The sequence below is a fragment of the Urocampus carinirostris genome, chromosome 5, assembly GCF_059441175.1.
Source record: "Urocampus carinirostris isolate Australia breed hairy pipefish chromosome 5, RoL_Ucar_1.0, whole genome shotgun sequence".
Taxonomy (NCBI): Eukaryota; Metazoa; Chordata; class Actinopteri; order Syngnathiformes; family Syngnathidae; genus Urocampus; species Urocampus carinirostris.
In genome coordinates, this window is record NC_142353.1 from 31,403,587 (window position 1) to 31,691,944 (window position 288,358).

The 288,358-nt window shown below is 39.8% G+C and overlaps 6 protein-coding genes, 1 long non-coding RNA gene and 1 pseudogene across 12 annotated transcripts; 2 read left to right on the plus strand and 6 right to left on the minus strand.

The window, feature by feature from the left end:
• Nucleotides 1–561: 561 nt before the first annotated feature.
• kansl3 (KAT8 regulatory NSL complex subunit 3) lies at nucleotides 562–33,024 on the minus strand. Of its 4 annotated transcripts, XM_088336451.1 has the most exons (23): nucleotides 32,831–33,024; nucleotides 32,414–32,453; nucleotides 30,035–30,309; nucleotides 27,859–28,029; nucleotides 27,678–27,768; nucleotides 25,964–26,149; nucleotides 25,755–25,883; nucleotides 23,701–23,817; nucleotides 23,522–23,620; nucleotides 19,232–19,303; nucleotides 17,630–17,704; nucleotides 17,387–17,544; nucleotides 14,926–14,989; nucleotides 14,640–14,822; nucleotides 12,546–12,699; nucleotides 10,780–10,857; nucleotides 8,687–8,860; nucleotides 7,395–7,482; nucleotides 6,060–6,187; nucleotides 5,787–5,893; nucleotides 3,400–3,601; nucleotides 2,056–2,153; nucleotides 562–716 (listed from the first exon to the last, which is right to left on the minus strand). In XM_088336451.1, exons 2-23 carry the CDS (start codon nucleotides 32,414–32,416, stop codon nucleotides 714–716), a joined length of 2,655 nt encoding a protein of 884 aa, XP_088192577.1. In that variant the 5' UTR covers nucleotides 32,417–32,453; nucleotides 32,831–33,024; the 3' UTR covers nucleotides 562–713. The 4 variants fall into 4 exon arrangements, with proteins under 4 accessions (XP_088192577.1, XP_088192579.1, XP_088192578.1 ...); XM_088336453.1 differs by lacking the exon at nucleotides 10,780–10,857 and having other exon boundaries at nucleotides 32,831–33,023; XM_088336452.1 differs by lacking the exons at nucleotides 562–716; nucleotides 2,056–2,153 and having other exon boundaries at nucleotides 2,357–3,601; nucleotides 32,831–33,023.
• Nucleotides 33,025–38,464: 5,440 nt separating this feature from the next.
• Nucleotides 38,465–65,952, minus strand: camsap1b (calmodulin regulated spectrin-associated protein 1b). Of its 3 annotated transcripts, none has more exons than XM_088336457.1 (19): nucleotides 65,578–65,952; nucleotides 62,202–62,365; nucleotides 54,648–54,910; nucleotides 52,315–52,476; nucleotides 49,501–49,581; nucleotides 49,256–49,288; nucleotides 47,733–47,874; nucleotides 47,518–47,657; nucleotides 47,351–47,447; nucleotides 47,120–47,243; nucleotides 46,760–46,842; nucleotides 46,604–46,688; nucleotides 44,212–46,435; nucleotides 43,433–43,569; nucleotides 43,159–43,373; nucleotides 41,369–41,471; nucleotides 41,179–41,291; nucleotides 40,982–41,100; nucleotides 38,465–39,751 (listed from the first exon to the last, which is right to left on the minus strand). In XM_088336457.1, the coding sequence occupies exons 2-19, from the start codon at nucleotides 62,362–62,364 to the stop codon at nucleotides 39,455–39,457; spliced, it is 4,581 nt and encodes a 1,526-aa protein (XP_088192583.1). In that variant the 5' UTR covers nucleotide 62,365; nucleotides 65,578–65,952; the 3' UTR covers nucleotides 38,465–39,454. The 3 variants fall into 3 exon arrangements, with proteins under 3 accessions (XP_088192583.1, XP_088192582.1, XP_088192584.1); XM_088336456.1 differs by having other exon boundaries at nucleotides 46,760–46,845; XM_088336458.1 differs by lacking the exon at nucleotides 49,256–49,288 and having other exon boundaries at nucleotides 46,760–46,845.
• On the plus strand, nucleotides 55,602–113,338 carry LOC148366043 (uncharacterized). Its single transcript, XR_015850530.1, has 3 exons — nucleotides 55,602–55,822; nucleotides 110,920–111,020; nucleotides 112,903–113,338. It is a non-coding gene; the product is annotated as an uncharacterized LOC148366043 (long non-coding RNA).
• On the minus strand, nucleotides 69,153–72,930 carry msmbl (microseminoprotein, beta-like). Its single transcript, XM_088336460.1, has 4 exons — nucleotides 72,809–72,930; nucleotides 72,634–72,718; nucleotides 69,393–69,498; nucleotides 69,153–69,321 (listed from the first exon to the last, which is right to left on the minus strand). The coding sequence occupies exons 1-4, from the start codon at nucleotides 72,809–72,811 to the stop codon at nucleotides 69,192–69,194; spliced, it is 324 nt and encodes a 107-aa protein (XP_088192586.1). The 5' UTR covers nucleotides 72,812–72,930; the 3' UTR covers nucleotides 69,153–69,191.
• Nucleotides 79,076–198,010, minus strand: LOC148366045 (potassium channel subfamily T member 1-like). The gene is made up of 35 exons (XM_088336461.1): nucleotides 197,867–198,010; nucleotides 190,242–190,290; nucleotides 188,203–188,373; nucleotides 148,310–148,348; nucleotides 136,708–136,787; nucleotides 133,869–133,974; nucleotides 133,678–133,737; nucleotides 132,531–132,579; nucleotides 131,358–131,417; nucleotides 131,202–131,276; nucleotides 129,229–129,312; nucleotides 127,717–127,811; nucleotides 126,756–126,936; nucleotides 126,517–126,681; nucleotides 126,315–126,451; nucleotides 123,903–123,966; nucleotides 122,498–122,606; nucleotides 121,101–121,209; nucleotides 119,531–119,680; nucleotides 115,861–116,096; nucleotides 112,936–113,149; nucleotides 106,127–106,232; nucleotides 105,889–106,061; nucleotides 103,226–103,297; nucleotides 102,073–102,207; nucleotides 100,964–101,075; nucleotides 100,786–100,887; nucleotides 98,339–98,422; nucleotides 98,128–98,256; nucleotides 96,507–96,527; nucleotides 91,727–92,027; nucleotides 88,308–88,370; nucleotides 88,099–88,149; nucleotides 82,227–82,311; nucleotides 79,076–80,161 (listed from the first exon to the last, which is right to left on the minus strand). The coding sequence occupies exons 1-35, from the start codon at nucleotides 197,931–197,933 to the stop codon at nucleotides 80,041–80,043; spliced, it is 3,855 nt and encodes a 1,284-aa protein (XP_088192587.1). The 5' UTR covers nucleotides 197,934–198,010; the 3' UTR covers nucleotides 79,076–80,040.
• A 2,037-nt stretch (nucleotides 198,011–200,047) lies between these two features.
• Nucleotides 200,048–225,760, minus strand: LOC148366046 (uncharacterized). The gene is made up of 8 exons (XM_088336459.1): nucleotides 225,646–225,760; nucleotides 224,102–224,247; nucleotides 220,307–220,490; nucleotides 212,600–212,743; nucleotides 211,311–211,444; nucleotides 204,625–204,836; nucleotides 203,390–203,496; nucleotides 200,048–200,687 (listed from the first exon to the last, which is right to left on the minus strand). Exons 1-8 carry the CDS (start codon nucleotides 225,666–225,668, stop codon nucleotides 200,630–200,632), a joined length of 1,008 nt encoding a protein of 335 aa, XP_088192585.1. The 5' UTR covers nucleotides 225,669–225,760; the 3' UTR covers nucleotides 200,048–200,629.
• Nucleotides 225,761–252,095: 26,335 nt separating this feature from the next.
• On the minus strand, nucleotides 252,096–252,215 carry LOC148366047 (U2 spliceosomal RNA; annotated as a pseudogene).
• A 17,583-nt stretch (nucleotides 252,216–269,798) lies between these two features.
• On the plus strand, nucleotides 269,799–272,691 carry LOC148366048 (ribonuclease inhibitor-like). The gene is made up of 2 exons (XM_088334991.1): nucleotides 269,799–270,013; nucleotides 272,133–272,691. The coding sequence occupies exons 1-2, from the start codon at nucleotides 269,799–269,801 to the stop codon at nucleotides 272,689–272,691; spliced, it is 774 nt and encodes a 257-aa protein (XP_088191117.1).
• Nucleotides 272,692–288,358: the final 15,667 nt, after the last annotated feature.

Genomic DNA, 288,358 nt, shown 5'->3' on the forward strand with positions numbered 1-288,358 from the left:
TTGGGTTGTTTTGTATAAAAACGGCAGAAAACTGTTCAAATTGATGCAAGTATTGGATTGGTACAAAGTGTTTTGGGAGCACACTGTTTAGCATTAAACAATTTACATTCTAGATCCACTTAGGGGAAAAAAATGGGACCAACAAAATACCTGGGTCGATTTGACCCCTCTGGGTAATTTTACACAAAACTCTAATAAATGACCTTGACTGTTTAGTAAACAACAAATTACAGTACTTTGGTCTGTGTGTGTTTTCCTCCTTCAGATTCCTCCTACGTTAAAAAAAATGGAGGTTTGTTTCTGCAAAATAAAAGATCAAATCAACCCAATTGGGTTGGTCCATTTTTGATCCAAATTTGGGTTATTTTTCTACCCAACCGTTTTCAGAGCGTGAGTCATTTTGTTTGGAACAACTCAAACATTTTGGATTCTTCTGAGCAGGACCCAGATAATTGGGTCAAATTGACCCAATTATTGGGTTTGTTCTTTTTTCAAATTGTGCAAAACATGAAATGCATTAAAGGAAATATGCATAAGGAAAAGCTCAAGAATCAAGCAACATTAGTTTCTGTAAACATGAGTGTTTAATTTTGATCTGGGTTAAGATTTCAATCAAAGAAAATTTTCATTTGTTCAGTGATGTTCCTGGCAGCTTGTAGATGAAAGGTTCTTGCATTCCTTTCCATTCTGGCCTTGGTGTCACCAAAATTTGATTACTGCAAGAAAATCACAAGGACATGAATCAATACAGTTGCATACTGAAGATATTTTTATTTGTTCCATATTTTCAAGTGTATCAAAAAGTATAATAGAGCTTAATTCAGGGATCACCCACATTTTTTTAGGATAAGGAGCTACTTTCTGTTAATAATGAGCGTAAAGAGCTCACAAAACAAAAAAAACTATGTTCTTACTATGTAATTGACTATTTTTTTAAATAGAATTTTGTGGAAAAAATGAAATATTCTCTAATAATGACTCCTTTTTAAAATAGTAATATCACATAATTACTTTTTATTTAGGGACTTTGGTGATTAAGGGCTATACGAATAAACATGACTTGACTTTTCCCCAATGTCCATTTATTTCAAAGTGCCGTTTACAGAACAGTGACTCCTGCTGTCAATCAAATGCAGAAGGCGGGGCTAACTTTCTAATTGGTTAATAAAAAGGTGTTTTTTCCCCATTAAAACCACGGGAACTAAAAGATTATGATGAAAAGTTTGATGTTCATAACATTCAATTGATGAATTATTTAATAGATTTTAAAGAATAGTAAGTCTGTGTTTACTAATGTTATTTCAAAACGTCCTTTTCCACCATGGGCTTATGAATTTTAAACGAGGTGTCAATCAAAACATGGGAGGTGAAGCTAGATAATTTATTGGTTGTTTAATAAAAAGCATGTCTTCCTCCAGGCAGCACGGCGGCGCAGTGGGTAGCACGTGTGCGGTACAATTCTAAGGTCATGAGATAAAACCTTCCTGTGTGGAGTTTGCATGTTCTCCCCGTGCTTGCATGGGTTTCCTCCCACATTCCAAAAACATGCATATCAGGTTAATTGGCCGGTCCAAATTGTCTCTAGGTGTGAATAAGCGAGTAAGTTGTCTGTCTCTATGTACCCTGGCAACCAGTTCAAGGTGTCCCCTGCCCACTGCCCGATGAAAGCTGGGATGGGGTCCAGCACCCCTGTGACCCTACTGAGGATAAGCGGTGCAGATACTGAAAAAATAAAATGTCTTCCTCCTTAAAATCATTAAAGAATATTAAAAAATTTAAATTTAAAAAAAATTATTTATTTGATAAAATAAAAAACTTCTAAAGAATAGTCAATATTTATATTTCATTATGACATCCTATTTTATAACAAAAACATATTTAATTGATCATTTGTTTAATATAGCAAAAATAGTATTCAACGATTCAAGGGAATTTGGCACAATTGGGCTTCATATAGTACATTTTCTCATTACCATTGACAAATGGCAACTTTTTCATCTACACTTAAATATTCCAACTCTTTTTGACAGCCCTAAAATCAATAATTCTACTTACCCGAGAATCTTTGCTGTGATGAGGCGTGGCCTCACTCGCTCTGTTCTCAGGTTGCGCTCCTCGAAGCATCACTGTAATGGAGGTGGGGGCTTTCTGCCCTAGCGACAACAGAAAACGAAACACGCTCATCACTAAATTCAATACAAATGCCAACAAAATGTCATGAACGGGCGGTCTTACTGTTCCATGCAAGCAAAACTGGGAGCTTGACAAAAAAAAAATTGACAGTAAAGCAAATGTTTCAGGTTTAGTTCAGGGGGATGACAAATGCAAATGAAGACAATAACAGCCAGTACAAGCATTTTACAGCCAGTATGATTCTAGTTTTTATTGCAACGGAAGTTGTGTTGTGTCAAAACATGTCAAAGTTTATTGCATTTATGGATATTACATGCGGGATGATTGAATGGGAGCGTTTACAAAAGTAGATGATGAGACAAAATGAAAATTAAAGCTTCAACACTTGAGACAACAAAATAACAGAACATTTGACTACAATTACCGTATTTTCCGGTCTAAAAGGCGCACGCAGAAACCTTAAACTGGCCAGAAAATTTCAACATACAGACAATATTGGAAAAGTTTGACCATATTTGTGCAATTATTGAACTGTTGATACATTCTATCGCTGACCACAATTGCTTAACAGTGGTGGCAACGGGGGTTAAATAGAATAAATATAGCTTATTTTATTACCAGTATATTGATCTTTATAATCTATACAATTAAGTAATTATTTCTGTTTTGGTACATGATTTTTTTTAATATTTTGGGTACAAACTTCTTTAAGTATGTTTTTTTAAAGCAGTATAATGGGGTCTTTTATAAGAGATGTACGCTTATATGAGAGGATTATTTTGTTTTAGGAAATATTGGTGAATATATTGTATCTTTACTTCAATAAAATTAAGAAGTGGAATTTGTTTTTTGCTTTGGGTCGCAGCTTGTCATTAGGGTGGGATGTTGGGTCCTCGAGGCAGAGCAGTTGAGAACCACTGGTCTAGTTGATAGGATCCCCATTGCATAAAAGGTTGTACAATTTGGATCAGTGATATATTCATCAATGCACAAATATGGTTTATTTTTATTTCTTGCGCAACACTAGCCCTTACTCAAGCTTTAATTCAGTGCACCATATATAGTCCAATGCGTCTTATAGTGCAGAAAATACGGTAATTGCAAAATATTTACATATTAAACAAATTCTCCATAATGAAAATGTGATTTTTTTTTCTTTAAAAAATGTCAGCACAAAAACTGCTGAACTGTTCCCAGATACTGCTTTGAGTCATTCCAGCGTGGAGATTCAGCGCGGCCGTCGGGTTTTGGCAGTTTTCGACATACCCGCAGTCTGGTTGGTGATGTGGGCCAAGCCCGGCAAACTGCTGGCGAGCTTGGCTAGGCTGCCGTTGGTGAGCAGGTGGTGGATGGCGTTGGTTTTGCCCACGCCGCCTGCAGTGGCCACCGGCACTGCGCGGAGAAGAGTGGTGCCATTGGTGCTGGAGGTGGCGCTAAGGACCTGACCTTGTGGCTTGCTGCAGAATGCCTGCAGGAAAATCAGACGATAAAGATGCATTTAACTATTTTCAACAAAATTCTAATGTTTAAAATACAGTAATTCCTCGGTAATTGTCACGAATAGGGAACAGAATCCCTACGCTAGCATCGGGTATCTTCAGGTTGAGCCAGGTCCCTGCGATGATTAAATACAAACGTCCTAAATGTAGCAATTTCATGGGTAATGGATCTGGTATTAGTGGGATACAGGCTTGGCAGGGGTGGGTTTAGAAAGTTTATAAGCAGCTTAGCCAAAGCAGTAGGCTGGGCCTGAAGCCCCGCTATTGCCTTCTCTCCTGACGCAGCCTCAGTCGCTTCCCGGACCAGATAAAAATCCACGGGGCACCCGCTGGTGAGCACCATTTATTTGACTTAACCACGTGTCCGATTTAATTAACGAATTTCTTTTCAATGGAACAAGCTGCTAAAATAACAACTCAGCTGTAGATGTTTGTTGAGGGGACGGACTCATCGAAATGTGTGGCACTCTACCCTGGTTGTATGACTGACAGCATACACCAGCCTATCAAATGGCACGCCCACCCAACACATAAAGCCCATAAATTGTTTTCTGTCACACACAATGCTCGATACGTTTATATGACAATGAAAATTCAATTTGATTCAGAATCCGCGAAGCAAAGAATCAGAGATAACCAAATGCAAAGTAACGACAGGTTACTGTTTTTTAGACAAGTAACCCTAACAACCAATTTTTTTCATTTGAATTATGGTTCTTATTTTACAAGACAAATTTCAGCTCTATTTTACAAGTCATTTTGGCCAGGGCTGATGGCCCTTCCCGGTTCCTCCCGACGGACAGCGTTTGGGGCATGCAGGTGGTGTTCCCTTGGCATTCTGCTTCCTCCAAATGGAAGACTTGTAAGTTTGCCATGCAGGTAGCATTCCCACCACCTTCCCTTGGCTTGTTGAGTCCTTGTCCTGTTGCGTTTTTTTTGTGTCAGGCGCTTCCTTACATTGCGTGTGATAGTGCATTTGCCATGCAGGCCTAAGCCTACTGCGTCCTCCTCCTGTTACGCTTTTAGCGTGAGATGCGACCTTACACTGTGCTCGTTTACACGTTTGCCATGCAGCCAGCGTTGTCGCCAGTCGGTGTACTTCGTTCTCCTGTTGAGCTTTTTGTGTTGGGCGCCTCCTTGTGCTGGGAGAGCTTGCACGTTAGCCGTGCAGGCGGCGTTCCTGTCCTCTTTCATCGGCTCGCTGTGTCCTCGTTCTGTTTCACTTTTGCCTTGGACACCTCCTTGCACTGTGTGTACTTGAGTAATTGGCATGCTTCTATGCTTTTTTGCATTGAACGCCTCTCTGTGCTCTGGCCGTGCAGACTGCGTTTAAGACCCCGTCTCTCGGCTTGCTGCGCCCTAGTCCTGTTGCACTAGACGTCTTCCCGTGTGTACTGCCACATCTGATCTGCAGGCGGTGTTGGTGCCCCCTTCCCTAGGCTTCTTGCGTCACCGACCTGCTGCGTCTTTTGTGGTGCACCCCTCCCTTTACTGTTTACCCCCCCCCCCTTTGTTGGTGGCTCTCTGTGTGGTCTTGGGCATTTTGGCTGCGTGCGTTGTATGTAGTTGTCGATTAGCCTTGCGTTGCTGGCTACTGCTTTTTGCAGTCAGTTTGGCCCTCCCGCTTTGCGGCGTTAGGGGTTGTCTGGCCTGCGCAAGAAAACCCTGGGGTTGTGGTTGGCTCTTGCGCTCCGGGTCAGCCCTCTTTTCAGTGTGCTGCCACCCCCCTCCACCCCATGTGAGGGGGGGGCGTTTTTCCCCCCGCCAGGTGGGACTGGGGTTCCCCTTTGCGCGCCTGGCCTTTCCTCAAAGTCTTGCTCTGCCGGGAGCCGTTTCCGGCGCCCACGGCTCTAGTGCGTGCATTGTGATGCCCTGAAGGACATCTGTGCTGCTGCCTATTGGCACTTTTTCCAGGTTCTACAACGCTGATTTGGCCACTCCCACAGTTTGGCTTCTCGTTGATGATTGTATCTGGGCTTCCTCGGGACTACTCGTGACCAGACTGGCTATCGTGGCTATTGTTCAGGTTTTACTTAAACATATTATTTCAGTCAACAGTGGGTTTTTTTAAATCAATGACATATGTTCTTCACAAATACATGGAACAAAAATGTATTGTCCTTTTATGATTGTAACATACTGTTAATGCCACACCTGAGTAATTCCAGTGCTGGCTTCTGAAGAGGGCAAGCTAGGTGCTTTGGTGACGATCTCCTGGAGACTGAAACTTAGACCTTGGAGCAAACTGCTGGCGGAAGGTGCTAAAAATACAAAACACATTGATCGTTGCTCATCTTTAGAAACAATCCTCATGCATGTCCAACGGAATAAATTACAGACAATTATTAACCAGTGCTATAACTTCAAAATGGAAAAAGACGTTCAGCAGAAATCTGTGAGAACGATGCAAAGAATAGCATACAATACCTTGGGCTGAACCCGGAGATTGTGCCTGGATTGGTACGGACGACCCTGACGCCATGCAAGGCTGCACTTTCTTGATTGAGCTGGAGCCTGGGGACAGGGCACCAGACACCTCTGAGAGACTAGCAGACCTGCAGTGACACACATAACCACCAGTCTACTCAAGAGACACCTCAAGAAGTGCTCTGTGCTCAAAAGCCTTAGCTTGCTTAAATTGAGTGTGTGTAATAATTCACTACAAGAGGTGGCTGTAGCTTACTTAGAATGGTGCTGAACCGTGTGTACACAAAGAACACCAACGACAGTAGAACAAAGTGAACAATAAATGAAATTTGCAAGAACTTTTCAGCACCTGAGGTATCCTGTGACGTGATAACATGATTTCGTTCAAAATGATGATCCCAAGGATGTGCACGAAATGTCATTCCTCTTTGACCAGATGATGACAATGGGACTTTGTCATCTCTTTTTTTAGAACGGAAAAAGCTCTATTGAAACATTAACTGTCCCTACTAAAACTCTCACCACACTTTTTAACTTTGCCTACACACTGTCAATCGCTAGATACAGGAAGCAACACTAGGAAGTTGGGCTTCCTCGATGTGTGGACAAAGATCTGATCAAAGCCAGTGATGCCATCAAATGGTTGATTGATCATACTAAAATCATTCCAAGAGGATTGATACTTATCGATGAGCTACGCCAAACACTTTGCAATTGTTTTGTTTTTTTAAATTAAACAAAAAAAACAACAACATATTTTTAGGTTTTGGCACCAAGAGACAACACTTCTGAAAACCTATTCATACAATATGGCATTGAATGAGTTAAAAGTCCAGTAAAAGATTGCAAGAGAAAACCACAATTAGAGTGGCAAGAGAAGGAAATAGTTAAGAAAATGTGGAAGATGACAAGCACAGTTTCCTTCAATCACAGGACTAGGTGACCATCACATGCAGGGCTTAGATCTGGAAAAGGCTGTTAAACGTACTAACAGGACAAGCTACCTTGGCAAAATGGTCATTCAGGCTTCCATAGTAGTAAGATTGCGGCCAAACACATGTCAGCTTCTTCAAATAGCGTCTCACATTATTCATTATCACATTATCAGCCTTAAAAAAAATATTTTCATGAAATAGATGGCTTTTGCCGAATTACTTACATCAATTGTGTTTTATCTATTGTTTTTACACCAGTAGGGGTCGCTATATAACACATACGGGGGCTTTAATTTAATTGAGTTGACTGTTGCTGTTGTTTGACTAGTGGCGAATGGGACATGGATTTGGTTAGCATTTACTGGTTATTACAGCCACGTATAGCTGGGCAGCTTCTTACCGCTGGCCCATGAGTAGTCCAGAGAGCTCCACCGCTCCGGCCACAGTTTGCCCCATTGTCACTGTCAGAGGCTTTCCAGAAACACCAGCTGCACAAAGAAAACATCCAAAGTCAGAATTGTTTTTGTTTGACTACACGAAGTGCTCACAGTCTGATTAACAAGAACTAAGGGGCCCCAAAAAGTGTCACTAAATATTTATGCCTACTTATCAGGAAACTTTGTTTATCTTATTATTCTCCTTTAAATCTTTATTACATGTTTACCCCAGAGTACCATGTCCATTATCGTTGCAAACAGTGTTCAGTACGTTGTTATCAATGACAATAAAGACAATTCATCTTTCTTTCAATATATATGCCAGCCAGTTATTGCGACAAGTCAATCCAATACATAATGAATTTTAAAAAATATAAGAACAATATGTACATTTATATCATATCAACATTTTTAAAGGGACAGTGTGTACTATATTACCAAAAAAGGAAAATTTAATGTAATATATAGTCTGCACCTTTAAGACTTCTTGCGATTAAGTGCCATACAAATAAACATTTTAAATTGTATATTTCAATGTTATGATTGATTCAATTTTTTTTATCGTATCCATTAATTACTACTTCTTCCAAAAAGTAACCAAGTTAGTAACTGAATTACTCTATAGTAAAAGTAACCAGTTACCAGGGAAATTGACTATTTCCGTTACTTAATAAGTTGAATTTTAAAGTATTTGAAATTTTCTGAGCAGATAAACACTGTGTTTACTTAGAAATAAGAATTCTGACTAATTTTGAAAAATGATTATGCTCGTTGACTGCATCGCATAAAGTACAGTGCAATTAGACTAAAGATTTAAACCGTGACTTTTTCTAATTTAATGAATAATGAAATATTATATGCCCAAACCGCACAGCAGGGTTTACCTCATAAAACCGCCTGAACCTGGCATTAGAGAAATATCTATCAATAGAGATGGTGTTGGTTGCTCCAGGTTGCTCGAATAACTAAACAAAATGGGGATGGGGGAAGTGCTGAACCCATTACTCAAATTATTTAGCAAACGTAATTTGTGATAGATTTCTAGGGTGTGTAGATGTGAGTAAGACTTGCTATTGAGTAACTTGTGTGACTTAAACATCATAAGACAGGAAGGAGAAGACAGAAATTCTCCTGGAAAAAATATTGCTCAGGAATCAGTGTCAAATAGTAAACAAAAGGTGAACACTAGTTGGATGTAAATGGATAGTAAAAGTAAAAACATAAGTATGTAGGTAAAATTTGGTTTAAATCTTACCTTCTTGTAAAGCTGGGTTGATGGCAGCTCCAGCCATCTCATTTTGGGAAAGAAGCGTGACTTTGATCTTGGCCCGCTTAGCTGCTTTGCTTGGGGTAGGGCTCGGTGTTAGTCGCCTCTTGCCGCGAGCTCTCAGTTCGTCTCTATCTAATGCTTCCATTTGGTCACTTGTCACTACAAAATAAGACATGGTGGATTTAACAAGGGTTAGCATTGTGCTATATGTATCATTTAAAAAGTGGTCAACAAAATGTTTATGGAGGGTGGAAAAACGAAAATAAACTGCAAATCACAATAAGGATTTTTTTCTTAAATAGGCTGTTGGTAAATACATTGGGCTAATTCAGCTTAAAAGCACAATAGGCCCATATAGTCTAACATGATATTCTATTAGTTAAAGTGACAGTGTGTAATAATTAAATACTTGAGGTTATTGAAGCTTAGAAAACAGTTGAAACGTGTGCATTCGAGAGAGCACACTTCGGAAGCCACAAGGCTACAGAGACCCCCTAGCTTCTTCGCACTTTAGTTATTGCTGGTTCACTGATTTTAAACCGAATAGTCTTTATTGTCATTGATATGAACATATCGTGCATTGAGCTTTGAGCAGAGAGCAAATGCTATCACAGGGGAATGTTTGAGAGGGCATAGTGTATTGGGTGTGTGCAACTGTGATAGGCTAGTGTATGCTGTCAGTGAGCAAACAAGTCAATCCACCCCTGCCGAGCCAGTATCTCACCAACGCAGGATTTATTACCCATGAAACGGATGACCTGGAGCTACAACTTGTGGGAAACCGCTACATTAGCAACGGTTGTTTTTTAATCATCGCTGAGACCTAGCTTTACCTGAGGTTACCCGATGCTAGCTAGCAGCTAAGCCAGCTTATCTCTAAATTGTTTTCTTGCACTGAAAAATAATTCCTACAATTTTGTTGTACTTTTTTGTATAATGACAATACAATGACAATAAAGACTGCAATTCTGTGTTCTTTGTTTTAATTCATAAAACTATAGTTGTTATTTTGTTACAGTTGTATACTCTAAGTCTGTAAGGACATCGTTTCGAGGTAAGTTTGACATTTGGGAACTTTTATGAAGGTGCAAAGCTATTTTGCGGAGTTTCATTTTGCAGGGGGTTCTGGTCACCATTAACGGCAATAACCAAGGGATTACAGTGCTATGCAAAAATTAGACGCCCATTTCCATATTTTTTTGCATAGACGAGGATAAATTTTGTCCAGCGACAGCACACGAAAGCTGAAAGGAATCCCCACAAGCAACAACAATAGACAAAGCAAGGTGGATACACCAATAGCGCCTGAAAAGAGTGGATGGATGGAGTTGGTCAGGGCTGGTGTAAGCGTTTAACTTTAGCAGATAACGGAAGAAGCTACTAATAAGGCCAGTAAGAGATTGGACTAGTCAAGAATTCGGACCCTGGAATAATAAAACTCAGTGACGTTGACTTGCATGACCAGCTGTGGAAGGCGAGTGACTCCCAAAGACCAAGTTTTATTTAACAACAACGATAATCAGTTGCCTGCAGCCACCTGGCTAAGAAGGGTGGCAAAAGAAGGAAATATTGGAAAAATATTGGAAAAAAAGATGCCTAAATCTCACGCAGGGCCCAGCTGTGGAATGTAAGTGGCTGTTAGAAGGGCTAAAAGCACCACCCGGACAAGCTACCTTTTCAAAACTGTCATTCGGGTTTCCGTAGTAGTGAGAATGTAGCCTCTTAAAATGGTCTAATAGAATTACAAATTTCGAATCCCACGAGAATTTAGAAAAAAATGGTTTGAGATAATACATGTGTTTTTGCCTATTACTTAATTCAAAATGGTACACTACCAGTTTGCTATATAATATACCCTGGGGCTTTAAGGTTATTTACAAACTAATAGATGTACAAACTACTTTTCAGAAGAGCAAGGATATTCGAAAGGCTCGTGAATTCCTGAAATTCCATCTGAGAGTTGATTTTCCTTGACATATTCTTTTTATTGTGGAAACATTGGAGCCTTTTGGGGGCAGTGAAAGCCAAGGTAAAGGGGGGGAAAAAGCAAAGAGAATGGAGGAGGGATAGCCACTTACCAAAAATACACGGAGGAGAACCAGGAGGAAGGTTTTTCCTCACAAGCATGTTTTGTTTCATAAAAGCAGCAAACTGAGCTGTGAATCGATCGGGAAAAGGAAAGGAAGGATGCCAGAGAGGAAGATTGTAGAAAAAAGGAGACAAAAGTATTTCAGTCACGCTCCATCTTGCCCCATGAAGATGCTGTGACGTGAATATTTATCTACAGATAACCTCATTGTTTTTTACTTTAAACACAACCTACTTCCTCAGCTAAGCATTTTTGCTCCAAACGTTTTATCCTAAATTTCAAGATTAATGTATTTTCCGGACTATAAGGCGGACCTAAAAACCCTGAATTGGCCAGAAATTTGAAACAAGGCCTTATAACCCAGAATATACAGGAAAATATGGTGGGAAAAAAATGGAAATGCATACGGTATTTATTTGTGTGTGCTACCACATAAGGTTTTGAGGTAGACTAACGTATTTGGGCAATGATTGATCAAAAACATTAAAAACATTGCTTCAAAAAAAATAAATCTCAAAACATTTTATCAGTACGGCGTATTAGTTTTTGTACGTGAAAACATTTTTTTTTTTTTTAAAAATCATTTTTTTGTTTTACATAGTCTGTCTTGCTACAAGTAAAAAGGTGTTGCAATTGCTTACTGTAAACCATCAAAGGGGAACCAGCATCCTACCATAACGGCAATCACAAAAGCAGCAGTACTGATATGTAATACTATAATTTACCAAATCACCAATGTGAGTATTACATTTAAATAAATTGAAAACTAATTTCGGTGATTTGTTCTGTTTACTCGCCGATACCATATCTTAAATTAGTACAATATCGACATCGGAACAACACGAGTTATTTATATACTAACTGGATGACGAGCATATTTTTTTGCATTAAACTCCTGTCTCGTTTACCGTTCTTCGTGGGTGTGGCTTGTTTGCTATGTCACTGCCTTTTCATAACTTAGTGTATTTATGATTCAATATTTTACAAGAGCACACATCGATCGTAGATATAGCTCCTTGATGTTGCAAAAATAAAATAAAAACAATGCACCAGAGGTGGCTGTAGCTTACTTAGAATGGTGCTAAATTTAAAATTTACATTTTCTTCCCCCATACCCCCTTAGACTGGCCACCCACCAGGATCTCACAAAATTCTATGGGAGACACTGTTGTGTGAAATGGGAATCAATCTTGGGTCACGCCACAGTCTTACACGCATCATACAGATGACATACGAAAAAGCATTATGTTTTATTGCAATATCTCACTATGTTTACTCACGCTGCCAGAGACAAATGAATAGAGAAAACAAAGTCTTCCTGAACGCTATGAGTAAACGCAAAGTCTGATTCATTATCTGATAACCAAAGGTAGTTTGAGGAGATAAAATCTAAAGCCTTTCCCGTATGTCATCATTATCACTGATGGTGTAGTGGTTAGGAGTTGGCACACTCACAGCTGCCACCCAGGTTTGATTGCAATTTCGGTCAGCATCATTTTTTTTAATGATCAATCATTGCAGTAATATAAATAAGGATATACACAAATAAATACGGTAGCTTTTATTGTAGTTTTAATTCCATGCGCCTTGTGGTTCAGTGCGCCTTAACTATGAAAAATATATAACAAATGACTATTTTGGGGGGGATGCCTTGTAATCCAGAGCACCTTAGAATTAGGAAAATTCAAAATATTAGACACGCTTCATGCGAAAGCAAAACTTCTGCAAGTTTTTCACTACAGCCTCTCTTCCAACCTTGAGCCTGTTTGTGTGACAGAACGGTGCCGGAACGTTGCATGTGGGTCTTGAGAAGCTGAGTTGCTGTGATGAGACTCGACTTCTGCGCCGGGGACAGACCCATCTTGGGTTTGGGGCTTGAAGTTGGACTGCTGCAGACACTGGAAAAATCCTGGAAGGGGGAATGAGTGGGAGAGTGTTTACTGCAAGTCATTCAACATGCAACTTTCAGTGTCTATAGTTTTAAAAAGATAGAACTATTGTCACACAGTTTCAGATAATTTGGCAGGTACTTGCAGATGATTAGACTTTTCTACCCATATAAGAAAAACAGCAAGAAATAAACTCTTAACCCATTGGCAGGAATTGATACTGCTCATTTTCACTATTTTTATCTGTATTTTAATATGTCTTATCTTTTTTCTCCAATAAAATGAGAAGAATCGTCCTTTAAAAAAACTGAAATAATTTTATTGAAAAATGCAATAGGTTTTCGTGTCTGAGGTATAACTTCCATATTTTACGATAACAACCAGATATAATATCTTAAAATTAAAAAAATAAAATGTGCAATTCGCCTGAAATCCCCATCCAAGACGTACTCAAAGTAAATTGAATGCTGTTCTTGAACCATTTGGAAAAAATTGACAGTATTGGTCTCTTTTGAAAGGTGAGAAGACTCTGAGGTTTAGTATCCAAACAAAATAATCACTGCAAGTGCTACTAACATTGAGTCATCAGAAATTGTTTTTTATTCTCGTCTGATTTTTTTTCCAATTAAATTTCTGCAGATGAGTGTAGCATGGGCATCTTAGCTGAAAAGCAAGTGAGACAAAAAAATCTAAAAATTGTATTTTATACATTATTCTAAGGGTAGGTTCAGGCGTTTCCAAAACTACTAAAAGATTTGCAAATTTGTATTTACTTTGGCCATTTTTTTAAACATTGTAAACGAATTGTTAACGTTTGACTCCTCTTTCAAGAAGTCCACTCAATGATTGCACATACTTGCAGATAATAATGGTGATCAAAATTGAACCACGGATTCCTTTGCGCACATTCTTTTTAGCTCTGATTTAAATACCACCCCCCGAAAATGGCATAAGATTATGTTTGTATTTTTATTGGCAAACAGATGTGTGAATCATCATTCAATTCGGTTACAACTGGCTGAAGCTTTTCAGACCTATGAGAGGCGATATCTGTTATCAAACAGGCCCATATAGGCTAATGCTGGCTGTGGACCATGAAAAAAACACTGCTTTGGGCTAAAAAAGGTTTGAATCGAAAGCGGAGAACGCAGCTAACATATTGGGAATTATTTTACAAGTCCCTTTTTTTGAAGGGGAGTTTTAGAGCGAAACAGACAAATTTTAAGAAGCAACCTCAAACAAAGCAGACATGCTTATAGGCGGATTTCTATTCATCCGTCGTCATTTTCCTGTGTTTTGGAGTAAAATTTTACATGGTTGAGTTTTATGCATTGTCCTTGATGAAACATAGCCATTTTGCCAACATTCAAAGAATTTGAAGACTGCCAGGGGACGTAAAGGGTGAGTTACGCCGGCTTTATAGTTTTCGGGTTTATTATTTCAGACTGATTATAATGTTTCTGTGATCATTATATTTGAAATGGAGAGTTGAAGCTTTCCAAAGGAATGTTGCATGGAATATTTTAGTGACTGGGGTCATTGTACACATATTTGTTTATCAAAAGTCCAGTAACGTTAAGGGGTTCATTAAGGAAAGTTTGATTTGCATTTCTAAAATAACTTTTTATGTTATTATCTTGTTGTGATAATGCAATTTTTATGTTATGTTAGTTAGTCGCTAAAACATGCCGGTTAGAATTTTTAAATTTCCTAGAAAATCCCGATTATATTACTGGGGAGCTATTTTCAGCAGCAGTTCATGGGGTACAGAGGTCTTCTAGGATGCCCAGGGACTTCGATAAACATGACATGAATGTTCTAAAGATTTGGGATTAAACAAGAACTAAGACTGAGTCTGGAAATATCTTCAAAAACTTTCATTATGGACCAAGAGTTCTTTTTTTCCCTTTTCATTGCCTTCCAAAAAAACAGGTAAACCTCGAGTCTTAAACTGTCTGACCTCTGAACCTGATGGAGAGATGGGGATTCTGAGTGCCGGGGAGGAAGCCCTTCCTCTCTCCATGTCAAAGTGAAAGTCTCGTCTGGGCCTTCTTTTCTTTTCCGTGTCAACGTCCCTCGTTTCCCCTGAGCCGTGGCTCTCTGCTCGTGTCAGGACACCAGACAGAAAGTCTGCAATCTCATCCTGTGGGCAAGTCAAACAACAACAAAAGCACATTACCAATCTGGTTTTACATGTCTATCTATAGAGCACAAACTTAACTTGAAAGAGTATTTCAAGCACTAACCTGGACGCAGCGGTCAACCATCGTCTGAGTCAGTCCTTCTGATTTCATTTTTGCTGAATTGATTCTGTAAAATAATAAAATTAATTAAAAAGATTAACTGACAGCATTAAGCAGGGGTCACCAACCTTTTTGAGGACGATAGCTTATTTTTGTTACTACCATTAACAATTACATTTAACTATTATAACTTACTAATTAGGGCTGCAATGATTAGCCAACGTTGATGACAAAAAAATCAACAGAAGGAATAGTCGACAGTAAATGTCATTGTCAACTCTTGTTGCCAGACACGTTTTCCTACAGGAGGTAGCTCTACATGAATATAATCTTTGCTGAGAATCACCCTTGCGCGCGAGAAAATTAACATACAGAAATGGCGGCATCAAAATCTTAGGAGAGATCCCTTGCTAACTACCCCCTACCTTTCATTTGTTACAGAAACTACAAAACACCCCAACCCCCCAACTACACGCATTGTGTCTCAAGATCTGCGAGACATAACCCTTCTATACTGACCAATCTTTATCCATATCTATGAACTGCAAAATTGATCATTTAAAGCTATAAACAAAATATGCTCGAGTATTGTTTCCTTCATGACAAATGCTAGACACAATATGAGGCTACAGATGCTCCCAGACTTACGACCATTCAATTCACGTATAACGGTAGATACGAACATTTTTTTCGGGATGTCGAAAAATATCCGGACATTGCTGTAAGTTAGATTTTGTATTGTGCACCTTTTCCGAGTACAGGACATTACTCTAGTGGTTCTTTCTGCTGCTACCGGCATGTGGCGCTGTGAAAGCTCATCCAGCATCCACCCTGAAGAAGAATCTGAATTCCTCTTCCTAGTTTGTGTGTAAACATACTATACTGCATCTCTAGCGCGCTAAGAACTTTGACATTTTTATTGTTTAATATCTCGTGCATCCATTCAATATGGTTGGTGTAAAGTGTAAAGAAGAGGCGAGACGTTTCTTTTAAAATGAAAGTGGAATACGAAAGCTTGATGCGGTTGAGGAAATGGGTGGCTCGCTTTTTTTTGGCCACTTTGTACCATGGAGGAGGAAGTCGCCTAACTGTTGAAGCTCATCTTCCAAAAGTGAGTTAAACTTAACTTTATTTGTCTTTATAGAGCATATTATGTTATGAAATGTTTACTTTTTTAGTCCAAAACAATACAGGTTACTTATGCAAGCCTTAAACATAGTTACATAAACCTTAAACATACAAAATATAATAGAGCAACTTACGAAAAAATTCAACTTACCAACAATCGTCTGGAATGTATCTCGTTCGTAAATAGGGGAGCGTCTGTATATCGAATTACTTGGGGTAGGAAACTTACCAGCGGGTCGAATCTGGGACCACATAATTCGATTCCAAATTAAATTAATATAAATTGAAAGCAATTTTCTCTACGACTTTACCTATGCATATCGGAACTTTGAAAGTTTGGGAGCCTTTAAGCTTAGATAGATCCAATAAAAATAATACCTGCAATGATCACAAAGCAGATCTTCCATATCCTGACAGTATTTCAGGGAAGGACGAACATTTAAAAAGCATGTCGGACAGTTGAACGAAACAGAGTCTGACTCACCCCGGTAAGATTCAAGTAACATTCGAGCCAATACGGTTTTGAGGACAACATTGTACATTTTCTACACATATGTTTCGCTTTAAAATAAAGCTTCAGCGATATGCCACACTTTGTTTAATAAATGTATTTAACATTAAATGCATGTAGTAGAAATTCCTTAGTTAAACTGTTAAAAAATGACAACTGTCAGTTGATAAAACAGTTGAGAAACCTTACGTTTTCTTGTTACCGATTTTGCAGTTGACCAAAAAATGCAAATATTTGTTTTATTTACTGTTACAATGCTGCGACTGAGCCTGTTTTTGGTTGACAGGGATACAAATGTTAACTTGATTTTAATTTATTTTTTATTTGCAAGCCCACCAAAAATGGACAGAAGTTTATTTATGGATTTTTGTGTCTACTGACCGAGCACTGTGCCTAATTTGTTTTAGATTTTTATCTGATTTTTGTACCAATCCATAGTATGTTCAATAAAATATTAGTTTTCACTTTACCCATTTTTCTTGTGTTTATCATTTTCCACTTTTTTAAATTAACTTCACGCTAAATTTAAAAAGGAATAAAATTATAACTATTTGATTATTCGACCAATCGCTTTAATAGTCGGTGACTGGTGAACTTAAAAATTCATTAATTGGAGCCATAAATGCTATTTGGTTATTATATAACCAGGTTGTAAATCATTATAAGTTAAGTCTACCACTAAAATATCTCATTCGTTCGAAATTAAAATTACTAGAAAATTGCAATGACCCATGATTGGTGAGCTATTTTCAGAACTCGTCAGCGGACACCACATTGGAGACCCTTGGCATAAATACAGTTGGAGAACATGAGACCATGACTCACTTAACATTATCATCAGCGCCTCCCACCACCACCATGCTGTTATCTGTCCTAAGCTTCTCTCGGAATTCTTCCATGCCTTCCACTGTAGACTGCAGTGCGTTTTGACCCACTACGAACAACACGGGGGTCTTCATGTCCAGCAGAGGGTCGTCCACATCCTGCAATTTGTACACATGTTATATCCACCCGTCAGTACAAGCATTAGACAAAAACGGAATACTTAAAAATATATATATTTCTCACCCCGCGAGGACCGTTGATTGTAAGCAGAGGGAAACCCAGACAAACCACGGCAGTCAGGTACTCCATGAGGGAAACCTGTCAACAAATCAGTATTTATTCATCAGACACATCCTCCGTCAACCCACAAAAGAAAAGCAGTATAACTTAAAGTTACAGTGTGTATTAATTCACTACTAGATGTCGTTGTAGCCGAAGGGTGTGAATCTGCGAGAGACAACAAAAGAGCGAGCGAGCTGGATACACCTGAAGAGGCTAAAAAGAGTGAATTTGGAGAGCTAGTCAGAGCTTGTGTAAGCGGCTAACTTAAGCGGATAGCAGGGGTTGTTACTAAAAAGGTGAGTACACTATTACACAGACATGGGACCAAGTCACACATGTGCAAGTCTCAAGTAAGTCTCAAGTCTTCACCTTCAAGTCCCAAGTAAGTCCCAAGTATTTTTTTCTTGGGCAAGTCAAGTCACAAGTCAAGTCCCGAGTCTTAGATTGCCAAGTCCAAGTCAAGTCACAAGTCATAAAAACAGCGACTCGAGTCGACTCGAGTCCAAGTCACTAAGTCTCAAGTCCCCATGTCTGCTATTACAAGATCAAACCACAAATGTTCAATCGTCAAGGCTTTAAATCACGAAACTGTGATGTTTGCTTGCATGTAAGGCTGTCATGGTCAAAAATTTCTGGAGACAATAATTGTCACACAAATAATCATGATTAACGAATATATTCTCAATTTATTTTCCCTCTGCATTATATGCTACTATGATAATATAGTTTAATATTACATATACTGAAAACCTTAATAAAGAAAACCAATTTAATGGTAGAGAAAATCAAGTCAAGAAATAATCAATAATAAATTCATTATTAACTCAACATTCTAACCATTTCTATTTAACTAAACAAACATCCTTTTATTAAAATAACTGCAACAGTGCAGGATTTGAGGAGGTTAGGTTAAAACCTTTTGAGGAACAATTCTCAGGTGAGGTAACAGGTCGTGAGGTCTTTCACTCAACATTTCAGTCATAAAGTGCGAAATTGAACAAAGTGCAAAAATGAGGTGCACAGATGAGAATGAGATGACTAATTTCAACACACACACTTAAAATAAATACAGCAGCAGAGGAGATGTGAAAATGTTTTTTTCTTGGCTTCAAGTACTTGGGCAAAGAAAACAGACGGGTACACAGTAAAAGGAGGTATGATCGCGAATTTGAATATTTACGAATATGAAAAATATTTGCTATTAGGAAATCTGTCATTAGCGCGACAGCCCTACTTGCATGGCCAGCTGTGAAAGGCAAGTGACACTGAAAGCGAGCTGTATTTACACTGAACAGGTAACCATACCAATGGCAGCTAGCTAGCTATAACCTGCAGCCAAATTAGTAAAATGAGTGGCTAGAGGAGGAAACTGAGGGAAAAATATAGGAATATTCACTCAATCTTCTGTAGTCAGCTTCTTCAAATGGCATCTCAAGTTGTGTCATATAATTACAAATTTCTTAACCTATGAGTGTTAAAATCATGTTTATGAGAAAAAATATGTGTTTTTGCAAATTAAAGTATCATACACACTGGGCCATTAAGACATTTGTTAACTCTTACGTGACAAGCTATAAGAGCTCCAGCGTTCCAACCGACCAAGATGATGGGCTTGTGGGGGAAGTGCCTGCGGACCTGTGGGGGACACAGTCAGTCATCTAAAGGGAAACTGCAGAGTAACTTTTTTTCATGCTGGCATCACAAAAAATTGTAACAAACTCTGGTAAAAACATCCTCCTGTTGGAAATTCGAAAGGTAACTATTTGAGTTATTGATCAATACAAAGCAGGCTTTTAAAAATGTCTATTTTTAAAGATTCCACAAAAAGACATTCCTTTACGTGCTTATTATCGTTTCCCGGCTAAACAAATGTTATAATGTAGGAAGTGTATAAAAAATGAGTGATTTGAAAATATATAATTGGCTTTTATCAGGCTTTTCTCGAAAGCAAACATTTGTATTGCTTAAACTCAATTAATCTTTTGACAGATCTCTATATCATAATAAGGCTACCACATTTAGAAATTGAATATAGGATATTGTTGTACTTTTTCTACACATTGTCCAGACTATAGTATTTACCACATATTTGCATTGCTGTACAACTTGTATTCAGATGAAAATATTAAAACTTTTAAATTCATACATTTCATTGCTTGAGTTTTAAAAAGCTCAAATTCTAATGCCACACATATTTGCATATTAATGTCGGAATTTTACATTAATCAGGCATGACAGGTACTCGGGGGCTCGCATGCTCAAAAATCTATGGGTCCCGATAGAGATCTATGGGTCCCCAAAATTTTGTGTTATCGAGGTTGAAATTGTAAATCGGTAACAAATATATAGATTATATATATATATATGTATTTTCCGCACTATAAGGCGCACCGGGTTATAGGGCGCACCCCGAAAAAATAGTTTTTGGTCCTATTTTTAACATACATAAGGCGCACCGGATTATAAGGCGCTACAATGGGAACATCGACAAAACAGTCAGATAGTTCAGTCAAACTTATTACCCCCTTAACATTCCGAAAGCTTGCAAAGACGCAAATACGTGTCAAAAACACGTGCGGATGCGGTGTCTGTACGATGTCACTCAAATGCATCGTTCCTTCATTCTGAAGGTTAAAGTCTTGGGATTCAAGAAATGCCAACCATTTCCTTAGTATCTATTTTCTTTTTCGCTCGCAACTTCACTGTGCATATGACAATTAACACTTGGAATTGAGTTTAATTTAAAAATAGACACTCCATTCCATCCATTATCTGCACCGCTTATCACAGAAACATCGAGTTCCGTCTGAAACAAGATACAGGGATAATATATAGCCGGAGTAGCTCACCGAAGTCGTTGTGTTCATAATAATGTGCAGCCAATGTCCTCTTATATCCGTTAGTGTAGTAAATCCAGGAGAATAAAATATTTACAAATACAGTATAGTAAAAAATGCTTTCTGTATGCCGTCAACCACGTGCTATACACATTCATCTTTTTCGGCCAATTGCAGGCTTTGTTTTGCCCTTTAAGCCAATGCCAGCCTGTAAATGATAAAAAGGATCCGCCCCTTGACCTTTGAATAACTTTAGCCAATAGTGATCGAATCAACTGATGATTGACACATTTTTTTTGGCCAATTGCAGGCTTTGTTTTGCCGTTTAAGCCAATGCCAGCCTGTAAATGATAAAAAGGATCCGCCCCTTGACCTCCGAATAACATTAGCCAATAGTGATCAATTCAAATGATGATTGATACATTGGTTAGCCAATGAAACGCCGGTAAATAAATCCCAGCATACACCGCGGACTACTTGGCGTTCGGGAGAAAATCTAGTCGGCGGCTGCAAGTTAGTTGGAAGACTTTGCGACTTAATGTTGATCCATAAATAAGGCGCATGGTCAGCTTTTGAAAAAAATAAAGGCTTTTAGGTGCGCCTTATAGTGCGGAAAATACGGTAATATAAATCTATATATTCATTCAGTTTTAATCATCAAATTATTAATTCATTTTCTGCATCAAATTATTGTTGGTAATATACCGATTAAAGGCATAACCACAAACTTGTCTTTTTTTCATTTTCTCCTTTTATACTTCCTTTTTTTTCTTAACTTCTTTATACAACATAATTCGTAATATCAATCATCAAAGCAAATGAGCCGTTTGAGAGCCGGCTCTCTTTAATGAGTTGAGCCAAAAAAGCAGGTTCTCTAAAAAAAAAAAAGACTTCCTTTCACTACACAACTCGAACGCGTTTAACTTGATTGATTTGCCGTTTTGTGATCGTCTGTGTATACCGGATGGTACCCTTAATTGACAAATTTTTGTTTTTCCGTACAGATTTTCTTGTACGTCGTACACGTCTTAAAATACATAATAAACATACTTTGTACGGCAAAACGTACAGGTTGACATGTATGAATTTCTCCGCCGTTTTTTTGTGCGGGAATTATTGCCGTTATTATCACTTTCTGCATTATGTTTCGACTTATTACTGACACTGAAGAAATTACCAATTTTGTGTTGATTTTCACCTAATACTGTTTTTACGGAGGCATACTTAACCTTCACTCGAAGACAAGAACCACAACAATGACGTTATCTCGAAGCAACGAGATCTCGTTGGCTGAGATCGGCGTGCAGACAAAAACTCGAACCGCGAGACCAAAACAACAATGGCGGATCTGCCTCACGAAAAGTTTGGAGTGCAGTAAATCTTTGTTAAAAAAAAGTAATCGGCTAATAATGACAATTTTGGGGAAAAAAAGTTGATTTGGGACTAAGCGTCCACAGCAAAAATGATGCGTCTAGGACGCAGGGACGCGGGCAAACGAGAACACTGCGTATGTCACAAAAGTGAGTACACCCCTCACATTTCTGCAGAGATTTAATGATCATGTTTCATAGAACATCACTGGAGAAATGTTGCTTTAACACAACAAAAAGAAGTATGTAAACAAAGGCCATGTCTTAATGGAAATATTTTCTCTGGTTTGATGAGACAAATAAATTTTTGGTTCAGTCGTGCCTCATGTGAACCATGGTGTTGGGAATGTCATGGTCTGGGGCTGGATGAGTGCAACTGGAGTTGGGGGGTTGCATTTCATTAAGGGAAACACAGGGTCAAGCATGTACTTTTATTAACTGGAGCAGAAAATGATCCCCTCCCTTCAGAAACTTGGTCACAGAGCAAAGTTACAGCCTGACAATGACCTAAAATACACTTCTCAGATGACCAAGGCTATTTGTAAAGGGCTATGGATAATGGGGATGGACTGGCCAAGCATGTCTCCAGATCTTAATTCAATAAAAAATCTTTGGGGCATCCTCAAGTGGAAGGTGGAGAAGCACAAGATCTTGTATGTCCCCCAGCTCAGTCAGGATGACATGGAGGAGTGAAAGAGCATTTCAGTGGCAATTTGTGAGACTCTGGTGAAATCCATGGCCAGGAGGATTAAAGTGGTCCTGCAAGATCATGGTGGGTGGCCACAAAAAATATTTAACTTCAGGAACTTTTGCTTGAGAGTGTACGAACTTTTGTTACCAGGGGTTTAGACTAATGGCTATATTATGAGTTCTTTGAGGGGAAAATTAATGTACACTTCGACATATACATTTCATTGTGTCAAAGTGATGTTTCTTCAGTGTTGTTCAACTAAACATTATAATGAAATCTCTGCAGAAATGTGATGGGTGTACTTACTTTTGTGACATAATGGTAAACTCTTCTAAAATCTTCGGTATTTGGAATACAAATGTGATCAAATTTAAAACAATTTCCGAACAAATATACATAGTATACCTGACTGTGTGAACTTCCGTGTTTTCACAATTATAAACAGCTCCAGAATAGAAATTGCACGAGCCAAAAAATGCATAATTAAGAAGGGAAAAAACGTATCAACCTATCATGGAGTATAAGTCACATTTTTGGGGAGGGATTTATTTGATTACCGTAAATTCAAAACGAAAAACATGCATGTCACCTTTAAAGGCAATTTTTAAAAAAAAGTCTCACCACATTAAATAGCCCATATTATATATATATATATATATATATATATATATATATATATATATGAATTGCGTTCACAATTTCATACAAAAGTCTTACCAGAGTATAAAACACAGCCCCGGCCAAACTATAAAAAAAAAATATATGGCTGTCATGCCTGTTATATGTACGCCATGATATTTTCTGAGCAATATAGTTAAAATGTCACTTTTGACTTGATAATGCAAATGTTTAAAAACCATGTACTAATTGTTGAAAAAATAAAACAAAAAAACAGCATTTATATTGAAAGCAATCGGCGGTAAAAAGAAAACAAATCAAATAAAACGTCTTTTACCTCAATGATCTTTGCTCTAACGGTTCCCAGCATGTGCTCCAGACATTGGGTAATACCAATATTGGCACCACTTGTGACGTGAGTGTGTATGGGGATGACCTGACCCACAGAAATGGTAGTTATAAGCACTGATTGACAAAGTATGAGTAACAAGTACAGCATAAAAAAAGACATGGCACCTTGCCAAAACAGGAGAGCTGCGACTGCCAGAATCTCATCCGTCGTGACGTTGACACGGCCGGATTGGTCGGGCTTGATGGTGTTATGAGGATGAGTGGTGATCCTGGGAGCTTGGTCTGAAACGAAGATTTTTTTTTTTTTTACATTATGGGTCTCAAACTCAGTTGAGTTGGGGCCCGCTTGAGCTAGGGCCTGGGTGAGGTAGGGGTTTTCCACAAAAAGTATGATAAAAACATTCCACTGTTCTTATAGGGTCAGTGTGTAACATATGATGTTGAATTGTGTCGGCAACCGAATATGATCAAAAAAAAAAAAAAATCACATGGAAGAATGCAAACTACGTCGACTCAAACTGACCAAAATGCAGCATTTTTCTTACCCAGCCTTGCACAAAGAAAAAGAAAGGAAAAAAGAAAAAATAGTTTAAAAAGGAAAAATAATAAAGAAAAAGTAAGCAAAAAAAAGAAAAACAAGCAAAAAAGAAAAGAAAAAATGAAAATAGAAAAAAATAAAAAGGAGAAAAAAAACACATTGCGCACAGGAACGGGTTGAGAGGAAAAACAGGTCCAAGCAGAAAAAATAATCCTAATTAGTACTCAATACTCCAACTCAATACAACATTTTATTAATATCTGTACATTCAAGGAAACTGTGCGGGTCAGATGTATCGACATTTCGTTCTGTATACACGTGTACTAGAATGACAATAAAGTAGATCTGAATCTGAATTTGGACTGATTTTAATCATATTAATGGCTATAAAGCAGAGTGTTCGTAATACTAATTATTTTCATCTTTGTTTTACAGATTCTGATGTATAATTTTGCCATTTTCAGAACTTGTTTTTTCAGGCAACATTGGTTAAACGTTGAATTGTAAATAGTTAAACATTCTTATATTTAATCATATTTTTAAAAACAATTAAGAGTTAATATTTCTAATTCTTATTTTGTTGTGTAGTTTGCTTTTCAGGGAGTCGGTGTTGCCTGACTTTTTAAAGTTGCTTAGTATAAAAAGTATTAATTAATTAAAAAATAACTGTAGAGTGAAAAAATGGCTTGTGTCATACAGTAGTAGCATAATACAATTTTCAAATATTCCTTTCATATATATAAAGTTACATTATTATTGGTAAATAGAGCAACAAAAAAACTGAAGAGACGCTTGGGAGCCAAAATGGCCGGTTGAGCCTAGCTGAAAGAGCCGGTTCTCTAAAAACAAGTTGTGTACACCATATAACCAATTTTGTATGTGCAAAAAAATAATTATAACTCTACAAACTCGTTTGCTGTTTGTAAATAAGCGCCATGATGTGTTTGTATGGTTTATGATCGCTTAGCAAGGGAACAGTAAACATAAATATGAGGAGCAATTGGTTGAGGTTGACAGGTACGGAATAACCTCCTGTAAACCACCAAAGAGGAACGGCATCATTTAATAGCAGCAATCCAAAAGCAGCGGTACTGATATTTAATTATTATTATTATATTATTATTATTAAGGCTGTAATTTACCAAATCACTGATATGATTATTCCATTTAGTTAAATTTAGAACTGATATTGTGATTAGGTCTGTTTCATGGCCGATGCAACATCGGAACGACACATTTCTTTTTTGCGTGTAATTAGAAAACAAGCAGATATTTTTTGGGATGAAACCGTCTCATTTACCATCCTTTGTGGGTGTTACTTGTCACTGCCATTCATAACTAGTGTATTGATGATTAAAGAGTTTACAAGGGCACACATTTATTCTAGATCTAGCGCTTTGATGCGTTTGAATTTAAAATATACACATAATTTTCTTCTTAGACTGTCCACCCAGTGGGGTCTCACAAATTTCTACAGGAAATTATTAGTAATTATTAGAGGTAGGGTTAAAATAGGCTTAGTCAACACTTAAACATGATGCCAGTTAGAAATCATTTTTTTTAGGAAATGATCCATTAATGGTGAACTATTTAAAGAACTGCTCAGCAGGCTACTCAGGTGTTTTTAAGGGGGCTAACTGGCCCCTGCGGACACCACTTGGTGACCCATAAAACAGCATACCGGCTTGTTCTGAGAAAGAACTCCAACAGCAGGATCCCACGGGCGTTTGAGTAGCAATGAGAGAGCCTCTGCACTTGGGGAACCCGTCTTTGCCGCCGGGAGCAACATTCTGTCGATCAGCGAGGGCAACTTTCCAAGAAGAAAAAAAAAGGCTCATTATCCCAATCTCCATAACAGAGAATCGTACAATCTTTAGAGCATAAAGCAACCTTGCTTTTGAGTGTCTGCAAAACGTCCAAGTAGGCAGCCAGCATGGCGAGACTCAGCGATTCAATGAGTGTGGTATGCAACCATTGCGTCAGCTTGGTCTCCCAGTTCACGCTGGCGAAGGCGTGCCGCACCTTTCGGGCGCATTTGTCCACTGCGATCCTACGTAATATTGGCTCGTTGGATGCCTTGAGGGAGAATTGATCGTTAACATCAAAACAGAGCTCAATATGAATGAGTGTTACCTCAGGACATATGTATTTTTCTAATTGAACTCCTTTGGTTAGATTTCAACTAGCAATGCAAAGGAATTAAAAAATTGGGCTGAAGCACAGAATGCAAAACCCTAGGCTATAATATCAAAACAACAATAACCAGATACATTAACAAGTTATGGAATAAAATAGCATGCCCTATAGCAGTGTCTGAAACTCGTGACAAAAAGTTACCGGACACCCGAGCAGACAACTCTGAAAAGTTGCCTGCCCCATTTTTCACAACTTGGAACACAATAAGATGATTAATCGCAAAAAAAACCATTGTTGCAAAGTATTAAGGATTGATAATCAGAATATATAGCAGAACAACACTTTAAAATTAAGTTTATTGCAAATCTACTTATAACATTCATTGCATGTATATGACATCGCTGTTTTCCATCTGCCATCAGTATATACCTGTATCTACTCATCTTCATTCATGCAATGTTTGCGTTGCGTTGTCTGCTACAAGCCACGTGAACTCCTCTTTCCACGATGCTTTTAATGTACGTTTACGTTTTGTAGCGTCATACATTTTTTTAGCTTCTTTTGAATATTTCTTCTGGGGCTGAGGTTTTGGTTTTATTCCTTACCACTTATTCATTTTTCTTGTGTTCTCTGTTGCGTCTACTTTGGAAAATGGTATGCAAATGCACGACGTCATAACACTCGGGAGAGTCCGGAAGCACTAAGTTATTCGATGCAGGCTACTGATTGGCTGCCGAGTATGCAAATTGCCAAACGAACCGAAATTTCCAAATCGAACGAAGATTTCGAAATCGGAATAAAGCAAACGGATGGGAAAAAAAAAACGAAATTTTTTTTTTTTTAAAAAGATGTCGGCCACCCGGGCGGAGACGTTTTGTAAGTTGTGCGCCCGACTTAAAAGATGCACGCCCCTATCAAAAATAGTATTTGACCTCATTTGAGTTCTACTTTAGAATATAAAAGAACATTTGATCCAAGTGCAATCAATGATTCGCCAATCTGGTACATTTCTAAGGATGTAGATAGCACAATATTCAAAATACCTCATTTCAACTGACCACCATTTTTACAAAAATATATCGACAGTGCTTTGGAAAGGACAATTTCAGAAGTGTTTACAGTTTACTTTAAAATAATAAAAATCTGAGGTTGGTATTTTTCTAAAAAAGTTGCTATTGATATTTGGGTAAATCACCCACAAAAGTTTAACTTCTGAAGGATCTTTCTTTTTTTGCCTTTTTCTTTACGAACATTTCATTTTCATCAAATAAGGAATAGTCAGTGTTTACTACCTTAGTAGTATTTGCTTATAAAACACACAAACTTCTCAGGGGAACAAACATAAATATTCCCTGCTAACTTCTATGTCAACATTCACATTTGAGCCTTTTATCATTCTAAAATCCTAAAGTCAGGCATACCTACTGTATGCTATAACATTAACAAAACCAACAAACGCTCAACTTACATTTTCATTGGCCAAGCGGGCCAATCGTTCAGTCTGAAGTGCTTTTAGGACTTTATTGAACAGTTTGGTCTGAGAGGCAGACCACATTGTCCTGGGGAGAGAAAAACAAAAAAGAACGGAGATCACAAACGAACATTAATGACGCTTTTACAAGCTGATTTCCTCAATGTGTTCGACTTACTTGTTTATGTGTTCCTCCCAGTCATCAGGAGGAGGGGGACTCTCTGCGACGGTGCGAGCAAACAGGACATGCCGCTCACATTCCTTCATGACACTCTGCGCTTTGTGGTTGTCATAAAGAGGAACTGGTGCTGGACTCACCGTCTCCACGTCTATTACAGACTCAGCCTCCCTAAAATACGAGTCAGAATCAAATACAGTTGAACTTAAGTAATAGTTAGTGTTCATTTTTTTGTGCTAAAAACTGTCAAACGTTTTATATAGTTATTTATTGTATTGCTTGGTTAATAACGTATGCGAAATGCACTTTTTCAAAGATTTATAGAAATAAGACTTGGGGAAATTCCATGTTAAAGGGTGGATTATATGACATACAGACGCTCCCCCTACTTACGACCATTCGACTTGCGTAAAACGGTAGATACGAACATTTTTTTCGGGATGTCGAAAAATATCCCGACATTGCTGTAAGTTAGATTTTGTATTGTGTGCACCTTTTTCAGAGTAGAGGACAGCACTGTAGTGCTTCTTTCCACAGCTACCAGCGGGTAGCACTGTGACAGTTCACCCAGCATCCACCAGGAAGTAAAAAAAAAAAAAAAAACTGCTTCCTCTTCCTAGTTCGTGTGTAAACATTCTATACGGTCTATGTCTAAACTATCTCCAGCGCGCTAAGAACTTTGACGTTTTTATTGTTTAATATCCCGTGCATCCATTCAATATGGTTGGTGTAAAGTGAAAAGAAGAAGTGAGCCGTTTCTTTTGAAATGAAAGTGGAATAAGAAAGCTTGATGCGGTTGAGAAAATGGTCGGAACACTTATTTTCGGTCAATTTTTACCACAGAGGAGGACCTCTTTAAGCGCATCTTCCAAATGTAAGTTAAACTCAACTTAATTTATCTTTATAGAGCATATTATTTTATGAAATGTTTACAAAACAATGCAGGTTACTTATACAAGCCTTAAACATACTTATCTAAACCTTAAACAAACTAGCACTAAAGCAACTTACAAACAAGTTCAACTGACGAAATGCAGGGTGTGCAGCAGAAACGAGTGTAAGTGTGAGATCTTTGAGGTTCTCGATCGAACAAGGCCCAAAGAAAATGGCCCGGCGCCTGCTTTTCTCAGCAATTGTTCTGTTTGAACCCAAGTTTGAGCATCAATTCTATGACACAAATGAGCAATTGAGGTTCCAGTATAACATATTATAATACTTGGCATTGGCAGAAATCTTTACTCAGTTTAAGTAATATTATTTTTATTTTAAGGCATTGATTTTGTTTTTTTAGTAAAATAGACAAGATAGAATCAGATTGTTTTTATTTTTCAACTTTTTTTTTTCTTACTATGGCAGAAAATCATTCCTAAGCCAAGCTAAATTATATACCATCTGCCAGATAAGATGAATCTGATTATTTATATTAAAAAAAAAGTTCATTTTACAAGACAAAATATCTCAAAATAAAAAAATAAAATAAATAAAACCATCAGTGTGAGAAAATAGTTTTGCACTAAAGGTCACTATATTTACAGCCTTCACCAACATATTTTACATTGAGTGTGTTTGGCTTCAAACATGTTTAATGGCCTGGAAAATGATGTCAGTGAACAAGAGAGTGCAGTTTTGTATCTTATTTCATGAAAGTAAGAAAAAAAAAAATAAGCAAAACAATCTGGTATCTGATAGACAAGATAATGTTGCTTATTCTAAGTATACTTTTATTGTAATAGAAAGAAAAGTCTATATCAGGGGTCTTCAGCATGGTGCCCCCTAACAACACCTGAGTAGTCCGTGGACTGGTTCTGGAAAAAGCTCAACAGTGATTTTCTGGCATGAGAAAACATTGACATAATCACTGTCTTTGACTGTACTTTTTTACCTCTGCTTCTAAAACATTACAACCTGGAAATAACATAGTAATGACATTGTAACAACATTTTATATAAGTTGCTATTTTAGAAATTTATTTGAAAATGGTATCCCTTCGTGTCTAATCAGTAACAATAAAGTGGCGACATTTGTTCTAGATATCTCAAAACTAGGAAAAAGAAACACATAAAACAAGCAAATATTTCTGCCAACGGGGTATTTAATGACAAAAATTGGCTGGCACCGACCGACTCTTCCTATTTGGAAGAAACATCTGGCATTGAATGAGTTAAGCGCAACTCACGCTGGAACTTCTGGCTGGCGCCGTGGCGTAACGAACAGCGTCCTTGTGGGCCGTGCACTGCTTGCGTCCGGGTGAGCATTCCACGGTTTGGCGTAGCTATGATCCAGGCACACCAAATCCACCTCCCGATCGTGAGCAGACAGCTGGAAAAGCAAGGAGGTCCCCACCTTCCGAGATGGAACCTGGTAGTCCTTGTCCCCGCCGCGATGCATCCGACTCCTGGGCCCAAACTGGCGCTGGGGAGGCCTCCACAACTTCTTGGGCTTGACACACAGCTGAAGGAAAGAAAAAGCACAAAACACAATAAAAAGGGACCCTCGATTTCTAAGGTTGCACAAAGGCATCATTTAAATGTTATTTATGCGTGATTAACTTTCAAGAAAGTTGTAATACGAGCAGACACAAGGTTAAAAATTGTGTTAAAACGTATTTTAATTTTAAGCAATCCAAAAAACCCAACCATTTTATACATAACAAACAAACAGTTAAATCAAATAGTTGGATTGGTCTACTTTTGAAGTAATTTGGGTTTTTGACACATCCAAGTTTTTAAGGAAAAAAAAGTAACATATATTATTTCTGGTATTTGTTGAATATAACAAAAAAACTGCTTTGCAACAGCTAGGAGTAATTGAGTTAAAAAAAGGTGTACATCACTAACAAAAGTTGATCATGGGAAATTGAAGCCTTTAAGCCTTGAATGTGATAACAATGTTTAAGGAAATTATTAAACCTTATTTTTTCTTATTTCAATGTCAGGACTAAAAAACTCAAAATATGAATTGTTGTAGGGTAATAATGATGATAAATTTGATAATTATCTATACATCAGAGGTGTAGGTATTATGGGTATTAGTATTATTAGCATTATATGTGACAAACCAAATTTGAAACTGTTCGATCTTTAGGCCAGTGTCAGTCACATACGAAACAAGAGGTCGTAGGATCCATCAACATGTTCACATAGATAATATAATTTTTTCTATATGGCCAGGGTGAAATATCAGTACAGTAGTCCCCCAAGATACATAATCTTCCATGGTTTCACTTTCTGGAATAATTTCTCAGCCCATCCTTACGGCATTTTTACCATCATAAGACATCAACATTAAATAATTCCATGTGCCCAAAAACGAATGAAATACAAACTTGCAATTTTCGTCCGTATGATGAGTTGCGTTTCTAAGACGTGTCTGTTAGCTATTCATCACGCCATATAAATTGGTGGTCTTCTATTGGTTTGCATCACGGGATCATGAAAATGCTGATGTTAAACAACTCCCACAATGCCTTTCTCTTATTTCGATTGGAAATGTTATGTACTTCATTAAAACTTTGCAAGTATATGATACAATACTGTCTTTTCTATTCTGTACATATTTGCTATGGATCCCAAAACCTGCCCCGATGTTAAAGGGGACAAATAATAACCATAGAAACGAAGGGAAAAAAGCGCACGTATCATTACACTTTCTAAATGGCTGTTACCAATCAACGATCGGGACTGTTATTAAAAATAAGGAGGCAATTCAAGAAAGGAAATCTAAGGGCATGACAATCCTCGCAAGTTTTAAATTTGTTCAATTTTTAATCAGCTGACGCCGTCTCCTCTATTCCTGTGCACCCACCAGCTACTCCACTGTATCAGAACAAGTCCACACCAAAGGTAAATCAAATCCTAATTTGTATTTAAATATATATTTTTAAGTTATTTAATCATACATCCACTTATAAGTACTACTTAATCATTTGCTTTATTCGAACTTAATGTTTTACCTGGGGTCCCGGTGGTTAGAAATAGATTACCGGTAACTAATTCTCAGGGGATGTTAGATCAGGGGGCGGTGTAATAATAGTCTGTAGTCTGTAGATGGAATAGGAGCTTGCTCTGTCCGGTCCACGCATCGGCCCGGTATTGCAGTACCTCCGGGAACGGTGCATTCGCAATGATCGCAGCAAGGCTTTAGGGCAAGGACCTTAGCTTGGCCTTTTGGCTAAGAGTAAGTGTCCCGGCTCCTAGGCTTTGTAGCGTATTATGAACTGACCGATAACGGATAATGGATAATGAATAACGAAAATAGAACAATAACCCTTAAAAACCCCTGTGCAGCCCTTTGAGACTTCTTGTGATTAAGGGTTATGCAAATAAACATGACTAAAGTACTGTAATGTATGTTACCTTGTGCATCCTTGACCACACGCAGGAGCATTACAGTACTCAATCCCCGCAATACGGCATTTTCACTTTGCAATTCCCACTAAAGAACGGAATAACGTATCCCAGTGTTCTCCATATTATCTACAAGTAAACTAATTCAAATGACCATGAAGAAAATGGAAAGAAAAGATTTGTAATAAATGTATGTTTGCCGTACTTACCATCGCTTATCTTTGAACGTGCCTCCGTTGTTTGAACATACTGCATACATAAATACAGTAATATTAATAAGCAATATTACTTTGCACAAAAATGTAATACACAATATCCCAATTGGAAATCGTAAGCATGTTGCGATTGTTATTAATCCATCTTCAGTGTTGCGGATGCTTTGCCTTCATGTCTGAGCACCACCCATTAGTCCATTTATTAGCGGGGATTTGTGATTTTTTTTTTCTACATATGTAATTCATGTGTATGTATAAAAAAACTACAAAGATCAGACGGTTTATGGGTGGCTAAAGAGTCACTAACACTCTTGGAGAAGATAGCGACTGTTGTGAGATGGGAGGGCTAGCGTAGCATGCTAACGTTAGCATTGCAAGCTAAACGTATGGAAAGCAGTTTACGTCGCTCACCTTCGCTTCTACCGATCCATTTACCGTCGCAAAGGTTTAAAGTCCTCTTACGTGCATGTTTAATACAAATTTGGACATTTTATTTAGGTTTAACTGGTGAACGTTACATAAACGAACAAAGACAGTACGCGTTGGATTGCTCTCTTTAACGGTGCGATAGATGTTGCCATGTAGCATTTGGAGGTCTAGTGAGGGATTCGTGCTAAAACCACGTAAGTCACTCGGCTGATTTTTGAGTAAAACTGGCAACCCAGGTTGAGGCGGGCTGGGGTTATTGCATAACAAGGAACGGATTTCACGCAAATGGAATGGAAAATAACGTTTTAAATTGATTTTAAGATTTACAAACGTAAATAATTTTGTGTCACATTCCAAACAAAGTTTTAAAAAATGAAAGATATCCAATAATTTGGTATAATTTTCAGTTTGAACTGGAAGGATATACATTAAATTGAATTTAAGTGGAAATCACGTAAATTGAATGATTTAAATCATTTAAACTTAAAACACGTATTTAAAATGCCGTTTTTAAGGGACTGGGGTTTGATTTTAATTAAAAAGCAAATTAAAGTGAATGTGACCTTTACAGTAAATGGTAAATAGTAAATGGTCTGCATTTATATAGCGCTTTTCAAGTCAATGAAGACCTCCCAAAGCGCTTTACAATGTGCTTCACACTTACTCATTCACACACACACACTCACACACCAATAGGGAGTCATCAATGCAAGGCACCTACCTTAATGGGGGCATTAGGGACACAGTGTCTTGCCCAAGGACACTTCGACATATAACACGGAGGAGCGGGGAACCTGTGACGTAGTTTGAGGAAAATGGAACCATAGGCTTTTAGGAAAAAAACACATACAGGAATGGAAGATTTTAACAATTCTGAGTTGTACGCATTTATAAATACATTTTTATACTTTTTTTTTTTTAAAGGGAATTGTGCTTAATTTAATGCTAAAAGGAATAGAAAGCTGTATTGACTTTAAAGGCAGATGTAAATGGAGTTTGAAAAAAAAAAGTGGTTTACACACCTCTGCAATATTGCATGGACATTGGGAACAGTACCTCTGGACTGGCACACTGGGGTGGTGGTCCCCCTATGCAAGAAGGGGGACCAGAGAGTGTGTTCAAACTACTGGGAAATCAAGTCATGTTTATTTGTATAGCCCTTAATCACAAGGAATCTCAAAGGGCTGCACAGACCACAGACTATTGCAAGCTACAGACTATTATTAACACCATTGCCCGTTTTTAAAACCTACATGATTTAAAACTCAAAAACCTCAGCATGAGAAAAATGAAGAAACCTTGAGAACGGATCGACCGCATATGACGTACTCCCCCCCTTTGGGAATGACTAGGCTGTAATGAAAGTTGCATTAACAAGCAATAAAACTAACAATAAAATATAAAACAATTTAAGTATAATCACGCTTCTCAATTCCCCTGGTAAGGTCTATCCGCCCGGATGTCCGGAAAAGCAGTGTGGACCAGCTCTACACGCTGTGCAGGGTCCTCAGGGATGCATGGGAGTTAGCCCAGCCGGTCTACATGTGTTTTGTGGACTTGAAGCATTCAACAGTGTTCCTCGAGGAACCCTGTGGGGGCTGCTGTGGGAGTATGGGGTATCAGACAGTCTTATCAGGGCTGTGAGGTCCCTGACTGACCAGTGCCAGAGTTTGGTCCGCATTGCCGACAGTAAGTCGGATTCATTTACAGTGGGAGTTGGACTGATTCTGTTTATTACTTTTATGGCGAGAATTTCTAGTTGCAGCCTTTGCAGGGAGGGGATCCGGTTTCCTGCTTTATTTTCCTACTCGGGCGAATTTCCCTACCGGAGGCTGATTCGACAGTAACAAAACAGTAATAACATTTTCATTATTTGCGTGTATTTTATTTAATATTCAATTACACATATTTAATAATCATGCTCAGTAGCAAGGAAGGGCAGAACACCGGCAGCATCTTTGCAAAGAAAGACATTTTGAGAGCCATTAAAATGGCACTTTTGTGTGACTTTGTGACGCTGGTCCATATCTGTAATGAGTAAAATACCTATTTTAATGAACGAAAAAAAATGGATAAAAACAGTGGCTCACACAACCAGTTCACATTTACAGTAGCTTAGCATTGACTTTCCTTGGCTCACACACACCTTAAATGCTTTGTTATTAGCATTGAACCCATCAACACTAACAATCAGTTATTATTAAATATGTGTTATTGAATACATATTGTATAAAATACACGCTAATAATAGAAATGTTATACTGTATTACTGTTATAGTCGAATCAGCCTCCGGGAGGAAAATTCGCCCGAGTATGAAAAAAATGGCAGAACACCGGTTTCGGGGCCTCAGCATTGCATCTCTGCTTTTTGCAGATGATGTGGAGCTGTTGATATCCCCAAACCATGATCTTCAGCTCTCACTGGAGCAGTTTGCAGCAAAGTGTTGATCAAGTTCAGCACCTCCAAATCGGAGACCATTGCTCTCAGCCGGAGAAGGGTGGCATGCTCTTTCCAGGCCGGGAATGAGATTCTGCCCGGGATCTTGTTCACGAGCGAGGGTAGGATGGAACAGGAGGTCGGTGAAGGTCATGCGGCCCGTACTAGTCCGTCATGGTGAAGGACCTAAGCTGAAAGGCAAAGGTCTTGGTTTACCGGTCGATCTATGTTCCTACCCTCACCTGTGGTCATGAACTGTGGGTCATGACTGAAAGAACAAGATCCTAGATAAAAGTGTATGGAAGGAGTCTCCTCGGCAGGGTGATTGGGCTCTCCCTTAGAGATGAGGTGAGAAGCTTGGTCAACTCGGAAGGACTCTGTGTAGAGCCACTGCTCCTCCGCATTGAGAGAGGCCAGTTGAGGGGGCTCGGTCATCTGAAAAGGATGCCTCCTGGACGCCTCCCTCAGGATGTCCCACCGGCAGGAGGCTCAGGGTTGACCCAGGACACGCTAGACTATGTAAAAAAAGTAAAAAATAATACTGCATAATAAATATTTTAATCCAATCTTCCACATACATAGTATTATTTAAACTGTCAATTTAAAAATACATATTTAAAATACAACTAAAACTTTTTTCCAGTGAAGTTTCATTTGGATGAAAAAAATAACAGTAAGTTATAATTGCATTTACAGTAAAGCAATTTATATTATTTTACTGTTGCAACCGTTGGCCAATATTAAAGCCACATTGTGTGATATTTGACCACTAGATGGCACTGTATGGTCTAATGCGATCAAACCAGTGCCACAGAGCTCAGTGTAGCAGCAGGTTACCAGATCAACATGGCCACAACCTTAGCTAATAATAATAATAATAATTTCCTTTGTATTGTCATTCTTTGTAACAATGTACACAGAACGAAATGTCGATACACCTGACCCGTTGTAGCGAGCCGATGCAGCCGCAGCCAACAGAGGGCGCCGCCATTATACCAATTAGGTATGACTCGGCCGAGGCGCGAACCAGCGACCTCCCAGTCTCAAAGCGGGCACACTCCCATCTAGGCTACTGAGCTAAGGATTCCACTGAGTAAAAAAAACTCAAAATTTATCGATCAATAATTATTTTATTTTTTTTTCATAAAATGTAACATTGGTATGATAGCTCAGGTATTTTTTGCCTCAAATCAATGTTGTTTTTTACAGAATTAGTTTTTTTGTACCACTAAGAGGCACCAAATATTACGCACTGTGCTTTTAAGGTAGTCAGACACAACAATGCCGTTGGTGCCGTTGCACTAAGATTTACAGAGTTCAAACTTTTGTGGGGCCAAATTCAAGCACTTTTTAGTGACTCTCAAATCCAATTTTCCGATGTTTTGAGTACCATTAAAAGAGTAAATCCAGGGCTTATCAAAAGAACGTTTTTGTTGTCACTAAACAAAGTCGTTATCATGCTGCAGGCACATGTTTTGTGCTTATTTGAGATGTTACCATCTATGCTCTACGATATTTTCAAAAACTGTCACGAATTCCGGAAAGGGCTCAGTGTTGGGTAAAAATGGAAGTTCAATGTGGAGGACGTAAAAGAAAGTAGTGTATGCATAGAAAGCAGGAAAATACTATAAGCAGAATTATGAGTCATTTTAATATTGATGGCGCCAAAGTGCATTCTAACTTTTATTGAGAATGCTGATCTTTTGCTTTTTGTTTTACATAATTCGATTCTTTGGCATTTTTTCAGGTTATCTGTCTGAATTGGTTAAAATAGAATTGTATTTTATCGTTTATGTATGACAAGAAAATATTATTTTTAAGTAACATCTTGGTTTCAGGAATTCTGTGTTTGACTTTAAATATGTTTAGTGTTTTAAAACCTACTTTTGGGAGTACAGTATTTTAAATCAAGTTTATTTGTGACACCCTTAACCACAGAGTCTCAAAAGGCTGCACAGACCACAGATGATTGCAAACTATTATTACACCATCCCCTGATCTAAAACCTACATGAGGGCAAGGAAAAACTCACAAACCTCAACATGAAGAAAAAGAAGAAACCTTGAGAAGGGACTGCACACAAGGTAATCCCCCTTTCCAGGATGACCAGGCTGCAATAGATGTTGCAATAACAAATAATAAACAGATATTGTCAACATAAAATATAGGTTATTCATATGCTATAGAAGTGTGTTTTAAGCTTAGATTTAAACATTTCCACTGAGGTTGCAGATCGAATCTCAGGGGAAAGAGCATTCCACAGCACCGGGGCCCAGATGGAGAACGCTCTCGAACCTGCGGATCTCATCTTGGCTCTTGGGATCACTAGTAGACCAGCATTTTCAGAGCGAAGGCTCCGGACCGGAACATAGGGGGGAAATTAAAAGAAAGATATGAGGGAGCAAGTCCATGCAGGATTTTGTATACTACCAATGCAGGTAAGCTAAAATCAGGGTAATGTGATCAAACTTTCCTTTCTTGTTTAAAAGTCTCACCGCAGCATTTAACAATTATGTTATGTCGCTCTGTAAATATTTCAACTTACCGTATATTATATGTGTTTATCAGGGAAACTGTCTTTCAATTCAAATGTAATCAAAATAAATCCATAAAAAATTGACAAACAACGCAAAACGACACTTCACATGAAAACACTATACAAACAAATGCCGGCTGCAGTTAATCATGAGAAAAAGAAATGCAATGGCAAAGCAAAGCCACCAGAGAGCAGTGTCCCCATCATTTTAAGCTGACTTGTTTTAGGCTGCAGAGAATAATGGCAATTATTTAAAGTATTTACAAGCACTTCAGCGGAAATTCAAGCACTTTTCAAACCGTGACAAGACATTAAAATTCAAGCATTTCAAGGACGCAAATGCAAGACTTAACAATCCCTTTCCTTACAGAAGAGATGCGGGTTGATCATCTTAGGTGGTTCTTGTGGCAACAGTTGAGTGGCAGTTAAGCAGTAATCATGGTTACAGAATGTGAACAGTGGAGGAAAGTAAGATTTATGCCACAAAAAGTAAGATAAAAAGCCAAACCACTAAAGCAGAGGCAGGGAAACCTTCAGGGTCAAGTATGAAGCCCATTTCCAATTCTTTATAGAATTTGAGCGCTGTAGTTTCCGCACCCCTGCTCTAAAGCGTGAGATAAAAACTAAAAACAAGCCATGAGAATAAAATAAAAAACGTGACTTTATTTCAACTTCAACATGCTAGCGTATCAAAATAAATAGATGGCATGAGCTCAAAAAGCATACAAATCAAAAAGCAGGATGAAAAGAAAACCAGTGTAACACAAATGGTGACCCCCCATACAATCGGTTTTCGACAAACCCTCGCAGTAGTGCCAGGCCCATTGGCCTCTCTAGTGTTTCATACAAAAAAAATAAAGTGCTGGTGTTGGTTTGTCGTCAGGTGAAGGAGCACTTAAAAGAGAAAAGACCACGTGGCAGTGTGGGTCAAACCTCAGAGGAATGTTCTTTAATAGCGCCGCTCAGTGGTTTAACATTGGAAATTGTAAGATTTTGTGTGTGTCTGTGTGCATCGTGGCCCGGTGGAGAAGACACAACTACGCTCTACACATCAGTTGTGACAACACACACAAAACTAGCTCATTGATAGCACGCCACTTTCAGGGAAAAAATACAATCAAAACAAACCCCTCCCAAAAACATGTATGCACCAAAGATGAATTATCTCCCTTTTTTGGCATCCCACATTAAAAAAAAAGAGATTGTTGGATAAAGTGGTTTAAATGACCGCAGTTTAATGCCTTTTGTCTGCTATACACACGCACACAACCAGCGGGCATCTTAAAAGGCAGTCCGTCCGGTAAGGAGTACCATGGCGTGTTCAAGGCCAAATAATCCCGCATGTTTTGTTACCAAACTAAGAAGCCAAACCTTCCTCGAAACCAGAGGCGATTGTGTTCAATTGACATACACACAGCAGAGCGGCATTAACCACGCATGCCAAGCTCCTGAATGCATCAAATGAGGCAAAAAAAGCCGATCCAAGGCAGCGTTTCTCTTGTTCTGCAAGCAAGATGTTCCTTCGGGCTCTCCTTGGTAAACCCGTGCACGCCAGTGAGCATCCAAAGTGGGGAAACCAACAAAAAATGATGGCGCTAGATGATTTTGGTGAAGACTCGGAAGAGCCAGCAGGCTATTTCACACTTTTTTTAGACTGCGTGCTCTTTTTGGCCTGCCACAGGTGGTTGTGGATGGTCAGAGCGTCCACGCTGACCGAGACTGTCTTGGCGGGGATGACGGTAAACTGCTTGCGGTCTGAGCTGTATTTGTACAGCTTGTCTATCATCTTCTTGCTGATGCTTTTGGGCCCCGTTCCCGTCAGCTTGTGAATCTCCTCCGTGTCCGGGAAGTAGGAATAGAGAGCTCGGAACTGGCAGCCCCCGTCGCGGAACAGGATCATCATGTGATTGGACTCGCACTTTTCCAGCTCCTGCAGAGGGAGAGCGCCACACAAAAACAGATTGACATTTTTAAATTTTTGTGTATGCATGGGCAGGGTTGTGATGACAGGGACCAAGCATTTTATGATTGTATCAAATTCCAAATTAATGTACCGTTTTTTTCCTGCACTATAAGGCACCCCACCAAAATAGTTTTATGTCATCCATTTTTTTATAAACAAGCCGCACTGGACTATATTGGCATTGAATTAACACAACAGTAAGGGCGGCAGTAATTGGCTGGTAGAGCGCTCTTCTTGGGATCAAGAGGTCGAGTGTTCGATTCCCAGCTCCTCCGACACTGAATCCCCAATGCCCCCGAAAAGTGTGAAGCACATTGTAAAGCGCTTTGGGAGGTCTTCATTGACTTTAAAAGTGCTATATAAATGCAGACCACCAAAGAACTACACAATTTATTCATGTACAAAATCGCAAATAATTTGATTGCAATGGGAAATGAAACGGATCGCGGTTATGAGTGCCGAACACTTGCCACTAGAAGACCAATAATACAGATGACACACTAAAAGGCATGAGATTTTATCTCATGTTCACACTATTTACCCTCACTGTGCCAGAGATGCATGTGAATGATAAGAGAAAACAGAAAGTCGTCCCGAAAGACATAAATATACACACAAAACTTTATCAATCTCATGTACTAACGCACTCAAATGAATATTTTTGTTATTAGGTGCGAAGAATGGGGCGAATGCTAGAGAGTTAACATCATGCTCGTCCTCGCATCCAAACGCCAACCCAAACCCCAAGAAAGATGAGATGCCAGGTAAAACCCATCAGGAGAAGAGTTTTTTTGAGCGCGTCTTAGGAATGCAATACTTGCATGGGCACCTTGAATGAGCTGACTGAGGCTGCAACGGTGACTTTAAGCCAGGATATGGCGGAATAGAATAACAAAATTCAGAATTCCTTGTAGCTCCTTTAATAAAATATTTTGATGTTAAGCCTTGATTTATTAAACCAAGTACACGCAGAATCCAAAATAAAATACAACTGAAATTGCTTAAATTCCTAACAGGAACTAGGCGGGTATAACACAGTTTTACAGTTTTTTCATTTGTTCAAATGCGGTCTTTGCTCATCATTTTGTGTCCCTGTATTCATTTAAATTATGTGTCTTGTAGCGTTTCACATGTGCCGTAAATTAAGTCACTTTTTAAATGAACAGTAATGAATAAATTCAATTAAGGTTATATCACCTCAAGGATCTGATTCTTCTGTGGCTCGTTGACTTTTCCAGCCAGACAGCAATGTGAGATGGCGTTGTGGATGATTGGTTTGTTGGACTTTGCACTCGGCTCCTTAAAAAGTTTTGGCCCTGAGAAAAGACATTCGAAAAGAATTAGAAAATTTTTAAGCAGACTAAAGAGTAAGAGAATCAATGGCAGTCACTTACCTGTATACTCAGCCAGGGATGCTATGGAAGACGCAGTTGAGCCGTTGTCCCAGTCTCTTTCTGCAGCACGACTATGGTTTCGACTTCCAGGGAACGACTCCACGGAATCACAGCTAAAAATGTGTTGTGTTTCAGTGCTTGTTCTAGTTTTTGGTCTGAAAGTAATAGTATGCAAGGAGCAGTATTTTACCGGTGAGAGCCTGCACCCCCTGAGTTGACGCTGTCTGCCTCATTGGTGGCAGCAGAGGCCAGCGAAAGGCTGGATCCAGACTGGGCTGTGCTCAGGTTGTCAGCTGTTGAAAATGAAAGTGAAAATGTGAACTTCAGGGGTGACTTTTCTGGCACAAATGATAAATTTGATATACACAAAATATGTGGAGGTTGGAGCTATTAATTCACACAAGTAACAACTAAAGACTGAGCTTGCTAGATACATCCAGAATTGCTGAAAATGCCGAGTTTGAGTTGGTCAGAGCTGGTGTAAGTGGCTAACTTAAACGGGTATCGAGAGAAGTTACTAAAAAGGCCAATAAATCACTGCAACAGCAAAACAGAATTTGTCAGGCGTCAGAACTTTACATCACGCAATGTCGCTTGCATGACCAGTTTTGGAAACAAAGTGACACTCAAGGATAAAGCAGGAGCAGCTCACATTAATACTCATAGCTAGCGGCGAGCAATAGCCTGCAGCCAAGTGGCTAACATGAGTGGATAGAGAAGGAAACAATGGGGAACAAAGTGAAAGATGTCTGAATCATGAGTCATTGTCGACCATCACATTCAGGGCACAATTGTGGGGGGGGTACGTTGATGTTGAGTGCTAAAAGCACCATGGGGACAAGCAGCTTTGCAAAATCATCATCCGGGCTTCCGTAGTGGTAAGATGGTAGCCATACATGGCAGCTTCTCCAAAGGGTGTCTCAAGTTATATAATATAGTTGAAATAATTTAACCCTATGGCGTCTTGCAAAAATATACATATTTATGGGATTGTGCAGATCTATTTGCCAATTATTTAAATCAATAATTTAATTTAAATGAAATATTTTGCACAACTGGGGGCCAATATATTACACCCTGGAGCTTTAAAAACATTTGAAAATGTGTATTCATTTAGTCTAGGCATCAGCTACATAGCCCATGTGACGAACTAAATAGTTTGCAAAAACATCAGAGGGCACATTGGACACTCCGGAAAACTGTTGTCAACAGTGTGCAGTCAAAAACCGCTGTGGTATGGTCAGGTCAAAGATCATCAGGACTGGCCAAGGTTAGTCAAGAGAGAAAGACTGATAAAGAACTGGGTTAAAAACATCAAGCGACGGACTGGTGAACTTTTCCACAACCCCAAAGCAGGCCAGGAACCATCAGCAGTTGAGAAAGCTGACCAGAGTAGCGTCCACAGTGGTGCCCAGAAAACCCAGTAGGTTAAAGGATCTGTGATTGTTCGAGTGAATAAAAGTACATCAAGGGTTGAATCAGTCTTAGAATAGAATAGACTTTTATTGTCATTCTTTGTAACAATGCACACAGAACGAAATGTCGATACACCTGACCCATACAGTTAAACTGTAGCAAGCCGATGCAGCCGCAGCCAATAGGGCGCAGCCATTTTAGTCATTAGGTGACCAAACCCCCCAATTCCAACCCTTAATGCTGAGCACCAAGCAGGGAGGCAATGAGTACCAATGTTGTAAGTCTTAGGTATGACTCGGCCGAGGCTTGAACCAGCGACCTCCCAGTCTCAGAGCGGGCACCCTACCATACTCTTTTTTTTCTAGTTCGAGTGAAAATAATGTGATGGTTTACATAAAAATAACCGGTTGAATAGGTATGGACAGCATCCTTCATAGGGTGTAGAAAGGTTTGGGTCTATATCTATATAAAATGTAATGCACAAGACAGACCACTAGAGGTCAGTGTCTACACGTGGCAGTTGGTGATAACCTGAAAGGAGAAGAGTAATCTTAAATGACATACGTGTAGAAGAGCACTTGGACACGGTGTCACTGGACGACTCCTCTCTGAGGATCGTTTTGGCTCTGTGTTTCTGCTTTGGTTTGGGAGTCTTGGGCTTGACCAGCGTCTGCTCCTCAAAGATTTCCTGCTGCTTCCTCCTCAGGTACTCCTGCTTGATCAGCTCTCGCCGCATCTTTTCGTCCTCTTTACGCAGGCGATCCTCCTCAGCCTTCCGCCTGACGTTAATTAATAGTGTCAGTGTCTGGTTTTGTGGGTCGACACGGAGGAATTTTACCTAGCCTCGTCACGCTTCAGCTCGGATTCGGCTTCCAATTGCTGCTTGCGGAGACGGGCCTCCTCAGCTTTCTTCTGCTGCTTCAGCAAGAATGCTGCCCTCTTCTTAGCAAGCTCATCCTCTGCTTTCTGTTCATCCTGAAACATTGAAACAGAACGGGACATGATAAAATCTTCACAGTGCTGAATAAAAATATGAATATTGTTGTCAAACACTGGCTCAGTTAAATCTGTGTTTTTGGGTTAACCCAATACATTATAATCGTAATGACAAAAATCACTTGCTGTGACGTGGTTTCCCTTTCATAAAATCAAAGATTCATGGATTTTCATCAGGCATTATGTTCTGCGTTCTGATTAGCTAAACAATCCTCAAGAGAGTAGACATTGGTACAATATATTTACAGGTAGAGTACTTGCATTTGTTAAATACATGCTTGGGCCTGTAATAAGGATTTGTTCTTTGTTTTTTGTGTATAAAGTATTTAATTGTATAGAAGAATGAAAATAAAAAAAGATTTCTGCATCAGATTTTGCCAATCACAGGTTCTTTTTGGAATGTGTTCCCTGCAATAAACGAGGGTTTATTGTACTATTGAAAGTAATCAACTTTAAATAAGCCGCTCATTACTCTGAGAAGGAGCATATTTTGCAAGCAGTGTCTAAGCCGCCTTGACTTTTTTTACGCAGTGGAAATTCATTCAAACTGTTATCAGTTCGTCCCTGGTTACCTCGTATTAAAAATCATTTTTAAAAAGCTCAATATGTGTAGGCAAAAACCTTGAAGAAGAAGCCCATGACAGACTTCTGCTCTCCATCCTCTTCCTCAGCAGTCCTGTCAGCAGAAGTTTCCTCATCGGGGTCCCTCAGCTCTGACATATCGACCTCGATCAAGGGAGCTTTGCTGCGCTGCGCTTCCTCCCACAGCATGTTCTCTTTTCCCGAGCGGTCGGATGTGTTGAACTGGGAGTCTTTCACGGTGCTGGACAGGCAGTCATCATACGACACGTCTGGCGTGGGTAGAGCATTTAGGTCCACTCTGGTAGGTAATCGCATGTTAGCGTCATCATGAAGCCTAAAAGAGGCGCTCCGTGCCTGGCTAGAGGTCGTTTTGGTGACTGTCTCTCCGACCGGAGGGTTTCTGAAGCTGTGTGGGTCGGGGTGCTCGTTCCTGGGGGACCTGCCCCCGGTCGATTGCCTAGGATGAGTGTCTGGCCCACACTGAGAAGGGGTCAAGGTCCTCGTGGCATGTCTGCTTAGTTCTTTGCTGGCCTTTAGCTCAGCTTGCTTGGATCTGGAGCTTCGGCTTGAACTAAGTTTGGGTGGTTTCTTCAATGGGGCGGTTTCTGTATAGTCACCAGCTTTAGTGTTACTGTTTTTGTCTGTTGGGTGGGACTGAGGAGGGGACAGTACATTCTGTTTCATCATTATATCCTGCTGGAGGGACAGCTGCATCATCTGCTGCTGGATGCTGCCGATGGCTTCTTGCAGCTTTTCGATGGATCGGTTGCACTCATTGAGGTCCAACTCTTCTTCAAGAAAGAAGCTTCCATTGTTTGCTTTCTTGTCTGGTTCTAAGGCACCTGAGGGGGCGGGTTCCACCAGTTCTTTATCCCCTCTCTGGGTATTAACACACATATCGTCTTTAGCAGATGTTTCATTTTCTCCATTGAGCTCATCTTTGGTTGGATCAGCTTTAGTTGGGTTGGGCAAGGTGGCACCCTTGCCCCCACCTTTCTTAACTATATGCAGGAAAGCAGCCTTACCAAGCTTCTGCCTCTGCCGAGCTGACAATACTTCCATCTTCTTCTTCTGATGCTCAATAGCCCGGCGCTTCTCCTCTAGCTGCATGCGAAGTTGTACGATTTCAGATGCGAGGACGTTGGTGCCGTCGCCAGAATGTAGGGGTGACGAAGGACTCTGGTCTCTTCTGAATTTCCAGGCGGATGACAGAGGCCCGCTGCATTCTGACCCATCTGGGGTGGTCCTTTGCGAGCTGGAGGCACTGGAGCGTAGGTCGTGGTTACTCCCGAAGCGCTGCTGCTGGGCTTTCCGCTCAGCAAATGAGGTCATGCGCACACTCCCGCTAGCCATGCTGCTAGCTTGGGAGTAAGTGCTAAGGCAAGGACTGGAGCGACCGCTGCAGCCATTGATGTCTTTGTCCTCATGCTCTTTGACATTCATGTCCTCCTGTAGTTTGGCCGATTCCTCTTCGTCGTCCATGTGAAACCCTTTTTTTGGCCAGGCTAGATCTTTTGCCGTTATAGCCTCATCTAAGTCCTCATCGTCTTCATCAAGATCTTCAAGGTCTGCGTCAAGGCTTGGGCGGGGCTTCGTCTCCTCAGATCCTGAGTGCAGGTAGAAGCCCCCGCCTGCCTTTTCGGGCATGGGCTCTACGCTGCTGGTAGCAAGAGGTCTGAAATCAGGTTGGGCCTGAAGAGGCTCATTGGGAAAGTCAGTCTCATCATCTGTGGGAGTAAAAGTTTTGTTCATGTTGAGAGATGATTTTTTATGAATAGGAGGAGTTGATACATCGACCCTGCGTGCAGAGCTCCTCCCTGAAGACCGCGACCCCTCACCACTCTCCTCCTCTTTGTTCAAGCAAACAGACTTTTCTTTAGCTGGTTTCAATACAGCAGGCATCAGCGGTGCCAGGTAAAACCCATCAGGAACAGGCTTGGATTTTGAATCAGGTTCCACTGTAGCAGCCTCCTGAGGTTGTTTGGAAATTGAGGCAACATCTGTCCTTGCCACAGCTGCCAAACATTCTTCTTCGAGATCAAGGTTGACGTTTCCCAAGAGGCCGTGACCGTTGACTCTACGCATTTGGGCCAGCGCGGGTTGGTGAGCTGAAGACTGGTGTTTTGGGGTAACATTGATGACATTCGATGCCAGGCTGTCTTTACTTATTGAGCGGGCTAGGCTGACACTGTCGCCAGATGCAACATCTGCATCGCTTTCAGTAGCTGGATGGCACATGAACGGGCTAAGAGTGGACACTGGCCTGAGGGAGAAAAGAAATTGCAGCTTTTAGTCTTATGACAATTTGATATACCACTTTGAAAACAAGAACGTCACCTTTGCAAAAAGTACACTTTAACCAATTGATACTTCCCCACTGAGTATTAGACCTTGTGGCCCACCCAGTTTCAGTGTTCTTGATATTTTTTACCTTTGTCTCTTGTCAGGCCAGGCAACAACAGAACCTCGGGCCTGTCTGTCCATTTGGGTTAAGGAGTTGGAGCGGTTCCTGAGACCTTTAAGAAAGACAACATTGATTTCAAAAGGGTTTCTGGAGCTCAAGAATGCGGTATGTTGATGCTTTTACCTGCTACATCATCTCCTTGAGGCATCTGTTGCCTCTGGCGCAAAGGCAAGAGTGGATGGGACGGACTAAAGGTTGGGCCGCCTCTACTGAAATCAAAATATATTCAGAAATATTTGACAGTGACTATTAAAGGCTGTGATTATGTATGATAGTGACAGTCAGGCAGTGAAAGTCAATTTAAAAAAAACATTAAAATAAAATATTTAAAAAAAAAAAAAAACAGGATCAAGAACTGATGTGAGCAGGTGGATTTAATAAAATTTACCAGCTGTGGGAACCCTAATTCATCATTAGAAGACAATGTTGAAGATTACCGTATTTACAAGAAGACCATAAGGCGCACAGTGTATGATGACATACCTGCTACAAATATCAGAGCTGCTCTGATTTTCCGAAATGCCAGGGCTGGCAAGGAAGCTCCGCTTGGTGGCATTGGAGATGGGCACTGATGGACGAGAACTCTTTGGCTGAGCAATGGTTTGAGCTACAGGAATGAACCGTGACATGTTGGAGAATGTTCATTAGTTAAGTTCAAAGGTAATGTGGTTTTTTTTTTATCATTATTATCTGACAAAAATTGGGGCCAACTACCATCTTTTGACTCTTGCAGATCACGGGGCAAGACAAATTCTGGCTTGACAGTCTCAAACCACCAGAAGAGTTCGGCAATGAAAACCATCACATTATGCTGCATAGAAAAGAAGGATTATGTATGCTACTTTGAGAGTTTGACTTATGCAATAAAATAATCAATTTACCTTAAGCACAGGAGGTGAGTAGAGGATGTCTTCTGTGGTCAGGTAGAAACTTTTATTCAGATACTCATTGGAAAACTCTCTGAGTAACTGAATGTTGTACAGGCTGTCAGCCATGGAGGGTACTTCCTTCAGGCAAATATCTGTTCAGACAGGAAAAGAGCTCATTGGAAAATAATTTTGCTACCTAACAAGCATTTGTTAATGTCACAGCATACCCTCCAACTTCATGAGGTTTGGACAATAGTAGTGGACAACCGTAAGCAAGGCGGCTCCATCACAGACGTCTCTCATCAAATCTTCCAGGAGCGGGAAAAAAGGAAGATGGCGGCCAGATGCATGTTCCCGGCGATACCGAACCTGAACATAACACGTCACATCCAAAATCTAATCAGACACAAGCACAACTGCCTCTCATGCAAATTGGTCAAGTTGCAAACATAACACAATTTGCTCTGAAATGTGCAGCCGGCTGAGTCAAAGCATATTTGACTCAAGAATGGTTTTTGTTGACTTAAGCTTTCTATTCAAACGTTCAACCAGGGTTCTCCCTTTTACCGCACAAGGCTTTACTTTTATCGAAAAAGACTGTAATTCCAGGATGCACTTACACAAAAAGGCCCTGTGACACTAGTTTAGGGAGTACCCTGAAGAGAATAGTTTGCTAATGGTGGGATGGAGGTGTTAAAGCAGTGAAAAACAAAGAGCCATAAACCTTTCTTGGAAGGTGGCCAGTAATGAATCCTTATCAAAGTTACAAGAAAAGCCAGCATAATTGGGAGAGGTAAGTGATCACAGGCGCACATATATAAAATGAGTGCAATTTCAAGAATTCTTCGTTAATCCTTGGCTTCTCTGAACTGCGATTAATCCAGCATGCAGTGACGTTGTACTTGGAAAACAGATTATATATACATACATACATACATACATACATACATACATACATACATACATACATACATACATACACACATACACACACACACACACACACACACACACACACACACACACACACACACACACACACACACACACACACACACACACACACACACACACACACACACACACACACACATGTTTGTCCTGGAGTGCCACATCCATTCTCATTGTGAACATGTACACATGTTCAATCAATGACAATAAAGACAACGCTATTATATTCCATCTTCATCTTTGCTTGCTAATTGTGTTCTCTTCTTATAACCCATCGTTAAGGGATAAGGTTTGAATTAATAAAATATCTGATTGCAACATATTTAATTCGATTAGGAATATAGCTCGTTTGCCATCTGGATCAAACCAGTCATGTAATTCTTAACAAGCAGTTTATCAATCGCGCTCACAGCGAGCAGAGACGTCCAATTTAATTACCATCAGAAGAACGAGTGTATGAGCAGAAAAGCCTAAGGTGATTACAAAGCAGGTCAGTATGGAGGGGTGCAATGCAAAGTAAAATAAATGTGCCAGCAGTTAAATTTATTTTACACAAAGGAAGCAAAATACAATGGAACATAAAAGAAAAATTAACAGGGTTTTCTTGGACATATCGCATATAGTTTAATTCAAATAAAATGTGTTCCAAAAAGAGACTTGGAAAAAAAAAGTTTCCATTGGTTCTGTGCCATCTTGAACTAAAAGCAGCGATTGTGAAGTGCGCGCACACATCAACACAACACGATGGGTGCATGAAGGAGAGGGAAGGTGTGGAGGAGGGGGGCGACTTCCGACTTACAGGGACAAGCTTCCAATACCATTTGGAGGGAGACTGTCCAGTTGGCAAGGATAAGAGGGAAAGGTAGTATAGTTGGGGAACAGGAGCAGAAATATTAATAGGTCAAAGAGGTATTAGACAAAGGACAGGTGCAGTGTCCCATTTCAACACAGAAGCACAGAAAAGGATCAGAACAGCAGAAAAGCAAAGTTGAGGAGCTACATTAAGAGGGAGAAAAAAACTCGTCTCTAAGAGACTTTGCTTACCTTTTGGTGACTGGGGGATTCCAGAAGGTGGTGCTTGACTTTATGCTCCTTTTCACTAATTTCTCTCATTTTGCTGTTTACCTGCAGACAATGTAAGAGCATTTTTGTGAGTTTTTAAAAATTCATTTTGGAGATTAGTATACTAAGACCACCAGGGGATTGCCTTTGCACCTTAAGACGTTTTCACTTTATAGTGGGGAATAATATAATCCCTCTTTACAGCATTTTCCCCAAGATTCAACAACAACTTATTTTGCATGCTCAAAAACGGACCAAATTACAACTTTGCTGTGGACATGCATATGACAAGTTACATCTCAGAGATGCTTGTCTGCTTTTGGTCGGCGTCATATAAAATTCTGGTCTGCAAGTGGTTGGCATAATGGCATAATAAATATGCAGATAGGCTATTGTCAGAACTACCTACCACAATGTCTTTCTCTTTTTTCAGACACGTTAATGCTAAAAACTGAAAATAAAACACTATGAAACTGTTAAAAATAGGCTTTAGATTCTTATATTGACCCTTTGCACGTGCCTTTCACCAGCAGAATTAGATCCATGATGGATGGCAGAAGCACCCTAGTGGTCAGTACTTGAATTAAGCTTTGAGTTAATATAAATATCAATAACGACAACACAAGACTACAATTACCACTTTCTAAGATGGTGATTCATTGCTTGTAAACCTGATTTTGAAATGTACCCTTTTTGATGAAGACAGCGATGTTTATCTGCAAATACCAAAAAACCAAAGGGACTCGGGTTGTGCTAAAGTGCAACACTGGCAGCCTTGACATTTTCCAGGATTTGCAGTAAACATTTTTGACAAGGTACGTTTGATGTATTTCCGAGTAAGCCTGTCAAAACTAATCGATGAAATTGATTACAATCAATGATTAAAAACGTTGACAACTAATTAGATTGAATTCGTTGTATCAAGTGATTTATGATCCACCATATTCTATATCTCTGATTTTTTTAACAGGAGTATACTGCTGGAAATGTGAATTTCCCTAAGGGGATGAACAAAATATCTATCTATCTATCTACCTATATATCTATCTATCTACCAAGTACATTCAATTACAAATTACAAATACAAATAAGAGTGCACACCCATTCCGTTGTGACGCTTAGATTTGTACTACCTCTTTGGTCCAGCAAAAGGCGCCAAGACAGTTTTTATAAAAACGTTGTTACATTTTTAAAATCCTACGTATTGAATATTGCATCATTTACAAGCAAAATTTGCATGGAAGTTGCAACTTTGTAGTGTTTGACTGTTTCATTCTGAAACAGAGTTAAACATGACAAGGGAACAGACAGTGCTGCAGAAATACAGAGAATCACCAGAAAATAATTAAACAAAGTAAAAAGAAAAATAATAACAATGACATGTTTAACTCTAACTAAGGTGCAAATTCTTGAGCATATATCACTTTGGGAATGTTTATCTTATTCCAAAACTTAATTTGTTGTTTTGTGCACTATTTTCCTATGGGTTCAAAACTTCAATATTTGAATAAAGAGGAGGAAATTATAAAAGTCTTTAAAAATCCGATTAACCTAACACAAAAAAGAAAAAAAAAACAGATTCATCGATTATGAAATTGATCGTCAGTTGCAGTCATATTTCCGAGCAATTTTATGTTAAGTAGGGTCGAATTAACGTCAAAGTCAATCAAAATAAGAAGTTAGCTTTTGCTAACTAACTACATTATTGTCTTAGCGTTGCCATTTTTCACCATGTAAATGAGCTGCTTTTATTGTGAATATCTAAGGATTCAAACCAGTAACCTTTGGATATTGCATGTATTGAAAACTTTTATGTGCTCTACCAGAACTGCCAAATCATCAACAGACAAAATGAGAGGAAAATGTTAGGAAGAGGAAACGTCATTTTGCAAAAGTAAACATTTTCAACACGCTCAAAAGTGATTTCTATACAAAGTGGAAGTTCTCTTTCTTTCACTGTTCTATTACCCAAATTATTTTATCCAAAGTTCTTTAAGTAAAATTTGCGCGATTGGGACATGTCACACAGGGGTGCATTTGTCAGCAAAACAAAGCACAGTAACACGTACAAGCTATGAAGAAAAGGCAAGTGTCGAGACTTTTATAAGCTTTTACAGTTCAGTGGGACCTCGCTACTTCGCGCTTTGACGTTCGCGGCTTCAGAGCTTCGCGGGCCTAAATAATAATAATAATAATAAAAATAAAAATAAAAACATAAAAAAATATCTAAAGCACTTTTGAAGGGGCGTCGCTACTTCGTGGTTCCACGTTCGCGGGTTCAGAGCTTTGCAGGTCTAAAAAATAATAATAATTTTTAAAAAAAAGAAAAAGAAAAAATTAAAGCATTTTTGAAGGGGCGTCGCTACTTCGCAGATTTTCACTTTTCGCGGGTGGTTTTGCTCCCCATTAGCCGCGATAACCGAGGTCCCACTGTATATCAGAACTGTTGTATGGGGATACTCCATTTACAATATAGTGGTACAGATTATGTGGACTGAAGTCAGGCAGACTGGACGATTTGTTTAGATGTGTCAGGAGGAAGACAGTATTGCTCGGTAGCTAGCATTGCTAATGCTATCCTCAGATTCTCTAAATAGTGCTTTTTGTGCTTTCCGGCAAGGTAAGGCACCTCATCTGACAACTGCACAATATCGGTTTGACCAGTCATTGCCAATGGTATTGAATACCTTTTTTAATGTTGTTGTTATAGTCTACCGTTTACTGCCCTCGTCCACTGTTTAAACGGCCTACTACCGTCCGTCATGGTGTCGTCACGAGTGAGCAAAGGGTCAATACCTTATTGATCCAGAAAACCATGGCATCCTCCAGGTCAAAGGGAAGCTCCTTGGAAGGGTTGAAAATAGAAAATCGCTCCACAGAGGCCACTACTTTCTCGATGCTGATCATCTCCACTGTGTAGGCCATCATTAGGGCATCAATCATGGGTATGTGGGCACTCTGCGAAAAGACAAGATTTGTGAATGAAAATGTTTTTGTAAAAACCGCAGAGTCAGCAGTGTAATGGCTTTCTGCAAGAAAATCTTAGCGTCTTTCATGTTTCTAAGTACATGCTTTGTCAAGTCAGCAAAGAGGGAGGGGACTTTCAAGCAGACGGCGGACAAGCGCTGTCCTGCACAGGATTTTCCATCCCCTCACTGAGCTTTGTGTCTGACTGTGTGGAGTATTACATCATGCCACAAGCAGGATAAGCAGACCCACACTGGTCACCATGGTGACAAACAGGAAGGAAGAGAGCAACTGAGCTTTGGTCAACGCTCATTTTGCCGAGTTCCACAGGGCTGGGCATCACAGCTATACTTAGTCCTAAAAAAGACTTTAATCAAATTTGTTTTGAAAACCTACTGTATTTTCCGCACTACATGGTTAACCGAATTATAAAGGCACACTGCCCAGAAAATTGTCATTTTTCATATATTTTCCGTACATAAGGCGCACTGGACTAAAAGGCCCATGAAACTGAGGACAAAGTAAGAGTTTTCACGTGTAAGGATACATGTTAATACAATGCATTAAAACAGCATGTAGTGGGAATCAAACCAGAGTACGAGTGGCAAGAACAGCACCACTTTACCACTAGACCACCAGTGATAAAGATGACATACGACATTTGCATTTGAGCTGTTTCCATTATCACACTATTTTTACTAACGGTGTCACAACAATTATTTGCATGTGCATCTACAACCTCTCAGTTTAATGTGTGTGTGTACGTAAAAGAGCTTGTATAGTATTTTGTTTGGAGACGGTTTAAACAGAGGTCAAACATGAGACCACCCATAGCCTCTGCAATTATGCCGTTTTATAATACTGGGTATATTATGTATTTTTTGTTCTGTAAACGGTCTTCTGGGGACAGACATTGAGAATTAGCTTTGTCTAAAATGTTACAGTATGTGACATGAGTTCATGGAGCATACTTGTCCCTTTTCAAATAAACAAAACTTTTTTTCCTCTAGCCTGTCAGAATGCAGGATGCAAATCAGTGATTCTTGCACCGTGAGTAATAATGGTGTGATAATGAAATATGGTCTAATGCCTGATTATATGTCAATTGAATCCCCGGTGAGCTGGTGATGAAGTGTCAGCCCTCTCACCGCCACTACTTCACTCCTGTTGCGTTCAATGTTTTGCATTTCAGGTCAGCGATGTTTAGCGATTTGATCAATCATTGCACAAGCATGGCTCAAATGCGGTATTTTACCGTAAAACCTTGTATTGGCGAGGAAAGCGAGCTCTGTTGTGGGCACAGAGCTCGACAGCCTGACAACAGTAGCTGAGAGACGGGCACTGAAAAAGCTGCGGTCAATCATGGACAATTCACCACACCCACTACACAGCATTATATCCAGACAGAAGAGCAGCTTCAGCGACAGACTGCTGTCACTGTCTTGTACCACGGACAGACTGAAGAGATCTTTTCTTCCTCATGCCATGAGGCTCTTTAACTCCACCCGGCAGACTAAAGGCCCACATAAACCTCACCCCCTACATTGCATATTATCATACTTTTATTGCAGTGTGTATTTTATGTAGCACTATTTAAATACTCTATACAACACGCTCCAGTGGGTATTAGTACGTCACATTGGGTATTTGTATATTGTATTCCTTTTGTTTTATTATTGTATTGTTCTCAGCGAAGGGATGCTGCTGGAAATGTGTATTTCCCTTCGGGGATAAATAAAGTATCTATCTATCCATCTATCTAATGTATGCATTTCTGGCTTTATCCGCCATATTCTAAAGTAAGTATGGGTTATAAGGCGCAATTTGAAATTCCAGGGCAAATTCGGACAAAAAATACGGTAATAAAAAAACAAATTATAGATGCAGTAAAATGGCCCTCCTGCTGTACTGGATTTTTTAAAAATAGATATCATAATGACCACTTTTGACCTAAATCTACAGGTTCTCTTTTATTCATACATTAAGGCATTATTGAAAGCTCAACACTCCTGAGTGTCAGTCCTCATTTACGATTGCAAATTGACTTGGCAGTTAGACAAATCCCTTTTGCTTTGTCTGGAAAAAGATTTACTAATTTTCCCAGCAGACACACATTTGCACACGTGCAGAACTCAGGACCATTTGCTTCCTGGCTTACTTACCATTTTAATGGGCATACTGGCCAGGTCCTCCTCTGTCACTGCCGTGTCGTCGCTTTCGACAACATAGATGCCCTTCCTCTCCAGAGACTGGATGACGGAGCGGTGTGACTGCAGGGAAGCTGCCTGCTCGGTTTTCAGAATGAGGGCACACACGCGACAGTACAGCTCACAGGACAGAAGAAGACGAATGACCGGGGGTTTGATGTGTTCTTGGTCGTACTGGTCGGTGTAGAAAGGGTCCCTTAAGTCCTCTGGTATGTGGTCTAAAATCACAAGACAAATGTTTGTTGAGATATGTTACACAATATTAATTTCCTACAATTTATTTGTGATCTAACTACTAAACAGTACAGTTTGAAGGAAAAAAAAATTATGTAGGACTCCTCTACCAACCAGCTATTTCCCTTATTAAAGTGATCCAAGCCACTCAAGACAAAAAAGCACTCTATCAAAGAGATTTAATTTCTCTGGGTGTGAAGCCACACAAAATGCAGACATCACAACCTTATAAGGAGCTGGAATCAGCACTGAACTACAATGAGCCAGACCCAAATGTAAAACAAAGCTCAAAATAGGTTTGGGCAACTAAAAACAAAATTAAGTTTTACATTGGAATAGTGAAAAGACAAAAAATCTTAGTTCACTAAATCTGTTAGTGACTCTAACATTAGTGGAGTGTGAGCAACATGTTCTGTTCTGACGAAAGAAGCAACAGTCACATTCACAAAAATAAAAAGGTCGAGCAGATTCTTTGGTTAAGGGGAGGATGATACCAAATCTGCAACAACGAATCGATCAAATAGATTAAAATCGACAATTAAAAGAGTGGGCAACAAATTAGTTCATCAATTCATCGGGTCGTGTGATTTATGCATCACTCAGCATGTCGCAAAGCCAATGACGACACACGCAGCGCAAGTGGACGAGCATAACAGAGTGAGGTGGGGTGCGTAATAAGGCGCTATTTTCAAAGGCTATGGTAACATTACCACATGAAACATGACAGATATGGAGAAACCAGTAAGGGAGCACTCCACACTTCACAAAAAAAAAAAGAGTGCAACACTTGCAAGCTTTGCAAAAGTGATATAGCAGGGGAGCATCATTATGGTGAGGCAGAAATCAAAACCAAAACATGAAGTCACCAATGAGGATAAAGGGAGCTCAGTAGAAGGGTAAGTCACGACATTATTTGTTTTTATTTGTTATTTGCGTAACTTTAGCCCCTGGCAGCTAGCTGATGTTAGCGTTTGCTTTATAGCTGATTAACGCCTGTGTGCGTGTGTGCGAGATATTTTTATTTCAGTAAAATCATCTTAACCAGTGTTTAATTGTGCTTCATAAAAAAACTCCACTTTCACACAATGATGTTCAGATTAAGCATCAAGTTTTAATTTTCTGGTCCGAGTGATTAAGTGAGTGAATGTAACGTTAGTATCTGGTTGCTCGCTTGATGTGCTAGCGTTTGTGTGTGAGAGAGATAATTTTTATCTCAGTTACAGGAAAGAATGAAGTTTATTCGGGCACAGCACAAAAACAGCACCAACCACTAATTAACAAAACACACGTAAGAAAAATCCCCCAAACAATACAATATTATCACAGAAATGTGTGAAGAGGGTGTAGGCTTAAGCAGAGTTTAATTGTGGTTTATCAAAAAGCTCAACTTCCATACAATGGTGTTAATAAGTACATGATTAAGCATTACGTTGTACTTTCTGGCAAGGTCTGAGTGAGTATAGTGTCCTTGTAAATTATGCCAAAATAATACTCATACTATACATTCTTATCTCAATAGAAAACAGCAAACAATGGCAAGCTCCGTGATGAGAAAAATACATCATCCACGCCAGAGCAAGCAGCTGTCATCACTGAGAGCATTCTCAACATGATCCTCATTGACATGCTCATTTTTGACTTGAACAAAGAGGAAATAAATATTGTGGGAATTAGGAAAACTAACAACTGAGCATTGTTTTGAATTAAACAGTTAATGGATGCATGATACTCTTGTTAATGCGGTCAAGGAATCAATATAAACCTCTGCCTGGAAAGCCAAGGACTCCCTCCTCACAAGTGAAATTTAGATGAGACTTAACGCAACTCTTATTTCAGCATGCCGATGCACTTAGGGCTAACAGCTAGATCACTAACATATACAAACCCCCAATTATTTTATCTTTGCAACTCTGGTGTACAGTGTTACCAAGGACCTTTATATATATATATATATATATATATATATATCTCCAGTATGTGCATCGCTTATCTTCAGTAGGGCCGCGGGGGTGCTGGAGCCTATCCCAGCTGTCACACAGGAGGTTCGATCTCATGACCTCAGAACTGTGCCGCAAACGCGCTAACCACTGTGCCGCCGTGCTGCATATATATATATATATATATGAAATTATTAATATATATATATACACATATACACACATGTATTAGGGCTGCACGATTTGGGGAAAAAAATTAGGATGTTTAAGGTCAGTACTGCAATTTTTTTGATGCGATTTAATGCAAAGTCCATTTTATGTGTTATTGTTTTTTGTGTGTGTGAGTACTTAACACCTGAATGCATTACTTACCAGTACATACACTCCTTCATGAGTGGTGTCAAAAATAAGGAAAAGGGAAAAAAAAAATACTAACGCCATCATGTCATAAACATGTTTTTTGAGGAATATCTGGATTATGAGAATATTACAACATTTTATTAGTTTAATAGCTTGAAAAATATATTTGATCACACATATGCATCCTAGGGTTCATACAATAGACAGGGTCATCAGACTGTTGAGAAGCAAACACGCGCCTGTATGATGTCACCAGTCACTGGTCCATTTGGGATCTCCAAATGGCCAAATTTGAAAAGACTTCAGAATGTTACCTTTGAAAATAGGCCAAAACCACCCAGATTCTCCAAACAGTTAACAAATAGCATTTATTTTAAATTTGGGTACGTCTTGGATTGGGATTTCAGGCTAAATTTAACGGATTGTTAATTGGGTTATTTAAGTAAACAGCGCCCTGTCTGTTTATAAATCCTTCAAAAAAACGCATTGACTTGCGATTACACTATAGCACTACGTCACACCGCAATGGCGATTAGATTTCGGTTAATCGTAAAGCCTTAATATATTACACACACACACAAAAAGGAAAAGGCAATGTACATATGTTTTTTCGGGTGTACTGTCCAACCGAAAACATGTATCCACAAAACCTGATACAAAAGCGAAAATAGAGTTCAATTTGTATTTGTTGGTAACTGGTTACAGAAACGTGAGTGTCATAATCATTGCTGCTTGTTATTAACTCATTCAGTGCCAGACGGTGCTAGCCAATTTTTGCCATTTTAACTCATTTTTTAAGGCCTGCAGGAATTTAGCTCTGTAGCTATATAGGCATAGGACACATTGAAGGAAAGCTTGAATGCTCATCTTTCATTAGAAAAATGTATGCTTTTAGCTTTTACCATTGCGTAGTAAACAATGGTTGAACATAGCTAAGTTTCTTGTTTTTCAGCCCCCGATGTTTCCGGTAAAGGTATCAAATGGCTTGAGTCGTCATTGTGATCGTGGATGTTCACTTAACATCATCACTCTCAGTCTTGACAATGACTAAGATGATTTATTATACTTAAATAGTTCTTAGAGGCTTGGTACTTACCAAAGCCAAAGCCTTTAGAATAGTTGAAACAAAACAACAAAACACAAAAAACTTATTTTTACGTTTGGCATTCAGGGAAAATGCTTTTGAAATCGTATTTCTACATTATGGCACTGAATGAGTTAAAGAAGCTGCCACTATCAAGTAATCATGACTCTAGAGAATTTTTATTTTGTCCAATAACAACTAATACATGATTGCACATGCATTGACAAAAGGAGTCTAGACAGTTACGTTTGACTTAATCTCACAGACGAGGACATTGTGTGGCAGCTGCATCCTCCACTTTCAGATCCCATTAGGGCGGTGCTGGTAAAATGTAGCGCTAACTGGACTGGTGCGGAGCACGTGATGATTTACGAGTTATCCAACCATGTTAACAAGCAGGGTACAAGTGACAAGGCTTGAACTGTGACAGGTGCGCCCTATGCCCGACACCGTGTATGGCTGTCTGCCGATCCGGCTTAGGAGCAGCTGTGGCAGGCTTGGGGGCCATGCAAGACAGTATACAAACACCCAAATACTGTTTCGACACACTGTGGTTGGACGTCACACAACTGGCACTCATTTGTGAAAGCAGATGGTTGTTTTGCTGAGTTTAATGTTGCTATGTTATGTCAATAAAACAAAGGGTACAAAAAATATATAATTACCTAACCATTAAAAAACGCCACATGAGGCACCGGGTCAAAGTAAATGAGACTTATGTTCTCATAGGAGATCAGCCTCTCACCGGACAAATAACATTTTAAAGGCTATAGAGAAGCTTTTGTTCTGGATATCCATTTATGACACAAGCATACATTAGAGGAAAACAAGCTAATTTGATAAATTGATAAACAGATGGATGGTCCTCACTCTTTCTAAGATGCACACTAGGTACCCAAGGACACGTGCTGCTAAAGTCTGGAAATAGGATCCCCAGTTGGGCATGCACTGGTCCCCGTTGGGCATGCTTGTGATAGGTACGTAAAGGCACGGTACGATTGTCAGCAGAGTGGTGGCTGCGAGGAACGTAACCACAAAGTTTTTGCTACCATGTTGTTGCGTTCGCTCTCCATTGGGCTTCTAAACCGACAAACCAAGAGCCAGCCTATAATACATTTCATTCTGTGGTGAATCAATGTGATGACGTATAGTTTTGAGGCAACTGTAGTAATGTGAGTGTGGGGCGAAAGGAAACAATGGAGGTGGTGAAAGTCTGGCTTCAGCAAGGTACGGAAGAAATTGCCTGTGTAAGACTGCACCCTTAAAGGTGGGATACATTGTTTGAGGGGCCTTTAAAAAAGTTAAAAAATTATTTATCGAGTATGTGTTACCAATGCCCAACAGACTTCAAAGAGTCCTTAGGTTTTTTTCCCCCACCATGCCAACTGCTTACTTTTAGCAAAGCGGCTTGGGGCTCAGAAATTTGTTGGGGGGAGTGCTGGAGAGTGATGTCAGGTTCATCCCCAAGTTTTTTTTTGTTAGTGTAGCTTGAAAATTGTGAAAATGGAGAAAAAAGAGAGGCGTTTTTCAAGAACAGTCTAAACACCAGGGAAGATAACAAAGAAGAGGTTATTTCGAGAGCATTAAAGAAATGCAATTAATTTCACTCCGAATATGAACAAGCTGACAGAGACTACAATCATGACACAAGAAGGGAGACAGCGGCAGCAAGTAAAAAAGTTCAAATTCCGTACAGCTCCTTTACATTAAACAATAATCTCTAGATGGACATGTCAGGTGTGTTAGTTTCTCAAATTGCAATAAATTACAAAATAGCCTCTTTCTATTAATTGCAAGACTTTACACACACAAACAAAAAGAGTTAGGATAATTCTGTGGCCAGAGAGAATGTGAGACAGGATTTTTGTGGTTTTATGAAATCCAAGCTTAGAAAACATACACTATGGGTGTATAGATAGAAAACATACACTATGGGTGTATAGATTTGTCCTTCTTAAATAATAAATACAATTTTAAAAAAACTCACCTATCCCACCAACCGTTTTTAATAGAACACAACAAGAAATCTGTTATTGTTCCTATTTCAGGATTTTCTCCCCATTATGTTACTATATGAAGGAACAAGTAAATATGTTCACCCTAGATTTGTTGTCACATGCTGAGCCAACCAGGAAATTCCCAAGATAATGAAATTTTCCTCAGACAAGGCTGCAAACAGTTTTTGCAGGTGAGTTCACAGGAAGGATTCCCTGATTGAAACAATGACTATCGTGAGGAAATAGACCGGGGACGTTGCCTCACTGCTGGTGATTAAAAAAAAAAAATCTGGCAAACAGTACAGACTTTTAGTTGGTTAATGGGCGTGTTACACCAGTAATGGCTCGGGAAAAATATGTTAGCTCTTTCTAACAATAGTCTTGCTTTTCCATTGTATTTGGAAGGTAGGTGATAAGCTAATTGACAAGTGACAAAGAATGCAGCTGTATGACACAAAAATCGCATTCAACTGAATTGAATTCTTATGTTCGCAGGACAAACATGACGATGGAGCAACCAATTTGCAAACCGGTAAATAACCCCCACAACTCACAATTTAATGAACACATACAAAAGTCCAACTGTTACGTAATCCTTAACCCGATTCAGACCGAATTCCACTCGCCACACTGCAAGTATGACAACGGTACAGTCAGCCAGGCGCCGGATGTTTAAGAAGGAATTAGTGTTGGCTGGAGTACACAAATACTTCCTTGAACTCTTTTTGTGAATGTTTCACCTATAAAGCTCAACATACTCTTCTGACTGTGAAATGACTGTAGGAGAGAGTTCCAACCGAAGTTAAAAATATATGACAATGAACTTAACAGCTGTCATGTTCAACTTCCGGGTTTAATAAGAAAAAGGCATGACAATATTTGTTTTTGCACTACAATAGACCCTCGTATTACAGCAACCCAGCCATACACCTTTTTAATTTTATAGTGTAGAATAAGAAGTGTTTTCAGCCCCTCTTTACAGCATTTCACCTACCATGCGACGTTAAAAATGTGTCTTTTGGACACATTACTGAGGACTTTGTGGTGTTAGTGCTTATGTAGATTTACGTCTCTTAAGATGCCTGTTAGACAGTGTCAGGTAAAATGCTGATCTGCAATTGGCTTAACGACCTACCACAATACTTTCTCTCGCCTCATTCAGTTTAGCATTTTCTGTACTTCATAAAGACTTTGCAAGTCTGCAATACTATAATGTGTTTTTTGTACTGTATTCTTTTAACTACGGGTTGTAAGGCTTGCAATGATGATGAAGGGCGAAGTAAGTAAAAACATACCCTAACCATGAAAAAGAAGGTTGTAATCATCAAGAAACAAGATGAAAGTATGACAATCCTCGCAAATGAAAGCTTAAAAAACAACTTTCATTTGAATTTGCCGTCACTCCCCCCCACACACTACCCCACTAAACCAGCTCAAGTCACATTGCACAGAAGGTAAATACAATTTCATTAAATATTTACATTTTTGGGTTGCCTAAACACCGTTTTATAATCATGTGTAGGTAGAACTTACTATATGAAAAAATGTTCTCAAATTTTTTTTTGGGGTGCCAGGTTTTGGAAAGCATTTGCTACGCATGACCATACATTTTTAAACCCTGCTATTTGTCAATTTCGCTTTGGGATTCCCACCTCAGAATGATTAATGTCATATCTTAGGGTCTACAAAATGATAACTGTAAAAAAAAAGAAAAAGGTTTCTACTTCACAGATTTTCCTATCGCAGGTTCTTTTGGGACATAACCCCCACAATAATCGAGGGTTCACTGCATTTGAGTGCAGCTACAAGCCAATGACGATGGACCAGAGTAAGGCATATAAAACGACAATAACTGCAAATTAGAGTGTTATGAAGGCGTGCAAAATTGATTACTCACCAATGCCGTAAGCTTTAGCAAATATCCATCTCAAGTTGGCAGCTATTTTGGCTCTGGCTGAGTCATACATCTCCAAGGGAATTACATCCATGGAGCCTTCAGAAGACCCGGTCAAGTCCACTTTTCTCCTCGTACTGTCCCCCGCACACAAGTCAGCATCCATTCTATGGGAGGGAAACAAAAGTGTAACTATAATAATATAAATACATTCCTATGCATGTAAAAGTGTTCCAACTTTCCCATGATAAAGCAATTTATTAGTATTGCAACAAATTATAGCCTGATGGTTATTTTTTGACACCGTTTTATATCACAAGCTCTTTCTAATAAGGATCTTTTTTTCATGTAGTGAGTGACGAGAAGCAATTTCTGAGAACGGTAGCCTCAAGAAGTTTTGCTGGTTCTACCACTATCATTAAACCGATCGTTAATTGCATATAACATGTTGGTGTGATGATTTACATTAGCCAGAAGGAGCGCCGACATTACATAACTGAATTGGTTCTGTTCAATATAGGTAGGAAGGATTTATATCGGGATATTGGACCGATCCTGAATACAGAATCAAGACATCTTGACGCTATACTTTTTGAGAAAAGTACAATAAGACCCAAAAATATGTATGTGTTATTAGGCTTGGGCGATATGCCAACAAAAGTTATCACAATAAAACCTTTCCCAACAGTTAATGTGGATTATTATCACATATTTTTTTCTTTCACATTTGAATTGTATTTTTTACAAAAACAGATGCTGCTTTAACCAATCTTTGAGAACAAAGATGAATGGTGACAAACAACTATAAAGCATTTCAAAAATATGGGAAATATTTAACAATAATAAAAGTTAACAAAATTAAGTAATCAACACGCAGAACATTCCACATAATCTGAGGTAGACTTGAAATATCCACAAAATAAATACCAAAAAAATATGCTAACTACTTTTAATTTATACCCACCAACATGTTTAAGACTTTTGTGCATGAAGTCTTAAGGTATCGAACAACGTTAACAAAATAGACAAAAGAAAACGTTCCGTTTCAAAAATGTTATAAATAACAAACAAAACAGCATACTGCTTTAATGTTTACAGAGCCAAAAAAATCTGTATGTCCACATTGTCAGGCTTTAATGCTGCTCTGCTACAGGTCATGGTGTTGCCACCTGTGGTTGCAGTTATAAGCAGGTAGCGCCTTGTTCGCTAGTCGTTTATTGCTCACTAGCCTGATGCTTGCTGAACATCTGCTGGCACTTGTTTGGGACTGATTTTTTCTTCTTCTGCGCATTATAGCTGGTGGTACTGTTTTATACGGTGGAACTAGTTTGTCGTGTTGTCTTGGTTGGCACATGTTTTTGGCATCATATGCAGACCAGGTCGCTGCTCTATTATTTTTTTTTAATCAGACTCTTAAGAAACCAAAATATCTCCAAACAACTGAAAGATGAGCATACTTGGAGTTAGTCTGCTTGGTGTCATTAATATCTTGATCGTTCGTTTTGACCATATCAAACTCCTTTCAGTTTCACTTTGTGAGCCGTTTTCCTGCGAAAAATCGACTGGTCTTTGTCACTTTCTTTGTCTTCTTAATGTTGGTCTGGAACTTGCGTTTTTATTGCATCAGCACCCTTATTTGCTATGGTATTCTGGTGGTGTAGTCACAGTTTAAATTATAGAATTTAATCAAAAGTGTTCATCATTTATTTTGGCAAAAATTATATGACAACAATTATCGATAGCATTTTATCGCCCAGGCCTAGATGTTGTACATTTCTTTACATAGTATTTCATTCCATACCACAATGAACGACAGAGAGACAAATTTATTATTTTTATCTTTTTAATATTCGCAATGTTCTTTTATGTATAGATGTATATAGTTTCTAGTTTATCTTTTTTACACTGGCAACTGTGTGGACAGCAAAGTAAGAATTTCATTGTGCAGGGAAACTTGGTTCATTCCTGTGCATATGAGACTAAACACTTTGAATTGGAAATCTAGGTACTCATCGAGACTGATACCACTTGCCAATACCATTAGTACCAAAAATGATTGATGATTTTGAATAAATGCACTTTAATCCGACGACAAGCTTTCCTTTATAATTAATTTATTCAATGCCAATTAACCAATATATAAAAATTAGTTCCTGATTGATAATTGACCATCAGAAGGCAGATGATCAATTACCATTGCAAGTACAGATACTTTAAAAAGGCGGATATTGGTACCTGTTCATCCTTACTATGTAATAAACATGACGGTTAAGATGTTATTATAAAAATGAACTTGTATGTCCAAAAAATGAGTAACACTGAAGGTAAGTCTTTAATAGTTTACAAATCTACTTGTCAATATTGTTTTTAATTAGGGACATGCAAGGCAATTTAAAAATAAACAATTGTTATTATCTCATATACCGTCAACTAGCTGAAGTTGAGAGCACCTTTTCTGTCACTGATTAGCATACTTATTAACATCAGCCAATTGCCCCCAATATTAATGATTTCAATTCATGTTATTAAGGAATAATAAACCTGACAAACACAACGTGGCACCTGTTTACTCACAGTAAGACTGTGTAGAATACAAAAACTCCCTAGTTACCGACACAATCAATTCTTTCAGCATCCTTTTTTGCCCATTTGCAGCAAATCTAGTGTTGCGTATTGTATGTAGATGTAAATATATTTTTTAAGTACAAAAATGTTATGCGGCATACACAATTTGAAATGACAAACATATACAAAATACGAGGGACAACATGTTAACTGACAGCTATGGATGAGCAAAAAATGGCTCACCAGTTTTACATGCCAAGCTGGAATAACAACACATCATGTGGTTATTATATTATAACAAAGCTGACATTATTAGAAGTGGGATTAAAATAGGCTCAGTCAACCACTTCAAACATTGACATTGTATAAGGGCAGCAAAATACTGACATATAAGCTTATTTTATGAAGGAATTTTGGATTATTTGATTGATTTGATTTCTCATGCCAGTTAGAAATCACATTTACTGGAAATTACCCTTGACCCATCACTGGTGAGCCATTCTCTGAGTCGGTCCATGGACTACTCAGCTGTTTTAGGGACTACCTGGTGCCCGCGGGCACCACCTTGGTGACCCATGTCCTATAGTTTTCCTTACTCAAAAATCATTGAAACCAACACAATTTTGCACATTTATCTATAATTTTATTACTGAAACCGAACTAATCCTGCTTTGCTTGGCCTTTAGTAATTTGATCATTTATTATTATACCAACGACAGGGTAATTAGCTAGCACCGTAATTGGCTAAACAGACACGAATTGCTAAGCTAGCTAAATACAACCTAGGCTCAAAATCAAGTAGAGATTATTTTACCTGAATGTGCGTAATTCCAAGTTCCCTTTCGGTCCAAACAGAGTCGATTATCAAGCGAGAAGTCGCCTCGCTCTCCAGTGGGCCGCTGCGTCGAATGGTCCCCGCCGCCTGCAGCACATCATAGCCGCCAAGCTAACGATGCTAACAGGGTAGGCGAGTCCGGACGGTCTCCCAGCAACAACACCCCATTCGCGGCCTTATTGACAACGACTCCCGGGGAACATGATACGGTTGAAAATAAACACAAAGCAAGGTTGAAGAGAAATATTAGTGGATATATATTTGTCGGCGGTGCATGCTCGATAATATAAGTTAAAAGCACAGCGGAGGGAGCAACACGGCAGCAGGGCGGGCGTTCGCGCTTTGCTCCCGAAAAAAAAACCACGCTATCCCAGTGGTCACTGCGCATGCGTGTTTCCTGGACTTACTCAACGATACTACGAGCTCATACTTTTTATTTTATTTTGAATTTAACAACTACAGACTAATAAATTTGGATACTAAAGCTCAACAGTTAAAAAAAAAGAAAATGAAAAAAACGACAGAGGTTTACATATACAGTTAACCCTCGCTGTAACGCGGTTTTCTTTTCACTGTCTAACTTAGGGGTATCAAACTAATTTTAACTGGGGGGCCACACGATTGAACAAAAATTCTGTCGGGGGCCGGACTAGTAGATTAAAGAGAAAGACAAATAATAATAATAATAATAATAATTTCCTTTGTATTGTCATTCTTTGTAACAATGTACACAGAACGAAATGTCGATACACCTGACCCGTTGTAGCGAGTCGATGCAGCCGCAGCCAACAGAGGGCGCCGCCATTATACCAATTAGGTATGTCTCGGCCGAGGCGCGAACCAGCGACCTCCCAGTCTCAAAGCGGGCACACTACCATCTAGGCTACTGAGCTGGTAAGATGTAAAGAAATAAGAGAAAGAGGGAGGGAAAAGGAGAGAGGGCGGGACAAAAAAAGAAAAAGAGAGAGAGGGAGAGAGTGTGAGAAACAAAAGATAAAAAGTCATGAGAGAGGGGGGAAAAGAAAGGGAGCGGAAGAAAGAAATTCAAAGAGAAATAAAAAAACAGAAGGAGAGAAAAGAAAGCGCGAAGGGTATGAAGAGAGAGAGAGTAAAGAGAGAAAAGGAAAAAAGGAAGTTAGAGCAAAAGAGGTTAAAAGACACAGAGAGAGAAAAAGAGACAAAGAGCAACAAAGGGTGAGAGGAGGTGGAAAAGAAAGAAAGAGAGAGAGACAGAGTGGGAGAAAAGAGGTGGAAAAGAAAGCGAGAGAGAAATAAATACAAGTACAGTGTCTTTGTGAGAGATACCTGGCTTTGGCAACATCAGGTTGACATATTTCAACCAGCAACTTGTTTTTCTCTTGGGCTTCTCAGAGTGTTGTCTCGCGGGCCGGATTCAATCCCTTAGAGGGCCTGATCTGGCCCGCGGGCCGCCTGTTTGACACCTGTGGTCTTACTATTCCAAAGATTTGCATGTGCACTGTATTCTGCATTCTGATTGGCTAAAGACTACAGGAAAATATAAACACTGCTAAATGTCGTAAAAAACACACAATTGACAGTAAGTGGGGAAATAAGTACCGGTAATAAAGAGACCCAAATACTTGTTTCTTAAATTTATTTGATTAAAAAAAAGAACTAGCTTTCTCAAATGATCTTTGTTTTTATTTTACCGGCTTACTGTGACTGAATAGGTGCAGTGTTGTCTTTGTAAGGTTTAATACCACTTAAGAAGGGGAATTGCGATCATAATAAAGGGAGCAAAAAAAATAAAAAACACTTTTACAATACTTTTACTTGTAGAATCGATTACATTTTTTGTTTTGATACTTGAAACAAATAGATATGTACAGTGTCGTACAATTTTGTCCTTTCTCAAAGGGCGCCACGGAAGCCGAAAATCGACAAATTTCTATTCAGAACTATTTTATTCCCAACTTCATGGAAGCAATAAAGACGACTATATAATTTGTGTCAAACTTCACAAAGGTGGTTGAATTGAAAGATTTGATGTAAAGCTTTTAGGTAAGCATTTTTGCTACACAAAAATATGTTTTTTTCATGTTAAAAATAACGACAACAAAAAAATAACGTTTAAAAAAATATTTTGATACACATGCATAAACAAATTTTCATTTTCAGGTGTAAACTAAACAAACCTGAATATTTTTTTTAGAAGATTCATTTTAATTTTATTCACAGATATCACCGCTTATCCTCAGTCAGGTCATGGGGGTGCGAGAGCCCATCCCAGCTATCTTCAGGCAGTGGGCAGGGGACACCCTGAACTGGTTGCCAGCCAGTCGCGGGGCACACAGGGACAGACAATTTGCTCCCTCATTCACACCTAGGGACTATTTGGACCGGCCAATTAACCTAACATGCATATTTTTGGAAAGCGGGAGGAAACCTGAGTGCCCAGAGAAAACCCACGCTAGCACAGGGAGAACATGCAAACTCCACACAGGAGGTTCAATCTCATGTGGGTAACCAACCAAGCCTCCTCCCAGGCTATATCCCTGGTTTGGAATGATCTTAATAGAGAAAAAAACCCAAATTTGAATGTTCTGAATCGGCACCTGTTTTTATAACACTTTTTTTTAATACATTTATTGTATGAGGAATGTGCATATTTATATTGAAACGTGTACATTCATTTTGCTTTATTCATGCGTTTCATTCGTTTTATTCATGTTTGTAAATTAGTTGAGATTTGTTAAATCCCACAAAGAAGTGATGTTCAGAACTTCATGCCTAGGAGGTGGCAATCTGGCTCAATTTTAAAATAATGCAAGAAAAGGTAATCAAAAATAAGATGTAGTAAATTAGTATAGGCCGAGTAGTACTTTTAAAGTTCAAAGACCACGGCAAGAGTTTCTTTGCAGAGTTCGTTTAGTTGATTTATAGATGTGGTTGGGTGTCGTTCAATGCCACAAATAAATGAGGTTCAGAACTCCGTGGTCACTAGATGGCAGTGTGGCTGATTTTGAAATAGCATAAGCAAGTAGAATTTAGTAAAATAGGTAAATTGTTCCTTTCAATGAGGGGAAAATTCAAATACTTGGACAAGCGTTTTTTTGTTTTGTTTTTTTGTTTTTTGCAGTGTTTTGAACAGAAGTAGTTTTGTGTTTTTGTTGAATCAGCAAAAACTCAAGAAGCTTTAGAGTGATTAATTAATTCTTACAATTGAATTTAATACATGGAGTTTATCACATTTTTTTATGTGCATGTTTTTTTCAAATTTAACACAAAAAGCATGCTTTACAGGGCATTATTCTCTTTGTGCTCTGTTAATATTCTCCTGAAACAAAAACTGGACAATCAATAAAGGGGTCATTCCTCTTGTGAACTCCGTAAGTCCAAAATCAAGAGCCTTCAGCTGGTACAAAATGCCTACAGCCCGAACATAGCTTCGATAGGCGCCGGCACCCCCGCAACCCTACTGAGGATAAGTGGTGCAGATAATCGATGGATGGATGGATTTAAATCAATAGGTTTTTTTTTTCAAATTATTTCTTTTACAACCAACAGGATGTTAAAAAAACACACACTGTCTCTTTAAGCACCATTGTTGTTTTATTGATATCATTGACTCATCACTTTCCAACAGCACCAAAAACTGGACACTCGATAGACGGGTCATCCCTCTTGTGCACTCTATATTTACACGCTGCTTTGTCAAACACTGACACACAGTCTTCAGGGAAGTTTCTTGGAATGCTAAACCTGCAAATAAACAATATGAGAGGCTTCTCATTTTTGCAAATGTGTCAAAAAGTGCGACTCTTCCGACTTACGAAGAGCAACAACCGCTGCAGGTGCAGTCCATGCATTCGCTGTCCCGCCAGGACTCTCCTACCTCGTGCCAAGAATTGTCAGTAGGGTCCTGACAACGGCTTGCACCTTAAAAATAGAACCGTGCGTGAAAAAAAAATTACAGTAGACCCCCGGGTAATTGCATCCCTAGGATATTTTTCACTTAAAAATGTGAAAAACAATGTATTTTCAGCATTCCGTTATGGTATCTCCCCAGTGTTTGTTTAGCTTTGGGTTCCAAGACTTGCAGTGATGCTAAAGGGGGAAGCAAAAGCATGATAACCGTGGAGACGAATCTTGCAGTCATCAATAAATATAAGGAAAGCTCACAAATCTTTACCTTTGTTAAGGAATATCACCCCAAAATATTCAAACGTTGCGGTAGAAGTTGTGTGCATCATACATCTGAAATGCCTATCTGCTACTGGTTGCAACAAACAAGATACTGGTCTTCCATGGTTTGGGCCATGAACCTGCCGAATTGCTATTGGCTTGAATTGCTCCCACAATGCCTTTTTCTCTCCCTCTAGTTCAAAATCTCATGTAACAAATTATTTTTCTTAGCTATTTTTGCCAGAAGCCCCATGCATTTTTACCCTCGCCGAAGAATATGCTAGTAAAACATACAAAATTCAAACATTTTGGAGTTTGTACGTATGACTGTCCAAGTTGCATGCCTGATACGCCTCTAAGATGGCTGTCTGCTATTGGTTGATGTCATACATGAAGCTGGTCTGCTATTTTTATGCGTCACGGCATCGATTGGTTCAATTCCCTCCCACAAGCTCCATTTCTTTCTCTTTGTTCAGTTCAGAATCTCCTTTAACAAAATAAAATTTGTTCAGCTATGGGTCCCAAGACTTGCAGTGATGCTAAAGGGAGAAGCAAAAACATGATAACCATGGAAGATATATGGATGGAAGTCGCACTCCGGGCCAAAGTATGAAATAAAAACCTGCCACTTATAGTCCGAAAAATACGGTATGTGCATATTTTAAATGCGTTCAAAACTTTTTTGTAATCTTTCTGTAGGTTTGGGTTGGCGTTTGGACTTTATCTGGAAAAGGCCTTCTCTTACTTTCACCATTTTCAGGCAACATTAACAAAAAACCTGCATGAGCATGAAATAACTTTCTGACCCACCCCCTTTTCTGCTTCCTAATGTGTTATGAGTCCCAGAACAGCAGTGCTAAATGAAAGATAAAAGCAAATAGGCGCAGTGGAATTATAAAGGCTATTTGAACCCAGTTGGGCATTGTTAACACATGTTTAATGGAGAAAATATTCCCATTTCAACTTTTTAAGAGCACCTCCGACGACATACCCCACCAATAACAGTAAGTGACTGTTAAGACTACTGTAGTGATTTTAATAGTACTTTTCTACGTGTTTTTTTAGCATTGGTATCTAAACCAAGTGTAATTTGTTTAGCTTTTGGCCCCAAGACTTGCAGTGATGCCAAGAGGTGAATGATAACAATGGAGATTAAGATAATCAATGGATACGAAGAAGGCACACACATTGTTACCCTTGCTTAGGAATATGACCAAAACCAATCGAAAAATGGGATAATTATTAAAAAATAATGAGCAATATAGTCTTTTAACAGCATGACAATCCTTTAAAATCAACTTCTTTTAAAAAAAAAATTCTGCATCCACTCGCTACCCTTCTCAAGCAGCTTGTCACGTCACACTAAATGTAAATAAAATTTCACTTTTTTTTTTAAAATATACTGTTAAGTTTTAATTTTATTTAGTATTAAAGAATAGCAGTGCAAATGCTAAAAATAAATAAAACTAGGGTCACACTCCTTAACAGATGATGACAATAATGCCCTGCTTGATCACCTCCAGTTCAGTCAATCGGCAACATCCCAAATGTGTTAGTGAGGGACCACATCTTATAGTATTGTGATTTTGTTGGTTTTATTTCCTTTTTTCTGCCCATAATACTGGGCCCCAAGAAGGTTAGTGAGAAGGGGAATGAAAAGTGAAAAACAGTATCAACAATCGAGTCAAAGACGGAAACGATTGCGAAATACGAAAATGGATTACGAGTGTCTGCCATTGAAGTGATGCTAAAAGGTACAGTAAATGGTTTGAAAATATTAGATTTTCAGCTTTGTACCAGTATATTAATCTATTTTAACGACATAATTAAATAATCGTTGATGTTTAGGTACACAATTATTGTTTTGATTTTAGTATGTGGCTATTTATATTTTAGTGGGCCACTTATATGCGATGTAGGCTTATATGCGAGTGTATACGGTATTTAGAAGTCTTTTTGTTTTTTCTGTTCAATTTGTTTTTGTTTTTTTAGATGTCAATATATTACAGACGCTCCCCTACTTACGACCATTCGACTTACGAAAAACAGTACATACGATCATTTTTTTCGGGATCTCGAAAAATATCCCGATATTGCTGTGAGTTAGATTTTGTTTTGTGTGCACCTTTTTCCGAGTACAGGACATTACTGTAGTGCTTCTTTCCACCGGTACCGGCGTGCGGCGCTGTGAGAGGTCACCCAGCATCCACCTTGAAGAAGAAATCCGGCTTCTACCTCCTAGTTCATGCGTAAACATCCTATACTGTATCTCCAGCGCGCTTTGACATTTTATTGTTCAATATCTCGTGCATCCATTCAACATGGTTGGTGTAAAGTGTAAAGAAAAGGCGAGCCGTTTCTTTTTGAATCGAAAGTGGAATTAGAAAGCTTGATGCGGTTGAGAAAATGGTAGGAGGAATTGGCCTGAATGTTGAAGCTCACCTTCCAAAAAGTAAGTTAAACTCAACTTCATTTATCTTTATAGAACATATTGTTTTATAAAATGTTCTTTTTTAGTACAAAACAAAACTGGTTACTTACACGAGCCTCAAACATACTTATAAAAACCTTACCCATACAAAATATAGCACTGAAGTAACAAATTCAACTTTCGAACGATTGTCCGGAAGTAAGGCGGCGTCTGTATACTATAACTGCTTCAAACTAAACAATCATTTCATTTGAGAAGTGGATTTTCTTTTCTTGATTTGGGTCGCACTTTAGCGTGGAATGGTTCGTCCTCAAGACAGACCGGTCGAGAACCACTGCCGTGCCTTTCTTTCCCCCACGATTCGGGAGTTTCACTTCACAATCGCCACCTCAGAATGGATTCATGTAGTATCTTTGAAGTTTTACTAAAACTATTAAAAAGCAAAGAGTGACAATTACCTAGTTCCATTTGTATTGTCCTGCAAAATCCATCCGTCAGTGCCACCACGGCGGAGAGCAACAAAGCCACACAAAGGGAAGTATTCTAAAATGCATAAAATCAATCATTTCTTTTGTTATAATCGTCGCTTGGAGTTAGTTTGATCACCTAAAAAATTAACAAAATGATGCTTACCATTGTAGCAAGAGGATTTGTGAATCACAAGTGAAGGTGAGCTGAAGGGTTATATTAGCCTGAATGAGGGGTCACTACCACTCTGTGTCAATAAAACGTTCAATGTTTGGACTTTCAAGGTTCTTTCAGCACAGATTATTTTGCAATGCACCTGTCAACAAAGCTTACTTGGTTCAACATTAACATTTTAGTTACGCAATGTTGTAGCTCACAACCGAAAGGTCATCAGTTGACTATCCATTTTTACTTAAATTAATACTCTAAGTAGCTGTCTATATTTTTACTTTGATAAGCTTAAAGTGACAGAGTGTAATAATTCACCACTAGAGGTTGTAGTTTAGAATGCAGCTAACACGTGTGCATTTGAAAAAAGACTGAATAGGGAAGCCTGAATGATATCACTTGGCAAAATTCGCCTATAGTCCTGTGGCTAATATGAATGGATAGAGAAGGAAACAGTGGAAGACATATTTTAAAATTGAAGACTTATTTCGGATAAAAAGAAAATACAATTTAAATGATACGGTATGTGTTAGATTTTTAAAAAAAATTGTTTTATAATCAAATGTAACCATTTCATACTATATACAGTATATATATATATATATATATATATATATATATATATAATATTCGTGTGTGTGTGTGTGTGTATATGTATAAAAAACAATTTATTACAAGTCAATAGTTAAATAAAAGCATCCACAATTGATATATACCACCATTGTTTTTTAATTTTTTATTGGAAGTCTTTTGAGGCAAAAAAATAACCCACATTTGAATATTTGATTTATTATATGTTTAATATGTTTGTGCATTTGACTCCAACTATTTTTTTTTACATTTTTATGAATTATTTTTCTCAAAGTAGAAAAACAATTAGTTTTGGGGGAAAAATAAGTCTCAAAATCGACAATGAAATATTTAAAAAAAGTAATACAATTATTTAATCTTGAATATATTTTCTATACGGGCAGCACGGCGGCGCAGTGGTTAGCGCACGTGCGGCACAGTTCATGTCTTGGGAACCTCCTGCGTGGGTTCAAATCCAGCTCAGACTTCCTGTGCGGAGTGTGTATGTTCTCCCCGTGTTTGCGTGGGTTTCCTCCGGGCACTCCGGTTTCCTCCCACATTCCAAAAACATGCATTTCAGGTGAATTGGCTGGTCCAAATTGTCCCTAGGTGTGAATGAGCGAGTGAGTTGTCTGTCCCCGTGTGCCCTGCGATTGGCTGGCAACCAGTTCAGGGTGTCCCCTGCCCACTGCCCGATGGTTGCTGGGATGGGCTCCAGCACCCCCGCGACTCTACTGAGGATAAGCGGTGTAGCTAATGAGATGAGATATTTTCTATACATTTTTATTTAAATATTTTTTTCACATTGAAAAAGATTACATTTCAGTATTTCATGTGTGTGTGAATATGATTTTTATTTTAGATTTCAGGATTTTGTTTTGTAGGAGAAAAATAATTTGATATATTCCCCCCCAAAAGTCTTAAAATTAACAGTGAAATAGAAATATATTTACAATAAAATAAGGGAATATTAATATAATTGTACACATATTTTTTACAAATTATATTATTATGCTTTAGGTAACAAAAAACTAATTTTCATATTTCTTGTGTGTTAGAACCAGAATAGACAGCGCGTAATGTTTCACACCAAGCTTTATAGCGGAAGCGGAGGAGTCAGGCACGTGAAAAAAAACTCCAGCGATCCGGTGATCGCTGGGTAGGAGAAGCGGGAACCCCGCAAGATCGGAGCGTGGTCGGTGGGCAGAAAGAAGTCAGGCAGCCGGGACGGGCGATGGGAGCATGGTGAGAGGGCGAAAACAAGTCGGGCAGCCGGGACGGGAGATCGGTGTGTGGTCAGAGAGCGAAAACAAGTCGGGCAGCCGGGACTGGGAGATCGGAGCGTGGTCGGAGGAAGGAATCAAGTCAGGAAGCCGGAGACGATCGGGAAGCCAGGGGCAGAAGAGTAGGATACTGGATAGGTTGCGACAGACCGAAGCCACAGTCAAAAAGTGCCTGCCTTGCATGTGCGGAGGTTTGCTGACTGACTGACAAGAAGTGAATGAGAGGACTGAGTTTGAACAGGAGGGGAACCAATCAGGAAACGAGCAGCAGCTGGAGCCAAACGTCCGGGCACCGGTGAGGGCAATGGGCAAATTATGACATTGTGTGTGTAGATATATTAAATGTAAATTTTAATATTTTGTACCAATTTTTACGTAATAATTATTACTAGTTAAATATGAAAGAAAAAGTTTTTGTTATTGTATTAATATAATTTACTGTTAAAAAAAAAATAATGATTTAAAATGAGAGAAACATCTTTATGGGGATACTGTGTAACATTTGACCACTAGATGTTTCTATATTGTGTGCTGCAACCAAAAATGAGTGCTACAAAGCGCAAGGAAGAATACAAACTACAGAGACTCAAAGTGACCTAAAATAAAAAAAAAATTGCGTAGATTTTACAATATCTTGACTTATGAATATTTTAAAAAATGCACATTTACATAAATCATGGATTTCTGTATTTTTTTTCTATCTAGGTGGCCTTTTTCCAGTCAGAGTAAAAACATAGCCAAAAATAAAATCTGGAGGCGGCTGCATGCAGCTTTTATTTGTTCACAACCTTCAAAGTCAACCTTCCCGTCTTAAGAAAAATGTTACAAAATGCATCGTGGTCACACACACGCAACATGATTCGGCGGACACGTAAACAACATGCATGATCCCCATCACGTAAGAAAACCCATGTATCAAATGGCGACTCTGATATACACTATGTTCTTGGCAAGCTTGTATATTGAAAAAAAAAAAAAAACAGAAATAAAACATGCTAGTTAGTTGAAAGTGTGGCGGTACCAACTGTGATGATTGGCTCAGAGGCATGGGGTTTGAGAGTAAATGAGCGTAATAGGTTAAATGTCTTAAGGTACAACAGTGTATGTTGTCGGGTCTGTCTGCTGATGAAGAGTTGCTTGGGACAGCAACTCATCCCTTGTTGTGCAGTGAGCTTAATGTTCTGTGTCAGATAGAAAGAGCGAAGGGGAATGTGTGTTTGGTAAATTTGAGTGTCTTCTTGGCATTGATCAGTACGGCACTTTTGGCATTGGGCCCATGTTGTACTTCCGCATGGTGGCCTACAAGGCGCCTTGCCATACTGTCAAATGCCTTCTAGAAATTCACAAAGATGTGATCGAGATCTGGTGTTGATAAAACTTCTCACATAGGGTACACAGATTAAAAATCTGTTCGGTGGTGCTCCTTCTCTCCCTGAAACCTGCCTAATTTTCGACTGAGAAGTTCTACACCAAGGTTTCAGTTTTTACACTGGGACTTTTATTGTAACTTTACTTGCATTGCTGATAAGACTGATGGTTCTATATAGTTGGATCACAGTTGGAGGATTACTTTCTTTGGTAACACAATTACTAACGATTTTTGTCCAAGCGGATTGCCTCTGTCCTGTTTGCCAGATCTTCCCGCAAATCTTTATCAAGATGTCTATAGTTTGTTCACCACCATTTCGTATAAGTCTTGGAGACTTTCTATTCTTCAGCGAGTTAATTGCTGCCTTTTCATCACTTTCCCCTGGGCTCTTAAGGACCTTAGGGTCTCCTTGTGTGGGGTGGTTGTAGAATTTGGAGCAGTATTTTGTCCATCCATTCATGATCTCTTTTTCTTACTCCCTGCTTCATCCTGAATGCCTGTTTTGTTTGTTTTTACAATTTGAATTTGTCTTTCCTTGCTTCTCTCGAACTTTTTCTAATTTTCATGTTTCTGTGATGTGTCCCTACAGCTCAGTGAAGGTGTTGCCTGCTCTCCTTCAAAGCCACTATTTATTATATGTCATTATTACCGATTGAGGGCACCTGCGACTGTTTAATTGGCGCCAACAGCCTGGACAGCTTATTAGCTGATGCTCTCTTTTTAAACCCCTGGCTTCCAAGAGGAAGCAGTCAGATCGATATGCGAACTGTTGCCACCAGCTCAGTAAGCCTTTTCGTCTGACACTGTTCCTGCCCTGCTTTTCTCTTTTTCTCTGCCTGATCTTCGTTGCCAACCTGTTTCCGGACCTGACTTCACCCCGTTCTGCCTGCCTGTTACCTGACCTGTTTTGCCCCGTTGCCTGCCTGCCTCCCATTGCCGACCTCGTTTCCGAACTCGACACCGCCTTTGCTTTCCAGTCTCCTCCAACGACTTGTAATTCCCGCCTGTCTTCGATCCTCCTCGCTAAACACGGAAGTGCCACTTCCGCATCGCCCGCTCCTGTTGTCCGTCAGCCATCGGATCATGGAAGCAAGCCCTGCTGTCCCTCTTTATTAATAAAAACTGAGAAAACAAACGCTACTGGGTCCTGTCCCTGTTCCTGGTACGTGACAGTTATAACCATGTTGTAATTGTTAGAGGTAAGGTTAAAATAGCCTCGGTCAACCACCAACACATCATGCCAGTCCGATAATTACAATAACCCATCACAGGTGAGACATTTTTAGAACCAGTCCAAGAGCTACTCAAGGGTTTTCATGGGGCCTCCTGGTGCTCACAGGCTCCGCGTTGGTGACCCCTGCTTTAGCAGATTTGCTGTTCACATCTTGCCAGTAAATAAAAGGGAATGTTCCTAAATGATGGACAAATGGAAAGATTAAAGGGTCATGCCGTAAATGATCCATTAGTGCAAAAGTAGTTCATTTTATGCAAATTCCTTGCACGATAAATGCTAGAGTGGAGGTTGGGGCTTGTGGTAATCATCAATAGAAACATAACACACAAAAAGAAAAATAAACGTCATTGGCAGAATAGTTTTTTTATATATAATTATAAATTATAAATATATATTTCAAATTAAAGTTATATACATTTATTTATTAATTTATTATTTGTTATAATGATATTTTGTTTATAAAAATACTTCTGCAACATCAGGGAATCTAGCTAATTTTAATGCAGTGGTTAGCACATTCGCCTAATACAAGAAAGGTCCTCGGTTTGAGACCGGATGGAAACATATATTGGCCAGGAGAAGGATGGGCGCCACCGGGTTGTACTTGCCCAAGACACACAGGAAATGGAACCAACCCAACCAGAAAATTAATTATTTAATTATTTACAAGTAAAACGTATTTGTAAAATAAGGAAATTTAATTTACTGGTCAAGTTTCCTAGCATAAGGGAAACATAAATTCAAATTCAAAGTATCAGTATTACCGGTACATCAAAAAAAACATAATATAGTAATAGGAAGAAGTCCTTACTTTTGACTATTAATATTTTTCATTCATTTCTGGGGAAAACATTAAAAATATAGCAATAATAATTCATTTTAAAGTGTTTTATTTTGTCAGGAAATGAAACTGTAATTAAATAATAAATAATACATGCTAAAAAAATAATTTAAAAATACTATTTTTCTTGTGTAAGATTACGTTATATTAATCATTATGTATTTTATATGTATTTTAGACCAATCGCTAGTTAAAATAATAAGAATAAGCATAATAATCTGCCAATGGGATATTTTCACACAGAAAGCAGTCAGACTAAGGACAAACAATAATAAATGTCGTTTCTCAATAAAGTTACTAAAAAATAAACAGGGTTCGGATAAAAAGACTCGAAATGAAACCGGGTATCCCAAAAAGTATTTACAAATAAATAATGGCACAAACAGCAGATCGTTTAAATTCACTTAAAACATTAAAATCGATTAATACTGTTTCCTTTTCATCGTCACAGCAAAAAAAGTCACGAAAAAACTGAAGTCTTTCCTCTCAGTTGTGTGCATTCTGATCGCCAGCAGGAGGCGCTGAGGGAGTTCCGTAAACATTTCCAGTGCTTGCTCGTTGCCTAGGCAACTTGACGCTCAGTCACTCGTCTGATAAAGTCAATGACATTTAATGGCGCCCCCTAAAGGGAAGGAGGTCTGTGCTCCGATAGAAAATGAAAGCAAAACATTCGTTTAAAAAAGAAAAGGAAAAAGTAACGAATGATTGTGATTTAGGACAATATTTGCAAGGCACAAGGACACAAAGTGTGCGTGTGCACTCATCACATCCATTTAGAGATCATGTATCAAGTTTGTTTTTTTGTGTATGTGAGAATTAGTTCATGGTATCGGTATCACTGGCCAATCAATGTAATAAGAAAAGGGGTGTCTAACTTATTTAGTTCAGGGGGCTGCATGGGAGAAAATAGGACGAGTAGATCAAAGAGGAAAGAGAGAGAAAGGGAGATAGAGAAAGAGAGTGTGGGAAAATGAAAGAGAGAGAGAAAAAGAGACACAAAAATGAAATAAAGAAAAACAATAAGAAAAATCACGAAAGATGGAGAGAAAGAAAAAGAGAAAGGGAGTGAGAGAAATAAATAAAAAGAGAAAAATAAAGTGAAAGAGAGAGAGGGTAATAAAAATATAGAGAAATAAGAAAGGAGGCAAGAAAAAGAAAGAAGAGGGAAAGAACAAGAGAAAGAAAGATAATGAAAGGGAGAAATAAAAGAACACAAGAGAAAGGAGAAAGAGTAAGAATAGAATAGGGATAAAAAGAGAATGAGAAAGAGAGAGAAAAAGGGGGAAAGACAGAAAAACATAGATAGAATTCAAAAAGAAAAAAAGCGATAGGGAAGAGAAGGATAAAGAGAGACAAGAAAAGAAAGGGAAGAGGTGAGAGAAATAAAGACGGAGACAGAAATACATAAAGAGAAACAGAGATAGAAAGAAAGAGAGAGGAGAGAAATAGAAAGAAAATGAAAGAGAAAGGGGAGAGAAAGTGTCGGGAAGGGAGAAAGAAAGATAACAAGAAAGAGAACAGGAGGAAGCAGTGGAAGAAGGAAGAGATAATGTGAGGGAGAAAGAAAAGGCGAAAGAAAAACAGAAAGGAGAGAGAATGAAAGAGACAAAGAGAAAGAGAGACAGAGAAAGAGAGACAGAAAGAAAAGGGATTTAAATAGTTACAATTGCTTTGTGAATGGCACCTGGCTTTGGCGACATCCACTGGACATATTTAAAACTGTAGCTCTTTTTCTCTTGTGCTTCTCTCAGCATCGTCTCACGGGCCACACCAAATGATGTGTCGGGCCACATTTCGCCCATGGGCCATGAGTTTGACACTAATGTATTACAACATCCTAAGTTTCATTTTTTTTTTGCAACCAAGAGCCCAGAATATTTTTTTTCTTGTGAACTGTGTAAGTAAAGGAGGATTTTATGGGCCTTTGGGGTCTCATAGGTGAGTCTCGTCTCTGGTTTCGGAGACAAAGTGCATCGGGTTCCGAGGGGCCCGAATCTGGCCCACTTGGGACTCTTCGGGCATGTGGGCCAGCGGGTCGGAACGGATAATATACCTGGAAGACAAAAATCAGGTCAATTTTTTGATCAATTGAGCAAGTATTTTGTTTTGTATTTTGAATCACTGTATTCTGATCCGAAACATAATTTCAATTCAAATTGCCAATGTAAAAAACATGAATCATTGATTGAATTAATTTATAGTTAATTCGTCAGTGGATCAATCAACAGATGAATAAATTGTAAAATAAAACAGGTGAAAAAATGTGTCAGAATTTTAAAAAACCCAACAAATTTTAGGGTGGAACCATAACAATCAATGAATTATTAATCAACTTAAATAGCTGGAGATTAATTTGTAACATGATTAGTTAATAATTAAAAAAGGAGTCAAAAGAAATCATTTGTGATGGTTACTTGGTATTTATCAATTAATTTGGTAATTAATTATCTGCATTAATCGATGAATTGAAAATAAATAAATACAATAGGTTTCCTTCTTAATCTGTCTTTCACTCTAAAATAAGATCTTAGCTCAAAGAATCCACTACTGTAAAAACATTAATTGATAATCAAATGATCAATAGATTAATTAATCGTTTCAAAAAAATGGGTCAAGATTTATCAGAATTTCACCAAATAAAGCAAATCGCCAGACCAGAATCATAACAATCCAAGTTAATCGTTCTGAAAAAAAAGACAAAGTTGGAGATTAATTTGATACACAATTAATTGTTGATTAATCAGTTGTCACATTTCTACTGATCTGGAAAGTCCAAATTAATAATTATTGATGGCTATACAAAAATTGCCCATTAATTTGTTAAATAATTTGTAGTTTTGTTGATTTATTGATGAGTTAAAAATAAATACAAATATTTCCGTTTATATCTACCTATGTAAATAAACAAACTATTAATTCAAAAATCAAAATTTTGCTAATGTTCATCGATAATTTGCAATTAATTGTTGATTAATTGGTTGTTGCATTATAAATGTTCTGAAAAGAGTCCACATGAATCATTTGGTATTGTTTTAAAGGCAGTTAATTTTTGGATTAATCATTTGTCGATTAATTAGGTGATTAATCGATGAAATCATAATTAAAACACAAATTATTTTCTTTTAATCTCTGTATTATGGTCCAAAACACAATATTAGTTAAAAAAAATGTCAAAAATTTAATTTAATATATAGAGTATTTAAATTGATGGATTATTTTGAGATTATTTGAAGATCAATCTGATGTCGCATTACTACTGGAATTGTATTGTAAAAAAACAAACTTTATTAAATTAACTAATATGGTGCTAATGTTTAATAATACTTAGCAATTAATTGCTGATTAATTGGTTGTTGCATTATTAATTTTGCGAAAATAGTCCAAATGAATCACTCTGATCGAAAACACGAGATTAGATGAAATAAATTCAGATTGCCATTGGATAAAAACGATTAACGATTAAAGTATTTTAAATGTTACTAAAAGTTAGAGATACATTTATTCTGTAATTAATTGGTGATCAATCTGTTCTTACCTTACTACTGTTATGAGAATAGTTCAAATTAAAATTTTGTGAAGGGAATGATTATCTTAATAGTCAATAATTAGTGGTTGCACTTATGTTTTTGAGAGGCGAAATGTTTGAAAAGCAGGGATTATAATAAAGCAGGTTTTATGCACCTTTTGAATGGCCAAATTCAAGCACTTTTTAAGCACTTTCAAAGCCAATTTTACCAGTACATCTCCTGCATTTTGGTCTCTTCATATGTACTCTAAGGCGGCAATGACGCTTCGCATAACAACGTCATACAAACTAATGCCAGATGCCGTTAGTCACGATGGAAGAAGAAATGCAATGGCAAAGCGCAGCTACTAACACAGGCGTTTCGGGGTAACTTTTAAGCGGAATTTATTATTCTTCATTGCCTCAAATCGGACTGCCCGGGAAACATGGCAACAATTTCAAGCATTTACAAGCACTTCTCACAAAATTCAAAATCTTTTCAAAACTTGAAAACACAATATTAAAATTCAACCATTTTCTAGGATTTAAATCACCCTTACGAACCCTGATGAAGGCATTTATCATTTTATTTCTTATTAATGGAAAAGCTTACACGATATCGTTAAGCTCCAGCATGGTGTCCGGAGGCGGGTTGATGAGCACATAGGACAGTGTATTCTGGTGGTCGTTCATTTCGTCTGCAGGAATAAAATAAATTGTTTTAGGGTGGTTCATTGGTCCCGGGAGGGCGGGGCGCACTTGGCCACGCCCTCTCCCTGCACGACTCGCTTGCGACCAATCACATGACGACAGGAAGCACAAACATCACTCCACGGCAGGGGTCTCTTACTCGGGGGCCGCCCAGAGCATAGGGTCTGGGTGAGGTTGGGACGACAAGAAAACAGTTTACGCTCTTTTCAAATACCTTTCTTAAAAAATGCTACATCAAATCAAGGAAAACATCAAGATTTCATATAACAATAAAAATAATAATATTAATATAAATTTACATGGGCTCCACTTACATTAAAGCGCTGCCTCTCAATTATTGCTCGATATTGATGGTCACCTCCGTCCATGCCAAATCTACGTCTTTTGGCTCATTTTTGCTAGAAACACTCAAGCGTTTTATCATTGTGGGTTATAATGTCTTTAAGGGCCGGTTTAATTGATTTGGTTTCTTGCTGTCCGCTGCCAACATGTCTCACATATCAAGCACACCCCGTCTCTCTTAGCCCATCTCTGCAGCCGTGTTATTTTTTTCTAATGGGGTTTCTTGACAGTCTGCTACATTTCATACTCAATGCTGATACTCTGTGCTTAATGCTCTGCATTAAGGCTAAATGTAAACAAAACACTCAGCTGAAAACGCCACTGCCCCTTAGTGTAGTGGAGGTACAATTGCGGTATATTCCTGAAAAGTTAAAGAAAGAAAAAAAAAAAAAGAGTTCCCTGAAGTCAAACATCTGTATCCCCTTTGATGGAGGCTTGTGCCCCCCCCAGGTTGGCCTGCTCCACTTTTTATAATCTAACCACTAGATGCCGCTGTATTGTGTTGTGACAACAAAAACGAGTGTTACAAAGCACTAAGAAGAATAAAAACTAGTGACAAAAACGCAGTTTCCCCCCCAAAAAAATTCAGGGCAGCCCTTCAAGAGATTTTTGGCTTTTCAAATACCCGTAGCAGCAGGATGCCCAGCAATAATGTCAGCTCCCTCTCGTTGAGCCTCGAAAAGCAGAAAAATACTTTTTAATCATTAGATCAACCATTTAAATCATTTGCACTTAAATGAGTGTGTGTGTGTGCTACTTTTATGACTTTCTAATTTGTATGAGTTTCCATAAGTTAAATTGAAGGGACAGTGTGTAATATTTGGCCACCAGATGTATCTGTCTGGTGCAAAGAAACGCAAGGAAGATTACAAACTATGGAGACCCAAAGTGACCAAACAACAGTTTTTTTCTTTTCATATCTTATTTCTTTTGCCCACCCTTAAGCAAAAAAAGGAAAAGAATAGGAAAAAATGAAAAGAAAACAGGAAAAATAACAAAAAAGAAAAAGAGAAAAAAGTTGAAAACAAAATGCAAAGGAAAAAAGGAAAGTCAAAGTGAAAAACGAAATAAAAAAATAAAATAAGAAAGGGAAAAAAAAGAAATCAGAATAAAGCTGAGAAAAATGAGAAAAAAAAGCCAAAGGGGAAAAAAGACCGTTTTTGGGGGTACCCTTAGCAGCAAGATGCCTGAAAAATATGTGTCAAATGAACACACATTTTCTTAACATAGCATTTATAAAATATGCACGTTTATGTCATAGTCCATGAAATTTGCTCATTTTTTTGTCAAATCAATTTTTTTCACCACTAGGAGGCTCTTATTAATACACACTGTCCCCTTTTAACTTTAATATTAAGGCGGGGCCCTCAAACTAGCATCCAGCAAGCTGCAGTTAGCCCACGGGCCGCGAGTTGCTCAGTGGCGATTACTTGAATTACTTGTTTAGGAAAACCTACTGTTATTAAATAAAATTCATTATTTTGGAGTAATTTAATTATGTTGTCATTTTCTATCAGTGTGTTTTTTTGGAAAGTTGTTGACATGAGTCTCCATAACAATGCACCAGTTTGTGGTTGTTTAACAAGTGTAAAAGGGGGGGGAGGTCTTTTGGGTCGACTGATAATTTTTTGGAGGGCAAAGGGGGGTCTTTATGAGCATGCCCAGCTTCAATCATGCACATCAGCATCCTTATCCTGGTCGTCATGACATTCCACATCTCCGGTTGCTGAGGCAAGGTTGCCATGCCGACGCACACACACGCACACACAAACACACACACACACTTGTTGATTACATGCTCCAGCATCCATCAAGACCCAACCAAAACACAAGCGAGGGGAGCAGAACGTATGAAAGATGTAAGGGTGGAACGCGCCATCTCGTACTACGAAAGAAAAACAAAAAATAACCAACATTGTCATCAAAAGATCATCAAAAGAATACATAGTACTCGTTTGTGCAAAAAACTGCAAAGTAGCCTGCTCCCCATTTACAACGTGCACTCTACCAGCCCCCACTCGAGGATAATAGATCGCGGCTGAGTGGGTGCTGATCATTTTCGGTAAAGATACAATAAAAAAGAACTGCACCGCATGACCAGAACCCCGTGTAACATATAATAATAACTATAACCAAGCGATCTTCTGGCGCCCACTCACAGCAATAGTCTACTGACGATAACTGATCACAACAAAACAGCGCAGCTTCAATGGCCCTAACTGGAAAAAAAACACAAAAAAACCCCAAGCTTTTGTGGTTCCTGGCCTCATAGTCGATTGAGGATAATGGATCTTGGCTGCATGAGTTCTGTTAAATTTAGGCGGAAAGAATGTAGAGAAGGGCGGTCACACACAACACAATTCTGCTCTCCCAGCCCCTGCTCCCAGCAATAGTTTACTCGAGATAATGGATCGCGGCCAAAACAGTGTAGCTTATCGTCAGCGATCCACAACTGCAAGCTTCAATGGGCCGAACGGAAAGAAAAAGTGTTCTGCTGGCCCCTGCTCTCAGTTATATTGAACTGGGGATAGCGGATTGTGGCTGTACGGGTGCTGGTTCATTTTAGGGAGACAGAATAAAAAAACAAATAGAGCCGCCATGGCACAAATTTGCTCTCTCATCACTGGTTGACAGGGGATAATGCATCATGTGCAAAACAGTGCTTTTCTATTTAGGCCCTCCACAATGGCGCGCTTCAGCGACCTGAAGCCAAAAAAAAAGTACCTTGGCGTCCTCTGACTTCAAGAATATTTAATTGGGGATAGTGGATTGCGGCCACAACCCTGCATATCATTTTAGGCAGGTTAGAACCGCACAAAATTGTCTCTGCTGGTGCTCACTTGATGAACTATGGGACCAGGGGATAATGGATTACGGGCGTACGAGTGCATCTCCCTTTTGGTGGCCAGAACGGTAAAAAAAAGTGACAGGTCCCACAAAAAAAGGCCCTCTTCCGACCACCACTTGCAGAAATATGCAATAAGGGATAATGGATTGCATTTTTTTTCAACTTGCGATGCACTGAGGCTGCGAAGTAAGAAGCTACTGTAAGTAGCGAGGGATTACAGTTTAGCATATTTTGATGCAGAAAGTCATAATTACAGAGCAGGCAAAAACAATGTCAATGTGGCGGCCATGTTGGAAGGGGCAAAGGCTTTTTCTTAATTGTAACGATTGGACACTTAATAGACTATTGCATTTCTAAGAGGGTGAAAAACACTAATATCCTCACCAAAAATGATTCTTGAAGATTTATTTTCAAAATGAAAGCAACAATGCATGTAACAATGATTATAATAATGATTATAAAACCATTCTTTAAAAAACTCTCAAACATTTGAGGGGCGATTTTAATCGTTTTTGTGACGGTTCCACCCACATTCGATCATGCGCTCTGCTCCAATCGCTAAGCCAAACGGACAACCCTGCGGGACTCCAGCTTCGATTTTTTTTTTATCATTTTGCGACGCCACCTCACTCAGCACGATGCAGAAAAGGTAAGAGAAAGAAACAGAGAGTGACAGGAGAGCGAGAGAGTGGCTGCCGAGATAACTATGAAAAGCAGACAGGAACATCGTTCGGGATTGGCAATCAAGCGTGTGACTGAAATGCTTTCACACACACTACTAAAAACACCTTGTTCAGTATCTCATTTATTTTATTATTACATTTCCGTATGATGCGTCTGGTAGTGTGTGAGAGGGTGGAAAAAATGCCCAGTCGTATGAGAGCACATTTGTTCAGTTAGTATGAGGCCATTTTTATCGTCTTCCATTGAAAAATGTTTGTAGTGTATTGAATAATATGAAGTAACAATTTTTGTGTATGAGAGCATGTTTGTAGTGTTCCATTGTAAAATTCAGTATTGTGTATGTGAGAGGATCTTACAAGCGTATCAGCAAAAACCTCATTCATTGTGAGAGATTGTCCGAGAGAAAACGTGTGTCATAGTAATTCAGTAGTAACAATCTTGGATTGAAAGCATATTATTGGTGAGTGTTTAAATTTCCATGAGAGCAATTCTTTTTCCAGTTGGTTAGAGAGCATTGTTATAGTCTTCCATTAAAAAATGTTTGTAGTGTATTGAAAAATATGAAACAACAATGTTTGTGTATGAGAGCATGTTTATGGTGTTCCATTGTAAAATTCAGTATTGTGTATGGGAGAGGATCTTATAAGCGTATCAGCAAAAACCTCATTCATTGTGAGAGATTGTACGAGAGAAAACGGGTGTCACAGTAATTCAGTGGTTGCAGTCTAGTATTGAAAGCATATTATTAGTGAGTGTTTGAATTCCCATGAGAGCAATTTTTTTTCCAGTTGTCTATGAGAGCATTTTTATAGTCTTCCATTGAAAAATGTTTGTAGTGTATTGAAAAATATGAAATAACAATGTTTGTGTATGAGAGCATGTTTATGGTGTTCCATTGTAAAATTCAATATTGTGTATGTGAGAGGATCTTATAAGCGCATCAGCAAAAACTTCATTCATTGTGACAGATTGTACGAGAGAAAACGTGTGTCACAGTAATTCAGTAGTAACAATCTTGGATTGAAAGCATATTATTGGTGAGAGTTTAAATTTCCATGAGAGCAATTCTTTTTCCAGTTGGCTATGAGAGCATTTTTGGAGTGTTTCAGTGAGAAATTTGTATCATTCTCTGGATTTTAAAAGTGTGTCAGTTTTTTTGTGAAAGGAAGTGTGTTTCAGTAGTTGCACTGTTGGATTAAAAACATTTTGTTAGTTTGGGAGCGTGATTCAATTGTGTAAGTGATTTTCATGAGAGAATTCTTGTAGTGTTTCATTGAAAATGTGTGTCTTGTATTGTAAGAAAATGTTATAAGTGTGTTTGTTCATTTCTCATTGTATGTGAGACCATGTTTTAACATGTGTAAATCAAGCTTAGTGTTTGATGACTATATTGTTCTAGATTGAACAAGGCCTTAGGAAAAGGACCTGGCAGGCTGCCTTTCTTTGCGATTTATTTGCTTTGACCCATATTTGTGTGACGAAACGAGGACGTTTGCCGAATAAGATTGTGTTGAGATAGATCAAGTAAATAAAACAACAGAAAATACTACAAACTTGTTTAAGTTGATATATTTCACATAAGAGTCAATCATTAACTACAGTATATGATCATGTACATTTGTCAATAGAATTCCAGAAGAGCAGCAAATAAGAAAGAGAGTGTAAGTTTGTGATGCTGCTTCTCCCACATGCATGAATCAAGCTTAGTATCTGTTGTTTTTGTTGTTCTGGGCTGAACAAAACCCAAGAAAATCAGCCTTGTATGAGTGATTCAGTAGTGCATGTGAACGCCTCTCAGTCAAAAATCCCAATTGAAGACTTCTCACAACTCACATCTCAGTCATCAGACACACGCCCACTCTCACACATGCAACACGAGAGAGCAGACGGGCCGGCTAACCTGACGGCCGGCTCCCGTCCGTATACGGCTGCTCTGATATGTCCTGCAACTCTGAGCAACGGCATTGGCGGTTAGCATTAGCACATTGTGCTAACGTCACTCTCACACATTTAGCGAAAAAGTAGGATGCTGGTGAAAGGAAGGAGCTCCTTTCGCCCACTCGCCCATGAACTCACCACTCACACGCTGGACAGGAAACGCATGTTTACCTTGCAAATATCCTAGATTTACTCGATTCATCACATCGCTCGCAGTCAGATTAGAAACATCCTCTACAAGCCAAAAGGAAGAGAGAAAGAGAGAAGGAGGAGGAAATAAAACAGAAATCAGGCAGGCGGCCAATGCATTTGGGCTTCGCAATTGTCCAAAACGTGAGAGAGGATGCAGAAAAAAAATTGAGAAGAAGCCATGCTTCAGTATGCAACTTCCGAATGATTCATCTTTCGCCGATGCTCACTCAGAAGGTCTGGAGAGTTTGGGCTTCTCCCTGGAAGCAGCGTGATCGACACAGTACACAAAATTCAGCCGGAAGAAAATAATGGGAGTCGTCCTCTTATTTTTTTGTGTTCATCTTTGTTTTGTTTTGGAAGCATGACATGACAAGGAATGAAAATGTGAGCAGATGCAAAAGCAAAGCAAGCTGTGATGCATTCAAAGGTAGCAGGGTTTTCGAGAACTTGAGGGTGGTATATATATTTTTTTTCCCACAAATTTACTCCCGGATTCCATTATAATTTCTCTTTACATATCTAATGTGAATTACCCCATTACTACATACTTAATTTTTATGAATAAAACAAACAGACTCTCAAATTTAGGCTCAATCCCAATACTTACTCTTCCCCCTCCCTAATCCACTTCTTAACTGACAGCAAGGGAACGAATCCTCTAGGATAGGGTGGTCCAACTGATTAGAGCTCAAGGGCCATTTCTTAGAAACAAAATCTGATGGAGGGTCGGAGGAGAGAGAGAAAGGTCGAGAGAGAGCGCGAGAGAGAAAGAGCAAAAGTGGCGAGAGAAAGTTAAAGAAAGAGAGATAATGAAAGTGAGAGAGAAGGAAAGAAAATAGAGAGACAGAGAGAGAATCAAAGAGTGTGAGAGAATGAGAGAATATGGAGAGAAAAAGAAGGGGAGAAGAGAAGGAGAGACAATGAGGGAAAGACAGAAAGAGAAAGACAAGAGAGAGAGGGATAAAGAAAGAGATAGAGAGAGAGAGAAAAGTCCCAGGATACCATCAGAAACATACATAAATTCAGGACATTCTATAAACCGTAATAATTTTGAGTTTTATAGATTATATTCGGCATGATATTTATATTTACTTGAGGGAGCCGTGGAAAACCCTGACTGACATTGAATGACCTTGATGAGACAGTCCCTTCTGCAGACAATGGTTGCTGATGATCTTAATGGAAGGATGCAAGGCCTGGATGTGAGTGCAATGTGACAGTTTGGTATGAAGACATAACGTTGTACTGGACTGTCTCAGAAAATTAGAATATTGTGATAAACTTCTTTATTTTCTGTAATGCAATTAAAAAAACAAAAATGTCATACATTCTGGATTCATTACACATCAACTGAACTATTTCAAGCCTTTTATTATTTTAATATTGCTGAACTTGGTTTACAGCTTAAGAAATCTCAAAAATCCTATCTCAAAATATTAGAATATCATGAAAAAGTATACAAGTAGGCTATTCAACTAATCACCTGAATCATCTAATTAACTCGAAACACCTTGCGAGGGTTTCCTGAGCCTTAAAAACACTCAGTTCAGTAAACTAAATCACTGCTGATCTGACTGCTGTCCAGAGGACCATCATTGATACCCTCCATCAGGAGGGTAAGACACAAAAAGAAATTTCTCAAAGAGCAGGCTGTTCACAGAGTGCAGTTTCAAAGCATATCCACAAAAAGTCTGTTGGAAGGGAAAAATGTGGCCGGAAACGCTGCACAACCAAGAGAGATGACCGCAGCCTTAACAAAATTGTGAAGAAGAGCCGCTTCCAGAATTTGGGGGAGCTTCAAAGACAGTGGGCTGAAGCTGGAGTCCAGGTATCAAAAGCCACAGTTCACAGACGTGTCCGGGAAATGCGCTACAATAGCCGTATTCCCATGGTCAAGCCACTTCTGAACTCAAGACAACGGAAGAAGCGTCTGACTTGGGCTATGGAGAAGAAGCACTGGACAGTTGCAGAGTGGTCCAAAGTCCTCTTTTCAGACGAAAGCAAGTTTTGCATTTCATTTGGAAGTCAAGGCGCCAGAGTCTGGAGAAAGGCTGGAGAAGAGCAAAATCCAAGTTGCTTGAAATCCAGTGTGAAGTTTTCCACAGTCAGCAATGGTTTGGGGAGCCATGACAGCTGCTGGTGTTGGTCCACTGTGTTTCATCAAGTCCAGAGTAAATGCAACTGTGTACCAAGAGATTTTAGAGCACTACATGCTTCCATCTGCTGAAAAGCTCTATGGAGATGAGGATTTCATTTTCCAGCATGATCTGGCACCTGCCCACAGTGCCAAAACCACCAGTAACTGGTGCACTGACCATGGCATCACTGTCCTTGATTGGCCTGCTAATTCCCCTGACCTGAACCCCATCGAAAATTTGTGGGGTATAGTTAAGAAGAAGATGAAAGACACCAGACCTACAAATGCAAATGAGCTGAAGGCCGCTATCGAAGCATCCTGGGCATCAATAACACCTCAGCAATGCCACAGGCTGATTGCCTCCATGCCACGCCGGATTGATGCAGTAATCCGTGCAAAAGGATTCCCAACCAAGTACTGAGTGCATCAATGGACATTTTCAAATGTTTGATTTAGTTTTGCTTTTATAAAATTATTTTTTTACTTGGTCTGAGGAAGTATTCTAATATTTTGAGATAGGATTTTTGAGTTTTTTTCAGCTGTAAGCCAAAATCAGCAATATTCAAATAATAAAAGGCTTGAAATAGTTCAGTTGATGTGTAATGAATCCAGAATGTATGACATTTTTGTTTTTTTAATTGCATTACAGAAAATAAAGAACTTTATCACAATATTCTAATTTTCTGAGACAGTCCAGTATATCCCCAAAAAGGATGCAAGATGAAACAAATATTAAATACAGATTGGAGTCCCGCAAATAACAGAAGAAAAAAAAAACAAATAACAATGATAGTTAGTTGCCTAGAGCTACGCATTACTCATTAGAATACACTCATTTGAGCTCGGAGGGCAAGTGCTAGAAAAAGCACTTTCTCGGGGGCTGAACTAATAGATTACAGAGAAATAAAGAAAGAGAGGAAAAAGAGAGTGAGAGAGAAATATATTAGAGTATGACAAAAAGAGGAAAAGAGAGACAGAAAAAAAGAGAGAAAATTGAAGAGAATGAAAGGATAAGAGAAAAAAGAAAGAGAATAGGAAAGAATCAAAAGGAAGAAAGAAAGACAAAGAAGCAGAGAGTGAGAGAGACAGGGAAAAAAGACATCAAAGACAAACAACCTTGACTTACAATAAAGAAACTCCAATCTGCAGAAAAAAAAAATCTCAATTTGTTTCCGTTTATAAAAATGATGATGCAATGGTGACTATTTGTAAACTAAAACATGCAATTCCAGAACCTGAACCAGGCTTAGGTTCTACTGACCGTATCCTACGGTGGGCAGACCCAAGTGCTTCATTCGGTTCTTGACCAGCTCAGAGAGTTCTTGGCGCTCGGAGCGGCGGTAGAGGTTGAGGCGCTGCTGCGAGATGCGCTCGGCCCGGCTCGAGGGCTTGTTGGTGTTTTTCCTGCTCAGACGACGAGCCCATTGCATGCTCTTCTTCCTCAGAAGCGGATGTTCCGACTGCTCGCTAGCGCTGGAGTTGCGGTGCGCCGTCTTCTCCTTCCACGAGTCTTTGATGTCTCGTTGATCCTCACCCGCCTCCACGTTGATGGACACCTGAGACTGGGACGAGGCAGTACTTGTTAGAACGGGGGTTTTGAAGCTGAGGAATACTTTTTTTTGTTACTGGCTAGCGTCAAGGGTTTCTAAAAATCATGTTATAACTACAGTGGTACCTCTAGTTACAAATGTCTCTACATACAAAAGTTTCCTGAATGGGAAAATACTGCCTCTCGTTGCAAAGGTGTTTCAGGATACAAAGTCAAAAACACAGTACAGTGGGACCTCGATTATCGCGGTTAAAGGGGACCAAAACCACCCGCGATAAGTGAAAATCTGCGAAGTAGCGACGCCCCTTCAAAAATACTATATATATATTTTTTTAAATTTTATTTTATTATCATTACTTTTTAGACCTGCGAAGCTCTGAACCCGCAAACTTGGAACCGCGAAGTAGCGCCGCCCCTTCAAAAATGCTTAAAAAATATATGTATATATATCTTTTTAAAATTATTTTATTTTATTATTATTTTTTAGACCTGCAAAGCTCTGAACCCGCGAATGTGGAACCACAAAGTAGCGATGCCCCTTCAAAAATGCTTAAAAAAAATATATATATTATTTTTATTTTTTTAAATTTTATTTTATTATTATTATTTTGTTAGACCTGCGAAGCTCTGAACCCGCAAACACGGAACCACGAAGTAGCGACGCCCCTTCAAAAATGCTTGAAAAAAAAAAAAAGATATTATTTTATCATTATTTTTTAGGCCCGCGAAGCTCTGAATCTGCAAACGTCGAGGCGCGAAGTAGCGAGGTCCCACTGTACACTGAGCACTGCCAATGAGTTTCCAAATTAGTTTCCCGAACTCCAACAAACTGGCTCCGTCCATCCCAGCATGCTCTTTGTGTCACCGTCACAGTTCCGAGACGAGGAGGAAGAGGGGTTTCGGCAAGATGACGCAGCAATCATTCAATCAGACATTTTAGCAAAATTCCTTGAAGTGTGGGGAGTGGGCGTTGCTTACATTCTAAAATCAATACGGCAAAGACAAGCACATATTTTACGGTAAAAGTGAGCAGAATTTAGTTCTTTTTATCTGTAAAATTGTTTATTAGAGGAAGAAGGAAAACGTCTTGGACAGTACCTTGAAATCAAAAGGAAATCTTGAAGTGGTCAGAGGACCAGAGACAAAATGAATATGGAGTGTTTGGCTAAAGGTTTGTTTGTAAGCGCTCAAGATTGCAAGAGCAAATAAATAGGAAGGGTTCACACATTTTCTTCTATTTCTTTAACTATGTAGTAATAAGTATATGTGCGGTAATTTTTAACAAGTTACTTTGAGAGTAACGTGATACTTTCGGGGGTGTCATGATTACTGATTTGACTCACCTGTGCCCACTCCTTTGACGCCAACTGCCTCGGACTCTGATTGGCTCTCTGTCCCTATTTAAACCTTCTCTTATCTGTCCCCTTTTGTCAGTCCGTCTGCGAACCTCATTTTACACTAGGCAAGGCTTTTTTGACCCTGACTCCCACCTGTTTTTGCTCCTGTCTGTTCCCCAGGCTATTGACCCGTTTTTCCGTTCCCTACACCGTCATTGCTTGCCACGGAAGTCCCACGTCCGCATTCAGAGCGACTTGCTTCCCGCGCCCAGCGATCACCGGATCGTGGGTGCAACCCTTTCCTTCCTTCCAATAAAACAGAGAAACATAACGCAAGTGGGTCCTGTCTCCGTTCTGGTCTTGACAGGGTGTCAGTAATCTGGGGAGGTCACAGAATCACTTTTTAAAAGAACAACTGTACTGATGACTGTGTTTCAGTTATTGTAAATTCCGGACTATAATCCGCTACTTTTTCCCCTAACTTTCAACCCTGCGGCTTATTCAGTGATGCGGCCAATTTATGTAATTTTTCTAACGGCTGCTAGCGGCGCTCGAATGTTGCTACCATTAACTGGCCTGTCAAAGCTATATTATTATTATTAAAGCTTTGAAAACTCTCTCGGTGTACCGTCTTTCTTTGTAAATATGTGTAACCCATGTATAATATGTATTTGCAACTGTATATTTTGTAATGTATTTATTTGTATTTATTTTAGACACTTAATCTGATATGTTTTGCATGGGTGAACGAAAAATGAGGGGCGGAACAAACGCGGGGTGCCGAGTTTAAGTCGGGACCGCTAAAGGTGAGGGACAAACAAGGAAAGAAGAGGGGGTAAAACGTTGTTTGAAGAAAAAGGAGTTGCGTGAGTAAATGTGTTCATCTGATATATTTTTCCCTCCCTTACCTTTGGAAATATACACTTTTTTCCTTGGATTATTTTCAACGGGACCCGGACTCTGCAGGTCTGCATCAAACCTTAAGTACCGGTATCATTTTCCGTTCATTTTGCCGGCTGTGATTTTTGGACTGTGGACTTTAATGAAGGACATTTAGTTTCAATCACGGGACTTGAAGTCAGGTTTGGGTTAATTTTGTGTTTGTGTTACATGTCTAGATGTGGGCGCATGTGGCTTATATACAGGTGCGGCTTGTGTATGTAAAAAATCGGTTTTCCTCTTAAAATGTGGTGGGTGCGGCTTATAATCAGGTGCGCTCTATAGTCCGGAATTTACGGTACTTGCCTAACACTGTTATTTACCAGGTTATAATTATTGGAAGTAGGGTTAAAATTAGATCAGTCAACCACTAAAAATGAGGGATTTACAAATATAAATGATTGATGATGATAGTTTAAAAATAATTGTGGAAGAATTGATAACGTATTCAAAGACAATCATGTCAATGATTTTTTTTATGATGGTTCAAAATCAAACTTCCGAGATAAAAAGAATGACCCATCACCGGTGAGCTATTTTCAGAACCGGTCTACTTTGATAGTGACCCCGGTTCTAGGACTTGGAAATGTACTTCCTGCTTACCAAATTTTCACTTTAGTCTGCAAGTAGGGTGAAGTAACATACCGGCCACTTTTTTTTGGTGTTTTCTTATTCTGGTTACAACAGTAGTGTTTATCTTGCAGGTAATTCCGTCTTTCTTATCCTCATTCTAAAGTACTAAGCTAGAGAATGGGGTGAAATCAGGTGGTAGGGGGAATAATGAGATTGGGACTTAAATCAGTCCAAAGCGAGAATTTTATAAATGTTTTATTGTTCGTCATTTATTTTAAAAATTCACATAATAATTGAATTTAGAATTCATGGATTGGTCCATTCCTTCCCACGATAGTTTACAGCCTACCGGTAATGCTTTGGGGGCATGGCTAGGCAGAAACTAGGGTGCTCTAGATCTGATTTGGTGAAAATGAGCTGTGAAAACGGATTGAGACTTCCTTACCCTCGGTTTAAATGCTTTTTGCTCATGTAAAGGTTAGAATCTAGGTGATTGGAACTTAAATCAGTACAAAGTGAGAATTTTAAAAATGTTTGATTGTTCGTCATCTATTTAAAAAAATCATATAATAATTGAACTTAGAATTTATGGATTGGTCCATTCCTTCCCACGATTGCTTACAGCCTACCGGTAACGCTTTCGGCGCGTGGCTAGGAAGAAGCTAGGGTGCTCTCGAGCTGATTTGGTGAAAATGAGCTGTGACTACGGATTGAGACTTCCTTACCTTCGGTTTAAATGCCTTTTGCTAGAGTAAAGGGTAGAATTAAGGGGATTGAAACGTGAATCAGTTCAAAGTGAGAATTTTAAAAATATTTGATTGTTCTTCATTTATTTAAAGAATTCATATAATCATTGAACTTAGAATTTATGGATTGGTCCATTGTTGTAGATTAGAGACTTGCTTACATTTGTTCAAGGGACTTGCTGACATTTGTTAAAAAGACTTGCTTACATTGGCAGACGAATTAGTATAAACAATCCTCCTTAAGGGAGGACAAGAGAATCTGGCAAAGGGCAAACTGACCCAAACTTAAAAACATTTCCAAGAATTGACGATTACAGAATCCTTTTCACGTGGCATGTGTTGAAACTATAAAAACCCACTCATAACTGGAGATTCTTTGAGTTTCTTGTTGAGATTGTTGCATCAATAAACGAGAGCTCCCTCTGACGTCATTGATTCCTGCATTCTCTTTGAACGCGTATGAGACGAGTCCAATCTCATCTTCCTCGATACCATTCTTTCCCACGATTGCTTACAGCCTACCGGTAACGCTTTAGGGGGCACGGTTAGGAAGAAGCTAGGGTGCTCTAGATCTGATTTGGTGAAAATGAGCTGTGAATACGGATTGACACTTCCTTACCTTCGGTTTGAATGCCTTCTGCTAGAGTAAAGGGTAGAATTGAGGGGATTGGAACTTAAATCAGTATAATTATTGTTAAAAACAATTGTGGAAGAATTAATGAACGATATAAAGGCACTGATGCCTGTTAGAAATCAAATTTCTTAGAAAATCACAAGGACCCATCGCTAGTAAGCTATTTTTAGTGCCCAGGGCCAACTCTTTGGTGACTTCTGAGTTCGGACCCTGGTGGGATGACGGCGGTGATGCACGGATCGAGGAATGTCTGATTTTCTTACCTCCGTGTAATTTTCCTTGCACTGAAATACAAACACACATGGACACAAAAGGAAAGATGGGTGCGTAAAAAGCATAGTTAAATTATTGTAAAAATTAAATCGAGAACTGAGAATAACTACTCCACTCAAAACAAGTTTGAGAGGGTCAAACAATACATTAAAGAGATGGAAAGGGAAAAAAAGAAATTAAGAGGATCATTTACAAAAAATCATATAAAAAATAAATAAATAAAATTGGTTGTAATTGAATCAAATAACTATAAAAATAATAATAACACGTTTTTTAGTTGTTATCGCATATATAGCGGTAGATAGATTGGATAAAAACAAAGAAAGGTAAACATTGTTTTTTCTTTTTTATATATTTTTGACTAATTTCACAATTTTTGAGTAATATATTTACTACAAATTTTAATGTTTAATAATTTGGTTAGATAAATGAGAATAAACATTAGAATATATTTTTTGTTATTCGTCTTTTCTATTTGTTAACTCTATATGTCATGATCTGCCCATTGCTCTAACCTGCGCTCACTCGTTTAGCCCCAGCTGCCGCTCAACATGAGGAAAATAAAAAAACCTGGAGAAGGTCCCACTGTACTCGTGTATTACACTTTGGCTAATGTTTACATCCTCTAATTCAGGGGTGTCAAAATCATCTTAACTCGGGGGCCACACGATAGAACAAACATTCTGTCGGGGGCCGGACTAGTACATTAAAGAGAAAGAAAAAGAGATAAAGAAATAAGAGAAAGAGGGAGGGAAAAGGAGAGAGGGTGGGACAAAGAAAGAAAAAGAGAGAGAGGGTGAGAAACAAAAGATAAAAAGTTGTGAAAGTGGGGGAAAAGAAAGGGAGTGGAACAAAGAAATCCAAAGAAAAAGAGATACAGAAGGAGAGAAAAGAGAAAAAGTGCAAAGGGTATGAAGAGAGAAAGAGAAAAGAGAGAAAAGGAAAAAAGGAAGTTAGAGCAAAAGAAGTTAAAAGACACAGAGAGAAAAAGAGCCAAAGAGCAACAAAGAAAGAGAAAAAGAGAGACACAGAGAGTGAAAGAGACAGAGACCGAGTGGGAGAAAAGGGGGGTAAAAAAAAAAGAGAGAGAGAGAGAGAGAGAGAGAGAGAGAGAGATAAATACAAGTACAGGGTCTTTGTGAGAGGAACCTGGCTTTGGCAACATCAAGTTGACATATTTCATCCTGCAGCTTGTTTTTCTCTTGCGCTTCTCTGAGTGTTGTGTCGCGGGCCGGATTCAATCCATTAGCGGGCCTGATCTGGCTCTAACTACTATTTCTTTTTTTATGCTAAATTACCAAATAGCAAACCTAGAAAAAGCCTTTCAAAAGGACGACGTTGGTGAGGCGAGCCGTTCGAAGCTGGGTTTTACTAGGGGGCGAATCTTAAGCATTTTGTAAACAAAAAGGAAGGAAATTGCTGTCAAATGGAAGCTCTGCCAATATGCCCAACAGTGAATGATCGAGACAGTATTGAAATTTGTCAAACCTTTTGTGAACTTTGTATGTGGTAGCATTGATTTTCAAGTGAAATAGCTAAACATAGAAATATACTTTGCAAAGGATGACTGCCAAAGCAAAAACTGGCCATTAGGTTTGAGATGGGACTTGCCTCAGACGTGGAGAACATGTGAGACTCGGTGCGGTAGATCCCGATCGGGATCTCGGCACTGGAGGAGCAGAGTTTTTGGAAGAGTCTTCCATAAGTTCTGATCCAGAGGTCTTCTTCTGTGATCTTCATCTAAAAGAATTTTAGAAGAAACCGGGACAGATATCTTCATGAAAGATATTTCTCCTTGGATGCTTGTGACGGTTGTACTCACAACACACAGGTACCCGGATCCTGGTGTGGTGTCCAGACCCAGAAGAAGCCTGGCAATAGCGATCATGTAGTCTTTCACGAATGACTGGAAAAGCAAAGAGAAAGGAGTAAGGAGTCCAGGTTAAATCGGTCAATTCATTCTGGGATAATATTTACTCTTACAGTTTCCCTTCGATTTTTGCAGTCGATCTATAACCATGATATGGGTTTTTCAGGGCCGATACCGATATCCGTCAAATTCCCAAATATCGGATATCCGATTATCGCCCTGCCTAACATTCGGTCAACCTCTATTATAGATACATTAGACCCCCGGGTTACAGTGTCCTTTTCTCACCAAGTTTTCATTTTACAATGTGGAATAAGATTTATTTTGGCCCCTCTTAATGGTACTTTTCCCTGTATACAACAAATTATTTTGTGGTGATCATGCATATTCCAAGTTGCACCTTAAGATGTCATTTGATGTCAAATAGAATGCTGGTCTGCTATTGATTTGCGTTACAGCCTTTTAAAACTGCTCATATGCATTTGGCTGAACTCCCTCCCATGATGCCCTTTTCCTCTTTCAGATCAAAATCCCATGAGATATAATACTGAACATTTGTTCTAAGGCTAGCAGTGATGCTAAAGAAAGAAGCAAAATCATGCTAACTATGTAAATGTGCTTGTGACGATCAAGAAATACAAATATGGCACACAAATTGCTACCCTCACTGAGTTACATGGCTATAACCATCGTTGCTCGGGACAATCATAAAAAATGAAAATGAGACTAAAACAAGTAGATTTTCGGAGGGCCGGACAATCCTTGCTAGTGGAAGTTTTAAATTAAGTTACATTTTTAATCCACTGTATCCACTGTATCCCTTTCTGCATCCACCTGCTACTCTTCCCGACCAGCTCAAGTCCCTTCACCCCGTAGGTATATACAATTTAATGTTTCCTCTACTTGTATATTTATTCATAATATTATTTGAACATGTATATGCATATTACATATACAGTAATCCCTTGCTGTATTGCAGTTTACCTAGCCCTGTTTCGCCACTTTACGGATTTTCACCGTGCATTGTGCTCTGCATTCTGATAGGCTAAACTGTTCCCCCGCCCATTTTCTGCTTGTCCACCTGCGCGTCAATGACATTGTGGTCTGAGTTAAGCTTGACGAACCGACATTATGTATGGGGAAATGTTTTTCATTTTCAAGTTTCTCTAAAAGCCATCATGCCAACTAAAGGCTCTGGAGCCACAAGAGCAGCAAAACGCAGAGGAAGGTGCTTTCTATCACCAACAATTCTGGACTTCTCGACCTGTTAAACTTGTTTTGGAGCCACATGGGTCTTGACGCTCCCGAGTGGCTTCCTGGCGCTTTTTGAAAAATATTTGATAATGGAAAAATATATGGTTTCTGCTGGACAGAACCGTAAAGTAAATGCAGTTTTCCATTACGTCCATACAATGGCGACAAAAGATTATGCAAAGTGAATTGTGTCCTTAATCCATACAGTTGTGCAAGATTACTGCATATCTAAAATGATAATTTGACAGCACAGAGGTTATATGGAGAAAAAAAAACCTTTATAAAGTACAATGCTCCTTTTTGATAAGCAAATACTTGAGCCTGTAAATTGGGGTTGTTCCCAAGTAATAAATATTCAAATTGTCATGATTACTCATTAATTTCACCTGTGCCCGCTCGTTTGGCGCCTTCCGCTGCTGGCTTCCTGATTGGTTCCCCGTCCTTCTTAAGCTCACTCCTGTCACTTGCCTGTTGTCAGTCCTCTGTTGTTACAAGGCAAGCATTTTCGACCCTGACTCCTGCCTGTCCCGTTTTTCCACCTGTCCGTTCCTGATCTCCCCGTCCGTCTCCGGCTACGACCTGTTTTTTGATCCCCTACCACGTCTGCTCTCCCGTCCCGGCTTATGACCTGTTTTTGATCCCGACCACGTTTTTGCTCTCCGACCCGTTTTTTCCGTCCCTAATACCGCCATCTCCCACGACGGAAGATCCACTTCCGTATTCGGATCCTGATCCGATTGTGTGCGCGGCTTGCTCCCCGCGTCCAGATGCCCTTCCTCTTTCTATCAATAAAACTTGTGATTAACGTTACGCAATTGGGTCCTGATTCCGTTCTGATAGTGACACAAATAAATAAACAAAAGAATACAGGTTTGTACTTTGTTTGTAGTTTTGACTATCTCGGATGTTTTTGAACGCTACCCCTGCAAAAAACAGATTATTGTAAATTTTATTTTTGTAATATTTAGTTATGGGAATGTTTCTATCCAGAGTGCTAGGGGTTCAGGGCTAATTACTATAGGTTTCTATCCTCCGCTATACAGCAATCTTAATTGGCGATCCCCACCTGAGAATTATACATTAATGCCGCATCCCGGGTGTCTACTGTAAAAACCTAAGTAGCAGAAGTCATTTTGTTGTCCCACCTGGTAGAGCAGCGTATCCAACATGCTAATACTAAACACTCTCCCCGCTGCAAATGGCAACCGGAACATGAAGGCCAGATTGGAGCCCTTATCTCGTTCTATCTGGAAAAAACAGAGGATAAAATGGAATGAAAATGTTTGGATTTTGACTATTCTGCTTTGTGTCTTTATTGCCCACCTTTTCCAGTTTGGAAAGAGCGAGAGAGTAGCAGTCCTTCGCCCTAAACTGCATGAACCTCATGTTGGATGGGTGCGTGAGCTCAGTGATGATACTGAGGCTCGGGAACAGTCTAGAAATATTGGAGTAAAATTGGGGGGAAAAAGGTTAAAAATAGAGATGCACTTTAACAGTTTTTGATACCAATAACTGCTATAATCCTGCCTCTTAAGAACGATACCGTACTCATGTTACTGAATGTTGTACCGTAATCCCTTGTTTATCGCAGTTAGAAGGGACCAGAAACCCCTCCCCCGCAATATGTGAAAATATGTAAAGCGTCTCCCCCTATTTTTAACATAAGCTCTGCTGGGCCCCACTCGCAGCAATTGACAACAGGGGGAAATGGATTGCGGCCCAAATAGTGCAGCACGTTTAAGGCGGGCCACAATGGCACTCTATAGTGACCCAAACCAAATTCATAATGAGTTCTGCCGTACCAGGCTCTTAGCAATAGTTGAATGAGGATAATGGATCGTGGCCACAATCGTGCAGAACAGCAATAATGCCTTCTGCCCACAGCAATATGGGATTGTGGATGATAGATCGTGGTCGCACAAATGCAGTTCATTTTAGCCGGAAATAACAGCAAAATGTGGCCCCCGAAAAGCAGCACAAGTGCAGTTCACTTTTCTTTTTTTCAACAAACAATGCACTGAGGCCGCGGAGTATGAAGCGCGTAGAAGAGCGGGATTACATTATTTAGACATCCACAAATTATTTCTATGTTTTTTTTTATTTTTTGTTTTCAATTACAATAATATTACACAGCTCTGGTAATAAAGTCGTGTTGGCTTAATCAATCAATAAATATAATCTCTATGTTAACAAGATACTTTATTGTTTTTGTTAATACTGTTAGTTCTTTGAGACATTTTGTGGTTAAGGGCGATAGAAATTAATGTGACTTGACTTGAATTAAGTGGCATCATCTTAGCTTTACACATTAAAATCTATAGTAAGTGAAACAAAATATATAAATGCTAATATATAGGGGCGAATCTATGTCGGACAATAAACAAATCAGGTATCCTTTGCTGATACTCTTTGATATTTGATTTTCCTGCTACCTGAACATTGTCTGGACGTTGACAATGGTTTTGGCGTCAGCCATGTAGTCTTCCTCGGCGCTCATGGTGCTCTCCTTGTCCACAACAACCAAATTGTCAGCGTAGATGATTCCACACTGGAGAAGGTTGTCCAGGCTGATGCATTGAAAAACAAGAAAACATGTCTTTTTGACTTGACTGAGGATTAAATGCAAACCAAAAATGTTCAATAATCGAAGAATTGTTTTTCTAAGTTTGTGGCAAGCAATCCATTAGATTGACTTGCAGCTGGTTCAATATGCGGCAGCGAGACTTTTGACTAAGACAAAAAAGTTTGAGCTTATAACTCCGATATTGGCTAACTTGCATTGGCTCTCAGTCCTCTTAAATGTGACTTTAAGGTTCTTACTAACATACAAATGTTTGTATGGACTTGCGCCCTCTTATCTCTCAGATTTGGTTTCGCCCCTATGTTCCCGCACAGAGCCTCCGCTCGGAAAATGCCGGTCTACATATGACTCAAAGAGCCAAGAAGAAGTCTGCAGTCTCCAGAGTGTTCTCCATACGAGCCCGGGTGCTATGGAATGCTCTGCCTCCGGAGATAAGATCTGCAAACTCAGTGACTATTTATTTATTTATTTAAATACATAAATCATTTAAATATAGAAACAAAAATATACGAAAAGCAAAGTCCTCTACCGGTTAAATTTTAATGCCACAAAAGCTAAGGATGTAATGTCACAAAGTTGGTTTTTCAACAAAAATATCAAAGCCTCGAGTGATGCAATGAATATTGTTACGTTGTGATACTCAAAATTTTGGAAACAAAATTGTTTTCCCCCTGATTGTTTTCACGCGCCGCTGCACATCAATGCCAAGGTCAGGCTCATCTCGGAAGGACGCTTCACACCGAAAAACAACGGCGACCAGATGATGATAGTGCTGTATCTGTGTCACATCAGGAAGCTTTCTCCTGCTACTGGTAACCATGGAAACAAGTACTATCCGTTTCATGTGGGGGAGCAAACCCCTACTCAAATAACATAGCCTGCCAGGCTGTGCTTGCCCAAGAAGCACCACAGCAGGTGGTGTCCCCACAACCCAGGTGGCTAAAGGATCTGTGAAACAGATCGTAGGATATAAATTCTCAAATTAAATTTTGTCTTTCACATACTTATCGATGGTGCCAGCCATGAAGTAGACCATGGGAAAGCAGCAAATGGCCTCTAAGAAGTGGTTGTCTGGCCTGAGAAAACAGGAAACAGTCGATTGTGAAGAAAAGCAGTGTTATCACCAGAAACACACATTGTTGTTTTCTTGTTTTTAAATTATAGTTAGATAAAAAACAAAGTTACCTGTGTATCCTTCAATTTTCCTGTATACAGTATGTCCATAAGTATGTCAATGTGACTTGACTTCCTTCCTTCTTTCAATTAGTCTTTCCTGACCTTGTCGCGGTTGCCAATTGGCCCCGCCTGACTGATTGGCTTCCCTCCTATTTAAGCTCAGGGCTCTCACTCACCCTTTGTCAGTCCGTCAACGAACCTATGCACCCGCAAGACGTGTGTTTGGACTCTGTCCGGTTTCCTGTTTGATATCGATCTGCAACATCTGGTATTGTTCCCGTCTATCTCGTCCAGCTTGTTTGCGGACTCCAGTCTCCAGTGTCTGTTATCAATCCCGTCTGTCTCGCCCTGTCTGTTACCTTGCTACAATCTCTAGTATCGGGTATCGTCCCCGTATATTTTATCCTGTGTGATATCGAACTCCAGTCACCAGTCTCTGGTATCGATCCAGTCGGTCTTGTCCTGTCTGATATCTGTCCCCAGTCTCCTGAATCTGATATCAATCCTGTCTGTCCCGTCCTGTCCGGTATCGACCCCATCTGTCCGGTATCTGCTCGTGTAACTGGTATCAATCTCGTCCCATAAAATAAAGCTTGTGTGAGAAACGTTACGCATTTGGGCCTTCCTCCTGTTCCGGTTCTTGACAGACCTATCTTTGTTCCTCTGTACATAAATCCCCCTTTAATCCTTTATCTAACACTCCCTATTTCCCTTCCTTCCTTCATTTACCGTAAAATTCAGACTATAAGACGTAATCTTTTCCCCAAGATTTCAATCCTGCACCTCATGCAACAAATGTATGCATTGTTTCTATTGGCCGCCAGGTGCACCTGAGGAGTAAAAGTAAGCGTGAGACAGGGGGAATATATGTGTCGAAGAAGACGGGAGCTTAAATGTAACAGCCCCTCATCATGGAAAAGGAGTCAATCAAAAGGGGAGGGCTAAATACTATATTGGGAATCTTTTATCTGTAAACGAAAATAATGTGTTGAAAAGAACAGATTACAAGAGGCAACGTCCAACGAAGTAGAAATGCTTAAGGCGGGTTCCTTTTCATCTTTTGGCATTATTGTGGGTTTTGGAGTAAATATTTTACACTTTTGGATTCTATGAATTGTCCTTCATGTAACAAAGCCATTTTCTTGGACATTCAAAGAAGTTGAAGAGAGTCAGGGGTCGTAATGGTGGGTTACGCTGGCTTTATTGTTTTCAGGTATCTTGTGATGTTTCTCTAACACGTACAGTATTTGTTTATCAAAAGTCCGGCGGCCTACCGTTAAGGGGTTAAAGTACGATATAATATTAAAAATCTTTTTGTGTACGGTCTTTCTTTGTAAATGTCTCATGTTTTAATGTGGGTTCATAATCAGGTCTGGCTTATGTATGCACAGCATGGTTTTTCTTTTAGAAATGTACTGGGTGCGGTTTATAATCAGGTGCGCTCTATTGTCCGGATTTCACTAAGCTTAAATCAGACCTTCCTTTCTTGATTTTTTTTTCCAGTCCTCTTTTACTTCCTAGCTTCCATGGGTCGTTCCTTTCTAATTTCCATGGGTCCCTTCTTTCTAGCTTCAATCGGTCCTTCCTGGCTTCCTACCTTCAATTAGTCTTTCCTTCCACCCTCCCATCTGTCCTCCCTGTTTACCTTCTTTTCTTATTTCCTTTATTTCAATGTTTTCCCTTTTACTCTTTCCTTCTGTAAATTCGGGGCACAGTTCAAACCCTCTTGTCTGGGGGGAGTCAAAACAGTGTGTGTCACGGTTGTCAAGGCGGCCAATTGGCCCGTCCTTGTGGTGCCAGCTGCAGCTCGTTGACAGATTGGCTTTCCTTCTATTTAAGTTCAGTGTTCTCACTCTCCGTTTGTTAGTCCGTCAACGAACCTCTGCCCCACAAGACGTGGGATTTGACTCGGTCCCGTTTTCCTTTTGGTATTCCCTGTCCGGTATTGTTCCTGTTTATTTTTGTCCTGTTTAATATCGGTTTCAAGTTTCGTTCCCGTCTAGTTTGTCCTTTTTATTTTTGATATCCTGTTTCATTATCTATCCTGTCTGTCCCGTCCTGTCCGGTATGGATCCCATCTGTCCGATATCAACTCGGGAAATTGGTATCAATCTAGTCAGCCTCTGGCTTCCTGTCTTTCCATGCCAGACCGCTGCCTAACGTGAATGACTCCCCATTTCCCGTAAAATAAAAGCTTTTGTGAGAACGTCAAGCATTTGGGTCCTGATCCTGGTCCAGTTCATGACAGTGTGCCCAATTTCCATTGTGACTTGTCAAATCAGGGCTCCAATTCATTCAACCTTTCTTAGAGATCCAGTGAACCTTGTATTAAATACTACATTGACTTGATTGAACAGAATCAAAACTGCTCTCCTGGAACCAAAAACTTAGTATTTTACAACTGGGTGGCCCAACTGATATGTCAGGGCTAAATGTCTTGCTTATTGGAGCTCCTTTGTGAAACATGCCTATGGAGAGCATTCCAACTTACGGATAGTCCAGCAGTAACACGATTGGGTTTAGCTCTTTCCGAGGCCGATAGTACGCTCGAAGGGGCACGATGAAGTTGTACAACCCGTTGCCCGCCGTCTCTGCAGACACGATAATCAGCTTGTTCTTGAAGCCGTACGCTTTGGCGTCTTCGAAGCTGTTGTGCGTGCAGCCCTGTGACGGAGCCAGGCGAGGTTTTAGACACATGATCTTGAAAGTGTGAGGACGAAGTTACTGACCTTATCAAGGCGCAGGCAGCAAAACGGCGCTTTCTGCGGAAGTAGATGGCACAATGTCGGAGAGCTGCCGATGTAAGGGGAGTTGGGTGGGTAGCCCTTGACAAAACTGTGGAGAAGAAAGATGAAAGCAACTACTCATTTAATACTAACAGATTAAGTAAAAGGGAAATGACGTTAGTTTTTGTAGTAAAAGAAGACACTCGTTTTCAGTGGAAAAAAAGATAAATGTTTTCAAGGTCCAACAAAACAAAATGCTTTTGGAGACCTATACCCTAACCGATTCATTTTTTTTTAATGCAGAATACTTTTTCTAAAAAAAAAAAGACCAATAAGTGATTAGAAAGAAGACACAACACAGTTGTGCTACTTCTTTTACAGGATATCAAAATCAATTATGATGAAGAACTTAAAAACACGCTAATGGTGTCTCTAAAATCTTTAGGCATGCACAAAAACTGTTTCATCCCACCGATAACCAATAAAATCCAATTTTTTGCAGACTGATACCTTTCATGTTTTTTTAAAATGTTTAACCGCATGCTATATCATATTTTACGGTCCCGTGGCCTTTGTCAAAAAATATTAATACGTGGCCCTCAGGAACGTTGACCGCGGTAAAAAATAAATTTGTACAAAAACAAAAGTTACCATTTCACCAGATAATGGCAGTAGCATGGCGAGTGTAAATAAAAAAAAAAAGGGAAGATGACTGTGCGGGCTGTCGCTTCCAGGTCAAGTGAAAGTTCAACTAAATCCAAAACAACTGCACCTATTTTCCGGTCTGGAGCCTATGCTCTGAATGGCTTGTCTACTAGTAATCCTAAGAGCCAAGAAGAAATCCGCAGGTTCTAGAGCGTGGAATGCTCTGCCCCCTGAGATTCGATCTGCAACCTCAGTGGAACTGTTTAAATCTAGGCTTAAAACACACTTCTATTCTAGAGCTTATGAATGACCTATATTTTATGTTGACAACATTTGTGTATGATTTGTTATTGCAACATCCATTGCAGGCTGATCATCCTGGAAGAGTGATCACCTCATGTGCAGTCCCTTTTCAAGGTTTCTTCATTTTCCTCATGTAGAGGTTTTTTAGTTTTTCCTTGCCCTCATGCAGGTTTTAAATCACGGGATGGTGTAATAACAGTCTGCAGTTTGCAATTTATCCGTGGTCTGTGCAGCTCTTTGAGACTCCTTGTGATTAAGGGCATCACAAATAAAGATGACTTGACTGTGTCTGCCTAATTTGCCAAGAGACTGTGGCTGTTTTCAAATATTATAATATCAAGAGGCGCTGCCAGAAAAAACATGCTGACTACAAAAAGCTAACTGGAAATGAACGCTCTGAAAGAGTGAAACAACCTGAAGCTGTTTTAACGTCACAAAAGCGCTTCTTTACAAGTCACGAGTCAAATGAAAATGCTAACAAGCTATGCAAACCTTTCATGGACAGTTAATTTATCAAATACTGTTCAAGGAATGATAGGCTAAATAGTCGGCCCTCAAACATTTTCATTTTACCACCAATCTGGCTAGTTTATTGAAAAGTTTGGACACACCTGGTCTAACTCTTTGATGCTGTACACATTATGAGGAGATAAAGAGGAGACACAACCAGTTGTACTACTAATCTTAGAAACAAATTATGTAACCCCTCATTTATCGCGATTCATGAAAATCAGAACCCATCACTTTATACGAAAATCCACCAAGTGAACGCATGTTTAACATGCACTCTGCCAGCCCTTATTTGCATCTATAGTTATCAGTGTATAATTGGTTGCTGACTGGGTGCTGTTCATTAGAGCTCTTTCTGCCACTGCTTTCTTTATTAGTTGACAAGGGACAATGGATTGCAGCCACAAACTTCCTTCCTGAAGTAACTTTCATTTGCAAGTCTCTACTCACAGCAATATAGGATTGTGGTAAGGGATCATGGCAGTACAAGTGCAGTTCATTTTTAGCTGGAAATACAGAAAAAAGGAGCCAGCAGAACTGCCAAAACTGTGCTCTGCAGGTCACAATATGCGATCAGGGATAATGGATCACAGCTGTACGAGTGCCGTTCAATTTTTGGTGGACAGAATGACAAAAAAAGAACCACCAGGCAATATGCAATTGGAGATAATGGATCACGGAATTTCTTTCAACCCGCAATGCACTTAAGCCACATAGTACAGAGTAGTGAGGGATGACAGTATATTGTCAATGTCTTGTGAATTTTTTTTGTTCAGTATTTAAATCATCCTTCAAGATTAATTTAAGTTATTTAAAAGGTAGTCCTTCTCAAAATCTGTTCATAATAGAGGTCTCATTGACCCTGAAATAATGGTTTTGTTGATAGGTTTTTATCACTTGTCTAAGATGACATTTTTCCATGCATAAGCCGATCCTGAGTATAGGTCATACATAAAGCCACCCAAAAAAAAAATGCAATTTTCAGACTGGAAAATATCATTATCATGAAACAAACCATTATTTTCATTGGTATTAATGATTACATTTACTATAACTTACATGTTTAGGTTCTCAGCAGGTATCTGCAATCCAATTTATAAAATACAGATGTATACACATATTTTAAATTTTATTTTCATTTTGTTGCATAAATGGCAGATATCCTTTTAGATTTAGAACAATTTAGCAGTTGACTGGGCCACTAGGAAAGTTCATAATTCATAATTACTTACATAATGCCCAATGTGGTGCACAGAGAGAATTCATGAAGATGAACACCCAGCCAGGTAGCAGGCACCAAGTAAATAAACAGGGACGGAAAATCGGGAATCCATTTATTATACTTAAACTAATGAGCTAATGTGGTTTGCTGAACATTAAGTTTGATATACGATCAAGCGGACCGATAGTTTCCGATGCCGCCGGCTCGCTCTGAACCTTACGGAGGACAAACCGTTTCGTTGCTCTCAATCTATTCCTCAAAACATCTCAACAAAGATGCTAATTAGTGCTAGCATTCATCGAGTATTGCATTTTTTAGTTTAGAGTTTTTAGCAGTTATAAGTAGACATGATGGAGTTCCACAGGAAGTAGCATCAAACCGTTAGATATGTTTGTTTATTGAAAGATGTAAGTTTAGTTTAGTCTAAATTTGTGTCCAGGAAGTTTTTTATATTGCTACGATTGGGTTTATTATTGGCATACTAAACCATTAACCAGATCAATGTGTTTTATACATGATTAATTCCTATTCCTTTTTCCGGTGTCTGCGCATAGGTCGAGTTTTGTCTCCAAGACGCTTTTCTGCTGTTGTCCGACATCATACAAGATGCTGGTCTGCTATTGGTTGGCATCACGGCATATTAAAAATCCAGATATGCTATTGGCTGAACTCCCTCCCACAATGCCTTTCCTTCTCTTTATTCTGTTCAGAATCTTGTGTGCTTCGTAAAAACTTTGTCTGTGATATAATACAGTGTTTTATTGTGCTGTGTTTGTAATGGGTCCCGAGGTTTGCGATGAGGCTAGAGGGAGAAGCAGATATGTGTTTGCCATCAAAACAAAGATTGCAATTATCAAGAAATTGAATAATGCACACAAAACGTTACCCTCACTAAGTTGTATGGGAGTAACCAATCACTGATGAGCAATATTGTTAAAAATAGGGAGGCGATTAAAGTAAGAACATCTTCCAAGGGCATGACAATCCTCGCAAGTGGACGTTTTAAAATCAGATTCACTTTTAATCTGCCATCGCCATCTTCTTCAGATTTTGCATCCACCAGCCACTTCACTTGACCAGCTCAGGTCATATCACACCTAAGGTAAAAATACAATTGAACTTTTCCTTTACTTGTATATTTATTGACATGCTTTATAATTATATACATGTATATTACACACATGTAGTAACATGTAAACAGGCTCCCTGTCGACAGGCTCCCTGTCCCTATTTAAACCCTGTCCTGTCACTCTCCTGTTGTCAGTCTGTCTGCGAACCTCTGTTGATACAAGGCAAGCCTTTTCGACCCCGACTCCCACCTCTCCCATTTTTGCTACCGTTTTGCTACCTGTTCGTTCCTGATCTCCCCGTCTGTCTCCGGCTACGACCCCTTTTTGTTCTTGACCACGTCTGCTCTCCCGTCCCGGCTTATGACCCGTTTCTGACCCCGACTACGTTCTTGCTCTCCTGTCCCGGCTATCGACCTGGTTTTTCGTCCCTGACACCGCCATCGCCCACTACGGAACATCCACTTCCGTATTCGGATCACAATCCGATTGCGTGAGCGACTTGCTTCCCGCGTCCAGCGAGAACCGGATCGTGAGCGCAGCCCTTCCTCTTTCAATAAAACATGTGGTAACGTTAATTGGGTCCTGATTCCGTTCTGGTCGTGACACCTATATACTATACTATTCAGAATGCATTGGCTAAATACCATAAGTTTTGAACCCCCGCCATACAGCTATTTCACTTTGCAATCCACACTCCACTGGAATATACTATTGATGTTTTTATGGTTGACTGAGTGTATTTAAGCACCATTCAACCAAGTAAAAACGTATCAATAACACAGTAACAAAAGCGTACAAACATGATGAAAATATTTTAGAAATGCATCTCACGCTGGTAGCTCTTCACAGCAATTAGAGACAAAGAATTATCTGACAGCTTGAAAAAGATAATATTTCAGCTACAGTGATCCCCGTAATAGTACGAGTGAATGTGTTTTTCTAACCTCCTGAACCCCAACTGCGTCTTAATAGCTTGCCGGGCTGATGAATGACATCCGGGCTTGTGAATGAACCAAATGTTAGAAAGTTCCTCTCTCCTTTCACAGTGTTCATCATCTTCAAGTCGGCGCCTTTCATCATCCTGACACGCCGATTGCACCAACAGCTCGTCTATCTCACCTTACGGCTCCCTCTGACACTCCAAGGGGTAGAGGACATCAATCCTTTTGAGTGTCTATTATGTTAGGGACCAAAAGGACGGATGCTATGGGTCAGGATCACGACACATTGATGACCGTAGACCTCAACAAAGTCAAATAATGGTTTGATAAAAACAAACTATCATTAAATGTATCAAAAACAAAGGTTACGGTTATAGGGTTATTCAAAATGGACGTTGGTGTACAAATAAAGATTGGGAATGTTTAAATAGGAAAAGTGAAAGAGTAATTTTGGACTGGAAGCTAAAGAGATGTTTTCTAGGGCAATTGAGACTTGATGGCAATCTTTGAGACTTGATGGCAATCTTTCAGGAAAAGTGTTGTGTCATCAGCCAATTAGCTTAAGTTATCAGTGCCTAGAATATTGAGTTTTTTATTGAATCATAATTATTTTTTTCTCATTTTTACTTGACCATGGCCAACCCAAACGCCCAAACACCCAAACAAGTTAGCAACAGTAGACGGATAATATGAGTGAGTAGTTCTAAGGTTTTACTAAACTGCAACAACTTCCGTTATTAGTCAGCAGTGTTGGACACGTTAATTAAAATAGTTCTAGTTACTCACTTCCCCCCTCCCCAAGTTGGTCATGCTTTCGTCCCTCCAGATGAAAGCGGCCATGTCACACACACTTCTGTTCAACAGCAGGGCACGACAGCTTTCACTGGTTTACCCCTGCCGCATCATACAGGTGCCCTGCCCATCCCTTAGAACGCATCCAAACATTCCACTATCTTTTCACAACACCTCTCCACTCATTCATATCACCAACAAGAGCTCTAGCTTCCGCTACATTTAGACCTCTTTCCTCCAGGGCACTCATAATACCATCCATCCACGTCAATTGCGGCCTTCCTCTTGGTCTCCTTCCATTTACTTTTGCTCTGTAGATCCTCTTCAACATTCGCTTCTCATTCATCCACTCCATGTGTCCAAACCAACCAAGTACTCTCTCATCCACATTTTTTTTGTTTGCTCAGTTCCGCTACTACTCGACTACCACACAATGTTGTTTAAAATGCTAAAATATTTGGCATTATTAGCCATAATAAAGGGTTTGTTCAAAATGTTCATGTCCAAATACAAGCAGTTTCTAAGGACTTTCAAAGACAATTTTACAATTTCTCCAGTACCATACAAAGAAGAAATCCAGTGTAAAGTATTTTGCAGAGTCACAGATAAATCTATGATATAAATATGCGGGTTTTGACTTTGCATGTGCATTAATCAAGACATATGATTTTGAGAACTTGAGTAAATCTCAAATATATTTGTTTTTGAGACAAATCTGTCAGCATAAAATTACAGGGATATGTAGACAACATTTTCAGTTGCAAGAAGTTCTTCCCATTAAAAAATACCAGTTGGAAATTTTCTTAAAATCCTTAATTTTTTGCATGGCACAAAATAAAAGTTCATAATTGATACGTACTCCTTGCATTAATAAACATTTCATTATGTCCTGTTTAAGTGTAGCATGCATCTGTCTTCTTGGGCACGACCCTTAGATGACGATGACGCTTCATAGGACAATGGCACACAAACTAATGTCAGTTGCTGTTAATCACAAGGAAAGATGAAATGCAATCGAAAAGGCGAAGCCACCAGAGAGCAGTGTTGGCATCATATTTAAGCAGATCGTTTGAGAAATATGGCAACAATTTCAAGCATTTAGAAACACTTAACCCAAACTCCGAGCACTTAAATCTTTGAAAACACGTTAAAATTCAAGCATTTCCAAGGATTTTAAGCACCCATACTGACACTGATGTATTGTATAATTGTATTGTAAAGCTGTTTTTTGTGCAAACAGTTTGTTTTCTTTTGTTAATTAATCATGTTGTTTTTTTGTGCTTTGTCTAAATAAAGAAAAGCCATACAAAGAATTCCTAAGCAACTTACTCCGATCCGACGGAGCCCTCCTCGTCTGACTGATTGGTCTCGTCCTCTGATTGGTCGCTGAGGAGGTCACAAGGGAGAATGGCGGAGGAATCGGCAATCTCCAGGACTGGCGCGATGCTTGGCCGGCGGCTCCCAGCCCCGTTCTCCGTCGGTAGGGTGAGCTTGTTGGTTTCTTCGGGTGGGGCCGTGTTCTGGAGGTCGATGGCCACGGTACCTGGATGCAATATACCACATGCAGGGTTCGTACCTGGTTTTCATGGCCAAACTTGAGCACTTTTTAAAGGACTTTCTAAGCCAATTTTTCCAGTACCATTGAAAGAAGAAATTCAGCGCCAATAAAAAAAAACAAGACAAGTTCAAGCTTAGCTTAATCAGTTAGCCTCGATTTCTTTATTCCACTTTCGTGAAATCCCCCCGGGGCAACTTGTTATTGTTACGACGTCAAGTAGATGCACGTGCCAGGAAATTAAAAATAAAAAACCCACCAAATAAATCAATAGTGAGTTGGCGTTGTAGTTCTCGATGAACTGCAATGATCGATCTTAGCATTTAGCATCCTTGTATTATGTTTTTCATGATCTAATCTATGTATCATGATGCATAGCCCCTGGCATGCCCCCGGGGCCCTCCTAGACTGTCCACCCACCAGGGTCTCAATAATTCTATGGGAAACACTGAATGTTAATAAATAAACATGGATAATACAGAAAAATATCCAAAAATCAGAACAGGTCTGCGGGCACCTCAGCTGTCCTGTAGCACGTCAGAGACCCCTGATCTAGATTAAATCATCTTACATACTTAACTTTCCTTATTATCAAGCTGCAAAAATATGTAATCAGTGGATACTACAAGTAAATAATGTTGGTTATTTATTTAGTTTAAAAGTGACATTTCCATCCATCTATCCATCCATTGTCTGCACCGCTTATCCTCAGTAGGATCACGGGAATGCTGGAGCCCATCCCAGCTATCTTCAGGGAGTGGGCAGGGGGACACCCTGAACTGGTTGCCAGCCAGTCCCAGGGCACACAGAGACAGACAACTCACTCGCTCATTCGCATCTAGACAATTTGGACCAGCCAATTAACCTGACATGCATGTTTTTGGAATGTGGGAGGAAACTGGAGGGCCTGGAGGAGACCCACGCAAGCACAGGGAGAACATGCAAACCCCACACAGGAATGTCCGATCTTATGACCTTAGAAATTATATTTTTGTCGAGTGTATTATTTCTTTAAATTCATCATTTAAATTTAAATTAACAATTGTGCTGCATGCATTGGCAATAAAATTAAACAGATAACAAAAATAATTACATCCACTGTAAGTGTAAATATAAAAGAATTGAATGGTCTTAATGTCATTAGTATCAAGGTATCGTACATTGTGTTCTGAGCAGACAGCACACAGAAAATGCCACCACGAGGGGCAGATTGTATGTGTGTGTGTTAGGTAGATATAACTGTGATAGGCTGGTGTATGCTGTCAGTCAAAAGGCGGGGCGGGCGCACACTTCAATGTGTCCACCAAAACAAACTGTCATGCACAGCAAGAACTAGCTTTTAGTGGCTTGATGTATTAAAAATGAATTTATCAATTAAATCGGACTCTGAGAAAAGTCAGAATAGCGCATACAAATGGTGATAACTAGCGTGAATTGTTATTAGTTTGGAGAAGTGACTGAGATGGCGTAGGGAGAGAAGGCAATAGCGAGGCTGGAGGTCCTGCCTACTGCATAACACAACCTCACAAGATACTCCTGCCGAGCCTGTATCTCACCAACGCCAGATCCATTACCCATGAAACAGATGACCTGGATCTACAACTTGTGGTAAAGGGCGACATTCTGTAAAGTTGTATTTTAAGAGACCTGCCTCATTTCAAGGATACTCGGTGCAGCTTGCCAGCTGCTCTCTAAATTGCTTCATTACTCTGAATGGAGAAGCCCTCCAATTTTTATGTACATCAGCTTTATGACAATAAAGACTATTCATTCAACTGCAATCCGTTGTTCATTGCTATTATCTGTAGTTCTGTAGTTGTTATTTTGTAACAATAGTATCATGGATTTTTACTGTTCACGGGGGAGTATTGTATATTATTTTTCATTTAGCCATTTAAGGTCATAACTTGGACTATCATGATTACTCATTTCCCTCGCCTGTTCCCGTTCGTTTGGCACCAGCTGCTGCTTGTTGCCTGAGTGATTCCCCTCCTATTTATACCCAGCACGCCAATCACTCCTTGTCAGTCCGTCAGCGAACCTCTGCATACGCAAGGCAAGCACTTTGACTCTGGCTCCCATCGGTCCCGTTTTCATCAGTTTCCTACCTGTCTGTTCCTGATTTTCCCGTTTGTCTTCGGCTATCGACCCGTTTTGTCCATTTGACCACGCTCTGATATCCCGCTCCCGCTATCGACCTGTTTTTGCCCCTGACCACGCTCCGATCTTCCGTCCCAGGGAATCACTTTCGCATTCCGATCACGCTCCCATGCCGTGAGCTGCTTGCTCCTCTTTCCCAGCGATCACTGGCGTTTTTTTCCTCAAGATCCCAATAAACTTTTGTGTGAAACGTTACGCGATTGGGTCTACCATTCGTTCTGGTTCTGACATGGACAGTCGCATTATAAAAAAGCAGGAATAATTTGATTAATGACAATCTTGTTGGAACCAGCGATCACACAAAAATCAAACAAGAACCGGTAACAGCCTCCTGGCATTTTAGCGTCATTCAAGAGGAGGATCAAAACAATGTACTTACCATATGAAGTGGCCACAACTTTTACAGACCAAAAGGAAAAATGAGCACAACACAACAAGGCCAGACAAAAAAAACTAAAACGCAAGACAAGGAAAATCAATGGTGCACGAAAAGCTTGCAGCCATTGATTGACAGTGATGAATTCCAAACCGCTCCTCACCCATGCTGGCAATAATACGGTGCACGGGCAGCCTGGAGGGAGCATCATAAAGCCCTGAAACGGACAAGCTCTTGTTGTGCTTCTCCTCCTGTTTGAAGATGAAGGCCGAGTTTTCCTCCTTAGTGATGTTGATGTAGTAACACGTGTCTGTGGCAGCCATGATGTGGCGTGGGCCAGGGTTCAACAGGATGCTTTTGTTGTCCTCACGCTTGACGCCGATCAGGCACACTCCGTATCTGGCAGAGTGCGGATTGTCATAACCAGGCAACACACAGGGTTTGTACACCGTTTTCATGGCCAAATTCAAGCACTTTTTAAGGGCTTTCAAAGCCAAATTTTCAAAGAACTGTGTGAATAGTGTATTCATCAATTGACAGATGCATTTTTTTAGATTTTGAGTATACAGTAATCCCTAGGTTATCGCAGTTAATGGGGACCAAAACCACCCGCGAAAAGTGAAAATCCGCGAAGTAGCAACGCCCCTTCAAAAATGCATAAAAAAATAATATAATTTTAAATTATTTTATTTTATTTTTATTATTTTTGAGTCCCGCAAAGCTCTGAACCCGCGAACGTGGAACCACGAAGTAGCGACGCCCCTTCAAAAATGCTTAAAAATGTCTTTTAAAAAAAATTATTTTATTTCTGATCTCATTAGCTGCACTGCTTAAAAAATATGTAATCAGTGGATACTACAAGTAAATAATGTTGGTTATTTATTTAGTTTAAAAGTGACATTTCCATCCATCTATCCATCCATTGTCTGCACCGCTTATCCTCAGTAGGGTCGCGGGGGTGCTGGAGCCCATCCCAGTAATCATCGGGCAGTGGGCAGGGGACACCCTGAACTGGTTGCCAGCCAATCCCAGGGCACACAGGGACTGACAACTCGCTCGCTCATTCACACCTAGGGACAATTTGGACCTGCCAATCCACTTGAAATGCGTGTCTTTGGAATAGAATAGAATAGAATAGAATAGAATATGCCTTTATTGTCATTGTTACAACATGGGATATGCTGTGACAACGAAATTGGACGACTCCAGTCCCATTTACAGTGAGGATAAGGAAACAAAGGATACAAAGAAACAAAGGAACACAAAGGAGACCCGCGAAGCTCTGAACCTGCGAAGTAGCGAGGTCCCACTGTGCTGCGAATATATTTGTGGATCTGAACAATAAGTGTGTTTGAGACAATCCTTCCCCATAAAGGTGTTGGGTGAAATGACGGTAATATGTAACATACATTTTCAGTTGCAGGAAGTTCTTCCTATTACAAATGACTACTTCATTTTTTGCATGGCCTATAATACATTTCCAGAATTGATACCTCATCCTTGCACCAAAACACATTTCGTAGTCTTCTGTTTAAGTGCAGCATGCACCTGCCCTCTAAAGTGCGACCCATAGGGGGTGATGACGCTCCGTAGGACAACGCCATGCAAACTACAGACCCTGCCCTACTGACGAACGATTGTTCATAAGTTGAATTTGTTCCCAAGTTGCTTCAGTACTGTATTTTGTATATTTAAGATTTATACAAGTATATTTAAGGCTTGTATAAGTAACTTGTATTGTTTTGTACAATAAATAATATGATCTATAAAGATAAATAAAGTTGAGTTTAACTTACTTTTGGAAGATACGCTTCAAGAGGTACTCCTCTGTTGTAAAAAGAGGCCGAAAAAAAGTTGTTCTGACCATTTTCTCAACCGCATCAAGCTTTCTTATTCCATAAAATTGCTGTGCCGCAATTACCTCCGGGAACGGTGCATTCGCAATGATCGCAACAAGGCTTTAGGGCTAGGACCTTAGCTTAGCCTTTTGGCTGAGAGTAAGTGTCCCGGCTCCTAGGCTTTGTAGCGTTTAATGAACTGACCGGTAACGGATAATGGATAATGAATAACGAAGATAGAACAATAACCCTTAAAAACCCCCACTTTCATTTCTTTACACTTTACACCAGGGGTGTCAAACTCATTTTAACTCGGGGGCCACATGATAGAACAAACATTCTCTCGGGGGCCGGACTAGTAGATTAAAGAGAAAGGAAAAAAACAGAAAGAAATAAGAGAAAGAGAGGGAGAGAAAAAGACAGAGGGTGGCACAAAGAAAGAATGAAAGGGAGAGAAAAAGGGAGAAAAGAGAGAAAGCGAACAAGAGTGAACGTGAGAACAAGAGATAAAAAGAGAAATAGTGAGAGAGGGGGGAAGAAAGAGGGATAGAAATAAATAAATCCAAAGACAAAAAGAAAGAGAGAAGGAGAGAAAAATATAGAAGGAGGGAAAGAGAGAAGGGAAAAGCAAGAGAGAGGGAGAGAGAGAAATGGAAAGCAGGGAGAGCAAAAGAATGTAGCAAGACACAGGAAGAGACAAAGAGGAACAAAGAAAGAGAAAAGGAGAAACATAGCGTGAAAGAGTGAGAGAAAAAGGTAGGAAAAGAGAGAGAGAGACAGAGAGAGAGACAGGGAGAGAGAGAGAGACAGAGAGAGAGAAAGAGAGAGAGAGACAAAGACAGACCGAGAGAGAAACAGAGACAGACAGACCGAGAGAGAGACTGAGACAGAGAGACCGAGACAGAGAGACGGACCGAAGGACATAGACAGAGAGAGAGAGACAGTCAGAGAGACAGAGACAGAGAGACAGAGACAGAGAGACAGAGACAGACCGAGAGAGAGACCGAGACAGAGAGACGGAGAGACAGACCGAGACAGACAGACAGACCGAGACAGAGAGACAGAGAGAGAAAAAAAAACAAGTACAGCATCTTTATGAGAGGCACCTGGCTTTGGCACCATCAAGTGGACATATTTCAACCTGCAGCTCCTTTTTCTCTTGCACTTCCCTCAGCGTTGCCTCGCGGGCCGGATTCAATCCCTTAGTGGGCCTGATGCGGCCCACGGGCCGCCTCTTTGACACCCCTGCTTTACACCAACCATATTGAATGGATGCACAATATATTAAACAATGAAAAAGTCAAAGTTCTTAGTGCGCTAGAGATACAGTGCACATAGGATGTTTATATAAAAACTACTAAGTAGAAGCCAGATTTCTTCTGGGGTGGATGCTGGGTCACCTCTGATAGCGCCACCACACGCCGGTAGCGGCGGAAAGAAGCACTACAGTACTGTCCTCTACTCGGATAAAGGTGCACACAATACAAAATCTACCTTACAGCAATGTCCGGATATTTTTCGACATCCCAAATTTTTTTTTCCGAATCTATCGTTTTACCTAAGTCTAATGGTCGTAAGTAGGGGAGCGTCTGTAATACCGGCTGCAGTTGAACACAAGGAAAAAATAAATGCAATGGAAAAGTAAAGCCACAAGAGGTAGAGTGGTCGTCTTGGGACCAGAGAGGTCACAAATTCAATTACGGGTTCCGCTGTTTAAGTGTCTTTGAGCAAGACAATGGACCACTAATGCCCGTGATAAGCAGGTAGACGCCTTGCTATACTATTGCTATTGCTGTGTGAGTGTGTGTGAATGGGTAAAGTGTGAAATGCATTGTAAAGCGCTTTGGAGGTCCTCAGTGACTGGTTAAAGCACTATATATATGCAGTCCATTAACCAGTGTCCGACTTGGTGGGAAACAAGGCAACAATTTCAAGTAGTTACAAGTATGTCACCCAAAAATTCAAGCACTATTGAAACCTTTTTTTTTTGCTTACTTCTTATGTGCATGAAAAGAGGCATAAGTGAAGCTCTTGCCGTCATACTCTCCGAAGAACTTGCTGTCACACAATCGGATGTGGTAGACCTCGTTCCCGGAACAGCGCCCATACATCCTTTGCCATTGCTCTGGAGACAGCTGCCCTTCTCTATAAAGAGAATGGCATTGTAGTGTCAACTTCTTATGTTATGTGGTCTTTGGACTACATAAGGGGGTCACCAAACTTTTTAAAACCTAATGCTACTTTTTTGTTAGTGGTTAGAGCAAGGGGTAACCATTTTATATGCATTTCTAAAATAACAATTTATTATGTTTTTATTATGTTCTTACTACAGTGCCTTGCAAAAGTATTGCCCCCCCCATTAACTTTTCGACAGGTTTCCATTATTAGGGAATCAAACCCATAGATAAAAAAAAACCGACATGTTAGACACAATCGCGAAAAGAAACCAATTTTTTTCAACATTTTATACTATGCTAACAAAGAAAGAATTAAGAAGTAGGTGTTGCAAAAATATTGCCCCCTTTGAGTTAATATTTCGTACAACATCGAGCCACACGTCTTTTTGGGTATGTTTCTATAAATTTTGCACATATTTGAAAAGAAATATTTGCCCATTCTTCCTTAAAAGGCAGCTCAATGTCTTTAAGGTTTGATGGTGATTGTATGTGCACAGCATTTTTCAGATCTTTTCACAAATGCTCAGAAGGTTTGAGGTTTGGACTTTGACTAGGCCATTCAAACACCTTTATATTGTTAATTGTAAATTTTGCTCTATGTTTAGGGTCATTGCCCTGGTGGAAGGTGAACCTGCGCCTGCTTCTCAGGTCTTTGCAGACAGATTTTCTGCCAGAATCATCCTGCATTTTTTTTTCGAAGTTCTTAGACAAGAAACGACTTTTGGGCTCATAAATGGAACCAGTGGTGATCATAACATGTATCGGGTTGACACCCGCAACTGCAGCAGTTATCGGCGGTGCGGTCATCATAACAGCCATTGTTGCTGTAGCATCCAGGTAACACCCTCATCGATACCCTCATGACGTCACAGGATTCCCTCGACTGGTCGACCTGGGCTGTTGGATAAACTCCCCTCATGATGGATCAAAATAAAACTGCATCTGCATTTGGCTCCATCCATCTTCCCATCAACGCTAACGATTTTCCCAGTCCCTGCTGAAGAAAAGCAACTCCAGAGCAGACACAGAGACACAGGTGCACTCCGTTTGTCATTGTCAGTCATTTAGGTCGATATTGGATCATTCCAATGTCATCTTCTGGACTCAGTTGGCTGAGCTGAGAGAACAGGGGGCCGATATTTTTGCAACTCTTACTAATCTTATTTCTCCCGTAAATATAGTATAAAATGTTAAAATTATTTGGCTATCGTGTCTCACATTTTGTTGTTTCTTTGAAACTATTTCCATTTTTGTAGCTTTAGATTTGAAGCCTGAAATTTGACAAAAAGTTCTTGGGGGATCAATACTTAAGCATGGCACTTTAGTTATCTAATTTCCAGATGATGAAATAAAACGGAGACAACATCATGGCTTGTTTGCAAGCTTACTGTCCTCTGGAGGTGTGAACAAGGAGCGTCACCAAGGTTGACATGGCCGGACACACACAGTTCAGCGCCAGCATGGCGTACTTGAACTCCTCTTCGCAAACAACGTGATCTGTGAATGTCCAAGGGAGAGAAATAAGTGCAGGTATAAAAAAAACTGGTAGCAACATTATTGTCTTACGTACCGATACAAGAACCGATAAAAATCTGTCTCTAGAGAATGATAATGATGACCTATAACTTACAGTTTGTACATCTTTTAAATGGCTTAATTCAAGCGTTTTTAAGGACTTTCAGAGCCAATTTCTCCAGTACCATAAAAAAAAATATATATATATACGTAATTGCTAACCAACTACAGACGCTCCTCTACTTACGAACATTCGAGTAAATAAAAACGGTAGATATCCACCATTTTCTTCGGGATGCCGAAAAACATACGGACATTGCTGCAAGCTAGATTTTGTATTGTGCACCTTTTGGCGAGTGCAGGACAGTACTGTCGTGCTTCTTCCTGCCACTACCTGGGTGTGGCGCTGTGAGAGCTCACTCAGCATCCACCGACTTCCTCTTCCTGTCACAGCCCCAGCTCGTGTGTCGGAGATACTCTACTGCATCTCCAGCGCGCTAAGAACTTTGACATTTTTAAAGTTTAATATCTTGTGTATCCATTAAATATGGTTGGTGTGAAATGTGAAGAAGAGGCAAGCCATTTCCTTTAAAATGAAAGTGGAATAAGAAAGCTTGATGCGGTTGAGAAAAATGGTTGGCTCGCGGTTTTTTTGGCCACTTTCGACCACGAAGGAGGAAGTCGCCTTACTCTTGAAGCTCATCTTCCAAAAGTAAGTTAAACTTAACTTTATTTCTCTTTACAGAGCATATTATTTTATGAAATATTTCTTTTTTTAGTACAAAACAATACAGGTTACGTATACAAGCCTTAAACATACTTATATAGACCTTAAACATACATTCCATACAAAATACAGCACTGAAGCAACTTGCGAACCAATTCAACTTATGAACAATCTCGTTCGTGAGTAGGGGAGTGTCTGTATATAAAACAGAAACATCTTGGAGAAAAAGGACAACCATGCCACTGAAAACCGCATTCTGCAGCTAAAAGGCGTCAACGGCAAATTCTCAAAGGGGTTGGTGCTAGGTGTGCAAGGGGCTTTAATCTTTCTTTTTCTCTTTAAAGTATTCGTGACATGTTTACCCTGGAGTGCCATGTGCCAAGACAATTCAACTCAATTCAACTCGATTACATATTTGCCAACATAAAATATTTCAATTGCCCCCTCTTACTTTCAAAAAAATGTGCCCAAGAATGCTTATAACAATAAATACAATTTCTCAAGATATAAGCAAAAATTTGTCCAAAACATACACGTACTTACCCGCAAATTTTACATGGAATTTGTTTTCCGGCTTGAGAATCTGAACATAGAGAGGACAGTTTGGAGCAAAATCCTTTGCGGCCCAAGCCCTCAAAATAGTCTGATGATCCTGTGAAGGAGATGCACAGTGAATGAGTGGTGAATAATAATTTGGAGTCGGGGGCCACATTCATTAAAAGAAAATTGGCCTGTGGCGGATCCTGGAGACCTATTCAATTTTGTTTTTCATTTTTGAATAATCGTGAGTAAATCTAGATGAGATTTCTTTATATTTATTCTTTAATACATTCATTTAGCCCCGAGACCCTACTGAGGATAAGCGGTGCAGATAATGGATGGATGGACATTCATTTTGTTAAATCCGTTTTGAAACACATTAAAATAAAATGATATATCAGGGCCCTCTCTTAAGCACTACATTGTATATTTAGCTTTGAAGTATTACTGTAGTTGTATATATTTTTTTAGTATTTTTGTAGTATTTCTGCAGTTGGATTTTTGTTGTATTTCCATAGTAGTATTTTCCCCAGTATTTCTGTGGTATTTTCATGACATTTCTAGAATGGTATTGGTGGTGCATAGCTGTAGTATTCTCCAGTATTATTGTAGTTGTATTTTTGTAGTATTTCTATCATAATATTGTCGCAGTACAATTTTGTATTACTTAGTGGTATTTTTGTTGCATTTTCTGCAGTCTGATTTTTGTTGTACTACTGTGGTATATTTTTGTAGTATTTTTGCAGTAGTATTGGTGTTTCCATAATATAATGTTTGTATCTGTATTTCCATGATAGAATTTGTGTCACATATCTGTAGTATTTTTGCAGTATTCCTATAGTTGTATTTTTGTCGTATTTCTGTCATAATGTATCTGTAATAGAATGTTTCATGATAGTATTACTTAGGTGTTAAGTATTTCCATAGAGTATTTTTGAAGTATTTTCATTGTAGTATATTTGAAGTATTTCTATAGTATTTTTGTAGTAGTATTTCTGTTGTAATATTTCTGTAGTAGTAGGACTGTAATATACTATTACTGTAATAGTATTTTTGAAGTATTTCTGTAGCTTTGTGTTTCGCTTCAGAATGAAAGCAAAGTAATATATTAGGTCCCTGTTATCAGGCACTAAATTGGAAATTTATATTCGTAGTAATTTCACAGTACTTTTTTGGTAGTTTTTTTTTGTAGACACACAAAGGGAGAGTGGGGAAAACATTGGAACCCCATAAACGTTTTTTATTAGTAGTACTTTATTTCTATCTACATCTCTATATATCTATCTATATATCTCTATAGACATTTTTTTGCGGGCCAGATGAAAAAGCCCGGCGTGGCATGTGGCCCGCGGTTCGTAGTTTCCCCACCCCTCGCTGGATGCTTATTTGATTAATGAGAGCGACTTACTGCGGCAGTCCGGTCACCCTCGTTCCTGCTACTGAGGATAAAACACGCCTCGGCATCGTCCATTCTGAGGCAGATGAAGACAATGTCAAGAGTGGATATATAAGAGATGGTGAATGCAGCATGTAATTAAAAAAAAAGTAAAAAAGTTATCTTTATCCGTCATCACAAACAGGATTGTATCAGTTATCGTCCAAAATATTTCTTTCTTCGAACTTGAGTAAAATTTTCGACCTTATGATTGTAAACAAGCAACTAGAGCTGATTCAATTGATATAAATACCAAAATAATTAATTATTTGCTAAAATAAGCCTGACATTTCTTAGAGGTTAAATTGAAAAAAAAAAATGGAAGCTTACCCCATTGACAGAAGATTTTGCTATTTTTAAGTATACTTTTTCGAGTTTGAAACTATTTGAACTTTTTTATCTTTTTAAATAGGACAATTCAGACTTAGAATGATCTACATGTTCTTATCTAGTTTTAAGCATTTTTTGGTACTTGTAAAAAATATCAATATATACAAAATTCTCTAATTTATCAGAATTATTTAAATATTCTTTGTTTTAAGAGTATTTTTTCTAATTGTATACAATTTCAAATTGTTAATATATTTAAATAGGGCAATTTATACTTAACACAATCAAAATAATCGTATCTAGCACACAGTTTTAAGCATTTCTGTCCGATTGTTGTAGAAAATATTTCTTATAATTTCTTCAAATAACTTAAATTTACCTGACAAAATGATCTACATTTTGCTCGTCTCAAGTGTATTTTCTTAGTTTGAAACAATTTTAACTTGTTTATCGATTTAAATAGAACCCATGGATTTTTTCTAATCTTAAACTATTTGAACTTGTTTATTTAAGTGCGACAATTTATGATTATCCAACACATGGTAGATAATTTAGCTAATGAGCGAAAATATCTAAAATTATCTACATTGTGCTTGTCTAAATGTATTTCTTTCTGGTTTTAAACTATTTTAGCTTATTTATCTATTCATTTAGGATGAGAAAGTTTTCTAATCTGAAACTGATTTAAATGGTAAATGGTCTGCATTCATGAAGCACTTTACAATGTGCTTCACACTTACACATTTTACTTGTTTATCTATTTAAATAGCATAATTTATAATGGAGGCAGCACAGCCCCACAGTGCGGAGGTTCAGGGTTCAAGTCCAGCTAATGCAGCTTCCCCGTGTAGAGTTTGCATCTTCTCCCTGTGCCTGCAAGGGTTTCCACCCACATTCCCAAAAACATGCATGTCAGGTTAATTGTCCGGTCCAAATTATCCCTAGGTGTGAATAGTTGTGTGAGTTGTCTGTCTCTGTGTGCCCTGTGACTGGCTAGCAACCAGTTCAGGGTGTCCCCTGCCCACTGCCCGAAGATAACTAGGATAGGCTCCAGCACCCCCGCGACCCTACTGAGGATAAGCGGTACAGATAATGGATAGATGGAATTTATAATTGAAATAATCAAAATTATCTCATATAGCAAACGGTAGATTATTTTGCCAATTAGCAATATACATTTGCTCAAAAGCAACATTATGTAAAATAAACATCAAAATGACCTATATTTAACGTGTCTTAAAGTGTACATTTTTTTCCTAGTTTTAAACTATTTTAACCTGTTTTAAATAGTAAAATGGCGCCCATAAAATCTCAAAGCATTGTTGCAACGGCAATTGAACCTTGATTGTTGCGGTGAAAACGCCAAACCCTAACCACTAGAGCACTAGTGATACAGATGACATACAAAAAGGCATTCGACCTTAGCTCACAATCAGACTTTTTTTACCCATGGTAACAGAGACAATTGTTAGAGAATGAAGTCCTCCTGAAAGATATAAATAAACGTAAAAAGTCATAAAAAGGGAAACAACTCTTTGGTGTATCTGATATGGAATCGCAATTTGCGTATATTCATGTCTTTCAGAACAAAATTGATATTTTCTCTGTTCTCTAACTTTTGTGCCTGGAATCGTAAGTAAAATAGTGGGGCAACGAGGTAAAATCGAATGCTTTGTCACCAGTATCACTGGTGGTCTAGTAGTTAAGTGTCGGTGCTCTCACTGACGTGGTCTATGTTTAATTCCTGTTGGATACAATGTTGTGTGAATTTAGTTAACAATGTATTTTGATTGATCAATCTTTGCTTAAATACACTAGTACCGTTAAACCCTGTGTAGTAACGCACATACATACATTCTGCAGCATTTCCAATCTTATCCACCATAATTTGTTTATGAGGCGTACAGTACTTAAAGTTTTTGGCCAATTTGGGATTTCAAAGTGCGCCTTTGAGTTCAGAAAATACGATACTTAAAATGAGCAAAACATTTAGCCAACGGGGTAAGATTTTTTTTTTTTTTTTAAATGCATTCACGTAAGAGCACAATCACTCACTTAGCCCTCATTAGATCCTGATCTTTGAGGGCGGAGCCTTGAAGATATATGACCCTCTGGGACCATAAAGGTATTTGAAGGATGCGACGAACCTGAATGTCGATATCAGTTGGACACAAGATCACCACGTAATAATCCTGGAACACAAAGAGGAACATCAGCATGCTAACACAACACCAGACACACTTTTAGTGAATTTTACCTGTAACCTGGGATGAGCATAGAACTCATTGAGAAAATCCATCAGCAGGTCTATCTTCAAAGAACTGACACACAACACCACGTGCTTCTCCGTCTGTGCTCGGTGGCGACTGTAGTTCCCGCCTAACTTCTGGCTCTCCATCCACAGATAGGCGAGTTCTTCAAACTGAAAATGAAAAAGTCACATCAAGAACAGAAGCTTGAGACACCTTCAGTTGACTGCCTTTGTTGATTTTCTACCTGTAGAGGAAGAACGACCAGAGCCACGCAGATTAGGATGACTACTAGGAGCTGCGAGGGCCAGATCTGAGGCGTCACATCTCCATAGCCCACGGTGGAGAAGGTCACGATGCAGAAATAGAAGGAATCAAAAAGGGTCAGGTTCTTCCCTGCTCTCTCGAGGTGCTGAATGCCACAAGCTCTGCATAGAAAGTAGGATCATGGATGTTGTCAAGGAAAATACAGTACATATTCCTCACTAAGTTGTGCTTATGAAATGAAATGAATGAAATGATCTGCATTCATATAGCGCTTTTCAAGTCAATGACTTCCAAAAGCGCTTTACAATGTGCTCCACATTTCCCAATAGCGGCCTTGCAGCCATGTAAGGCGCTAACCTGCTTATTGGGGGTATTAGGGGTTCAGTGTCTTACCCAGGGACACTTCGACATGTAACACGGACGAGCCGGGATTCGAACTGGGATCCCTTGATCCCAAGACGAGCGCTCTACCTCCTGAGCTACTGCCGCTTAAAAGTTGGGTGTCCCGTTTGAGGTGTCGTTAAAAAGTAAAAAGTAGAATATTCTCTCTAGTATGTGTTAACAACGCCCAACTGGTCACCTGCGTTGTCGGTGTAAAGCCGGACCTCGGCATTGTTACGCGGTGCCCCCAGTATCAACCAGTCACATTTAGTTTTTTTAAACTATTGAAAAATGCTACAACTATCTTCCGAGGTACAAGATGACAATGTTAGCTTTAGTATTTGGAATGAAATATAATTAAATGCCTTTCTTGTCATTACACAAAGTATCAATAACATTCAATTTAGTGTACAAGAACACAATGTTAAATTTTGTTGTAAGAGAAAAGTTAGCTAACAACACATACAACCCTACATCTGTGATATGATATCCTTAATTCATAAATGCAAAGTATTATTGTTATTATTATTATTATTGCTGTTGTGCAGATGTGCACTCACCCGGTGAAAACCAGACACAGTAAAGTGCAGATGAGGATGAACACCTGGTTGAACATGGCCGAGTGCGTCCTCTGAATGGCACGGTGGAAGTCATTCTGAAAACATGACAGAAGAATTTTCAGTCTGCTCTTCTGCATGGTTCCTTCTCAGTTACGTGAATGATTGTTAACAGTTGCTCCGATGAGTATGCATGGATTGCCGCCACCTGATCGAGGTAGTCTCGATTTCTGGTCTGCTCGGCAGAAAATTACATTGGATGGCTGATTACTCTTTTGGCAGGACACGCTGACCCTCACACCATTTTTCATCTTCCCAACTACATAGATGTAAAGGTATTCTCTAATTAAGAACACTTTAAGACAGTGTCAGACTGAAAATGTGTGAGGACCGACCATCAAGCCTGGCATTCTTTGAACAGTCAAATTCAAGGTTTGCAGTGCTTCGCGATCAGCGCCGCGACCCCGAAGCTCGTCTTTGTAGCATTTTCATTTGACTCGTGACCCATGTAAAAGCACTAATGTGCCATTAAAATAGCTTGCAGTTGCTTCTCCTTTTCACAGCATTCGTTTTCAGTTAGCTTTTTGTAGTCAGCCTGTTTTGTCTAGGAGTGCCTCTTGATATTGTATTCTTTGAAAACAGGGTGAAAAAAAACACTCACCTATCGGAGAAGCGGCTGCCCACACAGTCAACTCTCCTTTTTTTAAAATTACAGTCACCATGTTGAAAATGCGGTGGGGTAAAATTCTCACAGAAAGCCAAATGCAAGGTGGCCAAAGTGCTACTGCCATCATTTGGTGAAATGCTGATTATTTTTTGTACAATTTTTTTTTAATACAATGGTCAAAATCACTGGCAGGCCACATACTATTAATTTTATGACAGAGACCGTTACAGTATATACTGGAAGCAAATAAGAAATCCTTCTTACAGGCTCAAGCAATTTAACACATATGCTGCACTTTTTTATGGTACCTTGTCTGCACTTTTAATCATTTTAATGTTTACATTGGGTTATTCATGGGATTTAAGGATATCCATTCTGGATATTTACTTTATGGATTTAGTTTTTTGTTTTAGTAGAATGGATGCTCTAAATGAAGTTTATTTAGCCTTTTTGTCAATAACAATGAATATTCTGATACTATAGTTGATAATTATTTTGATTTCACTATTTACAAATAATTGTACAATCAAATAATAATCAATATGCAGAACAGATGCAAATCTGTGAAAAGTAAACCATGTTATAGCAAGGGATTACTATACTTAAAAAAAATATCTTGTTTATGAGAGAGAGCAAGTTTTCGCTTATTATTCGAATCTATTGTCTTTTATATAAATATATTTCTACACCACTGGGAGTCGCTATTTTATGCACACTCCCAAACCCTTCTCACCTCTGTTGCCATTCCCATCAATTCCAATCCCAAATGAGACGCGCTTAACTCATTTACTGGTGTCCTCAGATAACAGATTATAGGATGCAAGTTAATCTCTCAGACAAATACTCACAATCATGTTTTCCAGTGCCCCTTTGGCAAGCCAGCAGTTTAGAAAAACAGGAACAAATATGTTTCGTAAAGGAGGCCAGAAGATCTGGGAAAAAAAACGTAGGGGTATCATGGATCAATTGCACTGTTTCCATCCATTGAACGAAATAAATTTTTTTACCGTAAATTCTGGACTACAGAGCGCACTTGATTACAATCCGTATGCTCAAAACTTAAAACGAAACTCAAGTTTGTCTTTGTACAAGCCGCAACAGATTTTAAGCCGCAGGGTTGAAAAGTCATAAAAATGTACTATTGTATTTTCACACCAGTAAGGCGCACATAAGTCACAGATTTAATTCAAAATGCAGGACTCGCCAAACTCATTTTTCCCCCCGGTGCGCCGTATCAGTCGATAAATAAAGAGAGCCAGCTACGGAGATTGTACCTTTTAACACAGTGCACCTTATAAGCGTGAAAATATGGTAATTCAAGTCAATTTCTTACATTTTGTCACGTAATGTCGGACGGACCCAAATGCAGGACACAAGGAGTCAAAAAAACGGGGGATGTGATATAACCACAACAGGAGGCTTTATTCAATAACAAAAAAACACTCCCTACTGAGAAGGCTGAGCAGGACTAGGACTGTCGAGAAGGGGGAATCTTGGGAGAGAAAACTTGAGGAGGTTGTCTCAGAGGTAAAAGTCTGAAGAATATTTGAGGATTTTTTTTTTTAAGAGAATAACTGGAGATAAAAGTCTTGGGATGAGGAGCTTGACGTCTTGGCCAGGGAATATCTTGAGATGAGTACTAAAACGATCAGCAACATAGAGTAGGAAGAGTAGTTATAGTAGAGGGATGCTCATGGTGGTTGGGAACACCTGGACTGAAGAGTGCAGAAGGAGACTGGAAAATGGGGCAATGCTGCCATCCCTTGGAGAAGGAGAGGGACTGCAGGCATTGAACCGTGGCACATTTTAAACCTGGCACACAATTAGCACCAACTGCGTAAGGAATATAACCTAGACGGTTCTGGCTGCAGAACACCAATGGAGCCGTGACCCTGCAAACCTGATGCCGTTTTCAGCCATTTAGTTTTCAGTTCTGAGTCGTTTATGTCACGTGTTTTGGATCATGTGACCCTTTAAAAAGGCGATTACAAAGACGAGCACATATTTGCTACTGCGCCTAAAGATAATGCTGCATCGCGTAAAATGTAGTCACAATAAGTCAAAACTACAGCACCAGGGCAAGTGCAATGTGGAGAATAGTGCCAGATTGCAAAACACGTGTCGTTTTGTGTTGTCATTGGTGTTGGGTGGTAATTTAATTCTCTTGTTATCGTTCCTCAAGGATTAAAGGAAACTTCAGCCACTGTTACAAAGCACTATTCTTTCATTGCACTATTCTTCTAACTCAGCACTACTTAGTAAATATTTGTGCCTATTCATTCTGACAGTCTTTTCGCTTATTTCTCCCTTTGAAGTCTCTTTTACAGGTAAATGTTTACCCTGGAGTGCGATGTCCAATCTTGTTGCATACAATTATTCACAATGTTGATATCAATGACAATAAAGACAATTAAATCAAATGATGTGGAAAGATAAGTGCCCCACTGTTCAATTGAGATATTATAATAGTGTTTGTATAAAAATGTAAAGTTTACATAATATAATAATTGGTAATGTAAGGATTAAAGTAACAAAAACAACCAGAAGAGCCATTTTGGACGAGAAAAATTGAGCCGAACCGAAAAAAGTGAGTAACTATAACTAATTATTTTAATTAACGTGTCCAACACTGCTGACTAATAACGGAAGTCGTTACAGTTTAGTAAAACCTCTGAACTACTCACTCATTTTTTCCGTCTACTGTTGCTAGGCATAATGTTTTTTCCAGCTTTGAAAAGAAGAATTAGTCACAGTGCTTAAAATGCAGCAAAAATAGCAGCTCGTAATCCGTGATTTATGGTAAATATGAAAAAGGTCTTACTGTGATAATAAATGGCACTGTATTGATCATCTCCAATATGAAGGATATCTGGAATATCTGCTCCCAAATGTTGCCCTAGAGAGTGAAAACAAGAATGTCAACTAATCCTCTGACCGCTGCCATGGTAACAGTGTTTGAAATAAGATATTTATATACCTTGTAGCTCAGATATGTGATCAGCATGGTCTCTAAAAAACTGATTAAAGCCACCGTCACCTAAAGAGGAGCACAAATAGTTTTGTGAAACTTTTCAACCTTCCTCATCTCATTTTGTCTGAACCAAGGTTGTGTAACATCAATTGATTTATTATTCAGGTACAGAGAAGTGAAGGCAGCCAGGAATATTTTTAGGTTTTTGTATTGTGGTAACAAAAAATATGGAAAGATAAGCGGTGCAAAAATATTGGCCCGCTTCGAGTTCATACTTTGTTTTTTTGATGCGATCACAAACACAAGTCTTTTTGGTTATGTCTCCAAGGGTTTTTAACGTCTTGAAACAGAATATTTGCCCATTCTTCCTTACAAAACAGCTGCACTTCCTTAAAGTTTGTACACAGCATTTTTCAGATGTTTTCACAAATACTCTATAGGATTGAGGTCTGGACTTTGGTCTGACCTTAATATTGTCAGTTTTAAATTATTCCATTGTAGATTTTGCTTTATGTTGAGGGTTGTTGTCCTGTTGGAAGGTGAACCTACATCGCATTCTCAGGTCTCTTGCAGACTCCAACAGATTTTCTCCCAGAATTACACTTGGCTGCATCCATTTTCCCATCAACGCTAAGGATTTCCCAGTCCCTGCTGAAGAAAAGCAACCCCAGGCCAGGATGCTGCCACAACCATGTTTGACAGTGGGGAGGGTGTTTACAGGGTGATATTAAGTGATTTTCTTACACCCAAAGTAACATTTTACATTAAGCCAAAAAGTTCATATCTAGTCTCATCTGACCAGAGCACCTTGTTCCACATGCTTGTTATATGTGTTTCCCATGTGGCTTCTTCTAAACAACAAACTAGACATTTTATGGCATTCTTTCAGAAAGGGCTTTTTCTGTTCCCCTCTTCCATAAAGGGCAGATTTATGAAGAGTACAACTAACAGTTTTAGTATGCACAAATTGTGCCACCTCAGCTTTTTAGCTTCAAAATTCAAGCATGACATATACAATCTCTAGGGGCGGTGGGGCGATAAATACTTTTGTTAGGCATTGTACACGTGTGTGTGTTGGAGACTTTGTCTTTATTAATTTAATTAGGCAAACTGTGAGGAATATTTGCACACTACTGAGCCACCACATTATGAAAAAAAAAATTAAAAAAGGATGCTCACCTGTATAGCCCACAATGGATCAGGTCTGGTAACCCAAAAAATCAACTTCCTTTGAAAAACGACAAATCCATGATTATATGATTAATGATACTTGAAACAATAGAAATTAAATAACTTGTAATGAGCTACATTTGTAAGCCAAATTTATATATTAAAATATTTTTGCAGATGGATAATAAAAACACTAGAATAACATAAGAATAATTATTTCCTTTTTTTGGACAAGAAAACTATGTTTACTGAGTTTAACTTAAGATTAAAAAAAATAATTTTTCTCTATTTCCCTAACCAATTATGAAGTTGAGTTATCAACATTTAAAATTGATTATCTTTTTTGCATTCCATAAATACATATTTTACTGAACTTCTGGACTGAAAACTGAAAGATAAGGGGCTGAAAACTGTTACACATCCCACTTTGCAGTTTATTATTGGTTAAAACAAGTATAAAATATCCAATAGATGTTGTTGCAATTTCGAGTTCTGGCCCACCCTTTGTTTTTACTTGACAGTTCAAATCTTTGTGTTTGAAGTCTTAACCAGTGGCGGAAACCTGAACATTTCAAGGGGGCTGACTGAATACTAACATACTGTACATACAATATACATGTAATGTACATTTATATGATTTATGAATGTCATATGATTTTCATATGGATACAGTCTATACATAAGTACTTAGAATTTTTTTAAATATGTAATACATTTTTGATGAAATACTGTGCAGTAGATATTGCTAAAATGCTCATGATATTTGTATGTTTTCTCTTTTTTATTTTGAAATTGTTGAAAGTGTGGAATAGTTTGCAAACACAGTGAGGTAAACTTAAAAACTAAATAAAAAGTAAAAATAACCCAGACTCATGGGTGATTTTTTTTATATATATATATATATATATATATATATATAATTTTTTTTTTTTTACACCTTATTTTAGGTCATGTTAAAACATATTTTGTTCTTATTCCATAATAATCTTTGTCCTTTTTTTCTGAGTACGAGCCAAACCAGCACGATAAAAATAGTTTTTGTTTGCCATAGGTAATTTCAATTTTAAATGATCTGATTCATTAATCAACCATGTAATGGATAACATCCAAATAAGCGTTTGTTGCAGACACAACATTAATTGAAATCCAAACATACCAGTCAATTTCTGGAGACTCCAGTGCTGAATTTGGCCAGCTGCCGTTTCGAATGATTGCACTGTGTCCAGGAAAAAAAAAAAAGGAAATCAAGCGTGTCCATTGTGTCATTTTTGCTTTACCTAGTTACATTCAACAGGTGATAAACTAAAATATAAATACAAATTTAAAAAAAGAAAAAAAAAGCCCCACCATGGGTTCCCATGGGTCTCTTTCAAGTCATCCAGGCTGACTCGGACGATGTAGAGGACGCAGGTAAGGATCTTCAGAGAGAAGTTGAAGAGGCGGATCCTCAAGCCTATGCAATTCCGAAAAGGAAAACAAAACAAAAAAAAGAACACTCAACCGTGCGTTTGTTTTTCAGGTTTAAAGTGACACTGTGTAATAATACAATTAGGAAACTGAAGTTATAAGACTAGTAAATCACCATTAAATGAATATTTCACCACTAGGAGTCTGAACAATTTGCAAATAAGCTGAAGCGTGTGCATTTGAAGAAGACAAACTACTGATTCCTGAAGGAAGCCACCTTCCATGAGACTACTTCCATATTATCTTCCCTGGGCAAGGATCAAGTTCAACCAGCAACAGGACATGGAAGCTCATGTTAATCCCAGCAAGCAAGAATAAATGACGGAACGACGGTTATATACACAGAGCATCTGAAAAAAGCCAATACCATGAGTTGGTCAAAGCTAGTGTAGCTTTAGCAGCTAGCAAAAGAAGCTAATAAGAAGGCCAGTTTAAGATTTTAAGAGCAAACCAAGATATGTCAGCCAATGGGACTCTAAATCAGCTAATCGAGCGATATTGTTTGCAGGACCTGCTGCAGAAGGCGAGTGACACTGAAGGAAGAAGAAAGCTTTATATAGCAGCTCATAATAACCACAGCAGCTAGCGACGATCCTTCTCCTGCAGCAAAGTGGCTAACTCGAGTGGCTAGAGAAGGAAACAGCGGGGAAAAAGTTGAAGATGTCTGAATCACAGGTTTAAGCTGTGGAAAGTAATTGCTCGGTAAGTGTTAAAAGTACCAATGAGACAATCTACCTTCGCTAAATTGTCATGCAGGCTTCCGGAGTAGCAAGATGGCAGCCAAACTAATCAGCTTTTCAAAGAAAGTCCCAAGTTGGTCAATATAGTTAAACTGCTTTTTGCCATAAGTCATGTTCATGAGATAAGCAAATGTGTTATTGGCTTACTAACCGAATTAAAATGTCCTATTTAAAACAATAAAGTAATTTGACACCACTAGGGGTCGCTATATATTACACTGTGTGGCTCTAATCAAGCGTCAGCTGTATTTCCGACTATTTGAGCACATCTTTGTTATTCTGTTTGGCAGACGTGCATCAAAAATCCCAATAAAATAACCTTAAATAATTCTCAGACATAAAAATGGGTCAGTGTCTAAAAAGGGGAGAAGGACAACCCAAAACATTGTGATAAGTTTGTTACCTTGGCTAAATTTAGCCTCAAGTCAGTTGCATGAAAGCAGAATAAATTTTACAAGGCTAAGATTATCCCCAGAGATACATGTGGCCTTTCTACCGTCTCACGTGTGAAAAATGTATGGGTTTTAAACCCCCTCTTCCCAATCCTCCTCAAAACATTTTCTTCTTGGAGCTACACAATTTTCATCGGTCAAACTTTTCGACTTCAGAACGGTGAATTTCCTCAAAAGGAGAGATAATTTCATGCCTGATTTCTGATTCTTTCACTGTCAGAAATTTATGCTGATTGGCTCTAGCTGACCAGAAGGAGGCTTTAGCTGCAATGCCAAAAGCGAAGCTAGCATCAATGTTAAAACGATTTGGAACCATTTGTGCATCGATTTCTAACAATGTGTCCCCGCAGCAAACAATAACATTTTCATTAAATCCAGCTGCTTTTTGTAGGACGATTTAAAGGACATCAGATCCTCATAGTTTTATCTCCCAAAGGATGTTTTTCCCACGTGATGTTTTGATCGTACTTGTTTTTTGCTTTCTCTCAATTAAGCATCTGTTGCTCTTCCTTTCCACAATGAATTAGAGTCACCATATTCAGCATGAAGCCTGATAGGAGGCCTAATTGTATTAACGAAACCCCAAGTGAGACTGAGATGGGGCATTGAGTGTGTTTGAGCGTGATGCAAATGTCTGCTTTAATTGAAGCCCAAAAGTGCCAAAATAAAACAAAAAACAACCCTTTAAATGCACATTTGGCAAAATAATAGGCAATTATTGAATATGGCTCTTAATTTTAAAATAGGGTGTCATTAATAAATACCACATTGAAGTAATTTTTTTTTTTTAATAAGAATTAAATATTTTTTGATACTTTCTTAAATCCTTAACGTTCCTATAAAATTTGCCTAAAATCCCAATCAAAGACATAAAGTAAAATGAATGCTGCTCTTGAATCTTCGGAGTAATATGGACGTTTTTTTTGAAAGTTAAGACTGTAAAGTTTTGTCCCAAACATCAATAATCCCTGCATGTGCTGCTTACGTTGAGTAATCAGATTTCAACACAGAAATGGAAGTTTTTCTTTCTCGCCTGAATTATTTTTGCAATTAAAGGCTTATAATTGAGTATAGCATGGGCAGCTTAGCTGGAGAACAGGTGAGACAATAACTTGAAGCCTCACCTGGTGCCTTATCAAATTTGATCTCAATCTGAAAAACTAAACTTTGTATTTTCCACATTTTTCTATGGGTAGGTTTAGGCGTTTAAAAATGTTTAAATCTAAGCTTAAAACACACTTCTATTCTATAGCATATGGATAACCTATATTTTATGTCGACAATTTCCGTGTATTATTTGCCCTCATGTAGGTTTTAGATCAGGGGATGGTGCAATAATAGGCTGTGGTTTGCAATGATCTGTGGTCTGTGCAGCCCTTTGAGACTCTTTGTGAATAATGGTTATACAAATAAACTTAACTTAATTGCCAAGTTTTAGCACACAAAAAAAAATTAAAGGTCATTTTTATTTAATGTATTTTGGCCTTTTTGGGCTTACCTATGCTCTGAGCTTTCTCGTTTACTTACTTGACCTTTGGTTTTTGATGAAGAAAAGCTTCAGCCGCTCCTTGAAGGTGTTTTCGTTGACGTAGAACTCCACTTGCACCCTGTTGGGAAAACTCAAATGTTCACCTTCATGTGCAAAAGCAAAATAATATCAGTAAATGACATCATTTTAATGACAAATTTGGACTGTAAGCCGCAACTTTTCCCCTAAGCTTTTAAATCTGCGGCTTATGCAACGACGCGGCCAATTTTTGCATTGTTGTCTAACGGCCGCCAAGGGCGCCCTAGCAGTAAAGGTGAGAATGAGACATGTGGAATAAATGTCAAGACCAGAAAGGAGACAGGACCCACTTGCGTTTCTCACAAGTTTTATTGGAAGAAAGAGAAAGGGTTGCGCCCACGATCCGGTGATTGCAGGACGCGGGAAGCAGGTCGGTCTGATACTCGGATTGTGATCCGAACGCAGAAGTGGATCTTCCATGGCGAGCGATGGGGGTGTCGGGGATGGAAAAATGGGTCAGTAGCCGGGACAGGAGAGAAAAAACGTGGTCGTAAGCGAGTCGTAAGCCACAATAGGAGAGAAGACGTGGTCGGGGACAAAAACAGGTTGAAGCCGGGGAACAGACGGGAGCAAAAAACGGGACAGGTAGGAGGGGTCGAAAAATGCTTGCCTAGTGTTAACTGAGGTTCGCAGACGGACTGACAAAAGGGGACAGACAGGACTGGGTACAAGTACTGATCGGGAGCCAATCGGAGCCCGCTGCAGTCGGCGCCAAAGGAGCGGGCATAGCTGAGTCACATACGTAATCATGACAATATATATGTCGAGGAAGACACAAGTTCAATGTAACTTCGTGCTTTGAGCATGAATAACACTAGCATGAAGAGACTATTCATGGAAAAGGTGTCAATCGAAAGGAGAGCGCTAACTACCATATGGGTAATGATTTTATGAGTCTGTTTATTTGTAAACACAAATAATGTGGCGAAATAAACACATTGCAAGAAGCAAGGTCAAATGTCTATCTCTCGGCATTATCATGTGATATTTTATACATATTTTTCACAGTTCTATGCGTTAGCACAGTTCAATTCTATGGATTGTCCTTAATGCAACAAAGCCATTTTTGCGGTCATTAAAGAATCTTAAGACTGCCAGGGGATGTAATGGTTCCACCAATCATTAGTTGTTGCCCTAATGAAAACGAAGCATGCAATTGTCAAGAAATGCAGACAAAGCTCACAAATCATTACCCTTGCTTGGCTTTAACCAAGCGACAATCGGGACTATTATAAACATAACGATGCGATTAAAGCAAGGACATCTTCTAAATCTTCTAAAGGCATGACAATACTTGCAAGTTTAAGTTTTAAAATCAGTTTTTTTTTTAATCTCCACAGAGGGAGTTATTAAAGGGCCAGGAAGCTGACAAGAAGAATACAGGGGAGACTGAAAGCACTATGGTAATTGCGGCTGCCGACATAGGAGTAGGAGGAAGACAATAAGAAATGCAGCATTCCCCTTGCTAATTCCCCCGTCACGTCCAATTGGCTTCGTTGTCATGGATACCGCTTCCAGGGCAGGAAACGCTCACCCGCATGTCTGCGCTCTCAGAAAGAGCTGCAACCTACAAGCAATCGTTCCCACACAAACGTACAACAGCCGGTGCCGAACCACCTGCTTGAACACATGATCGTGTCTCACGCACTGAAGCGGATCAATAATGAATGTGAAAGGGAAACGGACATATGCTGTAGCGAGAAGGGGAGAGGAGTTTACTCAGATTTGCACGTTAAAGCATTTCGAATTGAAATCGGACTCCAGAAGCGAAGATGAATGTTGTGATGTAGGGCTGTTTGAACATTGTGGCCTGTGTTTGTTGTCATTGTCGTGTGGGAGGGTGAGATGACAGTAGTAGCACCCTGCCGTGGAAAGGAAACAATTGCTGTGGAGAGAAACACCGTGGGCCATATATAACATGTAGACCCCTGGGAAATGCCGTCCCCGCCTTACGACCTTTTCAATTTACAGTGCGTTGTATGATGTTTTTTTCAGCCCTTCACGTTTTTTTTCACCATTTACGCCATCAACACCAAACTATTTTGCAAAAAGGTTTAAAATTCAAACTTTGTTTGCGTTCATGGGTATGAAGGGTTACGTCTAGAAGATTCCTGCTATTCTGCGTCACGGCATCATCAAAATACAGACTTCCTTTCTTTTCACCCAGTTCAGACATGGAGATCTAGCGGTACAATACTGTATTATTTGTACTGTATTTACTAACTACCAAAGACCAGGATAACCATGGAAATAAATCTTGCGATTATCAAGGAATAAGAATGAGGCGAAGACATCATTACCATTGCTGAGTAATATGGCTCTTACCAATCAACGATCATATTTTTGTATTTATTTAATATGGCTTGCAGTGATGCTAAAGGGAGTAGCAAAAACTGGAAAACATTGAAACAAGCTTGCAATATTCAACAAATATTAGCAAGGGCACAAAATGACTAACCTTGCTAAATTACATGGCCATAACCAATTGACAAGCGTGACTATTGGTAAAAAATCATTAGGCGATTTGTTAGGATCCAGCACGACACGGTCCTCCAGGAGGCCCGAGCAGACAATTGATTGGAGAATTTCCACACTTGCCTGTAATCACTCTATTACTGACGTTTATTAACAATACTTTACAGAATATAATGACTGCGCTGACAGCAGAAGCTGTAGGATTGTTGCCTTCCATGCTGATGTCCTGCAAGCGCTGTTTTCCCAATTCCTTGAGGCCTGTTTGTGCCCAACACAAGACTTCTTGTTCTCTGACAGCTGTGATTTTGTTCTGGACCATGTTTTTGTTTATCATTCTTTCCTCTCATGTGTGGAACGCATTTTCTTAAATCTTAAACATGTTGACTGGGCTTGTACGTTTCTCCCTGGGTCTGCCTTTGTAAATCTTTAGGCAAATATAACTAAAATATTTTCCACATAAAAATACCAAATACTGTATATAGAAATACAAAATCAACAGATTTTTTTGTCATAAATACATGTATAAATCATATGCTACTATTTAACATATCATGATAAAAATGTAAAAATAATTGCATGAAAAACAACACTTTCCTTTTCACTCCATTTCAATTTGACATTCAAGCCATTCATTAAAAATGAGCAGACCAAAGAAAATGAAATATGGACCGCACACCCACAAGATTGGAAACGTGAGAGAACAATCTTGAGGGTAATTAGCCTCTTTGATCCGTGTAACTTGATATAAGTGTTAAACAAGTGCTAATATTTTGATGAAATGCAAGCTAGGTTGCATTTAAGAAGCTCATAAATCAATTTGTCATATTTTTTTATTAAAAAAGTGACGCACACAGGACAACTATATTGCATTTTTTAGCATGAATATGCCTATTGAAGACTTAAGTGATACTTGTATCCCCTTTTCAATGAATATCATCAAATTTAGTGCTCAAAAATACACTAGTGTTTAAAAGTTTGGGTCACCAAAACAATTTTGTGTTTTCTATTAATAAGTCACACTTATGTTTAGCAAATGAGATGTTTAATGTATATGTTATTTTGCCCGTATTACTATCTTCTTTTGTTGGCCAGTCTCAAATATGGCTTTTTCTTTGCCACTCTTCCATAAAGGCCAGCATCACGGATTCGCCTCTTCACTGTAGATGTTGACAAAACTGTTTTGCATAGACTATTTAACCAAGCTGCTAGTTAAGGACCACAAACTAGTAACTATTACTTCTCTTTCTACTCCGGTCAAAGCCCATATGTGCGGTTCTCTGAGGGGAGTAGTATACAACGTTGTAGGAAATCTTCAGTTTCTTGGCAATTCCTTGCACGAATAAGCTTTCATTTCTTAAAACAACGATAGACTGTCGAGTTTCGCATGAAAGTTCTCTTCAAATGTGATGCTCCATGTACCCGACTAACTCAAAGGAAGGTCAGTTTTATAGCTTCTCTAACCAGCAAAACCAGGGGTGGCGAACACGTTTGACACAAAGAGCCGAAATTTTTAATTGTGAGAGTCAAAGAGCCACACCACGTACTGACCTGGCTGCCATGACAGACAGACATACACAAACACACACACAATAAAAACACATTACATCCCATAACACATAACATAACACATAACACTATTTCCGTTTCGCTTTGCATTTTGCCATTTTGACCATGAGGGTAACAGTCTGCACGCTCATGAAATGTTTACTTATTTCCCCGCATTAGACGTAACCTACGCAGATGATTGGCAGTCAGTTATGTGACCGGAGCAGCATAAACACAACAAATCTGCCAAATTAATTTCAAATTATTATTTATTATTTGTTATTAACTCTCATGGATTCAAGTATGTTTTAAGAGGGTAGAAAAACTAAACATGAAACGAGGCAAAGAACCACAGTATATAGAAAATCTAATGAGGCAAAGAGCCGCATTCTGATTGGCCAAGAGCCGCATGCGGCTCTAGAGCCGCGTGTTCGCCACCCTTGGGCTAAACTGTTTTCAGCAGTGCAAACATCATTGCACAAGGGTTTTCTAATCATCCATTAGCCTTCTAATGCAATTAGCACACACAATGTAATATTGAAACACTGAAGCTCTTGTTGTTGGAAAAGGGCCTCTAATACACCAACGTAGTAAAGAGACCACTCGCTACTTAGCGCTTCAGATATTGCTGGTTCACTGCTTTGCGGATTTTGAATTGAATTATCTTTATTGTCAATGATCAACGTGTCATGCTCTGTGCTCAGAGCAGACGGGACACAGCGTGACTGTCTGTGTGCCCACCCGTGGTAGGCTGGTGAATGCTGCCAATCAAGCAGCCGGGCAGGAGCACAAGTCAATGCGATCACCCAAAACAAATTGGGAAGCATGGTGACAGCTAGTTGCTTTAGCGGCTTGATACGTTGAAAACAAATTCATTAACTAAATCAGACTCTGTTGAAAGTCAGAAGAGTGCAGATAAATGGTTACCACGAGCAGGTGCTTTGTGGATTGTTATCGAGTCCGGGAAGGGACTGAGGCTGCGTCAGGGAGAAGGCAATACAGAGGCTCCGGTCTACTGCCACGTCTAGGCTAATATCTCTCTTAAGCCACCCCTGCCGGGCCTGTATCTCACCAACACCAGATCCATTACCCATGAAACTGAAATCCTGGAGCCAGAATTCGTAGGAAATTGCTCCACTTAGGACGGTTGTATTTCAATAATCTCGGATACCTGGCACAATTTGAGGTTCTGCACTAAAAAGCCTACCAATTTTGTTTTACTATTCTATAACGAAAATAAAGACCATTCCTTCAACTGCAATTCTGTTTTTATTCATTTAGATCTATCGTTCTTATTTTGCTACAGTTGTATACACTTGCTAAGAATAGAATAGACCTTTATTGTCATTGTTACAAAATGGGTTGAACATATTGTGACAACGAAATTGGGCATGGCACTCCAGTATCACATTTAACAGTAAGGATAAAAGTAAACAAAGAAGATAAAGGAACAAAGAAGATTAGGTTATAATTTACACAATATTTACACAAGAAAAGTGCACTAAGGATATCATCTCAAGTTTTTGAAGGAATGTGTTGTTTTTTGCTGATTTTCACTTAATGTATGAGGTTTTGGTACCTATTAACCACGATAACTGAGGGATTACTGTACTTTAAATAAAATCAATGATTTTTAATTTTTTTTTAGATGCCATTCCCCAAGTTTCCACAGCGCTGAGCAAGTGGGAAGCAATTGTCTCCTACAGTATTTCTTTTACATTTGAGTTCTACAGCAAAAGTGACGGCGCATAAACAATAACTGACAAAAACCCAGCAGTGCATTATTTCCAATAAAGGTCGACCTCTTTCTGCTGTTAGCAAGCATTTACTCCACAGCCTGGAATCGCCACTCTATGCCACGACAACTTCCAGCAGCGCGATGACATTCAATTTACTTAAATTGCTTTGTAAGCGCTGCAGAAGCCGCACAGCATCCGCCTTTCTCCTTCTCAGCAGTTATTATATTTGGTATTTATTCTCGGTTAGAAACCTCAGTAGCGATACAAAGGTTTCAGCCGTGCTAAAAATATGCACCGCTGTCCTCAATTTCCAGAAGGCTCCATTGTCTTCTCCTCATATCATCCTCTGTTGCCTCAAGAGGAGAAATTATGAAATTGGCTCCACAATGCTTAAAAGGCAAATACATAACATTGGTATAATCGCTGAAATGGGACTTTATAGGAATAAAGAGATGAAGAGAAATGTGCAGGTATCATTCACTTTTGAACCCATGAGTCATTACCTGCTGTGGGAGACAATGATAAACAGAAGAGAACAGTGGGGTTGTTCAGAATAAATCCGCAAAATTAGAGCTGTCCTATTATCATTTTTGATGTAGCACAATTTGAATTATTAGCTTACCACCAAAGGAACCTTGACAGTTCAACAGAGACTGTGTGAAACCACGATTATAAATTGGCTTATATTAAAAGTGAAAACAATGACCAAGGTAAATCACTACATTTCAAATGTTACATAGGGGTGTGGATTTGGCATAAATACTATATCACCAACTTTGAAATTCAAATTATAAGTCCAAAATCAAGAGCCTTCAGCTGGTACAAAATGCTGTCGCGAGGCTTTTAACTAGGACAAGAACGTTGAATCACAGAACTCCGATTTTAGCTAACATGCATTGGCTCCCTGTTAGCTTAAGATGTGATTTTAAGTTTCTGTTGGTGTTATACAAAATAATGCATGGACTTGCTCCTGCATATCTCTAAGATTTAATTTCTAAGTTCCGGTCCGGAGCCTTCACTCTGAAAATGCAAGGCTACTAGTGATCCCAAGAGCCAAGAAGAGATCCGCAGGTTCAAGAGCGTTCTCCTTTCGGGCCCCGGTGCTGTGAAACGCTCTGCCCCCCGAGATTCGATCTGCAACCTCAGTGTTTAAATCTAGGCTTAAAACACAATTCTATTCTATAGCTGATAAATGACCTATATTACTGACAATATTTGTGTATTATTTGTTGTTGCAACATTCGTTGCAGCCTGGTCATCCTGTAAGAGGGATTACCTCATGCACAGTCCCCTTCTCAAGGTTTGATTTTTCTCATGTTGAGGTTTTTGAGTTTTTCCTTGCCCTCATGTAGGTTTTAGATCAGGGGAGGGTGTAATAATAGTCTGTGGTTTGCAATAATCTGTGGTCTGTGCAGCCCTTTGAAACTCCTTATGATTAAGGGCTATACACATAAACATGACTTTAAAAGATGTGTGACTGATTAGCACATGTCTGACCATTTTCTGTTCATATTCTATTTAATTTTTTCCCCCCAACTAATTAACACATTTCTAACCGTTCATTTCATGATTTACTAAAAGATAAAAATCTGACACCTTAGGAAATGTATCCTCCTTTTGGACAGAGTTTAATTTAAATTCTGCATTTTTAAAATCAAAATTTGCATCGTTTAACATTAGGCAGTAATGCAAGGAAATTAAGAACAGCAGCTTGTGGCTGCGTCCACAAGAATTAGCTGGATTTAGCATTAGTAGTTAAGGTCGGTGAAACTGGCATTAGCTGATTAATAATTTCGCAATAATTGCTGAAGGGATGCTATTGGCGAAAGCAAAGTGATGCCATTCGCTAATACGGAACGCAGCCATGTTCGTAAAAATATGCGCTTAATACAGATGATGGAACAGACTTGTACCCAGCATCGGTCTGACGATATTTCCATGTTTTCAGATTACGATCTTGTTTAAATCTTTCACAATCTATAAAATCATCATATAGCCGACCCCTAGGCTTACGATTAGCAATTACTGCTTGTGTGATGCAGGTCACGAAAACAAAGATCGCCACTACAACGGATAGCAGGTATTTTAGTGAAAATGTGAATCCGACCAGTGCCTGCTGGAACGCTATGGGTTCTAGCGACACTATGTTAACCTTTTTTGAGAAGTATTTCTTGTTTAAATTCACCATGGGCTAATATTGTCTTATCCTTGACCCCTAGGCTTACTTTTATCATTTACTGCCTAAGTGGTGTTAGCCGTGAAAGTGAAGATAGCTACCAAAGGGATGCCATTTGCTAATACGGATAGCGGCTAAGTTGGCAAAAATATGCGCAAAATCTGCTGGACTGCTGTATAGTTTTTCAGTGACGATCTGATGAGCTTTCAATTTTTTTGAGATTACAATTTGATTTAAATCCTTCACAAGTTATGTTTAGCTATTACTGCTTAAGTGATGCTAGATACAAAAGACATGCAGTTCGTTAGTCCAATTAACGGTTCTCTTAGCAAAAACATGCGCTAAATCCAGACCAGAATAGTCCCCTAGTGACGAGCTTTCACTTTTTTGAGATCAATATCTTGTTTATATCTTCAACGATCTTACATCTTCATATCGCTTACAGTACATCTTGAGACAAGTTTTTCCTTATTTCCAAAACAAAGCACAGCTGTTGGATGATGCTAACTGACAGCTGATGTTTTGGTGTGGACCGCCAAAATAAAATTGTTGAGATTTCAAGTGTTAGCGGCTCGCACTTATGATAAAACCACACTGTGTTAAAATATTTACGAGACTCATTCCAATTTTTTTCGGATTCCCTTCCCTCAGCAAAGCAGCTTCCAATCATATAATTCAGTCCTTTTGACAGGACCGAGAGACGAGAGATAGAGGTGAAGTGTGTCAACATGCTTGAAGCTGGCCACTCAGTGTGACTCCAGGGATTCAAATCCATTGTCTAACATTATCCCCAGATCATAAATACATGAAATGTCATTGGAAAATGCACAAAGAAAGTCATTGAATCTGGAATCGAAGACTTCTAAATGCATGCAAAGTGCACACATACAGTAGATACATACAGTAGAACCCCAGGATACGACGTCTCCGCCTTACGATGTTTACGGTGTGGAAAAAAAATGTTTTATTTTGCCCTTCTAGTTCGAATTTTCCCCACTATATCAACAACAAATGATTTTGCATTGGTTTGTCACAGCATCATGAAGATGTTTTTGTCTCTTCATTCAATTCAGACTTGTCCTTCGTAAACATTCTGTCATTTTGAACTGTATTTATTCACTATGAGTCCCAAGGCTTGCAGTGATGCTCGAGGGAGACGCAAAAACATGATAACCATGGAAACAAAGCTTGCGATTGCCACACAAATCACTACCCTGGATAAGTTGCATGGCCATTTGTTGATCGTATTATTACAACTAGGGAGGTAATTAAAGCAAGGGAATCATTCAAGAGCATGATGACAAGTTGAAGTTTTGAAATCAGTTTCGTTTTCAATCTGCTATCGCCGTGACTCCCTCCCTCTGCATCCACCAGATACAGTGGAACCTCGGTTTTCCAACGCCTCTCAGTTCGAACAAATCGGTTCTCGACCAAAAATTTTGAGAAATTCTGGCTTCGCTTTCCGTTCAAAAAAATCGGAGTTCGAACGCCGGTACGCTAGGGGCGATGCTGAGCAGCGTAGATTGGCCCCACCCCTCGTGAAGAACTGTTGTCACGTGAGCGCGCACTTCTTTTTGCTTTCGTTTTGAATATCAGTGAACGGAGTGTTTTAACCCCTAATTATGCCTCGGAAAAGAAGTTCGGTGCAAGCAGCAACGTTGCTACAGGTGAAAAAAGAAGAGTAGTGCATACAACTATTGCATTTAAGAAAGAAATAATAGCAAAATATGAAGAAGGTGTGCGAGTTTCCGATCTTGTATACATACAGCATGGCTTCTGCTGAGCACCACAAAGGTAAGAAATCCTATTCATAATTATTTTCTTTATCCTTTAACCGCTCACCACTTTTTGCTGAGACCCGGGTGCTAAATGACGTGTAAACGACCTGATTTTTTTATTTTTACATGTTCATGTTGTTGAATCTTTCGTACGGAAGATTACGCTAATGCTAACGTACGATTAGCCTGAGTTAGCTTCATGTTTACGTTCAGGGTGTTGGAACGGATTAAAACGATTTTACATTACTTTTAATGGGAAAAAACAATTTCTGTGATTGAACAAATCGGTTTTCGAACAGGGTTCTGGAACGGATTATGGTCGAGAACCGAGGTTCCACTGTACTCCACTTGACCAGCTCATGTCACGTCAAACCAAAGGTCACAATTTAATTTTTCCATTACATGAATTTTATTCATAATGTTAGTAATCATATACAAAAATTGTACTTATGTGTAGTACTTACTATAACTTATTTTGTTATCTCTATGTTTTCCTCTGGGGTACCTTCAGCTAATTACCGTAGACTTCTATTCCCGCTAAACAGCAATTTCACTCTACGATTACAACCTCAGAACGGATTAATGTCGTATCCCGGGGGTCTACGGTGTCTCTCTAATTAATAGATCAATTCTAGATCATAGTAGCAAAAGTGAAGAGAACTTAATTGATTGTTTTTCGGAAACACAAGCTTTTCACCATTTAGTGTGGCGTTGACAAAAACACAAACAGCAATCAATTCGCTTTGTGTTTTTTTTCCTGTCCTGCAATTTTGTCACCACAATAATTGTTGAAAAGGTAGCAAGAAATGACAGGGTCGTTCAACAGTGTACTCAAGCAATAATCATAAAGCCACCGAGCCTGGCCAGGGTGATGTTTTCATAATCAAAGTACAGTGGTATGAAAAATAATGAACACTTTGGAGTTTCGCAAATTTTTGCATAAAATCACCATCAAATGTGATCCGTTCTTGGTTAATATCACACAGATAAAAAAAAAAACAGTTTGCATGAACTAAAACAACCCAAACTTTGAGTAGTTTGTTGGCCACTTCTGTGGAAGTGTTGCAACATTGAAATGTGTCATTTTCTATATAGTCATGATTGTATGATTTCATTATGTATTACCCTTTTATAATTTCAGTCATGTATAACTCATTCACTTAGGTGCAAATAATGCATTTTATTTTATTCACGTATTTGAGCGCAATTATTTGACTTCTAGATACTGTCATGGTTACTGATGTGAGGCACCTGTGCCCGCTCATTTGGCGCCAACTGCCTCGGACTCTGATTGGCTCCCTGTCCCCATTTAAACCCACTCCTATCTGTCCCCTGTCGGCAGTCCGTCTGCTTTGCTTAGTTAACACTAAGCAAACCTTTTTCGACCCTGACTCCAGGTATACATGAAACATAGTAGCTCTTAGCGTTGTCTCAAATTCATGCGCTCTTTAGCCCGGTGCACCTTATGTATGAAAAAACATGACAAAAGACTATTTTTGGGACGTGTGCCTTATAATTTAGTGCCCCTTATTATGCGGAAAATTTGGTTCTTAGCAATTACGTGACACAAGTAAGCTAAAGCTTTTCCACAGCACTTTTGACTAGGTCCAAGGCACTGGTTTAAGGCACTGTTCTTCATTTGTTTGACAATGATTGGATCAGATTTGATAGTGATGCTATGCAGAAACGTGAGAAATTCCAAAAGCTTCACATATTTTTTCATACCACTGTACAAAACAAAAAAAAAATGTGACAAGTGCCTCAGTTTCCTTTCTTGTATTTTCCCTTTGTGCCACAATCCCTACAGTATAATCCATGCCATGCAAGCATGATGCTGCCAGGGACTTACTGGGCATTGGTTGAGTCCATACTGTACTCCTCCTGATACCTGGATGCAGCACACATGAACACAGACAGGCACCGGTTAGGAAAGCAAAGGGAAGGCAAAGACATGACGGGAGAAAAAGGAAAAGAATGGCCTTCAATAACGTGGAGGAAAAACAAGTTTTATGCAAACCATTGTAAACACACTGTCCCGACACGGACAGCCAGAAAAGGAGTATATGAGGGTTGAAACGTTTTTACTGACCCATCAAAATTGAAATGAACCTTGATGCCACAATGTAAGGATGTACGCTAGCTGCAAAAAATGATGTCAAAGTTATCGGTCAGATAGAACTAAAAAGACTCGATAAATGGGTCTATAATTATAGGCGGCACTACTTGTTAGAAAGATTCTAAGCATTTACGTTCCTTGTTAGAATATATTTTAATTTTCAGTAATAGCAGTAACACAATTTGGTCATTTCTTCTCTCAACCGCTATTGTGTTTAATTGTGGGACTATGTGTTACTTTTCTGTATTAGACATCCATATAAAGTGTAGTGTGCTCATTCTAATGCTGTGTACTCCTTTGGCAAGTCATTGCCATCATACATTTGCTTCACATGCACAGCTATGAGAGACTTACATCCATCTATCTATGATCTCCACCACTTATCCTCTGCAGGGTCGCGGGTGTGCTGGAGCCCAGCTATCACCGGGCAGTGGGGAGGGGACACCCTGAACTGGTTGCCAGCCAGTCGCAGGGCACAAAGAGACAGACAACTTACTCGCTCATCCACACCTAGGGACAATATCAACTGGCCAATAAACCTGACACGCATGTTTTTGGAATGTGGGAGGAAACCGGAGTGCCAAACTCCACACGCGGAGGTTGCGGTTGCTGGACTTGAACCCTAAATCTCTGCACCATGGGGCTGCGTGTTAAACACCCATCCCACATGCCATACCTACGAGAGACTGTAGCCTTAAAAAGCTTAATGTTAATTTATCCAATGTAGTTTCCCCCTCTATCAGCATTGGGCTATTTATTTTTACTTATTTTATCTATTAAAGCTACTAATGATTAATGAGTGATTTATTTCTCTTAGCTACAGCATGTGTGAAATTAATTATAGAGGCACCTGTACTGTAATCCCTCGCTACTTCCTTTGTGCTTCATACTTTAAGGCCTTAGTGCAGGGGTCGGGAACCTACGGCTCGCGAGCCATATATGGCTCTTTCTATGAGTATCTGTGGCTCAGAGACAAATTAGATTGCATTTAAAATTTCTCCATCCTGTTCAAAACTTGAAATGTCTATCCTATTCAGGTCAACGCAAAGCCAAACCAATATTAAATTTAAGGGCATTACTTCGCAGTATATATAGGGCACGTTTTTCACTACAATTTACAGTCAAGGTGTCACACAAAAAAGGGGGAAAAAAACTCGTTTTGGCTGTACAACGCTAAAGAATCCTTTATATAAAAGTTCACTATATAATCTGTGTTCAGTGTTCAGATACCTTATGATGAATCCACAGAACTGTAAATACGCCTAAACACCGGAAGAGAACTTAGTCATTTGATTGGGTAAGTGGGAGGGATGGGTGGAGCTATGCAAAAAGTGCAAGCACTCCCTCCCATCTCTCGCCCTACGCCGTCTGCGCCAAAAGTGAGCTTATCAGGCTCCCTATTTGCAGAATGTTGTGACGTTTTTACACAATAACTGCTTGCATCTGGTTTTGAAACCAATATGTATGAAAAAAAAGGAACAAAAGGAGTTTAACCGATCTTGAGTAATTGCAAGAAAGAGACAAGTTTAAAGTGGTATGTTTGTTGATTTTGGGACAGGGGCTCTGGCATTATTCTCTTTTCATAATTTTTATCAAATCATCAAAAATAAATGTGCTGAAGACTAAGCTTTTGTCTGGGGCGCGGGTTTAGCAATTTAGTAAATTTGTCTCATAATATATGGTGTGGCTCTTTCCCGAAATAAAATTAATATTGTTTGCTTTTATGGTTCTTTGAGTCCAAAAGGTTCCCGACCCCTGCCTTAGTGCATTGCGGGTTGAAAATATTCTGGAATCCATTATCTCCGATCGCAGATTGCTGCTACCGGGTGTTAGGAGAGCGCGCTTTTGTTGAGCCTGGTGGCCCTTTTTTGCTGTAATTTCTCCCTAAAATGAATTGAACCTCATCTCATCTCATCTCATCAGCCGTACCGCTTATCCTCAGTAGGGTCGCGGGGGGGCTGGAGCCCATCCCAGCAATCATCGGGCAGTGGGCAGGGGACACCCTGAACTGGTTGCCAGCCAATCGCAGGGCACACAGGGACAGACAACTCATTCGCTCATTCACACCTAGTGACAATTTGGACCGGCCAAATCACCTGAAATGCATGTCTTTGGAATGTGGGAGGAAACCGGAGTGCCCGGAGGAAACCCACGCAAGCACGGGGAGAACATACAAACTCCGCACAGAAAGTCTGGAGCATATTTCGCGGGCGGGGACACGGTTGAAGGCAATTTTGTTAGGAGGCATGCCAGTCTGGCCAGCCTAAATTGGAACTCACGGTTGTGGCCGCAAACCATTATCCCCGTAAAAGTCGACTTTTACTGAAAACAGGTCCCGGGTCTCATCGACAGCGATTGAAGTGATAAATATCCACATTCTACAATATTTATATTTCAGTCCTCATAAAAAGATCTTGCAATAATACTTATTACTCACAAACAAAGTGGGTATTGATTGATTTAGTCAAGCTCTTGTCCAACATATTACTTTTTTTATACTTAAGATCACTAAAGCTTTGAAATGTTGTAAATGTAAAAATAAATGAAGACAAACACAAAATGATCAGACTTTGCTTATGTTTTGAACACTTTTCTTCCAAATTTACTTTTAGTGAAAACGGTTATCAGTATGAGTCTTCAAAATCAGGGTTTTATCGGTTATCATTCGGAGAATAAAATAGTTATTGTGCATCCCTATTTAAATGCAGATCACATGGCGGTTTCTGGAGGAGTCAACACATTTACGCCTTTCTAAACGGGGCTAATGGAGCGTCCATTAAACCCCGGATGCAGCCGAAGATGACCTACACATCCCATCAATCTGAAACATCTTGCCCTATCGACAATAGGGCTGAGTCACTTAGTCAATTTTAATGAGTCGATAAAATGCCCGATTGTGGCCGCTTGTGACCAACAGCTGCAGTTGGCAGTTTCGATAAGGTCTCTTTTGCTCAGAACTCTACAATAGCTTAATCTCAGATTGTCATTAATTAAAGAAAAAAACAAACCTATACAATGACATTTTTTCATAAATTTATGGAAAATTATATATTTTTTTGCCCCAAATTTAGCTCCCTTCAAATTTTTACTGGATTTTACTATTGTTTTTTTAGGTCAAAATAGGTAAAATAAGAACACATTAATACTTAGGATCTGAGTTATTGATAATATTTTAAAAATGTTTTTTGAATTGGGAATTAAAAATGAAGTAATGAGCAAAATCAAATACATACAGTTTTTTCTGAAAAGTGACTGGTGACAAGAAATTCGGAGGAAAGAACCGATAATGTCTATGATGAAGGTGTTGTAGTTGATGCAACAAACGGGTCACACGTACCTTAATCAGCCAATCCACTTTGAGGACTAACAGATTGAATGTCACACACTAAGCACGTGTTTATGAATTAAAACTGCTGAACTATAGACAGATAGCCCTGTAGCATAAGAGTGTAAAAATTAGCCAAAGTCCAGCTAGCAGCTAACAAAAACGCAGGGAAAAAACTTTACAGAAAATGTGTCCTTTGTAGAAGTCATCCATCTTTTTCCTTCTCGTCTGCAAAATGTAAAAAGGAGCCACTAACTCGCCCACAAATGAAAACCAGCTTTGCACGGCTTGCCTCACCATAGATGTGACATCTTCAAATAAATCCTTCAAAAAACATTTTTAGGTTTTACGGTATGTTTTCTTTTAGTGCTAACAATTTGTTGGATCGATTATAAAAAGCATATCATTTTTAAAATTTTAAATTCCAAAGGTTACTGCATGAGTGAGGTATTTCATTTTAATTTAATACAAACACCTCATCTGCAAACTTTTTGACAAGATAAAATTTGAAAAATACTGACTTTATAATCCAAAAAAGGTATCCAAATGATTATCCAATAAGAAAAATATTGACAGTTACCTTGACGATTGGATAGGCATAGATTACTGTATCTCCTGCACTATTAGGTGTACCTAAGATATAAAAATTCTAAAGTGCGATAGACAATGCACTTGGAAATACATAATGCAATTAACTACTTTAACTATTTATGAATAAATCTAATAATTTTCATGGTGAAGCAAGATTTTACGATACTTTATGTCCTAAAAATATTTTTCTGATGTTTTTTCTGCAATATTAGCTCTTAAAGTAATTCGATTTCTTTTTGCCTGGTTGGCCTTATACAGAAATAGATTTCACTTAAGGCTTATTTTTGAAGGTGCGCCTCAGAGTCCCAGAAAATCCGGTAATCAATTACTTGGTGCATCTCTTTAAAAGATACAGTAACCATGGTCATTCACATGCCGTACATGGGAAATAAAGTGATAAGCAGATTGTAAGCCCTTCATTGCTACAGTACATAGCAACAAGGTCAACGGCAACACTTCTATATTTGCAATAGAGGCGTTATCAGGTCTCAAGCAGCTTTACGAGTGCAAAGGCTGGAAAATCCACGAGAGAAATACACTTTTAAGCATCCCTACGACACAAATCCATATTCATGCAATTAACCTTTCAGCGTCCTTCTGATACTGTCCATTCCATTTGAGACATTCAAACGGAGCATCCCAAACTCACCTCTGTGCGGGGGACGTACTATCCCGAGCCGGGGTTGAACTAGCGAGAGAAAAAGCGGAAGGCAGCACTTTGGAAACATGCTTTCAAGCACGTTCCCTGCAAAAGAATAATGGATGTGGAGTGGGAGGGCGTCGCATTGGGCATTATCTATGCATTCATTTCAAGGGGGAGTGGGATTTGTAGTTTCATTTGGAGAAGGTGGTCAATAAATCAAGGAAATTAAAAGTGACAGGTATGAGAATTGATTGATTAATTGACAATTAATTGTCAAATCTTCACTTTTCCTTTTTATAGTATAGAATAACTTTATTTTCAAATATGTTATCTGCACAATGTACAGCACGAATTATTTTCTCTTTCTTGCATGCAAACAAGACATAAATAAGACACAATAAAATAACAAGATAAAATATATATATAAAATATAATCTATTTTATTTTGCTAGATATTCCAGGTGGTAAATTATCTGTATTAAATACCCCCCAAAAACAAAAAAAGAGGCAAAAACCTTAGGTATTCATGTATTTACATTAGCAATTCATTTATTTACAAAATATTGACCAATATTGATCTAAAATAGCACGGCAGCGCAGTGGTGAGCGCATGTGCGGCACAGTTCAAGTCATGGGAACCTCTTGCGTGGGTTCAAATCCAGCTCCAGACTTTCTGTGCGGAGTTTGTATGTTCTCCCCGTGCTTGCGTGGGTTTTCTCCGGGCACTCTGGTTTCCTCCCACATTCAGAAAACATGCATTTTAAGTGAATTGGCCGGCCCAAATTGTCCCTGGGTGTGAATGAGCGAGTGAGTTGTCTGTCCCTGTGTGCCCTGCGATTGGCTGGCAACCAGTTCAGGGTGTCCCCTGCCCACTGCCCGATGATTGCTGGGATGGGCTCCAGCACCCTCGCGACCCTACTGAGGATAAGCGGTGCAGCTAATGAGATGAGATGAGATGAGATGAGATAATAATAATAATAATAATAATAATTTCCTTTGTATTGTCATTCTTTGTAACAATGTACACAGAACGAAATGTCGATACACCTGACCCGTTGTAGCGAGCCGATGCAGCCGCAGCCAACAGAGGGCGCCGCCATTTTACCAATGTTATAAGTCTTAGGTATGACTCGGCTGAGGCGCGAACCAGCGACCTCCCAGTCTCAAAGCGGCCGCCCTACCATCTAGGCTACTGAGCTGGTAAGATTGATCTAAAATTTGTGGAGAAATACAATCAATTACCCAAAATTAAGTTTTACCAAGCAAAGTTATTCGTTAAAGTGACTAGCAGCCAATAGTAAATAATGATGACTTTTTTTTTTTGGGCCATACATTTTGACAAAAATAAATCAAGATTTTTTTTTTTATGATGTTATTGTGAAGTACCTTTCTCTTTCTTGATAGAACAATCAAAATGAAAATATTAATAGTATCAACTATTAAAATGATCAATTGATTATAATCACCTAGCTGAAATTGAAAAAAAAATGAATCAAAAAGAAAACAAAAAGTTCAGAAGGGTTTCTAAATTTACAAAATATTGACAATCTAAAATGCGAGGAACTATGTAAAATTAAAGTTTGACCACAAATTTTGACATTTTTATGTTACAGCAGTTTTTGCTCCATCATTTAGTTGCCCAATATATTTTAACTACATACAACTGAGGGCATAGTTTCAGACACAGTCAGACCGAAACTAAATTTGAATTACTTTAAATTTCCTAAAATGTTAAAAAGGACAACTTTAGGAGACAAAAGTCAAATTAAAAACATTTTTAGTTAAGCAAAGACCTGATTCTTTGATTGATTAAATAATCGTTAGATGAAGCCTCTGACAGTGTAATACTGTATATGTATTTAAAAAGTGAATTTTTCTATTGATAAATAACTTTAAGCATTGATTACAGGTATTTTTTGTGTTTTGGAGTTTAAACCATCCAATGATAGCTACATTAACTGAATCGAATGATTAATCACATATAAAAGACAATTGCTTGATGAAACCTTAGGTCACAGTAAAATACATATTTTAAAAGTTATTTATATTAATATATAACTGAGGAATTTTTGTACATAAGACTAAATTTAAATTTTGCAATTGTTTTTCTAGTGTGTGCTTTGGAGGCTGTACTGTAATCCAATTTAAAGTGGTCCAACAGTAAAAAACATTGATGGCGTTCAGATCTTCTTTCCAGTCAAACAGAATAGGGGTCATGAACCTTTTTGAACCAAAGAGCCATAATCGTAAAATATTTTTATTGCGATATTTATATTTTAAGAAAAAAAAATCAGCAAAACCGCCAAACCATCTCTCCAGACAAAAGCTTAATGTTTACCGCATTTTATTTCACTGAGTGACATTTGACGATTTGATAAAATCTAATAATTATAAATAATGCCACAGCCTGTGTCTCATATCAACAAATACACAAATTTGAACCTGCCTCCCTCCCCCAGGTTGAGGCTCATTTTGACCTTCATTTTTTTCATAAATAATAGTCAACAAACAAGATGCAAGCAGAGGTCTCTTGTAAAAACGACACAGAAAACTGCAAGCCAAAGGTTCAGTGATGTATTTCCATTCAGCGCAGAGGGTGTGTGTGAGAGAAGGGTGTGTGCTTTGTGTGCAGGGATGGGACCAGTCCTACCACTAACCCAATCAAAATGCTGTGTGCTAGCCTGGCAATTTTTGGGGTGTTTAGAGTTTGTTCGGTGGGTTTTTGTTATAAAATGTCTCAACAGTGAACTTACATTGTTTAATGAGTCCCATATCAATGATTCATTAGCGATGTACAACCAAAACTGAGAGTGTTGATTTGAGAAATTGTAAACTGTAGTTGAGACTGTGCCCTTTATATACTAAACCAAACCGTTTATATTACCAGTGTTGTTTCTGCATTACACGCACCAAATTTGATTTTGAGTTTATTAGAATTGGAATGCTACGGATAAAAATTGTTTTATCATTTATCTCCGAGCCATATGTACTCATGAAATGAGCCATTGGTTCATGACCCCTGAAATAAACCATCCATCCTTTCTAATGGTATTTTTTCTGACTAAAATGTCCTTCTCCCTATTGGATGGGTCTAACGTAAAACTGGATTCAAATAAAAAAGAAGCAATGCAGTAATTGCTAATCCTCACTTTTTAGTCTAAAAATCGATTGGGAGATTGCAACTGAGGGTTCAAACGTCCTCATGATTTATGGCAATGTTATGTTAATTTGAAACTCACAAAAATACACTTTCATTTAATTGCACTTGTGGATGAATTTACTCATTAGTTTTTCTTTATTGGCTAATTTGTAAGAATTCTAATCGAGGAATTCTTTAGTGCCGACCTCATTAACGCTACCAACAATGCTGGACATGGAGACATACATATAGCGTAATCGGAGAACCATTTGAAAATAGCTCATTAGGAGCCAGGATATGAGATGAAATGAAATTGTAATTGTTCTGTGATGGGCACGTGGGTACAAATGATCATTAAAAGGAGTAGAGGGATAATGCCTGACGTTATATTACAAAAACTGGAAAATTCCTGTTTGAGAAGAAGTTACTATTGCTGGTTTTCATGACTTAATATCTGGTATGCGTTTTCTTTTGTGACACAATGCATGTCAGCGTACATTATTAGGATGTGAATTTAAGACATGCAATAACTCAGCCATTCATCTATTAATGTTTTTAATTCCAACCAATCAAAATGTTCAGTCCACAGACCCCCTCGCTCTGGTTTTCAATGGTTCACTCCTTTGTGGATTTAGAATTGAATTGTCTTTATTGTCATTGAAATCGAAATATGATTCATTGTCTTCAGACAACGAACATACAGCTATCACAAGGGGCAGATTATTTGTGAGTGTATATGGTTGGCTTGACTGTGTACACGGTCATGATAGGCTCCTGATGCTGTCAATTAAACAGCAGGCAGGCAGGTTCAGATGCACCCCCGTCCCCCTCCAATAAACGGCGGAACACGGCTACAGCTGAGCTATTATTTTAGCAGCTTGTGACAAAGAAACAGCAATCAAATTGAATTCTTAGTAAAGTCAAAAGAGCGCAGAGAATTGCTGTGATTACCAGCGGGTGCTCCGTGGATTATTATTGGGTTTGGGAAATGATCGTGGCAGTGTCAGGAGAGAAACGGCAGGGCTCCTGCGATGGCTAAGCTACGGAGCACACGGGCGGTGCCAATTGGGCGCCATGAGAAGTCTGTACCTCGGCAACGCTACATCCATTCGTCTTGAAGTGGATGGGAGCTACAACACATAGGAAATCGCTAAATTCGAGACGATTGTGTTTTTAATTATTACAGAGACCTGGCTCTGTCCAAGAAGCCCTGATGGTAGCGTGAAGCTAGCCAACCACTATTAAAATTTCTTTCTTGCACTGAAAGGTGAAACCCTCTAATTTAGGTGGCACTTTTGTATACAGACAATAAACACCAATAATTCAACTGTAATTCTCCGTTTTTATTGGTAGATCTAAAGTCGTTATTGGCGGATTTTATGAAGGTGCAACGCTACTTTGCAGATCTTCACTTCTCACGGTGGTTCTGGTCCCCAATAAGCTCGTCAAACAAGGGATCTCTAAATGCATACATGTATAGTTTTTCATTTTTATCAGTCAGACCCCTTACCACACTTGGGACAGTACTAAGTCCTAAGAGTGACTATAAAGAAAACTATCAGGGAAAAAAAATAAAAAAATTAAAAAAAAAAGTATATATATATATATATATATATATATATATATATATATATATATATATAGGGGCAGCACGGCGACCAGTGGTTAGGGCGTGTGCGGCACAGTTCTAAGGTCTTGGGAACCTCCTGTGTGGGTTCAAATCCAGCTACCGGACTTACTGTGCGGAGTTTGTATGTTCTCCCCGTGCTTGCGTGGGTTTCCTACGGGCACTCCGGTTTCCTCCCACATTCGAAAGACATGCATTTCAGGTGGATTGGCCAGTCCAAATTGTCCCTAGGTGTGAATGAGCGAGTGAGTTGTCTGTCCCTGTGTGCCCTGCGATTGGCTGGCAACCAGTTCAGGGTGTCTCCTACCCACTGCCCGATGATTGCTGGGATGGGCTCCAGCACCCCGCGACCCTACTGAGGATAAGCGGTGCAGCTAATGAGATGAGATGAGATATATATATATATATACATACATACACACAACACACTGTTGTTAGGGGCCTGAATGAGAAAAATGAAAAACCTATATGTGTATGTTTTCAGACCGTATAAGTTTATATAGAAATATATACAATTTTGAGGTGATTACCCCATATGGCATAATGAGAGTTTTATATTATTTTATTTTATATTACACATTATTTTTTGTTATATTTTCATGTAGGAAAAGAGCTCTATGAATAAAACAAGAAACATAAAGTACAATAGCCGCCTGTGTTATTGCAGGGGTCGGCAACTATGGCCCACGAACCATATGCAGCATGGCTCTTTTCATGAGTATATATGGCTCGGTGAGGAAATGATACGCCTCCAAATCTCATCTATAATGTTCTAATTCTGATAAGCACACAGTCGAGTCTGCTGCGCACATAGCTGACGTAGCAATAGTAATGTCAATGGTTCAGTCGGATATACAGGTATAAAACATCATACTCCCCACTGCACTTTTCAGGAAAGGTGTCACACCATCAGACCCCAGTTTGGCTATACGTCGCTAAGGAATACTTTATACTGAATCTAATTATAAAAAATTAGGTTCACTGTTGTAGACAGAGGCTCCGGCATTATACGTATTCTATTATGAAATGAAATGATCTGATCTGCATTTTATATAGCGCTTTTCAAGTCAAGACTTCCCAAAGCGCTTTTACAATGTGCTTCACATGTGCAGCAATGTAAGGCGCTAACCTGCTTATTGGGGCCATCAACTATAACAATCTTCCCAGTCCCTGAAGAAAAGCAACCCCAAAGTATGATGCTGCCAGCACTATGCTTGACAGTGGCGATGGTGTTCTCAGGGTGATGTGCACTGTTACTTTTACGCCAATTATAACACTTTGCATTCAGCCCAAAGTACCAATTTGGTCTCATCCGACTAGATCACGTAATTCCACATGTTATTTGTGTCTTCGACGTGGCCTTTTCATTGTATTCTTTCAGAAAGGGCTTTCTTCTTGCCACTCTTTGTTAAAGGGCCGCTTTATGCAGAGATCGATTAATGGTTGTCTTATGCACATATTGTCCCACCTCAGCTGTGGATGCCTGCAAGTCATCCAATGTGAACATGGGCCTCTTGGTTGCTTCTCTGATTAGTTTTCTCTTTGTTTGGGTCGAAAATTTAGGAGAGCCAGACCTTGGTTGGTTTACAGTGGTTTTATTCTCCCTCCGTTTTGATATTATTGCCAGCACAATGCTCCAGGAGAATTGGAAATTTTCTTGTATGCCATTTATGCTTTGAAGTCTTACACATCTCAATCTCGGACCTGCGTGTTGTGTTCTCTGGTGTTCATAATGCTGTCTGTTCACTAGTGTCTACTTTTACAGACCTCTCAGCCCATCACAGAGCAGGCACATTAAAACTGAGACTTAATGACACACATTAACACTCTCGTTTTCAATGTTAGTCATTTAGGTCAACATTGAATCATTCCGGAGTTGACTGAGCTGAGAGAACACGGAGGCAATTATTTTACAACCCCTACCTTTCAGTTTTTTTTTAATTAAAAATATAAAATGTTGAAATAATTTGGTTAAACTTCCCAATTGTTGATTCTTCAGAAATATTTTCATTTTTTTAGCTTAGTGTTTGAAGCCTGAAATGTGGAACTATGGCAAAAAGATATTGGGGGTGTCAATTCTTTCGCGAGGCACTTTACGGAGCCCACCATGACAATTACCCCTTGTGATTCTTACCTCAGAACGAATAAATATATCCAGGGAGTTTACTATGCATGCTACTTTGCGATAACATACAAATGAAAAATTCCGGTCCCAATCACTTTTTTCCAAATAGACATTGAGAAATGATCAAATGAATGCAGCAAAAACTGACAGCATAATGAATTGTGGTCGCCAGGGGAAAAGGCAAGAAAAATACGGTTGATAAACAGCCACAGCGTTTCCACGGCCGCTCTGCGCAACGATCAGCTGATGAGAAGGATGTGATTCCTCCTTTCTGTCAATCAACAGCCCAGATCTGCTTTTTATCAGATTGCTTCTGCGCTGCCGGCTGCTCGCTCAGCCAAGCGCATTGATCACTCTCTGGAATCCGCACAACCGACCGGTGAAATTTAAATCCCCCACGGGCAAAATATCCCAAATAAATTCTTCACAGCCAGGCAATAAACTGGCAGAATCAATCTTGCAGTTTGAACCGAGTTCTGTTGTTGAAGGTGCTCCAAGACTTGTTGAGCATCGACAAAACAGTGAAAAAATAAAACAGAAGCATTCTGAAAAAAATCATGCCGTCAATATTTTCATCAAAACGTGACAGAATCTCAACTACACTTCCAAGATAAATAAAGGATGAAGTCGTTGTCTTCTACCCATCCATCCATTACGATATTTGTTCTCCCTAGCATTGAAGATGAACGGATGTCCACTGTCACTATGGCGTAAACAAATAATCACTTAATTTTGAATTATAAGTAATGAAATATTAAGATTTCAGCACGGCGGCGCAGTGGTTAGCGCGTGTGCGGCACAGTTCTAAGGTCTTGGGTTCAAATCCAGCTACCGGACTTACTGTGCGGAGTTTGTATGTTCTCCCCGTGCTTGCGTGGGTTTCCTTCGGGCACTCCGGTTTCCTCCCACATTCCAAAGACATGCATTTCAGGTGGATTGGGCGGTCCAAATTGTCCCTAGGTGTAAATGAGCGAGCAAGTTGTCTGTCCCTGTGTGCCCTGCGACTGGCCGGCAACCAGTTGAGGGTGTCCCCTGCCCACTGCCCGATGATTGCTGGGATAGGCTCCAGCACCCCCGCGACCCTACTGAGGATAAGCGGTGCAGCTAATGAGATGAGATGAGATGAGATATTAAGATAATAAATATGCTCCGTGCAGATAAAACTATTTTTTTTCACAATGAAATTGAACAGCTAGTATGGGTCACTGCAATTTTTCATACTATAAAAGCTTTTAATTGGTTTTACACAAGTATTGTGTCACGGTTGCCATGGCGCCCAATTGGCACCGCCCGTGTGGCGCCAGCTGCAGCTTGTTGACAGATTGGCTTCCCCACTATTTAAACCCTGTCCTGTCAATCCGCTGTTGTCAGTCCATCTGCAAACCAGTTTTTACACGGCAAGCCTTTTTTCGATCCTGAGTCCGGCCATCCCGATTTTGCTCCCGTTTGTCTCCGACCAGTTTTGATTCCGACCACGTCTGCTCTCCCGTCCTGACTTATGACCCGTTTCCAACCCTGACCACGTCTTGCTCTCCAAGTCCCGGCTACCGACCAGTTTTCTGCCCCTGACACCACACCGCCACTGCTCGCTACAGAAGATCCACTTCCATGTTCGGATCACAAGCCCAGTACGAGAGCGAACACCGGATCATGGGCGCACCTCTTCCTCGTTCCTTCAAAAAAACTTGTGGTAAACGTTACGAGCATGGGTCTTGTTTCCGTTCTGGTCCTGACACATTGAAGCTTTAAAACTTTAACTCCAGAGTTAAAAAAGCTTTGAAGTGTTAAAAAAAAAGAGTAGGATCAAACGTTAAAGAATAAGAGTTTGTATGTTCTCCCCGTGCTTGCGTGGGTTTCCTCCGGGCACTCCGGTTTCCTCCCACATTCCAAAAACATGCATTTCAGGTGAATTGGCCGGTCCAGATTGTCCCTAGGTGTGAATGAGCGAATGAGTTGTCTGTCCCCGTGTGCCCTGCGATTGGCTGGCAACCAGTTCAGGGTGCCCACTGCCCGAAGATGGCTGGGATGGGCTCCAGCCCCCCCGCGACCCTAATGAGGATAAGCGGTACGGCTAATGAGATGAGATGAGATGAACTCAACAGTGAGAGATCATTCGTTGCTTTATTAAAGAGCTAAAAAATCTTGGAAGCGTTAACTGTAGGTTAATGCTGCTTTGAATTTTAAAGCTGTTTAAAGCTTTTACTCAACAGTTAAAACCGCTTTTATAGGGTGGAATTAAGAGTTTGGTTAATCAATATAATATTTTAAGTTTTTATTAAAGGGTCTATGAAGTCTAAAGTTAAAGCAGATTTAAAGTATTAACTAAGAAGTTAATGCAGCTTGAAAGGGTTAACAAAAAGTTAAAGCATTCAGGGCTTTAACTCAACAGATAGAGACCCTTTAAAACAGTGGTTCCCAAGGTGGGTGGTAGGATAATTTCAATGCTTTCACTTAACATTTAAAGAATATTCCATGCTTTTATTTAAAGAGTTAAATCAGCTTTAAAGTACTAATTCAACCCTTTAAGACAGGCATGTACAAACTCGGACCTTGGGGCCAGTTACGGCAGTTTTTACTGGTCATAAAATTAATATGTGGCCCTCCAGTAACATTGACTACAGTATACTTTTTTTCTACACAAAAACAAGAAACAGATGATGGCAGAAGCCGATTGGCTACCTTGGCTTTCTGTGAGAAGTTTAGCCTTACCCCATTCCTGACATAGCGACCAAATTAAAAAAGGAAAGCCGACGGTGAGGGCTGCCACTTCTAGAACGAGTGGAAATTAGAGTATTTTTTTCATCTAGACCCAAACCAACTGTGTCCGCCTAATTTGCTAAGAGACTGTGGCTATCTTAAAATAATATATTATCAAGAGGCACTGCCAGACGGAACACGCTGACTTTAAAATCTAACTAGAAACGAATGCTGTGAAAAGGCGGAGCACCTAAAATCTGTTTTAACCCCACAGCAGCGCTTTTTCACGAGATCTGCGAGCTACGAGTTTGCGTGGCTAATTACCATGCACTGCAAACCCTTCACTGAGGGTGAATTTATTAAAGATTGTTTAAAGATATGCCAGGCTGAATCGTTGGCCCTCACATATTTTCAGTTTACTAAATCTGTCCCATTTTCTGAAAAGTTTGGACACCCCTGCTTTAAGCTGTAACTTTCTCAGCACAGTTTTAGAAGTAATTTCTTCAATGTCAAACGAGCCCAAGGGTTAAACACAAGACTCTTGGGGAGTACTTAGTTTCCAGCAGCACTTGCTCTGTCATGATTACTGATGTGACACACCTGTGCCCGCTCATTTGGCCCCAACCGCTGCGGGTTCTGATTGGCTCCCTGTCACTATTTGAACCCTGTCCTGTCAATCCCCTTTTGTCAGTCCGTCTGCTAACCTCAGTGTATACTAGGCAAGCTTTTTTCGACAACACCCTAGAGACGCACAAGTGAAAATCCAGCTGTAGTTTGAATTATGCTCACTTGACGTTGACAAGGCCAGGCTCCACTCGCAATGTGTCAGTGGAGCTATCTCTCTCTCTCTCTCTCTCTCTCTCTCTCCTCTCTCTCTCTCTCACTTTGTATATATCACTTCATTCCTCTATTTCTCTCTATTTCTCTCTATTCTCTCTCTCTCTCTCTCTCTCTCTCTCTCTCTCTCTCTCTCTCTCTCTCTCTCTCTCTCTCTCTCTCTCTCTCTCTCTCTCTCTCTCTCTCTCTCTCTCTCTCTCTCTCTCTCTCTCTCTCTCTCTCTCTCTCTCTCTCTCTCTCTCTCTCTCTCTCTCTCTCTCTCTCTCTCTCTCTCTCTCTCTCTCTGCAAGCCTTTTTTGACCCCGACTCTCGTCTGTCCCGTTTTTGCTCCAGTTTGTCTCCGGCTACGACTCGTTTGATCCCAACCACGCCTGCTCTCCATTCCCACCTTACGACACGTTTTTGATGCTGACCTCGTCTGCCCTCCTGTTCTGGCTTACTACCCGTTTCTGACACCGACCACGTTTTTGCTCTCCTGTCCCGGCTATCGACCTGTTTTCCCGTTCCTGACACCGCGATCGCCCGGTACGGAAGATCCACATCAGTGTTCGGATCACAATCCGAGTATGAGAGCGACTTGCTTCCCGCGTCCAGCGAACACTGGATCGTGGGCGCAGCCCTTCCTCTTTCCTTCAATAAAACTTGAGAAATGTAACACAATTGGGTCCTGTTTCTGTTCTGGTCCTGACAGCTCTGAATTGTCAATCCAAACTTATATGATTTCATTGCATTCATGCATAGCAAAGCAACTCTCTTATTGTTTAGGAAAAACAAACAAAAGCTAAATAAATGACACCTTAGGTGTCAAACTCCTTATCGTCGTAGGAGGAGGACATGTAGAACAATCCACAACCACCTCGTTATTTTTAATGTAGAGCGCACTTATGCCAATGCAGTTGATTGATATTTAAAAGGGCGTCTGCACTCAAGAGTTTAATTTGTGCCAAGGCCAAGCTCGTAATTCAAACAATTTTTTTCTATTACGCTAAGTAGAAACACAATTAATCTGTTGAGGATCCTTGATTTTATTTACTACAGTACAGCTTAAGGTAAATTAAATCAAATATTTTTAAGACTTCTTAAATCCCCTTTGAAATGAAATGTAAGACCAAGTTGACAAAAAAAGACAATTGAAATAAATAAAACAAAAACAATAAATAAAAAGGACGTTTACAGTACTTCATGGATCCTGAGTCAAAACTAGCCGATAACTAATTCCAAAGAACATTTCAGCAACATTCATGAAGTATTTTTATCATGATGCATGAAGAATTAATTTTTGGTCCAATGTAAAAATTCATGTTTATTTGTGATGCCCTTAATCACAAGGACTCTCAAAGGGCTGCAGACACCACAGACTATTATGACACCATCCCCTGACCTAAAACCTACATGAGGGCAAGGAACAACTCAGAAACCTCAACATGAGGAAAATGAAGAAACCTTGAGAAGTGACCGCACATGAGGTAATCCTTCCAGGATGACCAGGCTGCAACGGATGTTGCAATAACAAATAATACACAGATATTGTCAACATAAAATAAAGGTCATTCATAACCAACAGAACCTTAAAAATCACATCTTAAGCTAACAGGGAGCCAATGCATGTTGGCTAATATCAGAGTAATGTGATCAAACTTTCTTGTCTGAGTTAAAAGCCTCGCTGCAGAATTTTGTACCAGCTGCAGGACCTTGATTATGGGCTTCGGGAGACCGGAGAGTAAGAGAGTTTTTACACTTTTAGCTAGCTATCTAGCCCTATTTTTTATTATTTTTTTTAGCTAAGTTACTATTTTAGAAATTGATATCAAACTGGGTGCCCTTTGCGCTAATTAGTAACAAAAATTCGCTCTCAGCTTTAAAAAGGTTGGAAATCCCTGCTCTAAATGGAGATGAAAATAAGCATTCTTTGAAGAATCGACCAATCACATTGGTAAGAAGAATAACGAGGGCAAAAATGTGAGCTACATTTGGAAATGTGCCTCCTAACTGCAATCGATCAGTGACTAAACTCTAGCTCAATTAAGCTCAGGCATCCTCCACCCTAACGAGGACAAGCGCCTTCGAAGACGAAACCCTCGTCGGACAAAATAGAACCGATGTATTAATAATTTTTAGATGCGCTGGGCGAATCTTCGCAGCAGCACGAACGCCTGCATATAGGATGAGACGGCAGCGGTGAAAACCGTTGCTGGTAAACAGTAAATTCTCAGCTCGTCTGACTCCCCACTGCAGCACCAGAGTTGTGCAGTGCTTTTTGAAATGGAGCTGAACATGAGGAAAATATTTGAAAGAAAGGATAATAGAAAAATTGTTTTATGGTTTTAGACATTGACATTTTTGAGGGCTAAGATGTTGCCTAGATTCATATCGATATATATGAAAGTGTAGTTGGAATTTACATTAAAAAATGGACAATTCTCTCTTAATCAGGTATTTGATTCCATTAAGAATGCAATTAGGAGATAATTATGTAATCACTGAATTTGATGGAGCTAAAATAAGATGCTTAGGAGAAGAAAAAGACAGCAGGTGATTTGCAATCTGTCATGTGATCACACGGTAGAGGGCGTTTCGCATGTTCTTCCGCGCGTAATTGAATTCAACAGCGGCCGCCCGATTGGGAATATCGATCTGCAGTTCAAGTTTCCCCGCGAGATATTGGCGCGAAAAGAAAAAGATGAAAGGTTTGCGTGCGCACCGCCGCCTGCGCATAGAGAAAAAAAAAAGAAGCTCTACCTTTGGCCCACGTCGCTCCCCAACGAATCCATGCTCCTCAACGGGTTGGACGAGTGCACCCAGGTGGGCTCGGGGCTTTTCTGCACTTCGGTTTTGACGTCCGGGTCGATCTCCGAGGGCGACGGTGTCAGTTTTGCAACCGCCATGCTTTTGAGCGCTCGTTTGGCTTCCTCAGCGCATCTTCAGGCGGCTCGGAGGAGGGAGACGACCCGCTTCCTCTTCGCTCCCTGTCCGTTTTCTCGGGAAAGGGGACGCGAGGGGCTGGAGAGCTTCTCCATCCTTGCGCGGGAGTGCAGCGCATGCGGTCTCCCTGCGTCGTCACGATGCAAACGTCAAAGCCGTTTCTCTCCGCCAGGCTTACATAACTCGGAGCAGGTTTCGTCGGAGGCTTCGTTTTTATCAGGATTGATGCCCGAGGATTGTTCTAATTCAAATGTTTTATGATTACACCATGCGTGCCGTTCACTCGAATGGAAATCATGCAAACAGTAGAAGCGTCAACCACATTCAAATAAGCAGGTGACCTTTTGAGAAAGGTTTGCTTGTAAACAACAAGAGAGCAAACACTTTTTTTAAGGCACGGGACACTTAAATCACAAGTACAAGACAGGTGGCCCGCGGGCCAGATCAGACTCGCCAAGGGTTTTTATACGGCCCACGAGACAACACCCTAGAGAAGCACAAGAGAAAATCCAGCTGTAGTTTGAATTATGCTCACTTGACGTTGACAAGGCCAGGCTCCACTCGCAATGTGTCAGTGGAGCTATATTTCTCTCTCTCTCTCTCTCTCTCTCTCGGCAAGCCTTTTTTGACCCCGACTCTCGCCTGTCCCGTTTTTGCTCCAGTTTGTCTCCGGCTACGACCCGTTTTGATCCCAACCACGTCTGTTCTCCATTCCCACCTTACGACCCGTTTTTGATCCTGACCTTGTCTGCCCTCCTGTTCTGGCTTACTACCCGTTTCTGACACCGACCACGTTTTTGCTCTCCTGTCCCGGCTATCGACCTGTTTTCCCGTCCCTGACACCGCGATCGCCCGCTACGGAAGATCCACTTCAGTACTCGGATCACAATCCGGTTGAGAGAGCGACTTGCTTCCCGCGTCCAGCAAGCATCGGGTCGCGGGCGCTCTTCCTCTTTCTTTCAATAAAACTGTGAGAAAACATTACGTGATTGGGTCTACCCTGTGTGGTGGTCGTGAAATATTTTAATTTTCTACCATATTTCGAGGTTGATCATAGGAAGTAGGGGGTAAGTCAACCACTTGAAAAAAATTTCACAAGAAAATTACAATGACCCAGCACTGGTGAGCTATTTTCAGGTCTGCAGGCAACCCAGCTGTCCTTAGGGGGAAACTATGTTGGAGACTCCTGGCTTAGAAACTGGCCTAAGTCGTAATAATTGTGCAATATTTGTGAATGAGAAAGAATAGTGCATCGCAAATATAGTGCTCTTAAAATAAGTGCAATAATACTTAGCAGCAACAAAAACAAACCTAAAAACATTTAGCAGCAGCAAGAAAAAGGGAAAAAACAAAAAGTCACAAGATATGGTAGATACGGTGGTGATGGCCTTGGGGAAGAAGCTGTCGCTGTGCCTGTTGATCCTTGTTTTGATAGGACCATAATGCTGCCTCTGACACTGTGGACCATATCTTACTAGAACGGTTGGAAAAATGGATTGGTCTCTCAGGATCCGTCCTCTTATGGTTCAGAACCTACCTCTCAGATAGGACGCACTGTGTTAAATATGGTGAAATGACATCTGAGCCCTTTAGAGTTACCTGTCATGTTCCGCAGGGTTCAGTACTTGGCCCCCTCCTTTTCAGCATTTACATGCCTCCAATAGGTGATATTACTCGCAAGTATAATATCAGTTTCCATTGCTATGCAGATGACACTGAACTATATCTTCTGATGGAGGAATCTGCCACACTAAATTGTGCCTGCCTCACTAAGAAAAAAGAGTGGATGTCACTCAACTTCTTGCGCCTTAACTCTGAAAAGACCAAAATGTTACCGTAAATTCCGGAGTATAAGCTGCTACTTTTTCCCCAAACTTTCAACCCTGCGGCTTATTCAGTGATGCGGCAAATTTTTGTAATTTTTCTAACGGCCGCCAGCGGCGCTCGAGTACAAAAGGTAAGATTTAGACCGGTGGAATATATGCGCCGAGGAAGACTGCAACTTCACTAAAACTGGCCGCATGCGAAAGGCAACTTTTTCCCAAGTTTGCCGGTGGATCCTGACAGCGTGGGGCAGCATAAAAAAATCCACCATCACCAATGGGTTCCGAAAAGCCGGTCTGCTGCGTGCCGGAGAGGAGGGCACAGAATTAGGAGTGGATGAAAGTTCCAGCGACAATGAGAGTGCGAGTCCGGCTGCGGGAGCGTGGGACAACGTCTATATTACACTGTTTCTTTTCGACACTGAGGAAGACGACTTTGATAGCTTCAGTTCTAAGGAGGAAGATGAGGACAGTTTACCGAGATTTTTACAAGTACGGTATGTTTTTTTAACAGACCCGTTTACTGTGTTGCGAACGTGTTGCTACCATTAACTGCCCTGTCACGCACCGTTTGGGATGAAAGTTATATCATTAAAGCTTTGAAAACTCTCTCGGTGTATCGTCTTTCTTTGTAAACATGTGTAACCATGTATAATATGTATTTGCAACTGTATATTTTTGGAATGTATTTATTTGTATTTATTTTGGACACTTATTCTGATATGTCTTGCACAGGCCAATTAAAAAGAAGGGGCGTAACAAACGCGGGGTGACGGGAAGTGGGGACCGGTAAAGGTGAGTGTTTGTGGACACGGCGGACAATAGTGGATATATATTTTTCCCACCCTTACCTTTGGAAATATACACTTTTTTTCCTTGGATTACTTTCAACAGGACCCGGAATCTGCAGGTCTGCATCAAACCTTAAGTACCGGTATCATTTTCAGTTCATTTTGCCGGCTGTGATTTTTGGACTGTGTACTTTAATGAAGGACATTTAGTTTCAATCGCGGGACTTACAGTCCGGTCTGGGTTAATTTTGTGTTTGTGATACATGCTTTTAATGTGGGCACATGCGGCTTATATACAGGTGCGGCTAGTGTAAGTACAAATCGGTTTTCCTCTGAAAATGCGGTGGGTGCGGCTTATAATCAGGTGCGCTCTACGAATTTACGGTAGTTATTGATCCATCTAAATGCCGTGACTTGTTCTCAAAAACTGCTCTGAACATTGACAAATGTAATATCACCCAGAGTGACTCAGTCAAAAATTTAGGTGTTATATTTGACCCCGATCTGTCGTTTCAAACTATAGCATATAAACTATATTTTATGTTGACAATATCTGTGTATTATGTGCACTCATGTAGGTTTTAGATCAGGGGATGGTGTCATAATAGTCTGTGGTTTGCAATAATCTGTGGTCTGTGCAACCCTTTGAGACTCTTTGTGATTAAGGGCTATACAAATAAACAAGACTTGACTTGACTAATAGCGACCTTGGGCCGTGACATTAAGCCAGTCCGTGGTACAGAAAAGGACCAGTGATTTAGCCGAATTGATTCTGTGTATAGAGCACAGTCTGCAGATGAAATATATCCAGTAAGACTTAATGTTAAAAAGCTGTGAAATGTTTCCAACACTAACAAACAGGCTGCTTCACAATCTTAATCTTGACCGACCTTGGAAAATGAACTGGATCAAAATGCAACGCTGGAAAATGTCACACTAAATAACACAATCAATCATCATGACTCATGAAAAGCAGTTAGGTACAAAAACACTGCAGGATGAAAATAAATGACACTGGTTGTTCTTTTAAACGAATGCACGGAGTTGAAGACTGGTTAGAGCAGAGAGACGTTTAGCGGTGTGATGGAGAACTACAGATTGAGAGCCACTCAGAGAGCATCTGATAAAAAGCAGACGCCCCAGGCAGGCTTAATGCGTTTTCCAACTACAGGGGGCAGTGCAGCCTCTGTTTCTTCGCCACCAAGGTAGCGATCTTATTTCTTAAAAGGAGTATAGCTGTCATTTTACGCAGATGTCACGTGGTAGGAAAAAAAATTCTCATGGGGGCAGTTTACTAGATTATAAAGAAAAAAGAGAGGGACAAAGGTAGATCATGAGCGAAAGAAGGGAAAGGGAGAGAGAGAGAGAGAGAGAGAGAGAGAGAGAGAGAGAGAAATAGAGGAATGAAGTGATATATACAAAGTGAGAGAGAGAGAGAGAGAGGGAGGGAAAAGGGTGATTAAGAGAGAGAGAGAGAGAAATTAAGATGGAACGAAAGTGAGAAGAAAAGAGGAAGAAAGAGTGAAATAAAAATAGGGGCAGAAAGATATGAAGAGGCAAAAAGATAAAGACAGAAAAGAAGAGAAAAAGAGTAGATAATTGATAAAGACCCAAAGAGAGAGGCAAAAAGAAAGGAGAAAAACAAGAGAGAGAAGACAAAGAGAAATACTGAAAGATAAAGAAAATAAGACATATAAATAAATTGAGAAAGACAGAAAGGAGAGAAAGAAAGAGGGAAAGAAAAGAGTGAAATAGAGAAAGAAAGAGAGACAAAGAGAAAGAGGGATGGAAAAGAGAGATAGCGAAAAAAAGATAAATAAATTAAAAAATAAGATAAAGACAAGAATGAATGAAAGAGAAAAAAGACAGAAAGAAAGACAGAGATAATATAACGTTACGGTATTCCCAACACGGGTGATAACCGGGAAACAGAATAAATCGTCTATTGTAATTCCTTGCCATTCGCTATCCTTTTGACATGGTTCTACATGCTGGATCTCCGTGAGAAATTGTGAATGTGTTATTTATTTATTTTTCTCCTACTTCATACATGTGTTAAGGCAAACTAATCCCAGAACTAGTTTTATAGCAGTTCAAAGCGTTCTCAAAGCGTTCGTTTTGCCTTTCCTCGGGCGTCAGGACGACCTCAAAAGAAAATGAAGAAGCAGGAGATAAATTTCAATTTTTTTAGAGCCCGCTGTCATGCTCCGTTCAAGAAAAGCTTAATTGATGGATTTTTATTTCCCACGGTGAAAAACGAGTTAGTGCAATAAAACGATTGTTGTTTATTGCATTTCTGATATTGGCCGAAAGAAAAAAACAAAACTGGAAAAATGTTCTTCTTCTGTGCTATTCTTTTTTATAGGTTTTTTTATTTCACTGTTGCTGGTTGGGTATTTTGATAAGCGTTACACAATCCCTAGTGAGAGCATCAGAAGAATTGGTTGCTAGACAGTCACAGGGCACACAGAGACAGACAACTCACTCGCTCACTCGCACCTAGGGACAATTTGAACCGGCCAGTTAACCTGACATGCATGTTTTTGGAATGTGGGAGGAAACCGGAGTGCTCGAATGAAACCCATGCATGCACAGGGAGAATCTCTCCTTTAGAGCTATTTTACAATTAAAATTACCGTAAAATCCGGACTATAGAGCGCACCTGATTATAATATGCAAAAAAGGGGGGGGGGGCTTTACTCCGCCGGGTGGAGTTAAAGAGCCTCATGGCATGAAGAAGAAAAGATCTCCTCAGTCTGTCCATGGTACAAGACTTTGACAGCAGTCTGTCGCTGAAGCTGCTCTTCTGTCTGGAGATAATGCTGTGTAGTGGATGTGATGAATTGTCCATGATTGACCGCAGCTTTTTCAGTGCCCGTCTCTCAGCTACTGTTGTCAGGCTGTCCAGCTCTGTGCCCACAACAGAGCTCGCTTTCCTCACCAGTTTATTGAGACGAGAGGCATCCTTCTTCTTGACGCTGCCTCCCCAACACGCTGCCGCATAGAAGAGAGCTTTTTGCAGATGTTGAAGGACGCCAGCCTTCTGAGGAAGTAAAGTCGGCTTTGACCTTTCCTACATAGAGCTTCTGTGTTGGCAGTCCAGTCCAGTTTATTGTCCAGCTGCACACCCAGGTATTTGTAGGTCTGGAAAAATTCTACACATTCTCCTTTGATGGTTACAGGAACCGGGTGAGTTCTAGTTCTCCTGAAGTCCACCACCATCTCCCTGGTCTTGGTGGTGTTCAGGTGAAGGTGGTTTGGGTCTCTCCATTGGACAAAGTCCTGAATCAATATATGACATATTCGTCTAATCTCGAATATTTTTCACATTCGCAAGTATATTTTTTCTCTCCACCACCGTTTCTGAGCTCCCTTGACTGAGATGTCAAGGAAATGGTACGGGAAACGCTAGTCTCTTATTGTTATCCCTGCATAATCCTCCAAGTGACACACTTCACTCAACACAGGAAGACCCTTGACGGCCTCATTCGAAAGTCTGCCTCCTCGCAGCTGCTTATCAAAATTCTAAGAGCCGACACCCCGAGGGTAATTAGGCAAACGAGACAAAGCACAGAATGAACCCAGGGGGATTTCTCCAGCAAAGACGTAATAGCGCAAAATAAAAAAAAATTCTTCCTGAGCATCCATCTAATCTCCCTCTCTGTAGTTTATTTCTGATTGTCTTCCCCGTTTGAGTCCTGCGCGCTTAGTCACTATAATGATCCGGATAATTTCAAGCAATAAAGGCGCTGTGTGAGAGATGACTGGTTTACAGTCAGACTGAGCTTATGAGCTGTGTCACTTAGTTTCATGCAGTCATGGGCAAACTACGGCCAGCGGGTCAAATGTGGTCGATTCAGCCTTTGAATTTGTAATCATGTTGTAAAAAAGTACAGTAATCCCTCATTAGTTTGCACTCCGGTTCTCGCTGGTGCACTGCTTCACGGATTTTGAATTGAATTGTTTATACTGTTATAGATATCAACATATCATGCAAGGTGTTTTGAGCAGAAAGCACACAGCAAATGCTGTCATGAGGCGCAGACTTCTATGTGTGTGTGTATGTTGGGTGGGCGCGACTGTGATAAGCTGGTGTACGCTTTCAGTCAAAGAGCAGGGCAGGGGCACAAGTGAACGGTTTAAAACCCACAATATAAAGGTGTTAGAATGGCCAAGCCATAGTCCACGCCTTAATCCTGTAGAGCAGGGGTGGCGAACACGTGGCTCAAGAGCCAATAAGAATGCGGCTCTTTGCCTCATCATATTTTCTATATACTTTGGCTCTTTGCCTTGTTCCATGTATAGTTTTTTTTTGTGTGTATTGAGGGTGGACATTTTCCTTGAAATCAACACAAGAACAATACTTGTTGTATTGTAAGGAGAGGAGTGTTTTGTTGTGTTTATGCTTCTCCGGACACATAACTGACTGCCAATCATCTGCGTAGGTTACGTCTCATCTCATCTCATCTCATCAGCCGTACCGCTTATCCTCATCTAATGCGGGGAAATTAAGTAAACATTTCATGAGCGTGCAGACTGTTACCCTCATGGTCAAAATGGCAAAATACAAAGTGAAACGGAAATAGTGTTATGTGTTATGTTATGTGTTATGGGAAATAATATGTTTTTAATTGTGTGTGTTTGTGTGCGTCTGTCTGTCATGGCAGGTCAGTGTGTGGTGTGGTTTGACTCTCACAGTTAAAAATTTCGGCTCTTTGAGTCAAACTTGTTTGCCACCCCTGCTGTAGAGCATTAGTGGAAATATTTGATAAATTCTGTGTACAAACAATCGTCATCAGCGAAGCGGCTGGGAATCCCCTCCTCTGTATCAATCTCCCAGAAAGAGTCAGAAATGTTTATGTGGTCTTGACTCTAGCCACCTACCACTAGGGAGATATGGCTCCGGTATATATATATAATACAAACGATCGTCATTAAACCTTAAGGGACTTGAGCTGTTTTTTTTCAAGTAAAAATGGGGAAATATTTCTGTTTCAAGATGTGCTAAACGTATAGAGACATAACCATGAGATTGCAGCATTCGAGGTTGTACAAAGTCATAACTCGAAGGGGGCCAATTATATTCCAACACATACTTTTCCCCTAAGGCAAAAAATGTTGAATCAATATGCTTTCTTTTCACAATTGTGTCTCACATGTTGTTGCTTCTTAGAAAATATGTTGAGTTTTTTATCAATAAGTTTGGTGCCTGAAATACGGCCATATGTCACAAAGGTCTTGGGAGGGAGGATTGGGGGAGGGGTAATACTTTCAAAAGGCACTGTATGCATGTAATCCCAAATCCTAATCGTTCTCACAACATGTTGTGACCCCCATGGAATGTGAGGAAGCGGTGAAGGAAAATCATCGCCGCCTGCACTTTGCAGGAGCAATAACAATCTGAGAGCACATCGCAGACAAACAGCCGTTCTCGAGTCGAGTGTCCCCAAGTGTCGGCCACCCACTCGATCCCATCAACGGTCCAAAGTGCAAACTCGGTTAAGCAGAAATGTGCCTGTCCCTGCTAACAACGCTGAGTCTGTCAAACATGTCAGAAGTTTTAGGGAAATGGTAAAAAAAACGAAACAAGTATCGGACAGGTCATCTCGCTGCGTGGCAATTATATACAGTGGAACCTCGGTTTTCGAACGCCTCTCATTTCGAACAAATCGGAGTCCGACCAAAATTTTTTAGAAATTCTTGCTTCGATCGCCGGTAATGCGTGAGTGCGTACGCTAGGGTGCGATGCTGAGCGGTGTACGCGTGTTTTAGCCCCTTATTATGCCTCCAAAGAAAGTCAGTGCAAGCAGCAAAGTTGCTACAGGTGAAAAAAAGAAAAGTAGTGCGTACAACTATTGCATTTAAGAAAGAAATAATAGCAAAATATGAAGGAGTTGTGCGAGTGTCTGATCTTGCTAGGGAATACAGCATGGCTAAATGTACGATCAGTACGATATTAAAGAATAAGGAGGCTGTGAAATCTAGTGATGTGGCAAAGGGAGTGAGTGCTATAAGCAAGCAACGGCCGCAAGTTTTGGAAGAGGTTGAAAAACGTTTGATGATTTTTCTCTCCCCACCGTCCACCTGCGCCTTCTGCTGACCACCGAAAAGGTAGTACAGTGGAACCTCAGTTTTCGAACGCCTCTCAGTTCGAAAAAATTGGTTCTCGACCCAAAATTTTGAGAAATTCTTGCTTCGCTTTTCGTTCAAAAAAATCGGAGTTCGAACGCCGGTACGCTAGGGTGCGATGCTGAGCAGCGTACGGGTGTAGATTGTGTAGATTGCCCCCACCCCTCGTGAAGAACTGTTATGACGTGCGTGTGCACTTCTATACGCTTTTAATATCGGTGAACGGAGTGTTTTAGCCCCTAATTATGCCTCCGAAGAAGGTCGGTGCAAGCAGCAAGTTGCTACAGGTGAAAAAAGAAGAGTAGTGCGTACAACTATTGCATTTAAGAAAGAATTAATAGCAAAATGAAGAAGGTGTGCGAGTTTCCCTTCTTTCGAGGGAATAGAGCATGGCTTCTGCAGACCACCACAAAGGTAAGAAATCCTATTTATAATTATTTTCTTTATCCTTTAACCGCTCACCACTTTTTGTGGAGACCCGGGTGCTAAATGACGTGTAAACGACCTGATTTTTTTATTTTTACACGTTCATGTTAGCGTAATCTTTTGTACGGAAGATTACGATAACGCGAACGTACGATTAGCCTGGGTTAGCTTTACGTTAAACATTCAAGGTAAACATTCAGGGTGTTGGAACGGATTAAAACGATTTACATTATTTTAAATGGGAAAAATGCTTTCGGTGATCGAACAAATCGGTTTTCGAACAGGGTTCTGGAACGGATTATGGTCGAGAACCGAGGTTCCACTGTAGAAAGGTTTAACTATTTAGTATGATTTTAGAGAAAGGGTGGACCAACTACAGCCCACAAGCCTTATTGGGCCCGCCCTGTTTTTTTTAATTGGCCCACTGAAGACATCATCTTTAAATTATAGTGTTCATACACCTTTTCATGTCCTAACTCAAGCACCTTTTAAGACTTTTAAAGCCAGTTTCCCAATTTTTACAGTACTAAAAAAATTCCAGTGTAAATCACGAATTTTCCATAAGCGATTTTTAATCTTGCGTGGGCATTTATTAAGAAATATCATAATTAGTAAATAGCCAGTGTAATTGTTTTGTTTTTTGAGAAAAATCTCTACTCGTATAGGTGTTCGCTAAAAATGATAAATACAATGATAAGTATGTAGCTTACATTTTCAGTTGCAGGAAGGACTGGGAAACCTTCATTTTTTGCATTGTTCATAATAAATGTCCATATTTGATTCATAATCCTTGTACTTATACACATTTCATATTGCCAGTTTAAGTGTCACATCCATAGAGAGCGATTAAGCGTCATAGGACAATGCTATACAAACTAACGCCAGCTGCAGTTAATCACGAGGGGAAAATAATTTAAATGGCGAAACGAAGCCACCAGGGAGAACATTGTAGGTGTCATTTCTAGCAGACTTGTTGAGAAACAAGGCAACAAGTTCAAGCATTTACAAGCACTTCACCCAAAATTCAGTCACTTTCAATCACATCATAAAAAGTCAAGAATTTAAGGATTTCAAGCACCTATAAGAACCCTAAAAAAAGTACTAAAACTTAGAATTAAAATGCTTTTTTGTTGCCACTCTTGTCTAGTGTCCACAAAATGTATTTTTCGTAAAACATTGATTTTGCATTGTGTACATTCAAATAATGTAAAATGTATTTTAAATCACGTCTTTATTTTCTTTATCAAATGTTTTTCTTACCAAACAGCATGCTTAAGAAAAATCGTTTGCATTTTTTAATGCATATGAAAACATTCTGTGCTTAAAAAGGGGCCACAATATATAACTTTGAGTCTTTTAAAACCAATTTGGTGAAAGAAAACCTATTAATAGACGAATATGAACTGAAATACAATATTTACATATGAAATAGCTGAGGTCCAGCAAATTTCTGAAGAGGGGATTGACGTTTTACACTGGAAAAGAACAGTGACCAAATGATGAGAATGCTGTACCACAGTCAGATCAGTTGGCTTTTCTTGCTACCTCTAACTATGGAAGCCAGTGCTATCTGTTTCATGTGGGGGAGCAAACCCTTACCTAAAAACTGGCCTTGGAAAGGGATGGGCGACGCCAAGCTGTACTTGTCCAAGACACACAACGGGGAAGTGCTTCCCCTACGACCCTGGCAGTTAAGGTATCCAAGAACCGTGATATGTATATTTTTTCATAAATCTGTTTAGACAATTTCCTCGTACGTAACTTACCAGGAGCATGGGATTAAAGTATAAATGGATGGATACAATTGTGGTATGTCGCCAGAAAATAAAATGGAAATATTTCAGAGAAACCAATAAAAATACATTTGTTCATTTCAATAAATAAGCCGTTTGCCTGTATCATTCATCTCTGTAATACAAGTCCAGAGTGTTTTGCAGCAACAAAACAGGATGAGGAAAAATGTGACTGCACATGTTTTGCTCTGTGCCATGCTATAGCACGCTAAATATATTATATAGACTGTTATATACACTGTATATAGATTATATAGTAGGTCATGCACAGTGTATGTATAGGGTTCCTACTTTGCAGAAATTCACTTAACACGGTAGGTTATGGAACAGATTAACCACGAAAAACAAGGGAATACTGTGAAAATACACACCTCTTAAATTCAACCAGGGTCTAGAATGGATTGTGTGTTTGCATTACATTAAACATTTCACGACACGACACTGCTGCTCTCTACAGTTGCAGGTTTCATTGCTGGCTCAACCGTTCCATAGATAGCTTCTCAACTCCATGGAGGTGGTAAAAGGTGATTTAGTGGCCAATTAACGCTGCTCATTTTGTCGTCTCTCCCTTCTGTGTGCTGTCTCAACCAAATAGCGAGGAGGGGGCAAGACTATAAGCAGAGAGGAAAAGATGGATGGATATAATTTGCCAGCCACAGTTCTTTGTGGTTTTTTTGTGCCTCTCAGGATGTAGAAGTGGTTTATTTCTATTTCTGACAGTGGCTGAGACTAGCCCTCTTTTTATGGCTGACGCGCTGAGAAATAAAACCATGCACTCTTCCAGGTATAATCAGAAAAGCCAAGGTGCAAACATAGGCAAACACACACCGCCTATCACTAGCCTACAAAAAACATCACTTTCTGTAAGGATCACACGGTCATTCTAGCCCTGAAATACTTGAGATCAAGCGAGGATGCTCCGTCCACCTTTTCCATGGCCAAATTCAAAGACTTTTTAAGGATCTTCAAAGCACAATTTCCAATGGATCTAGTACCATTAAAATAAGAAATCGAGCGAAAATCAGTCTTGTAGCCCTATTTGAGGTCACAGAGCACTGCCTGAAGGAAAAAGAACCAGAAATTTGATGAATCCTAAGCCAAATATTAGACAGACAGCTATCATTTACTGAAGGGGACCTACTGTTGAAAACCTAGTTGCTGCCTTCTCACTTTGGTTTGTGTTGTATAAAATGTTCTTGTTTCTCTTGTAGTAAATTCTTCCAAAGTTAAACTTATGTGTGAACTAAGGTATTGTACAGGGTTCATACACCCTTTTCATGCATTTTTAAGGACTTTTAAAGCCAATTTTCCAATTTCTTTAATACCATTAAAATGAATAAATCCGGTGTTGATCTACATGTCATATTTTTATCTTGACTGTGCATTTATTAAGGCAGAGGATTTTTTTTCCATCTTGAGTAAATTGCGAATATATTTGTTTGAGATAAATCCCACCCATTGTGAAGTTAGATCTTTTTTTGTTTTGTTTACCTTGCAGCATGTCGTGCATGGATTTGTTCCACATTTTAGCCATTTTTTGTATTTTCTGTTTTCTCTCCATCGGGTGCAACATTTAAGGGATAATGACACTTCACATAACATGCAAACTAATAACAGCTGCCGTTGATCACAAGTAAAGTAGAAACGCAATGGTAAAGCGAAGCCACCAGAGAGCAATGTTAGCGTAATTTTTACGCGGACTTGTTTTATTTTTTACAATGTAATGCGTCGTCGATTGAGTCGGACTTCTAAGATACATTGCAACAATTTTAATCATCCAAGCTCATTATCCAAAAGTCAAACACCTTTCAAACCTTGAAAACACGAATAGGAATTCAAGAAATGTTTAAGTATTTTGAGGCACCCGTACAAACCCTGAGGAAGGGAGACGAGCCCACCCGCCCACTGCCCAAAGATGGCTGGGATTGGCACCAGCACTCCAGCGACCCTACTGAGGAGAAGCGGTGCAGATAATGGATGGATGGATTAACCGACTTGAAATATGCGCACTTGCACTACACATTCACTGTGAAGCTCTGCTTATTTTCCAAATCCTTCAATTTCTGGTCCTACAGTTGGGTGCTATTTTAGCACCTATTTGATTAAAGCCCCCGCATGCTCGTCACTGTAAAGGGCCCCCGCCTCAGCGTTTAGGTGACTGCTGCAAGGCAGCAGTGATTCGTGTGTTGGGCATTGAGTGGTGAATGTACAGACATCTGTGACAAGTCAACCTTTTCTTTTCAAAGCCGTGTGGAACTTTATCTTGCATACATCAAACATTAAGTTATGGCTCAAATTCAACTATTATTTTTTTCTTTTAGGAGGGTGGTTTCAAACATGAAGCACGCAAGCCAGATTCAATCCCATGGCAGGCCTGATCCGAGACAGTGCTGAGAGAAGGGCTAGAGAAAAATAGGATGCCGTTTTAAATACGCCCACTTGATTTTGCCAAAGCCAGGCGCTATTCCAAAGCAACTGTGGCTGTATTTTACTGTCTCTATTTCTTTCTTTCTTTCTTTCTATTTTCTTTCTTTATCTCTCTTGTTCCCTTAAACTCATTTTTTTCTATTTCTCTATATTTTTTCCTCAATTACTTGCCCTTTGTATTTCTGTCTTTCCTGTGTTGTGGAATGTGGATAATAACTAATGATAAGTATGTAGGCATCTGGTGAAGGTCGTGGGATGACGTTGTTGCAAGAGGTCACAAGCTGATATGCTGAAGGAGCCGGGACCTTCACGAGATATCTTAACTTTATTTGAGAACACTATAAAAGCCAATGTTGAATGTCTTGCAACAACGTCATCCCACGACCTTCACCAGATGCCTACATACTTATCATTAGTTATCATCCACATTCCACAACAGCTTCCGATTGTGTTGTATGGTGCAGAGACTTGGAGCCTGAACGCAGATTTGAGAAGGAAATTAAATGTTTTTGAGATGAAGTGTTTAAGGAGTGTGTTAGGAGTGACAAGATTGGATAGAACTGGAGTAGAAGTGGAACTGAGCAAGCGTGTGGATAAGAGAGTACTTGGTTGGTTTGGACACATGGAGAGAATGGATGAGGAGCGAATGTTGAGGACGATCTACAGAGAAGAAGTAAATGGAAGGAGACCAAGAGGAAGGCCGCGATTGATGTAGATGGATGGTGTTATGAGTGCACTGCAGGAAAGAGGTCTGAATGTAGTGGAAGCTAGACCTCTTGCAACAACATCATCCCATGACCTTCACCAGATGCCTACATACCTATCATTAGTTATTATCCACATTCCACAACACCTGCTCTATCATTGTTTTCTCTTTTCCATTTTTGTTTGTAAGTCTCTCTTTCTTTCTGTCTCTCTTTCTCCGTCTCTTTCTCCAGCCCTCAATCCTCACAAGTAGGAGAGGATCATGGAGCAAATGTAAACGGTCTGCATTTTCAAGTCAATGAAGACCTCCTAAAGTGCTTTACAATGTGCTTCACACTTTCCCTTTTACACACACCAACTAACCGATAGCGACGTCAGCCATGCAGGGCAACTACCTGCTCATCAGGGGCATTAGGGATTCAGTGGCTTGCTCAAGGACACTGACATATAACACGGAGGAGCCGGGAATCGAACCTGCGACCTCTAGAACTCAAGACAAGCGCTTTAACTCCTGAGCTAATGCCGCCCCAAACAGATCCAGCAGAACAATGATCCAAAACTAACACCAGCAAGTCCACTTTTGGATGGCTCACAATATACAAAATCTACGTTCTGGAGTTGCCAAGTCAAAATCCTGATATAAATCCAATTGAGATGCTGTGGAGTCACCTTGAACGGGCATTTCAGGCTAGAAAACACTCTAATATGGCAGATTTAAAACAATTTTGCAAAGAAGAGTGAGCCAAAACTTCTCCACAGCGATGTTAAAGACTCGTTACCAATTTTTGTAAACGTTTTATATCTGTTATTGATGCTAAAGGTGGCCCAGCTCGCAGGTTCAGGGGACAATTACTTTTCCACATAGGTTGATTTTTTGGGGTCTTAAAAATTGGAATCAACATTTTAAAGCTGCATTTTGTATTCCCTTGGGATTTCTCTGTGTGATATTAGTTGGTTTGATGATCTGAAACGTTTGTGAGTGATGAATATGCAAAAAACACAGATCAGAAAGAGGGCAAATCCTTTTTCATGGCACTGTGTATTACAAATAAGCACTATAAGTCATATGATAAACGGCAAATTCACGTTGCTATCCCCACGTCAGAATGGATCATTGTCGTATCCCGATGGGCTACTGTATTTGTATATTTTTGTATGTCTCAGCATTGTTTGCACAGCTGTCACCGGTTGTTATGACAACAGAAATGGGACACCTACATTACATGAAGACATTCTTTTCACGTGTCATATCTGTCTTGCTGCTTGGCCCGCAACACACTTGGTTCGGAAGTAAGGAATTGCATAAACCATCAATAATTGTATTTACACATTTCAGGAAGTAGGGCTTCGCAGTAAATCATACTAAATTGATTAATTTTCCATTCTAAAAAGACAATCTGAAAACGCTTTCAGTCAAGAAGTAGAGGGAACGAATTTGAGTTTAAAGTGTCGCTCTAAGTTGTCATAGTAATTAACATTTTGTTGTACAATGACTTATCTAAATTGAGATTTGAGAAATAACCAAATTCCTCAATTCTAATACCAACCAATTCCAGGACATATGCAGTTGATAGTATTGACTGACATCAGTGCCAAACATGCGGCACCTGGGCCGGATTAAGCACGCCAAGGGATTGAGTCTGGCCCACGAGACAACGCCCGAGAGAAGCACAGGAGAAAAACGAACTGAACTTTGAAATGTGACCACTTGATGTTGCCAAAGCCAGGTGTACCTCGTAAAGAATCTCTCCCTCTCTCTCTCTCTCTCTCTGGTCTATACTAAATAATCCGTTCTTCTAGAAATTTAAGTTTTAAACTAGCCAACCAAACACATTATGCAAGTATCTGGAGAATCTAATTCTAAACCTGACAGTGAAGCAGACATGTCAACAGCTATTCCAACATATTGCATGGCCCATGTTCCACATAGCGGTTTTAAACATGCCATTACTCGATGCTTAATATGCAACAAACTGTGCTTCATTCTATAAACAAGACTCCTCGTTAGCTGGACTTCTCTTACCCAATAATATGAACATCATTACTGCTTCAATGCTTCAGCCCGCTGCGGTACTTGAATGTTACAGCCAGCCCGTATATGACAAATGTAAGCAAGCAGACGCCAAAGGCCATCAAGACAGCGAGGGAGAGGCTGAGCATGTCCCTCTGGGGGCTCATTTGTTTCCAGGCTTTTCACTTGACGAAACTTCAGCATTGGAAATAATCAAGATCACAAAGCGTGAGGATACAGCAGAACGACTAACGGTGGGTCCCTAAAGCTCAGCGACATCATTTACTCCGTGTACTCTGTGGCTCACAAAAGCAGCCAGCAATTACAGCAACGTTATGAGGACTATTACTCTACAATCTTCATATGCATTTCATTTCAGGGGAAGAAAATGTAGACTCTATGTGCAGTTGTGCATATTCAACAAAATGTAAACATACCATGGTAGAGATTGCCTTTGTGAATTATTGAAAGGATTCAACTAAACATGTTGGTTCTCTGATGGCCTTTATGCTTATTTTGCTTCTTACTGTGACTTAGAGGAAAACAAAAAATAAATGGTGTCCATGTCGAGGAGTGAAACTTTATACCAGGCATGCAAATGGGTCGGTGGTTTTAGAGGTGAGAAGGGTGTGGAGAAGATATCTACATGTACACTGTAGAACCCCACAAAATATAAATATGTTTATTACCTCGGCTGAATTTAGCCTCCAGTCGCTTACAAGAAAGCAGGTTAAATTTAGCTCGGCTTAGTTACTGTGGTGATTTATTCTCTACTAGCCTTCTCCCAACAAGGGTAACAGTTAGGCTAGGATGATCCCAAAAGATACATAGAGCACTTCTACTGTCTCACGTGTGAAAAATAAATGGTTTTAAAACATTTTCATGGGCTTTCTTACTATATTGTATTATTTTTACCACCATACATTAAATTTTACATGTAAGCTATATTGTATTGCTATTTCATTAAACTCTTGACTGCATGCTTGCAACAGATGTTTTATAGCCATGTGTTTCAAGTCAAGTCAAATTTATTTATATAGCCCTTAATCACAAAAATGTCTCAAAGGACTGCACAGGATTACAATTACAAAATTACACAATTACCTGATCTTAAACCAGCATGCGGGCAAGGAACAACTCAAAAACCTCAGTGTGATAAACCTTGAGAAAGGACCTCACATGTGGTAATCCCCCTTCCAGGATTGACCAGGGTGAATTACAATTAGCATTACTGTACACAGAATAGTAAACATTAGGTAAGATGTTGAAGATGTCCGGAAAGAGCATGACACCAACGACGCCCCCAGCCTGTAAACTAGTCCAGAAAGTCTATGACGGCCACGACGCTGCTTCCCATCTCTGCCAGCTGGTAAATGCAGGGGTTGACATGCTGCAGGTCAGACGCTGGTCCGCTGACTCATCTCAAATCATCCTTCTCCTTTGTTAACTTTTAATGTTATGTTAATTAAGAATGCTGTCAAATGGCCATCAGATCTTTGATGAATATGTGTATTAAAGCTTTTTGAGATTCAAAACAGTGAATTTCTCCAAAAGTTGCGATATTTCCATGCTTGTAAGGTGACCCCGCCTTAGGATGTTTTCTCTTCACCGTGTGGAATAGGATGTTTTGTTCTAACCGCTCGTTAACACATTTTCCGTACTTTACAATATCAACAACAAATTATTTCGCGTGCCCAAAAATGGTACAAAATTTATACTCATACATACGCATTGTTTGTGCGAGTGACTGTGCAAATAACATGCGCCATTATTCTCTAAGATACCTCTTTGCTAATCTTTGCTAGTCAACGTCAAAAAAGATGCCTGCTATTGGTTGGTGTCACGGCATCATAAAGATACCGATATGCTATTGGCTGAACTTCTTCCCCAGAGCCTTTTTTTTACATTCAGTTCAAAATCTCGTGTGCTTAAAAGTCTCTACAAGTATTTTTTGTTTGCTACGGGTCCCAGGACTTGCAGTGATGCCAAATGGAAAAGCAAAAACATAACAATATAAACTAAAGTTGTGATTGTTAATAATCACGAATAAGGAATTAATTAAAGCAACAACATGTTTTAAGGGCATGACAATCCTCCCAAGTGAAAGCTTCGAAAAATTGTTCAACTTTATTCTGCTGTTTCTTCCCGTTTTGCATCCACCCAACAACTCCAACAGCTGAAGTCGCATCACACCAAAAGTACATCAAATTTAAATTTTTCTTAATATATGCTTTTATTTTTTGGAAGTTATTTATTTATAAATATACAGTATAGATATAATAAATTAAAGAAGTACTACTATCTACAATTTTGTTTCTAAAGTTTAATATGTACAGGGTTTGTAAACCCTTTTCAAGGCCAATTTTAAGCTCTTTTAACGACTTTCAAAGGCAATTTTCAAATTTCACCAGCACCATTAAAATAAGAAATACTGTGTGAATCAGGTATTTTGCAAAGCCACAAATCTATCTGCGATTTATATATGCAGTTTTTAATCCTGTGTGTAGATTGATCAAATTATGTTTCTAGCTTTTGATTAATTCCCAAATATATTTATTTCTGAGACAGATCTTTCTCCATATTGGTGTTGGGTAATATTTAACTTACATTTTCTGTTGCAGGATGTTCTTCCTATCAGACAATATAACTGGGAAATGCTACATTGAATTTTTGTATGGCCCATAATGAATGTACATAATTGCTACGAAATTGTTGTACTTATTTTATAGTGCCCTATTTAGGTGTACCATGCACCTGTCCTCGTGGGGGTGACCCCTAGAGGGCAATTATCCTTCATGGGCAATGGCAAAGTGAAGCCAGCGGAGCGCAGTGTCAGCGTCATTTTTAAGCATACTTGTTGAGAAACATGGCAACAATTTCAATCATTAACAAGCACTTCACCCAGAATTCAAACACTTTCCAATACTTGAAAACATAACATTAAAATTCAAGCATTTTTAAGGATTTCAAGCACCTTTATGAACCCTTTATGTATAAAGAATACACCTAAGGTGCCGGGGTTTTTGAGACCAATTAGCTTATTAACATAGCTTTCTATTCCTGGCAGTACAGCAATTTACTTTGCTATTGTCACTTCGGGACTCATTGATGTCATAGCTTAAGAGTCAACTGTATTTTATCAGCGTAAACAAAATATTTACCCTTGAAGAAGATCTCAGTCAGAATAGCAAGCCACTATAACCAAGCACAAGCGCAGCCAGAAACAACAGAGAAAAGTCAGGACTGAACGGCCAATGACTGCGACAAAGTAGAATCTCTTATTTACAATCATGACACCCCAAACTCATCAATGTTGAGTATCGACAACGAGTCGCGGGAAAAATCCTGCCGTTCACACATACGCTCAATCAATGAGCTAATTTCAATGCACAGCGGGCGCCTATACAATGCTATTGATTTATTGCCGAGATATTGCTACACCCACAAGAAAACGGAGGCCTGAGGTGGGCAAGATAAAATAGACAATGTGCTGCCCGTTGAGTTTGGCATTTAAATTATACCTGCTATAGAAAAGTACAGCAATTCAAATTAGCTGCATTACCAAAGCTCACACAATGGTGAGAAAGGGCTAGGTTTCTTACATGCTAAAATTCTAAACAGATGATTCCAAATAATGGCATGGATACAAACGTCCTTTTAGAATTCATTTAAAAATAACAAAAAAGACAAAACAAATAAACCCAGTTAGAAAGTCAAATTCCTTTGCAAGTTGAAATACGTATATGAGAAAAGTTAAATGCATTCCACAGTAAAGCTTTGGGATACAGTAACATGACGTTTTCACGATATGGTGTGGAACATGACCTTTTCTCCACTATAAGACATCTATAGCTGATTATTTTGCGTTCCCTTTAATATATGCAGTGTGAGTGTGTATGTAGTTACATCTCTTAGACACTTGCCTGCCATTGGTCAACATCATATAAAATTGTTTTGTGTCACAGCATCATGAAAATGCCACTATGCCATTGGCTGGATTATCTCCCATAAAATATTTTATTTTAAATTAGTTCAGAATATCTTTTGAATCCTAAAAACGTTGTGAGTTGTCAGAACAATTTGGTGTCTTTACACTGCATTTATTTGCTATGCAATGATGCAAAATGGAATCGGAAAAAAATGCTAACTATGGAAATGAAGTTTGTGAATATTAAAAACATGAAAAACGCACAGGAATCCCTACCCTCTTTAAGTTACATCAGGATGATTATTAAAAATAAGAGAAAATTAGAAAAAAAACAATGTTTTAGGGGTATGACAATCCTTGCAAGTGGAATTTTAAAATCAATTTAATTTGAATTCACTGTCACAGTCTCCTCTCACTCTCTGCATCCATCGCTACTACACTTAATCGGCACGAGTTACATCCCACTAAAGATAAATAAAGCTTAGTTTCCTGTATTTTCAGGTAGAGGCAAAAGAGAAAACAGTCTCCATGATGGTGAAAACAAACTCACTTTGAACAATAAACTCAGACAACACATCTGCTGGGTTATCCAAATGGCTGACAATGTATAAGATTAGGAGGCACCCATATTGTTGAAAAAGTTACAAAATCATGGTAATTAGCCTCATGACAGCTTTAGTTTTGATGCAGCTGGCAAAAGCAATAGAATGACTACGGTCCATTTGCTCTGCGGCAGCAATGAAACTATCCTGCGGGCGTTATTTCAGCACCACGGAGAGAGCCTTAGACGCTTGGCTGGTTCTCTGCCCCTCCCCAGGCTTCCTGCAGCATCTGCCGGTTGTCCTCACAAACTATAGCAATGATTCAAACCCGTTGGCCACTGCAGCATGGGTAAAGTCCACGGCAGCGGATGGTAAACGCAAACATTCTCATACAGGGCCTTTAAAGGTAATCCCAAATTCTTAAACATGTCAAATGTGAGGTAAAGTACATCGTTTTTGCATATATAGATATATTGTCGTATTTTTTGATTATTTTCCGAGATAAGGCAGTTTGAAGATGGCGTGTCTTGTTTTTGTCATCCTGAGCTGTGACACCCTCGGAGAAACACCAGCACCCTAGCAAGCCAGTTGCCATATTGGTTAATGTGTTAATTAATCAAAGTGGTTACGAGTATTTTAAGACAAGTTCTCGTAGTTTTTGTCAAAAATGCCTAGGCGTTGTGCAGGTCAATGCAGTAATGGTACAACAAAGGGTGAGCAGCCAAAAACGAGCTAACTAGCATAAAAAACACATGGAAAGCATCCAGTAAGGGGCTAACGGGACCAAAACTATTATTAACAGCAACACACAGCGAAAAACACTATTGAAAAGCCATAATCGCCGGCCTCCAAGCAGAAATTAGTTGTATGAAATCACTCTTCACTATAATCAATGCCTGTTTCAGTGCTGGCCTCACATGATGTGTTTTGAAAGTGTTGTGTTTCTCCAATGACATCCCAGCTCTACCCCAAACAAGACAGATGGGTAATCTTTGAGAATATATTTCTCGAGTCCCCAGACACGTGGATTGTTTTGCAACATATTTGCATAACTTTGGGGAGGAACACTGAACGTTCTGTGCCTAATTGAAAAAAGAAATCTGTTTGGGAATACCTTTAAATACTTATAGGCACTTTTATGCTACCTGTCATCGTTCTGAAAGGTCTGGTCCCCCAGCAGGAGGTCCCTGAAGCGATAGCGTGGTGGAAGAGGAGGCACTTCAGTATCCACTTCAGCCATCTTGAGAGCCGAAATATCCAGAATAACACCGGAGTTGCTGCTGTTGTTCCTTTGCAGGCTCTCAGCGGGGGGCCTGCTGGATGAGCAAAGTACAGATTACTGGCAAGCCTGTTGTTGCACAAAAACGTTTTTTTACCATACAATATACAGCGTACTTGTGTTTTGACACTGTTTTTTTAATGATTTTGTGGATTTAAAAATTGTCCAACCATCCATTACTGGTTATTCTCGTGAGGTACCTTACCTACACCCAAGGTTTACCATCCTTTTTTAAAATGAGACTGTCACTAATCCTTAAAATACAAATTGAAAAAATAAAGTTATTACTATATTTGTACAGTGTTATCAATAGTATTACCAGGTTGTAATTGTTATAAGTATGATTAAAAATAGGCTTAGTCAAACAACAAAACATCTGCCTAGTATACAGGCCCTGAATGGTTTACATTTATAAATTAAAAGCTGATTCTAAAAGCAATTTTGTGAGTCTGAACTGTGTATTTAAAGAAATTAATTGTGTCAATGGTTTCTTGTGGCAGTTAGAAATCGATTTCTAGGAAAATCACAATGACACATTACTGGTGAGCTATTATCAGAACTGGTCTGCAAGCTACTCAGGGGTTTTCAAACAACTACCTGTGCCCGCGGAAACCATGTCAGGCACCCCTGCTTCAGAGAGAGATTTAAAAACACAATTAGTTTGTCAGGTTGGCAAAGTCCATTAAGTTGCAGGTCAGAGATGATTCAATTAGTAAATTACATGGATGTAATCCTAATTGAATGCACCAAAAATATAAGAACATTGTACTTTACAGAATATAAGTCTTAGACCAAATATTCACAATTGGTTAGGTAGAAAAACACATGTAAAAGTTGTATTTCTGCAGCTAGTGTAACAATGTAGCATAACTATTCAAAAGGATGAGACAATCTTTTGGCGCAAACAAAGGTAATTTTTGGCATCAAAGAGATTTAACTAGATTTTCACAGAGAACAAAACTATTTTTTCTGCGTGTGATAGGAAGCTAGATTCTGGTATAGAAGATGACACAAGTTTCAAGTATAGAAAAATACAGTTTGTGTGTGTGAAAATACTGTAATCCCTCGTTTATCACAGTTAATGTGGACCAGAATCCCACGATATGCAGAAATCTGTAAGTAGGCCCCCTCCAGCTCCTTCTCAGAGCAATAGTCGACTGGGGATAATGGATCACGGCCACGCTGCTACTGCTCATTTTAGACATACAAAACAAGCCTCCATGCATGTCACAAATGTGCTCCCTTGGCTCCAATTTCCAGAAATAGTTGACTGGGAATAATGGATTGTGGCCAAAACAGTGCAGTTCATTTAAGGCAGGCATTGGTACATTTTAGTGAGCCAAACTGAAGAAAAAAATGTGCTCTGACTGCCGCTGCTCTTAACAATAGTCGACTGGGGATAACGGTTCTTTACCAAAACCTTGCATTTCATTTTAGGTGGGCCAAAATAGCACACTTCCTGACAAAATACCTTCTGCAGGTCCAAATCTCAGCATTGTGTGATTGGGATATTGAATTATGGCTGATGAGTGCAGTTCACTTTTTGGTGGACAGAAAGGGAAAAAAGAGACGCCAAGCCCGACAAGAATGCACTCTGCCGACCCCCACTCGCTGCAATATTCAATTGTGACAATGAATCGCAGAATATTTTTAACTGAGACCGTTAAGTACGAAGCATAAAGTAGTGGATTACTTTACATATATATTTTCAATGTATAAATCATTTCATATAATAGGTCGCAAAAGAATTTAACTCATAGTCCCGAAACTATGGTGCAAAGTCAACCGTAGTTATATCCTCAGAGTTGTTCGGTGGAAAAATGCAAGAAAAGCAAATGCTATAACACATTTATACCATGGTTTGCTGCCATATTTTGAAACTATTAGGAACTCCTTGAAAATTACCTGTCACCATGGGAACTCGAAGATCGGCGTGGAGGGCTCATTGCTGCCTCTTGTGGACCATTCGGGAATGACGCACCAGGGTGAAAAACAGGAAAAGATTGTTAGAAAAGTACTTTATATCACAGACACTTTCAAGCCATTTATTCAGGTTTTGTCTGCCCAGGCCTCGCTAAACCTATTTTACAAATGGCTTTACATGCCCAGCCACGAGATTTATTCGTCTGAGCACTTTGTTTGGAATCCTCCCAATTCCTAGACGGTGGGAACAACAGGTTCGGTAATACATTACAACTTTGTGTTCTAAGTGGCCGTCACGGTAAAACGTGGGAAGCTTTGAGTGGGCTTAATGGCACCCGGAGACAGGTGAAGAGGGGTGGGTGGACATCACGGTAAGTTGGATGCTTTATTTAGGGAGAGTGCAATTATATAAGAATATATACATGCCGGTGAACAGAGAATTGACTGTTGTGTTTTCAAGGAAATAACAGACGTACTATAGCAGGGATTACTGTACATGTCTAATGGTAGATTTGCAAACTGTGTATTGGGGTAACAAAGCCAACTAAAGCAAGAGGTGGAAAAACCAGGCATTATGCGACTGGTTCCAGAAAACACACACAAAAAAAAAATGATAAAAGAAGATATGGAAATTACCTATTGCGAAACTTGCCTTACTTGTATTATGGATGAGAAAAGCCTTTGAAATTCGAGGCTAACTTGCTAACTACTATTTCACCGGCCCACTTTGATGGGAACAAAATATTTCTGTAGCAATTTTTCATCTGCACTGCACGTTTACCTGGGGACTCTTCATAAGCACTGCTCGATTGAATTCTGTACACAGAGAATTGAACACAAAAGGTTTTTTTCATAGTTTTGTCTGCATATTTCGAACAGTGATTGCTCTGAGGAACCTGGTAAGTCTTTTCTTTAATAGACCTGCAGCACCTGCCAGTATCCGGCCAAAGATGTAGTGGCCAGGGTAAGAGAAGTATTTTTTATACCCTCTAGACTAGGCAGAGAGCAGCCAATGATGTTCTGGGCCGTGTTGATGTAAAGTTCTCCTGCCTGCTGCAGTGTACCCAGCTAACACACTGTGATGTCACACTCCAATATGCTTTCCACGGTGACTCTGTGCACAGACATTCCAAACTTTTGGAAGGAGGTTGTCCAGATTCTGAATTAAGTCAATTTAACTTTATTTGTGGCATACAAGGGAAGTCAAAAATATGTTCTTGGTGTCTGAATGGAATGGGGTTGGGGGAGTGCTGGAGACTGACATCTTGCTTATCCCCATGTTTTTTTCTTCCTTTGTTTGTTAAAGTAGCATGAAAATGTTGAATGTAAGAAAAGGCCTGTTTTAAGTACAGTCCAAAGGACAAGTCAAACCTCAAGAAAGATGAAAAAAAGAATAATCCATTTTAGCGCATATAAGAAATGCACGTGCATCATGATCAAACTGACTGCATTGATGACACAAGCCAGGAGGTGGCAGCAGCAAGTAAAAGGGTTTCAGATTCCCTACAGTTACTCAAAACAGCAAAAAATAATCTTAGACAAGTATTTTAGTCTATAGTTGCTTTCTTTTGAAGCAAGACAAATTCTTAATGTCAAGTCATGTTTATTTGTATAGCCCTTAATCACAAAGAGTCTCAAAGGGCTGCACAGACCACATATTATTGCAAACCACAGATTATTATTACACCATGCCCTGATCTAAAACATACATGAGGGCATGGAAAAACTCAAAAACTTCAACATGAGGAAAATAAAGAAACTGCACTTGAGGTAATCCCCCTTCCAGGATGACCAGGCTGCAATAGATGTTGCAATAACAAAGAATGCATAAATAAACTGCCCCAATGAACGCATCAGATAAATGTTTTGGTAAAAATTTGAAATTTCCAGTTTTAATCAAGCACATGTTGTATTTGTAATATTCTGGAGACAGATTGTTCTTTTGCCGTAAAAAAAATAGAGTGCACGATATAATCTACCGCTATTTAATGTCAAAAAGTTTTGCATGGATGTTACATACAGATATAAAAGCAGTCTGGTGGTTTTGGTCAAGTTTGAAATAATATAATATAATATAATAGATTTAATTTTAACATCGTTGATGATAATGTTGTGTACGTTGTATACAACAAAAATAGACATGAATGTCCAGAATATATATATATATATATATATATATATATATATATATATATGTAACAGGATATTTATAACCTGAAAATAAGATGAAAACAAAGAAAATTTGGTTAGGTAAATTTACAAGGTATTGCTTATAGAGTGCCCTAAGTTGTATGTATATTATAAAATTACACTAACAGCAACATTGTGCAAAAGTGAGATTAAATAAATAAAATAAGTATTCGTCATTCTTAAGCCGACTTCTTGAGAATCATTGCAACAATTCCCAGCATTAACAAGCACTTCAACTGAAATTCAGAACATTAAAATTCAAGCGTTTTCAAGGATTTCAATCACCCGTAACAACCCTGATCAAACTGCATTTGACATGACAACAAACCAAAACAAAATAAGGGATTCCGTTACCATTTGGCAACAATAAGCCCCTTTAAGGGTGATGCGTTTAAGACACTAAGACACATTTGGAAAACTATTATTCAGAAGCACAATATCAAATGTAATATTTCCCATGACCTTAAAAAGTAAAAAAACAGACAGAAAAAATGACCATTTCAGAAAATAACAACAACTGTATACAGCAAATAAAAAACAACAAGAGGCCAATTAGTTTACAAAGTTACAACGTAGAAGATCATGTTTTTGCTTCATTTACCTGCCTGCGTCTCCGTCCTTAATCGCGGTCCCATCAGTGTAAACTTGATCTCCGGCGTTGTCTCCCTTCCAGTGGGTTAGTCCCCCCACCTTTACCGTGACAACACCGAAACATTTCTTCCCAAATAAACGCCACTTAAAACCCGCAGACCCCCCAGAGGTCAAGAACTGTCCTACAGAGTTTGCGTAACGTGAAGGCAGCACGTCTTGCTCAAGCTAGGCGACTGCATTTAGCAGTCAAATCGTTCAATTTGACTTCGAAGGTGTGTTGTGACAAAAAGTAGTCCGTGTCCCTTATCTCTGATTGGTTGACTCGCTTTTCCTAAAAAGATTTACAACACACCTGACGGCTAATTTGAATATCAATCCGCCAGCCCGACCCAGCTTCGCGCCATTGCGGTGTCACTAACGTGTCCCTTAGCAACAACTTTGTTAGCTAGTTGACGAACTTCAGTTCAAAATCATTCTCTAGACGAATTCTGTTCTGTTTGTCTCTTAGCGAGACTCAAAAAAGCGACGCCATTTGTTGTCGACTAGCTAAACACGCATGCGGTGCCAAGGCTGGCGAGAATATGCTGTTGTCAGCATCAGCATCTTTTTCTTTGGAGGACGAGGAAAAGGGAGGAAAGGAGGGGAGGAAGCCGATCAACCTGGAGGCACCGGTGGACGTCACGCCATCTATCGGCCAGATGGTGAGTATATATACAGGGTTGGGTAGGGTTACTTTAACTGGATTACTTTCAATTACTTTTAGATTACTCCAATACCAAATATGCTAATAAAAGACAAAATAAACTAAATATGAATAAAATTATGACTCACAACACGTGGTAAGCTTTCTCTCCTGGCTTTGATCTCCGGCAAAACTAACATAAAATGCGACAGAAACAAAATGAAAATTAACAACATCATTTTTGCCGTTCCATGTATTCCGTTACTCCCCAAGCCTGCACAAAATTTAGTAATTTCTTTTGTCTTTTATTAGCATATTTGGTATTGGAGTAATCCAAAAGTAATTAAAAATAATCCAGTTAAAGTAACCCTACCCAACCCTATATATATATATATATATATATATATATATATATATATATATATATATATATATGTATGTATATGTGTTATTAGTGGAATCAAAGTTGTACCAAAAATATATGTTATAACACACATATATATATATATAAAATTTCCATCCATCTGCACCGCTTATCCTGAGTAGAGTCGCGGGGGTGCTGGAGCCCATCCCAGCTGTCTTAGGGCATCGGGCAGGGGAGACCCTGAACTGGTTGCCAGCCAGTCGCAGGGCACACAGAGACAGACAACTCACTCGCTCCTTCACACCTAGGGACAATTTGGACTGGCCAATTAACCCAACATGCAGGTTATTAGAAAGTGAGAGGAAACCGGAGAGTCAGGGGTAAACCCACGCATGCAGGGGAGGAACGTGCAAACTCGGCACAGGAAGGCTGGTAACTGGATTTGAACCCATGACCTCAGAACTGTGCTACAGACGCGCTTACCATTCAGCTGCTGTGCCTATCTATCTATACACGCACACACAGACACACACACAGCCGTTTTTGGTTGGGTGTGCCGTGGCCTTGAAAAGTTGAAAGTAGAATATTTTCTCTATTAAGTAAGTTCAAAATGCTAAACTGTGTTCAAATAGCCTTTATGCTTTGTTCTCCACTGTGCCTGCTTTCAACTTACTTACTTACTGTTTGGGGCAGAGCACATTAGGGTAAAGGAATGGGGGCTGGGCAGAGTCCTGAAGAGTAACGTCCTGCTCGTACTAAAGGGTTTTTGTTTTGTTCTTATTTGTTAGTGCAGCATGAAAATGGAGAAAGTAAGGAAAGGTGCGCTTCAAGTAGAGTCCACACGCCAACCCAAACCCCAAGAAAGATGAAGAAAGTAAGAGTTTGCACTAACATTACTAATGAGCTGATTGGGGCTGCATTAATGACATAAACCAGGAGATTGGGGCAGAGAGTATCAATTAACCCTCCTGTCGTTCTCAGGTCAAAATGACCCGCCGCTGTGTTGTTAAAAATCACTCAAAAAAATCTCCTTGAATTATTTTTTAAATTTACTCGATAAGTTATGACTTTTCCGGGATTGGTACCAACAGTAGAAAACAAAATGTTGTTTTAATTCACGTTTCCATGCAAGCGTATTCAAACATTACAAAAATGTTCCTTAAGATCAGGACAACGCGAGGGGTAAATACAGTGATAACTGCATTGATGAGCGGTCCCGGGAGGCAAAACTGTGCCTCACTTGTACCATGGTAATATAAGATTAAACTTTCACGATCCCTTAAGAAATCTTAATGCATTCATCAAACACTTTATTATACAGTTCATGGATCTCTTGGTTGTCGGGGCACCACTTCCAATGGTATGATCAGGAAAGATTGAATTTTTTGAAATGTAGTAAGAAACAATTTTGTCTCATTATTCAGATAGACTCAAAAGGTTAGATTTTTGCTGAGCCAAGATATTCAGGCATCCCCTGAGTGGAAGATCACAAACTGTTTAAAGTTAACTCATAATATCCAGGCCAAAGCTCACAAGACAGAAAATGGAAAATCCCTACACTTCGTGGGCAGAAGCAGAAAAAAAAGTAGAAGCCGGAAAAAGAGCGGAGCATCTAACAAGCCGCTTTTTTGATGCCGTCAAACGTAATTTCTTTCTATAAAAAACTCATGTATGACATCATAATTGCTTAATACTGAATTTAACTTTGTGAATTTTTTCACTCGGTGTTCCGTTTGCCATATCGCAGATTTTTTTTAAATTAATTCTGTGAATTTATGCCAACATCGCTGAATTTCTTTATCACTTTAAAGCACCTGTCCACTCAAACCAATCACGGAACTGCCTTCTGTTTTCTGTGCACTGATTGGAGCAATCTGAAATAATTGTTTACATGACTAGTGATAAAACAAGCAAACAAAAAACAAAAATTTGTATATGAAGTTTGTTAGGATTCCAATCAGGGGGGGCAATCGCAAGCAGTGTTATACAAAAATTGACGTTGTTTTCACATTCAAATATAAGATTATTTGAAGCATTCTTTCTCAACTTGTGGGTCTAGGACCCAGAAGTGGTTCGTGATGCCATTTTTAGTGGGTCCCAGGCATGTATATGTAAATATTCTGCATTGATATACAGTAGCTCTTTTCAAGTCAATGAAGTGTCATGCCCAATGACATTTCGACATATAACTCGGAGGGACTAGAATTTAACCTGCGACATCTTGATTCTGGCAGCAAGTCAAGTCAAGTCACATTTATTTGCACAGGATTACAATTGCACAATTACCTGATCTTAAACAGTTAATTGATACTCTCTGCCCCCCCAATGGTATTTCTGATTTTAATGAATTAACTAAGATAGGTAGCGGCTGTGTGGTTAGTGCGCACCCCCACGGTGCGTAGGTTCCAGTCAAGCTACCGCAGCCTTCCGGTGTGGAGTTTGCATGTTCTCGCCATGCCTGCGTGGGTATCCTCGATGCACCCTAGTTCCCTCCCACTTTCTAAAAACATGCATGTCAGGTTAATTGGCCGGTAAAAATTCCCCTTAGGTGTGACTAAGGTAGTAAGTTGTCTGTCTCTCTGTGCCCTGCGATTGGCTGGCAACCAGTTCAGGGTGTCCCCTGCCCACTCCCCGAAAATAGCTGGGATTGGCTCCAGCACCCCTGTGGCCCTACTGAGGATAAGCGGTGCAGATTGTCATTAAAGTGGAATGGTAGGTCCTGAAGTGTGACAAGTTAACAACCACGGATTTAAAAGGTGATTTCATTAATGACCAAATAAAGCAAAGTACCATGCTCCAAAAAATGGGCTCCATTTTTGGGACCGTCTGATTACTAGTTGTTTTGTTAACTAGTTGTTCTTGTACGTGGCTTGCCAGGAGCATGGACTTGCACTATACAGTGATGAATACAACTGTTGCATACACTATATATGGAGTGTAGGATTATTACCGTGGGGTCAGAAAATAAATAATGAATGTCCCAGAGAAATCAAGCAAAAACATGAGACTTTTTTTAAGATGGAGTTTGCTTGTGTAATTCATCTATAAACTATATAAGTCCCAAATTATTTGTGTAATTTGAAAGGAGAAACACTGCTGGCATACTTGCAATCAGATTATAGTAAACAATATTCACATGTAAATATTGGGAAAAAATATATATGATTACAGGTACAGTATACAGTACTCTGTTAAACAAATGTTTGGGTCTGTGAGAGGGGTTTGCTCTTAGGTTTCCTTGCATAATAAAAAAATAATTGGGTAATAATTGTACAAAAAAAGGAAACATTTCTACCACATGGATTTCGCGTATAAAAGGTTATTTTTTGGAACGTAACCCGGGATAAAAGAAGCTATACTTTATTCAAATGCACATGCACGATTAGAAAATGAAAGGACTAACCCAACCATTGCAATCCGAAAATTTGCACTAAGACCATAATCGGATTTCTGTGAACGTTTACATGACTTTACATTATTGGAATACTAGCATAGTCCGTTTCTGATGAGATTATTGCCTGCTTGTAAACCTACCCAGCGTCAAAATAGCACACAGAAATCTGACCATTGAAAACTCTCCGGTGACTGGTGAAGTTGCCACATTCTCACCAAATTTTATACAGTTTGGAATGGGATTTGACCTGCCTCTTTTCTCCATGCTAGCTTTCAGTTACCCATAAACATGAAAAATACCAACATTACAGCAGAAAGACGGGTGAGCCTGCAGTCTCCATCTCCCGAACTTCTTAAGATAAAATAGACGTCACATTTCCTACATACCTGGAGCTGCTCTTTCCTCCACCATTTGTCTCACAATTGAACCTCTCAAGTTGAAGAAAACATTCATTCTGCACTCGGCGGGAGGGGAGCGGGGCTGGACGGCCGAGGTCTCCGGTGAAAGCTGTTTGCGGCTCCGTGCTCGTATTCCTTGTGCTCAGCCAGCCTCACCGCGTTTCAGCCCATTATCCTCCAGGGGAACGAGCGCTACGAGCGTCATCGTTTTTAAAGCCCACACAGCCACTTACGGTGGCCGGTGCATCTCTCTCTTGATCGCTCTCCCTCCTCGTTCTCGCCTCCTCTCGGTTTTTCTTCAGATCGGAAAGAAACTTGATCCCTGTGAGCGTCGGGTTTATTTTTTTATGAACGAGGAAATGTTTGAATTACGCACTAATGAATCACACGATGGCATAAGGTTGTTATCTGATGATAACACGTTGCACATTTTCTTTTGATTTTCATACAGCTTCTCAAAACCTCATTCCTCATCTCAAGATTTCAAAAAATAAAATAAACAGCGTTCGTACAGGTGCTTAACATTTGAATATTTGAATTTTATTTTGTGTTTAGAAAGATTGAAAAGTGCTTAAACTGTGGGTACATTGAATATAATGCTTGCAATTGTTGCTATGTTCTTAACAAATTTGCTTAAAAATGACACCTTACAATGCTCTCCCTGGTGATTACGGCATCTGCTATTAGTTTGTATGGCAATGAAGCGGCATCGCCCCCTACGGGTTGCGCCCGCGGTGACAGGTGCATCCTACACCTAAACAGGGCACTTAGTAATGTGTATGAGTGCAGGGATTATATATTTATTATGGGCCACGCAAATAGATCTCCCTGCAACTGTTGTTTTTATCAGACATTATAAGTGGAGAAATTTGTCTAAAATATAAATATATTTACAATTTACTCAAGATCTAAAAATCGTATGTCTCGATAAAGGCACACACATGATTAACAATCGCATATGTGCATCACAGATACATTTGTGGCCCCGCAAAGAGGATATAAAGCGGATTTTGCTTTTAATTGTACTGGAGACATTGGAAAATTGGCTTTGAAAGTCCTTAAATAGTGCTTGAATTTGGCCAGGAAAAAGGTGTACGAACCCTGAATAAATAACTTAAGTCTTTGCAATAGTAATGCAACAGTAAAGCTCAATCTATCAGTATAATACAACACCGTACATTTTCACTATCTGGAAAACCACAATGTGAATAATGCATTCAAATCTCTTTCATCATTCACTCACTCCCATTTATGCATACATTGTCATTCATCTAAGATTAATGATGATTTGAAGCATAGTGCTAACAGCCTTGACGTTCGCTAAACTGAGCTCCGCTGACTGAAGCAAATATGTTTGTTTTTGTTTTAAAGGGACATTTTAATATTTGACCACCAGATTGCGCTGTATTGTGTAGTCACAGTGCAACCAAAAACGAGTGCTACCTGGAAGAATGAACCACGAAGATTCAAAGTGACCAAACTGCACAGTTGTTCTTCTCATTTTTTGTCCAACCTTATTATATTTCATGTCCTCACGTCATCTACTCTAGGCAAGCCTCATGTTATGTGAAATAAAATCACGACGAGTATAAGAATAATGCGCGTTTATATGATAGTTCATGTATTTTTGCTTATTATTTAAATATTGTTTTTTTCAATTAATTATGTTTCTTTTTACCACTAGAAGTTACTAAATAATACACAATGCCCCTTTAATACTACCCACATTATTTGAAGTCTTAATACTCGGTGTAGTAATGGTGGTGGTACAAAGTAAACGAGCTCTCTCTATTAATCTGCACAAAAAAAGACTTGTTACAGCTCAATCATATTTCACTTTACTATGAATAGCATAACAATGAAAAATTGTGAATCATATTTGAAATATCTCAGTGCATCAAATCGAATCATCTTTTGGAAGAATACACTTTTACAATACAATTTTATGAGTCTGTTTATTTGTAAACATATATTATATGACGAAACATACATATTGCAACAAGGATTGTCAAACCATGCAGAAATGCTTTTAGGTGGATTTTTTTGAATCTGTTGGCACAATCGTGTGTTTTGGAGTCAATATTTTGAACGGTAGGATTCACTGGATAGTTGAGGATGCAATGACTCATTGTTTGCAAAGAATGATCTCATGAGGTGACTACCATGGGTTTGTGGGTACCTTCTTTAAGGATGTTCGTGATGTATTTGTGATGAGTACATTTTGAAATAGCTTGAATCCCAAGAGTTTTTAAGCTTTCCAATGATACGTGGCATGTTTTACTTCAAGACCGGCGGGTCGGCAGCAGGTTAAGGGGTTAAAAGCAATAGACGTCAAAAAGGCGTCGGTTGTATTTGAATTATTGTTAACTTCTTTGTAAACATCACTCTACACTTTATTTTCTTGGTAAAATATCCTTCCAAAATACCTGAGATGGTTTATGTACATTACATAACACACATGTTTATGACCTACTCTTGTTTATCGTTTTTAGGCAAGTACAGGACATAAGAATAGCAGTGATGTAACCTTCTAGCCTATATCACACTTCCATTCATTGCCCGTGGTTGTTTGTACCAGTGATTTACTTATTCAACTCACTTTTGAGCAAACTGTTCAATTATTGAGTCATTATGCTGCCTGGTCTTGACGCTTATCACAGCAAGTCCCGGAGCGAGGCACATGCATCCATTAGTCTCCCTTTTCTCTAACTGTCCCGTCCCGCTCATGTAATGACGGTCTATTGTCGGGTCTCAGTGAAGCACGGCCACTCTGCCTCCCGGATGCTTGCTCTTCATACTTCCAAAGTGTCTAAAAACAGACGAGAGAAAAGAAACAAACTCTCAGACAGCGAGGCATTCAGATGCAGGATGCAACTCGAAGGCTTGTATGAATCACCAAGTCACTTTGTCTCAACATGGTCCGTTTTTATTCAAAAAAGTCAAATGAGTTGATTGAAAATCCGGCATAATTGTTGTCATCATGCTGCTTTGGAAACACCAAAATCTTTCTTATTTTCTTTTTCTTTTCTATTTTCCTTTTTTTTTCAGTTTCCTATTTTCATTCCTTTCCACCTCTTTTCTTTCCTTTTTCTTGTTTTCGTTTTTATTTTTTCCTTCTGTTTTTTCCCCAACTTTTTTTCCTCTTCTTTTTTCTAGCGTTTTTTCAATCTATTTTCCCCTTTTCTCTTTTTTGTCTTTTTTTCTTGTTTTTCTTATTTTTCTCTTTCTTTTCTTTCTTTTTTTTTTCTTTTTTCTTTTTTTCCTCTTGTTGCCCCCTTTTTCCTTTTCCTTTTTCTTATTTTTTAAGTTCTTTCGCCGCAAAAGGCTGGGCAAAAAAATGAGGGGGGAAAAAAAATTCATGGTTCTTGGTTACTTTAGTGCAGGGGTCTACAATGAGGAGCCCCAGGCACTAGTGTGCCCCCTCAAAAAAGCTGAGTTGCCTCACGGACCTTTTCTGAAAATAGCTTACCAATGCTGGGTCTTTGTGATTTTCTAGTCAAAAATATTTTTTATTGCGTTTGATTGAATATTTGATAATAATAATAATAATAATTAACCCTACTTCCAAAAATTACGATAATAACTTGGTAACAACATAGTAATAACATATGTTATTTTAGACATGTTGGGTGCCCTTTTTTACTAATTGGTAACAAAAAGTAGCTCTCTGCTTGAAAAAGATTTGAGACCCCTGCTTTAGTTTCTGTAGTTTGGATTCCTCTTGCTTTTTACCACTTGTTTTTAGTGTCACCATGCAATGCAGCGACATTTAGTGTTCAAATCATACACACATACATTGTTGTTGTAATGCAAAACGCCCCACTTCAGTTGGTTTCTCATTGATATTATAAAATCCATATTGCACAGATTCTCCACTGTATCAGTGTTTTGCCTTGTTCAGAACGTATACGCAAACTTTACCGCTCTTTTTCGGTGGTGTGAAATAGTGGGTGTCCACCTGAATTTGCAGGGTATTATCGCCATCAACTGTTAAGATATGTCATTGACCTTTAGTAATACCGTATTTTTTGATATTATTATTCATGGGCAAAGCCTGCAACTCACCAAAAACGGTTCCCCGACCCATTTTGGGTCCCAACCTAACAGTTGAAGAACACTGATTTTAATAAGGTAGTGCTTAAGTTTGCTTGAGTGTGCCTGTTATGACTCAGACTCGTCAATGGCAGTTGTTTTTAGTCTAGAATTTCCTTGGTTATGTCTTTATTTTACTTACAGTAGTTTTTCTTTATTTGACTTTTTTTTTTTTACAAAATTCCCATACTTTTGCATACTTTTATCTACCTCATCACACTGTAGCTGCACATGATGCAGTTTTATGTCTACCTTATGTCTCCTGATTAATTCCTATCTAATTTTGTATTAAAGGCACAGTGTCTATTGTTTGACTGTTTGATACTACTTTACTGTGTCCTGCAACGAATAACAAGTCCTGCAGATCACAAGAAAGAATACAAACTACAGAGAGAGACTCAACGTGACTAAACGGCACAATTTTTCTTATTTTCATCAACCCTTTTTAAAGTTTTGTGTTTTTGAGCACACAATTCATTTAAGAAAATGAATTTTGTTTTTGCACCACATGCAGAATTGGGATTTAATTAGATGCTGTCCAATATTATTTTTAAATTATTATTATATGCATTTCGTATTATGTCATTACTATGCGGTTACTATGTCATTACCCTGTTGATCATTGAAAATAGTGTTAAATAGACTCAGTCAACCACAAAAAAAATAATTTTACAAAAAAATCACATTGAACCAGCCCTGGAGAGCTATTTGCAAAAAGGGTTGACGGGCCCCTCAGCTATCCTTAGGGGGCACTCTAGTTCCCATGGGCACCACATCGGAGATCCCTCTAGATTATTTAATTTTGGTAACATGTCGTTACATAAATGGGCCCAAAATGTGTGTTCTTCAGAAAATTGCATTCCAAAAATGTATGATAATAATATAAAAGGAATATTAAGATTAATGAATATTATTATTAATAACTGTGATAATAATGAGAGTAATAAATTGAAAATCCCCCAAAATGTATCCAGAATAATAAATGAATACAATCACCAACATTAAACAGTGATATAAAGATGCAATTATGAAGAACTTTAAAAACTATATATTTAAAACGTTCGTGGAAAAAACAACTTTTGAGTTAGAAAAAGAAAAATTAAAAAATATATCGTTCAATCTGGATCAACTCAAAAGTGTTTTACATCAATGTTTTTGCTGCAGGCCTATGGTTCTTTTTCATTAGGTTTAACTTCACTCTTCATATTAATATTGTATTTTATCCATCTGGGCGAATCCGTGATCACCTCATATTTAGCCCCTTAGAAAGTATAAAAAGATGAAAAACGCATTAAGCAAATGAAGCAAAGTGCCTAATCAACAAACATTCAGCACCCATTCAATGGATCCAGTGTGTAATATTGCCATCATAAGACTGCAGCTCTTAATTAAACTAGGGGGGCATACATCGTCTCTTACCTCCATGTGCTGCTTTCACTGTTGTAAACTTCTACTGTTTTCAAATCTGATACCCCATCGGAGCCCCCTGCCGCCAGCAAAGCTCCGTTGAACACTGCAAGAGACACCTGGAACAAAAATATTGATTTCAAAAGACACCTGGAACAGAAATATTGATTTCATTCCAAAAGGGAGAACCGCCAAAAAGGTGCTAACTGGCAAAAATAACACACAGGGACTAACCGGTACCGAACTTGTCAGAAAAACGCAAGGCTGCCCGACCAAAAACACATAGTGGTCAGCTAGGCTAACCAGGAACCCACAGCAAAAAGCGGCTACAAATACGAACCCGGCCGGGAATAAACTAATGGACGAGGCAGGCTAGCCAGCCAAACAACACTTTATGCAGCTAACGGGGGCTAACCAGGACCGATAAACGGAGAAGGCAACAGCGGAAAAACAGGAGGCTGGCCAACCAAAAACACACAGGGATTAGCCAGGCCAACCAAGAATCAACAAAGAAAAACAGCAACATCATCAAAAGTGAATCCGGCGGGGAATAAACCAATGGACACGGAAGGCTAGACAGGTTTGCTGCAGGGGCAAACCAGGAGTACACAAACAGAACAGGAAGCCTCCTGCAGCCCGACACTAATAGGAGAGCCAGACCCACAATAAAATACCAACCGCGATACGCAAGGCGAAAAATACAACCGAAAAGCCACAATCATTTACCTAAGAGGAGGCGAGGGCAAACAAGGAACGCACACTTTGGCACGGTGGCAGGTAAACTCCCCCAAACGGCTTTTGGAGGTTGAAGCATGCAACTCTGACAACACAGTAACAGGGCCCTAGTGACCGGGTAAACAAAGTTCCTATTTCTCCGAGCAGAAATGAGCTGTATCAAAGCACTGTTCACTACAATTGCTGTCTGTTGCGTAGCTGCGTCACATGACGTGTTAACGGGATCCGGCATGTTCAAAGTGATGTTCCTTTAATGATGTCACAGCTCTAGAGGAAACGACCAAAATGGATTAAATTTCTCAAGCCCCATGGCGCGTGGAGTATTTTGCTACATATCTGCATAATTGTAAGGAGGAACACTACACGTTCAGATTCAATCTAATTCTGGATGAATTTGGATGAATGAAATTGAATCTAATAGAAAAAAGTGGCCTTTGTGAATACCTTTGAATAAAACGTTACTGTTGATATTTCAGAGGAAATAACCTCGATTCTCATGAGCAACTACTCACGTTGTCTCTCTTGCTCCTCATGCGTTTGACAGGAGTCCACCTGGTGGTTTCTGGGTCGAGGCGCTCTGCCGAGCACAGACTCAAACCGAGGTCGTCCCTGCCCCCGGCCACGTAGATGTAATCCAGGTACACCGCGCAGCCTGCATTCTCCCGTGGGGTCGACATGTGGGCACATATCGACCAGTTGCCTTCTTCGGGATTGTATTTCTCCACTGTGGACAGGAACAATTAGAAGCTTAATTTACTGACATACAGGATATAACAATAATTTGAGTTTGGAATTACAGAGTGAAATTGCCACACGGCGGGGTATAGAAAACAATGGTAATTTGCTAATGGATCCTGTACCCCAGATACTCAGGATAAAACTAATAGTATTGGGTAACTACTACTTAAATAATCATGTATCTGATTAAATCGCATTGTATTTAAATCTAAAGGAAAAAAAAAAATTGCGATTTCCTTGAGCTGGTACATTAGAGTTAGTGGGTGGTTGCAAAGGGGGGATGAGACAGCGGATTGAATTTAAAACAAATTTTGAAACTTCCACTTGTGTGGACTTTCATGTCTTTCAAAGACTGTGTTGCTTAAATCAATAATTGTTGTGATAGGCGATTGGTTACTGCCATATTTAGCGAGGGCAATGATTGCATGTGCCTTCTTCATCTCATCTCATTAGCTGCACCGCTTATCCTCAGTAGGGTCGCAGGGGTGCTGGAGCCTGGTTGCCAGCCAATCGCAGGGCACACAGGGACAGACAACTCGTTCGCTCATTCACACCTAGGGACAATTTGGACCAGCCTTAAAAATTCTAAGCTTCACTTCTGTGGTTTTTCATGTTTTTGCTTTTCACTTTAACATCACTGCACGTCTTGGGAACCGTAGTTTATCAATTCATTTCAAAACTACAGTATTTTAACTCGTAATATCTTCACAAAGCACACAGGCGTTGTTGGAAGGAATTCAGCCAATAGCATATCGGCATCTTCATGATGCCGAGACGCCAACCAATACATGGGTAGCACCTTATATGACATCAACCAATAGCATATAGGCATCTTATTGACTTATGAAGTGTGTGCCACACGCATGAACACTGCAAAGTTTGAATTTTCTACGTTTTTGGGTACGCTAAACAATTTGGTGGTGGGAAAAATGCAATTACGAGTGTCTGAAAAAACTTCTTATTTAACATTGTAACATGCAAAATAAATAATATGAGGACTTCGGGGGTCTATTGGGCATTTGTGATTCATTACACAATCAGTGCACCCCAAATGCTCCCACACGTCTAATGTTAAAATGCTATCTAAATAAGCCCAGATTCTTCTATTAGCCTTAAATAAAACATGTAGATCATGAACTTGACAAAAATAAGTTGTGGGAATTTGGCGAGCATAACTTCTCACAAAGACGGAAATAGTAAAAACGGGTGGCACCACGACTTCACTGTTTATCTTGGGTATAGTCAGCTTGTATTTTTGTGATTGTATGAGAGTGAGGGGAATGAAATATGGAGATAATGAGGGAGAGCATAAGTATGCGGTCACGAGGGCTCAATGCCAAAGTAAGGAAACCACTAAATTACACCATTAACGTCACTATTCAATTTGGGGGTTTAAAGTCAAAAACAAGAGTAAACTCGGGACATTTCATAAAAGTTATTAACTGGGTCAAGTTGAAAGCTGACATCTACAACAAGATCGAAGTTTTCGAGGTCAAAATGGAAAACAGTGACTGAAAGACCAGCTCGTCAGGTTCATCAGATGAGGATTGTAGATTTTCTATTTTGTTGTATTGTTCTGGTAGCTGTGGCACGGAGGCTGGGTGGTTAGCGCGCAGCCCCATGGTGCGGAGGTTCAGGGTTTGAGTCCAGCTACCGCAGCCTCACCGTGTGGAGTTTGCATGTTCTCTCCGTGCCTGCGCGGGTTTCCTGCGGGCACTCCGGTTTCCTCCCACATACCCAAAAACATGCGTGTCAGGTTAATTGGCCGGTCCAAATGTTCCCTAGGTGTGAAAGAGCGAGTGAATTGGATGTCTCCGTGTGCCCTGCGACTGTCTGGCAACCAGTTCAGGATGTCAACTGCCCGATGGATGGATGGATATTCACTTTTACATATACCGTAAATTCCAGACTATAAGCCGCTACTTTCAACCCTGCGGCTTATTCAGTGATGTGGCGAATTTATGTCATTTTTCTAACAGCCGCCAGCGGCGCTCGAGTTCAAGGCACATGACGCAGCTTACAAGCTAAACGCAATCGAGCAGTCCGATAAAGAAGGAAACAGAGCTACTGCACGCAAACTTTACCTTGCGAGCGTGTTGCTAGCGTGTTTTGGAATAAGGGAGCGTGGGACGACGTCTATATGACAAAGTCTCTTTCCCATACTGAAGGAGGACAACTTTGATGACGTCAGTTATAGGGAGGAAGATGAGAACCGTTTACCGTGATTTCCACATGTACGGTATGTTTTTTTTTTTAACAGACCCGTTAACTGTATTGCGAGCGTGTTGTTAGTAGCGTTTTGCTACCCTTCACAGGCACGGTTTGGGATGAAAGTTATAATATTATTATTAAAGCTTTAAAAACTCTCTCGGTGTACAGTCTTTCTTTTTAAATATGTGTTACCATGTATAATATGTATTTGCAACTGTATATTTTTGTAATGTATTTATTTGTATTTATTTTGGACACTTATTCTGATAAGTCTTGCACTGACCAATTAAAAAGAAGGGGCGTAACAGACGCAGGGGATGACGGGAAGTGGGGACCTGTAAAGGTGAGTGTTTGTGGACAAGGCAGATAATAGTGGATATACATTTTTCCCACCCTTACCTTTGGAAATCTACACTTGTTTTCCTTGGATTACTTTTAACGGGACCCGGACTCTGCAGGTCTGCATCAAATCTTAACTAACGGTATCATTTTCCGTTATTTTGCCGGCTGTGGTTTTTGAACAGTGTACTTTATGTTCAGTTTAAATTTCGGGACTCAAAGTAGGGTTTGGGTTAATTTTGTGATTGTGTGACATGTTTTAATGTGGGAGCATGCGGCTTATATACAGGTGCGGCTTGTGTAAGTACAAAAGCGGTTATCCTCTTAAAATGTGGTGGGTGCGGCTTATAATCAGGTGCGGAATTTACGGTAATACCTTGTTATAAGAATTTTTTTTCGTGATTATATTATTATGAAAAGTCAAGTCGTGTGTATTTGTATGGATCTTTATCACAAGGAGTCTCAAAGGGCTTCACAGACCACAGATTATTGCAAACTACAGACTATTATTACACCATCCCCTGATCTGAAACCTACATGAGGGCAAGGAAAAACTAAAAAAAAAATATATATAGACTGTCAGGGGACCATGACCAAGAAAATCCCTCGCTTTTTCCTTTCAGCCCATTATTTCTGTCTGTTTTCTCAACTGGTTGTCAAAGTAGTTGATTATGAATTTGTGGTACCTACCTGGTATTTGCTGAACATGGAAAATAAATTGTCAATCAATCAACTTTTGGAACTGTGAATAATTTAGATTTGATATTACATTTTTAAATAATATTACTATAAGAGATGTTCAATGCCATGTTTTTCCTGACTGAGTATTCAACTCTTCACTGCCGATTTCAATTAAACTTGTAATGCATTAAGTGATACCAGTATCGATGGCTGTCGCAAGTGCTGATAACTTAAAATATTGTCGGAAATTGATACCCAGAATCGAAACTCGCCTATCGATACTTATTGTGAAAGATGCTAGTCCTCCAGAGTCATTTTTCTGTTTCTCCTTCTTAAAAAAGGGTGATTTGATGAACGGGACTGTTATTAGAGCTGGCTGATAAGCTGCCTATGGGAGACACTGCGAAAAGGAGCTGTTTTATTACTGGACTGAAGCTAATGTGCCACTGTCTACTTCAATCTGCTACATGTTCTAGTAGAATGGAAAACTGGGAGTTAAATGATCATTTGTTATAAGTTTGTATTTATTATTTTTGCATTTGATGGAAGCCATTTCCCATGAGAAATAAACCTTCCTCAATATTAAACCTTTTATTAACTGCAATTTACAAAGTGGAGGCAAAGATGGAGTCCTGGCATTCGAACTATAAAGGTATTAAAACGGCAATTCAAATTTTTTTTAGGGGGGGTGTTAAACTTTGTATTAAAGCAAACAAAAAAAATAATTATGATATCTCTAGTACTCTACAGTATTTTAAATATGTGGTCAGTAAACTACACTATTGTCCTATCATCTATAATGATTAGGGATGCACAATAATTCTCTGGCCAAAAATTATGTCCGATAGGAGAAAAAAGACATGAATTAATTAATTAATTAGTTGAGGTCATGCTGTAAAATTCAATCAGTAGACAATACTTGTTGAAAATATTCTAATTATTTATGTATCTGATTATTTTTTTAATTTTCTATAGAGGCGGTAACACATTTTGGCTTCGTCTCTTTACATTTTAATTTTACTTTTTAGCCATGGCATGCGTAACATTGAGGATTGGAGCTCTTGTGTAATGTTTAGAAGTTATGTGTTTCGATATTATGGACACATCCATAATCATATTCAAACTGAAATATGTCTGTATATATCTCATAACTCGGGGTTTATACGGATGCTTGAAATCCTGGTTCTTGTGTAAGCATAACAGCGTGTACTGTATTTTTGTAACTTAGACGTTTTTATTGTGTAATATCTCGTGCATCCATTCAATATGGTTGGTGTAAAATTTAAAGAAGAGGCGAGCCGTTTCTTTTTAAACAAAAGTGGAATAAGAAAGCTTGATGCGGTTGAGAAAATAGTCGGAAATGTTTTTTTGGGACACTTTTTACCACGGCAGAGGACCTCTTGAAGCGCACCTTCCAAAAGTTAATTAAACCTCATTTTATCTTTATAGAGCATATTATTTTATGAAATGTTTACGTTTTAGTACAAAACAATACAGGTTACTTATACGAGCCTTAAACATACTTATATAAACCTTAAACATACAAAATATAGCACTGAAGCTACCTACCAACAAATTCAACTTACGAACAATCATTCGGAACTTAACTCGTTCGTAAGACAGGCAGCGTCGGTATCTCAACAAGTCTGCTTAAAAATGACGCAGACACTGCTAGTGGCTTCGCTTTGCCCCTGCATTTTTTCTTCCCTTGTAACTGTAGCTGGCATTTAGTGTGCGGCATTGTTTTATAAAGCCTCATCACTCCCTAAGAGGACATCTACATGCTATACCTGTGTATTATATATAGGATTACGCATAAATTATGGACATTTATTTTGAGCTATGCAAAAATTCAGGTAGCGATTTCCAAGTGGTAAATTGTAATGGGAGTAACTTCCTGCAACTGAAAATGTAAGCTACACCTGTATGGGGAGAGATTTCCTTTAAAAACAATTATCTTCGCAATTTACTCAAGATTTAAAAATCACATGTTTGATAAATCCATATGCAACATAAAAATCGCACATGTCAATCAGATACATTTGTGACTACAAAATGCATGATCTAATCATTTATTTTTATAATTTGGAATTGGAAAATTGTCTTTGAAAGTCAATAGAAAAGTACTTGAATTTAGCCATTAATAATGTGTATGAACCCTGATAACTATATCTTGTCATTGTTGTTATTACTGAGAAAGTTATTATTGATCGATTGATCAATAGAGCTAAGCCCTAGTCTCTTCAACACTGCTTAATACAAAAGCTGTCACCAATATCTGCATCTGTCTCCAGAAGCAGGATTTTATTGGTTATTGGAAGGAAAAAGCAGTAAACATGCTAATAATTATGGTCTGCTTTAAAAGATTTGTGCGGTTTTAAACGATTTACCCTCCATCCGTCCTTCGACAAAATTGTCTAACTTTTATCTGAGTTTAAGATTGTGTTAATTATTTCGTTTTTACTGGAGGCGCTCTCACATGCTGTGAAGTACCATTTATTTTTAAGACTCTAATAAATACATCCTGACAACAAATGCGCTTTAGGTAATTGAGAAAAGCCAAGTTTGCAAAAAATAAACAGATAAATTGTCCTACATCAGGGCTAAATTTGCACTCTAATCAGTAATTTTATTACAAGCAACTAAACCATTCCGACGGTTTCAGACAAAATATTATACGACATGCTTACAATTTCAATGCTCTGATTTCACTTTGTGTAAAGCATGTTGGGTGTCAACGCTTAGTATACACTTTATCCGGAACAGCTGCGGTTTGTTGTGGTTCTGCTGCGGTTTGCCACGAGCTTTCTATCTCTTCTGGACGCCGCATGCGGACTTTTATGAAGCGAAATGAGGCAAGCAGCAAGTCAGACGTCATATGGACAGATATATCCGTTGTATGCAAAGATAAAGCTGATGAAACCAGCCAACGGCATGAGTTGACATGAATTGGAAATTTAAAAGACAAAAAATTAAACTATAATTTAATGTGCAATGATTACGTGATTTTAAACTCAAAATGTACTTGTCCTTGGTAGTTAAGCCAAATTCCCGGAAATAATATACACTACTGGAATACGAGTAGATTGCTATTGTTTACATGTATTATTTTAAGAGGAGCAAACAATTCGAGCAATTTCCCTCTGCACTTTTTCTTCAAACCCCAGACTATCCACTCCGGATGCAGAGTGCATTTGGCATAACATCCAGAACGGATGTTAAACCCTACCTGAATTGAGTGCCAGGACTCCATCGTTGCCTCCAATGACATACAGGTGATCACCCAGCACAGCAGCCGCCACCCTGGCACGTCTCGTCGGCATGGGCGCCTGCTTGCTCCACGCATTGGTTTCCGGGTCGTACCTGCAGCAAGAAACAAAAATAACACCTATTCAACACCTACTTTCTTAGTCATCAAAACATGTCTTCTTTTTGTGTTGGGAACTCGGTTATGTAAGAAACTTTCCAGGGATGTCGTTGAGAACATTCTGCACTCACAAAGCATTCCAGGTAATGTTTCCTTTCAATACACTGCTCTCTTAAGCTATTCTCAAAGACCAGCTTTTTTTCCAATCAGGCACAGAATGTGTAGTGTTCCTGCTTACAATTATGCATATATGTTGCAAAATATTCCATGTGCTGGGGAACTCGAGAAATGTATTCTTAAAGTTGACCGATCTCGTTTGTATCCTCTAGAGCTGTTACATAATTGAAGGAACACAACACTTTTAAAATAGAGAACCCCATTAACACACCATATGAGGCAGCTCTGAAACAATCAGCACTTGTAGGGAACAGTGATTGCTAACACTCTTTTGTGCTTGGAGGAATTTTTAACTTTGCCTATCTTGTCACCAAGGGGCCTTGTGACTGTTTGTTCCGCGTTTCAAACTTCGACCTCCCAAAGCTGGTAAGTTTACCTGCTTTCGCTACATTCGTATGTACAATTATTTGTTTTTCGCCGCATCTGTCACAGTTGGTATACTATTGTCCAGATAGCTTCCCGTTAGCCAAGGGCCTTTCTTTTTTGTGAGCACCCCATTGGCGCTTGTTGTTAGTGTGTTTTTGGCACATTCGTCCTTCATTAGCATTGGTTTTGCTGTTTTTTGGTCGGCCTGCCTCGCGTTTTTCCACTGAGGTTGCGGCCACCTTTCGTTGATTGGTCCTAGTTAGACCCGGTTAGCTCTTTGTGTGTTATTTTTGCCAATTAGCCGCTTTTTGGCTCCTTTTGTTCAACCATTACTGCAACCACCTGCGACACAACGCTAAGGCAAAGCTCTTCGACTAAACCAATATGGTGACTCGCGTGCTAGGGTGCCGGTGTTCCTCACATGACGTCACAGCTCAGGAAGTCAAAGACCAGACGGGCTTTTTTTCAAAATGCATTATTTATCTCCGAAAATAATTGCAATACACGGATGAACTATATAGATTTTATGAAAAAACATATTATCTCCTAACATTTTGCACGTTTTCAAATTTGGGAAAACATTTAATAATTCATTGGTGCTGCAGTACCTTTCTACGATATTTACGGCAGCTATACCGTCATGTCCTCCAATAGCGTACAAGTATCCGTCCATGGCTACCACGCACACTCCACTGCGGGGGCTGCTCAAGGGTGCTACATCCGCACTCCAGCTGTCTGTGTCTGGGTCGTACCTGACAAAAAGAGTTAGGGGGTGTTTAAGAGTATTTATTTCCAAGTCCAAACAGTAACAAGCACTTACTACAAGCAAAACAGTATATGGCAGGGATGGGCAAATATTTGGAGTCACGAGTCGCATTGGGTTCAAACATTTAGCCATGGGGGCAATCCTGGAGCTCTATCCTTTTTTTCATTTGTGAATAAATATACACGCAGATATTTACATGTTTTATTTTTTTTAAAAAACGTTAGTCCCATCAAATTGGTTTTGAAACGATCACAATTAAAAGCCAGGTTCGGGTCAAAAAATTCTGACCGATACGACGTGAGTCGCGGGTATTTAAACCCAAACCCGCCCAAACCTGACAGATTAACCTGATTTGATAAACGAGCCCATTTTCTTTATCTAGTTACTTGAGTAAAAGTAAGAGCATGCTGTGTAGATGCTCCACGAAGAAAAAAACCCAAAACAAAACAAAAAAACCTCAAGAGAAGCCCGACCAGCCCGACTTAATGATTGAAATTTAAAGCCCGGCCTGAAATCCGGGTCCAGGTCGGTTTTGGGCCCGGGCCCACGATCTAACCTCTAATCACAATTGTGGCAAATTAATATTATAGGTGGCTGTTTTAAGCACTCCATTTGATATTTATATACAGTATATATATATATATATATGTATGTATGTAGTACACTCTTACTATTTCTGTAGTATGTTTGTAGTATTTCCATAGTAGATTTTGTTGTTGTATATCCGTAGTGATTTTTGTAAGATTTATGTAGTCTTTTGTGTAATAGGATATTTATAGTATTCCTCTAGTAGTATTTCTGTTAATTTTTTTTTTGTAGAATTACTGTAGTTTTATTTTTGTGGTATTTACATAATGGATTTTTTTTGTAGGATTACTCTTGTAGTATTTTTGTATTATATTATTACTGTCGTATTTCTGTAGACATACTTTTGAAGTATTTCCACGGTAGTATTTTTGTATTTATCAATTGTATTTTTGTATTGTAGTATTACTGTAATATTATTTTTGTATTGTTCTACTACTGTAATAGTATTTTTATATTGTATTATTTTAGTAGTATTTTGTTCGTATTTCTATAATATTTTATTTTCAGAAAGAAAGGTACCTGTTTACAAGCATAAATATATTTAGTTATTTAATAATTTTGTACTAATACTTTAGTAGTATTTTTGTAGTATTTCTGTTGTAATATTTCTGTAGTAATGTTTTTGTACTATAGTATTTCTGTCAAGGTATTTTTGTAGTATTATGTTTAGTTTTACAGTCATTTGTCTCTTTTATGTAGTAGTATTTCTGTTGACACAAAGGGACAATAGGGGCACAGTTGTCACCAAAGAAAACGTGTATTTATTAGTAGCACTATTTACTATTGTCAGGATAACTTGACCAGTTTTGTTTGGAGGGCCGGATTCAAAAGCCTGATAGGCAGCAACTGGCCCACGGGCCAGAGTTTGCCCACCTTTGGTATATGGGGTAGTAGCAATGTCATAACTAACAATGGACATTATGTGTTTAGTTGTGTTATTTTATTTTTTGTCTGGATAGATCACATAATTGCAAAGAGACTTGTTGCTAAGCAAAGAGCCTGCCGCAGCATCGACTGCCACCAATTGAGGATTGGCTGATGTGCTTGAATGGCAAACAAAGGGACGAGATTGCTCTTTGTTAAGTAACCCAAACAAACATGACGGAAATCACATTGGAAAAGAACTGTTTGAAATTTAGAGCCCAGGTCACAACCATTTTGAAGCCGAGAGAGCTACTCTTTATTACTGTTCAGCACAAAAGGCTACCAGTTTGATATTCATTTCTAAAATAATGTATGATGTTATTACTATTTTAAAGTGGGTTAGGGTATTACTATGCTGTTATTATTAAAAGTAGGTTTAAATTAGGCTCAGTCAACCACTTAAACACCAGCCTTTGTTGGAGCACAGAATGATTTACATATACAAATATACATATATAAATTATAGGCCAATTTCACAAATCATTTTGGAAGAATTGATCAGGCAATTAAAGAAGGCAATCATGTCAATGAGTTCTCATGCCATTTTGAAATCAATCCCAGTGACCCACCACGAGTGAACTAAATTTTAGAACCTGCAGGCTACTCAGGTATTCTTAGGGAGCTCCAGGCTACATTGTTAGTATTGCTTTGGATGTGTGAATATTGTATCGACACACCTCCCACTCATTTTCTATTTTTCTAGTTCATATAGCTATAGTTCAGTGGCATATGAATAACCTATACTTTTTGTGGACAATATCTCTGTATTATTTGTAATTGCAACATCCTTTGCCTGGTAATCCTGAAAGGGGGATACCACATGTGCGGCCCCTTCTCAAGGTTTCTTCATTTTCCTCATGTTGAGGTTTTTGAGTTTTTTCTTGCCCTCATGTTGTTTCCAGATCAGGGGATGGTGTAATAATAGTCTGAAATAATAGTCTGTGCAATAACCTGTGCGGCCCTTTGAGACTCTTTGTGATTAAGGGCTATACAAATAAAAATGACTTGACTTGACTAGTTCCTCAACCACTAATGTGATCTTGAAATAAGGACTGGTATCAACGCAACAAGAATAACTTGTATCGATATAAAATAAATGATTGCATGTAATAAGAATTGCGTGGGTACGCCTCAAATAATATAATCCCCCTGTTATCCTAAACTTCTCATTTTTAGTTCCTTAACGACTAAAGGTATCTTGTGAAATAAGTACATACTGTATATCAAAGTGATACCAATCCATCCATCCAACCATTACCTGCACCGCTTATCATCAGTAGGGTCTCGGGGGTGCTGGAGCCCATCCCCAGCTGTCTTCAGGCAGTGGGCAGGGGACTCCCTGAACTGGTTGGCAGCCAGTCGCAGGGCACACATAGACGTACAACTCACTCGCTCATTCACACCTAGGGACAATTTGGATCGGCTAATTAACCTGACGTGGATTGATGGATATAATTTTCCTTCTCCCTCTCAGCTCAGCATCTTAATGCCTCAGAATGTCACAGTCCTGCAGTCAGGTTTGATTTCCTCTTCCTTTCCCTCTCGCTTGACCTTATTTGGTCACTCACTTTCTGGCTCTAACTTCCAACCCACACTTGGTGTCACTTGTCCGGATTACTCTCCAACCTCACCTCTCTCTTCACTATTCAAACCCTTTGTTTTCTCTGCTCGGTGCTAGTTCATTGCCTCTTTTGTCACGTTCTAAGCCTTCTTGTCACATTCTTGTTGTTTTCCAATGTACTGAGAGTGATGGGCAAAGTGAAACCTTGTGAACAAATGAGACCTTGGGTGACACGTGTCACACAATGTTTCGCTACTCTTGTGTTTCATTCATCTTTTTATTGACCTCTGCTGCAGTAGTGCAGTATTGCATCTGCAATATTGTGTTGTCGCAATAGTCTTGGAGAAGCAATATTAATTGTTTAAAAAATTGTTTTTCCTGAACAAATAAAAACATTGTGCATGCATGTAATTTTAAAAACAACATGTTGTTGATTTTCATTCAAGAAAACGATTGTGTTAAATGCACTCTACCAAGCCTGAATTGTGTCAATTAATAAACTAATCAGAAAGGCTTACTATGAATGGGTGACTAAGTTAATTTAACAAACAATTTAAAACAAAACAATACTTCTCACATCTGTGTGGAATAAATATTCTTCGTCTCATTCGTCTCTGTTTCCTCTGAACCTCTCAACTCGCTACTTAGGATGCATGGTTCTCGAATGAAGCTGTTCTTGAAAAAGTGACCAATCTAAGGCCGGTTCCCTTCGAGACACTGTTATCCTCTTGTGATTGGTCAATATGCATTTCTCTATGGATTCTGTGTTGTTTAATTTAAATTGGTTGAGTATTTGAGAGGTCTAACTCCTTTTTTATTTATCTTTTTTTGTAGGTCTGAATATGTTTTAATACATGTGTCCTGTGTTAGGCGGCACGGCGGATGAGTGGTTAGCACATCCAGGGCACAGTTCTGAGTTCATGGCATCAAATCCAGCTCCCAGCCTTCCTGTGCGGAGTTTGCACGATCTGCCTGTGCTTGCGTGGGTTTCCTCCGGGCACTACGGTTTCCTCCCACATTCCGAAAACATGCATGTCAGGGTAATTGTTGTCCCTATTTGAATGAGTAAATTGTATGTCGCTGTGTGCCCTGCGACTGGCTGGCAACCAGTTCAGGGTGTCTCCTGTCACTATTCCGAAGATAGCTTTGATGGACTCTGGCACCCCCGCAACCCTACTGAGGATAAGCGGTGCAGATAATGAATGGATGAATGTCCCTTGTTTTTAAGGGAAAATGTGTTTCACCATTACCTTTTTTAATTAAAAATGTTGTTTCTTGTATTTAATATATTTTTTTTGTTGCACTGAAAATTCCATATTTTGAGTTACATTACTTTAAAGCAGCTAAGGATAAAAGGACTGTGACACAGAATAATGTCACCCACTTACTCATCATCTATAAGACGCCTCCATTGAATTGTTTTGGGGTTCAAAGCAACACATGCAAAGCCTTTTTGATCTCACAACAGCACTCCAGCCTTGAGGGAATATCCAAACTCAGGTAAGTGTGACCATGGAAGACTGAAGAGGATGTTTCCTGACTCTGGCTCATCATTAAGGCTCATTTTGTGTAGAAGTGCCTCTCTGTGGGAACTGGAGAGTAGCCAATCGCTTCAAGCTAGCTGCAAGCGTGGGGGCCTCAGCACAGCTCAAGTATATGTGTGCGAGTCCTTGAGAAATTGTCCCCAATGATTCACTTTGGCTGCAAGGCCACAGATCCATTCTGTCTTGATGCTGACCTCTGCTGTTCAGTGATAAGTCTGGCAGCATATGGCTTGGATGTTTGCTGTGTGGAGCAATTTATAGATTTATTTTTTTCATCAGAAAGAATGATGGAAACCGCTAAGTTGGGACACTTGGATACTTTGACGCCGCATACAGGTAGATGCAGTTGCAATCAATCATAAAAAAGGTTGTCTTTATTTTTAATTTTAAATCAAAGATTGTCAATAAAATATTGAATGTTATTGTTCACGGTTATCCACCATGGGTGTTGGGGCACCACTTCATTAGGTGTGTCTTGTACAGGTACATCCCTACCCTGGCTAATTTTCGGGTAGGGGTTTGCACCCCCACATAAAACCAATAGTACTGGTTTTCATGGTTATCAGAAGCAAGAGAAGCTTCCTGATCTGACTCTGTTACAGCACCTTCATCATCTGGTTGCCATAGCGTTGATTGAAAGCGTCCTCCCACTCTTTAGTGATGAGCTGGACTTTGCAGTGCACATTGCCTCCAAAGCCTTCTGGCCAATACTGATATATATATATATTTTTTTTAAGCATTTTTTGTTAACCAATGGACAATATCCCTTTAAAAAACATCCATCCATTTTGTCTATGCTTATCCATGTGACTGTCATGTTCCTTGTTTGTAAATTAATGATTGCAAAATGCTCCATTAGCAAAGTAAATATAGTACATCCATCCGTTATCTGCCTTTCTTATCCTCAGTAGGTCGCGGGGGTGCTGGAGCCTAACCTAGCTATCTTCAGGCAGTGGACAGGGGACACCTAAGTATAATACCTAATTTGAACTGGCCAATTAACCGGACATGCACGTTTTTGCAATGTGGGGGGAAACCGGAGTGCCAGAAGGACACCCACGGAGGCACGAGGAGAACATGCAAACTCCACACAAGAAGGATGGTAGCAGGATTTGAACCCATGACCTCAGATCTGTGCTGCGGACGCGCTAAACAATCAGCTGTCGTGCCGCCCCTAATACACGACATGATAATAAAAAAAAGGAAATGTATATATATTTTTATTGCAGCGGCATATATTATTTCCCCCTTTCTCTATATTAAGCACTATTCTTAATTAATTTGAGATTTTACTAAAAATGGGGACAGTTATCTCCCATACTTATTACATTTTATTATTTTTGGAAAACCAAGTTAAAGGATATTAAGTCAAAATATTACTTTTTAAAATAATCTTCAGGTGGAATAAGAAATTGTTATGAATGTATTATTCTGATCATCAAAACTAATTGCACTTAATTGTACATTGGCAACAATGATTTCCTATTCTTTAAATCAGATATGATAGCTCATTTGATAACTTAATGCATCTTTTATTTTTCTAAAATCAAGTTTTAAGATAGTAAAATAACAATTTCCTTATTGTAGCTGTTTTTCTCCTTTGTTTTATACATGATAATATTTTTAAACATAAAATTCTCCTTTAATGAGTAGCATTATTACCGGTAAGTTGAATACGTTTTTTTGTTTTTTCATTTTTGGAAGACCAAGTTTAAGGATAGTAAAATAAGCATAAAAAGCACCTAAAATAAGTATCTGCAGGTGCAACAAAAAAATAATTTTAATTGACAAGAAATTTTACGTAAAATTGGCAAAATGATCTGCTATTCTGTAGCAGAGAGATAGGCTAATTTTATAATTTATTTAAATCTTCATTATAGTTAAATGATAGTAAAATAAAGAAATATATTAGGTGGTTTATTATCTACATGTTAAAGATTTTTTGGGGGGCGAAATGCCAAAAATATCTTTATCAGATTAACATACAGGCAATACTCATTATTATCACCGCTGAGTTTTCAAAAAATAAAGAGTAACAAAATTATGTAAATATTAGCTTTTATAGTCAATCTCATGAGAAAAAGACACATCTCCGTGATTTTATCATTGTAATTTTTGGGGTTATTTTTCGCAATGTTAATGTAAAAAATGCCAAAGATGTATTACCATTTTTTTTCAGCTTTTTTTTTTTGCGCTGGTTACAATACATAAAAGAAAAAAGACCAAAAAGGAGATTTGCCCTTTTCACATGACAGCACCAATATATTATTGCAAAAGTATAGACAAAAAGGGAAAGAAAAAAAACCCTGCAGATTTCATAGGGCATTCACTACAATTTAATTTCAGGGAATAATTCATGACTGTGGCCTTCAATGCAGTTAAAGGTTTTACCATCATTGCTAACTTTTGTCTGCTCTGTTGTAGAATATTGGAACTGGTGCCATCTAAAACCAAAGCGCTGGACGTTGTGAGTGTGTTAAACCTTTACCGTATTATCCGTATAACACGCACTCCCCAAAAAATAGCCTTTTGTAACATTAATTTCTCATATGTAAGCCGCACGAGATTATAAGGCGCATGAAATTAAAACTACTGTAAGGGCTGCACACAAAAATTCAGTACCATATTTGTGCATTGGTTGATCCGTCAAAATATATCGGTGATTGATCAGAATTGCATAATAGGATGCAACAATATAAAATGTTGAATACATTTGGTTTATTTTCATAATAGTGCCTCTCATGTTGTTGATTCTTGGGAAATATTTTGAGTTTGAAGCCTAAAATATGGAAATATGTCAAAAACTTCTTGATGGGCCAATACTTTTGCGAGGGACTGTCTTCCTAAATTTGCAGGTAATTCTCCCCAAGGTAAAACAGTGTCCAATGCCCATCTAATTTAGAAAATTCCCAGCCCTCCCCAAGAAACTCACCTCTCCACATTATTGTAACATCTAATGCTGTCTGCACCGCCCACGGCGTAAATGTTGTTATTCAGAGCGCCCACCGCCACGTCACCTCGCTGTTTGACCATGCGAGCCGCCATCCTCCATTCGTTATACTCAGACCTGAACTGCTCAACCAGACAGGTGGGATCCTCTTTGGTCCAGCCGCCCACTGTGAAAACAAAATACAATGGTACCTCTTCTTACGAGCTAAATGCGTTCCAGGATCGTGCTCCTAGCTTTAATTGCATGTGTAACGAGCACATGTTCCTAATATGAAATAATTAAAAACTAATTTGTCCACTCCCGTCCTCTCAAAAGCGTACAAGTGAAAAGCTATTTAAAAAAAAACATCTTCCTGATCACTAAAACACATTCAAATAGTAATTTAACATGAAAAATATACAATGGCAATCACCAAGGTATCACCACAAACATCATCAACCACAGATAACTCAAACCTGTCACCAAATTTAAATATTTTGGAGTTGTCATATCAGAAAAGGGGTCAAAATCAGAAATCATGGCCAGGATAGTTAAAACCAAAGCCACAATTGCCAGATTTGAACTCATTTGGAGGGACAAGAACATAGCGGTAAAATCAAAGATCATACTTGTGCAAGCTCTGGTCACTTCTGTCTTCCTCTATGCTTGCATGACATAGACTCTCCCAGCAAAGCTCTAGGCCATGGAAATGCAATGCTACAGGAAACTTCTACTCATCACCTACATAGCCCACGTGACAAACAAAACGGTGCGCAACACAATCAGGGGGCACATTGAATACTAAAAAGAACTTTTGAAGTGGTAGCTTGTGAATTTGTTCTGGTCCGACAGACCAAATTCATATTTAATGCGGCAAAACAAACTCTTGTGAATAAGATGGCTGGATGTTTTGTAAACAGAGAGATTAATCTCCCAAGTCAAACAGAATGCGGTAAGTGACCTTGGGTAGCTTTTCAGTTGTAATAGTAATATAACCTGTGCAGTGACTGAATTACAAATTGCTGTAGTCATATAATGCTCTACACACTTGTCACAATTATAAATTAGAAGTTAAGCGCTGTACAATAAATTTACCCAAACGGTGAAGAAACAAGATCATTACTGTGCTCTGTGTCAAGATTATCTTTTCAATTTCATCGTTTGCTATCAGAAATTTGAATTGTTCAGTATTTTTAAACAATGTTGTAGAGTTAAAGCTCTAACTCCAGATTAAAATCCCCAACCCTTTTCAAAACATAGTAAGATAACAGTGTGAGGACATTATCCCCTTTTCACCAAGTCAAGTTAGTTAGAGCACCCTAGTTTATTTTAGCCACACCCCCTTGACGTTACACTTCATTAAATTATTGAAATTAATTAGTAGTAAATGTTCTAAGAATTGGCGACACAGTTTTGAAACTTTTCATGCTTTTTTTCCATTAAAAGTTTTTACTCCAAGGTTAAATTTTTAGCTTGGAACGTTAGCTCTTTAGTAAGGATGTTTTATTTTTTTTTAAGAACAATATAATTCAAGGACTCTTCAGTATTCGCCAATACCAAAAGTCAATATCATTAGTAAATTTGCTCCGGAAATCTTCCCCTGAAAGCAAAACCTAAATATTACAAATCTCCACAAAATCATATAAAATAACATTCGGGGTAGAAACGACAATATACAATACAACATAATATCTGAAGTGTCTTCATGAGTAGCAATCAGGGCATGACTTGGATTAATAGCCGTCTGGGATAATGATATTTCCAAATATGGCCTGGTATAGGACAGATGTTAATACCTGATATAGATACTAGCAAAATCAAAAATCAATCTACCAAGATATCTTTTTGTTGCATTTGTGAACGATCCAAATATAGACTAGCCTTTTGTGGTTTGTATTGCAGAAACTAAAGTTTTAAGGGAAACTCCATTAATTGAAGTACATTTTAAAGAGCGAATCAATAGCACTGGGATATAAATATTTCTCTTTTGAACTAGCTATTCTCAATGAGAAATTAAATGCATTAAAATGTGCTTATTGTACTGGTGGAGTCTCAAGGGTCGAGCACACCTATGATACATTAAAATAATAAATGTCAAATATTTTTATGAGGTATATTTTAACTTAGGGCAGCACGGCGGTGCAGTTCAAGTCATGGGAACCTCCTGCGTGGGTTCAAATCCAGCTCCAGACTTCCTGTGCGGAGTTTGTATGTTCTCCCCGTGCTTGCGTGGGTTTCCTCCGGGCACTCCGGTTCCCTCCCACATTCCAAAAACATGCATTTCAGGTGAATTGGTCCAGCACCCCCGCGACCCTACTGAGGATAAGCGGTGCAGCTAATGAGATGAGATGAGATATTTTTACTTTTAAATGAATCATTTGGCATCAGCCATGATGTTAGCAAAGATATAAATATTTTGGCTCAAATCGATAAATTCCCCTTCCCCTCAATTTCACCCCTTATATGGCAAAGTGCCTTCATGATGAATGTAGGAAAGTTCCAAGTGTAATAAAAGAGTGAGGAACATAACCTCCTTTCACCAAGTCACGTCAAAAAGTTCTTGGTGGGCTAATAATTTTGCAAGGCACTGTAAACAAGATGGGAAGGATAGGTAAAAGAAGTAATGAGATTCAGCCTGACATCCAATTCAGCATTTTCTCTTTTAATAAAGTGTGTTACCTTTTATAATTACTACTTTATACACTTTCACTTGGGTAAAGAGTCTGATTGCCTTTGACACTCTTGCTACCATGGTGACCTCAGCCGACTCATTTAAAAGCAGGGTAAGCATGGTAGAAACATCCCTGGAAGAAACCGTTGATTTGTTTCTATAAAGGGCTTCGAGGGAGTAGTCTGACAGAATGTGTCGCTGGGGCGCCTCATCAGGGTGAAGCAGAACATCTCTCCCGGCAGAAACTAACCAGATGGCACCATCATGTCCACATAAACACTCGCTTAACTTTTCTCGTTCTTTCTGGGATTCATCTTGTTCTTTGTGAATACTAGAACAGACACTTACCCAGGGTTTTGTGTCTAGATGTTAGAAAAAAAAAAATTCTGACTAGTAGATTAGACAGAAGGTGAGATTGAAAGTGAGAATAATAGAAAGCAGGAAAGAGATGGAGAAAGACAAAAAAGAGAGAAAAAGGAGGGAAAGGGTGGTAAAGAGAGAGACTGAATGAGAAAGAAATAGATAAAAAGGGAGAAGAGTAAGAAAGATAGAGGAATAAAGAGATAGAAAAATACAGAAAGAAAGAAGGAAAGAGAAGTGGAGAGAGAAAAAAAGTGGGCTGAGGAAAAGAGAGAGAGAAATACAGAAAAAAGAAATACAGAATGAGAAAACGAGAATTTGAAAAAGAATGAAGGGAAAAAAGAAAGAGGAAAGAAAGAGAGGGAAAGAATGAAAAAATAGAAATAGAAATGGAATAAGAGAAGATAAAAAAGACATAATGAAAGGAAGAAACATAGAAAAAGAAACAAAGGGATGAAGAGAAAAATATAGGAGAGAAAAATAGAAAAAGAGATAGGGAAAGAAAAATAATAAAAAAGAGAAAGGGACATTAAGAAAGAGAAAAAAGAGGAAAAAAATGGAGAAAGAAAGTGAGTAAGAAAAAAGAAAGAAAGAAATACACTTCCAGTTGTTTTGGGAGTGGCACCTAGCTTAGGTGGCATATTTCAAAGTGGAGCTCATTTTTCGACTCATTCTTCTATTGCCCTTCTCTCAGTGTTGTCTTGTGGACAGGATTAAAACCATTGGCGGGCTTGATCCGGCCCACGTTCCGTATGTTTGGTACTGACCCATAAACATCACGTCTGTGACGACGTCTTTTGGGGGAAGTTTGCTTTGTCGCGCATCTGCCGTAGACATGCGGCGGTCTGAGGAGGCACCGCCTTTTCCATCATTCGCTACCATTTTCTGATTCTCTGGCTCCCCAATGGAGGCCCTGCAAAGAAAGATGACAATTCATACAAGCCGTACATCAGTGCAATGCCATTTGGGCTAACGCAGTGGTTCTCAAGTAGTGTGATCTCGTAGATTTTTTTTTTTTACTGTTAAGTGCAATTGCGCCCCCACTACTGTAGGAGGCAGTAGCAATCTCAATAGCAGAGTGTGCGCTGGCCGCGAATACTTTTTGTCTACACTGAGCATTAGCGGTCTGCACAGTGTAAAATGTTAACTTGAGGGTCTGCTACGCTTCATGTCACACTATGGAAACAATATTTAACAGGGATGAGTATACAGGCAGAGAGAAACGGAGATATAGAGATGGGAAAGTAAGATAAGAGGTTTTTTTTTTCTTAGGGAAAAACGTAAAATAATTGTGAAGCACTAGGCCTAACCCAACAGTTGTTTTTCAGTCCCTCTCAGTATAATTGTCTCCATTAAAATCCAAAGTGAAATATGTTGTGCCACGGAGTATCGACAGACTCTAATCATTTAAACTAGTGTCTATCAAATCCACCACCATGATCTCAAACCTTTGATAAAATTGACGGATTATTTGAAAAACAAAATAGAAGAATAGAATTGACTTTTATTGTCATTCTTTGTAACCATGCACACAGAACGAAATGTCAATACACCTGACCCGTATAGTTAAACTGTAGCGAGCCGATGCAGCCGCAGCCAAACAGGGCGCCGCCATTTTAGACCCAACTGCAGTGTTGGGAGTCATTAGGTGACCAAACCCCCCAATTCCAACCCTTGTTGCCGAGCGCCAAGCAGGGAGGCAATGAGTACCACTGTTCCAAGACTTATGAATCGGCCGAGGCTTGAACCAGCTTGCACCAGCGACCTCCCAGTCTCGGAGCGGGCGCCCTACCATCTAGGCTACCGAGCTGGTTAATAGTTGCATCGCTACTTTAAAGATTTAGAATTGTCTTTGTTTTCTTTGATAATGTATTAGTGAATATTAATTACAATTAATTACAATATTGATTACAGATCAGACTTAGCACCTCTGGATAAACATGTAGTAAAATACCTAAAATACAAACAAAAAAATATAAAAAGAATGGGATAAATAGGCAAACATATTTGTAAGTTAGTTCTTGTAGTCTGGCCTCAGTTCTAAGTACATCAGAACAAGAATGCAATAAAAAAACATTGCAATGATATTAGCAGAGAAATATCTCCCAAAAAAGAGTGGAGAAATAAGATATGAATAGACATTTTTCGATACAAAGGGAGCATGTATTTTTAACAGTCTTGCGTGCTTGTTTAGGGTTGTGATTGCCCCGGGTAAGAAATTATTAACTTTAAAAAAACCCTCTAGGTTGATTTATTTTTTTAATAGAAATAATGGCAGCCTATTGAAAATGTACAGAGTAGAGCTCCTTACCCTTGCTCATTGTACACTCCCATGTTTTATCTTCCTTAATCTGTTTCTGAGCGTTTCGATTGCGTCAGGGCCGTTCTGAAGTCCGGTAGCTCCTGCAAATTCCCTCGTGTCAAGGAGAAGGTTCCCCCTTCCCCTGGAAACACTGCCCCCCTAAAATGATTCAACCCCCTGCCTCATTGGCTGCAGCCTGAAACCCAATACTCCCCTTAAACATTTTATTTGTCAACTGTCACGCCGTCTGAATTCTTGACATGCTCTGACTTTTAGAAAAGCCTGCATCAGTTGGCATTCAGACACTGGGGGGGCCAATCGTCCTTTCCAGGGGCTCTTTTATGTGGGTTACATAAAGGGTCATACAAAGGGGTGTGAAAAGCCATGGTGGAAACAAGACACCACTACCAATCAGAATGCCAACCATAAGAGTTTTTGATAATATCCTTATGTTATTTTTCCTGTCTGCCTGTATGTTTGTCTAGCTTTATCAACAATATATTGCCATTTGGGCTAACGCAGTGTTTCTCAAGTAGTGTGATCTCGTGGATTATTCTTTTTTTTTACTGTTCAAGAATGAAGTGCAAGTGCGCCCCCACTACTGTAGGAGGCAGTAGCGATCTCAATAGCAGAGTGTTGCGCTGGCGGCGAATAAGGTGTCAAACTCGTTCAATTTCAGTGGCCAATTGGTGGAAAAAATAATTTTATGGTGGCCATACTAGTAAATTAGAGAGAGAGAGAGAGAGAGAGAGAGAGAGAGAGAGAGAGAGAGAGAGAGAGAGAGAGAGAGAGAGAGAGAGAGAGAGAGAGAGAGAGAGAGAGAGAGAGAGAGAGAGAGAGAGATAAATGTGTCACGTCACATTTATTTTAACGCCCTTATCACAAAATGTCTCAAAGGACTGCACAGGTTACAATGACACCATCCCCTGATCTTAAACCGACATGCGGGCAAGGAAAAACTCAAAAACCCCAACATGAGGAAAAAAAGAAACCTTGAGAAGGGGCCTCACAAGTGATAATCCCTCTTCAAGGGTGACCAGGGTGCAATACACAAAACATAATGAACATCAATTAAAAATAAAAAAGGTAATACGTTCAAATTAGTCCAGAAAGTGTATTACAGCAACTACGCTTCAGGCCTGTAAAATTGCCCAAAAAGTCCTGGACAGTAACGACGCAGCTTACCATCTCTCCCGGCTGGTTGTTGCAGACATTGACATACTTCAGGTCCAGACACTCGTCCTCTGATTCATCTCAATACGTCCCTCTCCTTTGTATCACCACCAGCCAGGCAGTCGGCAAAAGACAGGAAAAGAAAACTATGAGATGGGATTCAATCATAAATTATTTAATAAAAGTGGGTCTTGTGTCTATATTTAAAAACTTCCATTGAGGTTGCAGATGAAGAACGTTTGAATCAAATCAGGGAAATAAGAGGTGGCAAGTCCATACAAACGTATGTATGTTAGTAGGAGATCCTTAAAGACACATCTTAAGCAGACTGGGATCCACTGCAAGTTAGCTAATATATGAGTGATTTAGTCATACTTTCGTTTCTTAATCAAAAGTCTCGCTGCCGCATTTTGAACCAGCTGCAAAATATTGATCCTAGACATCGGAGACCAGAAAGCAATCACTTACGCTAATCAAGCCGAGAAGTAACAGGCGCATGAATTATATAGCATCGGGTGGAAGGAAGCTATTCTAGTAATATTTTTCATATGTAAATAAAATGATGGAGTAGGACCAAATATAACACCTAGATTTTTGACCGAATCACTATGGGTGATATTACATTCGGTGAGGTTCAGAGAAGTAATTAAGAACAAATTAAAACAATGAGCTGGACCAACAATCAAAATCAATTTTTTTTCTCTGTTAAGGCGACAAACATTAAGTGCAATCCATCTTTGTATCACAGTAAGGCAGCCGTCCACATTTCTACAACTTAACGGAGCAGTTGTCTTCAGTGGCAGATGGGAGTTTAGTGTCATCTGCATAGCAATGGAACCTAATATTATACTTACGGATAATCTCGCCAAGCGGAAGCATATAAATACAAAAAAGAAGGGGGCCAAGTACGGAGCCCTGTGAAACCTTGTGTTCAGAGGTCAGAATGCAGTAGTTAACACATTGCATTATGTCTGACACGTAGGACCTAAACCACAAGAGTACGGTTTCTGAGATACCGATCAAGTCATATGTTGTGGTCTACAGTATCGAATGCAGCTCTAATATCCAGCAGCAGTAGCATTGACGAGGCACCAGAGGAGATCATTTATCCAGGGCTGTCTCAGTGGAGGGATTTGCTCTGAATGCTGACTGTACAGATTCAAAGAAGTGATTTTCAGACAAAGTCATTCAGCTGCTGTGCAATAACCTTTTTCAAGTCAATTCGCAAAAAATGGTAGATTTTACACTGGCCTATAATTACAAAGGCTTTCAGGGTCAGGGTTAGGCCGCTTATGCATTGGTTTAATGTCAGCAGCCTTGAAGGCTACCTGAACAATACCCGAGGAGAGCGATTTATAAAATATATTGGTAGTGACATAGAGGACTTCATAACAAGTGTTTCAAAAGAAAGGAATGAAAAGGAAAGAGACAAAGAAGAAAATACAGAGAGAAGAGAGAAATAAATAAATGGAGAGAGTGAGAGAAATAGGGAAAGAAAGAAGGAAATAAATGGAAAAAGAGACAGGGGAGAGCGAAATAAATCAAGAGAGAGAAAGAGAAAAGGGAAGAGAGAAAAAACTAGTGAGAGCTAAAAAGTAAGAGAAAGAGTGAGCAAGAGAAAGAACAAAAGGGTGAGAGAAGAAAAAGAGAAACAATAGAAAAGATGAGAAAAAGATGAAAAATGAGACAAAGGGAAAGAAAAAGGAGATAGAGACAGAAGAAGACTTGGAGAGAGACAGAAAAAGAGAGAGAAAATTAAGAAGAGAGAAAAAGATTCAAGTCAGGTCACATTTATTTGTACAGCCCTTAATTACAAAATGTCTCAAAGGACTGCATAGGATTACAATTACAGTACACCGAGACCCACAGTTTGACCATAGTTGAGGGTAGGAACGTAGATCGACTTGTAAATCGAGAGCTTTTCCTGTCATCTCAGATCCTTCTTCATTTCGACAGACTGATACATGGTCTGCATGATTGCAGATGCAGGTGGTGATCAGTTGACAGCTTCGCTCCTCTCTTTGTCCAAATCACGTGGTTGTATTTCGGTGAAACAAATACCAAATTGATCATCGAACTGCGGACTAGGATGACCTGGTGCCAGTACACATATGGACACCTTTATATTTGAACCTGGTGTTCGTTATGGACACGCCTTGACGGGCACAGAAGTCCAATAACAAAGCTCCAATCGGGCTTAGATCAGGGCCGTTCCTCCCCGTCATGCTGCTCCAGGTCTCACTGACGTTGCCCACGTGAGCGTTAAAGTACCCTAGCAGTATGAAGGAGTTCGCCGAGGGGTCCGCTATGAAGCACACCCCTCGGGAACACCCAAGGACACTAAGATTGATGGGTTACCGTAAATTCCGGACTATAGAGCGCACCTGATTATAAGCCGCACCCACCACAGTTTAAAAGGAAAACCGATTTTGTACATACACAAGCCGCACCTGTATACAAGCCGCATGCGCCCACATTTAAACATGTAACACAAACACAAAATTAACCCGACTTTGAGTCCCGCGATTGAAACTAAATGTCATTAAGGTCCACAGTCCAAAAATCACAGCCGGCGAAATGAACAGAAAATGATACCGGTACTTAAGGTTTGATGCAGACCTGCAGAGTCCAGGTCCCGTTGAAAGTAATCCAAGGAAAAAAGTGTATATTTCCAAAGGTGAGGGTGGGAAAAATATATCAGATGAACATATTTACTCACGCAACTCCTTTTTCTTTAACCAACTTTTTACCCCCTCTTCTTTCCATGTCTGTCCCTCACCTTTAGCGGTCCAAACTTAAACTCGGCACCCCGCGTTTGTTCCGCCCCCTCATTTTTCGTTCACCCGCAAAAGATATCAGAATAAGTGTCTAAAATAAATACAAATAAATACATTACAAAAATATACAGTTGCAAATACACATCATACATGGGTTACACATATTTACAAAGAAAGACGGTACACTGAGAGAGTTTTCAAAGCTTTGATAATAATCATATAGCTTTGACAGGGCAGTTAATGGTAGCAACACTCGAGCGCCGCTGACGGCCGTTAGAAAAATTACATAAATTGGCCGCATCACTGAATAAGCCGGAGGGTTGAAAGTTAGGGAAAAAAGTAGCGGCTTATAGTCCGTAATTTATGGTACTTTGAACTTCTTTTTGGTGCGTGTGTCAGGGGACCGGACCAGATCGGAGGCAGGAAGATGAACTCATTCGCGTTAACGATCAGTTACTTTTATTAAGGAAATAAAAGTCGTCCAACACTCAGGGACAAAAACAAAAAGGAACTCAGACTAGGAATACTCACAAAACAGGCTTTTACTCAGAACGGGCAAGTACAGGTTTCCTTAAGTCAAACAGAACAGAATAATGCAAAGTAATGCAATGAACCGGCAATCCCCAAAACCCGCCCTTGAGAAGCACACATGCAAATTAGAAAATCTGCTACAGCAGGTGTCAAGAAGGCGGGGCCAGCCGGTCGCCACGGCGACCATGCTGGACATGACAGCATGTGGTGCAGACAACAGTCAGAACTTGTGCCCCCATCCGATGCCGGGGCGAAACCACCCTCTTGTCTACAAACGTCTGTCTGTCTATCTATCTATCTATCTATCTATCTATCTATCTATCTATCTATCTATCTATCTATCTATCTATCTATCTATCTATCTATCTATCTATCCTCGAAATCTGCAGGACTGTAAGAAAAAGGACTGCAACTAACCTAATGCCTATTTTCTTCAAATATGTTTAATTTCCATGATAGGGACATGAAAACTAAGCCTTTCACATCCATCCACATCGAGGCAAGCAATCTGTGCAACAACACCTTGCAGCAGGGTGCAAGAACGCCAACGACATGTGGCAAGTATGACGCCTGTCCCTCATATCAACCAAATGCTGATTTTCGTCATTATGAGGTGGCGAATCTCTCCCTTTAAAGTTTTTGTGATATCCAAAAGTTAGTCACTGGTATAATCCAGCTAACAAATGGATTACTTTACCTGTAGCAGGCAGTTGAAAACTACCATGCAAACCAGTGTTTTTCAACTGTTGTGTCCATACACAAAATGGCTCATGGACGCATTTTCAGTGGGTTGCAGGCCTTTGCCTTGCAAAATGATGCTAAGGGAAAAATGGTGGGTCAATTACACACTTTAACAGTAAATGGCGATAATGCTCTGCTTCTTCCTGTTTAGTCAATCTTATTATGTCTGAGTGGGCCTACATCTCAATTTATTTTGATTTTGTGGTTTTGTTTCCTTTTACTGTCCATAACAATGGGTCCCAAGAAGGGTGATGAGAGGAAGGAAAAGTGGAAAACAGCGACGACAACAACAGATTGAAATAGGAAACCATTGCAAAATACGAAAATATTGTACCAGATACTAAAGTATTGTATGAGTGTCTGTCATTGAAGCACTGCTTTTATTTGAATTGTTCTTAAAAAGCTCAAATTTGATATTTTTCTCTATTACGTATGTGTCAAAAATACCCAACAGAGTCCAAATCATTAAAAAGGTGCCTAAAGCTGCACCCCACCTTTAGGTAATAATAGTTGTAAGACCTCAAGTCAGACCAGTTGAGAACCACTGATGTAAACAACTGTAAAACTGACCAAATCAGCCCTCACATCCCAGCTGAAGCTTTCTTAGTGCTTTCAAGGTGAGAGCTCCCCATCAGTCAGGGAATGAATAACGACTGAGTCATACTGAAGGCGTTACTAAAAAATAAAAATAAAAACTTACAATGTGCATTTATAAATTGTGCAAAATGACCTTATAACACTTGGCTTTCTTATGGGTTCATTCTACAGGAAGGCTTTATCATGTTTGTAACTCATTCAATGCCAAACGGTTTTCTCAAATTGGGAGACCCGGTGCCAGACAGTATTTGCTATTTTGAAGGCTTACGGAACATTTTGTAGATATATAGCAGGGGTCGGGAACCTATGGCTCGCGAGCCATATATGGCTCTTTCTATGAGTATCTGTGGCTCAGAGACAAATTTGATTGCATGCAAAATTTCTCCATCTTGTTCAAAACCTGAGATGTCTATCCTATTCAGGTACACGCAAAGCCAAACCAAAGCTAAATATAATGGTATTACTTCGCAGTATATATCGGTCACGTTTTTCACCACAATTTACAGTCAAGGTGTCACACAAAAAAAGGGGGAAAAAAACTCGTTTTGGCTGTACAACGCTAAAGAATCCTTTATATAAAAGTTCACTATACAATCTGTGTTCAGTGTTCAGATACCTTATGATGAATCCACAGAACTGTAAATATGCCAAAACACCGGAAGAGAACTTAGTCATTTGATTGGGTAAGTGGGAGGGATGGGTGGAGCTATGCAAAAAGTGCAAGCACTCCCTCCCATCTCTCGCCCTACGCCGTCTGCGCCAAAAGTGAGCTCATCAGGCTCCCTATTTGCAGAATGTTGTGACGTTTTTACACAATAACTGCTTGCATCTGGTTTTGAAACCAAAATGTATCAAAAAAGGGTCAAAAGGAGTTTAACCGATCTTGAGTCATTGCAAGAAAGAGACAAGTTTAAAGTGGTATGTTTGTTGATTTTGGGACAGGGGCTCTGGCATTATTCTCTTTTCATAATTTTTATCAAATCATCAAAAATAAATGTGCTGAAGACTAAGCTTTTGTCTGGGGCGCGGGTTTAGCAATTTAGTAAATTTGTCTCATAATATATGGGGTGGCTCTTTCCCAAAATAAAATTAATATTTTTTGCTTTTATGGCTCTTTGAGTCAAAAAGGTTCCCGACCCCTGATATATAAAGACAGTATATATCAAAAGAAAGCTTAAACAGTCATCTTTCGTTAGTATGTTTTTTATATTTTGCGGCATAACATTTTTTCCTTGACATGGGAAACTCCGTGTGCACAGTAACACACGTATGTTAACGGATTTATTGTGTTATTTAGGGCTGCAACACTGAATCGATAAAATCATACATCCATCCATTATGTGCACCGCTTATACTCAGTAGGGTCATGGAGCCCATCTCAGCTATCTTCAGGCAGTGGGCAGGGGGCACCCTGAACTGGTCACCAGCCAGTTGCAGGGCACACAGACACAGACAACTCGCTCGCTCAGTCGCACTTAGGGACAATTTGAATCGGGTAATTAACATGACATACATCTTTTTGGAATGTGGGAGGAAACCAGAGTGCCCAGAGGAAACCCATGCAAGCATGGGGAGAACATGCAAACTCCACACAGGAAAGTTTAATCCCATGACCTGAGAACTGTGCCGCGCTAACCACTCATCCGCCGTGCCGCCCTCGATAAAATCGATAAAAATCAATTGTTAAAAGCTTTGGCAACTAATTTCATCATCGATTTGTTGTGTCGCTCGATTTATTAGCCACTCAGCAGTTAAATCACTCAAAATAAGAGTATATTGAATTTCGTTGTGATGTTGAGAGTTATAGTACCAATTTGGTGTGGCAGAGGGCTCCTTAAGACCGTTTTTTAAAGTATCTTTTACATTTAAAAAAAATCATTTTTTATTAAACATTTTTTTTGCATCACTACAAACAAAATTGGCATGAAAAGGTCAAACCCAACAAAGTTAACAATTTTCAAAGGAACAGAAGGTACTGCAAAAATTAATAGAAAAAAAACTGAAAATAAAAGAAAAAGTAAAAAAATGAATGAAAAAAGAAAAAAAATTGTGACGCATATAATTTAATTTACATATTTTCATGTGTACAGCATATGTTTGTATGTGTATTTGACGAACACTTGTATTTTTTATTTTTATTTTATATTCTAGAATATCCTGTTGTGCACTAATTTTCTATCGGTCCACAATTGTAATATTCGAATAAAGAGGAGGAAATTATAAACCTTAAATCGTATTAATTGATTAATTGAAAAACAGTTTTATTAATTACTGAAATAATCGTTAGTTGGAGCCTTAGTGTTATTTATCATTGTTAAAGGATATACGCTATGGCTTATACTGTACATGTAATAGTATAATATGGATCCTACTTTGTGGAAATTCACCCAATCCGGGTGGTTTTATGGAATGGATTAACTGTGAAAAATTGAAGGAATGCTGTAGTCTAAATCCAAGATGCACTTTGATGATGTTTCTTAAGTTGAAATTCGATATTGATTCGCCTCCCGACTTATTTGAAATAAACAGAAGGTCTTTACCCCAAAAAAATGCTTCGAAAAAACAATCCCAGAGTAAAAGTGACCGCAATACACCAGGCAAATTCAAGACAGATTCTTGTGATTATCTGGCCAGAAGCAGTTGAGATTTCCCCGGAGGTTTGCCGGGATCGTCCGAGTTTTCCCCTTACAGAATAAACACCGAAACACTTTGGCTGGCAGCCTTCATTTGGTCACTTTATGAACTCGGCAGCTCTGCGCATCCGCCTGGGGGCATTCGGTGGTTAAAGGCCTAATTTTTACGTGGTTGGGGCAGGGGGTGCTGAAGTGTGCGGTGTATGTGTGTGTGTCAGGGGGTTTGGATGGTGGGTTTAAAAAAAAAAAAATCTGCCTTTGGACTAGAAGCCCCTGCCAGTCCAAAGTAGCTGATAGATATTTTACATGAACAGGTGAATGCTCCATTTTTATCCTTGGTTGGTGTCAGGGTTGATGATACCATATCATGAGCCATCTACCCGACCTAAATGTTACATAAAGATAAACATTTTAGAGGAGAAACTTACGGCACATGAACATTTGGTTATCACGGTTAATGGGGATCTGTCAAGTAGCATCACTCTTTTATAAAAGCCCCCAAGGGTCAGACTTAAGTCCCTACCGACTGAGATAAAACGGAGGTCCTTTTAGCGTAAGAAAGCGATTTAAAGAGTGAAGATCCCAATTTGATCTAGGTCTCCAAGTTTAACAAAATATAATCGTCAGGAATATAATAGATTCCCAAAAGTTGTAGCTCCAGGTAATCTGTTTCATAAGTAATGGATCTGGCGTTGGTCAAATACAGACTTGGCAGTGGTGGCTTGAAAGACGTGTTACGTAGCCTTGCCGTAGCAGTAGGCCACAACCAATGTTCCCTGTAATTTTCCACGGGTCTGAGCGTTCAACAAAGTCGGTGAGCAACGCTTGAAACAACAGTGAGCAACGGCAATCCCAAGTGTGGCAACTAAATCATTATCAAACATGTCCTAAACTTGACATCAACTTACATTTTGCTGAGTTTCCGGCAATGCAAAATTATTTTTCACTTTTGAATGAATTGACTAATGCACGATTGCAAAGGTTTTAGGGCCCACAATCGTTATTTGTTTTTACATATTTCTTTCATAAGATTTTCATTTCTTTTTTTTCCTGGTATCTTTTGTCCCATAATACTAACATTTTGGGGGGCTTATTTACTCGCTTGCCCAATACAGAACTGTATTTAATCACATTTTTTTAGTGGAAGCACAATGTTGGCAACAACATTGACTTGGTATAATTGGAAGTTATTTGAATGCAACACAAACTTTTTCTTCTTTTTCCCTGTTTTTTAATTCATTTAAAAAAATCTCATTGTTTTTATTTTTTTCCCAGCTGTTACTTTTTTCTTTTTGTTCTCTATTTACTTTTTTCCTTTGTTTCTTTGTTTTCTTTTCTTTTGGCTTTTTTCTGAATGTTTCCTTCTTTTTTCTCTTTCTTTTTTTTTTTTTTCTCAGCTTTTCACTACTTTTTCATTTTGGTATTTTTTTCTTTTTTGTTCTATGTCCTCCCCTTCCTTTAAGTCTTTTTGTGCACAATTTTACATAATATTTGGTCATATAGGGGTTAAAGAATCAAAAACAACCTGAAGATTCGTTTGGGACCCTAAAGAGCCTGTTCTCTGTAGTGAGATGAGCTGAAAAAGCCGGTTCTTGAAAAACTCTACTGACTTTACTCAACTTCGTTCGACTTCGACACTGACTTCAAAATACCGCATTGAGAAAACAGCCTCAGGGGAACCCGTGTATTTTTACCTTCATGCACTGTAACTTTGACTTAATTCGCTTCTTAATTAGCAATTTCGAGCCCCGATTTTTGTGAGCTGGGTAGATGATCTTGTGCGCTGAGAATGTGCGGGCAGTGCGCGATTGCGCACGCGCGCAGCTTAGAGGAAACATTGGCCACAACGTTGCCTCAGTCATTTCCCGAACCCCGATAAAAATCCACAAAACATCTGCTATTGATCACCATTTCTTTGCGCTCTTCTTACTTTCCTCAGAGTATTTAATTGCTAAATTTCTTGTAATAAGCCGATAAAAGCAAGCTGTCGCTGTTTGTTTGGGGAGACCCATCGATTTGAGCGCCCGCCTTGCTCTTTGACTGACAGCATACACCAGTTTATCACAGTAGCGTACACAGTCCATCACGCCCACCCAACACAAAAAGCCTTCCCCAATCTTCCCGCTTGATAGCATTTGCTGTATGCTGCCTGATGCTGAATAGCTTGTTGTTTTCCGGGAAAGCTTGGAATGTGACATCAATAACTTGAAAAAGGGCATGTTATTCTTAATATAAACCATGCATTTTTACTCCATATTTGCTTATACTTTATAATAACTGAATTATTAACGATGGCCTGTAAGCTGACCAAAAATTCAAAAAATGCCCAAACGTGATTTTTGAGTTTTTGCGCTAAGTCAATTGTATCTATAATATAATATATTATACTATGATAATATCTAATCTCATCTCATTAGCTGCACCGCTTATCCTCAGTAGGGTCGCGGGGGTGCTGGAGCCCATCCCAGCAATCATCAGGCAGTGGGCAGGGGACACCCTGAACTGGTTGCCAGCCAATCGCAGGGCACACAGGGACAGACAACTAGCTCGCTCATTCACACCTAGGGACAATTTGGACCGGCCACCTGAAATGCATGTCTTTGGAATGTGGGAGGAAACCAGAGTGCCCGGAGGAAACCCACGCAAGCACGGGGAGAACATACATACTCCGTACAGTAAGTCCGGTAGCTGGATTTGAACCCTCACTGGAGGTTCCCAAAACCTTAGAACTATGCCGCTCACGCGCTAACCACTGCGCCGCCGTGCTGCCCCACTATGATAATATAATTTATAATCTCATCTCATCTCATTAGCCGTACCGCTTATCCTCATTAGGGTCGCGGGGAGGCTGGAGCCCATCCCAGCAATCATCAGGCAGTGGGCAGGGGACACCCTGAACTGGTTGCCAGCCAATCGCAGGGCACACAGGGACAGACAACTAGCTCGCTCATTCACACCTAGGGACAATTTGGACCGGCCACCTGAAATGCATGTCTTTGGAATGTGGGAGGAAACCGGAGTGCCCGGAGGAAACCCACGCAAGCACGGGGAGAACATACAAACTCCGCACAGTAAGTCCGGTAGCTGGATTTGAACCCTCACTGGAGGTTCCCAAAACCTAAGAACTATGCCGCTCACGCGCTAACCATTGCGCCGCCGTGCTGCCCCACTATGATAATATAATTTATAATATGTTAACATATTTAACAAATTAATGAAGGACCACAGAGATCAGTGAATATCTAATTTTAAGCTAATCTATCATTCTATCTATCCATCTATCTATATATCTGTCTGTCTGTCTAAAGTGTTGCTTATAAAATAACTAGTTAGTGATTTATTTGTCCATTAATTAGGTAGTTGCTGGCCACCTATTCTACCGAATTAGTTATAAAATTCAAAGTGCCTGTTTTTGTTTTTGTAGTTTTGCAGAAATGTAAAGCATTTAAGCAAGTTACCCGTGCGTGGTTGTATAAACATCTTGACAATCTTCTGATGCCTACAGTGACCCTGAAATCAATTTATAACATCCAATAAAACATTTGAAATTCATTTCAAGTGATCAAATCTCCCGGACGAGATGCTGTTAAAGATGTAACAGTCTACTATGATATCCAGTAAACGTTAATATAATGTCTTACAGCTGGTAGCCATCGTTGACAATTTTTATGTGTGACTTAAATGGCAGCCGTCCATCAACATGAAAGGTCAGCCTCGGAGCGCTAGCCAAAATTGGAAGTCCTGCCGTGAAGTCGTGACTGTCGGATCTTTTTATACGTGTGTTAATGCACGAGATGTTGTCAACATTCATTTGAGGTGAAGTCGAAATCTACAGACCGTGAAGATAAAGTGTAGCATTCTAGGAAGCAGCGACAGCGCTTTCTTCTGTAAGATGACTTCTGGCAGTTTTGGGATGTCTGGCATACCAGAGACTAGCCGGCCAATGAAACGCTAAACTTCCTGCAGCTGCCCCAAGGGCCTGTTAGCCAAACAGATTTCGTCACTATTAAAAAATGAGGCGCCGGCGTAAGGGATCTTTGACCCCGAATTTGTCATGAAGTCATTCCCTAGAACGTGCCAGGGGCTGTTTTAGTAGTTTGGTTGCTAGGGACTTTTTTAAAATAGAAACCATAGTAATTACAGGTATTTTTTCTTATTCTTCTATTGATTTATAATGTAATAAAAATGTTTTTTGTAAACTGAGAAAAATGTAACAATAATTCAATAACTTAAAGGTAAGGTATGTGATTTGACGTGTCCTAGGTCAGTAAAAGTAAATTTTTTCTCTGTTAATTTCAGAGAACCCTCGCTACTTGGCGCTTTCGTTACTGCTGGTTCACTGTTTCGCAGATATTGAATTGAAATGTCTATATTGTCATTGATATTAGGCATAATAGGGTGCATTGTGTTCTGCAACAGACAACACACAGAAAATGCTATCACGGGGCCGGTTGTATGTGTGTGTGTTGGGTGGGCGTGACTGTCTGTATGGGCAACAGTAATAGGCTGGTGGATGCTGTCAGTAAAACAGTGGGGCGGGCACACAAGTCAATGTGTTCCCCCAAAACAAACAGTGACAGTTTGCTTTGTGTGGACTCTGAGGAAGGTCAGAAGAGCACAATAAAATAATGAGCACACAGCGGGTGCTCCATGGATTATTAACGCGTTTGAGAAAAGACTGAAGCGGCATCGGGAGGGGAAGGCATTAGCAGCACTGCAGGTCCGGCCTACTGCGGCTAGACTACATAACTCTCACAAGCTACCCCTGCCGCGCCTGTATCTCACCAACGCCAAATAGCTTAGTGGCTCAGTATTCAAGATAATAAAATTCATATCTCATACATTCTCTGCTGCATCTGCGTTTGTCTATGCTCAATAGGGGTCCGCGACCAGTTTACGAGATTAGACCCACCAGTTAAGAAACACTGCATTAGGTTACCCCAAATCAGGGGCGATTTTAGGTTCAGAGCTTTAGGGGTGCCAGATTTGGTAAGCTGAAAATGTGTGAGGGCCAACTCTTCAGCCTGCCATTCTTTCAACAGTCTTTAATAGATTCACCCTTAGTTGGGGGTTTGCAGTGCTTGGCGATCAGGGCCGACTACCTCGTGGCTCGCCTTTGTAGCATTTTCATTTGCCTCGCGGGTCCGGTGAAAAAGCACTGCTGTGCTGTTAAAAGAGCTTCCAGTTGCTTCACTTTTTTATAGCGTTCGTTTCCAGTTAGCATTTTGTAGTCAGCCTATTTCGTCTGGCAGTGCCGCTTGATATTCGATTTTTTGAAAACAGCCACATTCTCTTGGCAAATTAGGCAGAAGCAGTTGATTAGGATTTCGGTGAAAAAAAATACTCCAATTTCCATTTGCCCTGGAACCGGGGGCCCTCATAATCAACTTTCCTTTTTTTTAGATTTACAATCGGAAATGAACATTGTCAGAGAAAGCCAAGCGAAGGTGGCCAAAGGGCTACAGCCATCATCTGGTAAAATGGTGATTTTTTGGGGGTACAAATTTATTTTATACTGCGGTCAACATTACTGGCGGGTCCCATGCCTGACCTACAGGGTCTGACCAGTTATTCATTCATTTATTTTCACTTAAAATCCCTTTCAACACTGGATTATTCAACACTGCTCAGAAGTGTTACTTCCCATTTGTAATCATCACATTGCACTTTGAGCTAAGCAGAAACTCTATGACTCTGCCATGCCCAGTTTTTACTCATTTATTTCTAATAGAGTACACATATACATACAGAAGAAGAAGCATGACACTTATTAGATAATAATGCTTTCTATTCAACACGTTATAATTCAACCCTACACATTACAACTTAACCTGAGTCGCTTGACCTTGAGGGTTGCAAACCTGTCGATAACTTTTAGGTGTTTCACTTGGTTACGCACATTTTTTCGGCACACTTTTTCTTTGTTTCCATCCCTTTCCACCAACAGCCACATAAAAACAGCTTTCAGTCATTAGAAATATGAAATCAGCCATTTAAAAAAGTAATACACGATCAAATAATAAATATTTCAACTGATTGTCAGTGTTTCAACATAACCTAAAAAAAAGGAAAGTTGATTGTAAGGGCCGCTGCTTCAGGGCAAATGGAATGTAAAATATTTTTTTCACCAAAATCCAAATCAACTGCGTCTGCCAAATATGCCAAGAGACTCTGGCTGTTTGCAGAAATATAATACCAAGTGGCTCTGCCAGACGAAACAACACCATCTATTTTATTACCAAGATTTCAGTACCATAAAATCAGTAATGAAATGAAATGAAATGATCTGCATTTATATAGCGCTTTTCAAGTCAAGACTTCCCAAAGCGCTTTACAGTGTGCTTCACATTTCCCAATAGCGGTCGTGCAGCCATGTAAGGCGCTAACCTGCTTATTGGGGCATTAGGGGTTCAGTGTCTTACCCAAGGACACTTCGACATGTAACAAGGAGGAGCCGGGATTCGAACTGCGATCTCTTGATCCCAAGACGAGCGCTCTACCTCCTGAGCTACTGCCGCCCTATAAAAAGATCTGCATTTATATAGCGCTTTTCAAGTCAATGACTTCCCAAAGCGCTTTACAATGTGCTTCACATTTCCCAATAGCGGCCTTGCAGCCATGTAAGGCGCTAACCTGCTTATTGGGGGTATTAGGACACTTCGACATGTAACACGGAAGAGCCGGGATTCGAACTGGGATCCCTTGATCCCAAGACGAGCGCTTTACCTCCTGAGTAGTTATTTTTCTTTTTTTGTTACTTCATAACTTTTTTAATATCAAATCAAATCAAAATCTGATATGGTCAACAATACATCTTAAATTATGTTCTGGATTGGATTTTTTAACTTCAGCCACTGTTCATAGTTAGCTTCCCTTTGAGTGTTTTACCTGTGGTCTCTCCTATCGACAACCATATACGAATAGATTAAGTAGATGTTTTGTGTATTTCTTTTTAGTTACGGTGGGTAATAGACTCTCACCTGACCAGGGTGGCTTTTGCAGAAAAAACTGTTAATTTGGTGCTGGGAGGATGACCACACACGTAGCTAACACACGCATAAATTAAGCTAGGTTGATCATTCTTGTATTCAATTAAATGTAGCTAAAATGAGGACTAATATCTGTTGATGATAGCAAAGTCATGGTATTGGGTTGCAAACTAGTTGTTCAACCTAACCATTGTATAACATACTTTCACCGTAATACACCGGATTTTCCACAGACTCCTCCGCTATGCTGCAAGTGACACTAGCCCAGCAAAAGAGGAGGAAGGGGGCGACAGCGATGCTAAGAATCCAATTGACTGAACCATTTCAAGGCAGTGGATTTTTTTCAACGCTGTGTTGTTCACATTTTTGTTTGTTTTACTTTTTTTTTTATCTAGCATTATTCATCATATTCAAGCCTATTCTCATCATATCTCATTTCATTGGCTGCACCGCTTATCCTCAGTAGGGTCGCGGGGGTGCTGGAGCCCATCCCAGCAATCATCGGGCAGTGGGCAGGGGACACCCTGAACTGGTTGCCAGACAATCGCAGGGCACCTATCCTGTTCTTTATTAAGGAAAAGAGAGTTTTAAAATGCTACAGTTTGTCGGGTGCTTCAGTTAATTTGGGGGTGCACCCCAAAAATGAGCTAGTTACGCCCATGCCCCAAACTTTGATTATGATAAATTTGCCACCGTGTAGTACTATGATGGCCACCCATAAGGGGTACACATGAGGCAAGAGGTCACCTGTCAGCAAAATGTCTTCTAATTTGAAGAAAATGAAATGTGACAGAGTGCGACATTGCAAATCAATGTGAAATGACCATCGCTTTGCACAGCTGTCACATCCAAGCTACCAGGAATTTGACATTTTTCACTCCTATGCTGTTTTTTAAATCATAAATGGAAAGACATGTGTGCAGCAAGTGCTTATTTTGAAAACATCAATCAAATTAAATAGAGATTTGGTTGACACATGAAACTGATCAACGGGATTACTCTACCACGTATAATTTTACTTTATTTTCATACGACAGTCCACTGCAGTGGGTTGAAAAATAACTAAAGGCTTCTTCCACCCTCTAGTGTCTAAACTCAGACTTACAGAAACTCAAAACAGAGAGAAAGCCGTGTTTATTAGAGAAAATAGTATAATTTATTTTTCAGTACCACGTTTTTCAGACTGATAGAGACAAATCACTTATTCTGATATGATATACTGATAATCAGGGTTGGGTAAGGTTACTTTAACTGGATTACTTTCAATTACTTTTGGATTACTCCAATACCAAATATGCTAATAAAAGACCAAAGAAACTAATTATGAATAAAATGACTAAATTTTGTGGAGGCTTGGGGAGTAACGGAATACATGGAACGGCAAAAATGATGTTGGCAAGCTGTTTGGATTTATTTTCATTTTGTTTCTGTCGCATTTTATGTTAGTTTTGCCGGAGATCAAAGCCAGGAGAGAAAGCTTACCACGTGATGTGAGTCATAATTGTATTCATAATTAGTTTACTATTAAAATGATCATATCATTATGTTTTACTTGATGCTGTATTTCCACTCCAAAATAATGATGAAAATAAGATGATATGCAAACGCGTGACACGTAAGCCGCATCTGAAAGTCACAGGTCAGCGTTGATCACCTGAGGAAGTGTGAGCTTCTCAGGTGTCACTTGTTGGAAAACTAAAGAAGTGTCAGTATCGCTTTGCAACCTGACAGCTTGGATGTTGCTCATTGTTGACTTTTAATACATCGGCTTTAAAAGGTAAACACTTGAATGGTCTTTTGTGTGCTTTTCAAACATTTTTCTCCTAAAGTGTGTGATTTATTTTGACCTGTTGAAAAATGTAAGAGGGAAAGGGATCCAAATGGTAATTTATGACAACTTTAAATCATGTCTGGTTGCAGGCAGGTAAGAAAAGATATTTCACTGCTTGTATTTACTCGAAAACAATGTTTATCAATAATGATACTGGACCGTAAAAGAGATCATTTCATGGCCAGAAAAGCAGATCCTATAAATTAAGAAACACAATAAGATTTTAGAAGACGATTTATTAACAGAGAAAGAATTGGTATTGGATAGTGCACATAAATACAACAATGAAGGATCCTGTGAATTCATAACGATTATAGCTATTCACACAGGCTTAACCACACATTACTGCTACGTCATGTTAAATCATAAACGGCATTTACCTAAACAAAACATGGAAGTAAAACAACACGGCATATGACTAAAAGAACACGTAGAAAATGTCCACACATGACAACGAGACCATGAAATGTAATACCGGAACACCCTTACTGAACAAATCATGAAAGTAGGACAATACGGGATATGACTGAATACTAACTAGTTCTAACAGAACCAAACGTGAAACTGAGGACATAGGGAACACTCATGCGTGGATAGAACAACATAATGTTCCAACACCAACCAGTTCTAATCGAACAATACATGAAATGAAGACAGCACAAGAAACATTGTCACTCGTAGATGGAATAACAACGAGAGTGCCGTGATGACAAGACCATGAACATAACGCTTGGACATTAATTATCTCTTACTGAACAAAACGTGAATTCAAGAGGATGGCGAGAGCACTCATTTGTCGATAGAACAAACAGAACAGATCATGAGAGGAAGACCATACAAGAAACGTTCCCACTTGTGTACAGAATAACAACAAGTTTGCCATGACAACAAGACCATAAAAACAATGCTGAAACACTATATCTTAACAAAACGTGTAAGAAAACTTGGGATAGGTGGCAATACCCACACATGGCGATGAGACCATGAAATCTAATGCTGGAACAGTAACTAACTGAACAAAACATGAAATCAAGATAACTCAGGGAACACTCACGTGTTGTTAAAACAAAATTATGTTCCAACATCCACAGGCTCTGAAAGGAACAAAACTTGAAAATAGGAAAACACAAGAAATATTCCCAGACATGGATAAAGTAACGAGAGTCTTGGAGGCCCACAAAGGTGCCATGATGACGAGCCCATGGAATATAATGTTTGGTTACTCTCTCTCACTGAACAAAATATTAAAGGAAGACAATGCTGAAGGGAGCACTCATGCGTGGTTAGAACAAGGACAATTTCCCAACACCGGCCAGCTCTAAAAGAACAAAACGTGGAAGGAGAAACAAGAAAAACTACCACATGTGGACAGAACAACAACAGGAGTGGCATGCCGACGATACCCTGCAATTTAATGCTAACCAACTCTAACTGAACAAAACATGAAAGAAAGACTGGGCAGAACATATACTCACACCCTGAAATACCAAAGGAGCAATCAGACGCGACCTTGTGTCTGGAAGGAAATTACATACAGTGGAACCTCGGTTTTCGAACGCCTCTCAGTTCGAACAAATCGGTGTTCGACCAAAAATTTCGAGAAATTCTTGCTTCGCTGTTCGGTCAAAAATTCGGAGTTCGAACGCCGGAAACGCGTGAGTGCATACGCTAGAGTGCGATGCTGAGCGGCGTACGGGTGTAGATCGTGTAGATCGCCCCCACCCCTCGTGACCAACTGTTATCACGTGTGCACTTGCCTCTTTTTGCTTTCGCTTTTAATATCGGTGAACGGAGTGTTTTAGCCCCTAACTATGCCTCCGAAGAAGGTCGGTGCAAGCAGGACAGGTGAAAAAAGAAAAGTTGTTTGTACAACTATTGCAGATGGGAACGAATCTGTAAACCGATATTAAACAGGATAATATAAACGGGAAAAAAAACAGGATATCGAAATTAAACAGGACAAACTAGACGGGAACGAAACTGGAAACCGGTATTAAACAGGACAAAATAAACGGGAACAATACCAGACAGAAAATATCAACAGGAAACAGGACCGAGTCAAAACCCACATCTTGTGCGGCAGAGGTTCGTTGACGGACTGACAAAGGAAGAGTGAGAGCACTGAGCTTAAATAGAAGGGAAGCCAATCTGTCAACGACCCGCAGCTGGCGCCACACGGGCGGGGCCATTTGGGCGCCATGGCAACCGTGACAACAATGTATTATTATTACTATTATTATTATTATCTTGAAACTTTGTAACAAATGTCCTCAACTGCATTGCTTCTCTCTAGCTCTTCTCTTCAAAGTCTGAACACGTGGCCATACATCAGAAAGTCTTTCGCCTTCACCGGACACTAATTTGCAATCCAACTCATGTAGTAAAAGCAATCAGCCGAGCAGATGACAATCATTTGGTAACACCTCAAGAGAACAAATGCAAGATTTAAAATTTAGTTCCTCAGGCTACATTTCATTTTCTTACTGTCATTTGAGCTGCAGCAGGCTCTGGTGTTTAGTTGGATAGTGCGTTTTCGTTTTAATCAGGAATGTTTTGGCCGGTGTGGCGGTTTTGAGTGCCACAAATCAGTCAAAGCGGGAAATATTTGCAACATCTAGGTAAAAGTGCTCGACTTTTTGCCTAGCGCAGTATTGCGGAAAGTGTTGAACTGAGAAGCTTGCACTGCTGAGCCAACAGCAACAGGGTACGATAAAATGACTTGGACATTTATATCTGATTAAATCGTGCAAAAGTAAAGCTGAAGATTTGTATCCTTAGCACCTTAAAAATTATTTTGGTGTGTGTGTTTACGCGTGGAATAGAAAAAAAAGTATGATTTTAATCAACCAGGGCAAATTATATAAGAACTTTTTTGAGACAGAATGTCCACAGGGGCGCGCTAAATACCAAGAAATTTAAATTGACTCAAACAACATTGACATAATTCATACATCCGACAGAGCCTGTTTTCAGCCAATCAGAACAAAAAGCAGACGACAGGCCTTGGCTGTCGATTAAGGTCGGCCATCTTTGTATCACAATCCACATGTGATACTCACAATTTTACAGTGCTTTGTAATTAAAACAGTGTGTGGGGCACTTGTAATATAGACCACTTGAGTTCCCTTTTAGAGAATGGACAGGAGCCAACGTCTCGTAATACCTATGATTGACAGGCTGTTGCCAGCACCAATCATCAGCACCAATCATCTCCCTGCTCTGTCACTGCACCCCGATCAGTTCCACCTCTCTGTTCTTGTTAACCACCAGCTGTACGGAATTCCCTGCCAATCGAGATATATTTAAAGCCCTGCCCTTACATCCTACCTGGGTCAGATCGTCTGCAAAGCTATATCTGGAACCTGTTTGTCTGCGCTCACCAACCTTATTGCTTGGTTTCCTCTTCATTCCATCCTTCAAGCCATCTTCCTTAAAGTGTCACGATGCCAGGAACAGAGACAGGACACAGTAGCGTTCGTTTACTCAGTTTTATTGATAAGAGGGAGAGAAGGGCTTGCTTCCACGATCCGAGGATCAACGGACATGGGTAGCAGGAGGCAGGAACGTGGAAGTGGCACTTCCGTGTCGAGCGAGGATGGTCGAAGATTGGCAGGAAATACAAGTCGTTAGCCGGGACGGGAAAGCAAGGGTGGTCTCAAGTTCAGAAGCAAGGTCGGCAACAGGTATCAGGCAGGTAGCGGGGTAAAACAGGTCGGATATCGGGAAGGCAGAACGGGGCAGAGTCAGGTCCGGAAACAGGTTGGCAACGGGTATCAAGCAGGAACAGAGTCTGAACGTGCATGGGAATAAATCTGTCATCTAAGGCAAACTAACTCTAAATTGCCCCCTTTATAATTCAGATTTCCTAACAATCCTATTCCATATTCCTATTGTACTGTATGTTATTGCTCCCAACTGGTTACCTAATGTTTTGAAACGGTTTTATGTGCTATTAAATTATGTACCTCCGTGTTTGCCATCTCTAATTCTATACTTTTCCATTTGCCGACATATCCATCTTCACAATAATAAATCCGGGGTCTAATTTGTGCTACGTAGAAGTATTCCTGTCGGCTTGGCAAAGCCAGCCTCCCTTTATCCTTAGGATGCTGCAGAGTCCTGTATCTAATTCTGAGGTTTTCCAACCCCAAATAAACCTTATTTTTCACTTAACCCCTTCAAGAAATTTTGATAGGTATGAACCAACAATGGTAGAGAATGGAAATCATACAAGAGCTTTGGCAGAACACACATCGTAACTACAGTATATTCTTGAACTCATATCTAATACTATATTTGGCCATTTTAACTGATTCCTCTTAATTTGTTCATTCACTTTTGTATGTGCAATTTTCTCATGAGTTCGACCCCTTAGTTTTTTTTATTGATTTGCTATTCTTATTAAAACCGTATCCCTCCTTTATTCCCTGTGATGGAACACAATTCATTAGTAGAGTCTATGTCTTCGTTAGCCTGAGTATTTACAATTTCTAGGAGTTCCATCAGTGTAGGAAAGTGTTGTCGGATTGAGTTAAATAAATCATTATGCCATTTGCTAACGATGCTATCTTATGTTCTTTTCCTGCGACTACTCCTTTGATCCATTCATCTTGTCTAAATAATTGTGCTAAGATTCAATGAATAGTGCAAAAGGGCTTGGAGAGAGTCCACACCCCTGCCTTGTACCCCTTTCCAAATTGATTTGTCCAGTTAAACTACCATATATTTTAAATCCTGCATGTGGGCCCTGGTATAGTGATTAAATTGCACATCTAATGGATTGCCGACATGAGGATATTGCTTCATCTCTACAAGATACCGGACCTTTTCCTGGCCAAGAGTCAGTCTTAAGTAGCCCGTTCCTTTGTGAAACTCTTCAACTCATTGCTTGTCCTTTTGTTATAGCTGCTCCAATATAATGGCGTCTTACCAGAAGGAATCACTGAGAAGAATCCGACGGAACAGTCGGTTGCTGTTGCAAGATCTCTTTTTGTTCTGCGAAGGAGGCAGAGATACTCGAGTAAGTGTTCTTCACTCACATATTGTCAGTTGTCAGCTTTACTCCTTAAAAATACTTTTGATGTGTTCATTACATCTCGGTTCAGTCAGGCAGGAACTACGTGTAATATTTTGACTTGAGTCTTTAGTATAAAGGTGATGGTCAAGGACAGTTTTTCTTCTACTGATAACAACTAAAATATTTATTCAGGATATCGGTGATCATAACTGATAACTTTTTAAAAAAATTCCATGCTAACATAGTAAAAAATAACAAAAAACGTTTTTATATGTGTCAATTGTTTTACATTCACATTATACAGCTTTGGCAAACATGTCTCCAAAATGTAGAGTTGGAGGCTAGAGCTTCAATCAATCAAAGAACCAACCAATCAAAAATCAATCAATCAATCCATCCACCCTAAACACCAACCAACCAAAGAACAATCCATCCATCCCGACCACCCAATCAAAGAACCAACCGATCAGACAATCAAAAATCAATCAATCCAATCCATCCAACCACTGAAACAATCAATCCTTACTTTGTCAGTAATAATGATGACAATATGTTGTAATGAACACCATAGCACTGCCATATAAATATTGCAGGAAGTGCATATGATTATTGGTGTGTTCATTATGTGAAAATGAGTTTACTTCTAAACACTGAAACAAATCCTCCAATACTTTATGTCACACATGCGTTGCATTATAATAATATACAGGACTGTCTCAGAAAATAAGAATATTGTGATAAAGTTATTGATTTTCTGTAATGCAATTCAAAATAAGTGTCAAACATTTTGGAGTCTTTATTAACCAACTGAAATATTGTACATTTTTGTTATCTAAATTTGGCCTATTGTATATATATATATATATATATATATATATATATATATATATATATATATATATATATCGTGATCGCCTAAGTGACGTGGCTGACGTTCTCCTCTTAAGCAGTCTGCGTCCAGAGATGGACGTCAGACCATACTTTTTGTATCCCTGTGTGTTTCTCCAGACTACAAAGTACCGGTACTTACGACTCCTCTTGCCTGATTCATGCCTGTCTTCCGTTTTTTTTTTTTTACCTGTTTCCGTCCCACGTTTTTCGACCTGCTCTCCCGCCCTGGCCATCGACTTACCTGCTAAGCTGTACCTTCCACTTACCTGTCACGGAGCTGCCATTCCGCCCAAAGAGGTTGATGACCATCAAGCGCCGGCGTCACAAGCCAGCTCCAACAACTCTTTCCAATAAAAACTCCTTTTAAACAAACGCTATTGGATCCGAGAGTCCGTCCTGGTTCTTGACAATATATATATTATTACTATTATGAACATTTCATCGCAGATCATCGGTAAGCATAAAGACTCTGGGACTGATTTCAGAATGATACATCACCTTTCGATGGCAGGATTGGCCTTGATCAGATCTTTGTCCACACATTGAGCAAGCCGTTAGTTTCCGGTGTTGCTTTCTATATCCAGCAATTGAGAGTGTGTATACAGCACCTTGTCACGAGTAGGTGTAGTGAAGCAGTGTGGTAATAAATGGATAAGTACAGATGGTTAACGCTTCATCATCGCTGGGGAAGAGGGATGACATTTTGTCCACGTCCACAGGAACCGATCGCCGTGAAAATTGTCACTGGAAATATCGGGTGCTGAAAAGTCCTGGCTCAATTCATGCATAGGTCTAGTGTAGTTGCAATAAAATTTTATTTTGCGGGCAAAGTGCCCTTTTGTTTATAGAAGTCATGTTTAGAAATTGAAGCTATACCAAATGCAAAAAAAAGCCATAGCAGTGTTAGTTCTGCCTGGAATGCATTCTTTTTACAAAAAAATATTTTCCTTTAGAAGGCTTTTCAGTAAGTATTTTAAAGAACATTAGCCATGTTCAACTGTTGTTGACCAAATAATGGTAAAAGCTAGAAACATACATTTTTTCTGATAAAAGATGAGGGTTCAAGCATTCTTTTGATATTTCCTGTGCCTACATAGCTAAGGATATATCTTCTGTAGGCCTTCAAAAATGAGTCAAAATGCAAAGATTGTCTGGCAGCCACTCTTCCCATTTGAGAGAAATGTCTAGCATTGAGTGAGTTATGTGGCCACCCGCCGCTCACAGACACTATATTGGTGACCCCTGCACTAAAGTAATCATCATAGTGGTGAAAAAAATTAATCAGGCACCTCCTAGGTCTGAATTATTCACAATTTTTTCTGATTGCCTCCCCAGCTCGCCAACATCAAGCCACGCTCTCGCAGCGCTAACAAAGACGACATCTACCTGCCGAGTGTCACCAAGAAGTCCTCGAGTCTTGCTTCAATCAGAGGAAATCTGAGCAATTCCTGCCCTCATCTCAGCAACAGAAGAGGATCATTCTCATCTCTCAGCTCACAGAGGACTGCACGTCATGGCAGAAAACAGGTCCTTTTGGAATAGCATGTTGAAACCCTCTTTCAAAGGCAGTCGGAAATACAAAAATAATTACACACTTAAATAAAAGATTCAAATTTGATACGAAACACATTGGAGTAAATGTTTGATCATATAACTATCCATCCATACATCCATTATCTGCACCGCTTATCCTCAGTAGGGTCGCGGGTGAGCTGGAGCCCATCCCAGCCATTTTCGGGCAGTGGGCAGGGTACACCCTGAACTGGTTGCCAGCCAATCGCAGGGCACACAGAGACAGTCAACTCACTTGTTCATTCACACAAGGACAATTTGAACCGGCTAAATAACCTAAAATGGATGTTTTTTAAATGTGGGAAGAAACCAGAGTGCCTGGAGGACACTCACACAAGGACAGGGAGAACATGCAAACTCCACACAGGAAGGTTTGGTCCCATGGCCTCAGAATTGTGCCGCCGACGCGCTAACCACTCATCCGCCGTGCTGCCAAAATAGAACTAAACTATCGAAATCAATGTATTATTTAGATTAACGAACAAAGATTTGTCATTCCCTCTTTCAATAAAGTTTGCAAAAAAGTACAAAGGCACATCTTTTGCAATTACACGCTGCCGGCAGAGCACTCACACCAGCACAAACGACAAACAGAACCTGAGATTATCAATCGCAATTGTTAGCAAGACCAAATCGCTTATTTTCTTCGTTTTGACTCCACCCGGTGACGATGTGATTCACAATGGACATAAATCCAGAACTAGACCAGCTTTGGCCAGGTCTTTTTTCCGCTCCTTGGAGAATTCCTCAATTCCTTGAATTATTGAAAATCTTGGTCATCCAAGTGGCGAGCTACTCAGATGAGGAATCCACAAGGAACTGATTCATCACAGAGCTACACATCAAGGTTGCGGTACATTTGATTATTCTGTTGGGCTTGACATCTGACTGCTGAACTTGGAGAAAGCAGCATGTGTTTAGAGCACACACCCATTGATTTGGGATTTCCTAAACTGGAGAACATCAAATTTGTGTTTGTGTTTGATTATTTGATGAATCTTCTTGTCATTTATATGACTTGCCATTGCAATTTGAAGTGTATCATTGTGGGACTGTAAATTCTGACACCAAATCTTATTTAGGTTAATTTCTAAAACCCTATCAGTGTGCATACAAATATATGTTGAGGCTAATAAAAGGTTTATTGACCAAAAAGGAAAGTAGATAATAAAACTGATATATAAATAAAATAGGGTTAGTAAACCAAGATACACTGATTACAAGATTTCTCCTCTTGCATCCTAAACAAGGCATGTCCAATGTCTGGCCTGTGGGCCAGTTTGGCCCATGGTCAAATTTTAACTGGCCCGCGGCCTCTGTCATAAGATAATATGTGTTAGTAATGTTAATTACCGTAAATTCCGGACTATAGAGTGCACCTGATTATAAGCCGCACCCGCTACCCTTTAGGAGAATTGTCACTTTTGCATTTACACAAGCCGCACCCATGTATAAGCCGCGTGCGTCCGTATTAGAGCTTAAAGCTTACGTCTCAAACACAAGTTCAACTCAAACCAGGCTGTAAGTTTCATGATCATTACTGGGGTTTTGGGGTTTTTAAGGGTTATTGTTCTATTTTCGTTATTCATTATCCATTATCCGTTATCGGTCAGTTCATAATACGCTACAAAGCCTAGGAGCCGGGACACTTTTTCTCAGCCAAAAGGCCAAGCTAAGGTCCTAGCCCTAAAGCCTTGCTGCGATCATTGCGAATGCACCGTTCCCGGAGGTACTGCAATACCGGGCCGATGCATGGAGTGGACAGAGCAAGCTCTTATTCCATCTCCGGATTGCAAAAATCAAAGATCATGGCAAAGGCCAAGCTATGTTGAGTCCTAACCACAGGGTAAGGTCATTACTACATAAATAGTTTGCAATTTCAGAACCACAGTTGGCATCGTGAATGGAAAATGATACCTGTAATTAACGTATGATGCAGACTTGTAAAGTCCTGGTCCCGTTGAAAGTAATCCAAGGAAACAAAATGTATATTTCCAAAGTTAAGGGTGGGAAAAATATAAATCCACTATTGTCGGCAGCAACAACAGACAGATCTACCGGTAACTCAGCTTTACCCCAATTCCCATCAGCCCGCGTTTGCTCCGCCCCCTCTTTTTGATTCGTCCGTAGAACACATAACAGAATACATCTCTAAAATAAATACATTACAAAAATATACAGTTGCAAATACATATTATACATGGTTACACATATTTACGAAGAAAGACGGTACGCCGAGAGAGTTTTCAAAGCTTTAATAATAATAATATAACTTTCATCCCAAACCGTGCCGTTAAAATGTACCAACACGCTAGTAGGATCACACTCGCAATGTATCAAACGTGCCTTTCAACAAAAAGCATCCCGTAATTGTGAAATTCAAAGTAGATCGTCCTTAACCTTCTCATAACTATCGCCATCAAGGGCGTCTTCCTCATTATTGGAACTTACCTTAACTTTATTGAAAATGTATACTTAAATTTAGAGGTTGCAGTCTTTCTTGGCGCACATATTCTACTGGTCTTAATCTTACCTTTAATACTCCAGCACCGCTGGTGGCCGTTAGAAAAAATCCTTAAATTGGCCGCTTCACTGAATAAGCCGCAGGGCTGAACATTTGGGAAAAAAGTAGCGGCTTATAGTCCGGAATTTACGGTACATAAAAAAATAAATAAATCACAATTTCACCAGATGGTGGCAGCAGCCCTTTGGCCTTTTGACGTGAAAATAAGCATTATTTTATTATTTATTTATTATTCAGCCAGTATCAACCATCAACATGATATCTACCGGAAATCATTTTGTCATGCGAAGCTATCGACGTGACTTGTCGCCTTCGATCGGCGCCGGGTTTTTAGACCCAACTGCTGTGTTGGGAGTCATTAGGTGACCAAACCCCCCAATTCCAAACCTTAATGCCGAGCGCCAAGCAGGGAGGCAATGGGTACCAATGTTGTAAGTCTTAGGTATGACTCGGCCGAGGCTTGAACCAGCTTGAACCAGCGACCTCCCAGCATGTTTCTTATACTACTGTGGTGCTTTCAGAGTTTTCTCAACATGCAAAAAGAAGCAAAAAAATCCAACGTCACTGTGACCATGACGTACCTGGGACACGGCATCCGGGATTTACATCAAAACGAACTTAAAGTGCTCCAACAAGTCAATGGAGGAGAAAACATATGCGTCTTTAAGGGCTTAGTCGCTCCAGGAGGTAATTATTTGATTATTTACTCAGTCAATACCATAACTTATATGTTTTCACAAGCATTTTCCTAGAATGCCAAAATGTTATTTTGTTTTATTTAAAAAATATATTATAAAGGGTTAGTTGGCATGAGAAGCCTTGATCAGATCTTTGTCCCCACATCGAGGAAGCCCCTTCCTTCTATTCTTGCCCATATGGCGAGTAGGCTTAGTGAAGCAGAGTTGTAGGAAAAGAGAATAAAAGTACCACTAAAGGTTCATTTCTCTAAATCAGTGTTTCTCAACTGGTGGTTCAGGACGCAAAAGTGGGTCATGACCCTTTTTTTGCAGTGGTTCCTGGGACTTTGCCTTGGCAAAATACGCTAATAATAAAAAATAAAAAAAAACTAAGGATGTAATACACTCCTTAACAGTAGATGGCAATAATGCCATACTCAATTTCTTTCTGCTCAGTCGATCGTGTTACAGAGAGACCACATCTCATTTTATTGTGTTTTTCTTAGTTTTATTTTTTTATTTGCCCATTATAATGGGGGCCAACAAAGTTCGTGATCAGAGGAAGGAAAAGTGAAAATCAGTGACAACAACGATTGTGTTGAAGAAGGAAATCATTTCATTTCATTTTGAAATACCAAAATGGTGTACAAGTGTCTGCCATTAAAAAACTGCTTGATGGTAGAGTAAATGCTTAAAAAATGTTTGATTTTTAGCTTTTTTTTTACCAGTATATTCATCATTTTTATCTACATAATTGAATTATTACACTTGTTTAGGTACACGTTTTATAAATATTTTTGGTATGTATTCCTTTTGATTTGTGGCTATTTTAAAGCAGTTTTAGGGGGTCAGCTTATATGTGATGTAGGCTTATATACAGGGTTGGGTGGGGTTACTTTAACTTGATTACTTTCAATTACTTTTGGATGACTCCAATACCAAATATGCTAATAAAAGACAAAACAAACTAAATATGAATAAAATTATGACTCACAACACGTGGTAAGCTCTCTCTCCTGGCTTTGATCTCTTTGATCTCCGGCAAAACTAACATAAAATGTGACAGAAACAAAATGAAAATAAATCCAAACGGCTTGCCAACATCATTTTTGCCGTTCCATGTATTCCGTTACTCCCCAAGCCTACACAAAATTTAGTAATTTTATTCATATTTAGTTTCTTTTGTCTTTTATTAGCATATTTGGTATTGGAGTAATCCAAAAGTAATTGAAAGTAATCCAGTTAAAGTAACCCTACCCAACCTATATATGAGTATATACAGTAATTAAATTTAGTTCTTTTAAAGGAAAGTGAATATACTATTTCTGCTTATATCCGCACCATCCTTTCATATGTTAATTTGAGAAGTGGGTCACAGCTTGTACTTGTGATGGTGAGTCCTTAAATCACACTAGTTGAGAACAACTGCTCTAAATTCTTGTTTTTATGCCCCGTTGGCAGAAAATTATGTTCATTTTTCAATTTTTTTTGATAATTTAAACAAAATTTCCCAGTAAAATAAGCAGCATAAAAAGAAATGATCCCATATGACAAATTATTCTGCTTATTGTGATTTTTTTTCAAGTTTAAGCGACTGCATTTATGATTGCGGACATCAGATTACAAATTTACTATGTAAAGGGTGGGGAAATCTCTCTTTCAGCTTTCACCACCTTTCAAATTTCAGACGGGTTCTCGTTCATCTCACAAAGACACAGAGGCTTCCCCTTCAGCGCTTCCTTGTTCGTGAACGGCGTCAAAGTTACCCGGATCAGCTCCTGCTGCGAGTACCGCTACGCACCCGGTTTCCAGCAGGGCAAGAAAAGCTGTTTCCGGGTCTCTCAGCTCACTGGCGGGTTTCCTTGCCACAGGTATAGTGTTGGTACACTCCTAGCTGGAAATTGCAAACAAATTTTGTAAATAGGTGTTTCTCAACTGGTAGCTCAGGCACAAAAAGTGTCGCAGACCTGGATTCAGTGGGTCAAGGGCCTTTGCACTGGCAAAAAAAGCCAAGAGAAAACGGGGTCAATTACATCGCTTAACAGTAGGAGGCAAAAAAGCCCTGCTTGATCCATCCATCTAGTATCTGCACCGCTTATCCTCAGTAGGGTCGCGGGGTTGCTGGAGCCCATTTCAGCTATCTTCGGGCAGTGGGCAGGGGACACCCTGAACTGGTTGCCAGCCAGTCGCAGGGCACACAGAGACAGACAAGTCACTCGCTCATTCACACCTAGGGACAATTTGGACCAGCCAATTAACCTGAAATGTTTTTAGAATGTGGGAGGAAACCCACAAAAGCACGGGGAGAACATGCAAACTCCACACAGGAAGGTTCGATCTCATGACCTCAGAACTGTGCCCCACACGTGCTAACCACTGCGGTGCAGTGCTTCCCTGCTGCCCTGCTTGATCCCTTATACCTAATTAGTCCGTTAGAGGGACCACATCTCATTCTGTTGATTTTAATTGCTTTTTTTGCCTGAAAAAAAGAAAGGAAAAGTGGAAAACAGTAAAACTACGATCCAGTTGAAGACGGAAACAATTGCAAAATAGAAATACAGTGATCCCTCGGTTATCGCGGTTAATGGGGACCAAAACCAGCTGCGAAAAGTAAAAATTCGCGAAGTAGCGACGCCCCTTCAAAAATGCCTAAAAAAAAAAAGAATTTTTAATTTATCATTTATTTTTATTTTATTTCATTATTATTATTTTTTAGACCCGCGAAGCTCTGAACCTGCGAACGTGCAACCGCGAAGTAGCAAGGTCCCACTCTATGGTGCACAAGTGTCTGCCAAATTGTTTTGTAATGTTATATATTATATATATATATATATATATATATATATATATATATATATATATATATATATATATATATATATGTTACCTTTTTTAACTAGTATATTAATCTTTATTTAATACATCATTAAATAGTTATGGGTGTTTAGATATTATTTTCTTGAATTTATTTTAGTATGTAGCTATTATAAAGCAGTTTTAGGAGGTCTCTTATGCACTATAGGCTTATATGCGAGTAAGTACGGTACTTATAGTCGTTTCATTTGATCATTTTGTTTTTTGAAAAACAGGTGAATATCTCTGCTTTAAAGTGCACAATCCTTTACTCAATACATTTAATTTGGGTCGCAGCTTGTCACTTGGGTGGAATGGTGGGTCCTGGAGTCAGACCAGTTGAGAACCACTAAGGTGCTAAATTTACATGTGCCATAGACAACCGGGATAGGATATTAATCCGTTCTAAAATGGGGATAGTACAGGGAAATTGGCGTATGGTGTGAGGGGTAGAAACCTATGGTAATTAGCCCATGTACTCTATGTCCCTAGTATCACAAATAATAAATAAAACAAAAACAACGTAACATAAGTTTGGACGCCGTAACCCGGGGTTTACTGCATTGTCAGTTGGAATCTCGTTGCATGACCTAAGTAGTAAATGTATGAGGTAATATCAAAGTTTTTCTTCATTTTCTTGTAGATGCACAAGTCTTCGTAGCAAATCCAGCTCCTGCCAGGAGCTGAACAACATCACAAAGGAGAGCTTAGTTCTTACTCAAGTGCGCCGCTCTGGCAATGGTATAAACCTAAAAAAGAAAATTAGTGCATCCTTTTTGTTTGAAAGCTCATTCATCTGCTATTCTTTTACATTTCGCCCAAGGGGCTCGAACCTCCACCCAGGGGCCAATGGTGCTCCATGGGATGATAGTTTGAGCGCCCTGGTTTAAAATAAAGCTTTAAAAAGGACAGAGTGTATTATTTAGCACCATTATTTCTAAAAAAAAACAACAACTATATAAGCAGAAATACACAAGCTATGATGTAAACATGCATTTTTAAAAATACTTGTAGGTAAAGAAATTAGCATTTTGTCATGATTAGTATCACTTCATTTGGCGCCAGGAGCTGCGGGCTACCTGATTGGTTCCCTGTCCCATTTTAAGCCCAGTCCTTTTACTCTCCGTTGTCAGTCCGTCAGCAAACCTCTGTTGTTACAAGGCAAGCATTTTGACCCTGACTCCCGCCTGTCCTGTTTTTGCACCCGTTTTTACCCTGTACTTTCCTTATCTCCCCGTTTGTCTCCGGCTCCGACCTGTTCTTGATTCCGACCACGTTTGCTCTCCCGTCCAGGCTTACGACCCGTTTTTGGTCCCGACCACGTTTTTGCTCTCCTGTCTCGGCTATCAATCTGTTTTTCCGTCCTTGACACTACCATCTCCCTCTCCGGAAGATCCACTTCCATATTCGGATCACGATCCGATTGCGTGAATGGCTTGCTTCTCGCGTCCAGCAAGCACCGGATCGCGGGCGCTGCCCTTCCTCTTTCTATCAATAAACTTGTGGTTAGTGCTACGCATTTGGCTCCTGATTCTGTTCTGGTCATGACAGATTTATTTCACAAAAAATTATCCTCATCTAGAGGGAGCTGACATAATTGACCTCCATCTTGCTGCTAAGGGTATGCAAAAAATGAAAACCTCGCAAAAAGTTGCGCAAGAAAATCAAAACAATTGTAAAGTTTGAATCTCTGTCGTTTGTATTCTTTCATGTGCTATGGAGCATTCATTTCTGGTTGGACTGCACCCGAGGTCCTAAATGTGGTCCTGACAATAGTTCACCAGTGATGGATCATTGTGATTTTCCCGAAAATGATACTTCTAAATAGCATTGTATTTTAGAGGTGGACTGAGCCTATTTCAAATGAAAGTCTAATAATTACAGTACATCCTGGTAAAACATATTAACAACATACAAAACAACATTGAGTAAACATTTTAGAAATGCATATCAAATCGGTAGCCCTGTCATGAACTGGAACAGGAGGAGAACCCAAATGCGTGACGTTTCTCACACAAGCTTTTATTTTACGGGAAATGGGGCAGTCATGCACGTGCACCCAAACGCCAGTGATTTGGCGATCGTTGGGCGGACAACATAAGGCAACAGTCTGGCGTGGAATGACAGGAAGCCAGCAGCCGACGAGATCGATACCAGACAGGACGGGACGGACAGGATTGATGTACAAACTGGATATCGAAATTAAACAGGACGAACTAGACAGGAACGAAACTGAAGATCGTTATCAAACAGGACAAAATAGACGGGAACAATACCGGACAGGAAACCAGCAGGAAACCGGACAGAGTCAAAACCCAAGTCATGCCAGTGGCGAGGTTCGTTGACGGACTGACAAAGGGTGAGTGAGAGCACTGAGCTTAAATAGAAAGTGAAGCCACACGGGTGGGGCCAATTAGGCGCCATGGCAACCGTGACATTCCTTTATACCAATTAAAAAGTAGCTTTTAGCTGCAAAAACACTGGTGAAACCTGCACTACACAATACAGCAACATCTAGTGGTCTTATAATACACACTGTTCCTTTAATGGAAGCCCTCGCACATTCACATTTCACATTTAATAATAATGCTTTTTGTTTTTAGATCTCTTTTTGTAGATAATTGTATAAATATATTTGAGAACAGTGGGATATCTTTATCCGGGCTTTTCTTGGGGAAAATGCAATTTTGGTCCAACCTAAACTAGACCTTAGCTCTGGCGGCCCCCATGTTAATTGGGTTTAAGACCCCTGATTTATCCCAGTCCTGATTTGATCAAACACAGCAAAGTTTTAATTTACTTTCCCGTTTCCCCCGAGGTTCAAATGTTGCAGCGGTGAAATCATGTCCATCATCGCCTCTGCTGCCTCTGAGGATATCGGAGACGGCAAGGACAAGTCGTCGCGTCAAGGACAAAGCTGGTGAATCCACCGACAGCGAGGGCCTGGCGCCCCCCGTCAAAGAGGCTTCCAAAACGAAAAGACGTAAGGGTCAAACTCATCAGAGCAAAGACAAGATGAGCGCAAAGCGGGACGGCGAGGGCCCTCAGGGTTCGACCTTGTCTCGAAAATCCGAGGGGCGGGAACGCAAAGAGACAACTGAAGAAGAGGAAACGAGACAGATCCAAAGGCTCAACAAGACGACTGATGTCTTGGGTGAGGCCTGACACAACTGCAGCTAGATTCAGTTTTTTTTTTTGGGTGAACAGTGTTTTTTTAAAGGTATTCCCAAACATATTTTTTTAAAATTGGGATCAGAATGTGTAGTGTAGACATAAGATATTGGGCTTGGGCCCAAACTCAGCTCGGTTGGGGTGTAAAATGTTAATCATGGCTTTTCTCTCGCTGTTTTGTTTTTTTCGTTTTTCTCCTTGTCTGCACAGCATGCACTTACTTTTGCTCATGTAATTATTTAGATGACTGCTTTTTATTTCCATCCATCCATTATCTGCACCGCTTATCCTCAGTTGGGTCTCGGGGGTGCTGGAGCCCATTCCAGCTATCTTTGGGCAGTGGGAAGGGGACACCCTCAACTGGTTGCCAGCCAGTTGCAGGGCACACAGAGACATACAACTTGCTTGCTCAATCACCCCTAGGGACAATTTGGACCAGCCAATTAACCTGATATGCATGTTTTTGGAATGTGGGAGGAAACTTGATTGCCTGGAGAAAACCCATGCAAGCATGAGGAGAACATGCAAACTCCGCAAGGGAAGGCTGGTAGTTGGATTTGATCCCATGACCTTAGAACTGTGTCGCGGATGCGCTAACCACTGTTCCACCGTGTTGCTCGCTTTTAATTTCAACTTGAGTAATATTATTCTGAATTAACATTATTTTTACTTGAGTAACACAGTTTATCCCCGCAATTTGGTGCCTCGGGTTTTTCTGTGCAGAAATGCTCAACCTCGATGCCAAAAGTTGGAAATTCTTTGCCCGCGGGCCGGTTCCACACGATGGGGGACTCCAGGAATTTAGTCTCAAAGTTGACACATATGGCTTGTTTCCTGCGACGTCACCGAAGAAACACAACACTTTCAATATGGCAGAACCTGTTAACATAACATGTGGGGCTAGCTCTGAAAGACACCTACTGTTGTAAACACCATTTCTCTGACCCCAATGTGATGGCAGATTATGACAAAAGAATGCTGTAGACAGATATTTAGAGCAGGGGCGTCAAACCAAAAAAAGAAATAAAGAGAGTTCGTGAGTGTTTGATAATGATCCAGAAAAAATGTCCACAAATGTTCTGTGTGATTGAGGTCTGGACTTTTGCTTGGCCATTCAAACACCTTTATATTTTTAATCTTAAACCATTCCATTGTAGATTTTGCTTTATGTTTGATGTTGGAGTTCTGTTGAGTGGTGAACCTGCGCCCCATTTTCTGGTCTCTTGCAGACTCAAAATCTTTTTTTGCCAGAATTGCCCTGTTTTTGGCTACATACATCTTCCCATTAACTCTAACGAGCTTCCTAGTCCATGCTGAATAAAAGCAACCCCATAGCATGATGCTGCCACCACAACGTTTGACGGTGGGTATGATGTTTTTTTATAGTGACGTTAAACGTAACGCTTTGCCCCCAAAAAAGTTCACTTTAAGTCTCATTTCACCAGAGCACCTTGTTCCACATGTTATTTGTGTCTCCCATGTGGCTTTTCACGAACACCAAATAGGCTTTTTTATGGTATTTTTTTAAAAAAAAGGGCTTTCTTCTTGCCACTCTTCCATAAAGGGCATATCTATAAAAAGTGCGACTAATAGTTTTTAATGCACACATTTTCCCACCTCAGCTAAAGGTCATCCAGCATGATCATGGCCACTTGGTTGCTTCTCTGATTAGTTTTCTTCTTGCTCGGGTGGAAGGTTTAGAGGGAATGCCAGGTATTGGTAGGTTTGCAGTGGTTTTATACTCTCTACTATATAACATTATTGCTTGCACAGTGCTCCAGGAGATGTGTAAATGTTGTGAAATCTCCTTGTATCCCATTCCTGGTTTAAACTTGTCCACAACTTTATCACCAGGGTTGGGTAGAAACTAAATATGAATAAAATGACTAAATTTTGTGCAGGCTTGGGGAGTAACGGAATACATGGAACGGCAAAAATGATGTTGGCAAGCTGTTTGGATTTATTTCATTTTGTTTCTGTCGTATTTTATGTTAGTTTTGGCGGAGATCAAAGAGATCAAAGCCAGGAGAGAAAGCTTACCACGTGTTGTGAGTCATAATTTTATTCATATTTAGTTTCTTTTGTCTTTTATTAGCATATTTGGTATTGGAGTAATCCAAAAGTAATTGAAAGTAACCAATTTAAAGTAACCCTACCCAACCATGTTTATCACGGACTTACTTGGTCATTTATTTGGTCTTAATGATGCTGTATATTCTCCAGTGTCTCCTTTCACAGACAGGTGTCACTATTAGTCATTTAGGTCGAGATTGGATCGGTCAGGGAACCTTTGGAGTCATTTGGCTGAGCCAAGAGAACAGTTGGCCATTATTTTTGCAACACCTACTTTTCAGTTTTTGTCATAAATCAAATCTAAAAATTGGATATAATTGTCTCACAAGGCGTTGATTTTTTTTTTTTTTTTTGCTTTAAATTTGAAGCCTTGAATGTGGCAAAATATCTAAAATTTCTTGGAGGACCAATACTGCTATGCACATTTTGCATGTTCAAGAATTAGGGATTAGAAGCCACGTGCAGGATAAGGAAGTACTGACGAAGCGGAGGCTGGAGACGTCGAAGGAATGGAATGAGAAAAGCAGAGATGAGGCCGGACAGAAGGACTTCTACCTGCAATGTGTGCAGATGAGCACGGCGCTGGAGATCTGCCAAAGCAAGCACAAGCGCTTCCAAGCAAACAGCGAGCGGGAAAACTGCAGCCGAGTGGAAAGACTTGGAACCGTACGCCCGAGTGATTTACATAATAGGCCTGGAAAGGTTAAATATGTAAGACAACGTAATAAAAGTTTGCACTGCAACCTCTCAAAGGGTTGGCTGTTATTGAATAGGCCAAAACATCTATATCCATATTTATTTCTGACAATATGACGTCAATATCATCATTGGCCTAACGGCTTCGAGTAAAATTCGACAAGAGTGACGCTGATTCTCAATGTTCCCTGTAATTTTCCACGGGTCTGAGCGTTCACACAAAGTCGGTGAGCAACGCTTGAAACGACAGTGAGCAACAGCAATCTCAAGTGTGGCAACTAAGTCATTATCAAACATGTCCAAAACTTTATCACGTTACATTTTGCTGAGTTTCTGGCAATGCAAAAAAAAAATTCACTTTTGAATGAACTGACTAATGTATTATTGCAAAGGTTGTACGGCCGACAAATGTCATTTGTTTTTATAAGAATTCTTTTACAAGATTTCCATTTCTTTTGTTTCCTGGTATCTTTTGTCGCATAATACTAACATTTTTAGTGGCTTATTTAGTCGGTTGCAGTAACACAACTGTATTTAAACACATTTTTTAGTGGAAGTACAATGTTGGCAACAAGATTGACTTGGTATAATTGGAAATTATTTGAATGCAACACAAACATTTGCTTCTTTTCCCTGTTTTTTTTTCATTTTTTTATTTCCTTTAAAAAAGATCTCATTGTGTTTTTTTTCTAACAGTTACTTTTTTTCTTTTTGTTTACTATTTACTTGTTTTCCTTTGTTTCTTTCTTTTCTTTTTTTCTGGCTTTTTTTCTGAATTTTTCTTTCTTTTTTTCTCTTCCTTTTGTTTCTTTTTTTCTCAGCTTTTCACTACTTTTTCATTTTGATATTTTTTCTTTGTTGTTCTATTCCCCCTTCCTTTAAGTCATTTTGTGCATAATTTTAGATTATATTTGTTCGTGTAGGGATTTAAGAAGCAAAAACAACCTGAATAGCCGTTTGGGACCCGAAAGAGCCGATTCTTTTTAGTGAGCCGAGCCAAAGAAGCTGGTTCTCGAAAAACCCTTCTGACTTTACTCAACTTTGTTCTACTTCGACCTTGACTTCCAAATACCGCATTTAGAACACAACCTCAGGGGAATCCGTGTATTTTCGTCTTCATGCCCTGTAACTTTGACTGAATTTGCTACTTAATTAGCAAATTCGAACCCTGATTTCTGTGAGCTGGCTAGATTTTCTTAGCTCTGGGTAGTGCGCAATTGCGCACGCACGCAGCTTAGAGAGAACATTGCTGATTCTTCATTTTCAAGGTTAAACTGTGTTAAAGGCCACAATAGGGCTGCACGGTTAACTGAAATAAAATTGATATTGCGATGTGACGAAGTGCGACTGTGTAATTGCAAGATACTGCCTCTTTTCAAGTATTTATATTTTGTTATTTTATGTGAAGGAGTGTTTGGGCCTAATAGAATGATCACACTTTGGGTTGTAAGGGCGCCGGCCAATCAGAGTCAAGTGTGTTTGGTTGGGCATGACTTGCACCGACACACATGAATTGCAAACAAACCAAATCCAAGTCATTTATTAGATACTTTTAATCATTCATGTATATTATTTTTACATTTTTTAGGAGAAATATCTCTTGAAGGCTTTTAGGCTTGACACTAACAGTTAGGTGAGCTAAGGAAATAACAAGCTTTAGTGATATAATGAGTAATATGGACTCGAAAGCAACAATAATACATTGTCAAGACCAGAACGGAGACAGGACCCACTTGCGTTACGTTTCTTACAAGTTTTATCAGAAGAAAGAGAAAGGGTTGCGCCCACAACCCGGTGATTGCTGGACGTGGGAAGTAGGTCGCTCTGAACGCAGAAGTGGGACGATGGCGGTTTTGGGAACGGAAAAATGGGTCAGTAGCCGGGACAGGAGAGCAAAAATGTGGTTGGGGTCGTAAACAAGTCGTAAACCAGGAGAGGAAAGTAGACGTGGTCAGGATCAAAAACGGGTCGAAGCCAGGGGACGGACGGGAGAAAAAAATAGGTGTGAGTCAGGGTCTATAAAGGCTTGCCTAGTGTTAACTGAGGTTCGCAGACGGACTGACAACAGGTGACAGAAAGGAGTGGGTTTGAATAGGGACAGGGAGCCAATCAGAGTCCGAGTCAGTTGGCGCCAAAGGAGCGGGCACAGCTGATTCACATCAGTAATCATGACATAAATGTTTAATTTCTTTTACCTGATTTGAAGCAAACCCTAGCATTTTTCATGAGTGCCTCGGTCCAACCTTCTTGCTTTAATGCATAATCCATGCCACAACTCTCAGGAGTCTCCGCTGGGATCCTGTAAAACTCCAATTCACGATGTCTACATTTTCGTTTCGATTCTGGCACCCAAACACACAACATGATGACAACTAGCAGCAACGGCAGCTTTCTTTTCCTCTGTCTTCTGACCAGTGCAAGTATTGTCTTGCCTCCAGCTTCAGCTATTAAAGGAGCTATACGTTTCACAGGTGCTTTAAAAGGATGCCGTGTTTTATATCGCATCTCCTAGTGGTTAAAAAAACAAAACGTTTATTCATTAAAGAAAAACAATATTGATTCAAATAGTAAGCACACTAAACGAACTATAAATTGAACATGTTTTTTTTTATATACTCTATTCTTCATTTAGAGAAAGCTGACATAGTTGGCTGCCATGTTGTTGCTACAGGTACCCAAAAACTAAAAAATAGGCTAAAAAAAATGAGAAGAAAGTTTGTATACATCCTTGTGTCATGATTACCGATGTGAATCACCTGTGCCTGCTCATTTGGTGCCAACTGCTGCGGGTTCTGATTGGCTCCCTGTCCCTATTTAAACCCAGTCCTGTCTATCCCCTGTTGTCAGTCCGTCTGCGAACCTGTTTTTACAAGGCAAGCGTTTTACGACGCTAACTCCCGTCTGTCCCGTTTTTACGATCCGTTTTGATCCCGACCACGTCTGCTTTCCCGTCCCGACTTACGACCTGTTACTGACCGCGACCACGTTTTTGCTTTCCTGTCCTGGCTATCGATCTGTTTTTCCGTTTCTGACACCGCCATCGCCCACGACAGATCCACTTCCGTATTCGGATCACAATCCGATCACGAGAGCGACTTGCTTCCCGCGTCCAGCGAGCATCAGATCGCAGGCAATGCCCTTCCTCTTTCTTTCAAAAAAAATGTGAGAAAACGTTACGCGATTGGGTCTACCCTGCTTGCTGGTCATGACACCTTGTGCTATTAGCACCCATTTTCAGTTGCACGACACAAACAATACACACCGTCCCTTTAATAATTTCAAACATCATGTGGCTCATTCACAGCCAGTTTGGTAAAAAAAGTCGCTGGCAATTGGGTGCAAAATTCAACAACCCCTCAGCATGAAACACCCCGGCCTGTGCAAGACAATGAGGCTAATGTCCCAATCCTAACAAGAGATTCTTTGTGCTAAAGGTCTTCAAAGGTTTCAGGAGAAGCTTTCGATGGTCCAAAAATCTCCGCACTCCCATTTGGAGCACAGTGAAGAGATTGATACCATCTTGGGACCAGATGGAGAGCCTGGCAAAGATGAAGCCAAAAGAAAAGAGCAGCGGGCTTTAGAGGAAGAAGGGCAAGATCATAAGCAAGACCTCCAAGCTAAGGTGTGTTTAAACCACACTGAAATATAGCTTCCTCGTTTGAAACCTGGAAATGGAGAAAAAAACGAATACTCAGTGTTTTTGATGCTTATGCAGGGAGTACTTTTTTCTTGCACCAGTAGGGGGCAGTATATTAACAGGGAAAGAATGAGCATCAATTCCGGTATACATAGAATAGAACAGAATTGTCTCTTTTGTCATTGATTGCAACCTACTGTACATTGTTAACAACGAGATTAGACGTGTCGCTCCAGGATAAGCATGTAATACAAGATTTAAAAGATTAAATAAGACATAAAATAATATTAATAATAATAGTATAGGTTATATATACAGGGTAGTAATTGTAAAACTGGCCTAAATTGTGCATCAGAAAATAGTGCAATCACATTAGCAGCAATATTGTGAAAAACATAAGAATTAAAAAAAAAAATATGAAGGTTAATTTTCATATACAGGGAGTGCAGAATTATTAGGCAAATGAGTATTTTGACCACATCATCCTCTTTATGCATGTTGTCTTACTCCAAGCTGTATAGGCTCGAAAGCCTACTACCAATTAAGCATATCAGGTGAGGTGCATCTCTGTAATGAGAAGGGGTGTGGTCTAATGACATCAACACCCTATATCAGGTGTGCATAATTATTAGGCAACTTCCTTTCCTTTGGCAAAATGGGTCAGAAGAGGGACTTGACAGGCTCTGAAAAGTCAAAAATAGTGAGATATCTTGCAGAGGGATGCAGCACTCTTAAAATTGCCAAGCTTCTGAAGCGTGATCATCGAACAATCAAGCGTTACATTCAAAATAGTCAACAGGGTCGCAAGAAGCGTGTAGAAAAACCAAGGCGCAAAATAACTGCCCGTGAACTGAGAAAAGTCAAGCGTACAACTGCCAAGATGCCACTTGCCACCAGTTTTGCCATATTTCAGAGCTGCAACATCACTGGAGTGCCCAAAAGCACAAGGTGTGCAATACTCAGAGACATGGCCAAGGTAAGAAAGGCTGAAAAACGACCACCACTGAACAAGACACACAAGCTGAAACGTCAAGACTGGGCCAAGAAAAATCTCAAGACGGATTTTTCTAAGGTTTTATGGACTGATGAAATGAGAGTGAGTCTTGATGGGCCAGATGGATGGGCCCGTGGCTGGATCGGTAAAGGGCAGAGAGCTCCAGTCCGCCTCGGACGCCAGCAAGGTGGAGGTGGGGTACTGGTATGGGCTGGTATCATCAAAGATGAGCTTGTGGGGCCTTTTCGGGTTGAGGATGGACTCAAGCTCAACTCCCAGTCCTACTGCCAGTTTCTGGAAGACACCTTCTTCAAGCAGTGGTACAGGAAGAAGTCCTCATCCTTCAAGAAAAACATGATTTTCATGCAGGACAACGCTCCATCACACGCATCCAAGTACTCCACAGCGTGGCTGGCAAGAAAGGGTCTAAAAGAAGAAAAACTAATGACATGGCCTCCTTGTTCACCTGATCTGAACCCCATAGAGAACCTGTGGTCCCTCATCAAATGTGAGATTTACAAGGAGGGAAAACAGTACACCTCTCTGAACAGTGTCTGGGAGGCTGTGGTTGCTGCTGCACACAATGTTGATCGTGAACAGATCAAAGCACTGACAGAATCCATGGATGGCAGGCTTTTGAGTGTCCTTGCAAAGAAAGGTGGCTATATTGGTCACTGATTTGTTTTTGTTTTGTTTTTGAATGTCAGAAATGTATATTTGTGAATGTTGAGCTGTTATATTGGTTTACCTGATGAAAATAAATAATTGAAATGGGTATACATTTGTTTTTTGTTAAGTTGCCTAATAATTATGCACAGTAATAGTCACCTGCACACACAGATATCCTCCTAAAATAGCTAAAACTAAAAAAGCCCCACTCCAACTTCCAAAATATTCAGCTTTGATATTAATGAGACTTTTGGGTTCATTAAGAACATGGTTGTTGTTCAATAATCAAATTCATCCTCAAAAATACAACTTGCCTAATAATTCTGCACTCCCTGTATATAGTCATCTAGCCATTATCTGCACTGCATGTCCTCAGTAGCGGGGATATATATATGTATATATATATATATATATATATATATATATATATATATATATATATATATATATATTCTTTATTTTACAGTCTTTAGTGCTTGTTTAGGGTGCTCATGGCTCTTTGGAGGAAACTGTCTCTGAGCCTCTTAGTCTTTGTTTGAAAGATACAGTGTGTATTATTTAGCGCATCCTTGTGGTAAAAATAAACGTCCTTCATTAAAAATGATCGATTTGATTGACGAGCACAAATACATGATTTATCCTATAAAAGTATCATTATAATGGGAGCTGACATTATTGTCGGTCATCTTGCTGCTAAGTGTACCCCAGAAAAAACCTTGTGAATTGCAAAAAAATTAGAAGAAAAATGTGTTTTAAACACTTTTGAGTCTACGTAGTGTAGATTCTTGCTTGTGCTTCGTGGCACTTGTTTTTAGCTGCACTCCACAATACAGGGACAGCTACTGGTCAAATATTACACACTGTCCCTTTAAAGCACCTGTAGCATATGCCAGAGGAGTTCTCAATGCGGTAGCACTAACAATGTTCTCTAAACTGGGCACAAAGCAGCCCATGATGTTCTTAGCTGGGTTGATGACTCTCTGTAAGGTGTCCCGTGCACCCATTTGGAGCCTTTGACTGATATTGGGTTATCTACTTGTTAATTATGGAGCCGTGAAGACAATAATGTCCATGTACGTTAAATTTGTAGGACAGAATATTAATTGGAAACGACTTCAAATTAAAATTTAAATGTAAATGATTTTTTACTCTGGAGTTTATTGATAGGTCATCAGATTTGGATTACTGTAACCCTTCGCTACTTTGGAGCTTCAGTGACTAGCAGGTTGAAAATATATTTCCCGAGCCATTATCGCAGATGTCAATGTGCTGCAAACAGGGGTTGGCAGTGTGCATTTTTATCAGGCCTGGCAGGTCTTTTTTGGCGTTTTGTCCACTAATAAGTGATCTGCACTCATGCGGCTGTGATCCACCATCCCCAATCCCATATTGCTCTGCGCAGGAGCCGTCAGAGTGTACTTTCTTCAGGCCTGACAGCTCGTTTTTTGCCCTTATTGTCGCCCAAAATGAACTTCACTCCTGCGGCTGTAATCCATAATAACCAATTCCATGTTGCTGTTAGTGGGTACAGAAGGCACTTTTCACAGGAGACATCCCATTCTGGCCTGCCTAAAATGAAATTCACGGTTGTGGCTGTAACATTTTTTTTTTTCGGTTCGGGCCACTGAAGCATTCGACTGCGGCTCGCCTAAAATGAACTGTAGTTCTTCGGCTACGGTCCATTATCCCCAATCAACTATTCGTTAGAGCGTGGGCTGTCAAAGTGCTTTTTTTTCCAGCTCGTGCCACTGAAGTGTATTAATGTAGCACGCCAAAAATAGACTGTTTTGGCCGTGCTCTATCATCCCCAGTCAATTTTCCCTGAAAGCGGGGGCCAAGAGAGCAAATTTCGGTCATTTGTGGCAGCTCTTTTTTCTCTTTCTTTCCACGATGAAAGAATAGCACCCGTGTAGCTGTGATCCATTATCTCTGGTTGACTATTGCAGTGAGGGGGTTCTAGTCCACTGTGATAAACAAGAGATTACAGTACTTACCATTGCCTTGCCTTCAAGCAGTGAACTGCAACCTGCATCCTGAAATTGCCAGAGCTTTGAATTCCTCCGTGACTTTGAGAAAACAGTGCTTGCTTCCTGGTTTGTTGCCATAGCTGGAAGCCATGATCACAGTGCTGAGCACATCAGACGAGGTGGAGCAGCTGGTTCTGAGGAACACCGGCCTGACAGACGAGCTCCTGCTTCTTCTGGCAGCCGCCCTGAAGAGCAGCCCGTCCGAGGTCACTCTGCTCAACCTCAACCTTAACCTCATAGGTCCGATTGGAGCCCGGACTCTGATGGATGTCCTGAGGGTGAAGCCTCAGGTGAAGAGTCTACAGTAAGCGGCTAGACTCTAAAGATAAATCAAATTGTATGATTTGGGTTCCGTTTCATTGCTTCTTCAAAAGATGGGGATGCAATAAGTAATGGATTAATCAGCATTTAACCAATTATCAATTAAATTTAGAACTATTTTTAAAATGTGTTCATCCTGAACTTCTGTGATTAGGAATTCTACACATGTCCAGAATTTGAGCTTTTCAACAGTGAATAGTCAACATTTTTGAGGTCTCTATGAGAGAAGTCATTTTTCTTAAAGCATTTGCTAAAATTGGAACCAAACCTATTTTGCATTGTTATTTTAACAAAATATTTATCTCATTTTTGCACACAGTTTGGTTGAATTTTCATAAGAAATTATAATATACCAATCATTAACAAGCAATCTGAACTGACATAAAATGATAAATAAGCAGTGGAACAATTTAAAAAAAAAAAATATGAAATTAAATGATATGCATTTATATAGCGCTTTTCAAATCAATGACTTCCCAAAGCGCTTTACAATGTGCTCCACATTTCCCAATAGCGGCCTTGCAGCCATGTAAGGCGCTAACCTGCTTATTGGGGATATTAGGGGTTCAGTGTCTTACCCAAGGACACTTCGACATGTAACACGGACGAGCCGGGATTTGAACTGAGATCCCTTGATCCCAAGACGAGCGCTTTACCTCCTGAGCTACTGCCGCCCCAATATGAATGTTTTATATTTTTGCATAACTGGTACTCAATTTATGGTTATCGTTAATGAGTATTCAATGTATTTTTTTAATATTAGCATTATTGCAATATAGAGCTGCAAGCGTCTTTGAAAAAAATATTAAAATACGATAAAAATAATTTTTTAAAATGTATTGCCAATTCAATTCCTTTGAGTTTCCAAAATGTTAGTCATTCATACATTTAATTAATCTTATTTGTGTTTCCTTAAACTCCAAGCACATTTAATACGAATCTTCACGTTTGCACTATTCATATAAAAACCTGTTGAGAGAGCACAATTGTTTTTTTTCCCTTTTAGAACATTATAGGAAATTGTCAGAACTGAACAAATAATTAAAAAAACAACAACCATGTTTTATGTCTAAGAATAATTTTTAAACAATGGAGATTGAGATTTTAGTAAAAAAAAAAAAAAATCGAATTTATATACAGGGTTTGTACGAGTGCTTGAAATCCTTGTAAAAGCTTGAATTTTAATGTTGCGTTTTCAAGGTTTGAAAAAGTGCTTGTAAATACTTGACATTGTTGCCATGTGTCTGACCAGACATTAAATCTAAAAAAAGAACTCTGATAAAAAAATGCCTGCTCAGGTGACTTCACTTTCTATTGAATTTTTTCCTCCCTCAAGATTAGCGGCAGCTCGCATTAGTTTAGCGTTGTCATGTGAAGCATAATCGTCCTATACAGTTATTGCCTAAGAGGTGCAAGATGCTGGGAGGCTGCCGCTCCAGGAACAATGGCTAGGAAATGGAAAATATAATCACTAAAACGTGGAAAAAAATATATGCGCGGCATGCTGCAAAGTATGCAAAAACGGAAAACCAACTCTTCACAATTGGAGTGTTAGCTCTCTCCATTCATATGAAAGGTAATTCTCTGAGATGACTAGCTTAACTATCAGATCTCTGCTATTTGCTACATGCTATACCTCAAGAGTTTCCCAGTGGTAAATTGTAATGGAAAAAACCCCAACTGAAAGTGTAAGCTACATATTGTTGTTTTTAACGAACACCTAACAGTATGAGGAGAGATTTGTCTCAAACACAAATATATAGGCGATTTACTCAAGATCTAAAACTCATATGTCTTGATAAATGCTCACTCAAGATTAAAAATGGCGTATGTAAATTGCAGATATATATGTGGGTCTGAAAAATCTATGATTCAACCCGGATATTTTGTTTTAACGGTACAGGATACATTGGAAAATTGACTTAAAAAGTGCTTTAATTGGGTCAAAGGTTTACAAACCCTGTATATAGCTCCTCCCTATCTTAGAAAAATCAAAAAACTAAATTATTCAGTTTTTTTTTCAGTCATAAAAGGATGTAAGGGGATCTCAGATACTTCAGTGCAGAATGAAAAATGACCCAATTTCATTTTTTCCCCTCTAGCTTGTTTGGGAACAGATTGCATGACGACGGGGTACTCTTTCTCCTGAGCGGACTTGCTGAGCTTCAGGAGAGAACGTCAGGAGCGGCCTCTGTCCAAGCTGGCCTGACTTCTCTCAATGCGTTTTCTATTTTGGAGCTTGACATCGGCGGAAACAACCTAAGCGCTGCAGGGATGAAGGTACTCGCCTCGTACATGAGGCAGCACTCGCAATTGCAGTATTTAGGTCTGGCTCAAGCCGGAAGCGCCGACCTGGCTTCGTGGAAAGAACTTTTCGAAAGCCTGAAAGGTAACCAACGACTGACTCGGGTGGTTTTAGATGAGAATAACCTGGGCGACCCCGGGGTCAGGCTGCTGGCCGAGGTGCTGAAAAGCAACGTTCGCCTGAGTGGGCTCGATTTGGACGGCAACGGCATCGGCGACGTGGGCGGGAACGACCTGGTAGCGGCTTTACTCTGCAGGGGTTGCTATCCTATGAGCCGTCTAAGTCTCATTGGCAACCACATAAGCTCCGGTCTCATGAGTAGAATACAGGAAGAATTAAATCATTCAATGCCATAACATATGAGTACGTTATAAAAAGCATTGTCCCTGAGTGCTACAACCTAAAAAATAAATGTTTCCTGTTTTATTTTAAACAACTATGATAAAGGGATTTTTTGCTCCTCATCAGTAAGTATACAGGGAGTGCAGAATTATTAGTCAAGTTGTATTTTTGAGGATGAATTTGATTATTGAACAACAACCATGTTCTTAATGAACCCAAAAGTCTCATTAATATCAAAGCTGAATATTTTGGAAGTTGGAGTGGGGCTTTTTTAGTTTTAGCTATTTTAGGAGGATATCTGTGTGTGCAGGTGACTATTACTGTGCATAATTATTAGGCAACTTAACAAAAAACAAATGTATACCCATTTCAATTATTTATTTTCATCAGGTAAACCAATATAACAGCTCAACATTCACAAATATACATTTCTGACATTCAAAAACAAAACAAAAACAAATCAGTGACCAATATAGCCACCTTTCTTTGCAAGGACACTCAAAAGCCTGCCATCCATGGATTCTGTCAGTGCTTTGATCTGTTCACGATCAACATTGTGTGCAGCAGCAACCACAGCCTCCCAGACACTGTTCAGAGAGGTGTACTGTTTTCCCTCCTTGTAAATCTCACATTTGATGAGGGACCACAGGTTCTCTATGGGGTTCAGATCAGGTGAACAAGGAGGCCATGTCATTAGTTTTTCTTCTTTTAGACCCTTTCTTGCCAGCCACGCTGTGGAGTACTTGGATGCGTGTGATGGAGCGTTGTCCTGCATGAAAATCATGTTTTTCTTGAAGGATGAGGACTTCTTCCTGTACCACTGCTTGAAGAAGGTGTCTTCCAGAAACTGGCAGTAGGACTGGGAGTTGAGCTTGAGTCCATCCTCAACCCGAAAAGGCCCCACAAGCTCATCTTTGATGATACCAGCCCATACCAGTACCCCACCTCCACCTTGCTGGCGTCCGAGGCGGACTGGAGCTCTCTGCCCTTTACCGATCCAGCCACGGGCCCATCCATCTGGCCCATCAAGACTCACTCTCATTTCATCAGTCCATAAAACCTTAGAAAAATCCGTCTTGAGATTTTTCTTGGCCCAGTCTTGACGTTTCAGCTTGTGTGTCTTGTTCAGTGGTGGTCGTTTTTCAGCCTTTCTTACCTTGGCCATGTCTCTGAGTATTGCACACCTTGTGCTTTTGGGCACTCCAGTGATGTTGCAGCTCTGAAATATGGCAAAACTGGTGGCAAGTGGCATCTTGGCAGTTGTACGCTTGACTTTTCTCAGTTCACGGGCAGTTATTTTGCGCCTTGGTTTTTCTACACGCTTCTTGCGACCCTGTTGACTATTTTGAATGTAACGCTTGATTGTTCGATGATCACGCTTCAGAAGCTTGGCAATTTTAAGAGTGCTGCATCCCTCTGCAAGATATCTCACTATTTTTGACTTTTCAGAGCCTGTCAAGTCCCTCTTCTGACCCATTTTGCCAAAGGAAAGGAAGTTGCCTAATAATTATGCACACCTGATATAGGGTGTTGATGTCATTAGACCACACCCCTTCTCATTACAGAGATGCACCTCACCTGATATGCTTAATTGGTAGTAGGCTTTCGAGCCTATACAGCTTGGAGTAAGACAACATGCATAAAGAGGATGATGTGGTCAAAATACTCATTTGCCTAATAATTCTGCACTCCCTGTAAAGCCTCTGGGAATTTTGTCAGTATGGTAAATCACCAAAGTGGCACAGTAGGTGAGTGGTTAGTGGGTCTACGGCACAGTTCTGAGGTCATGGGTTCAAATCAAGCTATTGGCAGGGTTAGGCTTTTAAGGCTGGTCGGGGTAAGGGTCCAAGTTAGGGTTAGGTTAGAGGGTTAGGGGCTGAGTTAGGGATGGGGTAATGGGGTTAGAATACAAGAGGTTACTGTGGGGTTACGGGTTTAGGGTTTGGGTTTGAGGGGTAATGGTTAGGGTTTAAAGGGTTAGGGTAGGTATACGGTTTAGGGTTAAGTGTTTCAATTGGGGGTGATTGGTTAAATGGTTCTGATAGGAGTAGTTATATTATTAACTTTCTAAAAAAAACCTTGAAATAAAACCCTGAAAAATATTCATCGTATTGTTTTATTGTTATCATAGTGAAAACGTAAAATAAAAGAGAAATAATACATCGATTTTCCACATGTCCTCAGAGAAACAAGTAAACTAAAAAATAGAATATAATAAGAACGGTACTTTAAATGAGCAAACTTTACTGCTAATGAGCTTCTCACGGTGTGGACGACAATTTTTAAAATGTTTTGAAAAAAACAACAACTACTCTTTATCTCAGTTGATCCACCTTTATGACAAAAGGTGGGGTGTGGGATTTGGAAAAGGTGTTACTTTCTGGCGCCATCGCCTGGCTTAAAGTCATAAATGCATCTTTAGGAAGCCTGTTCATGATTGTTGCTCAACTACTTGTATTTCTTAGACGCGCTTCAAGACAACTTTCCTTTTTAATCTTTTTGGGGGTTTGGGTTCACGTTGGGACTCTACTAAAAGCAGGCCTTTTCTTACTTTCACCATTCTTATGCTATACTGACAAATAGAAATAAGAATAAAAAACCTAAAGGAACCGGCATGATTTTTTTTCTCTCGCACTCCCCAGACCCTTTTCCTTGAACCTAATGTGTTCTGGCCTGAACACCTCTGATAATAGTAAGTTAAAAGCTGATAATGTAGATGCAATGGGCAAAAAGCAAAATGGCTGTTTAAAATCAGTTGGGCATTGGTAAGACATACTGAATAGAGAAAATATTCTACTTTTAATATTTTTAAGGACGCCTCAAACGACGCACCTCACCTTTGAATATATACAAACATTTATTGAAATTATCAGTAAATCTTTAAAAGATTACAAGTCACAGTATTTAGTCAGATAACCTCATCATCCGAAGAAGTCAATCTTTCACTGTACGTGCCTTCAGCAAGTAACAGACCTGTTCACCTTTAGAGGTCGGATGCATCTGACCTTCAAAACACAAAGGTTGCCTCCTTTTATAACCAGATGGACCTTTGAGCAAATGTTGAGCGTGTAGAGGTTGAACATCACATAGAGAACAAATTGTATACGTTGTTTCTTAACTGTGGACTCGGGCAACCTCTATGGAATACTTATCAAACCTCCTGCTCTTATTGTGATGTTCTCTTCATGTCAAGTCAAAATTTCTCAAAGGACTGCACAGGTTACAATGACACCATCCCCTGATCTTAAACCAACATGCGGGTAAGAAAAAAACTTAAAAACCTAAGCATGCGGATAAGAAACCTTGAGAAAGGGCCTCACAAGTGGTAATCCCCCTTCAAGGAGGACCAGGGTAGAATAGACTTAGCATTGGGTAACTTTACACAAAACATAGTGAACATCAATAAGAGGAAACAGTACGTAATATGTTGAATTTTTTTCCAGAAAGTGCAGGACAGCAATGACACCTCAAGCTTGTAAAATAGTACAGAAAAAAACCTGACAGCATCAAAACCCCGAGGTGGTCCCTGATCAAAGCTCGTCAAAATGGTAATTATCTCCTCGTCTGATCTGATCTGACTCCTCGCCAACAAAGATGTTCTCCGTGAAGACAGCTAAATGAAGCTTCCTCATCTGAAGATAACTAGTTTTTGTCCTCTTTTGGCAAATATTTATAACTGTGTGTTTAACATCAACGTGGAACTCAGTGAGGTGTTTACCACCTGTTGGACTCTTGATCTACATCATGGGTCGGGAACTTTTTTGACTCAAAGAGACGTGTAAGAAAAATATATTTTACTAAAACCTGCCCAACCCACTCTTCAGACAAAAGCTAAATCTTAATCTTCAGCACATTGTATTTCAATGAAATATAATTGTCGTGATTACCTAACCGGAGTCACCTGAGGTAATCAGCTGGTGTGCTGGAACGCGATCTCTTGATTGGTGGAAGTCTACTACATAAGCTGTCAGCGTCCAGAGATGGACGTTCGAGTGTCTTCCTCATTTCCTGAGTTAACCTCCAACATTCAAGGTACCACAAGTCCATGTATATTCCAAGTCTGATTCTCGTTGCCTGACCCCTGTCTGTTAAAAGTTTACGATCTACTCTTCCGTCCCGGCCACCGACTTACCTGCTACGTTTCGCCACGCGTTATCACCACGGAGTTGCCATATCGTCCCAAGAGGCTTTCCACTGCCAAGGCTCGACGTCCCAAGCCTGCTCCACCGAATCTTGTCACAATAAAGCCTTTAACTGACGCTATTGGATCCGAGTCCTTGTTCTGTTCCATGACAGAACACTCGAACCAAAGCATGGATCCAGCGACAGTTCGTCCCACCTCTGAGAGATGCGGAAATGCCGAACAGGAATCCGCGCTACAGCGCCTACAACACACCGAAGGCGCAATACAACAAATCGTCCACGACGTATCCACACTAGTCCGGCAAGTACAACGTCACCAAGATTTTTTTGAACAGTACGAAGCTTCCCCGGCAACACGAGCACGAGATCCAGTTCCGCCCCTTTCTGATCAGGTCGGCAGTGTTGAACCACGAGTAGGTTCGCCAGAGAGATTCAGTGGAGAGCCCGCCCAGATCCGCCCCTTTCTTATAAATTGCCGACTAATTTTTGATCTACAACCGCGAGCCTTTGTGAACGAAAAGGCGAAGGTGGCTTTTGTGATAAATCATCTGACTGGCAGAGCCCGCCTTTGGGGAACGGCAGAATACGAACGAGGGGCGACAGCATGCACCTCTTTTAATTTGCTTAGCCAGGAAATGATTAAAGTTTTTGATTCTGGAGCCTCATCAGTCGATGCTGCTCGTTCAATCTTGAACATTCGCCAGGGGAGACGCCCCATTGCCGACTATGCCATTGACTTTCGCACACTAGCAGCCCAGAGTCACTGGAACGAAGAGGCGCTGGTCGACGCCTACCTCCATAGCTTGTCCGGTTATATCAAAGACGAATTGGTTTCCCACGCTCCTCCGGTAACTCTTGACAATGCTATCGAACTGACCGCCCGGATCGACCGTAGGGTTCAGGCAAGACGCAGAGAGAGAGAAGATCCCAGACAACCCATCACCCGGCAAAGTCAAGACATTAGTAAGATACCGAACCCCCCAACCAATTCTACCGCACCTCATGAGATGATGGAGGTGGACCGCACCTTTCTCTCCGTCGAAGAACGCCAGCGAAGGCGTACCGAACGGCTATGTTATTACTGCGGCGGCCAGGGACATAGGGTGGTCAATTGCCCGTTAAAAGCCAACGCTCGTCGGATATAGGGGACATCCGATTGAGCTCAGCTTTATTATCGTCCCCCAAGACTGATAGACCTGTTCTCCGGGCAAATCTCATTATTTCCGGTACATCTCAACCCTTCCATGCCCTCATCGATTCTGGCGCCGAAACAAATATCCTGGATTTGTCACTCGCACACAAGATGGGGATACCTGTTGAAACCCTTCCTAACCCGGTATCAGCTCGGGCTTTGGATGGCCACCTATTAGGCACCGTATCTCAAATAACGGAACCCATTGAACTACAGTTGTCTGGAAATCACAGAGAGAAGATCCGATTTCACTTACTTCACTCCCCTAACCAACCCCTTGTCCTGGGTCATCCTTGGTTGGTGCAACACAACCCCCATTTCGACTGGCGCACTGGGTCGATACTTGAATGGGGCATGGACTGTCACCAAACCTGTCTGCAAGCCGCTCCTTACCCAAATCATCCTGTTTCCACGAGGGCTCCACCCAATCTGTCCAAGGTCCCAGCCTGTTACCACCACCTACGGGAGGTCTTCAGTAAAGCTAAGGCCTCTTCCTTGCCCCCTCATAGACCTTATGACTGCGCAATTGATCTCCTGCCGGGGTCTGCTCCTCCTCGGGGCCGCCTCTACTCCTTGTCCATTCCCGAGAGGAAGGCCATGGAGGAGTACATTTCCGATGCCTTGGCGGCTGGTATCATTCGACCCTCCTCTTCTCCTGCTGGGGCGGGGTTCTTCTTTGTGGGAAAAAAGGACGGGTCACTCCGGCCCTGTATAGATTATCGGGGCCTTAATGAAATCACGGTTAAAAATCGCTATCCCTTGCCTCTGCTTGCCTCTGCATTTGAGCTTCTACAGGGGGCCACGGTCTTCACTAAACTTGATCTGCGCAACGCCTACCACTTAGTCCGAATCCGGGAGGGTGATGAATGGAAGACGGCATTCAACACACCCAACGGTCACTACGAGTATCTGGTAATGCCGTTCGGATTAACCAATGCTCCAGCTGTTTTCCAATCTTTGGTAAATGACATTTTACGAGATGTGCTTAATCGTTTTGTTTTTGTGTATCTGGACGATATCTTGATTTTCTCAAAGTCCCTCGATGAACACCGAAAACATGTCCAGCTGGTTCTCCGTCGTCTCCTAGAGAACTCTTTATTTGTTAAGGCAGAGAAGTGCGAGTTTCACGCCAAGACAGTCTCGTTCCTGGGCTACATCGTGGCGGAGGGGACCCTTCAGATGGATCCTGCCAAGGTATCAGCAGTCACCTCTTGGCCTGTCCCTGAGTCTCGGAAAAAACTCCAACAATTCCTTGGTTTTGCCAATTTCTACCGGAGGTTCATCAGGAACTACAGTTCGGTGGCAGCTCCCCTCACGCTTCTTACCAGTCCTAGAGAGCCATTTCGGTGGTCTTCCGAGGCTAATGCAGCTTTCAACCGTCTAAAAACCCATTTCTCTACGGCCCCCATACTCCAGGTACCGGACCCTGCACGCCAACTGGTAGTGGAGGTGGACGCCTCAGATGTGGGAGTGGGTGCTGTCCTGTCCCAGCGGTCGGACAAGGACCAGAAAATGCACCCGTGCGCCTTCTTTTCCCGGCGGTTGTCCCCGGCCGAACGCAACTACGACGTGGGGGATCGTGAGTTGTTGGCCGTCAAGCTAGCCCTGGAGGAATGGCGGCATTGGTTGGAGGGGGTAACGGTGCCGTTCATAGTTTGGACTGACCACAAGAACTTAGAATATATTAGATCGGCCAAGCGGCTCAATCCTCGCCAGTCACGTTGGGCCCTGTTTTTCACCCGCTTTAACTTCACTCTGTCCTACAGACCCGGATCTCGGAATGTGAAACCCGACGCGCTGTCCCGACAATTCCAGAGTTCCAATGACACACCTCAGGGTCCCGCAACGGTCCTTCCAGCTTCCTGTATGGTGGCAGCAGTCTCCTGGGATATCGAGTCCCGAGTCAGAGAGGCGATACCCGATCAGGCGGGTCCCAGCTCCTGTCCCGAGGGTCGACTATTCGTCTCCGAACCCTTACGGTCCGAGGTCCTCCAATGGGGGCACAATTCTCACTTTTCTTGCCATCCGGGGTCGGCTCGGACTCACAGTTTCTTGTCCCGACGCTTCTGGTGGCCTACCATGGCCAAGGACGTTAGGGAATACGTCTCCGCCTGTCAAGTGTGCGCCCAGAACAAAACATCCCACCAACGTCCGGCCGGTCTGTTACATCCACTTCCGGTTCCCCGCCGCCCATGGTCCCACATCTCCTTGGACTTTGTGACGGGGTTACCAGTATCCGAGGGGATGACGACTGTACTAACTATCGTGGACCGGTTCAGTAAGATGGTCCATTTCGTGGCACTACCGAAGCTCCCCTCCGCCAAGGAAACTGCATTGATAGTCCAGCAGCATGTGTTCCGCCTCCATGGCATCCCTCTGGACATTGTTTCTGACCGTGGTCCCCAGTTCTCATCCGCGTTTTGGAAGGAGTTCTGTCGTCTGTTGGGTGCCTCTGTCAGCCTCTCATCAGGGTTCCACCCTCAATCCAATGGTCAGTCTGAACGAGTGAACCAAGATTTGGAAACGGCACTTCGCTGCATGGTCTCTAGTGAACCGTTGTCCTGGGCTCGGCAATTGGCATGGGTGGAATATGCTCACAATTCCTTGGTTAGCTCATCCACTGGAATGTCCCCCTTCCAGTGTGTGTATGGGTACCAACCCCCTATGTTCCCTAGTCAAGAAGAGGAAGTAAACTGCCCGTCAGCTACGGCGAATGCACGTCGCTGTCGGCGAACTTGGGCTCGTGCTCGGGCCACACTCCTTCGGGCAAGCAAGACTCATGCCGTTGGGGCTAACCGACGGAGGAGTCCTGCTCCGAAGTACCAGGTGGGCCAGAAGGTGTGGCTCGCATCAGCTGATCTTCCACTGATGGTTGAGTCGAGGAAACTGGCTCCTCGGTATCTTGGCCCATTTCCTATAGTAAAAATTATCAACTCCTCAGCAGTCCGTCTCCGTCTACCAAGATCTATGAGAGTGCACCCCACGTTTCATGTTTCCCGAATCAAGCCCGTCAGCCAGAGTCCGTTGGCACCCATTCCACCTCCTCCCCCAGCTCCACGCTCCTTGGACGGGGAGCCTATCTATACAGTGCGCCGCCTGCTCCGCTCCCGACGCAGGGGTCGGGGCTTCCAGTACTTGGTCGATTGGGAGGGATATGGTCCGGAGGAGAGATCATGGATTCCCAGCAGGCAGATCCTGGACCGATCTCTTGTGGCAGAATTCCATCAACTGCATCCTGACCAACCAGCACCACGCCGTGGTCGTCGTCGTAGGTCCGACGCTGCTGCTCTTCCACCGGCAGACCCACCCGCTACCACCCCTTCAGATGCGGACGAAGGGGCCTCTATCCACTCGGAAGAATTCTGAGGGTTCATCGGACGACCTCTGGGCCCTCGATTTTTGGATTATTGGTGATGTATTTTGGGTTTTGGGGAATTATTTGTAACTGGCCTGTGATTTTTTTTCCCTTGGATTACCGGTGTTGCCATGTGACGTGTTTGGATTTATTTTTATTTTTCCCTGGGGGACTTCTGGAGCCGTCCCTTGAGGGGGGGGTTCTGTCGTGATTACCTAACCGGAGTCACCTGAGGTAATCAGCTGGTGTGCTGGAACGCGATCTCTTGATTGGTGGAAGTCTACTACATAAGCTGTCAGCGTCCAGAGATGGACGTTCGAGTGTCTTCCTCATTTCCTGAGTTAACCTCCAACATTCAAGGTACCACAAGTCCATGTATATTCCAAGTCTGATTCTCGTTGCCTGACCCCTGTCTGTTAAAAGTTTACGATCTACTCTTCCGTCCCGGCCACCGACTTACCTGCTACGTTTCGCCACGCGTTATCACCACGGAGTTGCCATATCGTCCCAAGAGGCTTTCCACTGCCAAGGCTCGACGTCCCAAGCCTGCTCCACCGAATCTTGTCACAATAAAGCCTTTAACTGACGCTATTGGATCCGAGTCCTTGTTCTGTTCCATGACAATAATAGGAAATATTATTAATGTGTGAGACTGTGTCCCATATCAACAAATATACCACTCAAAATTTGTCTCTCTCCCGCAGTTACTTAAGATCGTTGAAGCTCATTTGTACCGTCATTTTTGGTTTGAAAACAAGGTGGGAGCAGAGTTCTTTTGTAAAAATGTCACAAATTACTGCAAATGAGAAGGATACGGATGTAAGGGAGCGTGTTATGTGTGAATAGATCTGACCACCCTTACCACTCACCCAATCAAATTGCTCTGTGTGCTTGCCTGGGGTTTTCGGGTGTTTACAGTTTGTTCTGTGGGTTTTTATCATATAGTGTCTCAATGGTGAACATACATTGTTAAATGAGCTTCCATATACAGGATTCCATAGAGATGTACAGCCCAAACAGTGTCTGTCGGTTTAACACTGTCTTTTGTAAACTGTAGTTTAAACTTTTCCAGATATATTGTGGCCCGAACCATTAGTCTACTGTCAAGTCTCATTTAATTGTATAGTCTTTAACACTAAATGTCTCAAACGACTACACAATTACACCATCCCATGTGTCGCCTAGCTTCGCATATGCTAAAATTTGAAAGCCATAGCAAAGATTGCCATGGCCCTCACGTTATTGCCAAGCCAGATGTACTCATGAAAAGAACCCGACCTGGCCCCTGAGCCATACTTTCCCGATCCCTGATCTACGTGGATCTCAGCAGGATCGTCTGTGCACCGGCTAAGCCATAATTTAAATTCCCCTCTGACAAGCACTGTCTCTGTTACTTAGAAATACAGCAGGATCAGTGACCCCCATTGTCCGCCCACTAGTGTAATCTTTAGCCATTTGGACACAAATCCCACTTTCCTGCTTACAGCTTGTTTTAGTTGAAAACAAAACAAGAGCTTTTTTTGTAGAGCTCTCTTTGAGAAGAATTTACAGAGTTGCTTGAGATTTTTGGAACTTACCGGCTGCTGTGCTGCATTTTATTTATTGTTTAACTTTATGCTAACATGAGGCACCAAAAGGTACCGTATTTTTGGTAGTATAAATTTGACCAAGCCAAGAATGCAAAGTTAGGTGGAAAAATCATATACACAAGTTGTAATAAAGTATGAACTACAGTTTTTATCATTTATATAATAACACGGTTAAATTGTTAAAAAAGACTATGTTACCTTTCGGTGCATAAAGCAACGATGCTATTTTATGGGCTATTTAGTCGTATAGGAGTTTTTTAAAGTTTTTGCTACTTTTAACTACCAGGAGGATGCGTGACGTTTCTCGCACAAACTTTACGGGAAATGGGGCCGTCATGCACGTTGACCCAAACGCCAGTGATTCGGCGATCATTGGGCGTAAGACGTAAGGCAGCAGTCTGGCGTGGAATGACAGGAAGCCAGGGGCTGACGAGATCGATACCAATCGCACGAGCAGATATCGGACAGATAGGGTCGATACCGGACAGGACGGGATAGACAGGATTGGTATCAAAACTGGATTACTCATATTGAACAGGACCAAATAGACGGGAACAATACCGGGCAGGAAGCACAAGCAGGAAACCGGACAGAGTCTAAACCCACGTCTTGCGGGTGCAGAGGTTTGTTGACGGACTGACCAAGGGTGAGTGAGAGCACTAAGCTTAAATAGAAGGGAAAACAATCAGTCAACGAGCCGCAGTGCGGTCCAATTGGGCGCCATGGCAACCCTGACCTGTTATCTTTCGCCAGAGAAAACCATCGACCCATAGGATGATGCTAGCTTTCCTAGCAGAAGAAACTAGTTTTCAGTGTTGAGGAAGCCAATATTTAACCTGGGAGATGACACTAGATTTCAATATAATCGAGAAAGACGCTAGTGTTCAGCATAGAAAAATTTTGGGCTTAGAAGATGACACTGGTTTCTACCATAGAAGAGGAAGATGCTAGTTCTCAGTACCCAAAGCTAACTGTTGGCCTGAAAGATGACACTAGTTTCCAGCATAGAATAGGATGATGTTAGTTTTCAGTGTAGATGATGCTGGTTTTGGCCTACAGGTTTTAAGCATAGATTGAGCTAAATTTTAGGCTAGAAGAAGACACTGGTTTTCACTGTAGATTCAGATGATGTTAGTTTTCAGTATAAAGTATTTTTTATATTTTCTGGATGTAGTAGAAACCAATGTGGAAGAAACCTTTTTCAGTGTAGAGGATGCTAGATTTCGGTTTAGAAGATGAGACTAGTTTTCACCATAGAGGGAGCTTTTTTTTTTTACCTTGAATATGACACTTTTAATTGTTGAAAAAGACAAAGCTAGTTTTAGTATTTAATTAGTTTAGAATCGTTTTTGGCCTAGAAGATAACACTACTTTTAATTATAGAAGAGGATGATAGTACGTTAGATTTTGTTTTGGAAAAATGTGACGATTGTTTGGAGCAAAGATGAAAACAATGCTAGTTTGGGTCTACAATAACTGATTTTTAATATAGGAGAGGATGATGCTAGTTTGGGCAGCACGGCGGTGCAGTGGTTAGCACTTGTGCGGCACAGTTCTGAGGTCATGAGATCGAACCTTCCTGTGTGGAGTTTGCATTTTCCTTCCGTGCTTGCGTGAGGATAAGCTGTGCAGATAATGGATGGATGGATGGACGGATGATGCTAGTTTTCAGTGTAGAATATTTGTTTTCAACCTAGAAGATAACGCTAGCTTTCATTTCAAATAAAGATGACACTTGTCTTCAGCAAAGACGAAAACAATGCTAGTTTTCAGAATAGAAGAGGCAGCTAGTTTTTCAGCATAGATTACAAAGGCACCAGCCTTTGGCTTGGAAAGACAACAATGCTAGTTTTTGCCATCATCAAAGCACAAAGTGGCGTGACACACACCAACACCTGTCTGTGAATGTTATACATTATATTTTTTTTAATGCTTCAGTCACTCTGGAGTATATAAAAACAAGGGGAGAAAAATCTATGAGGAACATATGTTCGTTTGAACTTTAACGCCAAACAAGCCAAACAACGATCAGAAGCTCCCCTGTTCCAGCTACTTAAATTAGCACCGAAGGGATCCGAGATGGAGGATGTGAACGAGACCCTGTCGGCATGAAGATATGCTGTGATATTTGTGTACAGTGGACTCTTCCCAGCAACAGTGTGTTAGAGGAAGGACACGTTGGGAGGCTAAATCCTAACAGAAGTTAGGTCTTTTTCCAGGCACGGTAAGTCTTTTTTTTTTTTTTTTTTTAAAAACATTCTCAACGTCTTAAATTGTAGTTAAAAGTCAAAGCCTTGGTTTTAAGATCAAGATCAGTGAATGGCAACGAATTGGAAGGTGGAAAAACCTGACTCCCTGTGAAATTTGGCCTTCCAAATGTGAGAGATGTAGCACCGCCCTGTCATATCCAGATTTCTGATCCCTTCTTCTGTGTCAAACACGAGCAATTTTTTTTGCACGACCTGATGTCAGAAGGCATCGAATAACCTTCCTTTTTTATTGTTCAGCCTATTTTCCAGACTAAAAGTGTTGTTTTTTTTTCTATCATGGTTCTGGCCAGGGGTGCTCCTTATACTCAGGAGCGACTTATGTGTGACATTGTTAACACATAATCCCTTGTTTATTGTGGTTAAAGGGGACCACAACTTCCTGTGATATGCAACAATCCATTAAATACCTGCCCCCATTTTTAACATGTACTATGCCAGGCACACTCACAGCAATACTCGATTTGAGATAATGGTTCTGGGCCACCTGGGTGCTGTTCATTTTAGGCAGAAACCTTGTAAAAAAAGGAGCTGCGACACATGACACTAATTTGCTCTCTCGGCTGGCTTTCAGCAATAGTCAACTAAGGATAATGGATTGCAACCACAACCATGCATTTCATTTTAGTTGGGTCACAATTGCATGCTTTATTGGCCTGAACCGGGAAAAAAAACGCTTTGTTTGCCCCTGCTCTCAAGAATTGTCGACTGGGATAATGGATTAAACGTGCATTTGATTTTAGCCGGGCCTCAATGGGATACTTTAGGGGCTTGAACCCCCAAAAAAGCGCCCCAGCGGTCTCTGCACTTGGTAATAGTCAACAAGGGGATAATGGATTTTATTTAAGGCATGCCAAGATGGTCGCCCTCCTAACAAAAGTGTCTTCTGCTGGTCCTTGCTCATAGCAATATGTGATTGGGAATAACAGCTCGAGGCCGCACGAGCACACTTAACTTTAAGCGGAAATGACAGCAAAAAGGCAGCTGCTTGGCCAGACAAAAGTATGCTGCCTCTGCCCGCAGCAAAATGCAATCAGGGATAATGGATTGTGCCTGCATAAGTAAAGATCACTTTTTGGTGGCGCCAGGCCAGACAAAAATGCACTCTGCCGGTCCCTGCTCACAGCAATAGTCAACCTGGGATAATAGATTACAGCCACAACCATGCATTTTATTTTAGGCGGGCCAAAACGGCATGCCTCTTTACAAGTGCCTCCTGGCGGTTCCAGTTTGGAGCAATATGGGATTAGAGATAATGTATGGGGGCTGCACAAGTGGAGTTTATTTCAAGCGAAAATGACTTAAGAGCTGAAAAGAGCCACCAGGCGACAAAAGTCTACTCTGCCGGTCCCAGCTCGCAGCAATAACAGATCAGGGGTAATGGATCATGGTCGCACGAATACAGATCACTAGTGTTGTAATAAATGACAAGCGCCCCCACCAGGCCTGACAAAAATGCACTCTGCTGGTCCCTGCTCGCAATTGCAATTGGGAATAATGGATTCCGGAATATTTTTCAATCTGCGATGCACTAGGGCCGCAAAGTACAAAGTAGTCAAGTCAAGTCATTTTTATTTGTGACGCCGTTAATCACAAGGAGTCTCAAAGGGCTGCACAGACCACAGATTATGGCAAACTACAGACTATTATTACACCATTGGCACAGAGCTGGACAGCCTGACAACAGTAGCTGAGAGACGGGCACTGGAAAAGCTGCGGTCAATCATGGAAAATTCATCAAATCCACTACACAGCATTATCTCCAGACAGAAGAGCAGCTTCAGCGACAGACTGCTGTCACAGTCTTGTACCACGGACAGACTGAGGAGATCTTTTCTTCCTCATGCCCTGAGGTTCTTTAACTCCACCCGGCGGAGTAAAGGCCCACATTAAACCACAGCCCCCACATTGCATAATTCCGTATTTTTATTGCAGTGTGTATTCTGTGTAGCACTATCTAGATACTCTATATAACACGCTACATAGAGTATCAACACGTCACATTGGTTATTTGTGTATTGTATTCTTTTTGCTTTATTATTGTTTTGTTCTACAGCGCAGGGATCTATCTATCTATCTATCTATCTATCTATCTATCTATCTATCTATCTATCTATCTATCTATCTATCTATCTATCTATCTATCTATCTATCTATCTATCTATCTATCTATCTATCTATCTATCTATCTATCTATCTATCTATCTATCTATCTATCTATCTATCTATCTATCTATCTATCTATCTATCTATCTATCTATCTATCTATCTATCTATCTATCTAAAACCTAAAAGGTAGTGAGGGATTACTGTATATAATTTTATGTAAATGGTAAATGGTCTGCATTTATATAGCGCTTTTCAAGTCAATGAAGACCTCCCAAAGCGCTTTTCAATGTGCTTCACACTTACCCATTCACACACACACTCACACACCTATAGCGGCCATGCAGCCATGCAAGGCGCCGACCTGCTCATATCTATAGAAATATCAAAAAAATGTGACTAAAAGTATGTAAATCTGAATGCAAGTTGGCACGATATACCGAATGTAACGTTGACTTCATAAACGACATTGGATCAACTGTAAAGACTGTCGGGAACGTCAAAATCGCCGCCTGAACGAGACATTTGAATGACTCTAAATCGGCTTCTACAACAATGCTCCCTGCTTCTGCCTGACATTTGGCAGGGAGGTTGGCTTTTCAGTATGGATCATTCATCAGCGTTGCGATCCTCCGCCCAAATGTCAGCGCAAAAATGCTCCCGACTTGGCGGCTTTTCTGGTCTCCATTACCCGCAGCCCGACGGGGGGCCCACGCTTGCCAAAAGCCACTTATAAAATGAAACATCACTGCTAACGCACAGTGAATGGAAACTTCATGGAGAAGTCACTCTGGTTGTGAGAAACCATTGTTTTCTTTAACCCCCGCAGCACCGGACATTGAAACCTGGTCTGTTGTAGATCATCTTCAACAAAAAAATAACTTTAAAATTCGGTGGTGCAGACCATATCTCAGTGGAGGGCCGTGCATTTCACACCTAGGCCTTCAGTAGTCCTATGTCTGAATACATCCTCAATAACTATTACTGGCTATAAAACATTCGCTGAAGCTACAGCTGCGACATATGTAA

Bases quoted from the DNA above. Each gene is read 5' to 3' on its own strand.
- kansl3 (XM_088336451.1), bottom strand. The intron at 26,150-27,677 runs GTAAGTTGAGCG...TTCTCCCTCAAG, and splicing joins CCCGCTTGGCCAATGAAAAT to GCATCCAACGAGCCAATATT. The intron at 8,861-10,779 runs GTAAGTGGCTAT...CTTATTTTGTAG, and splicing joins TTCTCCTCCGTGTATTTTTG to TGACAAGTGACCAAATGGAA.
- camsap1b (XM_088336456.1), bottom strand. From the start codon at position 62,364: ATGGATGCTGACTTGTGTGCGGGGGACAGTACGAGGAGAAAAGTGGAC. The intron at 52,477-54,647 runs GTAAGTAAGCCA...GTCTTTTCGCAG, and splicing joins CCAGTATGCCCATTAAAATG to AGTGCCCACATACCCATGAT. The intron at 39,752-40,981 runs GTGATATAACCT...CTCCCTCTGCAG, and splicing joins AGAAGAATCAGATCCTTGAG to GAGCTGGAAAAGTGCGAGTC.
- msmbl (XM_088336460.1), bottom strand. The intron at 69,499-72,633 runs GTAATTGTCACT...TCTATTTTTAAG, and splicing joins GACAATACAAATGGAACTAG to GTGCAAGCCGTTGTCAGGAC. The intron at 69,322-69,392 runs GTAAGTCGGAAG...GTTTATTTGCAG, and splicing joins TGCAGCGGTTGTTGCTCTTC to GTTTAGCATTCCAAGAAACT.
- LOC148366045 (XM_088336461.1), bottom strand. From the start codon at position 197,933: ATGAATGTTTTCTTCAACTTGAGAGGTTCAATTGTGAGACAAATGGTG. The intron at 119,681-121,100 runs GTAAGCTTGCAA...TTCTCTTTATAG, and splicing joins GTTCACACCTCCAGAGGACA to AGAAGGGCAGCTGTCTCCAG. The intron at 88,150-88,307 runs GTAAACATGCGT...GCCGTTGCTCAG, and splicing joins AAATCTAGGATATTTGCAAG to AGTTGCAGGACATATCAGAG.
- LOC148366046 (XM_088336459.1), bottom strand. From the start codon at position 225,668: ATGGGAGTGTACAATGAGCAAGG. The intron at 224,248-225,645 runs GTAAGGAGCTCT...CTTTCTTTGCAG, and splicing joins GGAGTGTACAATGAGCAAGG to GGCCTCCATTGGGGAGCCAG. The intron at 220,491-224,101 runs GTCAGTACCAAA...TTGTTTTCACAG, and splicing joins CACAGACGTGATGTTTATGG to TGGGCGGCTGGACCAAAGAG.
- LOC148366048 (XM_088334991.1), top strand. From the start codon at position 269,799: ATGATCACAGTGCTGAGCACATCAGACGAGGTGGAGCAGCTGGTTCTG. The intron at 270,014-272,132 runs GTAAGCGGCTAG...TTTCCCCTCTAG, and splicing joins CCTCAGGTGAAGAGTCTACA to CTTGTTTGGGAACAGATTGC.